Source organism: Nyctereutes procyonoides, unplaced genomic scaffold (genome assembly GCF_905146905.1).
Source record: "Nyctereutes procyonoides isolate TBG_1078 unplaced genomic scaffold, NYPRO_anot_genome, whole genome shotgun sequence".
Taxonomy (NCBI): domain Eukaryota; kingdom Metazoa; phylum Chordata; class Mammalia; order Carnivora; family Canidae; genus Nyctereutes; species Nyctereutes procyonoides.
The window spans coordinates 3957711-4246068 of NW_026575117.1; the positions used below are offsets into that span (position 1 = coordinate 3957711).

General features: G+C 45.1%; 3 protein-coding genes and 1 pseudogene across 7 annotated transcripts; 2 read left to right on the forward strand and 2 right to left on the reverse strand.

The window, feature by feature from the left end:
- The first annotated feature begins 879 nt into the window (after positions 1 to 879).
- DDR2 (discoidin domain receptor tyrosine kinase 2) lies at positions 880 to 153177 on the forward strand. Of its 4 annotated transcripts, none has more exons than XM_055333989.1 (18): positions 880 to 980; positions 23454 to 23599; positions 88572 to 88680; positions 114688 to 114790; positions 116211 to 116442; positions 116750 to 116897; positions 117282 to 117387; positions 121491 to 121674; positions 125236 to 125479; positions 131898 to 131960; positions 132736 to 132866; positions 135431 to 135641; positions 137044 to 137267; positions 138476 to 138603; positions 140663 to 140854; positions 141133 to 141367; positions 144275 to 144424; positions 146415 to 153177. In XM_055333989.1, exons 2-18 carry the CDS (start codon positions 23594 to 23596, stop codon positions 146547 to 146549), a joined length of 2601 nt encoding a protein of 866 aa, XP_055189964.1. In that variant the 5' UTR covers positions 880 to 980; positions 23454 to 23593; the 3' UTR covers positions 146550 to 153177. The 4 variants fall into 4 exon arrangements, with proteins under 4 accessions (XP_055189964.1, XP_055189963.1, XP_055189962.1 ...); XM_055333988.1 differs by lacking the exon at positions 880 to 980 and adding an exon at positions 1327 to 1501; XM_055333987.1 differs by lacking the exons at positions 880 to 980; positions 23454 to 23599 and adding an exon at positions 1327 to 1501.
- A 3853-nt stretch (positions 153178 to 157030) lies between these two features.
- HSD17B7 (hydroxysteroid 17-beta dehydrogenase 7) lies at positions 157031 to 179984 on the forward strand. 2 transcript variants are annotated; one of them, XM_055334212.1, is made up of 9 exons: positions 157032 to 157136; positions 158585 to 158788; positions 162098 to 162190; positions 163514 to 163628; positions 167708 to 167902; positions 170808 to 170912; positions 171648 to 171704; positions 175557 to 175655; positions 178398 to 179984. In XM_055334212.1, the coding sequence occupies exons 1-9, from the start codon at positions 157102 to 157104 to the stop codon at positions 178497 to 178499; spliced, it is 1005 nt and encodes a 334-aa protein (XP_055190187.1). In that variant the 5' UTR covers positions 157032 to 157101; the 3' UTR covers positions 178500 to 179984. The 2 variants fall into 2 exon arrangements, with proteins under 2 accessions (XP_055190188.1, XP_055190187.1); XM_055334213.1 differs by lacking the exons at positions 167708 to 167902; positions 170808 to 170912; positions 171648 to 171704; positions 175557 to 175655; positions 178398 to 179984 and having other exon boundaries at positions 157031 to 157136; positions 163540 to 163614.
- Positions 179985 to 206067: 26083 nt separating this feature from the next.
- On the reverse strand, positions 206068 to 211872 carry CCDC190 (coiled-coil domain containing 190). Its single transcript, XM_055333886.1, has 3 exons — positions 211686 to 211872; positions 206926 to 207049; positions 206068 to 206656 (listed from the first exon to the last, which is right to left on the reverse strand). Exons 1-3 carry the CDS (start codon positions 211870 to 211872, stop codon positions 206068 to 206070), a joined length of 900 nt encoding a protein of 299 aa, XP_055189861.1.
- Positions 211873 to 226512: 14640 nt separating this feature from the next.
- LOC129515158 (60S ribosomal protein L15-like) lies at positions 226513 to 227103 on the reverse strand (annotated as a pseudogene).
- Positions 227104 to 288358: the final 61255 nt, after the last annotated feature.

Here is a 288358-nt window from a genome sequence, read left to right on the forward strand (position 1 = left end):
GGCTCCCTGCGTCCTCTTCTGAGGGAGGCACAGCCACGGAAGGCCTGTCTCTGGGTGAGCGTGAGGGCTCTTCGTGGCCGTCCCCGTGGAGGTGTCCTGGCCCCCATCCCTCCTGCTCCTCGCTCCCTGTGAGAATGCAGTTCCACGGTCCCCTTCCGCTCACCGTCTCCCGTGTGCCCTGCCTCTCTTCGTGCTCCGCCTGGGGGCCATGCAGCCCCCGAGTGGCTGCCCGCACAGCAGAGGCCAGGTGGTCACAGCTCCAGAGCCCAGAGGAAGCAAGTCTCTCCAGGTGGGTCAGGCCTTCAGAACCTCTCTGTTGCTGTCTACCTTCCTCCACGGATCTCCTGGCCTGGAGTCTCCGCTTGCCTTTCCTTCCCTGTGCTCTCAGACCATCGGAACCTCCAGGGCGGCCCAAGCCTGGCCTTGGTCAGAAATGATCCAGGCTGGGAAGGGTTAAGGACAGGAGCCCTGATGGATGCCGAAGATTATTAATTATCATTTAGGGAGCCGAGGAAGGGTTTCTCTCTGCCGCCTACACTCCCCTTTCACATGATCTCTGGCCATGGCCACGGATAGGAGGGGGAGAGAAGAGGAAAAGGAAGAGAAAAAAAAAGGTTTTCAAAGTAATTTAGAGAGTCTTTGTACAAGCTTGTGTGTTCAACCAGCAGCTTGAATCCCAGGCAGCAATAGACCCTCGGAGGCAATAACCAACTGGGAATTGAGTGGAAAGAAAATAGGAATTCTAGACCCGAGAGCTGTCCAGTTTTTTTTTTTTTTGGTTTTTTTTTTTTTTTTTTTTTTGGTGGTGGGAGAGGGAGTAGGGGGAGGGATTAAGTCCAATCTTTCTGGGGGAGGGCTCAGCTCTGGGCTTTCATGGATAAAACACTAAAGATCAACTCCATGTGTGTGACCCAACTGTCCTGGAAACTTCAGCTGGAAGGGAATCCAAACCTTCAGTTGTGCTTATAACTTCAGCTCAAGTAAGAAAAATGAGGTGGGGGGGGGACAGGGTGGGGACCGAGGCTTTGGTGGCGGGGGAGGGCTTGGGAATGGATGCGGTGGGGACGAGGCGGAAGAGAGCTATGTCTTTAATTCTGTCCTATGGTTATACATATTTTTTCTTCTATGAATGGGTTTTGCTGTAAATTATAGCTTTGCCCGTGGTCCCTTGGGTCAAAAGAAATAGTCTCTAAACAGAAAACAGCTCTGATTGGTGACTTTCCTTCTCCCCTCCCAACCCCCTTCCTAATTGAAACCAAATGTGCAATATATTGGATGCTGGGATCCCTGGCGCTCTCCCAGGAATCCTCAGAATGTGAGGTTTCTCTCAAAGCATCTTGCATCAGCCTGTGGATGTATGCCTACGCCGGGCTCCTTCGCCGGCAAAGTGGAAAAAGAAGCGTTTCACAACAGATTCTTTTTTTGGGGGGGTTTGGAGGGGGACGCAGTGGATTATAAACTCTGTTTTCTTCTTCCTCAATCTGTGTACTCCTGGATGAACGTAAGTTACGTGTTTTTGTTTCTCTTTCCTCCCCCCCTCCCTTTTCTAAAAAAACGAAAGCTCTGAATTTGCTTCTGATGGCTCAGGAAAAGTTTTCAAAAGGAGGCAGAAGGGTTTGGAGCCAGGCGAGGCCGGGTTGGGAACGGGGGCGCCGTGGACCCGAGAGAGCCAAGCTCTCACGGTGTGCGGGGAGGGGTCCTGGATTTATCTTTACGGAGGGAAGAGCAAAGCAGCCTAAGCCAGAGCGGCCCGAGCCACCAGCCGCATCCTCAGTCGCAGCTCCGGTGCAGGGCACGGCGGGGTGGCGTGTGGCAGGCAGGCCAGGCCCACGGCACGGCTGGTTCCTGCGCCTGGACAGGCCGAGCTTGGGAGCTGGTTTCGGGGTGCAGTAAGCGCGGTGCCCGAGGGTCCTGAGTCGGGGAGAGGCCAACTGATTGCACTTTCGTTTTCTCAGCAGCGTCGCCGACTCCACTGGGAGCAGGGCAGCTTGCGGGCTGTCTGGCCGGGTGGCTGGGAGGGGGCCCGTGTGGAGGGGGGCTTCTCACCGCTGGCCCGGGGTGCCCTTCCCTTTGTTACCCCGCAGCTCGGGGCTGTTTGCAGTTGGGAGCCCTGCGTCCTGGCCGATGTTCAGGAGTCCCATCCAAGCGGCTGAGACTCTCGGGGTTGGGGTGCTCGCCCTGTCCGGGCCCGTGGAGGGTCAGCACCATCTTGCCCTCTGCTTTCTGCGTCCCTTCCCCGGAGTTAGAGCCCTGCGAGGAGCCTCAGAGGTGCACCCAGCCCCTCGATCCGCAGCTGCAGCAGGGACTGACACGCCGGGGCCACTGGTGGGCCTGGCCGTGGAATCGGGGCTTCCCTCGCCTCGAATGCAGCCCTCCGTCCCCCATCACCTCTACTTTCTTGTTCATTTCGTGGCCTAGACGATGGGGACACTTCAATGAACGAGTCCCCGCAGGGACCCTCGTTACCGCCCCGGGGAGGATGCTAATGGTGGCTCATCAGCTCGTGGTATCTCTGGTCACACAGGGGACCCTTGAACAACAGGGGTTGGGGCACCGACCTCTGCGCAGTCGAAAGTTCATGTACAATTTCTGACTCCCCCAGAACTTAACTAGCCCACTGTGGACCAGAAGCCTTGCCCGCAACAACTAGTCGGTTAGCGCGTGGACTGTGTGTCGTATGTTCCCATGTGTGTCTGTTACGTGCTGTATTCACGCAATAGAGTCGACTGGAGAAAAAATATTGTCAAGAAAATCATGAGGAAGAGGAAGAAGCATTAGCAGTACTGTACTTTTTTTTTTTTTATCAGAAAAAATCTGTATCAGCAGACCCACGCCGTTCAGGCCCGTGTTTTTCGAGGGTCAGCTGTATTTGGTTGTGTGTGTGCATATGTGTGTGTGTGTGTGTGTGTGTGTGTGTGTGTGGAAAATAAAGGAGCTGACGTCCGAGTGCTTACTATGCACCAGGCTCCAGGCTCAGAGCTCTGTATGCAGCGTTGGACGGATCCTCACAGCTCCGTAAGACGCGATTCCTATCTCATACGTGAGGATACCGAGTCTCAGCGAAGCGGAGCGGGCTGCTCAGGGAAACGCAGCTAAGAAGTCTGAAATTCACGTACGCCTGACTCTAGAACCTGTGCTCTTTTTTTTTTTTTTTTTAAATATCCTTTGCATTTTACTTTCTTAAATTGAGGTATACCCATAATGGCCGGATATTTGTACTCCTTGCAAAGTGATCACCACAGTACGTTCAGTCCCCGTCCGTCTCCGCACATCGCCCCACAGAAGCGTTGCCTTGTGATGAGAGCTGAAATCTGTGCTTCGAGTCCCTGGGCGGTCATGCCCCCCTCGCCCCTCCACACACGCCTGTGGTTACTTTCCGGGTCGAATTCCGCGTTTCCCTCCGTGGCCAGGAGGTGAAGGCATCAGGTTGGGCCTGGACTGATTCGGATTCTCTTTCGGGGTGCACCCCTGTGCACGTGGCTGTGTATTTATCTGGTGCCAGACAGGGGCTGCAAGTGGGCACCCCTGCAGGCTTCCTTCTGCGCGCTCCCTAAATACTTCCCTTTGCCGTGCAAGGAGCCTGGGGTTTAGAGTCGGAAGCACCGAGTTCAGATGCCGGCTCCACTTTTTACCTCCTGGCAGTGCTGCACCTTGGCCTCTGTATTTATTACCCGGGGACGACAGCAGGACCATCCAGTGTTCTTGTTTGACAAGATATGGGACAGGACCGTGTCCTGGAGGCTGGGAAGGGCTTAACCATACCCGTTCCTGTAACGATGATCACTGCAAACCCAGGACCACAACCTGGGGCCGCCTGTGGCATGTACTTGTCTAAAACCCTGAAATGGGAGGCCACAGCCCCAGCCTCCTTCGGATGGAAGCAGTCCCTTCCCGTGGGGGGAGCAGTTCCAGTCTTTCCATCTGAGGCTCCCCTCTGGTGGCCTGGCTTGGCCATCGCTCCTCGCCCCAGAGGTCACAGCGGGAACCGGAGGACACCATGCTGGCCTTGGGTCCCCTGCTTCAGTCTCCACCACCTCTGACCAGCGGGGTGTGTAGTCGTCCCTTGGTTTCTCCTTGAAGGAGATCGGCCTTTGAGGGGCTTCATGGCTGAGGGTGGATCCCTGACCCGAGGCTTTCTTGTCCTTGGCAGAGGTGGCTCTGCACCCCAAGTCCCCCGGGCTGTGCCTGGAGCCAGAAGGAATGCAGCTGCTCCCGGGGGTGGGGCTGGCGGCCCGGCAGCGGGGAGGCCCCTGCCTCTGCTTCTGGTTAAGATCTGTTTGCTTTATAAACACGGAAGGTAAGGGCAGGTGAGGGCCTTCTCAGGACCTCTTACTAAGAACCCTCACACTGGACGTGCCCACAGTGTCTGTGCCTGTGGGATGATTGGAAATCCATGCCTGGTCTCTGCCCCCGGCCCTGGGCACAGGGCGCCTCACGCCCTCCTAGTTTTCCAAGTGCTGAGAGCACTGGGGGCATTTCTTTCGAGTCCTTCGGTCTCTGACCCCATGTCCTGACCCAGGGCTCCTAAATCCCTCAGAATTTCCTGGGTGACAGGAGTGTCCTTTGTTCTAATGGGTGACTCTGGGTGGGCTCCTGGATGGGGGCCGGTCACCAGAAAGACAGAGCCCTGATCAGAAGCCTGATCAGCCCCAGAGGCTGGAGGGTGAGTCAGTGATCCATCCTGCCTGCACGCGGAAGCTTCCATGAGAATCCCCGCAGAATGGAAGGGGGAGCTCCGCGAGTGCATCTACCTACTGGGGGGTGCTACGCCCCAACCCCAGGACAGAGGCTCCCATTCTCAGGACGCTCCCAGGTCTTAGCTGTGTATCTCTTCTTCCGGCTGTTCATCCGTCTCTCTTCTCGTATCTTTCTTTATATAATAAACTGGTAAAAGGAAGTAAGCGGTTCCCTGAGTTCCATGGGCTGTTCTAGCAAATGATCAAATCCAAGGATGGGGTCGTGGGAACCTCTGATTCGTGGGCCGAGTCAGACAGAAGTTGGGGACCTGGTGTTTGCCATTGATGCCTGCACTGGAGGGGGACGGTCTCGGGGGCCTGAGCCCTACCCTGTGGGGTCCGCACCAGCTCCAGGAGGCCTGCGTCAGAATTTCTGGGTGCGGAAACCCACGCAGCTGGTGGCAGAGGCATTGTGAGCGCGTGAGTGGAGGAAACTGAGTTTTTCCTGGACGATGTCCGAGCACAGGGTGGGAGCATCATCCAAGGGAGCCCCATCAGCCCCCCTCTCCTCTAGCGTCTCTGGTAGCACACCGTCTTCTTCCTCCACAGTCCCTCCCTGGGCTTCAAGGCACATGAGCTACCTATGACACGTCAAGAATATAGTGCATAGTGCAGACCTTCCCCCTCCGACTGCATTTCTAACAGGCAACAGGCTACCAAATAAGAGCGCCCCCCCCCCCCGCTCTTGTTAACGCCACACGGTTCTAGGTTAGCGATCCTTCTCAGACTCGCTTCCCGAGCTCCTTTATGAGATCCCCTCTCAGGCACATCACCCACACCTCAAACACGCAACCCAAACACGTGTCTCACTGGCATCCAGAAGGCTCACACTGCCCCCCCCATCTAAAAACAGACTTCCTCGACGTGCCCAAGTCCTGTGCAGGCTCGCCCCAGTGGAGACCGTCGCGGTGCAGACACACTGGGTTCTTTATGCCCCTTGCCCTGTTGGAAGCCGTGCCCCGTGTGAATCGACTCTCTCCCAGCGATGACGACTCAGTCCAGAAATGTGCCCGACATCCCCAGGCATCCAAGAGCGTCTCTGAATTCAGCAGCCCGCCGCAGTGAGGGCTGCTCCCCAGGAAATTAGAAACCCCGGTGGGACTTAAGGACCTCCAGGCCAATGACGTCAGAGCATCTCCAGTTGGGGGTTGGGAACCAGTACTTTGAAGTGCCCACAGAGTGGCTCTACCGTGAACCTCCCCTGCTGAATATCCACGTCGGTTGCCTCAGCCACTCCTTGGCAGGCATGAAGGGCAGGCTGGGGACAGAAACCAGCCCGGACTGCACCCCCTCTCCCGTTGTCCTACAAGCAATCTAACGCTTCGTGCCTCCCTCCTCCAGTTGCCTCGTGTGAGCTTCCCGCAGACCTCCTCATGCTGTGTCCGACCTCGCTTTTCCCCTTAAGTGGAAGTTGTCCAGGCCTCAGACTCTTCCCGGTGTGGAGTCAGATAGACCTGACTCCCAACCCGGGCCACGCTCACCCAATCTGGGCCCCTGGGCCACCTGCTCAAACCCCCTACGTCTCAGTGTCCCACTCTGTGATGTCAGGATTATAATTCCCATTTAATAGGCATTGCAAACGCCGTCTGCGAGCACTACACAGTTAATAGACGAGGTCGACGCGGGTATCACCAGTTCAGCACTGCTGTGTGGTCCTCCCTGTTTTCCTGAGGCCCATTCCCAGCACTCACCTGCCCAAGTTGGCCTCTGCCAGCAACAGCACCCAAGGTGCACTCGCAGAGCAGAGGACGTGGGTTCAAGTTCTGGCTTGGCCACCGTGTATTAGCCAAATGACCTTAGACGAGATACCCAGCCTCCTTGAATCTCCTTCGTCTCGTCTCACGGGTGTGATAGAAGAACAGGTGTCACTAGATATGCAGGGAGGCCCGCACAAAGCCTCGCACATGGTGGGGTGAATGCTCAGTAAGTGGCGCCTCTCTTGTTCTGAGGCAACTGTTGGTTCCTCACAGGCCACAAGCTCACTTTGCATGAATCTTGGGGACCAATACCTTGGATTGATTCCTTTCATCTGAACACCTTGGTTAGGTCATGGATGAGATTTGCTGGAAATTGACCCTTTTGGATTTGAAATGACAGCCGTTGTGTCATCTCCTCACCCCCACTCCCTGCTTCCCCCACTGCACCTTTACCCAACCTTTCCCCTAATACCCGGGACACACCTGTGCCCAATACCATCTTGTCATGGGGAACTGATCGAAGAGTGGGTTACATGGCTGGGGGCCTACATGACACCAGAAGAAAAAAAGAATTGGCAGTTTGGGGCAGGTAGGGAAGAGGGATATTATATATTAGCCACTGGGCAAGTTACTCCCATTACAATGAAAAGATTTAGAGGCTGTTGCAAAGAGAAGATAATCCCATTACAATGAGAGGTTATGAGTCACAATGTCGACTGCTGTTAGCTGAATGCAAAATGCATTCAGGAAAGGGAGAGATGAGCTAACCAAAGAGAAATTCAAGTTCTGTAGATTCTGTAGGAATCTTCCAATAATAGACTGGTCCCACCACGGGTTCCAAACTGGAGGGACCACGGGAGGTGGGGGTATGGGGGCACTGGCCTTGACTTGTTTGTGTTGACCTGTTTTCCCCTCCTTCTCATACCCAAGTCCCTGCCTCCCTTCCCCATCCCCACACTTCTTGGGAATTTCTAATCTGTTTCTCTCTGGTTGTTCTGGGTTCTCTCGGAAATTCCATTTTATTTTATTTGGTTTTCAATAAATGCGTCTATTCAACAAGTATTTATTCACTGCCTATTAGTGTAAGACACTCTGTTTAACATTTTTAAATAACCACAGCTTAATAAGGGAACTGAGATGTCCAGACGCCGGCCCAGGGACATTCACCAGAACACTCATCACCTAGTGGCTAAAGCAACGGTCTCCCTAAACTTTCTTTGTCTCTTTTCATTTCATATGCATGCATTTGGATTTGTTATGATTGGGCCCATATTATTCAGACATGACTTAGTTGAAAATAATTCTCTTCTTCTTTTGGTTTTCTCTCTTATTTTTGCTTTCTGTCCTTTCTGTTTTGCGTAGAACTATTTGATGTTTCCAAGTTTGTCTAATTCTCAAGCAATGGAGGCTCCCAGCACTTGGCAGGGTATATACTTTTTAGCTGGAATCTCACCTTGGCCTTCCTCGCCTAAGAAAGGTCGGGTTTGACCCGACCCAGTCACTGAGTCCTGGAGGAGCAGTGAAAAGGTGAAGAAGTTCTAAACTGGGCTCATACTCACTTCCAAGCCCCTGGGTTCAGCTGGGCTTCTCCTGGACACCGGGAGGGTCTGCAGTGGATCACTCATTCACCTGTCTTGTGGATTGTGTTTTGTGCCTAGACAGAAACCAAAGAGATAAAGAGATGTTGGAGGGTCCTTTGGACCTACTGCTCAGAGGTTAATAGTACCTGCACTGTGGTGTGTGGGTCGGAGGGGAGGGCATGATGGTCCCAGCACCATCATTTTCTAGATTTTTTTTTAAAGATTTTATTTATTTATTCATGAGAGACACACACACACACAGAGAGGCAGAGACACAGGCAGAGGGAGAAGCAGGCTCCATGCAGGGATCCCGATGTGGGACTCGATCCCGGGTCTCCAGGATCACGCCCTGGCTGAAGGCAGGCGCTAAACTGCTGAGCCACCCGGGCTTGCCCCATTTTCTAGATTTTTGACCTCAGAGAAGCCTTTGGACGTCCTTGGGCCTCAATGTCCTCATCTGTCTCCCTTCTGAGTTTTTATCCCCTCCTCCTTAGGTTCAGATAAGATGATGTGTAAGAAGCTTTATACTGGAAAGCACCGTGCCTAGGAAGATGGTAGGTGGCCTGTCCTTTTGGACACATTTCAGAGGTAGCTAATCCAGCAAAATTTTCCATATGCAAGATTGTCCTTCGGGTCTTCATGGCTTAGGCAGCCAAAAATGAATTGAGATCAGAAATGGATTAAATAGAAGGACAAGGAGTATGTGAAAGAGGAATAATGTCTAGAACTTGAAAGTCAAGGAGTAGTAAAGGGGGGTTGCTGTTTTTCTTTCTTTTTCTTTCAGATTTTATTTATTTATTCATGAGACACACAGAGAGAGAGGCAGAGACACAGGCAGAGGGAGAAGCAGGCTCCCTGCAGGGGGCTGGATGTGGGACTCGATCCTAGGATGCCGGGATCACGCCCTGAACTGAAGGCAGATGCTTAACCACTGAGCCATCCAGGCATCCTATTGTTTTTCTAGATAAACTTATGAGTATATATAATTTTGATAAAAATATGCCCTAATTACGAAGCAGTTCCTTTGCCATATATGCACATGTGTGTAAATATGTTTATTGTTTGTATCTTGATTATAGATTTTTATGTAGTTGTAGAAAAGGACAAATAATCTAGTTTTTTTTTTCATTTCTTCTTTAAAAATTTTGAACACTATGAATTCAGAAAAATCCAACAATTAAAATCTTGGTGAATTCTTATGTCTAAGAGAAGTAGTTTCTCACCAATTTTTACTTCAATGGTACTGATTTTTTTAAAAAATCAATTTTTTTATCCATTATGAATTTTATGGCATTCTGGGAAGCTGTCATCGCTTTGTTTTTGCTGAATGCATATATTTATGTCTTAGCAGATGTTTGTTGTGGGTTTGCTCTCTGTCAGGTGCTAGTCTAGGTGTTAGTGATCAAGAAGACCAACAAGATTTTAGATGTTTATGATCCTTCATTACATGATTACAAATCATGCTCCTTGGTATTTCCCCAAATGAGTTGAGAGCGTATGTCCGTCCACACAGAAACCTGCCTCAGATATTTGTGATGTTTATAGCAGCTTTATTTGCAGTCGCCAAATGGATAAACTGAACGGATAAACTGTGGTCCATTCAGACCATAGAATATTACTCTGCAGTGAAAAGAAATTAGCCATCAAGCCGTGAAAAAAAAATAAGGAAGAGCATTCAATGCATGTGACTAAGTGACAGAAGCCAATGTGAAAAGGCTGCATTCTGTGTGGTTCCGACTCCATGACGTTCTGGAAAGGGCAAAACTATGGAGGCAGTAACAGGATGAGTGGTTGTTGGGGGTTAGCGAGGAGGGAGAGATGAACATGAAGAGCGCAGAGGATTTTTAAGGCAGTGAAACTATTCTGTACGATACTAAATGGCAAATACATGTCATTATACTTTAGTGCAAACCCACAGAACGTGCAACACCAGGAATGAAGCCTGATGTCAACTATGGACTTTGGGTGATAATGACGTGTCAGCGTAAACTCACGGAGTGTTAGGAATGTACCACTGTTGGGGCGCCCGGGTGGCTTAATCGGTCGGGCATCCGACTCTTGATCTCAGCTCAGGTCTTGATCTCAGGGTGGAAAGTTCAGGCCCCACAATGTAACACGATGGTGCAGGATGTTGACGTAGGGAAGGCCGGATGCGTGTTTGGGGCGCAGGGAGTATATGAGAATGCTCTAGTTTCTGCTCAGCTTTGCTATGAGCTGAAAACTGCTCTGCAGAATGAAGTCTCAGATCCCAAATTTCCAGCGTTTTGATTTCATTCTGGCTTCCTTTCTATTTGGAGGCAGGCCTTGTATCCTAGTTATAACGATGAGCATTTCTATTTAAAAATTATTTTTACTTTTCAGATAACTGTTGCTATTGTACCCTAACAAATAACATATAATAATTAATAATAATAAAAAATAAATAATAATAAATAATATCTTATTTATTAAAGGTAATGGAGGCAAAACTTTTGCTATCAGTGGTTAAAACGATTGGTAAAGACTGATTTAACAGCTTACTAGCAGATATTTGGGAAATCTCTTTGACACATCATTCAAATTATAATAACTATCACCTGAAAGGAGAGTCATTTGTTTAACTAATGTAACACACAAATATTCTCGCTTAAAATCAGAGTGTGGTAGCAAGAGTGGGATAGGTCAGGTTAAAAGAATAAGCTTTTTTTTTAAAGTTTTTATTTAAATTCCACGTAACATACAGTGTAATATTAGTTTCAGGTGTACGATATAATGACTCAACACTCCCATACAACATCCGGTGCTCATCACAGCAAGTACACTCCTTCATCCCCCTCACCTGTTTCACCCATCCCCCCACACCCACCCCCTCTGGTGACCATCGGTGTGTTCTCTACAGTTAAGAGTCTGTTTCTTGGTTTTTATTTTCTCTTTCTTTCTCTTTTCCCCTTGGTTTTTATTTTCTCTCTCTTTCTCTTTTCCCCCCTTTGGTTATTTGTTTTGTTTCTTAAATTCACATATGAGTGAAATCATGTGTATTTGTCTTTCTCTGAGTGACTTACTTCACTTAGCATTATGCTCTCTAGCTCCATCCACATCACTGCAAATGGTAAGATTCATTCTTTTTTATAGCCAAGTAATATTCCAGTGTGTGTGTGTGTGTGTGTGTGACATCTTTTTTTATTCATTCATCAATCAATGAACAATGAACACTTGGGCTGTTTTATAGTTTGGCTCTGGTAAGTAGTGTTGCTATAAATGTTCGGGGGCATGTATCCCTTTGAGTATTTTTGTATTATTTGGGTAAATACCTAGTAGCACAATTGCGCATCGGTAGGGTAGCTCTTTTTTTAACTTACTGAGGGATCTCCATACTGTTTTCCAGAGTGGTTTCACCAATTTGCATTCCCACCAACAGTTCATGAGGGTTTCCTTTTCCCCATTCTTGTCAACATTGTTTCTTGTGTTGTTGACCTTAGCCATTCTGACAGGCATGAGGTGATACCTCATTGTGGTTTTGTTTTGCATTTCCCTGATGATGAGTGATGTTGAGCATCTTTTCATGTGTCTGTTGGCCATCTGGATGTCTTCTTTGGAAAGATGTCTATTTATGTCTTCTGCCCATTTTTAAATTGGATTATTCATCTTGGGGGTGTTGAGTTTTTAATTTTAGCTTTGCCACCTATTAGCAATTGGACTTTATGCAAGTATTTTTTAGACCTGTCTGCATTTCAATATTCTCATCTGGGCAATATGAAATTTCTCTATCTTCTTGTTCAAGTATACTAATCACTGTCCATACCAGCACCCATTCTCCCATTTTCACTTTTATAGCTAGGTCTTCGATCATTGCAGTCTCTACTGTAGTTCTTACCATGTGCTCTGAATATCCTCCTCTGTCCTCTCATGTTGGCTAAATGCCACCCTTCTCTAAAGGTCAGCTTGAGTTTCAGATCCTCTGGCAAATTCAGACCTTCCTTTTGGAATCCCTGGTTCTTTGGGTCACAATCATGTAGTCTAGCAAGGAAAATGTCTTAGGTAATTTTTATAAGTCACCTTGTAGCATAATCCATAAGTATTTGCTGAGCTATCAATATATATTCTATTAGGGTCTCATGATTTGCCTCACATAGCGTTATTTGTTGCTGGGAAAATTCTTAGAGGGCTGTAACTGAAGCCTCATATACTATAGTCTTTGAGGGTGTAAGGGAGCTCAATAGACTTCAATTGCTTGGTTATTCTGTAAGGTCAGGATGTCCAGAGAGCCAGGTTTTGGAGAAATGGTGTAAGCACTGGGCTCACTATCAGACATACTGGACTCAGTTCCTGCTTCTCTTGCATGATGGAAATTGAAGAAAGGAACTAATGAATGTCTCTGTGAGTACAAATGAGAAGGAATAAACTCACATGTGAACACTTGGTACACTGAGTATACAGTGTACACAGGGCTAATTTTTTAAAAAGCAGTGAGTAGAGAATGTTTATTCCCAGAGACCAATGACTAGTCGATTCAGGTTTCAGGATACAGCCCCAGATCTGGCTTCTCCTGGTTTGACGATGGGCAGAGCTGGTGTCTTTCTTTGGATCATGCTTTTTATCTCATGCGTTTGCTCAGACCTCTGGGGATAGAAGTGCTTACCTCTCACCTTCCCTTCGCACACTAGTGCTCACTCTTCTTTGAAGCAGCTTTCATTTAAAACAATTATTAAAAAATTCTCATTTGAACATTCAGTGTCACATAAGAAGCAAATTAACTGTTGCTTTAGATCATACTTAGAGGTGAAAAATTTTAAACCTTTTAAAAGCTATTCATTACCACGGGGATGTCAAGCTAGGATATAAATTCTAGACTTATGTGGATCCCTCAAAGGAGTATGAAAAGTTATTTTCTAACTCTTTTCCTGTGCTTTTGGTGGTAAACTTTGTTTTTGCAGGATAGAAGGTGATCGATGGACTTCCTACTATCTCTTCACAACTTTCTGATGTTTACTTGCCTTCCTCATCTTCATGACTTCAGGTGCTAACTTTGGCCTCTTTACAAAGGCCCACAGGCACCCCACTTACTCCAGAAAAAAGAGGGGCTCTGCTGTGCTATATGCTTAGCTAGAAGAAATTCTAGCTCTAGGATACCAGGTCTCCTGGCTTTCATTTTTTTTTTAATTTTTATTTATTTATGATAGTCACAGAGAGAGAGAGAGAGAGGCGCAGAGACATAGGCAGAGGGAGAAGCAGGCTCCATGCACCGGGAGCCCGATGTGGGATTCGATCCTGGGTTTCCAGGATCGCGCCCTGGGCCAAAGGCAGGCGCCAAACCGCTGCGCCACCCAGGGATCCCTGGCTTTCATTTTCTAATTGATCATGTAGTTGCCAGCATTTATGATGGGTCTTCAATCAAAGACACTCAGAGTATCTAAAGTTATCCTGTGAAACTTCAAATGACTTTGTACTTCCTGATGATCCTACTACCAGGAGCTTTGGGCCCTGGGCAGAGCAATCTAGGAGACGGAAGGAGTACCAAAATAGGCCGAAGTTCTCATTTTCAGCCCAGACTTCTCAAGTAGTATGAATCTTGAAAGGACTTTCAGGGTTTAAGATCTAAGTCCTCACTTGAGTTGGGCAGGGCAAGGAAAAGTCTGGTGAAGTTCTTAGGTAAATAGGAAAAAAAAAAGAGTTTGACACTTTACAAATGGCTCCACGTTTGTTATCTGCAGACTCCGTGTAACACACGAGTCCTGGTTTTGAGGGAGATGGTGCATGTGGAAAGTCTAGATACACTTACGATGTTGCTTTGTGCAAAGGTGATTAAGGCACGAGCCGGGGTACCTCCAATTTCTTTTGGAAATAAACTGATATTAGGTTTTCCAAAGAAGTATTGAAAAAGTCATAATGAAAAGGAATAGAAACTGTATTGAATACTGTTATACTTTTTTTTAGATTTTTTTATTTATTTATGATAGTCACAGAGAGAGAGAGAGAGAGAGAGAGAGAGGCAGAGACACAGGCAGAGGGAGAAGCAGGCTCCATGCACCAGGAGCCCGACGTGGGATTCGATCCCGGGTCTCCAGGATCGCGCCCTGGGCCAAAGGCAGGTGCCAAACCGCTGCGCCACCCAGGGATCCCGAATACTGTTATACTTAATGCTATATTTTAGTGTGTGTGTGTGTGTGTGTGTGTGTGTTTTGTAACAAAGTACTTTGTGGGGTGGGAGTGGGGAAGGTGCTCTAAATACTTCAGTGCTCAGAGCCTCTAAAGGTTCTTCATCCAGCCCTTTATAGGAATATCAGCCATAATTGTCATCCCCGATTTGTTCCCAAATTTACTCAGCCCCAGTTCCGTAGGGCCGTTGGAGAAGCACTGTGATGCTATTCAAAAATACACCCAAATCTATCCCTATGATGAGGTTATTGTAGTTTCTACTGAGTGATCCAGCAATCAGCATTAGGGAAGAACATCCATCCCACTGATCATGGGGGGTTCCAACACTTCCTTCTGAATAAATGAGGGTTAGATGAGAGTGTTGACGAAGGATGGTGATGTCTAGACCCACGTCCTTTCCTTTGATCAGAACTCAGCAATTCCCAGCACCACCACTAACCACAACTCTTAGGGCCAGGCAAGTGGCTTCAAGGGCGAGGTGAGTGGTGTTCCAAGGAGAGTCTCTTGACCACCTCACCTCCACCCCCCTGCCCCCCACCAGACTAGTAGCTTTGCTGATGCCAATGTAGGGGGCTTTGGGAAGTTAACAAAATGGTACAGAAGGCTGTATGGAACCTGCAGCCAATCCTGCAGGGGTGGCTTTGTGTGTGGGGTTCTGAAGGAGCAGATTCTCTGCTGCTTACTCTTGGTGAAAAGGCGGGAGCAGGCTTTTCACAGGAGGCAGGTGCTGATGGGATAGACTTAGCTCTCTAAACATCTTCTCTTGGGATTATCCAGTTTGATGTTACTCAAATCTGAACAATATATAATAGACATATTATATAGGATTTTTTTTCAGTACCTCAGGACAATTATTTAGATGTCATTAAAATATGAATACACATGACAATAGGTTTACACTTCTTGTGCTTACAGTTCTCCTGCAACTATAAAGCCAAACCAAATTTATAAATGAAATCAAATATAACTATGAACTCAATAAAATAAATTGAAAACATTATTTTACTGGTCAAATGATGTGGTTAGTTGAAACGAACCATTACTGTGGAGGGTAAAGATAGAGTGGAACCATGTGGCCTCAGGGCTTGGTCTATGTTTCATTTGGGTCTGAAACAAATGTAATTTAAATGTAATTAATATGCTTGTAGAAAATGCCCATCAGGATAAGTATGCTAAATTGTTAATTATAGTCTCAGGGGTTTATGAGTTCAGGAAAATAAAATCTCATACTTAACCAAACACTAAAAGTAGGAAATGGTCGAATGTCAGTATTTATTTATTTATTTGAGAGAGCACACACACGAGAAGGGGAGGAACAGAGAGAGAGCGGCAAGCAGACTCCGCACTGCGTGTGGAGCCCGACATGGGACTGGATCTCGTCACCCTGAGATCGTGAGTCGAAACCAAGAAAACTGAAACCAACAGTCGGTGGCTCAAACTGATGGAGCCACCCAGGCGCCCCCAGATGTCAGTTTTAATGAGGTATCATTTGATAATTTGTTTAATTGTCTATTCACTGGAGGATAAGATTAGCATGGTGGTGACATTAAAATTAAGAGAATTAGGGACAGGACCATTCTGCTTTGTGTATTTATGCCTTGGGCTTCTGCGTATAAACCAGGAGGTGTTGGTATGTGAGAAGTCAGAGTCTACATCACACTTCTGCTCACAGCATGAACGTGGCACTGACGTCTATGGTGAGCAGATTGAACAGCCTGGTGCCATTCGGTGACTCAGTGCCCCCTCCCACCCCCGGCGTGTCCTCTGTTTGTAGATTGGTTCTTGACTTGATCTGGCTCTCATTTGGCATTTGTACAGTGGTGAACACAAATGAAAAGGCAGGCACTGAAATTACACAGCAGAACTTCGTTCCCACTCCCATTAAGAGTTTCAAATGATAGAATCATAGATACAAAATTTTTTAAATTCTGGAAATTTTGTGGGTGGCAACTTGCACTTGGGGACACTGCTTTTTTTAATAAATTTATTTTTTATTGGTGTTCAATTTGCCAACATATAGAACAACACCCAGTGCCCCTCCCATCAAGTGCCACCCTCAGTGCCCGTCACCCAGTCACCCCCACCCACCGCCCACCTCCCCTTCCACCAGGCCTAGTTCGTTTCCCAGAGTTAGGAGTCTCTCATGTTCGGGGACACTGCTTTTAAACTAAATTCAGACTCCAGTTTTTCTCAGCAAAGACATTCTGATCTCCCCGGGTCTCTTTCAAATGTTTTAGTAATTACACTAACAATCATGATGAATTCAGGGTGATGTGTTTAGTGTGTACCAAGATTTAGGCAAAGCCCTTTCTCTGCGTAACCTCGCGGAAGCCTCGTGGTAGTTGTGTGGGGTGGGTGTCTTTCCTGTTTTCCTATTTTATCTAGGAGGACACGTGGCACGAATCACACAACGATTTGCACGCAGGTCTCCCTTAACCCCACACCTAACTCTTCCCCACCACTTAGTCACTCTCCGCTCACCTCCGTTACATATGGTGAACTTCCCATTCGCTGGAAGCTGGCATCACATTTTATAAGGATCTCCTTAGCAGCCCGTCTTTTCCGCTGGCCAGTGGGGCTCCCCCCTTGAGTGTGCATCAGAATCACGTGGAGGGATTTTTACAAATGCAGATCCCAGGCTCCACCAGTGAATAAGAACTTTTCTGTGCAGCATCCGGGGAACCTGCATTTTCCTTTGAAGCAACCTCCCCCAGGGGATTTTGTTGCAGGTGTTCTTCTGCTGCACTTTGAGTAAAAGAGGGTCTGACCGTGGGTGCCTCATGGTTGTCTCTTAACCACCTCTGCATCCCAAGGCCTTGCTCGCCAAGTGTTTGTTGACTAAATCAGGGAATGAATGAAGAAACAATTTTCAATAGAGAATGTTCTTCTTGAGAAGAACACTCTTTTGGCCAGACCTTTGGAAAATGTGGAGCTCCTGTTTAAATATCACGGGATATGGTCAAGCTAGACTCTCCCCTGTGAGAAGGTGGTGGAAAGCACAGCTCTGTCTTCCAGAAAAAGAACAACAACTCACTGGGTCCTTCAGGATGGGATCGGATCTGTCTTCCTTTTAATAAAAGAGGAAGCTCAAGGTCAACTGAGCTAGAAACATTTTAATGCCTTGAGGCCCAGGAAAGGGTTAGATTCCCCCAGTGTTTTATAGACGTGACGTTTTCTGCTTAACTTGTAGTTCTGAGGTCAGCATGGATTAATTCCTTTATTCAGCAAGAGTGTTTTTGAATGCTTACTAAGTGCCTTGAATGTATTAAGGCCTCATCTTTTTTTTCTTCCTGAGTCTAATACCCATCAGAAAACTCAGGAAACACTAAAGCCATGCGAGTGTGTGCGGGGCTGGGTGCTCAGTGTCTGGAAGCACAAGAGCCCACGGAGGCGCTGGTACAGCAGGGCCCTGGAGCCCAGAGTGGCACGAGACTGGATTGAATCGGACAGGCAGGAAGCAGAGGGCAAGAGGCGTGGCGCCTTGGCAGCCACAGTGCTTGTGGCCGGTTGGTTCAGCTAGCAGAGGGCATGGGCGCCTGCAGGGGTAGAAATGTGCACCGGGGAGCACAGAGAAACAGCATTGCACTGACGTGTTTTCATACATGAAGGGGAGCTTTGGGTGTTGTGGGGTTTGGAACATTCCTTTTTGTCTTGAAGCAGATCATGTGTTGTTTTAAGATTAATGTGACTGTAGCCTGTAAGGTACACGGCCAGGGAGAAGGGGTTGAGTCAGGAGACCCATTAGAAGGCTGGTCTCAATCATCCAGATGTGGTTGGCTTTGGACCACGGTGGCAGAGTGAGCAAGGAAAAAAGCCCGAGTGGCTGTGGAAGGAACTGGAAAGGACCCAAGGAGAGCTCATTGCTGGTAACAGTGTGGAAGCCCAGTAAAGCCTGCACACTGGTGATGGGCGGGGTGAGCACCAAAAGACCCCATTTCCCCACAAGAGCTCTTCGTTGGAGACCAGTGTCTGATGCTTCTGACCAGGACCCCAAGTCAGAATTTCTCAAGTAGCTGTTTCACCCTTTGCTGTGGGCACAGCGGGTGGCTCAGAAGACACTAGGACTGTTTGTCGTTCCTCCATCCTTCTCTGCCTCCTGTCGCTTCCCCGCCTGGTTCCCACACCGAGGGCCTCTCCGTCTTGACACTTATGCTTGGGACCTACCAGAGAACTCTTGCTAATTAGACAGGGATGGTGTCTCCCAAAGTACAATCCTTGGAAACCTGTGGGTTTTTAAATAGATAACAGCAGGGGCAGGGCAAGGGCCAGAGTTCTGCGGTCAAATAAGTTGGGGAAATATTCTTAGAGAATGACCCAGGTTTCTTTCCTGTAGGACTTGCCAAGATCTTTTAATATGGTAATAAGCATCTTGGCCATCCAAGAGAGGGGTAGCTTATAGCACTCCACAAACTTTTTTCTTTTTAAAAGCATTCTTATTTTTTTTTTTAAGATCTTACATATTTATTCGTGAGAGACACACAGAGAGAGGCAGAGGGAGAAGCAGGCTCCCTCTGGGGAACCCAATGTAGGACTCGATCCCAGGACCCCAGGATCATGCCCTGAGCCGAAGGCAGACACTCAACCACTTAGCCACCCAGGTGCCCCTCCACAGATTTTTTGGACCATGGGGTTCCTTTTTAAAAAAGTATCTTTAGAGGAGAGGGCTTCATTGCATAGATTTGGAAAAATTAGAGACTAAAGAGTTTGTCTTGGGAATAAGTCTCTGGCAGGGCGCCTGGGTGGCTCAGATGGTTAAGCATCGGCCTCTTGATTTTGGCTCAGGCCATGATCTCAGGGCCCTGGGATCAGGCTCTGCGGTCAGCAGGGAGTCGGCTTCAGAGTCTCTCTCTCCCGCTGCCCTCCCCACCACTCGCATTCTCTCTCTCCCTCAAATAAATACATAAATCGTTAAGAAGTCTCTTGCATTAAAGGTTGGTAGTGAAATGGAAAGAAACAGGAGACTGGAATCTTGGTCCGGGCTCTACTACCAACAGCTCCTCTGGTCACCGAACCTTGTGGGGTCTGTTTCCATGGAGGCTGCGCTAATGCGAGACAAACTGCCAAGCTCCTTCAGCTCTAGAGGCCTATGGTCATGTGCACGTTCAGAAGAACATTGTCGCTGATTTTTCTACCCTGTAATGACACTGGTGGCAGAGACGGTGCTGGGGAAAAGTCGGTGCAGAGGGTCCGTGACAAGATGAGTAAGATGCAGTTTGAACCCTGAGCTGATTATGTGGCGGGGCACGGTGACAGTGCTGGACTCATGTAGTGGAGATAAAACAAGTTTCCAGTTGGTTCTCAGGCTTCTCTGAGTCCGGCCGTGTCCTGTGGTGCACGTGCAAGGCTACGTCGCCAAGGCAGTGCTAATTCCCAGGGGTCACGTAACCATCTAGTTACAGCTTGGCAGCTGTGAAGCCTCAGATACATCAGCCTCCTGGGCCTGGGTTTTCTTCATCTGTGAAATAAGGGATTTGGGGGAGATCGAGGGCTCCTGATGTTCTGGGAGGGGGAACTATTTTTGAGTTGTTCTGGGTCTCACCTGGGGAGGTTGGTCTTCTGCCCCCGCTCAAGGCAGATGGGCCCCACGGGTTGTCTTCCTTGTTCTTCTCTTCCTTATTTCCACATCATTTCGTCTGCCTCAGCCCTCATTTACTCCTTCATTCATTTGATGGTCAAACATTTATCTCTAACACCCAATTCTCTGGAACGCCAGACCCAAATTTCTGCCTCTCTGCCCGATGTGTTTATCTGTTTCCATCTTAAGGAAGCCAGTTCTTTTTTTTTTAGGACGGGGAGGAATGGAGGGAGGGAGGGAGAGAATCCCAAGTAGACCCCGTGCGCAGCGCAGAGCCCAATGTGGGGCTCGATCTCACAATCTTGAGATTATGACCTGAGCCAAAATCAGGGGTTGATGCTTAACTGACTGAACCACCCCCCTTAAGGCAACCAATTCTTTATGTTCAAAACCAAACGCACCATCTCCCCTTACATACCAGTTCCTCTTCCGGTTTGCCCCGGTTTTATGAATAGTGACATGCTCCTGGTCACGTGCAGGTTGGAAACTCAGGCTTCTCTGATCCCTCCCTTCTTCCCTGCTGTAGCCAGCCACTGGTCAACCCTCAATTCTCTCCACATTATTATCTCTTTCTCTTCCCTTCCTGAGGCCATGATTCTAGGCCAGGATCTGGTCAGTCCCTCTGCCCCTTGTCCCCCCTCTAGAGCATCCCTCATGCCAGATTAAGCCTGTAGCCTCCTGAACCTGCCATCTTTCTCTCCCGAGGCCGGCAAAATCCTATTTATATTTCAAGAGGGAGCTAAATGGTGCCTCACTCCTTCAGGCCTTCCCTGAACCCCCCACTGGCTGCATGTCTCCTTCTTTTAGCACCTTATTCTTGTCTATCTTATTTCCCCACCAACCCAAATATGTATATGGTTATAGCTTATATTATGAGATAGGCCTTATACCTTCTTTGAGGCCAAGGGACAAATTTCCTTCACATGTAGCACCTGATACCCACTGGGAGCTAGAAACGTCACTGGATAAATTACTATGACATTATTTACTCATTATTCAAAATAATCATCTATAAATTGAAACAACCTATTCATCTCAATAACTGATATAATCAAATACTAATTAAATAAAACAATAAAATTTGTAATTCCCAAACTAATTAAATCTTGGCTTTGGTGTCCCGCCACTCTTAACTTCTGTGTCTAGTGCGGGGATGATTTTCTGAAGAATCTTGATTTTGATTTTGGTTACAGTATTGGGTTCAGACGATCATTAACTTACAGTTAACGAGGACTTGTCTGTCTTGCGAGACCATCCCTGTGAAGCCGCTGGCCTTGCCCCTTCGCCACAGGAACCTTAGTTTCCTCATCTGTAAATCGAGGTCGTAACACATCCGTCCTGTAATTATTGCAGACGCTGGTTCTACTCCCGAGAATTGTTCAGGAGTAAGTCCTTCATTTCTCATCCTCACCCGAGGGGCTCCTCCAAACCTGGTGGATTTCCTCTAGGTTCTGTGGATCTAAAAGTGCCAGCCACACTGTCCCAGGTGATTTCAGAGGCAGACGGGACAGTCGAGGCAGAATGGCAGGGAGTGTGGGTGCCCATTTTCCTTGCCAGGGAGGAGGACAGCAGACCCATGTCTCTCATTTTTTGAATCAGACAAAGACAAACATCTCACGAAATCCTTTTTGTTTGAAAAAAATTCTCTACCATCTTGTCTTGCCCCAGTCTCTTAGATCTCCAGGCTTCCTAAAAGGCTGCACCCCTGGGTTTCCAGTGAAGAGCCAGCCCAGTCCAGGACCTATCGGTCTCCTGTCTTATTTCTGTTCATAGAAATAGAAGGAGGTTACCAACTGTCAAGCATTGAACACCTACCTACTATGTGGTAGGCACAATCTATAGATAATTAAAATTACTTTTTTTTTTTTAGAAAAGATTTAATTTCTTTGAAAGAGAGAGAGAGAGAAAGAGCATATGAGTGAGCAGGGGGAGGGGAAGAGGGAGAGAGAATCTCAAGCAGACTAGACCGTAAGCAAGGAGCCGATGTGGGGGCGGTGGGGGGGGGACATGACTCGACGTCATGATGCTGACATCATGACCTGAGCCAAAATCAAGTGTCGGATGCTTAACCGAGCCACCCGGACCCCCTGGATAATTAGAAGTGCTCTTAATAACTTCACGAGATAGGTGTCATTGCTTCCATTTTACAAGTGAGTGGAAGCTACGATTGTATGGCTGGTAAATCTCAGAGAGAGGAAGTGAACCCTCATGGTCTGCATCAGTTCTAGCATTTGGAGCCTGCGACGTAACTGGACCAAAGTATCCCCATGAGGGGCGGGTTTCCTGCGGGTAAGGGGTGTTCTGTTTCTGTGTCGGGGAAGTTGTGACCTAACAGGGTTAATCTCCGTTAACTTAGCATCACAGGGAAATAGTTTTCAGAAATGTGTCCAGGGACACTTGGACTATGATCTGGCCTTCTCGCCTCACACTTATGTGACACTGAGGGTAGCAGGTGTGTTTCCAGATAGGCTGATGTTTGTAAACATTCCTGTAAAAATAGGCACAGGGATTGTCAACACGAGTCTTTCTGCACAGTGAGGTAAGCCCCAAGTATAATACTGGGTGACCCCAGTAATATGGCAAAAAATGGGATATTTTCTCAAATTTTGAAGACTTCAGCTGCATGCCTTCTTAGGAAACTAGAAGCTGCAAGCAAGCTGTGCTAATACATGTGACACCTGGTTTTTGCTCCGTGTGGCCACTTCATTCCCATTAAGTCCTGTGTCCTTCACTGAAGAAAGTCGCAAGTCACCGTGGCTGTCCAGCAACCCGCCTGCGTACCGTGGCGCGGTACCGAGCTACGTGTTGTTAGATCCATTTAGTGGAGTACAAGAGGCCTGCAGAGATGACATAGTGGCAAACACTAAAACGCAATGCCCCCCAACACGTGTAATGGAAAACCCCAGGTGAAATATAGAGTGTGCTCATACTTGACTGTTGAAGATTAATTTAAAAAAAAACTCTACATCCCTATATTTACATGTATGTGTAGATAGTTCTAGAAGGCCGCTCAGGTCACTGATCACTGGTGGCATCGAAGAAAGGTGATGACAGTCGGAGGGAGAAGCGGGACCTACTTTGATTGCACAGAACGGTGGGTCCAGGGCCGCCTGGGCAGCCCGGGGAGCTTAGGAGACCCTCTCAGGGGATCCACAAGAATAAGACTATTTTCACGATAATCCTAAAACGCTTTGCTTTTTTTTCCCCCCTCTCATTTTCTCCCACGATTATATGGTGGAGTTTTCGAGAGGTTAAGTGATATGTGATATTGCAACAAATTTAATTCAGAAGCAGGTAGGAGAATCTGTGTTTGATTGAACCAGATACCAAAGAGATTCTTTAAAATGTACGATTCACGCCACTCTTATTATTCTCTAAAAAAATAGGCATTTTTATTTTAAAAAAATCATGACTTAATGTGGACACATAATCATCATAATTAAATAAAAACAATGTTTAAGACATTAAAATGAATAATAAAATCTAAACACTATCATTTCAAATACATAATACATCGAAAATTCCGTTTTAATTTCTAAATCGATGAACATCAGTGGGTGTAACAACTAACCCTCGGAAACAAAATGTCTTTGAGATCTCCTTGGCGCCTGGGACACCTGGGACGGTTCTGTTTGATAGTCGTCAGGTAGGGAAGAAAACTGTGCATGGAGCCCGTATTCACGAAGCTTGTCACGCGGCATTGCTTTCCTTTGTTTCCTCCTCCATGAAGGGATATCTACACGTGGCCTGGAGTTCCGTGCTCTAGAAAGTTCCACGGCTTGTGGCTTAAAGCAGAGGCTGTGCCAGTTGAGGAGACACAGGAGGCAGCTGTCGTCGAGGATCCTGTTCCTCGGAGAATGTTCTGCACCTATGGCTGTAAGTCGGGCCAGCGCTGAAGCTGTCACCCCCTGAGCCGGGGTGGGGGGTGGTGGCAGGAGGGGGTCACCGCCCCCTGCTAGTCTGGCCGCCCTAGAGCCCCTCGCCCACCTGGCCGGTGTCCCAGGGCAGGTCGAGTCCACGGGTTCTGTGCTGAGAGCTGATGTCGCCGGTGAACATGTGTCTGACCGGCCGGGAGGGCCGATGGGCAGCATCAGCGGGCTCCGGGCACTTGCTGCCCTGGACGTGGCTACCCCAGGTTAGGGGCCACTCCGGGGTGTCCTCTCGCTCTGAGCCGCCTGGTTACCCCCACCTTCCCCGTCCCTGCAGAGCCCCCTGGAATCTCGGAGTTCCACACCGGTCTGGATCTCTCCTATGTCATTCATCCATTTATTTTTTTTATGAGTTGCCTCCTTCCAGCAATACTTTGGGGTGGCTTGGAGAGCAACAATAATTCGGAGAACTACTAAAACCAGGGTCCTCATGAGGCTTGGAGGAGTTACACGTATGGGAGGACCGAGCCCGGGGTACTTACTGCACAGAAAATTGCCGAGGGGGGGGGGGGGGGGGGGAACACATTTTTAAAACACCGGGGGGGAATGTTTTTAAACAACAACATGGGGGGGGGGTGTTGAGAAGGAAAAAAAAACAAAAAAAAAAACAAAAAAAAAAAAAAAAAAGAAATAAAAAAAGGGGGGGGGGGGAAAAAAAAAAAAAATTATAAGGGGTAAAAAGGTTTTTTTTTTTTTTTTTTTTTGTTTTTTGTTGTATTTAAGATTTAATATTTTAAAATAATGAGAGATTAAAGAATAAAATATTAGTGAAATTTTTAATAGTAGAAATGTTTGTTATAAATTATAAATATTATTAAATTTGTAATGTTTAAGGTTAGTTATGATATAATGTGTAGGGATAAGTATAAGATTATTTTAAGAGAAGGAAAAAATAAATATAAATGGAAAGATAAATAATATAAAATGTTAAAAATTATTGTATTAAAAAAAGATAGAGTATTTTTAAAGGTTTTTGAGTTAAATTTAAATTAATTTAATCACCTCCTCTATTATTTATTTCACTGCATGCCATGATTAACACATACTTAATTCCATTTTTTAAAAGCATCATACACATTTCCTCCCACTTCTTGCATAAATGCTCACCTTCTTCCTACAGACCGCCTTGAAACTAATTTGTTCCCTCCCCCTGCTTCCAGCACCCCCCCCCCCAGGCTCCTGATGCGGGTCCTCGGGTCCTCGGGCCTCCGCGGTGAGCCGACCCCAGTGAACAGCTCGGGGCTGCACCCCTAACCCTAACCCGGAGTTCTTGGGGGGCTTCTCTGTCACACGAGGTTCCTCAAACGTGATTGGTCTGTGGCTCGAACTGCTCTGCTTTCCAGAGACTGTCCCTGCGGACTTTTCTTCCCCAGCCCGCCAGGCCCAGTGACTGTTTCCAGGAATTAATATTTCAGCCCCGCGGCGGCCGCTCCATGTAGGCCTCGGCTGTGACGCCCGGTCCGGCCGCCTCTGCCCACCTGCACCGACCCCGACACCGACCTCAAGCGCCCCCCCCCGCCCCCCCAGCCCTTCTGGCCTCTTCTGGCGGCCAGGCCAGGCTTCCTCCTGTTTGTGAGAAGGTCCCCACCAAGTATTTCATTCTGTCCGGCGGCTCCTACTAGGAGGACCCAGTAGCCCAGCATCTAAGCGGGAACACTTGGGGGGGGGGCTCATTACTGCCATTAAGGGGTGCTCCGGACCGGGGCTAACCCGCGCCTTCCCCTTCCTCCCGTCCCGGCTCCTGTGGGCCTCCTGCCTGCTCCTCCCGCCCCCTCCCCCTCCCGCTCCCCCCTCCCGCTCCTTCCGCTCCCCCCCTCCCCTCCCCCTCCCCTCCCCCCCTCCCGCTCCTTCCGCTCCCCCTCCCCGCTCCCCCTCCCGCTCCCCCTCCCCCTCCCGCTCCCCCCTCCCGCTCCCCCCTCCCGCTCCCCCTCCCGCTCCCCCCTCCCGCTCCCCCCTCCCGCCCCCTCCTCCCGCCCCCTCCTCCCGCCCCCCTCCCCCCTCCCCCCCCTCCCCCTCCCGCTCCCCCTCCCGCTCCCCCCTCCCGCTCCCCCTCCCGCTCCCCCCTCTCCCCCCTTCTCCCTGTGCGTTCCTCCGTCTGTCTCCCGTCCACTTGTCACTCACGCTGTCTTCCCTCCCCTCTCCCCCAGGACGGCGGTCCCCGTCGCTGGAGCTGGAGCGTAGCTCAACAGAGCATTGCTGCCAGCGTTAGCTTCTCCTTTAAAGGAAAAGTTTGTATTTCCAACTGGAACGTGATTTCCCTTCGTGCGTTAGAAGCCGCCCCCCCCCCCCCCCGTCGCGCGGGCCCGAGGCTGGCTCGTCTGCCGCGTGTCCGGGTGCGCGGCGCTGCCTCGGCGTGTCCCGCGGACGTGCGGGCCTGTCGGGGCATCTGGGGCTGGGACCCGGACAGACGCACCCGGGCCGCACCGCCGCCCTGACCGAGCCTCCGCCGCCTCGAGGGGTCTGCCCGCAGGACGGGGGCGGCCTCGCCATCCGGGGCTCGGGGGGCCCGGCGGGGACGGGGCGGCCTTGGCTGCGAGGATGCTGCGCCGGGGCCGGGGCCAGAGAGCAGCGGGGGCTCCAGGGCCTCGGGCTTGAAGCAGCTCTACTAACAAAAGCAGGAGCTGGTTTTTGTGTTTTAAGGTTTTATTGATTTGTTCCTGGAAGACACACTCGGAGAGAGGCAGAGACCCAGGCAGAGGGAGAAGCGGGCTCCCTGCGGGGAGCCGGACGCGGGACTCGATCCTGAGACCCGGGGGTCCCGCCCTGAGCCGAGGGCCGCCGCCCGACCTCTGAGCGCCCCAGGCCCCCGCGGGAACTGGTTATTGGGCACCTGTGATGGGTGAGGGGCTCCGCAGGGGACCTGAAAGCGAGCAAGATGATCCCAGCCCAAGTGCTCGCGGCAGGCAGGAGGCAGGAACAGGAAGGAACAGAAAGGAGAAGCGAGCTCGGGGTGGGGGGAAGGAGGTGCCCGGAGGTGCTGGGAGGGTGGTGGGTGCTGATGGAAGGGCCGGCCCTGTGTCTGGGTGGTCCTCGACTGCGGCGGGGGTGGGGCTGGGGGTGGGGGTACGGGTGGGTCACCACTGGGCATTCTCGGTGGAGCCAACCTCAGTACCAGGGACACTGAGTGACCAGTGAACAGGACTCCCCTGGACGTGAGGTCGAGGGGAGGGAGCAAATGGCAATCCGGTTGAGGAGTTCTGGAAGAGAGATCTGGAAAGGAGGGCAGCTGCCGGACTGGGGAGAGCGTGGCCTGCTGGCTGGGCGGCCATCTGGGTGCCATCCCAGGGGTTCCGTGCCCTGGGGGTGATGCCTCGGCTGTGGGGGATGCCGGCTTCCCATGCCCCTGCCCAGCGGAGCGTGAGTGCAGGTCCCAGCCAGGTTTAAGGGGGAACGATTCGGGAGCCCAGAGATGCCCATGTGTGCCACACACCCCCCGGCTGCGAGAGCAAGGATCTCACTTCCCCGCTTGCCGTGTTCACTTCCTTAGAATTTCTCAGGTCATATTAGTCACTCTGACCTGAGCTTGTGGCCCCAGGAAGCAGGTTCGGTGTTCCTGCCTGGCAACATTCACCGGATTTCTTTCTGTGCTTGAACCGACTCAAAGCTCCTGCTTCCGGGGATGTGGAGCCCCTGGTTCTTCCTTTTGTGATGGATGGGGTTGGGGGGGGGGCATCCCTTCTAGACACCCATAGCGTTCGCCAGGGTTTCCTCACTGATGTCTCATTGTCTTAGACATCCATATGAACTCTTGTATTCAGTAATATTTTTTAGGTGTGTGAGCTCCCCTCTTGTACCCCCCCCCCAAAAAAAAAAAGATTGTGAGAACCTCTTAGCCAAGGTCTGAGCCTCGGTCAGGTATTTTGGTTTTGTGTTCCATCTAGCACAGTATTACACATGCGTCATCTGTTTTGGGGTAAAGAAAGTGGGTAGGTGGTGGGGGGCTGCTGGAACCCCCCCAGCTCCTGCGGTTCATCCCAGGTCTGGGTTTTGTAGAGGATGCTCCAAAAGAGATCTTTGCTAATGAAAGCATCATCCACTGACAGCGTCAGTGTCACCCAGGAGCTTGTGGGTCTCAGGCCCTCAGAGTCCGTAATTTGCCTGGTGTTTGAGGTGCAGTGGTCTCCACATGTAACGCGTACAAACCCCCTGGGGATCATGTTAGAAGTGCTGTTTCTGGTTTCCTTTGAGGTTACTTAGATAACGTAGAAGACGGAGGCCTCAGACTTTTCTCGTACCAAAGCAGCAACTCCCTTTCTAAGGGTGGCAATGAGCTTCCCTCCCTCCTCCAGCTGACACTCCTGCACAGAACAGACGGTTTATATCAGGGATTGGTGGTCCAAATCCAGCTGCTTGGTTTTGTAAATAAAGTTTTATTAGCACACAGCTCTGCTCATTCATTTACATATTGCCTATGGCTTCTTTTGTGCTACCCAGGCCAAGTTGAATAGTTATGCCAGGGACCTTTTGGCCCACAAAGCCTAAAATATTTACTATTTGGGACCTTGCAGAAAAAAAGAAAAAAAAAGTTTGCCGGTACTGGCTTATGCGATGAACCTAAAATATTTCCTTGAAGTAAAGGAAATAGCTATAATCCTTTGCCCCAGCAGCAAAATTTGCAAGCCCGTCTTAATCCATCACGGAGAAGCTAGGTCATAAAACGTAACTCCCAGGTGGGCAATGAAGCGTCTCGAGCCACAGATCGATCCTAATGGTACCAAGGAGTCTGTGACTTTCCAAGGCCGCTTTCATAACAACCTCCTTAAAGAAATGATTGTAATTTTATTGAGCTGACTCCTTCCTCCACAAATTGATTCCATTAATTGTACAAAGTAAGTTTGGCTTTTCCTCAAGAATGGGGAGGAGCCAAGAGGGAAACAGGAGTGGAAATGTTTGGGACCAAAGAACCGAACAGCCTGGAGGGGGTTGGATAGAACGTCCTGGAACAGTAGCCTCAGCCCAGCCCACCTCTGGGCTCTTCACCAGGCAGCCAGACTCAGACGGCGTGGGCTGGGAGGCCTTCTCTTCATTCCCTCGGAGAATCCCACCACCTGTCTCTTATTTGGGGTTTTTGAATTGTGAAGTGATGGCACACTCCAGCTCTAGGCTTGCTGCCTGTGTGCGCCAAGCACACAGAAACAGAAGGCAGAGGCTTGGGCTGGGGGGCAGGAAGCGCAGAAGGGGGGCGGCTGGCACCAGGCATCTGCTCTGCAAACCCAGCGGAGCAGGGGGGTCGGGGCGGGGAGTGCAGCCCCGTGTAGCTGCTTAAGGAGGTGGGCGCCCTGCTCTGATCTTTATGCCTTGGAAATCCTGGCCGTCTTCCTTCCAGAACTGAGTTTCAGAGGAGGTGGTGTAGGATTAGGATCCCTTTTCTTATCCAGAGTGTCCGGGGCCAGTGTGGTTTAGCGTGGGATTCTATGGGAATCTTTGCTGTAGCTCTAGGAGCCTAAGGCTTACTTAGCTTCTTCTCCTGTCTTTGCATAGCCCGGGACACCAGGCCTGAGGAGATGGAGGGGACGAAAGCAGGGGGTCCCCTCCTCAATTCCAGACTATCTTACCTCCAGCCAATTCTAAGAGGTTGTAGGAGTGAATTAGTGCCTCCTATGTTGAGAACCCCCTGCTTTGTTGCAGGAAGTCCCTAAGCTGGTCAGAACGTGGGGGTCTTTTTTTTTTTAAGATTTTTATTTATTTATTCATGAGAGACACGGAGAGAGAGAGAGGCAGAGACAGAGGCAGAGGGAGAAGCAGGTTCCCCGCGGGGAGCCCGATGTGGGACTCGATCCCAGGACCCCAGGATCACGCCCTGAGCCGAAGGCAGACACTCAACCGCCGAGCCACCCGGGTGCCCCAAGAACGTGGGGGTCTTACAGCCAAAGCTACTATCTGGGCTGACATTTCGGCAGTTCTCTCCACTGGAAGAAGTATAATGTAGTCATTGATTCATTCGTTTCTTCTTGGGTTCAGTGACTATCCCTGGAGAGCCCACCATGAAGCAGGATGGTGGGAAAAACATGAACTGGGGAGTCAGGCAGACCTGGGTTCAAATTCTGGTTTCCCCGCTATGAACTAACTGCTCCTCACTCAAGTTCCAGTTGGCAGGTTTCCTCGCCCCTCACCCCACTTTCCCTGCGTCTCCCTGAGTCTGTGGTTGGCCTGGATGACCCCTTCTCTTGGCGTTGGCTGCAACTCCCGCAAGGTCTGGCCACATACCGTATTATATGGAAATTATCTGTTCAGACGACAGTTTCTCTCGGCCCAGATTATAAAGTCACGGATGGCAGGGATTTTTGTTAATGTTTTTTACCCTTAGTTCTTGATACACACAGATATTGTCGTTCTAATAATCTGGATCGGTTGGGTTTTGGTAGAAGACAAGTAGAGGAGAGTCATGAAAATGTGTGGAGATGTCCTAGTCCACTTCTCCCGAAGTGAATAGTTGAGCTAGGCGGTGGGTCTGGGTGGATGAGGTGGCAGTGGCCAGGAAGCTCTGCGTCTCCCCTACTAGGTTACATGCTTACAATGGGGGCAGGGGTGTCTTATTTGCTTCTGTACCCCTTTATGTTCTTTTTTTTAAAGAAAAGATTTCATTTATTTATTCATGAGAGACACAGGCAGAGGGAGAGACACAGGCAGAGGGAGAAGCAGGCTCCCTGCAGGGAGCCTGATGCGGGACTCGATCCCAGGACCCCGGGATCACAACCTGGGCCAAAGGCAGCTGCTCAACCGCTGAGCCACCCCTTTATGCCTTTAAGCACAACTAAAGAAGTGAGTAAGTGAGATGGACACTTACAAGTCAAAAATCCCCTGCCCTCAGATCTCCCCATATTCCTGACACGTATCTATCTGTCCTGAGAACCTGGATAGTGGAACCATTATACAAAGAGCTTGGATTTGGGGAGAAGAGAGTAAATTCAGTTTGAAACACGTCGAGTGCGAGCTCTGCCTGTGGAGCGTGCAGGCCTGGAGAACCGGAGGGAGGTGAGGGCTGGAGCCTGGTGACCCTTCCCACGTCTGGGTCAGCTCCCCTCTCTAGATGCAGAGCTCATGGCCCAGCCCCTACGGCGCTTCACGAGAGCCCGTTAAAAAGCCCGTGGTACATCTTTATCGACCCATTCCCGGATACCGACTTCCCATGTAAGTAACGGAGATGCTTGGACAGAGCTGCAAGGTGATAGGAATCTTGCTCCAGAAAGGCCTGCTCTTGCTGCAGCCAACAAGGAAGATTGTAAGGGGAAGGGGGCAGAGGCGGAGGCTCGGGAGGAGGCCAGCAGGGGGGCAGTGAAGGAGTCTGGGAGCAGAGCTGTGCCCGAAGGGAAAGGGAGCAGGGGGTTTTGACTGTGCGAGAGACTGGTGGTCTCCCCAGCACTAGCTCTAGAGAAGTCGCCTTGTCCTGGGAGGAGAAGGACCAGCCTCGGGTGGCTTTGGAACAAAAGCCAGTGACTGCCTCCCAGGGGGGGATGATGAGAAACACACAGGCCGTGAGGTCCGGAAAGCACCGCTCATCTCGTTGCACACCGTACTTTCCAGAGCCCTGGGCAAGGGTGCAGAAGCCTCTGTGTGTGGACTTGCGTCCTTTACTAGGAAACACAAGATGGGATCCCCCTGGATAACCACAGACACACATTGTCCCGGGATCTGAGAGGCCAGGAGACGACGGGGCGGGGTGGGGAGTCAGGGAAGGGAGGGCCGGAGCACTGATCAGGAGACGGGAGAAAGGAAGCAAAGGGAGGCCAGGGTGAGGGCGCACTAGGTTTCCTGGGCGCTGTGTTTTCTCACCACCCTTCCCCCCAGCAGTCTAATTTTATGGAGAATTTTCTCTCCTTCAAATATGAAATATTTCTTTGTCATTAAAGGAAAGGCATCAAAACGGAGAAACTACTTTCATTCAATAAAAACTCTACTTTTAAGGGTTATGTGTTGTCAGATGCATAAGAACCGCCCCCACCCCGAGTTGTAAATCAATTCGATGAGGGAGGCCAATGACCTTAAAAATGGTCCGTACTGGGGATGCCTGGGTGGCTCAGCGGTTTAGCGCCTGCCTTTGGCCCAGGGCGCGATCCTGGAGACCAGGGATCGAATCCCATGTCGGGCTCCCGGTGCATGGAGCCTGTGTCTCTGCCTCTCTCTCTCTCTCTCTATTATAAATAAATAAATCTTAAAAAAATTAAAAAAAAAAGCAGTCAATACTATTGATGTGGGAGTTTTGCTCTTTTGCTCTCATGAGTCTGTTCTAAGGAAATATTCGGAAGGGAACAAAAGCTGCTCACAACAATGTGTAGCATGAAGGAGGCAAGAGGAAGGACGCGAATGGCCGAGCCCGAGAGTGTGGTTACACATACAGATCATAAGCCTTTAAAATGATGCCTCTGAGAATTTTATTTATTTATTTTTATTATTTTTTATTTTTTTGCCTCTGAGAATTTTAAATAACATAAGACAGTATTTATGGTTTTATATTAAGTGAATTAGAAGTTATAAAGTCATATAAATATGGTATTCAGTAATGATGTAAAATCCACAGAAGAAAAACTCCGATGAAATTGCGTCACAATATTAACCGGCTTTGGTTTTAGGTGAGGAGACTGGAAGAGTCATTTGGGTTCTTCATCACATTGGATGTTCATCAATGAGCATGTGTGGCTTTTGTTATATCAGAAAAGAAATAAAAGAAGTCATGTAATTTTTTTTTTTTTTGTTTTAAAAAGGGAATGTTGTTATAAAGGAGGATTTGATGTTTTCAGAGAGAAAATACGAGAAATCTCAGTGAGCTCTTTCCTTCCCTGGAACTCTGAAGGGTTTTCCTCTCTTCCAGTCAGAAGTCCTCCCACATTCGTGGGGACAAAAAAAAAAAATAGCAAGGGTGCCACCTGAGCTCTGCTCCGACACCCATAGTGGTTGTCCGACTTCTACACAGTAAAAGACCCAAGATCGCATCCCCTTGGTCTCCTGTTCGACGCCTTTCGGAAGCACCTCCCAACCCATCCCTCCAGCTTCACTTCCCATCTGTTCCCTACGTGCTTTTTTTTTTTTTTCTCCTAAAATCAGATCCCCGTCAGACTTGCTATTTCTTGCACATGTCCCCCTAGCTTCCCGTGTCTGCGCCTCTGCTTGTTCTGGGGACAGCACAGTGGCACACCTGTCATGTGCGGGAGGTGATAGCTGGTTGCCAAGCTTCCTCGCAGCGTCAAAGTGGGGGGGGGGGTTCCTTCTGTGTCCTAGGTGTGCTTATTCATCCGTCCCCTGCCCGCATTGGAACTGTCGCCTGAAGTGGCCCTCCCGTCCTCCCCCGCTGTCAAGTTGTGCACTTCCCAGCTCCTGTTCCTTGTCCTCATGAGCTGTCCCTAGGGCTTCCAACGGACAATGAACCCGTTGCCCGTCCTTTGGCCACCTGTACGTACTGCCCCTTGCCAGACCCAGGGCTCCTGCCCAGGGTACAATAGATACTCCCGTTTGAGTAAAAATTCAGCTCCACGCGAGAAAAACCAAATTAAGGAAACTTTTGAGAGGAAGGTGCACGCTTCTCTAAATCCTTTGTTGCTGGTCCAGACAGACCCCAGCCTGTGATCCCCACATATTTCAGGGGAGAGGAGCACGTAGACCATTTACAGTATTCCCCTAAATCCTAAGAAAAATCACACGGTGGCCCACAGCAAGTCTGTGTTCATCGTGAGTCAGAGGAATTTTTCTTCTTTTTTGGCCAGCATGTAAATGTGAACCTCACAGCTTCCCCTCCCCTCAAGCCAGCCACCGGCTTGATGTCCAGTCCACGTGTGGCTCCTACCTGGCCGGAGCCCTTCTCTCCCTCCAGATTTCCACCAATACCCGGCTCCCCTCCTTTCTCTCCACTCCCCGTATATGTCCACGTCGGACCAAACCAAGAGGTTGGTTGAGCAGAGACGTTGAGGGCATCTTTGGCACGTTCCAGCACAAAGGCCCCTCAAGAAGAAGGGGCATCAGAGTCATCTTCTGACTCAACCTCATGAGCGTAACCAGGGCGGCTGGGCCGTCCCCAGCTGTTGGCTCTGTCTGCCCAGGCAGCCTTCTGCTTCCTCCTGTTTCCTATTAACGGCACAAGAGACCGTGAGCTGCTTAAGGGCAGAAATCTTGCCTTGTCCTTCTTTGCAGTTCTTTCTGGAACCAAGTATGGTGCCAAGTCCAGGGTAAGCCTCAGCGTTAGTGGACTGAACGAATGAGCACACGAAGGACAGATGTACTGTGACGGCAGCAGGGCCAGTGGGAACGGTGGTGAGAGCACAGGCTAGAGGCAGAGTGGACCGTGGGTCCTTGCCTTGACCCTGACCTCCTGGTTGTGTGACCCTGGGCACGCCTCTTCATCACTGTGGGATTAGTTCCCCCAGCTGTTGAAAAAGTGGCGTGAAGCAGCTAGTGATGGAAAATGTCTGCTTTCCGGGGAGTGTATATAAAATCATCCAGCATCGGCTACAGGCATTTATGCAACACCGTGTTTCCTTAAATATTTGTAAAATTAAAAAACCTGAAAATTGCCGATAACCCATAATCCCAGCATTTAAGAAGGATATGAAATGAGAAGTAAAATCTCCCTTCCCAGCCATCTCTTTAGATTCCCCAGAGACAAGTGCTTTCCTTGACATTTAAGGCTTGATGCTGATTCTTTCTGCCTCTGAAGTTGCGCAGGCTGACCTATATGCACCCCCTCCCCACACATTTTCCAAATGGAACCATTTTCATCTGTTTGTCTATCAGTTGTCTGTCTACCCACCTGCCTATCATCTATCATCTCTAAGTCGATTATTTTCTGAATGATTACAGGATTATTCATCGTCTGTACATGCCGTAATTTACCCTCAGTCCCGCGATTCCCATGTTCTGTGATTACAAACCATACTTCCTTTTTTTTTTAAGATTTTATTTATTTATTCATGACAGACACACACACACACAGAGAGAGAGAGAGAGAGAGAGAGAGAGAGAGAGAGAGAGAGGCAGAGACACAAGCACAGGCAGAAGCAGGCTCCATGCAGGGAGCCCGACACGGGACTCGATCCTGGGTCCCCAGGATCAGGCCCTGGGCTGAAGGCAGTGTTAAACCGCTGAGCCACCGGGGCTGCCCCAAACCATACTTCCTTATACAGATGCATCTGTAAGCTCTCACACAGCACTTAATTTAGCAACAAGGCACCTCAGCATCTACCATTCTCTTGGCTCATAACCACCACGAGAAGGAAGGATAGATATTGTTCGTCCATTTTATAGATGAAGGAGACAGAGGATGGAAGGGAGCAAGCACCTTGCTGGAAACCCATAGCTGGATGCCGATGGAGTCAGGCCCTCTTATTGGAGCAGCCACGTGCGATATAGCCCTTGAGTAAAACACTAGGCAGGGCCTGGGGTGGGGCGCCTGGGGGGGCTCAGTCGGTGAAGCGTCTGACTCTTGGTTCCAGCTCAGGTCTTGATCTCGGGGTCATGGGATTGAGCTCCCATCGAGCCCCACAATGAGCTCTGTGCTCAGCGTGGAGTCTGCTTGAAATTCTCTCTCCCTCTGCCTCTGCCCCCCTCCTTGTGCGCGCACGGTCTCTCTCTCAAATAAATAAATAAATAAATAAATAATAAATCTTTAAAAAAATAAAACACAAAAAATAAATAAAACACACACACACACACAAAACACACACACACACACACACAAAGAAAAAAACAAACAAACAAAAAATAAAAAATAAAACAAACCACTAGGTGAAGAGTGGATCATGAGCAGGGAGTTACATTGAAATTGTACTTAGAAAAACCCCAGAAGAATACAGAAACAATGTACAAAAAACTCATGGCCTAACACACTTAGAAGCAGTTGTTCAGAAGAGATGCACTAGTGGCCAGCAAGGGGCCAACACCGGGTGAGTTGTTTTCATCCCGATACCCCCCCTTCTGGAGCGTTTTCATGACGGCATCCCAGTGTGGAGGCTGGCTCGGGTGGCATAAATGTGGCAGGAGAATTACAAGGGACACCCCAGCAGTCCCAACAATGACTCTGGCCCCCCAGCCCCACCCCCACCCCTTCACAGGGCAGCATCTAAAAAGGCCCTAGAGGCATCTGGTTAGGATTGGCCTTAATTGGCATCTTCCTCAATTATCTGCAGGAAGTATCAGTGTTCAGTAAAATATTTTTAAAAATGCCTAAAAACAGATGAATCAACTGGCAGAGTCACTGGAGACCAAGACTTATTGGTCATTGGAGGAGAACAATTCAACCTGGAAAAACGCCAACTAGTGAAAAACGCGAAAAGCCTGAGCAGAACAGGGCCAGGCCCGGGCTGAGGCCGGGAGGCACCCACCTCCAGTAGAAACTGTAAGGGGGGGGGGCACCAAAGCACCCCGTGCCCAAGATGAATAAAGCTCTCATAGACGGTATTAAAACATTCAGTTTGGCAAACTGTACCCCACAAGCAGGGGGCCCGTTTGTAAAACCCAGTTTTTCTGGGAAGCCACTGAAAGTCACAAGTGAGCACCAATTCCCTGACCTGCAAAAACTGGGGTCAGGTCTAGCATGAAGATGTGAGACTGGACACATCGGACCCTACTTAGTCTGTGATTTATGGGACAGACACTTCTGAAGAAAAAGAATGAAGGAATTTGACTTTTTTTGATTACTTTCCTAGGGCTGCCTTCACAGGTGCCCACAAACGGGGCGGCTCGAGCCAAGAGCCACCCATTGCCTCCCAGTTCTGGAGACTAGAAGGCCCGAGTCACAGTGTCAGCAGGGTCAGGGCCCCCGGGAAGGCTCCGGGGAAGCATCCTTCCCTGTCTCTTCTACTTCTGGGGGCTCCCGTGGTCACTCGGACCCCGCCTCTGTCGTCAGGGAGCCTTCTTCTCTGCGTGTCTCTGTGTCCCTGAAAACAGGGCTTCAGATGCCGTCGGAGGAGACCCCGTTGGAGCCGGCGGTCTGGCACTCACGTCACAGGGCAGCGGCCCCCTGCCTGTCTTTGTTCCAGTCCCTTCCATCTCCGCCGTCTGGAACAGGGACGGCCCCCAGCAGACACTCAGATCGGTCCTGACGGGGTGCATCTTTTCGGAGGCTGTCCTGGAGTGTATCGCTCAGAATCCAGCTGGAGACGCAGAGCCACCAGGAGATACATGTCGTAAGGGTCACTGCAAGGACTCGGTGTAGGCGACCTCGGGGCCCGGGCTGATGCTTTTCCCCCTTGGCCTGGTAAGCATTCTGTGCTCGTTGCGGTGGTTCAAGGGGTGGATGGGATCTTCTCCTCGTGGCCCAGGAAGTTCACAGTAGAGGAGGGGTGTGGCCTGGCCTCTGCTTGCCCTCAGGCACGCACGTGCCCTGTGACATGTGAATGTGTCTCATCTGCGGCCTGGGTCTGGGGGGACAGGGACGCAGGGGGCGTCTTAGGAACAGGACTCGATGAGTGCCTCCTCCTAACCTCTCACCGGTGAAGCCCCTCCAGTGCCCCGTCCATTCCCTCGATACTCAGGACGTACTCTGGCCAGCTCCTGCCAGGCTAAGCAGGAGGCCCGAGGATTGAGCAGTGCACCTGTCGGATGCCCTCCCGGGCCTTGCAGAGCTTACCGGGGAGCAGTTGCAATGAGCAATGACGATCATTACTGTCTTTGTTCTTTCAACCCAAGAAGAACCGGCCCTCCATGTTACAAGTTTCAGGTTTACAACGTAGAGGTTCGACAGTTCTGGATGGTTCTGTTGTGCTCGGCGTGAAGGCAGCCGCATGTGTCCCGTACAGCGCTGTCACAGCCACGACGTTCTGGGGGCTGTGCCTCTCCTCCCCGCCGCGGGGTAGTCGTGACCTTACGACTTTCTGAAGGGCACCATTTCCCAGGGGTGTGGGTTGTGATTGTGGAAGTGGGGGGCTAGTGTGGGTTAGGGCTGAAAGCCTCTGGTAGCTGATGGTTGATTATTCACGCCTTTCCTGGTTGGGGTCACATCCTTCCCCTTGGGCCTCTTTTCCCCTCCCATGGTCCCCTCCTTTGGGTCTCAGGTGCCCCCTGGCCTGGGTCTCCCCTCCTCAGAGACCGCCTGCTGGGGAGCCTGGCCAGCCCGACCTCTAGTCCAAGCAGTAGCTGCCTGAAGGACGCCTCCCCAGGGAGCCCCCCAGGCCTCTCACGGGTACAGCATCTGTGCAAGAGCCTCACGTTTCCCTTCTATTCTTCCTTCCCTGATCCTGTCTCCCATTCCTGACAATAATTCTTTTCTTTTTTTCATTTTCATTAAAAAACATAGTCATCTTTGACCTATTGTCCCCATCAGACTTGCTGGCCCCTTAGTTGCATCCTCCGGGCGCCCTTCTATCTCTTCCCCTTGTTGATTTGCCCCCCAGGGCCGCCCCCAGTGCCCAGCTTTCCCCAACCTCAGTACTGCACCTTCCCCCTGTGTTAGTCCATCCTTTCCAGAACTACTGGAGCCTGGGTCCCTGATAGGCCTCGTGGTGTCACTGTGTTGGTGTCAGAAGGCTTCAGTGGATGGGTGCTGGGTTCTAACCCCGCCCGCTGCACTTGGGCCAGGGATTCCCCACTCCATGCCATCAGCTAGGTCGTCCTCAAGAGTCGTGCCCACCTCGTACGGTTGTGACCAGGCGTCAGTGAGCCAACATACGTGCAAGTGCTTGTAAAGGTCCCTGCCACTATATCAGCGTTCCATCCAAGTAGACCCCCAGGCTTCTTGTTTCTCCATGTTTTCTCTCTTATACCTTGACTTTGGCTTTTCTGGTTCGTCGCCTGTCATATTCCTGAATTGTTCTTTGCAAAGTAGCCCACTCACTATTGGCTGGACCTACATGAAATATGTATTTATCTTTCTTCACATCCCTCTAAAAATATATATATATATTATTTATTATTATTTATTATTATTATTTATTTTATTTATTATTTATTAAAATATATATTTTACATATATATTTACTAAACTAGATCTGCATAGAGATGTGCACAGATGCACTATACTAGTAAATACTAGTGTATACTAGTATATACACTAAACTATATATATACACACACAGATGTACATATAGATTCACAAATACTCTCTTCTTTGTTTCTTATTTAATTGACTCAATGTTCTGATGATGCTTCCAAATCATAAAGACTTGGGCAAATCCCTACCCACTATATGACGGTGAGTTATTTTCCAAACTGTCCAGAGAACCGTTTTCCATCACCCTAATCATGACAGAGATATGTTTCCCAGTGCAACGGTCTTTCTGATAAGGGCAGACTGCGCCGGTTGGTCTCAGAGAAAGGGGCCCAGGCGTACCTTCTCAGGGGCCCTCTGTCCCTATGAAACAGATCCGCTCAGAAACACAGAAAACCTCTGAGATGAGCTCACGTAGATGGTTTCAGCGATGAGAATAGCAACGTGAGGCAGTGCCAGGGATTTCAGGTTCCCAGAGTATAATTAGGATTTCTCCCGACTCATTGCACACTGTAATTTCATTGTTATATGCATCCTTTAATTATGGGCTCTAATTGTCCATTTTAGTTCTGTAATTAGATATAAAGATGTTGATTTTGTAGATATTATAATCAACTCAAATATACTTCCAGATTCTTTCCCCTACCCTCCCTTTTAAAGAAAATTAATACATCATTTAAAAGTTTGTACATGGAAGGAGCCTCTCAGAGGGCACCTGTTGGGAGCCAGTATTCTCTGGTTCAGGAAGGATATGGGAGCCTTACTCTGCTTCTATTCCCCCGTAGACCGTACAGCTTCATGTCAGAGAGACAGTGTCAGGTCCAGAGCAGTGAAGAACTCCTTTGACTCATAAAGAAATGATTTTTCTCTCTCTTTTAAAAATTTAAATTCAGCTAATTAACATATAATGTTTTATTTGGTTCAGAGGTAGAGGTCAGTGATGCATCATCAGTCTTGTATGACACCCAGGGCTCACGACATCATGTGCCCTCCTCCATGCCCATCACCCAGCTGCCCCTCCCCCCACGATACAGTTTCTCTTCACTGGAAAGTTTGAAGGTGACACTAATGCTTAGTGAATCTTGGGAGAGGAAAGAACTAATGTTAGGGCCACTCTGGCCTCTTCTTTCTCTTGTGACTTGTTAAAGATGAAAATAGGAGGCATTTTAGATTCATGGAGTTTGCATTTTTATTTATGGGCAGCAGCTTATCTATATCAATCACCTATCTATCATTATCAGAGAGAGGAGGAAGAGAGGGGGCTTGCTTTACTTGAAAAAACCCCACAAGCCTTAATTAAACTAGAATTAATTTTATGGCTATCCTCAATAATTCAGATCTCTCTTCATTTTTTCCTCCACCTATAGCACTCTACTTTATGAGAAAAAGACAGACTCTAGGGTTTTAACCAGTGGACTCTGCTATGCCCATTTTATCCTCTATATTCTACGTATTTACCTATTTTGCCCCCATTGATAAATTGGAGCAAAAAGAGGCAGTGTGGTAGAGTAGAAAGGGCCTCTCTGGGTTCTGACCCCTCCCTCTTCTCCATTTCTCAAATACACCGTGTGATTCTGCTAGTCTCAGACTTCACCGCGCTGTCTATATGCTTCTGTCTCTCAACTTTCTGCCTCCAACCCCTCCTCTCCCCCGAGCTCCAGATGCAGATATCAGAACTCTTGATATTTCCTCTTGGATGACTCATAGGTATTTTAAGCTTGTCATGTCCCAGACCGAATTGACTTATCCCCCAAACTCTTTGCTCCTTTCTTCCCAAACTTGATCAATGGTTACCCATCCACTGAGCCAGTCAAGCCAGAACACTCAGCCATCCCGATGGTTCCTCTCTCCCTCCATGAGCCATCTGCAAGGTGTGTTTTGTGCTCCAGAGCATACCTCAGGTCTGCCCAGCTCCCACCCTCGCCAGCGCCATTGTCCCAGTCCTGGCTGCCTTTATGACATGCCTCATGACTGTGACCCCAGTAGCTTCTAGTTTGCCCTCTTTGGTGTTTCCCCACCTTTCTCCCCAGTGCCAGCTAACACATTGATCATAAAAAATAAATTAGCTAATGTCACTCCCTTGCTTGAATTTTTTCATTGATTCCCTTTGTCTAAAACTCAAAGCTCTTACCATGATGCATGCGTCTGCTTGAGCTGCTGTAACAAAATGCCATAGACTGCATGGCTCACACACTGACATTTACTTCCTCATAGTCCTGAAAGCTAGAAGGTCCAAGATTAAAGTCCAGCAGGGTTTAGATTCTGGGGAGAGCTGCCCGCCCCGCCCCGCCCCCCCCCCCCCCCCCCCGTGGCTGGATGGCTGGCCGCCTTCTTGCCATGTCCCCACGTGGCACAGAGGGAGAGCAAGTGAGCCCTCTGGTTTCTCTTCTTCTAAGAACACTGATCTTATAGGATCTGGCTCCCTCCCTTATGACCTCATTTAACTTTAATTACCTCCTTATAAGCCTTGTCTCCAGATACAGTCACAGTAGAGGTTAGGGCTTCAACATACGCATTTTTTTTGGGTGGGGGGAGATGCCTACAATTCAGTCCACAGCACATGGTTGTGAAGCTCTGTGTGGTATCCCCCCCTCCACCCCTCCACCCTGCTCTGGTCATCTCCAATCTGGCCACTTGGGGTTCTTTTTGGTTTGAACCAGCCAAACTCTTTTCTGCTTAGGACTTTCTTGCAGATTATTTTATTTGCCAGGAGCAGCCAATGTCACCTAACCCTTCTCCTGGTGACTCATCCTTCAGGTCTGGGCTTTCATCTTCTCAGGGGCCCCCCTACTCCCCCCTTCTGCAGGCCCCCACCTGCAGAGATCCTTCTCATTCTCAACAGCTATGTGCTGGCCGTTTCTGTCACAGGACTCAGCGTGCTCCAATCATCCATAGATCCTTAATTCACTGCCGGGGCATCCAGCATTTAACATGGAACCCGGAACATGTTAGATGCTCAGTGATAGACGCTGAAGAGTGAATGAAGGAGAAACAGGGACGTGCCTACGAGGAATTAAAAACTCAGAGTAGGACTGACCCAATTCCATAGGTAATCAATGAACAAGGTAAAGTGCACCATTTATCTTTTGGTGAGAATGGACTATTCCTTTGCTGTACTTTTCACCAACAAATCCCCCATTTTTCCTCCATTTTTAAAAATTATGGTAAAATACATATAATACAAAAATTCCATTTTAACGATTTTTTAAGGATAGAGTTTAGTTATATTAAATATACAGTTGACCCTTGAACAATATGAGTGAGAGCTAGGGACATTGATCCCCTGTGCAGTCAAAAATTTGTGTATAACTTTTAACTCCCCCAAATCTTAACTCTAAGAGCCTACTGTTGACTAGAAGGCCTAACACAAGAGCCGATTAACATGTTTTGTGTATGTGTTGTATACTGTGTGTTTATAGTAGAGTAACTAGAGAAAAGGAAATGTTATTAAGAAAACCATAAGAAAGAGAAAATTCATTCACAGTATTGTACTGTCTTTATGGGAAAACATCCATATATAAGTGGACCCATGTAGTTCAAACCCGTGTTGTTCAAGGGTCAACTGTGTTCAGAATATTCAACCTCTACCACCGTCTGTCTCCGTAGCTGTTTTCATCTCATAAAACTGAAACTCTACACCTATGGAGCAGGAACTCCCCATCCCCCTCTGCCCAGCCCCTGGCTACCGTTGTGGTACTTTCTGTCCCTGTCACAAATGCTTTCTAACACTCATGTATTTGGCCTAAAAGCCCAGGAAGTACCCTTCTCCCTTTCATTTTGAACCCACAATTCAGTCAGAAGTCTGAACACTGTACCAGACTTGTATATCATTTGCTAATTATGTTGTAATTGTTGCTCATAAAGCAAATATCAGTGTTGGAGGCCCATGAAGAACGTTCTTTCTAGAACCACTTGAACGGGGAGGGATCAATGGTGCAAACACTGGGAACTGGGCAGAAACACTGCTTCACTCTGCAAGCACTTCCCGTGAGCTTCTCATGGTCCCAGGGGGATGTGCAAGCACACAGTACAGAGATCAAAGGCTAGTGGGTGTGGGGTAGGTGAACAAGAACTGGAAGGAAGGGATGGTGTCGTGGGTGCAGCTCCCACTGCAGGTTGGGTGGGGCCCCAGAGGCATGTGGTTAGTTCTGTGGGGCCATGACGGTGGGAAGGAGAATGCTGGTGATGGTGTCATGTTGGCGGTGTGTTTACCCATCAGAAGGAACAGATCGAGAGGCAACGGCCTGGAGGCTTTCAGGGAGACACACTTTGGCCCGTGGATGCAGCCGTGTCAAAGAGAATGGGCTTGGCCCAAAGACTTGCCCATAGTAGGCACTCAGTTAATATTTAGTAAAGCAGTGCATGGGTAACTGTGGCATGGGGTGGGTGGGGCTAGAGAGTTGGAGAGAGGCAAGATCACAGAGGGCCTTGGGTGTCGTGCTGAGACCGAGATGGGGTAAGGAGGTGGCCCCCGGGGTCTTCCCTCAGCAGTGCAGGGGGAGAGACTCTACCATCTGGGGAGTGATTGGCATGTGTGAGCATGATGATGTTGAATGTCTGTGTTGGATAAAGTTGGGAAGTGAGTCGGAATGTCTGTGTGTGTGCATGTGTCGGAGTGCTTACACTGTCATGCTCGGGAGTGTGTGTGTGTGTGTGTGTGTGTGTGTGTGTGCAAGTGAGCAGTCAGGAGTGCTCTCTAATACTCATCTCTTTGGCCTAAAGCTCAGGACGTGCTCCTTATGCCTTACTCCTGGTCACATGGTCCAAGTCACAGGCAGAAATGGGCTGAAGAGCTCAGACCAGTACTTCTGTCCTGACTCACACTAAGCTGCCTCCAGCCAAGTTAATTAATTGCTCCTTCCTCATTGCTCACACAGCACTTTCCTCTACAACACTTCTCACACTGCTATTCTTAAGTTTATGTAATAGTCGCTCCTTGCTAGCCTGTGAAATCCTTAAGGCTGGGAAAGTGTGTCATTCATCTTTCTGTCCCCAGGGCCTAACTTACTCAGGCACATAGTAGGTTCTCAGCTACTTACTGTCTGTTGAATAAACTACAGGAAAAACTTATTTAGCTTATTTAGCCCAAATTGGCTGGTTACATTTAAAAAAATAATAAATCTCATGATCACCTCCTTCTGAATTTTTGGAAACAATACCAGTTACCAATTTTTAAGAACCTCCTATGTGCTAAGTACAATACCAGGTACATTATGTGCAAGGTTTTTAAAAATCCCTGGAGTTTCAAAAATCCTAGGAGGTCAGTGTTATCCACTGCCTCCTACAGAAGACAGAGGGAGGCCCACTAGGGTTAGGTCACTTGCCAGGTCACAGCTAGAAAGTAGAGAACCGCAACCGGAACCAAAGCCTATGCCCTTAACTCACTGTTCTCCATCCTGCCATTCCCTGTGGTGCCCTACCCTTTGCTCTCTTTCCTGCAAGATGGGAAAAAGTCACTCCTTTCCTGTGAGAAATAAAAGGGGTGAATTTGGTCAAAAGGAAACAGTGTTTCCTCTGTTCTCAAGGGGGTTTGGCCAATCACGCGGAGGGAACCAAAAACAATATTATCCCAGAGAAATGGCCAGTTTGGGTTAGCTCCAGTCCTGGATGCTATGAGCTGGTTCCCAGGAGTACAGGAAGAATGATAATTGTTCAGTCGAGATCCAAGCTCATGGCGGGTTGAGGATAGAGATTCCCCTTCCCTCAAATGTTTGCCTTTTTTCTTTTCTTCCCCAAGGATTCAGGCAGGATGCTTTCTACCCCCTGGGGAGCCACCTCCCAATTCTACTGTTACTGGGTTGAAATTTTCAAATTCATTGTGGGTTTTCTCTTTCCAGCCCTGTGTTGGTTACGGAGGTAGATTTAAACAAAATGGCAAGGACTTTCTATCTCCAGATTGCCTTGCATATATAGTTGGTATTCTATTAATATTCTATTTGTTGATGGCTTTGAATTTTCTGGTTACTCTTTGCCAGGCTCCATTCATGGATATAGTGCAGCTGATTTTTGCAGGCTCCTCAGCTCTTTTCCCAGTGGGTTTCTCGTCTTCATGGGTAACCCCCGGGAGGCGGAGGAGGAACAGAGGAGCTTCCGACCGGGGCAGGTGGGAGGATAGCAGGGAAGTTTTATAGCTGCTTCCTTCCTTCCTGACTTTTCTATACTCTCCAGATTGGGTGACTCATCCACACAGTCCTTCTACTTAGCATCTTGAGGCTGAGCGGCACCTCCCAGGCAGCCTCCCGCTGTGGGATGCAGACAGAAGCGAACATGGGGGTTATGAATTTTGGGAAAGTCCCTGATTTCAGGACGCCCAGAAGGTGCCCTACCTCTGAAAACCACTTCCTGGGATATTGTCTGTATTGTCTCAGTTTTAGGCTTACATCTCTAGCTATGCTGTTCATCACCTCTCTCATTTCATATTATTTATACCTCTGTGCTGGGGCTTGGGCAAAGGTTTGTCTGTTTGTTTGCTTTTTAAGGTTTTTTATTCTTAAAAAATTTTTATAGAAGGGAGACGATGCAGAGTTTGGACAACTGGTAGGGAAGGCGGGAGTGAATTTGGTGAAATCTGAAGTCAGGAAAGGTCACTCATTGGGGAGACACCGGGTTCTGCAGACAGATGTCTCCACCTAGAACAGCCCTTACAATACATGGCTCTGAAGCCAAACTGGCTGAGCTCATGAGTCAACTCGGCTCCCTACTAGTTGTATGACCACGGGCAGGTTAACTAAGTTCTCTGAGCCTTAGTTTATTCATGTGCAAATTAGCGGTAGGAATCGTTCCCATCTCATAGGGTCGTTGTGGGCATTGAATGGAACGATGTATGTAGAACATTACAAATGGTACATGACACATGGTAAACACTCATTCAAAAGCTATGACTAATGTTCGGTGGCTAAAGTTCTATCCTACCTGGTGTGTCAACCTCTCTCAACTAATTCCTCTGGGATTTGGCATTAGGGACCGAAGCCGGTGGAAAGTTAGGAGGGGGAGGAACCTTCGAGATTGTGCAACCCTAACGCCTTTGTAGATGAGGAAATGCAGGCCCGGGGTCACTGAGTGAGTGACTGTGGCATTGGCCAAGGGGGTCCGGTCTGCTGCCCAGAACACATTCCTTACAAAGCTGCCCGCCCTCCAGGTGCGACCTCATGTCTCCCTATAAATTCACCGCCTATCAAGCAGCTGGTGCAATTTCTACAAGAGTCTCTCAGATAACCAAGTAGGTTATGTTCTCAGTCCTGGAGACCCATGGGTAAAGGAAAGGTCTCGGGGTGATTTGATATGGAACGAGGAATACAAAAATTATCGAAGACACAGATGAACATCCCATCTTTAAGTCAAAAACTTGGGTAAAACATTGCCATGATGCTTCCTGCAATGCCCAGGTGTGTTCTTAACAAGAGCCACACTTCCTAAGCTAATTTCTTTCTTGCCGAAGGCCTCAGTTCATTGGTCTCAGACATAATGAGAACGACATTGGGGGACACAGTCATTCTTTTGTCATTTTGAAAAAAAAAGTGTAAAAATAATACAACCCCCATCTTAGAGAAGGTTCCCTTTCTGGGGGAGACAACTTTACTCATCATTCTATCGGCTTGGACACATTCCAGTCTTTTTCTATCGACACAAAATTTTGTAAAATTAAAATTATAGGGCTAGACATTTCTAAGAAAACTCAAATCCTGTTGTTGGTTGAGTCAGAGACTTGCTGACTATTCTCAGGGAAGTCAATCTGGCTTCTTTTGGGAGGAGTGGGAGGAGTGTTTCCTCCATATAAACGCGAGCACTGGACCGTGCCTCTGTGGTGGAGGGTGGTAGGATGGAGAGATTGCTCTGGAGCCAAAAGGCCTAGATTGAAACCAGACTGTAAGACTGAACTCTGCTTTCCCATTTGCTGCATGACTTTGAGAAAAAGTCTTAACCTTTCTGGATCAGGTTTTCTAGCTTTTATAAAATAGATTATCGCCACACAGCAGTAGCATAGGCTGTTTAATGTGTGCTCTGTTCCACCTTGATGATGGCAAAAGGCTTCCTGGGGCTCAGGCTAAAATCTCATCTATATGGTCTTTACCTGCAGTTTAGTTGTTTGATTCGTACAATATTTACAATTGTGGATTGACTGAGTCATTGGTTTTTTTCCTTTATGCTGGTTCCTCAGGTCCTCTCCTCCCTGTGGTGACACAGGTCACTTACCAGATCACTGTATCCTTCCATTTTTACCAATCAGGCCATTCGAGCCCACTCAGATCCCAGGGGAGTCTGTATGGATGATGGGGGTGGTAGGAGAGTGAACGTTCCCAGCCCAGGGATGTTCACAGCTGAAGGGAACCATGACTTGTGTGCAGAGCTCTGCTTCTCTGCCCTGAGTCATCTTATTAGCTGCTTCATTTCAAGGGAGGAAAGTTAATTTTGGGTCCCCTCTGGAACATTCAGGGGCCTCTTGCCATATTCAGAATAGCCTGAGCTGTAACCTCATGAGGTCCCTGATGTGTCTGTGTGTCTGCTTTGGATCAGGCCCAAGGTGCTGCCCTGTGTTTTATCCACAGTGAGGGTGGAGGGTGGGGAGGGTCAGTGTTTATCTTGTGGGCCTCACTTGAGCTGGACACTGCTGCTTTGTTGGCTCAGGCTGAAGTATGCTTCTCCTCTTTTAATTGGCTGGGGACTCTCCCCCAGGCGCTTGGTCTGCCAATGATTTTGGCCCTCGCGTCTCGGGCCCTCTGGGATCACAAGCAGAGCACTATATTCCCCTTGCCTGCCCCAACCCAGCAGCCGTCAGTTATGAGTGGCATACGTGGTTGCAAGAACTATCAGGCCAAAGGTCTAGCCAGCGATTTGGAACTTTGCTTCTCACCCTAGTGAGGAGGTGGACCTATTAGAATATGTAGAGTCTTTGCCAAACGACTCCCAGGGCAAGAACCAGGCAGCGTGCTTGCAGGCTAGCTCAGGTGGGTGAAGCGTTGTGGGTGTAGGCAAGCGCACCGGAGCCAGATTGGGTTTCAGTTCCAACCCACTGCTGCCTGGATGTGTTAAGCTAGGCAAATATATCTCAGCTTTCTAATTTGTAAAATAGGTATATTTGGAAGGTTCTGAGGATAGTGTGTTAAAGATTAAGCAAACTAATACATTAGATCCGAAACACACATAATTGCTGATATCGTAACTGTTTTGAATCCAAGACATAACAAAGACAGGAGAGTGCTCTAAAAACGTGACTCAACTACATGCTGTCCGTAACAAATCCACTTCAGAGATGTAATGATATAGGCATGTTGAAAGAAAAAGGACGACAAAGGTTATGTTCTGCAAATGTTAACCAAAGGAAAGCAGGAGAGGCTGCTGAATTACTAGATGTGAAAATCGTCCAAAAAAAATATTACCAAATAGAATTCAACGATATATGAAAAGAATTGTACACTATGATCAAGTGGGATTTACTCCAGGTATGCAAGGGCTGTTTGGTGTGAAAAATCATATGCTCATATTAATTGATGTAGAAATAGCAAAACCCACTCACAATGTGAACTCTCAGAAAGGTAGGAGTAGAAGGGAGTTGCATCAACTTGATATAAAGCTTTTATAAAACGTCCACAGCTAACAGTACACTCAATTGTGAAAGGCCAAATGCTTTCTCCCTAAGATAGTGCCACTTATAATCACGTGAAAACACTGAAGATTTCATCGAATAAAGCTTGCACAGCACTTGTATGCTGAAATTTATAAAGCACAAGGAAAGAAACAAAAAGGAGAATTAAATACATGGAGAGACACACGATGTCTGTGGATTAGAAAACGCCATATGGCGAAGATGCCAATTCTCCCCAAAGGACGTACGGCTTTAACATGACTTCTCTCAAAGTTTTAGCAACTTTAAAACATGAAGATAGACTAGATTATCCTAAAATTTAGATGAGAAGGGCAAGGAACTATATACCAGCTAGAACAAGTTTGAAAAAGAAGAATGGAGTGGGAGGACTCCGTCTGTCCCGGTTGACACTTACGTGGCCGTAGTAATCAAGACTGTGTGGTAGAGGCCGAAGAGAGGGCACGTGAATCAAAGCAACACAGCGGAGACTATAGAGACCACGCAGGTAGGCCCCTGTGTGGCTTTATTATTTATTTATTTATTTATTTATTTATTTATTTATTATTTTTTTTAGAAAACTCTAGATTCAGAGACAGGAGGCCCACGTTTAGGTACCACTTGCCATATGGCCTTGGACAAATGACTTCTTCCAGTTGTAAGTCTCTGATTCTGGGTCTACATCACTTTCCTGTTCTGTTTAATGGGGAGAGCCTGCCCTCCCTTCCAGTCTTCTGTTTAACAATGGTTGGGTGACAAAATGCCTTTCTGTTTTTTTTTTTTTTTTTTTTGTATGAAGAATTCTGCGGGCCAAAAGAGTTGCTACATTGATCGTTGTAAATAATACCTCGGCACCATGAGAACCCTACTCTGTACCTGAAGCCAAATGCCAAGAACGTTAGCGTAATGTCTTCATGTGGCTTCTTTCTTCCCATCTAACACCAAGACTTCTTCATCTGGACGCCTTTAGGCGCACAAGGAACAGGCCTCATTTTTGAGGAGCTGCGTTTAGGGTTCGGGTTTGGTTGTGTGAAACTCTGAGAATGTCTGTGAATAAGAGATTTTATAGTAGTTTAAGAGAGGTTCAGAGGGGCACCTGGCTGGCTCAGTCAAGTAAGCGTCCAACTCTTGATATCAGCTCAGGTCTTGATCTCAGGGTGGTGAGTTCAAGCCCCACACTGGGTTCCATGATGGGTATGGAGCCGACTTAAGAAAAAGAAGAAGAAAAAAAGGAGAGAGATTCGGGGATAGATGATATGTGTCCCAGGAGACTGCTTCTGCTTATGTGGGTGGAACAGTCTTGAAATGATTCAACCAACCAACAATCAACCACCCAAAGGGGATTATATGTAAATTATATGTTGTGTGGGTCCTGGGAGCTGTGTAAGCCACATATGTGGGATACAGACAGACAGACAGACACACACACACAGACTCAGCACCCTCAGTACCAATGCCACTTTATGTGATTATTACCATAAATATTCATGGTTAAAGCCAAGCAAAAAAATTTAAGACATATGATATTGATAACAACCAGACCTGAACTAGGGCCACAGAACTTTTCCCTCTCAAACCAAACATATTTTAGAATGGGGTGAAGCAGAAATAGTCGTGTTCTTTTATATAATGTACAATTGCAGTGGGACGACTGGGAGCCCAGTGCCTTGAAATAATTTCTCCATGTATCTAGTCATGGTGTGGTCACCATAATACTCCTACCAACTATTCATTTCTTTGTTTGTGTAACTGAAAAACAAATATGTTCTGAGGAGGGTCAGCAGAATTATTTATAAATTATGAACTATAGCTTCTTAGACTGGGAGGCAGTTTGAAGACCTGGGGGAGGGGCTGGGTCTAACTCAAGGCTCCTTTAACAAAGCGTGTGTTTGTGGACAAGCCTACTGGTGTGCCACAGCCTCATTCTCACCTGCACGCTGAGGAGGCCGAACCGTATGCATGACTGCTGAGGTCCTCCCCAGCTCTTAGATCTGAAGAGACAGGGGCCCCTGCAGGTGAGGAGACTGTCTTATCAAAATAAATACTGTTCTGTAGCAGCCACTCTTCTTAGCCTTTGACCTGTGTAACCCTGCAGCCATCTTATAAAAAGAAGGCTTTCGTATTACCCCCATTAAAAAAATATATTTTATTTATTTATTTGAGAGAGACAGAGTGTGTGATAGAGAGCCTGAGTGGATGGTGGAAAGAAGGGCAGAGGGTGAGGGAGAAGCAGACACCCCTCTGAGCAAGACTCTGGGGTCTTGACCTGAGCCAAAGGCTGATGCTCAACTGAGTGAGCTGAGCCACCCGGCGCCCCTATTACCCCCATTTTGTGGATAAGGAAACTGAAGCAGAGAGAGGCTGTGGTTGGCCCAGGGTCACGTGGCTGTTAAGTGGCACAGCTGGGCTTCATATCCGTACAGTGTCAAATACACATCCCAGGCTTTCAGTTCAGCACCAGACAGTGTGCTAGACAAGTAGCAAAAGGGGAGAGACTGTCCTGCTCACCTCGTTTGCCCCACAGATCTGTAAGAGCGCCTAGAAATTTTTACAGTTCCTCAGTAAACCTCTTTCATTCTTGTTGATGGGGATGACAAACATTTGTTGCGTGATGTTGATTCCAGCCTCCTGGGTTGCTAATTGCATAGCAAAGACGGCCATGTTAGGCTGCATTTTCTTTTTTCTTTTCTTTTCTTTTCCTTTCTTCTTTTCTTTTCTTTTTTCTCTTTTTCTTTTCTTTTCTTTCTCTTTTCTTTTCTTCCCTTCCCTTTTCTTTTCTTTCCTTCTTTCTTTTATTTTTTTTTCAAAAAGATTTTATTTATTTATTCATGAGACACAGAGACACAACACAGGTAGAGGGAAAGGCAGGCTCCCTGTGGGAAGCCCAATGGGGGACTCGATCCCTGGACCCTGGGATCATGACTTGAGCTGAAGTCAGACGCTCAACTACTAAACCAGCCAGACGTCCCTTATTTTCTTTAGTTAATGTTATTCACACAAGCTGAAGGTTCTGGTTAAGGGCACAGGGAGGCTCCTGACAGGGTGGAAAGTGGGAAGATCCAGAGCAAGAGGAAGACGACAAGGCTGCCAGGCTTTGGGCTAGTCCAGCCTTTCCTCTGCCTGCATTCGTCTTCCTTTCATGACTGGTAAAGTGGTCTTGCTGGGTTCCTGCAAGACCGAGTTGCGCCTCTCTGATGTCCCTCCAAGGTACCCCAAATGTGGTAAAAGGAAGAGGAGGCAAGCCATTACCTAGACCAGGAACATTGACAAGGCTTTGCTCCTTCCTGTGTGCCTAGTGCACTTGCCCTAAGCCTGAGAATGAGCGTGGCACCATGGCCTTGACGTGGCGCTGCTGCTTGCTTTGCTTCCCCTCACCTCCGTGCGTTTGGTGCTAATGGTGTAGACTGTCCCTGTCAATGCTGAGAGCTCACTTACTATTTCTAAAAGTGACCGTGGTAGAAGAGCAATGTTGCTTTGCTTTGAACTTTTCTTAAGTTTTGTCTTATTCATTTATTTATTTATTTATTTTTTTAGTTCTGCGTATTGTTGAAAGGACATAATCTTTAGAAGTGTTTTCCCAGCTGTCTTAGAAAAAGAGCTCTGATCTTGGAGCCAGGAGCCCTGGGTGTTCTTGTCTCAGTTTTGGTTTTGACTGACTGTAGTACTGTGATCCCACTCTGACCTGTGCTCTCTTGTGACCCAGATCTCTGGTGGGGATGAAGGAGATGCCTGAGGCACTGACCCAGAGGCCATGCTGCCTGGGCCGTGGGGGGATGGGGAGAGATTGAACTCTTAGACCCTGGCCTTGTCAGTTCTGGCCAAATCGCAGTCACGCACCATATCCCATAATGGATAACGAGTATTTGGGGTACCCACGCCAAATATTAATGGGATAGTAGGCTGGATCATTTTTGTGGTTGCCCTTTTGTATTTCGGTACAATTGGAGAAGCAAAACATGATGTAGGTGGGCGTCTAGTGCTTGCACCCACAGCTTTTTGAAACTGCAACCCAGTCTACTAAAAGTTTCCAGGGTGACTCAGTGCAAAGGTGATTGTTTTGGAAAATTTGAATGAGATTGGTTTGGGCAACTTCAGGGTTATGCAAGTAAAGGGATGGGGGCACTTGAAAGAACCTTGGCTTTGGACTCATTTTAAGTGACTTTCTACCAATGGGAATACTTGAGCATGGGTCAACAGGGGGACGAGGGACACCATCCTATTTCTCCGGTCCAAGGACCAGCACACAGAAATGGGCACCGCCCTTTGTTTTGTTCAGTGTGAGACCTCCTTTCGTGTGTCCTTTCCTTCCCTTTGCACAGATACCTTTACCCCCCTGGTGTGAGTGGTCTGCTGGCTGTGGATAGCGTTTACTACTTATCAGATACTTCCTAATGGTTTTACCCATGTTCTCTGGTTTGGTCTCGTGGAAACCATGTGCAGTCGATATAATGATTGTATTTTACTGATAAGGCAACTGGGGCACAGAGAGGTTAGGTACCTCACACGAGGTGAGTGAGCGGTTCCGTTGAGCAGTGAACTCAAGTAGCACCCGGCTGTGGAACCTAAGCTCATAACCACAGCGCTCCCCTGGCTCTATAAAATATGCAAGCTTATTGATTTTAAGCTCTGTTAGTCGACGAGTGTTTATACACCATCTCTGTTAAAAATCCGAGCTGTGTGTGTTGTGAATCTGTCCATAAGGAAGACTCGGCCGTGACTCACAAAGGAGGGGCGTCTGGGGGGTGCGTCAGTAGACACGATCATCCAAAAGCTGTCCTGGGTTGAACTGAGCTGTCGGGGCTGCCAAACACCGGCTGGAGGAGGTCCAGGGAAGAACGAAGGGGTGGAAGGTAACCTGAGTGCTCAGCTCCCCGCGTGTCCTTGGCGCCCAGCACTCGTAGCTCGGTTGGTTCTGGCCACAAACCAGCCTGGTGGTGCTGGCTCTCCTTAGACTCTCATCCATGGGGTGGTACCTCCGTGGCCTTGCGTCCACTGATGATGGAGACCTGGACCCCAGGACCCATTCACCATGTTCTGCCAGAAAATTGCCCCCACGTTTGTTGTGTGGCTCAGACCTTTAAATTCAGCCCGATTGACTGGACTTAGTTCCAGGAATGAGTACCGGCTTCATGTGCTCTTCTGTGCGTCTCTGGGGGCAGGCCAGGGTTAGTCACTGGAGAGATAGCAATACACCTTCATGTCGCTGAGTCCGTGCCTTTGTACATGAATTCACAGGGGTCCCCACTGCCTGTGGTGATGGCCACGTGCCTGTCTAGTCCTCACCACCGCCCTGTCAGGAGGTGCAGTTATGAAACTCACTGTGATTTGAAGAAATGTCGGCACACAGAGTCAACAACTTGCCCCAGAGCCATATGGTGAACAAATGGAAGAAGTAGGATTGAAGTCCCAGCAGCTAAGGCCGAGCATCTGCTCTTGACCACCAGGCTACCCCACCTCTTCTCCGCCAAGCTGTCTACGGGATAAAGTGATGAATAGTGTAGGACCTTCCCTCAAAGTCTGTCTCATTGTCTCGGATTTTTGGTAGCCTGTGGGTATGCTTCAAGTTGACGGACTTCTGAGAAAACTGTGATGTGTCATTTATAAGTAATGTTTCAGGTTTTGTCTCAGGCTCATTTTTCAAAGAGCTTACTTACCACGAACACAGAAGACCAAGTTGGGCCTTTAGGGACTAGGATTATTTATTTATTTATTTTTTATTTTTAATATTTTATTTGTTTATTCATGAGAGGCACACACAGAGAGAGGCAGAGACACAGGCAGAGGGAGAAGCAGGCTCCATGCAGGGAGCCCTATGCAGGACTCGATCCCGGGACCCCAGGATCATGCCCTGAGCCAAAGGCAGATGCTCAACCGCTGAGCCACCCAGGCGTCGAAGATCATTTAGTCCCATCTTATCATTTGTGGTATAATAATAATGGCCCTTGTGCAGGGAACACATCCTGTGAGCTGGGCACTTGCAACATACTCTACATGTACTTCCTTGTTTGATGCTCACGATTGCCCTTAGGGAGTGGACCATGATTACCACCACTTTATGGAAGAGGAGATTGAGTTTCTAGGATGTTATATAACCTGTTCACGGTCACACAGTTAGTAAGTGGTGGGGCTGGCTCAGGATCCCGAGCAGCATGGCTCCAGAGCCCCATTTTCTTAATTAACCACCACTCCAGGGTAGAAAGATCACTGGGTTTGGGGTTAGGACATTCACACTGGCTCCACCAAAATGTCAACATGACTAATGCTGGCCCGAGTCACAGCTTCTCTGTAGTTCTCACTCATTCATTCATTCATTCATTCATTCAACAATTACTTAGAGCATACCTATGGTGTGCCAGCTGTGATTGGCGCCAGGCATGTCCGAGTAAATAAGACAGACCTGGTTCATGCTGGTGTAGAGCTTACAGTTAAATATTCAGTTTTCTTATCTGTAAAAGATGAGGATTAAAATATGTTAAGATATGTCTCATCCCTTCGAAAACCTGTGCCTCTCTTTATAACCATAAACCATCATTCTTTCCCTCATGTTCTTTGAAATTTCCAAGTAAGTGAATTACCATGACTAAAAATAAGTTAAATCAATTATAATATTGAGTAATTTTTGTTTGAATCGCTGGCCCTCATCCCTACCCCGAGGGTGATTGTGATCCGCTGCCCACCCCTGCACCCCCCCCCCCGCGCCACCCCCAGCCCTGGGCAGTCTTTCAGTTAAGAATCATAGGGATGGTATTTTCACTCTAACAACAAAGGGATCTACAGTTAATTTTTTAGATTGCTTTGAAATGCCGGGCTTGTGTCTTTTTGACTTTGTTTTCATTCTTTTGCTAGGTTTTGGCTCTTGGGTGTGCGTGGCAAATAAAACTTTACTCATTCCTTTTACTGAAAACCCCCTACCCCACCAGGCATTGTTGTGAGTCATGAATTCTCTCACCAACTGACATTTCTTCATCCTGTTTGTGGAGGGAAGGCCAAGGGCCGTGCCCTCGCGCGTTTGACACAGGGGCCCACGGGCTCCTCCTCATTCGGGGACCTCGTGAGTGAGATGAGCTTTTGGCTCTAGACAGTGTCTGGGCTGTTTTTACTGAGATTTGCATAGGAATCCATGCTTCCCAGACCTCTTAGGAGCACCAGCTGGCTCCTAAATGCCTCCTGAGGCCCGGGCTTCTCCGACACACGTCCTGCGTGCTCACTATGTGTCACTCTCTTGTGGCTCCTAAGCTCTCGGGGATGGTGTCACCATGCAGAGTAAATGAGCACCACGTACTCGCTGGTTGGACTGAGAGATAGACAGCAGGATTCTTTAAAAACATTTTCTATTTTGATAAGAACACTTAACATGAGAGCCACCCTCTTAACAAATGTTAAGCACGCAGTACATTGTTGTGTACAGGATGCGATGTTGGACAGCAGATCCTTAGAGTGAGTTCATCCTTACTTAACTGAAACTTCCGGCCTCTTGATCGGTAACACCCTGTTTCTTCTCCCTCCCCAACCCCTGGCAACCACCACTGCAGGCTCTGATTTTATGAATTTGACTGTTTCAGATTCCTCACATAAGTGGAATCACGCAGTACTTGCCTTTCTGTGTTTGACTTGTTTCACTTAGCACGATGCTGGTAACAAAGGGAGGAGTTTCTTGTTGTTCTGAAAGGAGTGCTAGGTGTGAAAAAATACAACTTAATTCAACAGACATTGGTGCAGCCACTAGGCTTGGTGCTGTCATCTAGGGATGAATGAGACCAGCGTCTAATGATATCTAATGGTGTCCAACGGTGGGCTCTGTGGGGCTTGGCGGCCTTGCTGATTGCCGTCGTGTAAAAATACTCTCACCGTGCTTCATTTCCAGTTACCAATATGATGCCAAATTGTTGATCGTGGAATAGCTCTCATGAGGCTATGCAAGCTTGTCCTGCATCTACTGCCATTGTTTGCAAACAGGTGTCTGCTTAGACTCCAAGCTGCAGGTGCAGCATGACAAGGCTGAGATGGAAGTATGTCCAGGGTAGGAAGGCAGCATGGGGGACAGCGGTTCAGCTCTACTTTGGGCACATGCACTCGGTGAGCTGCAGGTACAGGCAGGACGGTGAGAAGGCCTACAGATAGGTGGAGCTGGAGATCTCCAGGCACCTCCATTGTGTTCAGGTCAAGGGGAGGCGCCTTGGCCTACTTGGAGGTCCCTCATGGCCTAGGCTCACCTCACTGGGCTAACCTTTTCTCCCACGTTGACCAGCACACACTTTCCCCTCCAGCCTGGCCCAGCCCAGTCTAGGGAGCATGGCCCTGCCTTGGCTCACACCAGTCTCCACGTTTGGAAAGCACGTTTCCTTCCTTCCCACCTCCCTACTTCCCACGTCTCCCTTTACCAATGCTTCCAGGTCACAGAAAACACCAACCAGAAGGGAAAAGGTGGATAACGTGGGTTACATCAAACTTAGGAATTTATGTTCCTCAAGAGTCACTGTTAGAAGGTGAAAGGCAAACACTAGAGTCCGAACAAAATGTTTGCAGCAGTCATAAACACTGATGAAGGGTTTGCACTCAGAATACAAAGGGAAATGCTTTGGAGCAAGAAGAGAAAGACAAAAGCAGGGAGGAGAGGCTTGTGCAGGAACTCACGAGAGTGGGTGTCACGTGGCATGGACGAGAGAATGCTCCTCTGTGCGAGTCAGTCCCTGGGAGGTGAGACATTACTACAAACCCACCCGTACAGCCAACATGGATTAGACTCACAACCAAGTGCCAAGGATTTGGAGCAATGGAAAATTGCTCCATACATTGCAGGTGAGAGTTGAAATTGCTGCAATCATTTCACATAACGTATGACAACTGGGACAAAGCTCACAAATCTAATATTGAGCGAAAAGGGGCCAGACGCTGAATACAAAGGGAACTAATTCTGTTTATGGAAAGTTCGAAAGCAGGCAAAACTCTTTATGGGGTTAGGAGTCCGTTTCCTGGGAACCTATGGGGGAGAGCAAGGGGGTTGGTGCTTGGGAGGGTCGTGTTGGAAGCTCCTGAGGGTGTTTTATTCTCGCCCTGAGGGGTGATAACCAGAGTATGTTCGTTTTACTAGGATTGGCGGAGCCATCCGTGTATGATTTGTGCCCCTTTCTGTATATCTTATGTTTTCATTAACTGAAAAACAGAGGAGCTGCTGAATGAGAGTGTGAGAAACAGAGGTCAGCGTGTTTTTCTAGACTGCTTCTGTGTTTCCTCTTTCAGCATTATCTATTTTTACAAATTTAATCTTTAGACAAAATATATTGAGAGTGATTATGTGCCAGGAACTATGTGAGATGCTGAGGATAAAAAAGGGAACAAAATAGAAAAAAAAAAAAAAAACCCTGCTGCTCCCATTCCCACGGGCTCAGGAAGGCGATTGAAGAAACAAACACATCCAGCGTGAGGTGGGGATGAATGCTGTGAACTAATGATACAGGCGGTAGGAGGGTAGGGAGTAGCGATGTGGGTGCTGATTAGGTGTCATTTTGTATTGGGCAGTTTAAGACTCTCCGATAGGGCAGCTTTTGAGCAGGGACCTGAATGTGGTGGAGAGTGAGCCCAACAGGAATGTGGGGAAAGAGCACTGCAGGCAGAGAGAACAGTAAGTGCAAAGGCCCTGGGGCTGGACCCCCCCCCAGCTTCCCACACCAGAAACTTAGGCCCCAGTCTTGGCTTCTCTCTCCTCCCTTGCCCTCACATTCAACCCAGATCATTAATCCATTTGATTCCACACCTACATATCTCTTTATTTTTCCACTTTTTCCACCATCCTCACTGTTGTTGCTTATTCAGGAAATAGTTTCTTAACTCTGTCTTCTCATCCTCCAATTAATTAATTAATTAATTAATTAATCAATTTAGGTGACTGCCAGGGCTCCTCTTTATGCTTATATTAAATGCCCTACAAGACTTCTGCTTTCTTCTCTGGTCTCCTTTCTTGCTGCTTATGCCTTGCATCCCACACTTGAGTCATGCCTAAGTGATAACATTCCTCTGAGCCCTCTGGTCTCTGGGCCTTTCTCCATGAGGATGCCCCTACTCACAGCAATCCTTCCCCTCCCGACCTGCTCATTCCAAGCTTTGCTCATCCCACAAGTCTTTACTTAGATGTTGCTGATGCTGGGAAGTTTTCCCTCCCCCTTAGCCGTGGCCAGGTGCCCTTTCTCCCCATCATTGCTGTCTTACATCACTCTGTAACTGCCTTTTATTTTCCTCAACTTCCCACTAACCTCCACGACACAGGTGGGAAGGAGCTCTGCTCTGTGTCTCAGTGCTTAGCACGGTTCCTGACATTTAGAAATTGCACAATAAATATCAAACGAATGAATGCATGTCGAGGTAGATCTCTATGATAGGACAAGGGTCTGGTGGTATTTTTGTTGGTAACTGATGGAACTTTTTTATTTATTTTAAGATTTTATTTATTTGAGAGAGAAAGAGAACACGCATAAGCAGGGTAGGGGGTGCACAGGGAGAGGGAAAAGCAGATTCTCCGCTGAGCAGGGAGCCTGGTGCGGGAAGGTGCACCACTGAGCCTCCCAGGTGCAGATGGAACGATTTTACAGTCAAGACAGTCTTCACCACAAGAACCAGACCTGCTGTGTTTCAATTCTTATTCCTGGTAATTTTGTGTTCCATAATTTCTCAAACACATAAATAGTATCCATCAAATTTTAACATCACCTTATTTCACTCAATCATACATAAAAACACCAGTTCAAGGGATCCCTGGGTGGCTCAGCGGTTTAGCACCAGCTTTCAGCCCAGGGCATGATCCTGGAGACCTGGGATCAAGTCCCGCATCGGGCTCCCCGCATGGAGCCTGCTTCTCCCTCTGCCTGTGTCTCTGCCTCTCTCTCTCTCTCTCTCTCATACATAAATAAATAAAATCTTAAAAAAAAAATCAATTCCGAGAACTTTGAATCTGTGGAAACATTCAAATGCAGAGATCCAAATGTCTTGCTCTGGCAGCAGAGTGATGTGATCACCGTGACTTATTCCTAGAATTGAAACTTAATTTCTAGAAAACAAAATCTAAGTTAGACTTTATTAGTTTTGTCAGGTTTTGGGCATGCCAGGTAGACGTTCTTGCCAATTTATCACAGCTCCTTCATATGGAAACGAAAGCTCTTAACATGAGAAGAGAGTGGGAGACACAAGAAGAAAGATGTGCATGGTTGGTTCCCAGGTGGGACTGGAGGCTCCTGATCCCTGCTTGGCACGAGGGTTAGAAGAGATTATGGCAGGGACTTCAAATGGCAATGGGGGCACTGTGCCAAAGTCTCTCAAACTGACTTTTAAAAATGGTTTCAACAGGATGATTTGGAGAATTATAAATACTTGAACATCAGATACCCCTATAGCTACTGTCTATTAAGCACTTGCTGTGTGTCAGGCACTGAAACTGTTTTAAGGAGACAATCTTACTTAGTTTTAATGCCAGTCATATGGGATCAATACCATTATATCCCCATTTTGCAGATGAGGAAATAAGGCCTAGAGAGGTTGAATGATTTGCCCTAGGTCACACAACAGATTAGTGGTAGTACTGAACTGTGAACCCATTCTATTTTATTTATTTTATTTTATTTTATTTTATTTTATTTTATTTTATTTTATTTTAATTTTATTTTATTTTATTTATTTTGTTTTATTTTATTTTATTTTATTTTATTTTATTTTATTTTATTTTATTTTATTTTATTTTATTTTATTTTATTTTATTTCATTTCATTTCATTTCATTTCATTTTAATTTCCAGTATAGTTAACACAGTGTTATATTAATTTCAGGTGTGCAATATAGTGACTCAGCACTTGCATGCATCACCTGGTGCTCATCACAAGTGCGTTCCTTAATCCCCATCACCTGTTTGACCTGTTCCTCCCCCATCCACCTCCCCTCTGGTGACCATCAGCTCTCAGTAGTTTAGAATCTGTTTCTAGGCTTGTCGCTTGCTCTCTCTCTCTCTCTCTCTGTCTCTCTCTTTTCCTTCAGTTTTTTTGTTTGTTTGTTTGTTTGCTGGTTTGTTTCTTAAATTCCACATATGAATGAAATCATGTGGCATTTGTCTTTCTCTGACTGACTTATTGTATTTAGCATTATACCCTCTAGCTCCATCCATGTCATTGCAAATGGCAAGAATTCTTTATTTTTTTTTTTAAGATTTTATTTATTTATTCATGAGAGACGCGGAGAAACAGAGGCAGAGACCCAGGCACAGGGAGAAGCAGACTCCCCGCAGGGGAGTTTTTTATCTTGATGAAGTCCTAATAGTTTATTTTTGCTTTTGTTTCCCTTGCCTCTGGAGACGTATCTAGAAAAATGTTGCGGTGGCCAGTGTCAAAGACCTTACTGTCTGTGTGCTCTCTTCTAGGAATTTTAAGATTTCAAGTCTCACATTTAATTTTTTCATCCATTTTGAGTCTATTTCTGTGTATGCTGGAAGAAGGTGGCCCAGTTTCATTCTGGTGCAAGTAGCTGTCCAGTTTTCCCAACACCATTTGTTGAAGAGACTGCTTTCCCCGTTGCGTATTCTTTCTTACTTTGTTGAAGATGAACTGACTATATAATTGTGGGTTTATTTCTGGATTTTCTATTTTGTTCTCTTGAGTTATGTATCTATTTTTGGGCCAGTGCCATACTATTTTGATTATTCGGGCTTTGTAGTATCACTTGAAGTCTGGGTTGCTTTGGTCTGCTTTTTCAAGATTGCTGTGGCTATTTAGGGGTCTTATGTGCTTCCACACGAGTTTTAGAATTGTTTGTTCTAATTCTTTGAAAAATGCTGTTGGAGTTTTGATAGGGATTACATTAAATGTGTAGACTGCTTTCGGTGATGTAGACATTTTAACAGTACTTGTTCTTCTGATCCATGAACATGGAATGTCTTTCCATTTCTTTGTAGGGTCTTCAATTTCTTTCACTATTCCCTCTTTCTCATCATGAGGCTGCACTGCCTCCCATATTGAACAACAAACCAACTAACTCATTCTAGAGCTAAATGCATCTTTTTTTTAATAAATTTATTTTTTATTGGTGTTCAATTTGCCAACATATAGAATAACACCCAGTGCTCATCCCATCAAGTGCCCCCCTCAGTGCCCGTCACCCAGTCACCCCCACCCCCCACCCACCTCCCCTTCCACCGCCCCTAGTTCGTTTCCCAGAGTAGAGCTAAATGCATCTTACTTTGAGGTCTCTATTGCCGTGGATTATTCATGGCCTATTCCACTCATTTTGCTCCGGTACTGGCTAAAGGATAGGAGGGCTATGATGGCAAATTCCCTGCAAATGCAGGCATTTGATTACAGAGACTTTGCAAGACAATGTCTTTTTTTTTTTCTCCATCAAATAGCACCAAAATAAGCTTCACCAAACAAGGATTCATAAAATAAGATCTTTCAGTTGTGGGTGGGATGGGTAAGTGTAGTCTTTGAACAAAAAGAGTCTCCCCGCTGGTGCAGTTGTGATCCTGGAGAGAAAGGGAGCAAATATCTGGCCCTCCTTCCCTCTCTGGCCCCTGGGCTCAGCTCTGGCCAAGGGTGTGTTTGTTTGGCTGTGATTCTTTTCCTTCAGTTTCCCTCTCTAGGTGTCGTGTTTCATGAGCTCCAGGGCCAGAGCCTGCCACAGAGCTCCAGGCTCCCGCCTGTTTCAGCCTCAGCCTCTGGCTTTCATCGCTGCTCCTTGGCCAAAGTGGAGTGAGGGTTTGCAGAACGACACGGATTGGATGCATATTTGGTGGGGGCGATGGCTGGACGAGCACCTCACCAATCCCTAGCCTCAAAGAAAACTGACAGCGACGCCCTCCTGGTTGGGGCCCAAACCACTACCTTATTAAGAGAGGCCCCTCAGCTCTCTGCTCCCCACCCACACCCTTGCAGCTTGCCCCCTCTTCCTGCTGCAGTCAGAGCGAGGCCTTGTGCCTCAGCCTTCTTCTTGGGCCTGCTCTCCACTCACTGCCAGTTTCATTGGACGGAAACTCGCTGAGCCTCCAGAAGTCACTTCCCAACCTCTGGAACCTTGAGTCCCTGTACTTAGTGGGCCAGAACCTCCACTTCCTGCTGAGGTTTCTCAGGACCCCGCGCCCTCTCTTTGTGCGTCCTCCTGTCCTCCTTCCGTGGAGTCTCCTGTCACTGCTCTGGCGGAGCGGGGGGGGGGGGGGGGGGGGGGGGGGGGGGGGGAACCGTGCATCTGGAGTCCGATTGTCATCTTAGGAGAGCACAGTGGAGAAGTAATGACACATTTATTTATTTATTTATTTTTAATGTATTTTTATTTTTATTTATTTTTACTTTTTTATTATTATTTTTTATTTATGATAGTCATACAGAGAGAGAGAGAGAGAGAGAGAGAGAGAGAGAGAGGCAGAGACACAGGCAGAGGGAGAAGCAGGCTCCATGCAACGGGAGCCCAACGTGGGATTCGATCCCGGGTCTCCAGGATCGCTCCCTGGGCCAAAGGCAGGCGCTAAACGGCTGCGCCACCCAGGGATCCCATATTTTTATTTTTTTAATGACACATTTATAAGCGACTCTTTCTGTTTGTTTGTTGACTTCATAGGATGCATGGATCAGGATATTGGTCAGAGTGTGTGTCTCTTATAAGAGATGGAATTAAAGAAAGACAGGCTTTTAAAAAATATTTTATTTATCTATTTATTTAAAGAGCACAAACAGGGAGAGGGAGAGGGAGAGTCCCAAGGAGACCCCGTGCCCAGCATGGAGCCCAACGCAAGGCTTGATCTCAGGGACCCCAAGATCAGGACCTGAGCTGAAATCAAGAGTCAGATGCTCAACCGACTGAGGCATCCAGGCACCCTTTAAAAACCTGGTTTTTAAGAAGAAGCAAGGACTGGCTCCCAGAAGTGCACAGAGCAGCTCCACGACCAGAGCCAAAGTAGCCTCTTGGGGAAGGTCGTAAGATCCAGGTCACAAGAACCCCCCAGGCAAGGAGAAATGGAGACTGCAGAGTCTCTCCCAGCCATGTGCTAAAAGGCTGAAGTATCCCCCCATCCCCTGCAAGTTTATAACTCAAGAAGCACCAGGACATACTGGGAGAAACCCATTGCAGGGAGAGAAGGAATCTGACAATTCAGCATGCCAACCTGGGCCGCCTCTTGTCAGAGCAAGGGATGTGGGGCTCTTTGTTTTTTTGGTATGTTTGTTTTTGCTGCCAGGGTCTTGTCATGTTATGATTATTTAATATGTGCAAGCCCCAGCCAGGTACTTGGGGTAGTCAAAATATATTTACTGTGAAATGAGACAAACTCCAGGTCTTTAAACAGCTCCAGTTGTAATAATAAGACTCGAGGCTAAGCATCATTCTGAGTATTAACTCCTTTCTTCCTCACGGTGATCCTTTGGGGTGGTATCTGCCCTTAGCGGCCTGCTACTTCTTGGATGAAGAAACTGAGGCACGCGTGCTCTGAAAGGTCCGTGTTGAGATCTACAGGCAGGCCTCCTGGGGCTCCCTGGCCGATCTGTGCTGCTTGCTCAGGGTGTTGGCAGGGGGGTGGGGGTTGGTAGTGATGGTAGCACAGATAGGACCAAGGTTATCTGGTACTAACCCCAGGAATCTCCACTTACTGGGAACAAGACAAAGCTGCCCCTTAGAGGAACGCCACCCCCTGAGGCTGAGAATAGAACCCACTCATCTGGGTGACTGACCTTTGCAACTTATATTCTCGCCTGTGTGCATAACCGTGTTAGAACCTGGTTCTGAATGAATCTGAACACTGGGGGCGGGCAGGTGGGGTAGATCGGAGAAGTGGGTGGGACAGGCTGAGAGGCAGGGAGATGGACAAGTGGCAAAGCTCTGTGGGCCACTGTGTCCAGGGATCAAGTCCTCAGGAGCCATGCAGGCAGCTGCTGTGGCTCCAGGGGTGCCGCTTGCTGGAAGCATCAGGGGAGGCACAGCCCGAGGCCCCCGCAGGAGGCCTACTCCTGCTGCCCCCTTAGCCCTGCCTGCCAGGAGAATGCACTTAACTCACCCTTTCTTGTCCCTTCATATTCACTCTGGATGAGCCCTGGGGATTGCTTTTTAGGGGAGAGGGAGTAATAGCACCTCCCAGGCTGGGCTGAGATCCAGCCCTGTGATTAGGGTCGAGCTGTCCTCCGCTGTCTCACCCCTGCCTCGGCCACATGGGGCCTGCTCAGTCAGGGCTGGGAGAAGGTCAGGAATGTTCCCACCTGCCCGAGCTGATCCTGGGCAGCTCGCAGGTGCCTAGATGCTCACGGGCTTCTTTTCAAATAGCAAGGGAGCCCTGAGGAGTCACTTGGAGGTTCCTCCCTGGTTGTCCCTTTGCTGGCTTTGGAGGGCTTCTCTGACAATTGAGGCCTCTTAAGAACGTGCTTCACTTCTAAAGGGCGCCCTGGGGGTGTTCAGAGGAAAAGGAGGAGAGATCGGGAGGCTTTCCCCAGCCTGAAATTGCTCTGTTTGATTAATAGGGTGAAGAGTTTTCTTTTGATTTGCCAACATATCTTTTAACACCCAGTGCTCATCCCACCAAGTGCCCCCTCAGTGCCCGTCACCCAGTCCACCCCATCCACCTGTCCACTACCCCTTTTGTTCATTTCCCAGAGTCAGGAGTCTCTCATGTACTGTCATTCTCTCTGATATTTCCATCAAATGGGCAAAAGACATGAACAGAAATTTCACAGAGGAGGACATACACACTGACAACAAGCACATGAGAAAATGCTCCGCATCACTTGCCATCAGGGAAATACAAATCCAAACCACCATGAGATACCACCTCACACCAGTGAGAATGATGAAAATTAACAAGGCAGGAAGCAACAAATGTTGGAGAGGATGTGGAGCAAGGGGAACCCCCTCCTGCACTGTTGGTGGGAACGTGAATTGGTGCAGCCACTCTGGAAAACTGTGTGGAGGTTCCTCAAAGAGTTAAAAATAGACCTGCCCTACGACCCAGCAATTGCACTGCTGGGGATTTACCCCAAAGATACAGATGCAGTGAAACGCCGGGACACCTGCACCCACCCCGATGTTCACAGCAGCGATGTCCACAATAGCCAAACTGTGGAAGGAGCCTCGGTGTCCATCAAAAGATGATGGATAGAGAAGCTGTGGTCTATGTATACAATGGAATATTACTCAGCCATTAGAAACGACAAATACCCACCATTTGCTTCAATGTGGTTGGAACTGGAGGGGATTATGCTGAGTGAATAAGTCAGTCGGAGAAGGACAAGCATCATATGGTTTTACTCATACGGGGAATTAAAAAATGAGGGGGAGGAGTTTTCAATCTGTAATCCTTTGGGGGTTTTCTGTGCTGTGAGACTGTTCTCTGGGGCTCTTCAGACCCTGATGTAACCTGGATTATCTGCACCAGGATGCTCCCATGGCAGTCCACGCTGCAGAAGGCTAGCATGGCCTGTTGACTTATGTCCCTTCCCCGTGATGTGGGATGTGAACGTGGTGGGAGGGCAAGGAAATCTCGAGAACAGACTGGAGGCATTCAGATTTCCCTGTGCCGCCTCAAAACCTGTGTGCTGAACTGAATTGGAACTGGTCCCGTTAGCATCATCATCCTAAACAGTGGCCTTGCTGGGCCACAATGATTTAAGGGTTGCCCTTATAAGATCTGTGCTGATTCCACTTGCATTTGTTTATACCCCATTGTTCCAAATCTGCATTCGTTCTGGACACTTCTCCTACTTCCCCAATATCACTTGTTGACTTTACCCTGCACTGCAAATCCAGATTTTTTTTTTTTTTTTTTTTGTAAAAAACTGACTGTAGTGGTTGCTGTAATTTGGGATTGCTCCCTTCTATGAACGTTGGCTTTGAAGAGCATGGAGTGCTGTTGGAGAATGGTTTGTGGCTAGATGTGGTTTTGTGATCTGGTCCCTACAGGCCGCCCAGCTGGTGGCTGGACACTCTCATGCCATTCTCTGTACCTTGTTTGGTTTGTTCAAAGCATGAGAAAATAAAAGCAAAATGTAGAGTTTCTCAGTGTATTCAACTTAAGTTTCTTTTTATTTCCTTTCTGTAAGAATTGCTCATTATTTCTACAAATGCCATCAGTTTTATCCAAGTGAATACGCAGTTGTAGCTTCATAAAACCATGGATGTGGGCTTAATTGCTCAGGCTCCCAGGTGACATTCTTATTCACAAAATGCCAATATTTTTGGATTTGCAAAACAAATACTTTAGATAGTACTCAGAAAGATCTCTTCCTCCTAATTAGCTTCTTTTCTTACCTGCCCTGTTATATCAATTGGGACTTGGCCAAATTAGTTAGGAAAGTAGTAGCCCACACATGCCCTGACTATAAGCATCTTTGAACAAATATTACTCATGAGAGAGCTTCTTTAAACTGCCACGGACATACAGAGGTGCACGTCCAGCACATTCACAGTGACCATGACTTTGCCCTGAGACTCTACCTGTGTCTATTGTTTCCAATATTGCAGGATACAAACCTTATGATTCGCTTTCCTGTTTTCAACCTTAGCTCACCCCACACTTGATGTTCGGCAGCAATATCCTGGCTTCCCCTGGCAACATTACATGCTGGCACTTTGGGTGAAGGTGTTCCTTCTAATCAGCCCTGGACCCTATACTCAGGTGCGGGCCCTGGTGAATGCTATGCCTCTTGGGTTACCATGGCTCCCACGGCCATAACCTAGGTACTTCTATATGTCACATGCCTTCTCAGGGAGCTAAGCCAAGGATACCGTGCCATTTATTTGAGCACCATATTGGAGATTCACACCCAAGGCTCCGGGACTCCAGGATTTTATATGAGTGGTGTTGAGCTTTCGGGATTTTTATCACATGATGTCAGCCTCGGGACCCTGGTGTCCACACAGATGTCTACACAAGAGGGAGTATTTGCATAGAAGGATGAGCAGACTTGGGTTGGGTCATTCTTTTATTAAATGGACATTAAATATGGTATGTCTGTGAAAATGTACATTTAAACTAAAGTTTTGGAAGCCCTGGGACTGTAGAACTCTAATTTTGGGATTTGAGGACATGACAGGCTGTTAGAGGAGATGGCTCTGAGGGGCTGTAGCTATGAGATGTGGCTCGGTCATTAGTCACCTTCAGGACACTGTGGGTACATGCAGAGTCCAGGCCCCCAAAACTGCTTAGAGCTACTGAGACAGAAAAGGAAACTATATGCCGTGTGATTCAAACCTGTGTTTTCTTTCCCATATTCTGTCTTCTGTATGTGTCATAGTGAAATGAAATAAGACAGACACTGGGGATCCCTGGGTGGCGCAGCGGTTTAGCGCCTGCCTTTGGCCCAGGGCGCGATCCTGGAGACCCAGGATCGAATCCCACGTCAGGCTCCCGGTGTATGGAGCCTGCTTCTCCCTCTGCCTGTGTCTCTGCCTCTCTCTCTCTCTCTCTCTCTCTCTCTGACTATCATAAATAAAAAATAAAAAAAAAAAGACAGACACTGAGCAGTGTCGGCTTACATTTCAGTGGTATCCAAGACCCTGATAAATAATTTAGGGTTTAGGGAGATCAGAACACAAGAGGAGGAACTGAAAAACAGGTAATTTACTCATGTATGTTTATAGATTCAAACACTTCAATGCCTGGGACTTTATGACTGACCCCAGTAGATCGAATTATTCTTTGTGACTATTAAGTGGCCTTCAGTAAGTTTGCTATATTTTCTTGGAAAAGTGATCAATACTACTCTCCAGATCTTATTTCTGACTGAAGCTCAAAGTTACTTTAAGCAATTGAGCCCTAGTAAAGCAAAGTCCTGATACGTCACTTTTGCCACAGGATCTGGGCCAGATGGCCTATGCATAAGATGAAAGGTAACAAAGGCCTGCTGTGGCGTCTGCTTGCATAGGTGGTGTGAGCGTCCGAGTGTTCACATGTCCACAAATCGTGGAACTCAGTGGCCATAAGTTATCATTGCGTGAAGCTTCGAATCTGCATCAGCATAAAAAAAATAGTTCTTTCAAATCACACATTCTTCTGCATTGGATTGCCCGTCAGCTTACCCTGTTTGGGGCTGTAATGAACAGACACATAGATGATTAAAACTGGAAGGGATTTTAGAAGTTAGCTAACATAGTCTCTTGCACAACAAAGGACTGTTCCCTACAGTCTTATAAATAAGGTGATTGTTCAGCTTCTACTTGAACACTTCCTGTAATGGGGAGCTCATACCCCCACAAAAAACACACCCTAATTTTGGATGGCTCTAATTTTTAGGATGTTCCCTCTTATGTTTGGTTGAAATCTGCCTCTCTGCAACTTGGTTAATTATGACTTTGAAGCTGTGCTGTGTGATCTGAATTCCTCTACTTTGGAAGAGTGTATCACGTATTTCAAGACCATCAACTCCTAGGGGAGTTCTTTTCTTTTCTTTTTTTTTTTGCCAGGTGAAACATTCTAAGGTCCTTCAATGAATCCTCTTATTTTCTTTGTAGGGAAATAACTTCTTTCCTTTTCCTACTTGAACCTGTGGACTCTGGAGATTCTGCTCCCTTGTCACAGAGTCCAAAATACCTTCCCCGAGGAAAGTCTCATTCTTCTTATGGTGCCAGCCATACAGTCTGGAGTTTTTTTCTCCACTTTTCTCATTTTCTTCCCAGCATCCTTACCACAGGCATTATTGTGCACAAGTACTGAATCATATTCCTTACTCTTGCTTTTGTGTGAATGCTGTCATTCTTCCTTCCCTTTTGGATGATTTCTTCCATTTTCCTTTGAAAATTTTCAACTTCTCCCATCAGCTGGAAAAAAAGAGATATACTCTATTAGGAACTTTTCCTTCTCCTCTGGCTATAAAACCAGATTATATTTTCAGCTCATGGAACCAGTGAGTTCGAAAAGACCAAGAATAATATAAAGTCTTATATTCACTCTTGTTTCATGTGGAAGTTGGCTTCCCAACTGGATTCACAAGTGTGACTTTGAGTATAGACCAGTCACTGAATGTCACTACTAAAGTCTCTGGGTAGGGAGTTTGTTGATGTGGGCTTAAAAGTAGCTGCTTCTGGCCACAGAATCATTTTTTCTAGATGTGTCTCCTCAGGCAAAGGAAACAAAAGCAAAAATAAAATTATTGGGACTACACCAAAATAAAGAGCTTTTGCATAGCAAAGGAAACTCTCAGCAAAACAAAAAGGCAGGCCACTGAATGGGAGAAGATATTTGCAGATGATATATCCAATAAGGGGTTAATATCCAAAATATTTAAATAATTTATACAACTCAACGCCAAAAAAAGTCAAATAATGAGATAAAAAAAAATGGGCAGAGGACCTGAATAGACATTTTTCCAAGGAATGTATCCAGATGGCCAGCAGATACGTAAAGATCAACATCACTAATCGTTAGGGAAATGTGAATGAAAATCACAATGAGATATCACCTCATATCTTTCAGAATGGCTGGAATCAAAAAGATAAGAAATAATAAGTGTTGGTGAGGATGTGGGAAAAAAAGAGAAACCCTTGTGTGCTGTTGGTGAGAATGCAGGTTGGTACAGTCACTGTGGGAAAGAGTATAGAGATTTCTCAAAAAATTAAAGCAGTAATACCACATAATCCAGTAATTCCACTCCTGGGTATTTACCCAAAGAAAATGCAAACATGAATTCAGAAAGATATATGCACCCCTATGTTTATAGCAGCTTTATTTACAATGGCTAAGATGTGGAAGCAGTCCAGGGGACCATCAATAGATGAATGGATAAAGAAGATGTGATGTGTATATAAAACGGAATATTACTCAGCCATAAAAGAATGAGATCTTGTCATTGGCAACAGCATAGGTGGAGCTAGAGAGTGTAATGCCAAGTGAAGTAATTCAGAGAAAGACAAATACTATATGATTTCACTTATGTGAAATGTAAGAGACAAAACAAATGAACAGAGAAAGAAAGAGACAAACAAAAAAGCCAGACTCTTAAACACAGAACAAACTGGTGGTTTCTAGAGGGGAAATGGGTGGGGGGGCATGGGTGAAATGGGTAAAGAAGATCAAGCTGTATAGATTTTCAGTTATAAGACAAATAAGCCACAGGGATGAAAAGTGCAGCCTAGGGAATAGAATCAATAATATAATAGTGTCATCTGGTGACAGATGTCATCTGGTGACAGACTCTGCCTATCGTGGTGGCCACTGAGTAATGGATAGAATTGTTGAATCATTACATTATACACCCGAAGTTGATAATTCAATTTTTAAATAGCTGTTTTTAAACACAGTTTAGATTTTATCTTCTATTTCAATCTCATGACTCTTGTTCTCTCAATAGCTAAAGCTCTTTTATTTCTTAAGGTTTATTTATTTATTTGAGAGAGAGAGAGAGCGAGAGCACAGAAGCAAGGGGAGGGGCAAAGGGAGGGGGAAGCAGACTTCTTGCTGGGCATGGAGCTCGATCCCAGGACCCTGAGATCATGACCTTGAGCTGAAACCAAGAGCCAGACACTCAATGGACTGAGCCACTCATGTGCCCCAGCTCTAGCTCTTTTATTTTCCCCTACGGACTGTCAGCATATGAACTTTGGAGCTGCTCATTGTCCACAAGGGACAGAATATGAGAGAGGGCATGTCCTTGACATGTCCTTTGTTTTACAGATTAAGAGGAAGAGTCTCAGGACAGAGTACTGAGCTCCTCCAAGGCTACACTGTTAGTGGAGCAGCTAGTCAGGCGCCATTTCCACCGAACCACCCAGCTACCTCACTCTCTCGGCTTTTGTAGAGAAAGAGACTTACACCATGACTTTTCTGATCTACATTGCCTGTGTGTGTGTGCGTGCACACAGGCATACCTTGTTTTACTGTACTTTATCACATTTGCAGATACTTTTTTTTTTTTTTAACAGATTGAAGGTTTGTGGTACTCCTGTGTTGAGCAAGTGTAGTGACACCATTTTTTCCAACAGGTTTTGCTCACTTTGTGTCTTTGGGTCACATTTTGGTGATTCTCACAGTATTTCAAACTTTTTTTGTTGTTATTATATTTGTTACGGTAATCTGTGATTGGCGATTATGACTTGCTGAGAGCTCAGATGATGGTTAGCATTTTTTATCCATAAATTATTTTTAATCAAGGTAGGTACTTTTTAAAGTCATGATGCAATTGCACACTTAATATACTGCAGTATAGTGTAAGTAGAACTTAAATGCACTGGGAAACCAACAAATTCATTTGACACACTTTGTTGGGATATTAACTTCATTGTGGTGGTGGTCTGGAACCAGACCTACGATATCTCGAAGGTACGCCTGTATACAGCTTTTCCTCTTTCCCACCCAGCACATCGTCTGGTATGTGATAACTCATCAATAAATGCTGGTTAAGGAATGTCTAAAGCCTTTTATCCTTTTAAAAGTTGGGAATACATTTAAGGGAAAAGGAGCAGAGTGAGTAATGAATATAGCATTCTCAGGGAAGTCAGAGCTCGGGAGATAGTCTGTGCAGTTTGTTTGGAAATGTATAACCCATGGCGCTGGCTGCCATGGCGCCTACAGAGGATCTGTAATTCAGTCCCTGACCTCAGTGAATTTATAATGAGATAAGTCCAGTAGGCCCTATACACATGGGATAAAAACAGAGACAAGACTAAATCATATGAAAAGAAAATTAACTTCCAGTCCAAGGCAGTAGGTAATCACCATCAGTGAGGAGTTCAGAGAAGGGAAGGAAATGGAGAGCTTGCTGCTGTGCGGTTCTCGGTTCTCGGTGGAACGGGGTGAGGGGGAAGGAGGAGGGAGGCCAGATGAGGAATGTGCCCTAGGACAGTCCTGTCCATTTAGAACCAGCCACAAAATGGCAGAAGAGCCACACACCCACTGTCCACTTAAGTTCCTGAGAGACATGGAGAAGGAAAGGCAACCAACGTTTGCGGACACCTACTAACCATGAGGTCAACCCCTATGTCCTGATCACCTGCTCCATGACACTGTGTTAGGTGTGGGGGATTCAGCAGTTGATTCAGACCAACAGAGCAAGGGCTCCCTTCACGGAGCCTATATTCTAGGGCTGACCAGGCCACGTGGTGGGAACCGGTCATTCCAGGTGCTGGTTTTCATGTTCAGTGGATTTCGTAGTAGCTTCCTCCCTCCCAGCCCCCAACCCCCAACCCCCAACCCCAGCCTTTTCCCAAGACTAACTCCCCTGGCCTAGCTCTGTCCTCTGCGAGCACGTGGGGATCCCCATGCTGCGGGTGGTGCACATTCCTGCGGAACTGCCGGGCAGGATCCTGGCAAAAGGAGCTCAGTCCTTCATTTGACTTCAGACCTTCCACTCTCTTTTTAAAATATCTGACTGACACGGTTATGGGGAAACCTTATCCAGGAAAGAACCTAAAGCTTAGGGAAGAGTTGCCCACAGGTGGCTTGCCATCAAACACAAATTACTGGCAAATCTCTCAACTTCCTTTTCTGGTGGAGGCACCACACACTGGGGGGTCAGGGTTGGGACTAGCAGGGTGTAGCAAGAGCATCTGCCTCTCCTCACCCCATCTGTCCTGACGTACACGCTGGCTACTTTCCCTAATCAAGGCAGGCTGGGAGGGGTGGGCACCTTGGAGTGGCAGAGGCGGCCAGCCAGAGGCAGGGAGGGGAGGACGCGAGGCCGGCGGGAGGACGGTGTGCCTGTGGCCCTGCTCACCGTCCAGTGTGGAGGATGCTCAGGGCCCTTCATCCTGCCTCCGACACCAACTCACCACACGACAAGGCCTCTGAATCCCCCACACCTAACACAGGTGAATCCCCCACACCTAACACAGGTCACCTTACAGAACATGCATTTGCTCAGGCCCTCTGTGGTGAGCTGACCGGCGTCGTGGTTGCTTCCAGGCCTCATAGGGCCTCCTGGGTCCCCCTGCAGGTCGGCTCTGCGGCTTTGGGGGAAGTCGAGGGACAAGGCATCCGGCTCCAGGCCTCTCCACATTGCCCACTGGCTCCTTCCCAGCTGATGGATGCTTGTCGTTCTGCTTTGCGGGCGCCTCCCAGGACCCAGGGGGAGGCTCGCCTCATTTCTGTGGAGACCTCTGGCTGGACTCCTCGGCCTCTCCCAGGGGTGAGAGACGGCGGTTCCTGCAGCCTCAGGCCTGGCACCGGCTCGGCCCTGGTGGATCCAGGACCCGGGCCTCCAATCTCTCTCACTCTGGCTGGGGCCTCTTTGTCCCAGAGTGACCTCGCGGGCTGTCTCCGTGACCGGCTCTTCACGGCCCCTGCCATGGGTGATTTTCATTCCAGATGCGAGCCAGTGGATTCCTGAAAGGGACTATGTGGGCTTCGCTCGCCATCTCCGCTCTGGCCTCGGTCTGGCGGCGCTCTCCTCTGTGGTCTGGACAGGGGACGATGATGGACACAGGCTGCCCGTTGTTTTTGTTTTGTGATATTTAAAGCAACCAAAGCTCTCATTACTGTAATACAGTATGTGCCTGGGCTGGAGGGAGGAGCTGATTCCCTCCTGGGCCAGGGGGCAGTTCTGTTAGGTTGAGGCGAGCCTGGGCCTGGGTTCCGCACCGCGTGCGATAAAATTCAGCGTGTCAGGGCCGAGTGGGGCCTCATCCCAACCCCGGTCCTCCTCATCCCAACCCCTTGTCTGTAGCCCAATCAGGGAAGGGGATCGCGAGTAGCGGAGCCAGGACCAGAGCTCAGATCCCGAAGTGCACTCGCTGCCAGGTGCTGTAGCTTCTGCGTCTGCCCTCCTCACTTGTTCGAGATCCTTCTGAGGCCCTGACCCTAATTTGCCATTTGTAATTTTATACCATGTTTCTTAACAAAGTGGGCCTTCCAAAACTGTCCAAGCTTCGAGAGCCATAGAGACAGCTGCCCCCTGACCAGAACTTTCGGCTACCCCGAGCCGACCGTGTGGGTGAGTTTGCGTGAGCCGTCCCGATGCCGCGATGCCAAACCCAGCTCCGAGCTCAGGTACCTGGGAGGCTCCCCTTCGTCCGTCGGTGGGAAACAGTGAGCGGCGCGGTGGATCAGGTGGGAATGCCCTCCTCCAGTCGGGTTCACTGGCTGGCGGTAGGTCGAAATCTCGCAAGTGGAGTAGTTGACCATCGCCTCGTGCCTGACGACGATGTCCTGTAGCCTGGGAGTAGGGGTGCTGGGGAAAGCCCGCCCAGCCCAGCTTCAGAGCCGTGGTAGCCAGCTGTCAGGTACCAGAGATGGAAGGCCATTGCACTCGCCACCCGTGCCATCTCCGGCCGATTTTCTCTTCTCAGTGTTTCCTTCTGTACAACAAGGATGATAATCGTAATAACCTCAGGAAGCTGCTAGGAGGGCCACGTGGGAATATTCAGGTGAGACTTAGCGTGCTGCCTGGCATTGAACACGTGCTCCACAAGTGTCTGCGTATTCTCAGGAGCCCTGTGAGGTGCCAAGGTCCTCGCCCTCCAGGAGCTCCGAGTCCTGCTGCGGAGACAAGATTTTTGCACCGTCCGCAAGCCTGGTGACGGAGCGATAGAAGCCCCCACGCGGCACCTGCTAAGTTACGGGGTCTGGATGCCATGGTGTTGAGTCGGAGGAGGAGACCCCTTTAGGCTTGGGAGGAGGGCCGGGCAGGAGCGGGGCCAAGGGACGAAGCCTGTGTACTCGCCCCTCCCAGCGGTCAGCAGGCCAACCGGCTCCCCTGGACGTTCCTGGGTGCCGCGGACCACCAGGGTCACCCATGCATCCACCAGCACCTTCCGTGCATATATCCAGACTCTGCCCTGTCCTGGGGATTTAAAGCCACCTTCATAAGGTCCCTCCCTTGGGGGAGGCGCTCACAGCCCAGCTGGGAAGGGGAGGACGTGGAGCAAGATCGCAGCCGACAAATGTTATGTCCGGGTCTGTTTCTGTCCGGAAGCCAGGCCTCTGAGCCCCAGGTGGGAGGGCTGATGTGAGAGAAGGCGTGATCTACCTGGTGGAAGGGGCTCCCTCTAGGCCACGTCCAGAGGAGCTGGAGGGGGTGGGCCTTCCGCCGGTGGAGTGGAGACAGTGGCTTGACCTCAGGACGCCCCCTGGCTGCGTGGAGAAGACTCCCCGGCCAGGACGGGGCAGGTCCAGGTCCTCAGTTGCACACTTGGCCCTGGTGACGTGGCATCTTGGCCCTGGGCTGGGAGTCGGGGGGTGCAGGCCTGGCGGGCTGGGTGGGGGCTCTTCCGATGGCAGGGGCCAGCGGCCGGCACAGGTGGCTCGGTGGGGAACCTCCCGAAGCAGATGGAGTCTGCAGGTGTCTCCGACCCTTAAATAAACTTCTGTTCTCTGCCCTGCTTGCTTCGGGGGCTGCCGTCGAAGGCGTCAGAGGAGGGACCGTCTAGCGGCCGCGAAGGCAGCCGGCTGGAAGGTGTGAGAAGCGCAGCTCCCCTGGCCAAGCGCCTTCCTACTTGGCAGGGAGTGCAGGCCGCGGGGGCTGTTGGTGGGGGCGTGGGGACCCCGACAGGACCAGGTTGTGCCATTCAAACCCAAGCGCCGCCAAGAGGCTTTTGGGCTCCACGATCTGGGCAGAAAGACGGGGGCCCCGTGTGTCCAGGGTGGCAGGGCCCAGCAGCCTGGGGGGGAACCGCGGGTTCCACTGCGCCCTGCGAGCCCTGGAGCCAGGGCCGGGTGCCAGCCTGCTCACCCGCTGTCTGGTTGGTTTTCCCACATGTTTGTCTGTGCATCTGTGGCCCGGAGCTGGCATTGATGACTTTTTTTTTTCACCCAAAGATTTTATTTATTTATTCATGAGAGACACAGAGAGAGAGAGACAGACAGAGAGAGAGAGAGAGAGAGAGAGAGAGAGAGAGAGAGGCAGAGACCAGGCAGAGGGAGAAGCAGGCTCCATGCAGGGAGCCCGATGCGGGACTCCATCCCGGGACCCCGGGGTCACGCGCTGAGCTGAAGGCAGGCGCTCAACCGCGGAGCCACCCAGGTGGCCCTCATGCTTTTTGTTGTGTTATGTTCAGGTGACCAGACCTGGGCTGGGCCCACCCCAGACGCCCTTGTCACCGTGGCTGCTGGCCTGGTTTCCTTCTCGGCCGCCATCCTATGCATGATTCCGCTACTAAATAACAACTAAATATGAACAAGCACCTGCCATCTCCCGGGCACTGCGCTGCGAGCCCTCTATGTGCATCATCCCGTCTAATTGTAACAGTGACATCGTTTTCAAATTGTGTCCGTATCTCATACCGTCCTGGTCCCTAGATAAGTGCCTTTTAACCACAGCATTAATTGGTATCTGGTTGTTTAAAAGGCCTGACGTGGGGCAGCTGGCTGGCTCAGCTGGGAGAGAGTGCATGGCTCTTGATGTTGGGGTCATGGGTTCAAGCCCCGGGTTGGGTGTGGAGCCTACTTTAAAATAATAAACAAATAAATGAAGGGTCTGACCTATATTATGGCTGAAGGTTTCACCACACACCCTGGTTGCCAGGGTCTCAGAGGTGAAGTCCTCCCGCTGAGGGTGGCAGAGGAGGAGAGGGATGTCCAAGCTCTTTGTGGCAAAAGCCCCGTGGTTAGCGCACGTATTCAGGAGGCCCCGAGTACGTAAAGGGGAGACACTCGGGTTGCTTTGCTGCAAGGGAGGTCCTGGCTGGTGTCTGGAAAGAGGATCTGAGAGCCTGTCGTGGAGAAACTCTGGCAGAACAGAAAGCGGGGCTCGCTGGCAGCGCGCTGCCGTCCTCTGGGGTTCGGGAGAGCTTCCTGCCACCCGATGCGACGGGATCCACTTGCGTTCCGGAGAGTCTGCAGGGGTGATCGGGCTCCTGCAGGGAGCCAGCCGCCTGATGGGGCCCCGGGCTGTTAAGGCGCCAGCACGACCATGGGCCCCGAGAGAGGGCGGCCCGGGGGGCGAGGGTGCAGGGAGCCCGAGGCCTGCAGGTGGTGCAGCCGGGTGTGCTGTCACACCCAGGGACCCGCAGCGTGATCACATCACTGTCCCCACATGTGTGGCCACCGCCCGGCTCTCCTGGGCCCCAGGCCGCCTCCTGCTGTGCTGCATCACAGTTCAGGACCTTTTATGGCCTTCAGGCGACCGCAAGTAAAGGACCCAGTCGGTTTGTCCAGAGGCAGCATCACTCACCGCGACCTTTAGCGCGCAGGTCCCAGGCCAGGGGTTGGTGTTGTTGGCCTTGCCTGCTTTATGAGCAAGGAGGGGACCAGTCGGCCAGGCCTCGTGTCCTCTGAGCACCTGCCGGATAGCTGCTAGCTGGCGCAAAAACTAAAGGCACAGGTAAGAAGCACGCTTTTGGCCTCTGACTCGGCAGACTCACGGAGGGGTCCACGCGTGGGGGGCAGCGAGAGTCAGATGGAAATGCAGACACACAGGAGCACCCTGGCTGGGCCATGTTCCTTTTTTTTTTTTTTTTAAGATTTTATTTATTTATTCATGAGAGACACAGAGAGAGAGGCAGAGACACAGGCAGAGGGAGAAGCAGGCTCCCTGCGGGGATCCCGACACGGGATTCGATCTCGGGTCTCCAGGATTATGCCCTGGGCCACCCAGGTGCCCCAGTAATTAAAAAATCTTAGAAAAAAAAGAAAGAAATGAGTTATCTGAGAGAGACAGGGCCTAAGGAAGGTGTGTGTGCTCAGAGGTTTAGGAAGGAAGAAGAGGAGGTCGGGCCAGGGCAGGCCATGAGGCAGGAGGGCAGAGCTGGTCTGGGGGACCAGAGGCTGGGCCCGAGCCCTGCCTCGCAGTTGCCTGTGACGAGGCCTCTCCGCTTTCCAGGCTGCCCCACTTTCCTCACCTTTAACCAGAGGGGGTTGGAGGCGGTGAGCTCTCAGGTCCCCTAAGCTCCCACTGCTGAGTGTCTTTCTTCTGTAACCCCCAAACCCCTCGGAGCCTAGTCCCTCATTCCGAGACCTTCCTGAACCTAGAAATGCACACAGGTACACGCAGGCCGCCCTCTGCTCCCCTGTGTGTGGTGGGGGCTGGAGGAGGGGGGGTGAGGGCCTGGGGCAGAGCATGGGACAGGGGAGGGCTTGGGAGGCTGGTGGAAAAGCTGCTCAGGTGCCAGCCCATGGGGGTCAGGTGCCAAGGAGGGATGCACATGAAGACGCAGGGGCTGCTGAAGCTCAGCGGGGCTCGGTGAGCACCCCCGGGACCCCGCAGGCCCCGGGGTGCTGGGCCACAGCTCTTTCTGTGTTTGCAAACTGCCCTGCCCTCGCTGTGTCCTTACCCTCCTGCCTCCTGCTCATCCCGCGAAGGCGTCAGATGTGACACCGATGATGCGGAAAGTAACCTCGCACGATGTCACACAGTCAGGGTTCTGGGCTCCGAGTGTCCCTGGCCGGGGCAGAGTCTTCTGGGGCCAGGATGTCACTCAGCCACAGAGGCCGAGGGACAGAAAACGAGAGCTACCTGGCTTCCCTCCTCCTCTGCGGCGGCAGACCCAGGTTGTGTCCACCTTCCAGCCCGAGGAGCGAGGAGGAGGAGGGAGCAAAGTGCCCTTCCAAGCAAGGCAGCCGCACAGCTCATGGATTCACGGCCTCTGAGCCGGGACGGTGACCTCAGGTGGCCGGGGCATGGCCTGTGTGCAAACACAGATGGGGCGGTGGGGGCCTCGGCCTTAGCTCTGCGGAGCTACACTTTGCGAAGCGCGAGGCTGGGCCTACCAGAGGAAGGACGGGCGTGAGGGAGACTTAGTCTCTGGGAGCCCATCACCCGAGGCTGGCTGGTGTGTGAGTGTGCCCTTGCATATGCATCCGCACGCGTGTGCGTGCGTGCGTGTGTGTGTGTGTGTGTGTGTGTATGGGTGTGTGTCTGGGGGCCTGACTCCTGCCAAAACCAAGCTCATTTCTGCATATTTGTTTGCTGAGTATTAAACACTCCAAAGATTGCTCTTTCCAGTTGTTGAATCTGAGATGAAAATGGGTCAGCAGAGAGGAAAACAAGCCTGGAGGCCCCGATGGCCCCTGCGTGAAAACATGCGGCCCTAAAGCAAGCAAGTGGGGCTTCTCCACCTGCCTCGGCCCCCTGCCCGCGCCCCGGAGCCGCCCCCCCCCCCCCCCCCAGTACCCGTGGCTTCCCAGTACCGGCGTCTGCTGCAGCCTGACCCGGGCCTGCGAGCCTTCCAGAACCCCGCCCTTGCCCGCGGGGAAGGCCTGTCCTTAGGCTGGAGGCTACCGATGACTTTCCGGGAGGGCAGTCACTTCCTCTTCAGACCCCAGGGCAGCCTGAACAGGAAGATCTCTGCTGGGAATCCGGGAAGGCGCCGTTGCCTCGAACCTTCTCTCGGGCCTTGGGACCTGGGAAGCCCGCTGGCCGGGGAAGATGACCATCTGCCAAATCAGGTGCGCCTCGCTTCGGAGCCGGGCTGTCTTCCTGAAAACTTGACCGTGACCGCATTTAAGCACACCGGGGCATGCTCTGAATGCCCTGGAAGGATTTACCGGTCAAGGGAACCCGGTGCCCGGTGCTCCGAGCGAACGGCTGTTTGTAAGGTGGAGCCGCACTCGTGATTCAGGAGGTCAGTAAGTAGATGGGGCGGTTCTGGGTGCTGCGCGTCGGTGCCCTCGTACCCCGTGGAAAGCTCTTATTCAGGGGTACCTGGCGCTTCAGGGCTGTGCAGAGAGTTCTTGTGAAATGTGGATAAACGCCGCGTGATTTATGAGTTTGGCAAGTTCAGACGCTTCTCCGAGTGGGGTGTGTACCCCCGGTTCTGCTGCAGGGAAGAAGGCGTGGGTGCTGCTATTAGCACTTGGGGGGAGGAGAAAGCTCGACTATGTGTGAGTTAGGGTCACTCCAAAGGTGCTTGGGAAGAACAGAGACGCCCGCGGTTCCCATCCAGTGAGGGCGAGAGGTCCCCAGGGGTCCCCGCCCAGCTACCTGCCCTGTCAGAGTGGAAATGATGGTGCGTTGTTCCCCCCAAATAAATGCGGTTACCTGTGATGGCTACATTTCTAAAGATGTTTCTCTTTATATCTACCTATTTGTCATCGAAATCTCTATCATCTATCATCTATTATCTATCATCTATTATCTATCATCTATTATCTGTCTATATCTATCATCTATCACCTATTATCTATCATCTATCTATCATCTATTATCTATCATCTATCATCCATCTATCATCTATTATCTTTCTATATCTATCATCTATCATCATTTATCTATCATCTATCTATCATCTATTATCTGTCTATATCTATCATCTATCATCTATCATCTATCTATCATCTATTATCTATCATCTATCATCTATCATCCATCTATCATCTATCATCTATTATCTTTCTATATCATCTATCATCTATCTATCATCTATAATCTATCTATCTATCATCTATCATCATTTATCTATCATCTATCTATCTATCTATCTATCTATCTATCTATCTATCTATGTATCATCTATCATGTATATTCAGTTCTCTAGCAAAGGAAGAGACATGCGTGGGGCTCCGGTTTGGGAGCCCTGAAAGGCTGTTCCTTGAACCAGGATGGAGCGAGACACCTGACCTTGCCCCGCACCCCGCCTCACTCAGTATCCCAAAAGCATTCAGACCCCTCTCCTAAGTTCCCGTGCCCCGTCCTCAGCTGCCATCCTATTTGGGCACCAGAGCACAGCCTGTTCCTAGGGCAACAGTCTGACTTTTCAAGGCGGTTGGAGAAGAGGAGTGTGTGTCGCCAGGCGTGTGTGACCTAGAGCTGTAGGCGACACAGGACAGACCAGGAGCGAGCCCTTCCGGTGTGAACTCTCCATAGGATGGGATGGTGTCGGGCACAAGGTGCTGATGACTCGCTGCATGTGCTCCTGACTGTGTTTCAGAAAGAAGCTTTTAGAAATTCACTCAGTTACTGAGGTAACTTGTCACAAGTTTGACCTTCTAGATTCTTGTTTTTTTTTTGTTTTTGTTTTTTTTTCATCCTTGTCGATTTCTGGTTGTGGCCGTCACACTCCCACCTGCCTCCCATTTACTTCCTGGTTTTCCTGATGGCTTTGACCCACAGCCTGTCCAGATTCTGGTGTGGGCAGACCTGAGATGGAGCGCCAACCGTTCCGTCAGGTCTGGGGGTTCCTAAGCCATGGCTCCCTTTGGGATCAGTTTGGAGTGTTCATCCAGCTTGGCCAGGGGAGGGGATTTTTGACTGTGAAGAGGGAAGTGAGTTCTTTATGACAAGGGACACATTCTCAGGGCACTTGGGTGGCTCAGCAGTTGAGCATCTGCCTTTGGCTCAGGTCATGATCCCGGGGTCCTGGGATCGAGTCCCACATGGGGCTCCTTGCAGGGAGCCTGCTTCTCCCTCTGCCTCTCTCTCTCTGTGTCTCTCATGAATAAATAAATAAAATATAAAAAAAATGAGACACCTTCTCTCTGAGCTACATACCTAATGATATTCTTTGGAAAATATTGGGCTGTGCGTGGGTGAAGGGACCTGGGTCCTTACTTTCCTAGTCTCTAAAGGGAGGTGGTAATCTTTCTCCTCAGGATTGTTGTGAGGCTCAATAATAATGTGTTTATAAGAACCTACTGAAGTGCAAGTGTTCTAGAAAAAAAAAAAGCTCAACAAAGTAAGGTATAAGCAGCAATTCTCAACTGTTTTTGCTGCTTCTACTTTATTCATGTATGAGGTGTCCTAATCAATAAGACTGCTCAGACCCACAAGTGCTTCTTCAGATACAAGACGAGTTCCCCACATACCTCTAACCTCTGGGACATGCATGGTTGCAAGCACCCCCCCCCAGATTCTGATAGACTGCCCCCAGAAAATTGTTTTTTTGTCACAAAAACCAATGTAGAAGACATTAACAAGGAACACATTTTCCTTGTTAAGCATCCAAACACGACAAGTAAGGCTAGAGTTTCCTTTTGCTCGCCATCCCCAATCTCCTCTGCCAAGCACTCCAGTCTCTGAGGGACCTACTGTTATCAGCACTGTCTCCTAAGAGTCCTTGCTCTGCCTCTGTTTACCCTCTTATTTGAACACTGGGGTGAGCACTAGAGTGAAGCTTGTTTTTAGGGCAGTGTTTACCCTTCTAGAGCTTTTGTGTACGTATAAAAAGTGAATGTGTGGGTGTGTGTGCACTCACCCATAAAGATTTACATAGATCTTGTAACATGTTTGTTCATTCAAAAATACAACATAGACACCTAACTATGTCACTATCCAGCTCATCCTTTTAAAGTCTTGCATAGTATTTCACAGTAGGAATATACCGTAGTTTCTGGCATTCTCATATTTGTAGTAATTTCCCCCAAGTTTTTGTTATTTAAAAAAAAATATTGTGCCAACGGTGTCTTCACATCCTTGTCAACACTTTCTCTCTCTCTCTCCCTCTCTCTCTTTGATACTGGCCTTTCTGACAAGTGTGAGGTGATAACTCATTGCAGTTTTGATTTGTATTTGCCTGATGATGAATGATGTTAAGCATTTTTTTTTTCATATACCTCTTGTCCATTCATGTGTCTACTTTGGAGAAATGTCTATTCAAGTCCTTAACCCATTTAAAAATGAGGTTATGAGTTTTTGGCTATTGAGTTGTAGTATTTTTTTATATATATTCTGATTATTAATCCCTTATCAGATGTATGGTTTACAGATATTTTCTCCCATGGTATGGGTTGCCTTTCACTCTGTCGATGGTTTCCTTTGCTGTGGAGAAGCTTTTTAGTTTGGTGTAGTCCTGCTTGTTTATTTTTGTTGTTGTTGCCTATGCTTTTGGCGTCGTATCTATGAAATCATCGCCAAGACCGATGTCATGAAGCTTTTCCCATGTTTTCTCCCAGGAGTTGTAAAGTTTCAGGTCTTACATTCAAGACTTTAATCCATTTTGAGTTGATCCTTGTGTGTGGTATAAGATCAGGGTCCAATTCCATTCTTTTACATGTGGGTATCGGTTTTCTCAATACCATTTTTGAAGAGACTATTCCTTTCTCCAGTTGTGTATTCATGGCACCCTTCTCAAAGATAAGTTGGCCACAGCCACTATGGAAGACAGTATGCAGGTTCATTAAATCCTACTTCTGGGGATTTTTTTCTTTTCTTTTTTTTTTTTTAATTTTTTCAAGAGAATTGGAATCAGGATCTTGAAGAAGTACTAGCACTCCCACATTCATTGCAGTACTATTCGCAATAGCTAAGATGTGGAGACAATCCAGATATTGATACATAAATGAATAAAAAAATGTGGCCTATACACACAATGGAATATTATATTATTTGGCCTTCAAGAAGAAAGACATTCTGTAACATGCAACAACATTGATGAAGCTTTAGGACATTATGTTAAGTGAAATAAATCAGTCACAGAAGGACAAATACTGCATAGTTCCAAGATATTATAATTATATTATATATTATATCCTGCCCTCAGCCCAGCGCGTGATTCTGGATCTCCATCTGCCTGTGTCTCTGCCTCTCTTTATGTCTCTCTCATGAATAAATAAATAAAATCTTAAAAAAAATATTATCTCATGGAAGAGTGGAATGGTGGTTGCCAGGGACTGAGGGGAAGGGGAAATGGGGAGCTACTAATCAACAGGTGTAAAATTAAGATTGAGCAAGACGAATGCATTCTAGAAATCTGATGTACCACATTGTACCTACAATGAACGACAACATATTGAACACTGGAAAATTTATTAAGAGAGGAGATCTTACATTAAGTGTTCTTATCACAATAAAATAAAATTTTAAAAATATTCCAAAGCACTTCTTTGTACACACTCCATCGTGCAGGTTCATAAATCTTTCTCTAGAGTAACTAATAATAAGTGGAATAGATGGATGATAGGGTATATGCAGTTTTAAATTTAAATCATTGTCTAATTTACACAGCCAGCGGCAGAGTACAAGAGTATTTATTCCCCCACATTGTTGCCACATCCCATATTATCACACTTAAAAATTTTGCCAACCTAATGAGTCAAATTGGTACTTAATGACGGTTTTAGTGTTTGTCTTTCTGATTCTTAATGAGGTTCAGTACTTTTAGATGTTTATGGGCATTATATTGTTTCTTCTGTTAAATGCTTTTAATTTACTTGGCTAATTTTAATAGTGGTTTTCAAAAAATGATCCATGCATCCATATTTACATGGGAAGTTACTTTGTTATAAAATTTCAAAGATCTATCTTAGCCTGTTGCTTCTCTGTTATGTTTATGATGCCTTTGGTCTCAAAGGCATTTAACATCTTGATGGAAGATTTTATCACTTTTTTCATTTTTGGATTTGTTTCCTTTGTCTCATTTTGTAGGCCTTCCTTACGGTTAGCTTCTAGCAAATGCTATACTTTCTTGAAATACTTTTAGAGTTCTACTTCTACATTTTGGGCTTTCTGTTTTGTGTGTGAGTTATGGGTATACCTTTATTTGTTTCCGAATACAAATGAACTGTTTCACTGATTTTGAATACCCCTTTTAGAATTGAGTAAGTTCCCATTTATATATGAGTTTTTTCTGGGTTGCCTGTTCTCTTCATTGTTCTCTTTATATATTTCTGTGCCAATCCCACACTGGCTTTCCTGACCACCGTACCTGAAGTAGCCCTCGTTTACTGTCTACTGCATCGCCCCATTGCGTTTTCTTCATGGCACACATACACATCTCTTTAGAGTTCTTGTTTATTTATTTGTTGGCTTGTGGATTGCAAGCTCCATGATGGCAGCTCCAAGCTGCCTTTTTTAGCACGTGGACTAGCACCCGTAGACACTTAGAGCATAGCTACTGGAAGAAGGGATGAAAGAACACCCCTTGGGCAAGGATATTTACAGTTGAGCTTTATTTTCAAAACTTGCATGAATTGTCAAAAGGATTTGTACTATCAACCAAAGAAGTGGATAGAGAAGGGCCTTTCTACATCCTTGAAGTTCCCCTATGTGTGTTTGTGGCTTCTGCTCACATTGTCACATTGCTTAAATATGGAACCCTTGGAAAAACTCCCCCAAAGGGGCAGAAAAGGGTGATGTATGCTTATCATAAACCTCGGGTACACTTCCTTTTAGGGTATGGAATTTAGCGTGGCCAAATGTAGTCACTGAATATGTGGCCCAAGGCAATCATTAATTCACGCTGCAAATATTTATCCAGCACTCTGGTAGGTGTTGAGAAAGCAATGGCGAGTAGAATAAACATGGAACTTATAGGGGGAGGGATGTAGGGGGAGACCCCAATTAGACACTACAGCAAAGAGTATGTAATTAGAAACTAGGATCATTTCTTTGTAGAAAAATAATAAGAAGCTTTTAGCGCGTGCAACCAGAGGGCCAGAGAGTAGTTCACAGAGGAAGTGACTGCTGAACAGAGCTTTGATGTAGACAAAGAGAGCACGAAGCATTTTGGCGGAGGTCCTGAGGCAGAAGCAGGAGTGTAGCTCTGGTGACGTGCGTGGGCAGAGGCCAGATCAAAGGATGATGACAAAAACAAAACAAACGACGACGACGACGACAAAACCCACGTGGGTATTGGAGTAATACAAACCCTGGGTTCGCATGAATTTTGGCACCTGTCAGCTGTGTAACCAGATCAGTTTTAACCTCTTCCTCCTCAGTTACCTTGCTGATGAAAACTAACCAACTTGGGTTACCGTGAATATTACATGAGAGAGTCTGGCATGTGTCAGAGATCCGTGGTGTAGTTAGGGTACTTCACTTCTTCCGTGTTTGTTAGCTGCCAACACCTTAATTTTAAGCAAGCAAAGCAGAAATAGTCACTTGTTTGGGGGATTCACAGCCTGAAACCAAGCTGCAGTTTCCAAAAGGAAATGCAGTCAAAATTTTTTGAGCATCTAATAGGTTCTACTTCATTCCGTGAAAAACCATTTTTGAGCACCTGCTTTGTGCAAAATAGAAAGTATTCTTCTGGGGATACAAGGATGAGCCATTTTGAAGGTAATGACTACATGGGGTACATTTATAACTATGTCACAGAGAATCTACAGGAGGCAAGATCAGTGTGTGTTTTGGTGAACGAGTGAGGTATAAAAGACGGTCCCAGTAGAAGGAACCACCGGGGATGGCTATGGAGGGGAGGAGGGCATGGCCAACAACTCAGGAGAAAGGTGCCATGAGAGAGAATTGTAGGATTCCCTTACAAAAGGAGAGGGCAGTTGGCCTCAGCAGTGCTCGCAGGGCCAAATGGTTGCACGCAAGGAGCTCAGTCTTTGTGGAAGGGCATCCTGATCGTGGTCATGGCTGGTGCTGGAGTACAGCCACTACCATTGTCTCCAAGATTTGCCTGCGTGCTTCTCTGGACATACTAGTTTGGGGACTCATTGATGGAAACACGACGTTCCTGCTGCTGGCAGTGACTAGGGATGCTGCGACACATATCTACCCATCCAAATCAGTGCCATGAGACCATGCTTATCTTTTGTGGTCTTTGGATCACCCATCGCTGGCCCCCACCATAAGGCCACTTTAGTCTTGTGTGTTTGATTAGTTTTGGCTCCATCCTCTTCAGGCATATGAATAACTGCTTTGGTGTTTTTTTTTTTTTTTTTACCACTTTTTTTGAGGAGGGCAGATCAGAGTTCTACTACCTAGAAAACATAATGGAAAGCTTCTGTTTCCTCAAACAGTGTCTTGGCTATGTTAGCACATTATTTACTCTCTCCCCATTATAGCCCATTATAGCCCATTATAATCCTACTAGCTTTCAAGAACCTGATCAGATCAGAGTTCTCCGTGAAGCCTTCTTTAATCACCCCAGCTGAACGGGATTTTGTCTTCCTTTATAATTTTGTATTACAGATTATTTATAACAGTGGATCCAGTGTTTGGTTGATGATTGGTGTTACCTGGAGGAAAATTTTGAAGAAAATTTTTATTCTAGAACAACTTTATATTTACAGAATCAATGCAAAGATAGTGCATTAAATTCCTGTTTATCCAATAGCCAGTGTGTCTCCTATTATTAACATCGTACATTAGTACAGGACCTTTGTCACAGGAAATGAACCAATGTTGATACGTTATTATTAACTAAAGTCTATACTTTATTCAGGAGTCCTCAGTTTTCCTCTGATGTCCTTTATCTGTTCCAGGATGGTCCTTCAGGGCACCACACTACCTGTAGTTATTATGTCTCCTAAGGCTCCCTTAGCTGTGACAGTTTCTTGGACTTTCTTTGGTGATCTTGACAGTTTTGAGGATTACTCAATAGGGATTTTGGAAAATGTCCCTAAATTTGGATCCGTCTGATGGTTTTCTCATGATCAGACTGAGGTAATGAGTTTTTAGGAGGAAGACCACAGAGGCTAAGTACCATTCTCATCACATCATATCCAGGATATGTAGTATCAGTATGACTTATTAGTGGTGAGGCTAACCTCCATCACCTGGCTTGAGGTAGTGTTCATCAAGTTCCTCCACTGAAAAGGTCCTTTCTCCATGTCCATACTGGGCTCTTTGGGAGAAAGTCACCATGTGCAGTTCACTCTAAGGGGAAAGGTTATGTGCCAACTCTTTTAAGAGCAGAGTGTCTGCATAAATTATTTAGAATTCTTTTGAATGGGAAATTTTTCTGTTCTCCCCATTTGTTTATTCAATCATTTATTTATATCAACACGGACTTGTAGATATTTATTTTATACCTTGAGTTATAATCCAATACTACTTTATTTATTTTGTCACTCAAGATGTTCCAGCTTTGGCCACTGGGAACTTTTTCAGTTGGTTCCGGTGTCCCTTCGATACGTCCCCATCGTTTTGGGGGGTGTATGCTTTCTTGATTTCTGTCACTAAAAGATTCTGTATGTGTCCTGCCCCAGACCTGGGATCAGCCGCGTCTCCAGGGAACTCTGGTTCCTTTTTTTTGGAGTATTGAAAACCAAGATGGGGGCACCAGGCTTACTTGCGGACATCATGGTGTCTGGCTTCCAGGCCCTCTTGGCCGACACAGCAAAGAGACCATGTGTGTATGCTAACCTGTACATATGCCTATATCTGTAAATGTTCCATATGTAACCGTATGTATCTCTATTAAGCTGAATGTGAGTTCATACTCAGTGTCTCAACCCTAAGCCCTTACCACACAGGTCATTTGGGGGAATTTAAAGACACAGAATCCCAGGTACCTACCACTCCGGAGCCAGTAAAGTCAGGATCAATATTGACCTTAGATCTTTTGAAAGGCAAACACATTAACACCATCGAATGTTTTTCTTGGTTTAGTTTTGGAATCAATATCAAAATTATGAAAACTTCATAAATGTAGTTTTTGTTTTCTCACCATTCGCAATTTGGGTAGTTTTATATCTCAGTAAAAGTTTGTTGCCTGTCTAAAATTTTGCTAATTTTAATTCCACAATCTAATAGAGTTTGGAAATTCGTACATGATGTGACTTTTGAGTGTCCCAATGGTTCTCAAAGTCTGTGATATGAAGTCCCTGATATAGAAATAAAAACTCTAAGAACACAAATATAATCGTACAAGTCATATTGATTCATGTTGACAGTATTTATGTCACTCATTTCCTCTCCTCTTTCTTGTCTTCTCGAATTTTTTGGTGGGCTACAGTCTCCAGTTCCAACACCATCTTGTGAGCTGAACTCCGTTCCCAGGATGCCCTTGATGCTGCTCCTGCTGCTGCCCATCTTGAGTTCTGCAAAAGCTCAGGTTAATCCAGGTAACACAGCCATTGCTCAGCCACATGCTGGAAGAGTCCATCAGTGTTCATCCTGGGAAAGACCCTGCCAAGGGTACCCAAAGTGTTCCTTCCTTCCTTCTCTTGCTTTCTCTTCCTTCCTTCCTTCCTTCCTTCCTTCCTTCCTTCCTTCCTTCCTTCCTTCCTCTTTTTTCTCTCTTTCTCTCTTCTCCTCCCTCCCTCTCTCCTTCCTTCCTTCCTTCCTTCCTTCCTTCCTTCCTTCCTTCCTTCCTTCCTTCCTTCTTTCCTTCCTTCCTCTTACTTTCATAATGAAACATGTCCAAAATAGAATCAGAAACTAATGTCCTGTGTCTGTATAACATCTTGACTATCACAAAAGAGTTCCTGATATAAAGTAGGGTGGAGGAAATGGGAATTAAAAAAAAAAAGTGGAAGAAGCAGGCATTTGCTTCTGCATCTTCTAAGAAACAGAAGGAGAGAATTTTTAGAAGCCATGTAGAACCTCTGCAGGTTGGATTTCCAGTTATTTTTCTCTGGTTCAGGTTTGCGTTTTACTTGGACGTCCTGTTGTGCCTTTGGGACCTTCGTCTTGTGGCCAGTCTTTCCTGCCGGGTGTGGCCATACTAAAAAATGCATGTGTTAAGAGAAATCTTTTTAGTTTCCCTCATTTTTTTAAAGTTACATGTATATTTTACCTTTAAATTGAAGTGTACGGTTTTATCCCTTGTCTATTACCCCAGCAGTGCCTCCTAACAACCTGTGTAGTGCTGGTAATTTAGTTTGGGCTTGGTTGAACTGTTTGTTGTTCTGATCTCTGGGTTCATGCACATATCCGGGAGTCAGCTGGTTATTGGTTCATCGGGGATGGTGTTGGCTCTGATGACCGGGCACCTTGGCTCTGCTCTCCTCCAGCAGACTAGTGTGGAGATGTTTTAGCAGAAATTGCACAAGAGCAAGAGCAGAAGCTGAAATGCGCAGCATTTTGCAAGCTGATGCTTCAGTCACTGAAATCTCATTGTCCAAAATGAGTGGCATGGCCAAGCCCAGCATCAGAGTGGAATGGCATAAAGAGTTACCGGGGGGAAGCCCTGAATACAGGGAAGGGTGAAGGACACCAGTCAATTTTTCATGTCAACACATAAAAATATAGGAAGGTACCCGTAGTCTAAGTGCTCAATGTGATGAATTTTGCAAACTGAATACATCCATCAGCAGGATCCAGATTACAAAACAGAGCTTCACCAGACTTGGAAGGCAGGCTCTCCTCATGCTCCTCTCCAGTTACTTCTTCCCACGCTCACCCCACGCTAAATGTTATCCTGCTTTCTAACAATATAGGTTAATTTTTGCCTGTTTTTGTACTTTATATAAGTGAAAGCAGATGATCCCTAAATACTCTTTTGTGTCTGGCTTCTTTCATTCATTGTGTTGTTTGTGACATTCATCCCTACTCTTACATGCAGTTGGCAACTGTTTGTTTTCACTGTTGTATAATGTTACTTTGTTTGACTATTTTATTTATCCAGTCTACTGTGGATGGGAATTTGGATTGTTTCCAGTTTGCATTCATCATGAACAAATCTGCTACAATCATTCTCATAAAGGTCTTTTGGCAGAACTATGTACTCAGCTTTTTGGGGTACACACCTAGAAGCGGAATTGCTGGGTTGTATGCCACATACAATATGTTTTTCTACATACTGCCAAAGGGTTTTCTGAAGGGATTTTTCGTAATTTTCCACTCCACGATAGTGTATGAGAGTTCTAGGTGCTCCATGATGTATTTGGATTTTTGAGGACATTTTTATTTTGTCCTTTTCATGTAGCATGAGGGTAGTTGTGAAAATCCTCACCCTCTACCCCTCACCAGAATCCCATCTCCACGGGATATTCTTCATACGTGAAAAGGAACTATAATCAAAACACCTTAAAACCAAAGATTTATTGGTTGAATAAACCCAGTGCCCTACTGCTTTCTTACAATGAGCTTAACTGGCACATCTCAGATCTGAACTCGGACTCCCCGTTCTTTCATTTTTCTCCTCTGGATTCCTCTCATCTGGTTGAAGTGTGGTTGCCTCTTGTTATGTTTAACAAGCCCAGATTGGATTTCGGAGGAAGAGTCGCTACGTGTGCCAAGTGGTCAAAGTTTTTGGTGCCAGGCACATCCACAGAGACTGGAATGACATGGCGGTGTTTTAATGGGTAAAACCAGAGGAGCTGTCCCTCTGTGTGAGAGCTGACCCTGCTGGATCCCTGCGGCAGGACACGAGCTATTGGAAGATAGCAAAGAGTTATCTTTAAATCTTTTCCCCCTATTCCTGCTGTCACCCATTTCTGTTGGATCTTTCTGCCAAGGAAAAAGAAATAAAGGTCTTGACTTGCAGAGATCTTTATAGGAACATAGAATATTTGAAATACATTAATGAACTAATCCTTCTCTCTACCGATTTTTCTATTCTACCAAGGTAAGCTGGAGGCAAACAATGGGATATTGTAATTCATGTTACAGGATCTGGTCACCAAGCTGGGGGGTCATGGAGTCTTAGGGCTTGCACACTGATGAATGTAGAGTAGGTATATAATAAATGCACACCTATGGATTTATGGGTGACTTTTTAGAAGTCCTTATTGGTATCTATTGAGAGATGGAAAATCTTGGCCACTTATGTTTTCCCCACAGGTTGGCCACATGGAATAACTAAATGGCATCTTGGATTTAAGCCAGGAGAACTGGCTTATAAACAGATCTTATATAGAGCCAATTGTAAAAATAACAACACACATTTTAATAGATTACTTGATATAAAATATTGGCTGGCAAAAAGCAACTGGGATAAGCACTAAACTTAATAATACCGAGTCTAAAATAAGCTCATTAATTTAAGTCCATTTTAGAGATTTCATCATGGCTGCTGGAGTCACCCCTCAGGGGATGCAGAGTACAGGTAGTAGATCATGACATGAGACGTGATGGCAGAGTGCTGCTGGCTCACTACTCTAAAACGCCAGAGCTTTGACAGTGGCAGTGAAGGGGTTAGTGGGGCAGGTGGTAGTGGTGGCATTTCCAGTAATGGCAGTGTTGAAGGTGGTGTTACCATTGGGGGCTGCGGTGTGGGCTCTGCAGGTCCACCCTGGAAATACTGACATGAAGGAGTATGCACACACAGTTCTAAAATGTGGGCAGTGTGCTGAGTCATCTTCCAGTTGTAACAGTGCCCCAGGGACTGGGTCCTGATGACTGTCGATTCAATGACAGAAGTCATTGGAAAAGGTCAAGGCAGTTTCCTCTGTCAAAATCATGGCTCAGGTGTGTCAGCTAGCTAGTGGTATCCCTGTCAAACAGTCATACCAACAATTTCTGAAAAACGTTCCTACAAATCAACAAATGACTTGGATATTATTAGAACATTCTGATGAATGATTTGCAGTTCACTTAGAACATAGTATTTAACTCACTCAGAAGATTATTTTGAGGAAAAACCTAGTTACAACCCTGGGTTGGTCTTAAATTAGTTGTGTGGCATTAAGCATGCTGTTGTACTTCACACTTCCTTAATCCTTTCTCCTGTAGTGAGATGAAGTTGTTCTACATGGTCTCTGAGAGCCTTTCTGGCACAAACTTACTATGATTTTATGGTGTGGGAGCCTTACTGCCTATATTGGAATATATGGATGGGCTTTAGGCTTGGGAGTAGGGTCCCTGACCTTGAATGGCTCTTTGTAAGAAAATCTGCTTGTCCCCAACTCCTGGCACTTCTCAGCCTCAGGAATCTAAAATCTGAGCTTCATTACAAGTTTGCCTTTGAGGTTAAGCACAAAGAAGATAGCTGATAAATTTTTTTAAAAAAAATTGTACCCTAAAATGCCCCCTAGTGACAGATTGGGTACAGAATAGCTGCCCCAGCCTAACATGCAGGAGTTTCATAATACTAGAAGCCTTTTGTATGGCTTTTTTTTTTTTTTTTTTTTTTTTTTTTGTCTCTGGAGGTGGGTCCAAGAAGTCTTTCAGGAAGAAGAAATAGCATAAGCTGTTGCTGGAGGGAGGGAGAGGTTCACATGGGCTGCCTGGAGGAGGGTGAGTGAGGGACCCAAAGAGGCAGCTTTTCCATCCTCTTGCAGGTCTTTGGGTCAAGTTTTGTCTCCTTCTCAACTTGAGCTGGGCTACTGGACTCAACAGGAGAGCCTGGGAGTACCTCCAGGAGAAAGAAAAGTCTTTAGACTTCACAATGAAGCATAAGAACGCTCTGGGCTTTACTATTTGTTTGATCAGCCAGCAAGGTCAGACTCCTCTAGGCTTCTCCCTCGATGGCCAGCCAGGGCCCAGAATCTCATGACTTTCTAGATAGGAGGATGAATAAAAGTGACCTGATTACCCCATACCCAAGCCCAGGGGTCTGAGGTCCTAAAGACTCACCATACCAACCCGATAATTGCTGTCTGTGAGGAGCACAAGGGCAGTTGGTCTCACCCTCTGACTTGGCCTGTGATAACTGGTTTTACTTAGAAAAGGGAAAAACAGTTCTTTTTCCCTAACAGGCAACCCAGGCATTTAGGATCCATGGTATGGAGCCAGGGCAGGGCAGGGCAGGGCTGGGGCTTCCTTCCTGTTTCCATTCCATGCTTTCCCCTCATAGGAAGCAGGCAACTTACTAGTGATTCAGAGCCCTGGGGTGGGGGAGTCCTCTTTCGGTGTCTAGAATGTTCTTCTCTCAGGGCAGAGACAAAGACATGAAGGGGTTGGGATTTTGAGAGGAGGAATTCTTGTCCTATAGACTCCAGATTTGTTTTAGGTTCCTCACTGGGGTTTTGTTATTTCCAGCATCAATCCTACTTTCTAGTAAGTTCTTCAGGTCTAGGCCAACTAGCATCCTAGGCCGTTTGTGCTGCAATGGACCTTAGTGATATTCAAGTCCCTCTTCCTCATTTGACAGATAAGGGAAGTGGTGTCAAAGGGGATGAGTGATTCATCCATGGGCACACAACTAGCTAATGGTAAAGCAGGAACTCATGGCGCTAGTCTTCTGGCTCTAAGTTCTTTCCACTAAAACCATCCAACCCCACCAGGGAGTCAGTAAGGAAATGACTTTCCCCAATAATCGTGTAATAGCTGGGCATCCTCATGGTTTCCTTTTGTGACTGCCAGTGTGCATTGATGGGGGAGAGGGGTCACTGGGGTTTGAGGGATGACCTGAGGCCAAGGAATAGGAGAAGACTAACAGGATCATACAGAGCTCGTTCTTGTAGCCTTGGTCTTGTTAGCACGCCCAGCAAGCTAGGCTGGCGCTAGAAAGCCCCTTGGGACTGACTCACCCTCGCAAAGAAACCAAAGCTCCAGAGATGCTCTGGTTCCTTTCTGCACAGAGTTGTCCTCTTGTCCTCACCCCCTTGTCTCCCACCAAAGCTGATACAAGTTAAGTTACTTACACACATTTCCAAATTGCAGAATCATTTTTGTTTCCTTGAGCTCTCCTTATTCATGTGCTCAGAGAGTGCGAGAGGGTTGGTGGGGGTCATGCAATGAGCCTGTGGTACTAGTTTCAGGTTTCTGAAACCAGATCTGAGGTGCTAGTGTTATGTGAATGTATATATATGTGTGTGTGTGAGAGAGAGAGAGGGAGGGAGGGAGAGAGAGAGAGAGAGAGAGAGAGAGAGAGAGAGAGAGAGATTACTTGCTTGCTTTATTCGGCTGAGGAGGGCCCTCAGAGGGAGATAAAAAATTCTGGGAAGGACCTCCCTGCTTGAATTTCTCTGAAGCAAGCAATGCCTGATGCAGCCCAGATTGGCTTTCTTGCTTGTGTGTGTGTGTGTGTGTGTGTGTGTGTTTGTTTGTCAAGTCTAGCCTGAGGGTGGCCTTTGGTATCCTTCCTGCCAGTAAAAGGATCTTTCTCTGGGGACAACAGAAGCTCATCTGCCCCTCAAACATCCCTGGTTGTGCCAAATAGGGAAAAAGAGAATGCAGAGTTCAAAGAAGGGTACCAACTAATATTCAATGAGCGCTTAATATATTCCTGGTGCTATTCTAAGTGGGTGTCAGCAAATTTAATCTTCACAATAATCTTATGAATTAGGTCATACTGTTATTCACAAGGGAGAAACTGAGTCCCAGGAACATTAGGTGACTCCCTCAAGATTACAGAGCTCACGAGGTGGCGGAGGGAAGATGCGATCCACCTCCAGCAGCATATTCTTGACCTCTGTGCTCTAACTGCCGCTGGGAGTGTGAGACTCACAGGATGTTCATGTGCTACACAACCGGGGCAGGTCCCCAGTGTCTTCCTGGTTGAAATACGGAAGGTATGAGAGGAAGGAATTGGTTAGGCTAGATGAAAAGAAAAAAGGAGAGCATGTGAGCTTAAGAAAAGGCACAGAGCACAAAGTAAGAGTGTGGAGATGTTTGTCATCGAGGGGTCATGAGGGCAAGAGGGAGGTTACGGTGGTACCAACACCAGGAGCCACAGAACTTTGGGATCCTTGGTATGTGACAAGTGCTTTCTGATCACAAGCTTTGTCTTCATCCGGTGATAACAAAATGCTATGCCACGTCCTTCCTCCCAGGATGCTCGTTCTTTCTACTGCCCCTTACAACAGTTAGATTTCTTATTTTATTTTTAAGTAAATTTATATCCCCTTCACCCATTTCTCCCACCCCTCTACCCCTGACCTCAGGCAACCACCGATCTCTTCTCTATGTCTGTGAGCTTGTTTTTTTTTTTTTTTTTAGATTCCCCATTTAAGAGAGATCATAGAGTATTGACTCTGACCCACTTAGCATAATGCCCTCAGGTTTCATTCATGTTGTCACAAATGGCAGGATTTCCTTCTTTCTCATAATTAAGATTCTATTGTACAATATACCACAATTTCCTTATCCATTCATCCATTGATGGACGCTTTGGTTGTTTCCACATCTTGGCTCTTATAAATAATGCTGTGGTGAACATAGGGGTGGTGGTGCATATATCTTTTTGAATTAGTGTTTTCATTTTTTTCAGATAAATATCCAAAAGTGAAATTGCTGGATCACATGGTAGTTCTATTTTTTTTAAGGTTCTATTTATTTATTTGAGAGAGAGAGAGAGAGAGAGAGAGAGAAGGAGAACGAAAGCACAAGCAGGGGGAGCAACAGAGGGAGAGAGAGAGAAGCAGATTCCCCAGTGAGCAGGGAGCTGGATGCAGGGCTCCATCCCAGGACCCCGAGACCATGACCTGAGCTGAAGGCAGATGCCTAACTGACTGAGCCACCCAGAATGGTAGTTCTATTTTTAATGTTTTCAGGAAACTCCACACTGTTTTCCATAGAGGCTACACCAATTTACATTTGTACCAGTAGCGCATAAAGATTTATTTTTCTCCATATCCTCACCAACACTTATTTCTTATCTCTCTGACACTAGCCATTCCAACAGGTGGGAGGTGAGATCTCATTGGGGTTTTGATTTGCATTCCCCTGATGATGGACAGATGTTGGATATCTTTTCATTACTTGTTTGCCATCTGTATGTCTCCTTTGGAAAATGTCTATTTGGATCTTCTGCCTGTTTTTTAATTGGATTTTTGTTGTTGTTGTTTTTGCTATTGACTTGTACGAGTTCCTTATATATTTTGGATATTAATCCCTTACCAGATATACTATTTGCAAGTATTTTTTCACCCATTCAGCAGGTTGCCTTTTCATTTGCTGATGGTTTCCTTTGCTGTGCAGAAGCTTTTTAGTTTGATGTAGTCCCACTTATTTATTTTTGCTTTTGCTGCTTTTGCTTTTGGTATCAGATTAAAAAAATTGTTGCCAAGATGCACATCAAGCAACTTACTGCCTATGTTTTCTTCTAGGAGTTCTATGATTTTAGTTTTATGTTCAAATCTTGAATTCATTTTGAGTTCATTTTTGTGCATAGTATAAGACAGTGGTCAAGTTTTATTCTTTTGCATGTGGCTGCCCAGTTTTCCCACCACCATTTATTGAAGAGACAGTCCTTTCCCCATTGTATGTTCTTGGCTCCTTTGTTGTAAATTAACTGACCACGTATGTGTGGATTTATGTCCAGGTTCTCCGTTTTTTTTTTTTTTAATGTCCAGGTTCTCTGTTTTGTTCCGTTGATCTATATGTATGTTTTTATGCAATACTGCACTGTTTTAATTACTACAGCTTTGTAAAGTATCTTGCAGTTGGGGAGCATAATGCCTTCAGCTTTATTCTTTTTCAGGACTGCTTTTGCTATTCAGATTCTTTTGTGGTTCCATACAAATTTTAGAATTATCTGTTTTTATCCCTTTGAAAAACAACCACTTGAATTTTGATTGAATCTATAGATTTCTTTGGAGAATATGGACATTTGAGCAATATTGATTCTTTCATCTATAAGCATGGAAGATATTTCTATTTATTTGTATCATCTTTGATTTCTTTTATTAATGCTTTGTAGTTTTTGATATACAGGTCTTTCACCTGTTTGGTTAAGTGTATTTCTAGGTATTTTTATGCAATTTTATTTATTTATTTTTTTAATGCAATTTTAAATGGGATTGTTTTCTTTATTTCTCTTTCTGATACTTCATTTTTAGTATATAGAAATGCAACAGATTTTTGTGTATTGATTTTATATCCTATAACCAGGATGCAGGTTCCTTTTGCTATCATATTTTTTAAAGATTTTATTTATTTATTTGTTTACTTATTTAAGAGAGAGAGAGAGAGCAAGAGAGAGAGAGTGAGCATGAGCAGGGGAAAGAGAAGAGGGAGAGGATCTTCAGCAGATTCCCCAGTGAGCAAGGAGCCCGACACAGGGCTTGATCTCATGACCCTGAAATCATGACCTGAACCAAAATCAAGAGTTGGATGGTTAACCAACTGAGCCACCCAGGCGCCCCTTGTATCATATTTCAACAAATCTGAGACCAACGTATTCTAAGATGTAGACAGGCAGTAAGCCCTCCTGGGTCGTTGGTCCAGATTGTTCCCCAAATTGGTGATTCTTCTTGACCCTGAGATAGTGTAGAGACTGAGTGCTGACACACAGTGTGATGCCAATGTGGTTGGTGAATAGACCATGACAATGGAAATCAAGAGACCTAGAGTCTGATTCCAGCTCTGTCACTATCTAGCTTTGTGACTTTAGGTAAAACTCTGTATACAACTTTACTCACTTATAAAATGGAGGGAATAAACTCCACCCTCTGCACTTCACACAGCTATTATAGGGGGTCCAAATGAGATATAAGGGAAGTTAACGGGCTTTGGAACGTTACATGCAAATATTAAGGGTTGTGATTTGTTACTTTTGGAAGAAAAGGAAAATAAAATAAACCAAATACCATAAAACAATGGTTTCTATTTAGCAGATGATGGGGGAAGAAAGAAAAAAAGAGTTCATTAGTGACCATTATGGTCCGTTGTGGTTTCCAAGAAAGACTCAAGTTACCTTTGGGAATTGGGGGCTTCTGACAATCCTGAACTCTGGCCATCCTGACTCCAAGGGGACACGGGGCCCTGTGCCCAGGCGAGCTTATCCACAGCAGTGTGTTTTTCTGAGGGAGAATACTGTGATTGTTGACTTAGCTTTTGGTCCTAGCCAGCAGGACTCTGAAGAGCATGGATGTGGCAAGATTAGGCCTCCCAGAACTTTTCGTGGTTTGGATGCATACACAGTAAAGTAAAAGTTAAGACATCCAAAACAGTGAGGTTTTGGGGGAAGGGGTGTAAGTAGGAGGTGATGAGTTGTTAAAAAATATGCAACATTTCCCCCCTGCTTCACTGATGTTTATGACTTTGGTCTTTGTCTTGTTTGGTGTGGCAGTGATCTCTTGCATAGTCACGACCAACACCTATCACAGTACTTGGCTTATATAGGCAATCAGTAAGTGCTTGAGGAATGAGGAGAAGGCAGGAAGGAAGGGGGCCAAGGAGCTCCAGGCTTCTCTGTATTTTTCTGTAAAAAAAAGCATCTAAATTCTGCCATTTGAGACTTGATTTCACAAAGATGTGAGGAACCCGAGAGGGAGTTCATAAGAGTATCATCCCTTTGAATGATGGGGATGCCAAGTACAGAGGGAGTGAGCCAGAAAGAGGATGGGGACTGAAGCCCTCTAGCTGCAGCTGCTGGTGTGAAGTGCCAGGCGTCCAGCCTCCTGGTGTCTGAGGGCCCGGAGAGCTCTAGACCTGGGCAGAGGCAGAGCAACCCCTATGCTTTTTCTCAAATGCCTAAAGTCTCCCTGCTTTGGCCCTATCAGCAGAGCATTTTAGAGGTTGTAAATAGAGGGAAACATGTTTAAATTTACCCAGCTATGTACCCAAAAGCTCTGACTTCTGGCATGATAGGGACGGAATTCAGATTCAACCTTTGGGGTGCCATAGCCTCTATTCAAGATATCAGGCCAAACAACGAAGTGCATTTTCTGTGTACCAGCATGGCCAGTTTAAGAAATGATTCATCCTGGCATAGGGGGAGCCCTGGCTATAGGGGTGGGGCAAATCCACCTTGGGAAAGCTATAATTTTAGTTTGTTTACTTTTAGTAGGTTGGACCAATATTTAGGACATTATTGGAGCCTTTCTTATTGAGAAACTTGCTCAACAGTGATAGATAGCTATGCATTTGGCAAATGTGCTCAGCAAGAAAAATGCTGCTGGCTGGAGGGATCTCTGGTCTCCCTCAAGAGCTCTGGGGTTTTGCCCCCCGAGTGATGCTCTGTCTGTGCAAAGCCCAGAGTCCGCCTTCTGTAAAGCGCTAGTCCCCTTTCCTCACAACCTCTTTGGAGAAACATCTGTTTGGATATTCTGACCATTTTTAACCTTTTTATTTATTTTTTTAAACATCAGGCAGCAATCAGATGCTTACAAAGAGATGCTTTATGAATTTTATCTAGCTCTTCCAGATATTCTCAGGGAGAGCACTGGTTACTGCAAGCTACTCCATCTCACCTGGAAGCAGGACTAAAAAGTTGACTCTTATTGCCATCCTGATTCACATTAACCGGTTATGGTGTGCTTTTTGCATTGGTTAGTGGGAAACTCGGAGCCAGATTTGAGGCCCATCACCAGCAGAGGGCTAGATCCAAATGTAATATATTTCCGACATTAACCTTAGCTCTCCAGTTCATCTTATTGTCCCTATTCTCTTTCCCCTTAGCATACATACCTTCATTTGTTTGTTTATTACCTCACACAATCTTGGAAGCCAATTCCAATCTTTGTTGTAATGAGTCAGAGTAAAAATAGCTTAAAAATATATATATATATAACATCTAACCTCTGTTATTACTTCTCTAAGTGTTACTCTGCTTTAAACCTTATGAAGGGGATCCCTGGGTGGCGCAGTGGTTTGGTGCCTGCCTTTGGCCCAGGGCGTGATCCTGGAGACCCGGGATTGAATCCCACGTCGGGCTCCCGGTGCATGGAGCCTGCTTCTCCCTCTGCCTATGTCTCTGCCTCTCTCTCTCTCTCTGTGTGTGTGTGACTATCATAAATAAATAAAAATTAAAAAAAATAAACCTTATGAAGTACCTGATGTATGTTAACCCCTCTTTCCTTGCATGTAGCATTCCCATAAGCAAATACTAGGATTACCATTAAGCCGAGAGCTGAAAGGTAAGTAACCTTCCCCAGGCCATAAAACCTCTGAATTGCTCAATAAAGAGTGAACACATAATAGTTAAAACAAATAATCCCTTCTTCTTCCTTCCGAACGTCATTTCTGGAGCTCTGTAGTACTTCATGAAGTATGCTAAATCCTGCATATTCACTATATGAAGTCTCTGTACAACCCTTTGGGCAATATTTTGAAAGACGAGGAGATTCAGGTTTAGAGAGGTTTAGGAACTTGTCTTGGAGTCGCATAATTTGGAAGTGGCAGATCTAGTTTTAAGCTTCCAAACCCTGCTTTTTTCTTCCCTTTTCAATTCCTGACCTTCATGGCGACCTAGCCGTCCCCTCAGCTTGCCTGTTTGTTAGAGGGAAGGACACACCATTTCACCGTGAAGCCGTCACTGATGTTGTGAGCCAGGAGGAAGACTGTATCCTGGTTGGCCCTCACTTTACTACCCTGGAATCCCATTCAGCCTGGGGACCCCTCTTCTGGAGCTCTACAGCAATGGTTTCCGGGAAGTATTTGGGCTTCTAGGAAAGCTGCAATTCTAAAGGGCTAATCCCAAGGGGGATTTCGACTTGGGCCAAAGGGGTGCTGGCAAAATAACCCCGTGTACGTAGAGGAACCCAAGTAATCTTCCTTGGCTCTTAGCAGGATCCCATTGTGCAGATATTTACCTGAATAGCGAACCAGTTTGAAGCAGCCTCCCATGTGGGGTTTGTGGGGAGCAGGGACCCAAGCAACAGCTTCTTTAACGAGATCATTTTATCCTTTCTGGAACTGGAAGAAATCCATCATGGTAGCCAGGGGTTGAAGAAAGAGTAACCAGGGATCAGGAGACCTAAATTTCAGTCCTAATTACACTCGTCAGCAGTGCATCCCTAAGTAACTCAGTTTGCTTCTGGGGGGCTCAGAGGTTCTGATATTTAACACAGAGCCATTGGAGGCGTTGGTTCCTGAAGCCCCTTCCTGGTTCTAAAGTCTATGATTGCAGATGTTCTTTTAGACCATAGATCGTCTTGGGCCCCCTGGTTGACCCCAATAGCCCCACTCTTGATCAGTCTTGTCTTACTTGCACCCAGCAAGGCCCAGGTGTCAGTGCTCCATGCCTCGGGCCTCACATGTGCCATGTGTGTGTTTTCCTGGAAGCTGCATATAGGACACTCATTGACAGGTCAGCCTGTGGTCTGGAGCTAGCAGTGAGATGGTAAACATCATGGAACAAGCAGCCCTTTCAGGCTCTCAACCTTGGCAGCACGGCATGAAAATAATTCTTGGGAAGCTGGGGCCCTAGTGGCAGCTGCTTCTCCTCAGCCTGCCTGCCAGGCCCTAACGGAGCTCAGGACGAATCGAGCTCTCCCTGGGCATGCAGCAGCCGGCACTGGTACTTTTCCATTCTGGGAAACTGGAAAGGGAATTGGCTTCTCTGTCTAGGAGATCGGCGGGTAGCGGAAGTGTCAAGAACCACCAAGACAGCTCAGCAGGCAGATTCAGGACACACTTCTTTGCTGCCGGGTCTCTTGCTTTTCTTGCCTGTTCTCTGCCTTTTCATGCTTCCTTATCTTTCATGATGCGGAGTTCAGAGACAGATGGATGGAATCTGCTAAAAAAAAAAATGAAGTGGGCTTGGGGGGAAAGCAAGGGGGCCTGACATTTAGGACTTGGCATTCTGAGCCTTTGCTATTGGCTGAGATCCCTTCCACAGAAGGAGTTTACCAAAAATAGGCATAGTCAATAGGAAAACCACAGTGGTACTGCTGAGAAGTGCCACGTTGGTTGCCCTGGGCCAAGGCTTATCCTGGTTCCAAAGACCCACTAGGATGAGAAAGGCCATCCAAGATCAGCTTGTCTATTTTCCTGTGCCCTTTCTCTGAGGCCCCTGGGAATACTGATTCACCAAGAAACTTTGCCTAATGGCTGCTTCTCTGGCTCTTATCTCTGGATTCCCCATCCTTATTCCTATATTCTTTGATCCCAGCACCTAGACCTCCAGACCCCCCCCATTGTCTGGAAAAGGTTTGTAATACCTGCGGGCTGAGAGCTTGGCTCTGGCTTTGAGCTGGGGACCCTCATCAAGGCATACAGTGTGATTCCCATCTGTTTTCCCATCTCCTGTGCCTCTCATCACCAGAGCTTGGAGATCCCTCCTTAGCACAGCTTGTTGGACAGTTACCCAGTGTCCATTGACTAATATTCATGCCAGAGCTCTTCTTCCTTTCATGCAAATGCCCTCCAAGCCCTTGAAAGGGCATCCCTGCTGCTCACCATCATTTGGAGATGGTTGAGAAATGAATCATTTCTGGAGACGTGAATCAGTCACAGCACCTCAAGAGTTCAGCGCTCCATTCACTCAGCCTTGCATCCATCCATCCATCCATCCATCCATCCATCTCTCCATCCCTCTACTCTCTTGTTTACTTATTTATTTGCCAGGTGTGTATTGAGCATCTAATGAGCACTATGTGTTGGCAGTGGCTGAGAGGGGGAAAAGAAAGAGTCTGACATGATTACTACTCTCAAAATTGCTTATAATTTCAGTAAGGAGGTAAACAAGCACAAGGGAACTAGAAAATCTGGTGAAGGTTGTTACCTAAAAGCACTCGCCACCCACCTCTTTATCCCCTTGTCATATTTTAGGGTTTTTCTGTAGCTTTTACTGTCTAAAATAGTAACAACTGCATAATAGCTATTGTCAAATAGACAGTTTGATCGCCCATTTCATTATTGCAAATCTCTTGCCTTTTGTTCCTCTCCTCTACCAAAATGTAAGATCCATGGGCTAAGTCATTTTGTCTGTCCTGTTCACCTTGGACCTTCAGAGCAGGAACTAATTTGTTAGATAAATTCATGGATGTTAAGTAAACTAACATTAACATTAAATACATACAGTTGTTAAATAAATACATGAACAAAAAGATGGGTTGCAAGAGATACGTAATGACCGTCAATTACAAGAAAGTCTTATAGGTCTGGTCAAACATCATTAGTCAGGGCTACCCTTGTCTGATTTCCCAGATCTTTGTTTTTAAGCCTCATAATTACAAACAATAGAAAACTCTTGTCACGTTTTAAACAGATATTTACTGAGCCCTCAGTTAATGCCAGACACCCTACTAGAAATTAGGGAAGCAACAGAGAGGCTCCCTGGCCATATGACACTGTTTAGTGGAGAGACTGAAACCAAACAAATAATTATTTGTATTACAAGTATGAAGAACACTAAAAAGGGAACCAGTGCATTATAAGAACATGTAACAGGGGCACGCCCCTGGGTGGCTCAATGGTTGAGCATCTACCTTTGGCTCAGGTTGTGATCTCAGGATCCTAGGATCGAGTCCCGCATCAGGCTCCCTGTAGGGAACCTGCTTCTCCCTCTGCCTGTGTCTCTGTCTCTCTCTGTGTGTCTCTCATGAATTAATAAATAAAAATCTTAAAAAAAAAGAGCATGTAACAGAGATTCCTAATTTCCCCCGAGGGCTCAGAGGAGTTCCCTGAGAGCTGGAGGATGAGCAAGAGTCAGCAGGTAAAGAAGGGAGGGAAAGAACATTCCTGGTAAAGGGAACATGACCTACAGAGGGACCTTGAGGTTAGAAGGTACTCTGCATTGATGAAGTTGAGAAGAGACCCAGTGTGCTGGGACACAGAGAGTGTAGATGTGCAAATAGCCTAAGGTGAGGCTGGAGAGGTAGGCTGAGGCCCAAGCCCTCAGACTACACAGGCCACACTGTCCCGGGCAGTCTGAAAAGCTGGTTCATGTCAAAATAAGGTTTTAGGAAGCCCGTGTAGGCTGCTGTGTGGAGAAGAGTTGGTGGAAGAACCAGAAAGAGAGCCAGAAGGCATTATTGTAGTTCAGTTGTGAGGTGGCGGAGGTTGGGCCCTGCATGGGAGGCGAGGAGAAGGACAGAGATGGCTGGACTCAAGAAATCTGCAGTAAGTAGGAGTTGTAGGATTTGCTAATAGACTGGATGACTGACTCCCAAAAGACAGGTTTACCTCTCACTCCTCAACTGACTCCTAGCAGGAATAAATGTGTCACTTGTCATTCCTGACCTGTCCTGGTCCCCAGGCAGAGGTCTAGGGCCACATGTACCATGGATCAGGAGGCCTTCCAGGTCTCATCATGGTGTTGCCACTGCTGTCCATACATGGTTGGCTTACACCCTTTTGTGTGAGGGAAGGGCTGGAGGGGAGGAGGAGGAGGGAATCACTGACACAGGTAGATTTATTTTTTTTTAATATATGGAGAACTGAAGTCTCCTTTCATCCCCTAGTTATTCCAGTTATGAAACTGGGGCTGCATCAGTGTCACCTGGAGGGCTGGTGACCACATAGTTGGCTGGGCTCCATCCTCAGAGTGATTCAGTAGATCCAAGGTGGGGACTGAGGATCTGCATTGGTATCAAGTTCCCCAGTGGTGGGGATGCTGCTAGTCCCCGAGTGCACTGTGAGGATTGCAGCCCTTACACAGGAATACATCAGGGGAGCAAAGAGCCTCAGCAGGGGAACTGGTGCTCTTCTGACACCAAGCAGAGTATCCTAGGTGGGATCTCTCCCTCTCTTTCTCTCCCTTTCTTTGTTAAATATGGAAAGTACCTCTATGGGTTCAGTCAGAGCATAACATAGACAGGATTCCTGAGCCCAGGAGATATGGACATGTTTCATAACAGCGGCTCAGCTGCAGCACTCTGTTAAAACTTCCTGGTTGCAGTTCCCAGGATAAGCAGTGCCTTGGTGGAGAAGTTATTTGCAACATTATCATGACTCACCCCATGCGACCCTCTTTCCCCATTTCTGGTTTACTTTAGATGTTCTGAGAAACAGAAGTTCTCATTACACTTGTGGCCCAGTGACTAGAGATGCATGATAGCCAGGAATGAAAGCCCAGTGGGACTGTGAGTGTGGATGTCTCTGGACTTCGGAATGGCCCCAGAGAATCATCATGTGTCCAGGCTGGAAGGGACCTGGGAGCGGTGCTTCCCAAGCCTGGCTGTACAGCAGAATCACCTGGGAAATCTTTTAAATATGCAGGTTCCTGGGCACAGTTTCAGATCTCCCAAAGAAAAGCCTCTAAGATGGGGCTCACAACCATATGTTCTACAATCTTCCTAAGCAATTCTAAAGCGGTCAGTCCATGGACTGGCTTTTGGGAACCCTTGCCTTGGAAAACATCTAATCTAGCTCCCTCGCTTTTTGCACAAGAAAACTGAGACCCAGAAGGGATGTGACCTTTGCTCGGATACCAGAGTGGATTTGAAATCTCTTTATTTTTAGAGGTTGTGTAGCCAAGAGGGAAGTCTTTCAAGTCAGATTCTAAAGTGACTTAGTATTTACTCAATGGATGGCTTTGGGCATTTAAAAAAATCATGTAGTTATTTTGAGAGAGAGAGAGAGAGAGAGAGAGAGAGAGTCTATGAGCAGGAGGGCCAGAGGGAGAAGGAGAGAGAATTCTAAGCAGACTCCTGTGCTCAACATAGAGCCTGACATGAGGCTTAACTTAGTAGTTACTCAATGAACGGCCTTGGGCAGTCGTCGTCTTCTTCTTAAGATTTCTTTATTTATTTTTAGAGAGAGAGGGAGAGAGAGAGCAAGAGCAGGAGGGACAGAGGGAGAAGGAGAGAGAATTCCAAGCAGACTCTGAGCTCAGCTTGAGCCTGACATGGGCTTTGATCTCATGATCCTGAGATCACAACCTGAGCCAAAACCGAAAGTTGGTCTTTTAACCGACAGCACCAGCCAGGCACCCCTCCTTGGGTGGTTATTTAAACTCTTACCTATGGAGAAGTGATTCGTGAGAAATATGAAGAAATGAGAGAAAACACCACATTGCCCGACACTTGACAACTACTTCTGAATGGATGCTATGGTTACTGTACTTCATCAAAGTTAAGACTCTGCTGACTCTACCATGTGTCATTACTTTGTGTAACTCTAAGAAGAAAAAAAAAACCCAGACAGTTAAGCTATGATTCACCATTTGCTTGTAAGCTACATTCAGATTTCAGATCTGTTAACGTGTGAAAATTAATAGGAAATATGGTCTTTCACTCCTCTTTCCTCAGCCTGCACAGATTACTACTATTACTTAATTAATTACTTCAATGTCTAAAGAAGCATACTTAGTGTGCTTGAGAAATACCAAGGAGATCAGGGTGGCCAGATGGGGGAGTGTGCTGGATGGGGGTCCAGAGACCAACTCCACAGGTCCCTGGAGACCACTCGTGGGTTTTAATATCATTATGAGTGAGGTGGGAGATTCCTGAAGGGCGATGAGCAGAAGAGTTACAGGGTCTGACTTCCATTTTTCTGTGTACACGGGGCAAGGTGGACCTAGGAAGTCCAGGTAGGAGGTGCTTGTTCTATTCCTGGCGAATAGGAGGCAGTGGATTGGCCTAGAATGGTAACAGCATAAGTGGGAAGTAGATGGGTTATGGGAATTTTTTAGGGTGGCTTACAGGATTTTTTATCAGCTGATGGGGTGGATATGGAGTATGAAAGGAGTCAAGGGTGGCCTCAAGATTTTTGGCTTAAGTAATTGGAAGAATGGAATTTGTTGAAATGGAACAGTCTGGGGGTAAGGTTTGCAGGGAGACATTATTTTACTCAACTTTAGTCTTACTCCTAATTGATACCTAGCTCTTTTCTCAGTATTTTTGAGCACCTATTGTCTCCCTAGATAGGCACTGAGAAATAAAATGGAATGAGATATAACCCCCCCTTCTCCCTGTTTTTTCCCTCTAAAAAGTTTGCCATCTGAGGGGAGATAGGACTTCCCACACAATTATATGAGAAAGCACTATGTACCTAAGGCTATAAAACAGACACCAAAAATGTCAGAAATCAGAGGAAGGAGAATTTACCAAAATTGGTCCTATCCTTATTCAAAAATGCTTGCTTTGGTGGTATCCAGGTTCGTTACTTTGCAAAGCGACAATGCTGCATAGTGACTTAAGCTAGTTTTTCCACTTCATGTGTGCCACCTCCTTGTACTTGAAACAACCAAGAAGACTCTTTTCTCAACTTCCTGTTCTCTTTCTGTGAAACATCCCGCCCTCTAAGAGTCACTTGGCTCACTGGCTTCCTTCACTCAGGTCTCTGCTCACAGTCCCCTTATCTGAGCAGCCTTTCTCATCACTTTACAGGAAAAAGCACCTATTACCTTTCCACACTTAAGTTTCTTCACACCATTTACCATCTTCTCTCGTCTTATGTATTTATTTGCCTATTGTCTGTTTCCCCTCACTAGGAATGTAGACTCTGACAAAAGGCACTTTGTTTTGTTTATGGCTGTATTCCCATAGTGCTCCAAAAAAATAAAATAAAATAAAATCACGGAATGAATGAATGAATACAAATAGGAACTTAAAAACCCTATGAATCTGGAAAGCCATGAGCAAACAGTAGATTATTGTGCTGGGGATGGAGATAGGTCTGGATCCACGAACAAAGCTTTGGTTTCAGAAGCGAGGGAAGGGGCCAGAGGCCAACTCTCTTACTAAATCTGCAAGGCTCCTGCCTCAGCCTGGCATGCTGGGAGAAACAGCTTGCATTGTGTCGCACCTGTGGTTAAAGCAGACGGGGACCGTCTGGTACGCTGGACTAATTTTGGATTAGGACTACTTAATAGCTGTGAGACTTTAACTGGCTTCCTCACGTGTAATTTGAAAATAGTAATACACGTCCTGTCTACCATGTAGGGTTATTGTAAGGGTAAACCAGATGTAAACACGGGGACAGCACTTTGAAAGCTGTGAGGAACTGTATTTCAGGAGTCAAGATCGGGATTGGGAGCACCATGACGTGAATGATAGCCAAAGGAGCAAGGGTTGCCTGCCTTGGCCAGCCAGGCCCCGTCCCCAGAAGGTTCTCAGGGGAAATATACACACAGGGGACAATAACAAAAGGAAAGCAAAGATCTAGTTTATTAGTAGCTGGCTTGTGTCCCAAATGCCAAACTGGACTGGTGCATGTGGCATGTGGGATAAAGGTGTCCAGAAGCTTCTCCTTGCCATTAAGTCACTGACCCTGAGAAGCACTAAGCACCAGTGCTAAAATCAGGGGATGGCCTCCACTGCATGGAGGGGTGGCCCACAAGAGAGGACACACCCTGTGAGTGATTTCTGAAATGTTCTTTGACCTCACCCATTGGTAATCTTGGCCTCACTGGCATCCTGTATCAATATTTCCTCATCCGTACTCCTCCTTTCAGTTTCACATCCCGGAGGGTTTAGAATCTGAGAATGTGAGGCTTCATTCCTGAACAGCCCAGAATTATACTTGAGATTCAGGCATAATGGTTATTGGTAGAAGCTGTCACCTCAGATGGAGAAATTATACATCTGACAAGAATAGGCAAAATGGTACTAGCTCCCATGTTCGTCCCTTGATTCAAATTTGACTTGGAAAATGTAGTGGACAGGAACCTAGAAGTGTTTCAGGGGGGTGGTGGCCATGATTCTGGCCAAAGTGGCTGTGTATGGTTTTGCTTCACCACACTGTCTCTAGAAGCATCATGTGACATTACAGATGTACTTTGTCAAATGCTCTTTCTGCGTCTGTTGAACTGATCATATGGTTTTTATCCTTTTGAATGTTGATGTGACATATCATGTTGATTGTTTTGTGAATATTAAACCGCCTCTGCATCCTGGGAGTAAGTCCTATTTGATTGTGGTATGTGATTTTTAAAATATGTTAGATTCAGTTTGCTAATATTTTGTTGAGGATTTTTGTATCTGTATTCATGAGAGATAATGGCCTGTAGTCCTCTTTTTTTTAAAGATTTATTTATTTATTTATGAGAGACACAGAAAGAGAGAGAGAGAGGCAGAGACACAGGCAGAGGGAGAAGCAGGCCCCATGCCGGGAGCCCAACGCGGGACTCGATCCCGGGACTCCAGGATCACGCCCTGGGCCAAAGGCAGGCGCCAAACCACCGAGCCACCCAGGGATCCCCTCTTTTTTTTTTTTTGTAGTGCCTTTATCCAGTTTTGGTAACAGGGTGATTCATTCCTCTTGTATTTTTTGGAATAGTTTAAGAAAAATAGGTATTAATTCTTCTCGAAATGCTTGGTAGAATTTGCCTGTGAAACCATCTAGCTTTATTTTTGGGGAGTTTTTTGTATTGATTCAATTGCATTGTTGGTGATTGGTCTGTTCAAATTTTCTATGGCTTCCTCCTTTAGTTTTGGTAGCTTGTAATGTTTCTAGGAATTTATTCATTTCTTCTAAGTTGTCCAGTTTGTTGGCATATAGGTTTTCATAATATTCTGTTATAATTGTTCCTATTAGGGAAGTTCTTTTCTTTTCCTTTTTTTTTTAAGAGAGAGAGCAGGGGAGTAGGGGCAGAGGGAGAGGGAGAGAGAGAATCTTAAGCAGGCTCCATACTCAGCATGGAGCCTGACACAGGGCTCATTCTCATGACCTTGAGATCATAACCTGAGCCAAAATCAAGAGTTGGACACATAACCAATTGAGCATCTGGGAGCCCTGAGGAAGTTCCTTTCTATTTCTAGTTTGGTGAAAATGTTTATCAGAAAAGGATGTTTGGGTTTATCAAATGCTTTTTCTGTATCTACTGAAGTGATGATATAGTTTCATTTTTAAGTTTGTGGTGAATTTCATTGACTGATTTCTGAATGTCAAACCAACCTTGCATTCCTAGGATAAACCCCACTTGGTCATCACATGTTATCCTTTTTATGTATTTTTGGATTCAATTTACTAAAATTTTGTTTAGAGATTTTGCATCTATGTTCATGATGGTTATTGGTGTATAGTTTTCTTATAATGTTCCTGTTTGGTTTTTGTATTAGAGTAATATGATTTCATAGAATGAATGAGGAAATATCCTCTCCTTTTTTAATTTTCTGGAAGAATTGGTGAGAGCTTGGTATTTTTTCTTTTTGAGATATTTGTTAGAATTCAAAAGTAAAGCCATCTTATGCTGGAGGGTTTTTTTTGTGGAAATGTTGTTGACTATATATTTAATATTCAGTTTATCTATTTCTTTACAAGTGTGGTTTGGTAGTTTGTATTTTTCAAGAAATTTGACTATTTTATCAGAGTTGTTGAAATTGTTGGCATAATATTGTTTATAATATTTCCTTCCCATACTTTTAACATCTGTAGTATCCGTAACTAGGTAACTTCGTACATTCCTGATATTGGTAGTGTTTTCTTTTTTCTCTCCAAGTCAACCTAGCTATAGATTCTTCTTCCTTTTAAGTCTTGTCAAGGAACCAGCTTTTGCTTTTATAAAGTTTCTTTGTTATTTTTCTATTTCACTGATTTCCACTAATATATCATTTTCTTTCTTATAATTACTTTGTGTTTTATTTGCTCTACTATTACTAGTTTCTGAAGGTGAAAACTGAGATCATAGTTTTAAGATCTTTCCTTTTGGGCAGCCCAGGTGGCTCAGTGGTTTAGTGCCACCTTCAGCCTAGGGCCTGATCTTGGAGACCTGGGATCAAGTCCCACGTCTGGCTGCCTGCTTGGAGCCTGTTTCTCCCTCTGCCTGTATCTGTCTGTCTGTCTGTCTGTCTCTCTCTGTGTGTCTCAAATAAATAAATAAATAAATAAATAAATAAATAAATAAATAAAATATTTTTTTAAAAAAGATCTTTCCTTTTTTTCTAATATAGGCTTTTATTGTGATAGTTTTCCCCATAAATACTTCTCAAGTGGTGTCCACAAATTTTGTTATGTTGTATTTTCTTTATCTTACAGTACAGAATACTTTCTAATTTCCCTTTTGATTTCATCTTTGACCCATGGCATATTTAGAAGAGTGTTATTTAGTTTGCAAATATTTGGGGATTTTCCAGGTATCTTTCCACTATTTATTTTTCTGAATAGTAATTGCATTATGACAGAGAACATACTTTTTTGACTTGAATAATTAACATTTATTGGGATTTCTTTTATGATTCAGAATATGGTTTATCTTGGTTATATATGCACTTTAAAATAATTTATACTTTTTGTTGGGTAGAGTTCTATGAAGTTCAGTTAGGTAAAACTAATAGATAATGTTGTTCAAATCTTCAATATCCTTACTAATTTTTTGTCCACTTGTTTTACCAATTATTGAGATATAAAACCATCTATAATTGTGGTTTTGTTCATTTTTTCCTGCAGTCTTTTTTTTAATCCTTTTCATTTGTTTTGAAGCTGATACATGCATAAATATTTAGGACTGTCAGGTGTTCTTGATTAACTAACTCCTTTACCATTGTGAAGTACCATCTCTATTTCTTATCTTAAAATGTATTGTGTCTGGTATTAATACAACCACTCCAGATTTTTAAAAATTAAGTATTCATGGTTTATCTTTTTTTCATCCTTTTACTTATAACTTATCTGTGGTTCTCTGCCTTCTATTCAGTGAATTGAAATTTTTATGATTCCATTTCACCTCTTGCTGACTGATTAGCTATAAATCTTTTTGAAAATGTTATTTTAGTGCTTGCTTTAGGATTTGCTATGTACATCTTTAATTAAATAAAGTCTATCTTTGGGGCAGCCCGGGTGGCTCAGCGGTTTAGCTCCGCCTTCAGCCCAGGGCCTGATCCTGGAGTCTCGGGATCGAGTCCCACATCGGGCTCCATGTGTGGAGCCTGCTTCTCCCTCCGCCTATGTCTCTGCCTCTCTCTCTCTCTCTCTCTCTCTCTCTCTGTCTCTCATAAATAAATAAAATCTTTTAAAAAAATAAAGTCTATCTTTAAGTGATATTATATCACTTCATGTGGGGTATAAAAATCTTCCAACAGGATAACTTCCATTTTACCTTTTTTAGCCTTTATGCTATTGTTTTCATGCATTTCATCTTGGTGTATATTACAAACCCCACTGTATATTGTTACTGTTTTTGTTTAAATAGTCAGTTACCATTTAAAAAGATGTAAATAACATGGAAACTCATCTTATATATTTACTATGTAATTACCATTTCCAATGGGACATTTGCTGTCATTTTCTTTGTTCCTCTGTTCATGATATGTTCTTTTAAAACTTAAAAAACTGCTTAAAACTGGCAGCTTAAAAGCTTTTCTCTTTGTCACCTGTTTTAAGCAGTTGGATCATGATGTACGGTAGCATAATTTTCTTCATGTTTCTTGTGCTTCAGGTCATTGAGCTTCTCGAATTTGAGAGAAAATTCTACCATGTTTTATTCAAATACTTTTTTGGTCTTTCTTTCTCCTCTTCTTTAAGGAATCCATTTACATGTATAGTAAGATGTTTGAAATTGTTCCAAAATTAACTAATGTTCTATTTTTTATTGTTGATTATTTGGTTTATTTCTGTCATGGTTTCATTTTGGATAATTTCTATTGCTGTCTTTAAGTTCACCAATCTTTTCTTTATTGTATAACCTTCCTTTAATCTTATCCAGTATATTTTCTCAGTCAGGTTCACCTCTAAAATTTGATTTATATTCTTTCTATATCACTTGTAGCTTTTCTTATATTTTTATTTTTTTGTTTTTATTATTTTTATTCAAGTATTATTAACATTCAGTGTTGTATTAGTTTCAGGTGTACAATATAATGATCCAACAATTCAACTTTCTCAGTGCTCATCAATATAAGTGTAGTCTTTGTCCTCTTTATCTATTTCACCTATCTTCCCCATCCACCTCCTCTCAGGCAACCACCAGTTTGTTCTCTGTATTTTAGAGACTGATTTTTGCGTGTGTGTCTCTTTTTAAAATTTGTTTTGTTTCTCAAATTCCACATCCAAGCGAAATCATATGGTATTTGTCTTTCTCTGATTTACTTCTTTTAGCATTATATCTTCTAGGTCCATCCATGTTGTTACAAGTGGCAAGATCTCATTCTTTTTATGGCTGAGTAATATATACATATATATAAATATATATACTGTTTCTTCTTTATCCATTCATCAGTCAATGAATACTTGAGTGGCTTTCATATCTTGTCTGTTGTGAGTAATGCTGCAAGAAACATAGGGGTGCACACATCTCTTCAAATTAGTGTTTGGGTATTCTTTGGGTAAATACCCAGTAGTAGTAGAATTACTGGATCATATGGTAATTCTTCTTTAAATTTTTGAGGAACTTCTGTACTGTTTCCCACAGTGGCTGACCTTGTATTTTTGAACACGTACAATATAGTTATAACTGTTTTAATACTCTTCTTCTTAAATTCTAACTTCTATATAAGTTCTGAATTAGTTTCAATTGATTGTTTTTTTTCATTATATGTTCTATCATCTGCTTCTGCACATGCCTGCTTCTTTAAAAATTATGTCATACAAAAAAATAAAAATTACATCATACATATTTACACTAAAAATTATTGTTTATTTGAAATTTATTATTATTTTTAAAGATTTTATTTATCCATTTGAGAGAGAGAGAGAAAGAGCATGAGCAGGGTGAGGGGCAGAGGGAGGAGCAGATTCCCTGCTGAGCAGGGAGCCCCATGTGGGGCTCGATCCCAGGACCCCGAGATCATGACCTGAGCTGAAAGCAGCCACTCAACTGACTGAGCCACCCAGGCACCCCTGTTTATCTGAAAGTTAAGTTTAGCTAGGAATCCTATATTTCTCTGGCAACCCAAGATCCCCATGGCTTCTCCAGACCCTTGTCTCCTTGATTTGGGGAATCCTCTAGACTCTGCTTGAGTTCTCACTCACTGTGCTGCAGCCTGAATCTGTCACAGTAGTAAACTGGTGCCACTGTAGGACTTATCTTTGTCCTCTGTCTCTCAGGGACAGAGTCTAAGTTGTCTGATATTCATTGTATTGAAATCCAGTGTTTTGTGTACTTTGTCCATTTTTTGATTGTTTAACCCAGGAGAGTAAGTCTGGCTCCTCTTACTCTGTCTTGGCTGGGGATGGAAGTCCCTCTCCAGAGGCTATTATTTTTAGCCAGTGGCCAAAACATGGTGCTGTTGGGGGCCAAAGCTGTGTGTTCAGTCTGTTGGCTTTATTGAGTTTGTTGGCTTTGTTGGCTTTGTTCCACAGTTTTGTGCAATCAGCTACCTAGAAAAAAGAATGCTTTGGATCACAGGTAATATCTGCTGACTGTGAGGATGACTCAGCACAGTTAGGAAACTGGTTAGAAGTGTACATTTGCTAATAGGAGAATGGGAATGGGCCATGGGCTTACTGCCAAATAAAAGGATAAATCAGGACAGTGCATTATGTTACATTATGTGTCAGATTTTGGACCAAAAGATAGGTGTGGCTGAAGGTCAGTGCTCAAGGGATTGGACACTAATAAGTTTGGAGGGAGGGCCAGGGTGAAAAAGCTGAGAGAGGGTGATCAAACTGGGGTCATAGAAAGACTTTGGAAAATTTTAGTCCTCTGTTTCCCTGTCCAATAATCAATTACATTATTCCTATAAGGGGCAGGGGATCTTTGGAAATAAAAAGAAAAGTATTTCCTCTCTTTTTTTCTTCGGTTTCTCTTGGTCCAGCCATATGTCGCTATCCTCTGGGCATGTCAGGAGGCCACATTCCAGATGAGGACATCACAGCTTCCAGTCAGTGGTCAGAATCCACAGCTGCCAAATATGGAAGGTGAGGATTGATACCCCAAGAAAGCCTGAGTCCTGGGTTGGAATACGTTTTCTGACTCAAGGGACTGAGGAAGAAGAGTAGTATTTGGTGGGAGCTGGAAGGCATGAGGGAAGGACATCAAGTGGGCCTGTCATGTTCTGTATATCTCTCAGGAAGAGAATTCAGGGCTTGGTACTAAATGGTCATCTGGCAACCCCATCCCAACCACAAGACCTTGCCCCACACTGGCCACAACAGATGGGTTCATTGACATGCAGTGGGTTTGCTTTACTTCACCTTCTCACTGTGAGCACCTGCAGGAAGCTGGCGACAGTGGTAGGAGAAGGTGCAGATGAAGTTAAGGCACTGGGAGCTAAGAGACCCGGTCCTCTTCTCAGTGGGTGTCTCTGAAACATCACTCACAGTGCAAAGCATTAAGGTTGTAAGCATATGCTGAGGCCTCCAATAAATTCTTCCCTTCTCTCAAGGATACCTCATAGAAGGGCCACCCTCAACTATAAAGAGTATGGTCGGTTCCTAGTGACCTAATAGCAGGGATCTTCTAAAGCAATAAACACCCTTGTCAAAGACTACTCTGCTTGTTAGAGCACAATCCTCCTCCTCCTGGAATCTAATTCTTTTAGTGTAAAGCGTTGATTTCTGTTAAAATGGAATCTCCCATAAGAAAAGCAATCTTAGTAAACCTTCCCCATAATTTCTTCATATGTGAAAGATTAGAGTGATGGTTGGTGGGGTTGGAAGAGAACAACGAGTAGGTGACATCTGTAAGAAAAGAGACATTCCAGGGAAGAGGGAAAGTGGTAAGAGGTTCCCAAAATAAACCTTATACTTATTTCACAATTTTCCTCACTGGTAGTTTAGTTTAGAGGTAATAAAATGAAACCAGATTATTTACTACTCCCCTGACATGCTCCTACCCCTCACTCTCATCATGGGTTCCCATGGCTTTCTGCTGGGCTGCCATGCCCATCCTGTTGGTTAAAATTCCACTGTGTTACATAACCCACACTGGGGATCTTATGATCCCTCCCTCCTCCTTCCCATAACTTGATATCCAAGTGAGGGGTGGCCACCCTTGTTATGTTGGGACTGAATGTGGAAGGGGGTGGTAAAATGACTCATGGGGGGGTATAGGGTAGAAAAGGTTTCATTTCCCTTGAGACCTTTAAATCAGGATGAGAAGTAAAGACTACATCTGATCTGAAAGCCTCTAGGCCCTGGTTGTGTTTCTCTGGGTTTCATAGTGCCTCAGGGACAGGGGACTTACCACAGGTGATGGCAGTAAGGCTTGAAGGGAGACCAGAAGAGTCTTTTTAGAGTGCGAACCCAGCCTGCTCTCTCCCCTCAGTTGCTTGCTGTGGATTGGTAAACAACTGTAGTTTCATGGTTTCTCTCTGTTTCCCTAACCCTGTGTCTCAAGGCTGGACTCAGAAGAGGGGGATGGAGCCTGGTGCCCTGAGATTCCAGTGGAACCTGATGACTTGAAGGAGTTCCTACAGATTGACTTGCACACCCTGCACTTTATCACTCTGGTGGGGACCCAAGGGCGCCATGCCGGGGGCCATGGCATTGAGTTTGCCCCCATGTACAAGATCAATTACAGTCGGGATGGCACTCGCTGGATCTCTTGGCGGAACCGGCATGGGAAACAGGTAGGAAGAAGAGACATCTAGACCCTGAGATGTCCAGGACCATATTTTGACTTAGGCTAGAAGAGGAAGTACACAGGCTGTCTTGTAGGTATGTGCATCCACACACTGGCATGCCCTTGTAAATGTCTGACCGAGGATGAGGGAGGGTGGACTGGGGCTATTGGGAGGAATATCAAGGCTGCTGAGAAAGCTGAGTGGATACATTCTTCTCCTTCAATTCAAAAGAGAGGGTCCATGAAAGGGGTGATGAGGAAGAGTCAGTGTAACCTCATAGCATCTTCCTGCTCTTTCTCTTCTCTTTCCTCAGGTGCTGGATGGGAATAGTAACCCCTATGACATTTTCCTAAAGGACTTGGAGCCACCCATCGTGGCCAGATTTGTCCGCTTCATTCCAGTCACTGACCACTCCATGAATGTGTGCATGCGGGTGGAGCTTTATGGCTGTGTCTGGCTAGGTAGGTCTCCAGAGACAGAGAGCTTATAGACCTTATAAAAAACCCCAACCCCTGGAAAATAAAGGCAAACAGGTCGGAGAGGTATGGGATTAGTAATCTCTGGAGTGATGTGATTCCCTCTAGGTTAGAGTCAAGAAAGGATATTGTTTCTCCACCAAGATTTGGTGCTATATACTCTAAATGATGCATTCTGATTCATTTCACTGACTGCCACTGAGGAGTGCTCCTCAGCGGTGCTCCTTTTGTGCCCAGATTAAGTCCTATGCAGACACACTGAACACGATTGCATCCTTGCAGTCTTATGTAACTCCCTGTGACAATTGGTCTGAGCAGTAGGTGTATCTCCTTCCTGAGGCACTGACACATTTGTGTTTCCTTTGGCAGATGGCTTGGTGTCTTACAATGCTCCAGCTGGACAGCAGTTTGTACTCCCTGGAGGCTCCATCATTTATCTGAATGATTCTGTCTATGATGGAGCTGTTGGGTACAGGTAAATTCTCGGAAACTTTGGTCATCAGAATGAGAATGTGGCCACTAGAAGAGAGTAATATTTTATTATGGCTTGGGATTAATAATTAATCAACAGGTCAACCAACTGGTGTTTATTTAGACCCTGTATTAGGCATTGTGAGATAATTTAGATGAAGTAAAATATGGAGTTCTGCAAGGAACTTAGATCCTAGTTTGGGAAGACAGAGAAATAGCAAATTACGTAAAACAAAGGCTGAAATTGTGGTATAGCTCTAAGTATGGTAGCCATATTTTTTTGACCCTTAGAACAGGACATAAGGTCTGACTATGGAGACAAAGGACTAGAAGGATTGAAATTATAAGTATACTAAATAAGCTAAGTCATGAAGTTCAGGAAGAATGAGCCCCATACATATAAATGCTTTAGAAGTCGTGAAAAGGAGACTCATAAGGCTTATGAGAGACAAGGAGAGTTTCTAGGATGATATGATTTAGAGTAGAGAAGGCAGGTAGAAGGGAGCAGAGGAAAGGGGTGAGGACAAGAATGGCCTGATTGTAGTAGAAACTCAAGCTGGGACCAGCAGAAAGGACCAGTGGGAAGTCCTGAAATGGACCTATGGAGGGCCATGGTGGAAGAGTATGATTAGACACGGTAGGAATTTAGGGTTGGATGAGAAGTGTTCCCACTTATCTCACCTCACTCTGAGCCTTGCCATTCTTCTTCTAGTCCACTTCAACACTTTTCTCTCTCTTAACTTGGTCTTTGTCTGCAAAGATTGAGCCTGGGAGAGAGGTTAAGTCCAGACTAGATGTTGGAGGTTTCTAGTGGTTGAGAGAGGGAGAAATTAGTCTCAGGAAGGGGAGTGAGAGATTAGAGCACTTCTATTGTTTTAGGTGTGAAGAATAAAGCCCCCCAGATACCACTCCCTGAGAGTGAAGACCTGACTCCTCCAATATTCAATTTCTAGCTACTTCCTTTCCATCTGCTTAGTCACTGTTCTTCCCCATTCACTTAAACTGTCTGGGCATCCTTTTATTCAGCCACACTCCAACTGACATTTACTCAAGGCATAGAGGAAATCAGAGATCAATTGAATTCAGTTTAGGTCAATAAATCTTTGCTAATCCACTGTTACTACCTACAAGGAATTTGGACAGACTTGGCAGGTACTCAAAAATATAAGAAAGTCCTTGATCCTACCTTTAAGAAGCTCACAGTTAGGAATGGGAACTAAACCAGGATATAAATCACTGTGATACAAACATAGGATTAAGAGACATCTTATGAGTATGCTGGGGTTCAAAGGAACGAGTAAGCTATGGTAGGAAAGCATAGCACTGGGAGTGAAAACACTTGGCTGAATGTCATAAAAGTTGCTTATGTTTGCTTAAAGTGATAAAAAATGTATGAGAAAAGCATTTTGTAAAGGTAAAGTGAAAAATACATGTAAGTTTTTATCTGATTTGGAAAACTAGCAAAGACAAGGTGGAATAGATGAAATCTCAAGTGGGCCCCAAGGAAGGGTGGAACTTTCACAGGTAAAGAATCTTGAAATTCTATTTGAGGCAGAATGAATCGCAAGACAGAAGAAACACACTGTAAGGTTCATGGGAATGTCTGCTAAAGATCATTAGTTTAGGGCAGCCTGGGTGGCTCAGCGGTTTAGTGCTGCCTTCAGCCCTGATTCTGGAGACCTGGGATCGAGTCCCACATCAGGCTCCCTGTATGGAGCCTGCTTCTCTCTCTGCCTATGTCTCTGCCTCTCTCTCTCTCTCTCAATGTGTGTGTGTGTGTGTGTGTCTCATGAACAAATAAATAAAATCTTTAGAAAAAAAAAAAGATCAATAGTCTAACCACCAGCGATACTTAGGTAGCAAAAGAGTAGATGAGAAGCACGATTGAGCAGATGATGTCCTATTTTGGAGGTACTTGAATGTTAGGGCCAGGAGGAAGAAGGGGAGGAGGAGTTTTCTTTTCATCATCAACATAATCACCAACAGAACAAATCTTTGAAGATTTTGAAAGCTGAGGAAGGACATGATTGGAACTGTGCTTTAGACAGATTAATCAAGCAGCTTGCAAAGGTTAGATTTGAGTGAAAAGAAGAGGTGACGAGGGACATTTTCTAATTGCAAATTCTGTCAGATGAGAAGAAGGAAGGACCAAGGCTAAAATGGTGACTGTGGGAACAAGAGGAGGAGACATTCACATAGGGGTCGTTTGCAATCTGATTGGATATAGAGGAGAGACAGTCGGGTGAGGGAAAGAGGTAGATGAAACCTTGGGGACGGCATTTATTCACTAACAAAAAAATTTTGGTGCTCATGTTGTGCCAGGCACTTTGAGCCACTGAGTATGAGAAAAATATAATGGGCAGAAATGAGAAACTTAAGGGGAAAGATTTAGTTAAGAAAGGGATAGTGATGGGTTTCATTTGGGTTATAAATTTAAGGGACTAGCAGGGGATTCAAATGGATAAATAAGGCAGGTAACTAGTAACAGAGGGAAGATCAAGAATAATTGCAATAATTTTGACACAATCATCTCCCATTTATAGCTGAGGTAGTGAGGTTATCACTATGGAGTGTGCCTGAGTGATGAGGTATAAGCTCCCTAATTCAGAGTCTCAGGATTAGATAGTTTTAGTAGCAAAAGTTATCTTTTTTTAACTAAAAAATTTATAGAGGTAGTACATGCTTGTTGTAGTGATTCCTAACAATTCTAAAGGAGATTAAGTAAACCAGGAAAGTTTCTTTCCTTACCCATCCCCATTTGATTTAATTTTGATTAAAAGAAATTAATTTTTCATTTGTGTTGCTTTAATAAGTTTCATGGGGATTTATAATTCTGGGGACAATGGGAAATATACTTATTGCAAGTAAACTTATGTTCTCCTAGCCTTCTGATCTGTAGAGAGAAGAAAAAGATGGCAAATCCTTGGAAGGGAGATCCAGGCTCTGGTCACTGTGGATAAGGCCAGTCAAATTTTATAATTTGCCAAACATTTTTCAATGAACAAATAAATAAAAAAATGTATCTGTAAGGCTGGCATAATCACGCAATTATTTTTTGTGAATTCACAACTTTTATGTAACCTAAAGGGGCACATGTATTTTTGCTTGAGGGTGAGTATCCCAATATTTTCATTTGGGAGACTCCTGACTATCATTTAGAGCTTGAAATGCAGAGTTTGAGGAGAGAGGAGTCCCAGTTGATGAGTTCTTGCTCTGTCCTTCCATAAAAAGAAGGTAAAATAAAAAGAGAAAGCCAATAAGAAATAGCCAAATTAACATAAATACACAATTGTCCTATATACTAATCAAGCAAGGCCTTACAATCAGAAATGGAAAGCCCGCCAAGCTAGGAAGCAAGACTAAATCCAATGCCTGAGACCCTCATGTAATTCATGCATTTTATTTCATGACTCCAGTATTCTGCAAATTTAATTAAAATTAGAAATAAATTAGTATTTAAATTTGGCATTGATTACTTTCCCCCCTTTAGTTTGGGATCAAATTGGGTGGTTGGATGTGGGGTAGAGGAGGGCATGACTGGCTTCTCTGGAATTGATTCACTGAAAAATGACAACATTAAGTCAAAGAAGAGTCAGAAAAATTTCCAACAAGCTCTGGGACTATTTATTGAGTGATAGTCAAGTGCTACCATATACTGTAGTGTTCATTGTATGCATTCATCCATCCATTCATTCATTTACTCATTAATAGATTAATTAATCAAATGAATTTGATAACATTGAATTATTATTGAAAAGCATATTATATTCAGTTTCCAAGAATAGGTAAGGATACAACAGATTATAGAAAGCTTTTTTTTATAACCTGATAAAATATTGTTCAAAAGCTTTGCTGCTGAAGGAGTAAGCAATTAAGTATTTTGTAAAATTCATTTGTATGAAATTCTTTGTTCTCCATTGAGAATAAAGGATAAATGGATAAATACTATAAAATATACTGGATTTTTCCTAATCCTTCAACCTTCAAGATAATCAACTCTTACAAAACCCTGGGGTGAAGAAGCTGGGTATAAAAGCTCTTCCTCGAATGTGCAATTAATTCTAGATTTCTCTCTCCCTTTCCCTTCTTTTCCCTTGGCCTGAGCAGCATGACTGAAGGGTTGGGCCAGCTGACAGATGGCGTGTCTGGCCTGGATGACTTCACTCAGACTCACGAATACCACGTGTGGCCGGGCTATGACTACGTGGGCTGGAGGAATGAAAGTGCCCCCAGTGGTTACATCGAGATCATGTTTGAATTTGACCGCATCAGGAATTTCACAACCATGAAGGTCAGTGGAGTTAGGTGTAGTGGAACGTGTCCAAGGAATCCAAAATGATGGTGTAGTGAAAAGGCACACTAGAAAGAACCCTGGGTGGTGCCAGCAGAACTGGATTCAAATTGGTATTCTGCTACTAATGAGCCACATGTGTTTCCAAGTCACTTCATCTCTTGGCTTCTTGCTTCCTTTGTAAATAAGGGGGTTAGACTAGGTCACTGTTTCTCAATGTTTTCTGTTGTTCCAACATCAGAGCCTACATACCATTAGGCACAGTGGGTCTAGAGCTCACAGGACTTTTTAAGGCCCCTGGAAATGTTTTAACTTTAACTTCTTTTAATGTCAGTGGGGGAAAAGAACTTTTAGGCTCAAAAATTATTTTCATCTGTTTAACAACACAATTTTAAAATATAATTTTATTTTTTTTTAGTGGAGGGAGGGGCTCACAAGAGCAAAAGTAACAAGAGCCCATGGAAATCATTTTATGGCCCTGCCCCATGTGCCCCAGGGACAAGACATACTTTTATCAATAAGGCTGGCTTGTTGCAACTCTAATTCTAAATGGAAGACATGAATATTTTGTATTTTGTCTTTGGAATAACTTTCCACCCCTACCCTGTCTCTTTAACCCCTACAGCACTGAGAAATCATAATAGAAGGCTCTGTACTCTTCTGTTTCCAGAGTTCTTTGTTCCCTTATCTGTTGCAACAGCACATCTCTCTGGTCATCCTACTAGATTTTGAGCTCCCCCAAACTGAACTCTAAGCTTGAGGAAAACTGGGGCTTAAAAGTACAGAGTCCTTTTGTTGAATGTAAGGGAGACCCCTGAAGTTTTTGTGGTTCACATATAATTTTTACTGGTTTGTTGAGGAGCATAAGAGGACTCTAATAAGAGGCCCAAGAAAGTGGACAAGTGCATTTGACCTCACACATGGATCCTCATTTATCTGTCAGTTTCTCTATTAATAGTTAATATCATTATAATAATATTATATAAATATTATAATATTATAATAATATTATTTCCCTATTAATAGTTGAGTACAGAATATTAATGGCCAACAACCTGGTGTTGCTGCCTCTATTTCAATCCCCTTGGGATGATTTGCAGTTCAGTGTTGGGAGAGGCACTACCTATTTGCAAAAGGAGGTATGTAGGATGAGTTGAAGATCTAGCAGAAGGAAATCTGTGTTATCATTAAGGGTCCCTAGTGAATCAAAATTTGTTATTCTTGGCACAAACCTGGAGTCAAAGAGGAAATCCACGTCTATTATATCACCCTCGCATGTTAATGTGGTAATATCTCCTAACTGGACTAATAGCTATCAGTTAAATGAACAAATATTTAAGATGAGAGCAGAAGGATAAACACATGCCCATCTACTTGTATATTGTTCAAGGCTGGCTCCTTGGCAGGTGTAAAACATAAGTACGTGCAGTTGTGTGTAACACACTCTTCTTCACAAGGTTTTCTGGAGGGAGGAAGAGAATATGCATAGTGGCAAAAATATGTACCTCCAGGGAAAATTTATTTGTTTTGCTGAATAATGAGATAGCCACATGCACCTATGAACATGTCTATTGATTCACAGAAATATACCATTGGGATAACTTTTAGTCTCACAAATAATAAAATGTATGTTAAACTCTCCACAAAATTGTACTATTTAGTCAATAGACTTACATCTTCCTGAGCCCCCCATAGCTCCGGTTTAATTAGTTTATCACAGGTCAGAATTATTCAAAAGCATAATCTACAGTAAGCAGGTGCCAGAAACTTCGAAGAAGCTATCTCAGGCTCAGGCCTCTCGAGGCCAAACAGGTCTCTAGCATATTTTAATTTTTCTGAGACAAATAAAATGTAAAAGATGACTTTTGGGTCACTAACATCTTTTAGAGAGTAGTTATTGGTTTCTAGGCAAATTATTGCCATTCCCCTCAGTTCTTAAATATAGTCAAAATAGCCTACTGAAGTATATTCATGTACTTTTAAAATGTTTTGCATTTATTAAATAAATATGTAAGCCCAGAGGGGAATGAAATTCTATACTATTTATTTGCATTCCAGGAGAATTCCCAAAACATCTGGAGGAGAGATTATTACCTCCCCCACAGGCTACCTATCCAACACTTTGCAGATTTAAAAAAAAAAAATCTGAAAAATCTAGTGAAGCTGTAGATGGTATTTTTTGGATTTTTTTCTAGCCTTGCTCCATTGACTTGTGCTCAATAAACTGGAACAGTTAACTCATCCCAAAGAAAGAAGGTACTAACAGATGTTTTCACCATTAAAACGTTTACAGGAAAATCCAAATGGAGAAGTTAAAGCAACTTGCTCCATTTCTGTGTGGCATGGTATTGGCAAGAGCACTGGACTAGGAGTCTAGAGTTCTAGACTCCATCCTGTTATTGACTGCTCATTTCTCTGCTCATTTCTTCAACCATAAAATTGCTGCAATCATTGCTGCTGCTTCTTCATTTAAAAATAAATTCTGAATGGTAGTCCTCCTGTATTTCCCATCCAGAGAGCAGAGGAGGGTACCAAAGACAGTCAGAGGGCTACAACTCAGGCCCTAAGCAAGACATTAAAATGCAAATAGCAAATATATTCCCAGAATGGCAAAGATGCTTTTCCAACCTGTGCAGTCTTTTAGTTCAGAGGATAGAGATCCGCAAAGCTCCATTTTCCACGTACGACTAAGCCAGAGGAAATGTCAGTGAACTACCACGAGGGACCTGACCTAGTTACAAATATGCATATTCCATTTCTGAGGGATGTTAAATGCAGCAAGGTGCTCCAGAGGAACTGTTGTGGGATCTTTGTTTCCGATGACCCTTTTAAAAGCCATACAAATATCCTGGTGAAAGAGTCATGGCAGCAGGCAAGAGGATGCAAGCTACTTTCTGAAAGACCTTCTTTTCTCATCTCAGAAAATATCCTTGGGGAAGATTTCAGGCCCACATCAGAATGGCTTCACCTTAACTGAACTTAAATGAAGATAGTGTGTCTCTGGCTGAAAAATGCCAATAGGTGGCCCTTGAAATGATATTCCTAAAGAGAAAGATGAAATTGTTTTGGAAAGTGTACTGTTTCAGATTTCTCAGCTAACCCTGTTGGAAGGAGTGGACTGGCTTTAGAATGCACGTAGGAGGGAGCAGGAGAGAGGACTCCCCCTTACCTCAGTTCAGAACAGCCTGCTTCTGGGTGCATGGCAAGCCTGTTGGAGAGGGTTAGAGACCTGGGAGTGTTAAGGGCAAGGAAGGCCCCGAAAGGATGCTGGTCCAGCCCTCATTTAACATAGGAGGTGACAGGAAATGAGGTGGCCCAGGGCTTACAGGTGTAGACAGGTGACCAGGGGAGCCACCTCGGTTCTGGAGGGCCAGACCAATGTATCCCTGCCACCCTTCAAGTTCTTGGAAGAGCATGTCTGAAAGACTACAGAGCAACTTCTCACCAAGGGCGGTGCTCAGATAAATAGGCAGGTCTAGGACGTCAGGGGTTAGGTTGCACTGCGTCCCTGTGCCACTTACTGCTGTCAGCCTGTCACTCGCATGCCTCTTTCTCTGTCAGGTCCATTGCAACAACATGTTTGCTAAAGGTGTGAAGATTTTTAAGGAGGTGCAGTGCTACTTCCGCTCTGAGGCCAACGAGTGGGAACCTAACGCCGTGTCCTTCCCCCTCGTCCTGGACGATGTCAACCCCAGTGCCCGCTTCGTCACGGTGCCCCTCCACCACCGCATGGCCAGTGCCATCAAGTGCCAATACCATTTTGCGGACACCTGGATGATGTTCAGTGAAATCACCTTCCAATCAGGTTGGGAGCTGAGGGGGCCTCCTGTGGACACGGGGGGAACAGGAGGAAGGGGCAGGCTGGAGCTGGTCACTGGTGGGTCTCTAAGGAAAAGGGTTGCACGGTGGCTTCTCGCAAATGCGTAAAGGAATCTTCCATAAGACTAGAATACTTACTGGAATACATATTTTTGTAAAAGGCACATAAATAAAGGACTAAAACACGAGAATACAAAGAGCTAAAGCAATATAAATGAAGCCAGTTAAGGGGAAGCACACTATTAAAATATTTAAGTGAAAATTTCTAAATAGGAGCACCTCGTTGGCTCTTTGGTTGAGCGTCTGCCTTTGGATCAGGTCAGTGATCCTGGGGTCCTGGGATTGAGTCCCACATTGGGCTCCCTGCAGGGAGCCTGCTTCTCCCTCTGCCTGTGTCTCTGCCTCTCTCTGTGTGTCTCTTATGAATAAATAAAATCTTAAGAAAAAATTCTAAATACACAAAAGTAAAGACCCCTCATCACTCACTGCCTTACTAACCACTGGTTTTGCCAATCTTGTTTTATCCATTTCTCCCTTTTCACTGTAGCATTTTAAATAAATTTGAGACATTATTTGATTTCATTACTAAAAATGTGAGACCACATCTAAGAAAATAGCATTATCTTTATAAACATCGTGCCTCATACGCATAAAGCATTATGGCATCTAACAACATTTGTTAATAAGTAATTCTTTAACATTAACTGATAGGTTGTCCACATTCAGGTATCCCTGATTGTCTAATAGTACTACTACAGTTGGCTTGATCAAATTCAGATCCAAATAAGGTCCTCTTGGGAGATTTCCTTTATGATATTCCTAAGTGTCTCTCTTAATATAAAACAGTCCTTTTAAAAAAAATCCATTCTGGTTTGGCTGATTGCTTTCTGTGATGCCATTTTTTAGAGCATATATCTTTTGTCATTTCTGTAGACTCGTGGTTATATCTACAGGCTGATTTGATTCAAGTTCAATATTTATTTTTGTCAAGAATTTTCATAGATAGTGCTGTGTCCTTTATGTTGAACCTCATCATGAGGATGTAATGCTAGATTCTCTCACCTTAAGTAATGCTAAGATTGATTTCTGGGCTCAAGTTATCTCCACTGGTGACCACTGTTTGAATTATTTATTTCATTAGGGATTGTTAAATGGTGATTTTCTAGTTTTTGTATTCCTTCTGCATTTATTAGCTCAATTTCTTCTGACTAGTAGAACTGTTCCTCATGCACTTGCTTACCCTGAGATATGGTTCACATTGAAAGGGCAGGAAACATGATTAATTTTTTCTCTTCATCAATTTTCAGAGTTGATGCCCTAGCAACCTTCAATAATGTTTTGGTTTTTAATATCATCATGCATTCATTGCTTTTTTAATAATTTCAGTATGTTTAATCAGTTGTAATTATTCTTTCTGATGCTCAAATTGTCTTCCATTTGACCAGAGCATATATCTTTAGGCTGGCTCTGTGTTCTTTGTATCTGGACTTATAAGACTTTGATAAATATCTTATTTTCTGGAAGAACAAAATTATGCAAGCTCTTTTTAAACATTGGTGTTCCAGATATGGAGCCAACCATTTCCTTAAGCAGTCCTCGTTCCTTTTATTGGAGAATGGTGCTTAGAGACCACAAACCGAGTAGTAGGGATTGTGCTGAATCTTGCAAAATTAAAAGGCATTTAGGGCATTGTCTATACCACCACCATTGAGATGAGGTACAAAACCCACACATTGATTTTTCTAAAGATGCTCAAAAAATAAAAAAACTGATACCAACAATTAGCAGTCAGGAGAGAGGTCAGTAGAGAATGGGTTCATAACAGTGTCAAAAGAGTGAGCCTTGCACTGGACTGGTAGAAAAGTTTAGGTGAAAAATAAATAACAGAAGAGAGGAAGAGAGACCAATGTGAAGATAAAGTAGAAGACCCCATGCTTTCTGATTTAACTTTTATTTCTTTTTTTTTTTAATAAATTAATTTTTATTGGTGTTCAATTTACCAACATACAGAATAACACCCAGTGCTCATCCCGTCAAGTGTACCCCTCAGTGCCCGTCACCCATTCACCCCCACCCCCCGCCCTCCTCCCCCTCCACCACCCCTAGTTCATTTCCCAGAGTTAGAAGTCTTTATGTTCTGTCTCCCTTTCTGATATTTCTCACACATTTCTTCTCCCTTCCCTTATATTCCCTTTCACTATTATTCATATTCCCCAAATGAATGAAAACATACGCTGTTTGTCCTTCTCCGGTTACTGTGGCCAAGTTCAAAAAGGGTGTTGCCTGAGTTCTTCTCTGGGATTTTGATGGAATCTTGTCTCACATTTAGATCTTTCATCTATTTTGAGTTTATCTTTGTGTATGGTGCAAGAGAGTGGTCCAGTTTCATTCTTCTGCATGTGGATGTCCAATTTTCCCAGCACCATTTATTGAAGAGACTGTCTTTCTTCCAGTGGATCGTCTTTCCTCCTTTATCGTATATTAGTTGAGCATAAAGTTCAGGGTCCACTTCTGGGTTCTCTGTTCTGTTCCATTGATCTATGTGTCTGTTTTTGTGCCAGTACCACACTGTCTTGATGAACACAGCTTTGTAGTACAACCTGAAATCTGGCATTGTGATGCCCCCAGATATGGTTTTCTTTTTTTAAAATTCCCCTGGCTGTTTGGGGTCTTTTCTGATTCCACACAAATCTTAAAATAATTTGTTCTAAGTCTCTGAAGAAAGTCCATGGTATTTTGATAGGGATTGCATTATACGTGTAAATTGCCCTGGGTAACATTGACATTTTCACAATATTAATTCTGCCAATCCATGAGCATGGAATATTTTTCCATCTCTTTGTGTCTTCCTCAATTTCTTTCAGAAGTGTTCTGTAGTTTTTAGGGTATATTTTGAGAACCATTTGAATGGTAAATGGTTCTCCAACCTTTTATTTTCAGGTTGTAGGTGTCCTTCTGTCTAAAATGAGTCTCTTGTAGACAGCAAATAGATGGGTCCTGTTTTTTTATCCAGTCTGAAACTCTGCGCCTTTTGATGGGGTCATTAAGCCCATTCACGTTCAGAGTTACTTGAACTTCTTCTTAAAGGGGAGTTTTAAGAGTCCCCCTTAAAATTTCTTGCAGAGCTGGTTTGGAGGTCACATATTCTTTCAGTTCCTGCCTGTCTTGGAAGCTCTTTATCTCTCCTTCCATTTTGAATGAGAGCCTTGCTGGATAAAGTATTCTTGGTTGCATGTTCTTCTCATTTAGGACCCTGAATATATCCTGCCAGCGCTTTCTGGCCTGCCAGGTCTCTGTGGAGAGGTCTGCTGTTACCCTAATATTCCTCCCCATGAAAGTCAGGGACTTCTTGTCTCTTGCTGCTTTAAGGATCTTCTCTTTATCTTTGGAATTTGCAAGCTTCACTATTAGATGTCGAGGTGTTGAACGGTTTTTATTGATTTTAGGGGGGGGATCTCTCTATTTCCTGGATCTGAATGCCTGTTTCCCTTCCCAGATTGGGAAAGTTTTCAGCTAGGATTTGTTCAAATACATATTCTGGCCCTCTGTCCCTTTCGGCGCCCTCGGGAACCCCAATTAAACGTAGGTTTTTCTTCCTCAGACTGTCATTTATTTGCCTTAATCTGTCTTCATGGTCCCTTAATTGATTGTCTCTTTTTTCCTCAGTTTCCCTCTTTGCCATTAACTTGTCTTCTATGTCACTCACTCGTTCTTCCACCTCGTTAACCCTCGTCGTTAGGACTTCTAGTTTGGATTGCATCTCATTCAATTGATTTTTAATTTCTGCCTGATTGGATCTAAATTCTGCAGTCATGAAGTCTCGTGAGGCCTTAATGCTTTTTTCTAGAGCCACCAGTAGCTGTAGAATAGTGCTTCTGAATTGGCTTTCTGACATTGAAGTGTAATCCAGATTTTGTAACTCTGTGGGAGAGAGGGCTGTTTCTGATTCTTTCTTTTGAGGTGAGGTTTTCCTTCTAGTCATTTTGCTCAGTGCAGAGTGGCCAAAAACAAGTTGTATTGGAACACGGGGAGTATCACTGGTCCGTCCAGCTGGTCTTCTGGGGGAGGGGCCTGCTGTGCTGATTTTCAGGTGTTAGCACTTGGGGGAGCTGCTCTGCCCCTGCCTGCTGCCGGGCTCAGCGGGGGTTGTTTACCCTGTGGGGCCCCAGGAGGAACAGTCGCAGTTGCTATGGCAACTCTGGAAGCCTGGATTCAGCCTCCGCAGGAACTACGGGGCGGGCTCGGGCTCTCGGTTCTCCGTCTGCAGGGCCTGGAGGCTCCGGGGCGGGGCCGCTGATCTGCTCAGCTCGGGGCAGGAGCGTCCTCGCTGTCCTGGGCCCTCCCGGCCTCTGCCTGTCCCGGGGGAGGCCGGATCCTGGGCTGTGTCCCGGCGCCCTGTGCTCCGGGGCCTGCGCTGTTGGATTCGCGCTCCCGCCCCGCAGCCCCCTCCGCGGAGCCGCCGCCCGAGCCCCTCCGAGCTGCTCCGGGTCCCGCCGTGCGCGCTGCAGCCCTTAGGGAGCTCGGCGCACTCTCCCGGGGCGCAGGTGTCTGTTAGTGTCCCCGGGAGCCCGAGGGCATCCCCGCCCTCCTGGGTCCTGCTCCAACTCCCTGCGAGCCCCTTTCCGCCCGCCCGGGAAGGTTGGTGCAGCTCCTGCTCCTCCGGGACGGGGCTCTCCTGTCCTGGGGACACTCGCCCCGGCCTCAGCCCGGCTCCTCGCGGGGCCCCTCCCCCTCGGAGGCCTTTTGTTCCTTTATTTCTTTTTCCCCGTCTTCCTACCTTGATAGAAGCGCGGACTCTTCTCACTGCAGCATTCCAGCTGGTCTCTCTTTACATCTCAGGCCGAATTCGTAGATTTTCAGGATGGTTTGAAGGTTATCTAGGTAATTTGGTGGGGACAGGCGATTTGGGGACCCTGCTCTTCCGCCATCTTGCCCCTCCCTCTAACTTTTATTTCTTAACATTTTTTGTTTATTTATTTTAAGATTTTAAAATTTTATATATTTATTTATTTATTTGAGAAAGAGAGAGAGAGAGAGAGAGAGAGAGAGAGAGAGAGAGCAGGAGGATGAGTAGAGGGAGAGGGACAAACAGGCTCCATGCTGAGTGCAGAGCCCAACATGGGACTCCACCCCATGACTGAGGATCTCATGACTGAGATCATGACTTGAGCCAAAATCAAGAGTCGGACCCTTAACTGACTGAGCCACCCAGGCACCCCTGATTTAAAATTTAAGAATAAATAGATTGATGATTTTGCATTAAGTATTTACTAAGAGCAGAAATTTAGAGCAGTCCGGGTGGCTCAGCAGTTTAGCACTGCCTTCATCCTAGGGTGTGGTCCTGGGGACCCAGGATTGAATCCCACGTCAGGCTCCCTGCATGGAATGGAGCCTGCTTCTCCCTCTGCCTGTGTCTGTGCATCTTTCTCTGTCTCTCATGAATAAATAAATTAAATCTTAAAAAAAAAGAACAGAAGTTTAGATGTTTAAAAACAGTGTCATTACATTGTGTTAACAATGAGACCATAGATTCTCATCCATCCTCAGGGATTCTATTCTCTTGGCAGAGTAATTAGTCCACTTACCTTGTTATACCCAATTGCAGCAACGGGCTAGTTTTTGACTACTGGGATCTCTTGAGTTTTATAATCCAATGTCATGATAACATTCATTTCCATTGGAGCTTGAGGACCCAATGCAGAAAAGTATATGTAGATGCCAGATACCTCCCAATTTGCATAATAATGCTAAGAAGAAGAAAAATTAGGACTTATGGAGAGCATGCGGGTTGAAGGGAATTGCATATTCTAATTCTTGACTTCCTTCCTTAGACAAATCAGAGGGGAAAATGAGTTGCCAACATCAGTCTAGCAAATACACTCTGGGGGGCTAGTTTTAGAAGCTTATACATCACAGTAAGGGAGACTCCGGTATCAATAATTTACCTATAAGGATGAGGTTTGATTATAAATTAAAGGGCTAGGTCAATGAGCATAGTGAAAATAACTTAATTTCCTTGGAGAGCCGCTTAGCGCTATGTCTGTTCCATGACCACTTACCCATCATGTTCTCTCTACATTTTGCTGAATTTGGGTCTGACTTCCTATGCATGCTTTATGATAATGTGTGGTCACAGCCCTCTGAGCCACTGTTTCGTAAACTTCTTTGTACCATGACACCTAGTATCGTTTAAACAGACATTTTCCAAAACAAGAGTTGCTCTTACTGTCCAGATTAATGATGATTTTTTAAAATTTAGAATATTATATGAGTTCCTTTTTAAGAAAGGCTGATGACAACTCACTAAATTGATTTCACAATGTGCTAGGTCACAATCTGCCTCCAGAAAAACCACTACTTAGCTGTCTCCTCCCCAGCTCTGACTCACACTTATTTTGTAACAGACGCTGCAATGTATAACAACTCTGGAGCCCTGCCCACCTCACCTGTGGCACCCACAACCTATGGTATGTGTGATTTCTAGTTATAAAAGTTAAAATTGAAGGGGGCTTCTAAAAGATGAAGAAGGGTAGAGATTTGCAAGGGCCTGACTGTCTGCATAGGAGGCTTTCTACCAGGTGGCTTTGGATGAAGGGTAGTTCTGGAAAGATAGAATCCAAAGTAAAGGATCCAAACTCACTCTCCTCACTAGTTCATTTTATTCTTCAGTTAAAGCAGAGTCTGGAGTTGTTCCAATTGCTTCATGAAAGTTTGGGTATCTCAGAACAAAAACAAGGAAAGGGACATTTCTATGGGATCTCAATGGATGGAAGTCCATTAAACAAGATGATAGTCTCTCTAATTGGAGATACATGCAAAAATGTATCCAGTGCTTTAGATGATCACTGGTAATATGAACCGGCAATCTGGGAAACACATATGATCAAGTGTCTCCAAGGGGGACTCTTCACCTATTTTTCATGAGGTATGACTGTGGGCCAGTAGACCTAGGCTGTGGTAATAAAGGAACAAAATTTGAGGATGAATTGAAAACTTCTCCATTATCCAGTCTGATACATGAGGAGGAGGCGGAGGCTACGGCCCCAAGGAGGAGGACTGTACGTTGGAGGAGCAAAGTCATACAAGACTAGCAAGACTGAAACTAAGCAGAAGTGTTAGGGTGGCATCTTGTAGAATTATCCTGAAGGAAAAAGTTCTACCTCTGTCCCTGGTCCAGTCTCTCATGATTTTCCTTGCCCCATGAGATGGTGATGTTCTCCATCTCTCTCTTCTTGGTCACAGATCCAATGCTTAAAGTCGATGACAGCAACACCCGGATCCTGATTGGCTGCTTGGTGGCCATCATCTTCATTCTCCTGGCCATCATTGTCATCATCCTCTGGAGGCAATTCTGGCAGAAAATGCTGGAGAAGGTAAGGAAGTGCAGAACAGTCATGGGATAAGAACCTGTGCTACACGTACCTAAGCCACTGTCACCCCAGGAGAAAAAGGCAAACTATAAGAACTTGTAAATGCTTAGAGCATTAACTGAGGCCACTAAGAAGCCTGGGATTGGAGAAGCTTGTTGCTGAAGGGAGTCAGAAAAGAATAAGCTAAGTCCATTTTCTCCTGTTTGAAACGAGGATTTTGGAGCCTCCCTAGGAAACTCTTCCTAATACATTGAATGTCAACTCAAACATCTTCCTTGAAGGTTTTGATTCACTGGGTTTGGGGAGAGTGCAGACATCTGCGTTTTTTAAAAAAATTAACAGATGTACAATTGGTACCTAGCTAAAATTTCTGATAATGCTGTTCCTTCTCTTCTGTTACTGTTTACACACATGCATGTGTGTGTGTGTGTGTGTGTGTGTGTGTGTGTAGAAAAACATTCAGCCTCATTAATATCCAAGCCAAGTTTCTCATAGTCCTGTTTCTACTTTATTTACTTGGAAGTTGTGATTATGCATCCTTCTGGGTCCCTCTTCAGATTTGTTTTGTCCAGTCTAACTTACCTGAATAATTTTTATACATTTGCCTAACATTCAACAATCTGCAAGGTCTTTTTTTCATGTGTACTCTTTTACTTAAACCTTGTTGAATAATGGTGAGCTGGGCCTAGTAAGTTATATAGAAGTGTGATGTGCTTAAGGTCATAAAACTGATATCCTATTTTCTATGGTCATTCCAATTGTCAGTGTTGAAATTTGTCAACTTTTTTCCTTTTAAAATATATACATTCCACCGAAAAGTTGGAATATCTATAACTTTGGTATTTTAGGCTAGATAGCAACTCCCTGGGCATTTCTGCTAGGTATCCGATACTCTTAGGGTCTGCTGATGTTTAAGTGTTTCTAGATTTGGCCATGGACGTCTTCACTGATCCATGGATTCAAAGGGACGTGGACTGAAAGGTTAGAGAAGCTCTGAGCTGTGAGGTAATTCAAGACCTTTCTTCTAGAATGCCGGAACACACCGGGTATCTAAATTCAGGATGAGGAGCAGCAAAAAGTGCTGGTGGTAGTAGAAGCTGGTAGACTGAAGGTCCATGGGACAGCTTGAAGCTGATGTGTGTCTTATTGAGTATTTTGTTATGCCTGCATTTTCATTGGTAAGAGGGAATCTGTGTTCTACACCCTGTGAGCTATATTTTTCTTTATTGGAGAAATTACCACACTTCTCTGGGTCTTCTGAGCCGATTGGAATATGTTCATGACTGGAAGAGGAGTATTGGATTGGAGATTCTTCAAGTAAAAGGAAAGGCAAAAATTTTGCCCTGGAATATTTAACTTGGTCCTTCAAAAAATTCTTTCTACCCTGTGTATCCTAGTAAGATAAATCCAGATGCTCTGGAATGACAGAATTTCTTCCTGGGGACAGAATTTGTGTCTCTCTGTGTGTCTATGTGTTTGTGTGCACATATGCACGTGTGTGTGTAAAACCCTTAAGCATACACATATATTCCAAAAAACCATGATTCAAAATAGCTTTAGACTAACCATTATTTGTAGGATGCTTTTGGTAGTGTCCTTAACATTTTTTCTTTGAGAGAGCTCAATAAACCCATATTTATTGAGTACCTACTATGTGCTGGGCTCCAAACTCTGTATCGAGGATGTGACTGTAACAAAGGACTTTTTAGTCCAGGGGATGAAGCAGACATCTACGTGTCTCCACTGAACACCCAAACGTGTTTATGAGAGTGGAACATTTTTTATGTTCAAATCCAAATAGTTCACATACATTCAGATTCCTGCATTTTCCTTTAGAAGGTGCAGATAGATCACATTGGCTAGGATGCTAAAACAATTTTATTATTATCTTTCTCCTCCCTCCTCCTCCTCCTCCTCCTCCTCCTCCTCCTCCTCCTCCTCCTCTTCTTCTTCTTCTTCTTCTTCTTCTTCTTCTTCTTCTTCATTAGGTATAATTCACTTCAGTATCCCCAGGGATTTCCTTTTGCATTCTTATAGCTATTTTATTTTGGGCTAGTAAAAATGCAGGATTGAGGGCATATTATCCTAAGCTATGGAGCCAGAGTGATGGAGTACACTACTGAGCCATCATGTTATAGCACATCTGTTGAGTGAATGAGCATTTTAATGTGTCTACACAGAATCAAACCAATTAAAGGATAAGCCTGCTAAAATCCAGTATATAATAGAACATCAAAAACTGTAAGATGGAGAAGATCTTTGATTGGCCACTGATAGGTTCTCACAGTGTCATATAAATAATGCTTATAAATGCTTCAGTGGAAGTTAACGAACATTGGCAGCACAGAAGTTAGGAGATCACATTTTGCCTTGAAACAATGGAGGATTACTCTCAGTTCCTATGACACAGGCATTTGACACAAGTCGCATCCCTGTCACTTGTGGTGCTTCCAGGGTTTAAGAGTAACAGAGAGGTATTTCACCTGAGTGGAGGAGCTGGATCTCAGAAGAGGAGGAGGCTATGATCCCCTTTGTGCCAACCTGCCTTCCTCATTCTTCTCATTCAGGCTTCCCGGAGGATGCTGGATGATGAAATGACAGTCAGCCTGTCCCTGCCCAGTGAGTCCAGCATGTTCAACAACAACCGCTCCTCATCGCCAAGTGAGCAGGAGTCCAATTCCACTTATGATCGCATCTTTCCCCTTCGTCCTGACTACCAGGAGCCATCGAGGCTGATACGAAAACTCCCAGAATTTGCTCCTGGGGAGGAAGAGTCAGGTGAGGATGGCCCAGTGGCAGAGAATGAGGGAGAGGTCTTGACGGGCATCATGAAGGTGTGACACTTTGCTCCTCCTCAGCCAAGACTGGTTTTAATCGAGAGGAGCCCACGTTTTCCTGAGAAGTCCACACTCTCTTTCTAGACTGATCTGCCACTGCTCCTACCCTAATCTGAGTGCCTCTCTTTTGCTAATGCTCATAGTAGGTGTTTAAAAGGACCCTCAGGTCAGAAGAGAAAGAAAATAGATAAAGGTTGTCACTAAGGTGCTAACACCTGAAGAGCCTAAGCAGTCCAACTAGTCTGGTCTCCTCATTTTCCATAGGAAGAAGGTGAGGAAGCCCAGCTAGGGCACTCACCCAATACCAAACATCATTGGTGGTAAATTCAGGACTAGCATTTCACCTGGAGAAAATAAATAAATGAAGCTAAAGACATCCTGGAATTCCCAATCTTCTAGCCATCTAGATAACTGAGTTTATCTAATTTTTGTTTATTTCTCTTTGGTGAAAATTTATTAGAATGATACAAGATCTTTTACATCAGCGAATATTTCTTGCCTTTCTTCAGTAAAAAGCATTGCTTTGGTAGAATAGTGCCAATTGATTCACATCCAGTGTTTTTTAGAGTACTGAAGAGTGACATCAGAAGGGATTCTGGGGTCATCAGTGAGGCTCAGAGCAGCTTTTCCATAAGGTCAGCACCTGAGGAGTGACCTAAGTCAGTGGAACTTGTGTTCGGGAGAAAGCCAGATGGAGAAGCAGACAGACCTAACTGGGCGTGCATAGGCTTTGCAAGGGCTCTTTTCAAAGGAGGAAAAGAAACTCGCATATGCTTATCACTCAGCGGATAAGAAACATTGAAGGAGCACGTTGAACTCAAGGATATGAACGAATTTATTTCCTAGGCTAACCTAAAGTAACTTACCTATTTTCTAATATGCTAGAACATCTCCCCCCTCATATTTTAAGTTATTTTTTTAAGGAAGAATGTGTCTCAAACTATATTGAATCATCAGAAAGTTGTTTCATCCCTAAAATATGTTATTAAATCAATGAGAGTGTCTTCAAATTAAAGAAATAAGTGATGTGATTAAATCATCAAACTTTCCTACTCTGCCCTTATCTAGAGTGAACTACGCCTACAGCTTCACCACGATCCCCTAAGATTAGCCAAGGAGGTTGCTAATGATCACGTAGTTTGAGAAGAATAAGAGGAAATGATGTTCTACATTCCGAAGGCCATGAGACAGGGTCTCCAGAGGAACCATTCTTTGAATGAGAGTGGCATGGAGTAGCATAGGCTGTCTTAGGGGTGGGTCCTAGCCTTCCTTTTGGATTTTCTTCCTGGAAGGATCTCCAAAGATGCCCCTTGGAGGAGGACTCATTGCCTGTGTCTTCCCAGGCTGCAGTGGCATGGTGAAGCCTGCCCAGCCCAGCGGGCCTGAGGGGGCGCCACATTACGCAGAGGCTGACATCGTGAACCTGCAGGGGGTCACGGGAGGCAACACCTACTCGGTGCCAGCCGTTACCATGGACCTGCTCTCAGGGAAGGATGTGGCTGTGGAAGAGTTCCCCAGGAAACTACTAACGTTCAAGGAGAAGCTGGGAGAAGGCCAGTTCGGGGAGGTGAGTTGAATCTTTTAGTGGGGTCTCCAGTTCTTGGCATCTCAAAGATAGGGGTTGAATACAAATGGCCAGTAGAGCCAAGTGTCCCTTCCGAAGTGGGTTCAGACCTCAGTGTTTCCTTCACTCCTCTGTCCTTGCCTCGTCCTCTGGAAGGCTGGTATTGGGATCAACCTCAGCTTTGTGAAATAGCCCACAAAGGTTTCTGGGTCTTCTGAGTTCTGTACAGGAATTTTTAAAGCAAGCAAGTCACTAGACTGCAGATATCTTGAAAAACATGCAATATTTTCAAATTTTTTTACGATAGGTTACAAAGGGTGGGGTCCCGTAAGATGTGATCATCTTTGATAAACTGTCCAAGAACATCCTGCTACTTGATAGCCACTTTGTTTTCTTCCTGTCAGTGGGAGTTACGTGTAAAGTGGTCAAAAACAACCTCGCCCCTGACTTGAGTCCCAGAATCAGCCGGAGGGAATGAATTGCCAACTGAGATAAGGAGGAGCACTCTTCCCGATGGCCCTCCGAGTGATGCACATAATAGTGACTTTGCACTCTTCTGTCAGTCACGGGAACCTTCTGAGAATCCAAAGCCATGACTTAAGTGGCAACAGGAGCCTTTCACCAGCACCATCTGAACCCCAGATGAAATATAGGAATATGTTATTGGTTTTCAGTGTGGGTGGCATGCTTTGCCCTTGGGTAGGTTTGGTGTTGGTGGATGTACAAGGGCCGGTGACATCTGTTTGTGATGTCGTATATACTCATTCTGTCCCCTGGGTTAAAAACACAGGCTCATTATTCTGTTACTAGTACATAGGGGTTACTTGTGTACTAACACCATACTAAGGGATCACCTTAGAGAAGAAACTGCCATATGTTTCCTATGAGCCAATAACTAAACTTCCTTGAGTCAAAGTTGGAGTGTTTCTGCCGAGCGCCATTTTAGAGTGGCCTATGCCGTAATACCATAGTATGTTGTCAGTCACATAGCATTCCAATCCATGTATGTTTCTTTTATAAAGCAGTAACAATGTCAAACTTTATCATTGTTTGTCTCGACTATTTGCATTAAAGGCATGTTACACGTATCTTAACATGTATGATTTGGCTTGAGTTGTAAGAGTTAGCTTATCTCCAGGAAATGCTCAGCAAGAGTACTGAGCCATCTTCAGGAGAAACGATGATGCTGAGACTAGATGACTTTTGTCTAGGTTCATCTCTGTGAAGTGGAGGGGATGGAAAAATTCAAAGACAAAGATTTTGCCCTAGATGTCAGTGCCAACCAGCCTGTCCTGGTGGCCGTGAAAATGCTCCGAGCAGACGCCAACAAGAATGCCAGGTCTGTGGTCTGCATTTTGAATTTTTCTTTATGTATTTCGCCTTCAGGATCAGGAACACTCCTGGAAACCTTTGCGCATTTTTTGTTTTTCTTTGAGATGGGAAGGTCTGTGAGCTGCCTCACCTTTCACTGTTGTGCTCTATTTTTCTGAGGGGCCTGCAGTCCTCATCTCTCTTCTCTGTCTCCGGCAAATGCAGATGTCCACTTTCCATTGAATTAGCTCCATGTTTACTTCCTCACTCCCTTTGCACAGAGCTGTACTTCCCAACACACCCAACAGCCTGAATATGTGCTCCTTCGACCATGGTGCTCAGACATCCTCCTGAATGTCATTACCGCCTCTTGGCCGACTTCCACTTTTACACACAACTTTCTTGCTGAGTCTCCTCCATGCTCCTTTATTCGCGTCTCTATTTACTGTCTCATTCCTTTTTTTTTCTCTTTTATGCTCCTTTTCTTCTGTGACCAGCAAACCCCCAAATGAGAAGCTACCTCTACTTGGAAAAGTATCCATGGACCTCAAAGCAAAAGGATCCTACAGTTGGTTAGCGTGTCCCAAACTGGCCAATAGTCTCTTGGATCCTTTACTACATAAATTGCAGTTTCCAGCCATACTCCGTTGTCTGACAGCCTTTCCATTACAGTAATGGTGAGTTAATCCTCACCCAGAGAGGCATGCTGGTTGAAAGCTGGTTGTCTGTGTCTCAAAGAAGTCTGCACATCTGGGTAACGTATGTATTTTCCCATTTGTGTTGACTTGGTTTGTCTCGCTGATATGCACAGCGAGAGAAAGCTTATTATCCCTGTCCCCCAAATTATTGTAAATTCCAAGAATGGTCAGTAGAGTTTCATTAAAAGTGTTGCAACAGACAGGATGTGAAATGAAGAAGGAAGAAAGGTGAGGGAACACAACTGGAATTTTAACTGTGAGAACTTCAGTCTTAAAGATCTGGATATGCATGAAAAATGACATCCTCTGGGTCCCTTAGAGAGACAAGATATTCTTAATATTAACTTTATCACATGATTGGAGAGAGTGGCAAGAAGAAAAAAAAAACATAGGATATAACAAAGCCTTTGCCCATTGTTTTGGTTGGTGAGGTTTGGTGTCCCTCCCCCAGGGCCAACTGCAATTTAGCAGTGAAGGATGGTCTAGACTCTGGGCCCCCAAGCTGTGGAGACCCCTGGTTTTGAGTGGAAGGGAAATGAAAGAGGGGACATGTCACATCAGGACTACATTGATTTCTGGGGTTTTATATTGATACAGTATGACTCCCAGTCCAGAATTCCTAGAAAACTCAACAGAGATTCATAACTCATCTGCTCTGATAGTTTTAAGAATGTGGGCTAGTGGTCTCACTGACCCAAATATTGTTACTGGGAAAGATGATAGCCCATTTTGTGACTCGAGTGGTTGTCACTAGGTCCTCAAAGAGTTCTAGTCCAAGTGAGTGCTGATTTGGAAGCAACTCCACACTGCCACCATGAACTTGAAAACAGCTCTGTTTTGAACAGGCTGCTCAGTGTGTGTTGTGACTGCTGCTGGTGTGCCCTGTAGTGCGAACAACCAGTATGAGAAAAAGAAAGAGTTCCCAGATAAAGCAGAGGATGATTTTTCACTTTATAAAGGATTTCTTTGCTTTATCGATAGAGCGAGTCCGTAGCTTTTTAAAAAAGTAAATACTCCAGTGTACTTAAGAAACAATTTCCAGGGAAAAGTTTCATTTTGCAGATGAGTTTTTAGCAGCATATATGTGTTTCAGCAAATAGTAGTCACTTTCTATGTGGTGGGCCTTTTGTTGGACTCTGGGGATGTAAATGTGAGCAGGTCATGGCTCTTGTTCTCAAAAAGACCACAGTTGAATAAGCATGCATCCTATTCCAGGGTGTGTAGAATAAGGCATTTCCAGGTACCAACTTCTCTGTCCTCCCAAAGATTATTTAAAGGGAAACAAGACTCTGGGGTAATGGGTAGGACTAGGCTTTGCTGTGTCTCCTTCCCCCTCCTGTTTCTAACCCTGGCAGCCTCTGGGTTTACCTATGTCTGTGTCCTCCAAAGGAACGATTTTCTCAAGGAGATAAAGATCATGTCCCGGCTCAAGGACCCAAACATCATCCGCCTCTTAGCTGTGTGTATCACTGATGACCCGCTGTGCATGATCACCGAGTACATGGAGAATGGAGATCTCAATCAGTTTCTTTCCCGCCACGAGCCCCCTAGTTCTGCCTCTGGCAACGTACCCACTGTCAGGTAAGTAAGCCGGGTCCCCCGTCCCTTCTCTGCATTCAAGAGGCTAACCTGGGCTCCGGAGAGTAAAGTTCATCAATGTTCTGGCAAGGGGAGGGGAGGTTAGCACGCAGGACTAATGGAGCAGCCGCCCTTTGGGGGAAAGCAAAGAGATCCACTGAGAACAGAGAAGGGGATGTTGGTGGAAACTCCAGTTGACTGGTACCCCCTGGAGAATGCGTGCCTCTCGCAGCTTGCTCTTTCCATAGGCTACTTCCTCCCCTCTTTTTTTATTCCCTCAGTTATGCCAACCTGAAGTTCATGGCTACCCAGATTGCCTCTGGCATGAAGTACCTTTCCTCTCTCAATTTTGTCCACCGAGATCTGGCCACACGAAACTGCTTAGTGGGTAAGAACTATACCATCAAGATAGCTGACTTCGGAATGAGCAGAAACCTGTACAGTGGTGACTACTACCGGATCCAGGGCCGTGCGGTGCTCCCCATCCGCTGGATGTCTTGGGAGAGTATCTTGCTGGTGAGTTCCTCTCGTTTTTAAGCCCTACCTCAGCAACGCACGTGTAGGCAGGTACGCGTGGCACACAGGGACAAGCCTGAGACAAGGCAAGTTTGCAGCAAGCAAACACTGGATGTTGATATTTTCTCTGACTTGAGATGATTTTTTTTTATTTTTTAAATTTATTTATTTATGATAGTCACAGAGAGAGAGAGAGAGAGAGGCAGAGACACAGGCAGAGGGAAAAGCAGGCTCCATGCACCGGGAGCCCGTTATGGGATTCGATCCCGGGTTTCCAGGATCGCGCCCTGGGCCAAAGGCAGGCGCCAAACCGCTGCGCCACTCAGGGATCCCTGACTTGAGATGATTTACTCGGTATATTCACCATTATTATTATTTTTACACTTGCCTACTTCTGCTGATAAAGTGTAACATGTTCGCTATAGAAAATTCAGGACAAGGTTAAAAATGCACCTATCATCATACAAGATTTACTATCCTTCGTTTTCTCTCTACCCTTTCGACCTACTGATTGGTCTTCATTAATTTGTGATATTAAAAACCTTATCATGGGGATCCCTGGGTGGCTCAGCGATTTAGTGCCTGCCTTTGGCCCAGGGTGCGATCCTGGAGTCCTGGGATCGAGTCCCACGTCAGGCTCCTGGCATGGAGCCTGCTTCTCCTTCTTCCTGTGTCTCTGCCTCTCTCTCTCTCTCTCTGTCTATCATTCATAAATAAATAAATAAATAAATAAATAAATAAATAAATAAATAAGATAAAAACCTTATCACTTAATGAAATATTATCCACACAAAATATTTTTCTTCTGTATTAATTTCATAACCATATTTCTAATGAATTATTTGGACTGACGTCTCTATATTTATTTTAATGAGTATTGCTGCTTTTTATTTTAAGTTCATCATTCTTTGCTTTATAATTTTTATTCAATGCTTGGTATTCTGGACCATGAGTGAGTAATTTTTTCCAAATGTCTCTCTTGGAGGTGTATTTTCTGACCCTGCGTATCTGAGACATTTTAGTGTTGATTTTACACCACTTAGCTGATTTGTGGAATTATTAGACTTTAAGCACTTACTTCCTACAATGCTATGTACATGTAATTTTGTCTTTTGTCATTTAGTATTGCAGAGAAAAGCCTGAGAGCAATCTAGCTTTGTTCATTTATAGTCAATCAGCTTATTTCTTGTTCATATTCTTAAAGGATTCATTAATTAAATTTGAAATGAAAAAATATAGTTATTCCCTTTCTCTCACCAAGATAACCACTTAATATTTTGGTATATTTCCTTTGGGGTTGTTTTCTATACACACATTTCTGTGTATGTGTATATGTGTCTATGTACATATACGTGTATATGTATGTATGTGTATATGTACAGTAGACCCCCTTATTTATGGGGGATATGTCCAGGGCTTCCAGTGGATGCCTGAAACCGCAGGTAGTACTGAACCCTATACATACTATGTTTTTTTCCCATACATACACACCTATGATAAAGGTATGATAGATATTTTAATATAGAAATCAGGTACAGTAAGAGATTAAAAACAGTAATTAATAATAAAATAGAACAATTGTGTAACAATACACTGTCAAAAGTCATGTAAATTCGGTTTCTCTCTCTCTCTCCAAAATATTGTACTGTACTCAACCTTCCTCTTGTGATGATATAAGGTGATAAAATGCCTGCCTGAAGAGATGAAGCAGGTGAATTGTGGAGGCATTGTGATGTGACGTTAGGTTACTACTAACCCGCTGATGATACATCAGAAGGAGGGTGCTCTGCTTCTGGACCACTGTTGACTGTGGGTAACTGAAATCATGGAAAGTGGAACTGCAGATAAAGGGGACTACCGTGTGGAAATAATTATAGTACATAACCAGGGTGATGTAATGCACGTATCATTCTACATCATTAGCCTTTCCTATGTCATTCAATGTTCTTCAAAAACGTGACTTTAACAGCTGAATAATATTCCATTGTGTGTATCTATCCAATAATTTAATGACATCTCTGTCATTTGACGTGTAAGTGCTTTCCAGTTTCCCCACTGTTATGACTGCTGCTGTGATGTACACCAGTTTACGTAGTCCTTATAAGGGTCTTTATCATCTCTGTATGTGAATCGCATATTTTACCCATCTCTGATATGATTTATTAGCATTGCTCCCTTTAAAGGTATTATACGGCGTTGTAAAAGAGTATTAGTATGACATTCACAGGATCCTGTTCCAAATCTGTTTTTCCATTGCTAATGGCCTTCTCTCTAGGAGATTTTGGTAAACCTCTCATCTCACTTTTCTGATCTGAAAAAATAAGGATCAATAACATCAGGTACTTCAGAGTTGTATTTCTTGAATAGGAAATGTGCACGATTCTATGCGTGCTGATCACACCTGAAGCCCATTGCTGTCACGTGTTAGTTGACCCTTCAAGACTGGGGCTTTCCCTGGCCTGGGAAGCGAGAGTCCTGGATTCTCCCAGGGACCTCTCCGAGCACTTAAACTAGATTCCTCTATCTCTAACATCCAAATGATTGACTTCCCATTCTAATTTTGCCATCCCCATGGGCATTTTCCCAAGGCTACCCTAGAACCTGAAGTTTGAGCTTCTGACACTTATTGGCAGAGTCAGATAGCTTCCGGCTGCACCTCTTTCTGCCCCGGGATCTCATCCCCAGGAGAAGCACACCTACACTGAGACCAGGAGGACGAGACAGTGACCTGCAGCCTGATGTCAAAACAACATCACTTTGTCCTTTTAGATTCTCCGTGCATATCGTGGCAGTTTTAGTATTCCTTGCCCCGGGTGTCAGAGGGGCATAACCAGGTCATGCAGACCTTACCTGCTCTTGTCATGCACAGACTATTCTGGTTTCTTCTTTTTTTCTTTGTGTAAACAGGGCAAATTTACGACAGCGAGCGACGTGTGGGCCTTTGGGGTGACTCTGTGGGAGACTTTCACCTTTTGCCAGGAGCAGCCCTATTCCCAGCTGTCAGATGAACAGGTCATCGAGAATACTGGAGAGTTCTTCCGGGACCAAGGGAGGCAGGTGAGAACTGCTGGGGATGGCTGGGTCTGGAGCTGGATGCTCTGCAAGGTGAGAAGAAGAGTCTTGACTGAGCCAGGTATCCTGAGCTGGAAGTTGGGCTGCCTGGGTGGCAGTCTTTGGTGCCTAATTTTCCAGATGGCCTGGAGGATGGACTGAGAGGTCCCCACTGACTCCTGCCCCACCATACCCTCTGCTTTATTCATATGGCAACCCATGATCACTGGAGGGGACAGCAGGGGTCAGTTGCATCAGGCTCCTCCTCAACTCAATGGTAGCAGGAAATAAAATCCTCTTTCTCGTGTTTGCTCTATTTCTTGATCTAGACTGTGTAGTTTGTCCTCCTAGTGGAAATACACAAGAACAAAAATATAAGTTTAAAAGTGAATAAGGGATTTATTGGTAGGAATCAACAATTTGGTTTGGACTAAACATTTAGCAATGTTTCTAGATTTACATGCTCAGAGATGATCAAGTGCATCCTGGACTGTGGCCTCCCAGAGCTCGGGAAAACCTGGATTCCCACGCTGACAAGGATCCCAATTCCCGGTCAAGATACTCCAAGATTTCTTTGGCTGACTCAGTTTGTAAAGTCCCCATGAGATGTAGAATTTAGGGCTTGCTGATGTGGCTAGAACTCTGACCACCCCACCCCTCTCCACACACACACACACACACACACACACACACACACACACACCGGAGCATGGCAGCTCAAGCTAACAGCTGGGGATGGAGAGAAAATAACTCGATTTTCCCGATTGCTTAAGTGTATTGGAGCAAGCGAAAGATAAGGGAATGACAAGAGATAGGACAATATGCAGGTTGAAAATAATAGGGAGAGGTCCTGGAATTTCATTTTATTTTGACACTCTGCACGTATTTTGGGAGCAGGGGACCCAAATTATCTATCTTGGTTATAAAAATAATTGCTTTCTTACCATGACAGATGGCAACTTTACTCCTGTGTGCAGAGATAAGTGAGTGGACCAAGGAAAAAATGGTTTTTCTCCCGGACTAATCCATCGTGACCCCAGGTTGACCTAGTTTCATTTTAATTTCTAACAATCTCCAGGATCTTATTTTTCTTATTTATTTTTGAATACTCAGCTTAAAAGGACTCACCATTTCGTCTTCACTAAATACTGGTTGTGAAGCAAATATGTTTTCACCGACCACCAAATGGTCGAATCGTGAAGTTAAGTAATTGAGTGAAGCCAAGGTCAAAATCAAATATTACCATTATATATGCTGAGTAAACGTCTCACCTATAGGCATAAGTTTAAATTGTCAACAAAAATTTATTGAATTGAGCACATTGATTACTAAACATAATTTATCAAAATTATACCTGGTTACATTTTACAACATTTAATTGCTTTGTATTTGATTGCTAAAATTTCAGTATTCACATCTTAAAAGTTTGACATTAGAGTGGAGGCACGGTCATTTCTCAACACTATCAGCTGCGAGGTGGGCTCTGTGGTCAGCAGACTCCTCTCCATGGAGAGGGGAGAGGTCTGGGGCCGGGGGTCATAGAGGACATGACGGTAGGAGCAATGTGGATGCTTTGCAGTGTCTGTGTCCGGCCAGGCTCCTGTTCAAGTGGGGGAGCTGAGACAACTCACCCGCTTGCCGCCCCTGCCATGATTGGCTCAGCCAAGATCAACCTCAACATGCGTGGGCTTTAAACAGAGGATCTAGTGTTCTAACCATTTGCTTTCAGTCTGAGACCTCTTTTTGCTTCAGGTTCATCTTTTGCGTGATGGTAGGGACCTCAGAGTGGTTCATCAGGAGATCCTGGTCCAGATGACTTGGCATGACAAGGGAAGGGGACAGGGGCCGAGATGAGCATGGGAAGAACAGGCACCTCACCTGTTCCAGTTACCAAGTTCAAGCGGAGAGGGAGGCAAATAAAACCACAATGCGGCTACACTTCCTCTTTGCCCTTCTTCTGAACATTCTCTTTTTTTGTTCACTTTTGTTTTCCAAGATTTACCTCCCCCAGCCTGTCATTTGCCCTGACTCTGTGTACAAGCTGATGCTCAGCTGCTGGAGAAGAGACACCAAGCACCGTCCTTCGTTCCAGGAAATCCACCTTCTGCTCCTTCAACAAGGGGACGAGTGATGCTGTCACTGCCTGGCGACATCCCGATGGCCCAGGTCCTTTTCATGAGACCTACCACTCACCCACGCCTAAGCCACTCCATCTGGACGTTGAATGGGCCTGGGAGGCGGAGGCTTGTTCACTTCTCTCTCCGTGTCCCTGGCCGCTCTTCACTCCACTCCCACACTTCTCTACTCCCCAACCCATATATACTCTTTTTTTTTTTTACATTAAAGAACTAAAAAAAGAAAAAAAAAGCCTAGGGCAGATAAAATCTAGTAAAGAAATCTTACTTAATATACCAAAGTGTTGGATAGCAGGCTAGACAATTTAGATAATTTATAAAGGTTAAATATGCTATGTTTATAAATGTGCAGATGCTACAATACTTCTTCTATGTCACCTTTTAAAATGTATTTCCAGAAAGAAAAACTTGAAGAATACTCATGTCTTAGGAAACATGAGATGAGGCTTAGGAAAAACAGTAAGTGTGGAGAATTGGATGGAATGGTTGGTATTCAGTAACTGATCATAGAGTTCTTGGTTTCCTAATTTGGCCCTCTGGACACTTCCTACTCTCTGCGCTTGCCTGTCCTGTCAAAGCAGACGATACATGCTTGAAAAACCCCGGCTTCTCGGAGTGGGTGTTTTGTTCATTTGTGGGCAGGGGTCAAGGGTAAGGTCTATACGGTCTACACGCATAGGCAACACAGGGGATGCGCAGAACAGAGGATGTCTGCTGCAAGGCTGTATGAAGGGGCGCTGTCACTTGCCAAAAAGGTACCTTGTGCATGGAAGGATTCTTGAACAGAGAATGGACATAGGAGAAGAGGTCTGTGGAGGACAGGTAACAGGTGTGCTATTCCCCTGTGATTTCTACAGAGGGTCCTCTTGTTCAGATATTTTCAGGTGTGTGTGTGTTGGTGAGAGCCTGGTTTTGAATCAGTGAAGACTGGTGTTTTGAGGTCTGGATCACAGGCCCTTTGGTTTATCTTCTCTAAGTCTTACAGCCCTCTTAGTGGATGCATCATCCCCTAGGGGACCCGTATCCGAAGGCTGTGTGCAATACACAGTAGATCTGTTCTGCGTATTTTCAAAATGTTGACCACTGAGGGCCAGTGAGGGAAAGGTACGAGCAGAGAGCTTTCCACTTTTCATTAGAGAAAGCCTGGCCAGCAGAAGACACAGCAGGCTGAATGGGCTACCTCCAGAGGGCGGGTGGTAGGCTGAAGAGTAGGCAAGAGAGGTGTAGGCTTTCAAACACGAGGTAAATGGTTGTAGGAGACGACATTTAATGTCCTTCTCACCCTAGGAGCCCTTGATTTCAGAGAGGCACGGGGAGAGCCCGAGAGGGAAGTCATTCACTGCTGCTGCTCCGTACAGACGCTCTGGCCTCAGGGATGGTGTGGGCAGCAGGAGAGAAATCGGGAAGGTCTGGGTGAGAATTCCTGGAAACATACGCTGTCATTTAGGAGTCCCCTCGGAAGAGATTGTGAGCTTTATGCTTCCCAAGGGCTCAGATGTAGTGGAAGCAGGAAGGGGGGCCTCTCAACTCCCACAGGGGAGAACAAGAAAAGGTTACAGAATAAACTTCCCGAGCTCAGAAGTAATAGTCTTAATGGTCTTGAGTCCTTGGGTCTGCTGCTGGAGCCCTTGCCTGGTCCCCCTTGTCACGGCCATTCGGGGACTTGAGATTTCTCCCCTGTTCAGCCCTCAAGCATCGCTCCAGGTGACAGCGGAGGCAAAGTTCCCCAATCCCCCAGATCATCGGGTGACCCTAGCAAATACCTTCCCCCACCGCTGTCCTTTGTCTCTGGGTTCCAGTCTCTCCCGGGACTAATTCTGTGGAGATGGTTGGTTTGGGGGTCAGGAGAGCATCGGTTTGGGAGCTTTGATCCTACTTCTGCCTCAAGCCCAGCATGTCACCTTGGACAAGTCCCTTTAGTCTTTCCGGACTTCGGTTTCCCTGTACGTAAGATGAGGAAATTGGATTAGACGGACTTGAAGCCTCTCCCAGGCCTGATATGAGCAGGGGTGTCTGGACAACTGGATCAACAGGTGATGCAGATTCCCTTACCTGACTGTGTCTCCTGCTCTGAAGATCGTGCTCAGTAGAAGGAATAATGGGGGGAACTACTACAATAGCGACAGCATCAGCTGCCACGTGGACAGTGCCTTAAAGTGTACCAGACCTTTCTACAGACATAATCTCATTTGATGTGTGCCGGGCCGGACAGGTTCTTATACCCGATACTCTGCTTTCAACACCAGTGCTAATTAACCTCATGTATTGGAGAATTCTCTAGAGACACAGAATCAATTAAGTACAGACATAAATATATATAATTTATTATAAGGGATTGGCCCACGTGGTTGTGGAGCCTCCGAAGCTCAGCATCAGCTGCCTGAAGCTGCAGCCCCGGGAAGCTGGGGGTGGTGTGCTTTTGAGAGACAGGCCGGGAGACTGGTGTCCTAGCTCGGCAGTCAGGGAGCAAGGATAGAGCCCCCCTTCCTCCATCTGGTTCATCCTTTCCCCATTCTCCCGTGGATTTGATGAGGTCCCCCCAGCACAGGAGAGGGGGAGGGCAAGGTGCTGCACTCAGTGCTCCAGTTCCCATGCTCCCGTCACCTGGAAACACCGTCACAGACACACCCCGAAGTTGTGCTGCATCCGGGCACCCGACTTCAGTAGAATTAAAGGGCCATGAAATCGGGCTGTTCTCCTGCACACCCATGCGTCTGGGAGGGCGACGTGCAGACCCTGCCCACGGCTTCTCTGTGTGACAAGAAGTAACAGCATCATGTCCCCATCTTTGCCTCATCTCTCCACTTCTTTCTTTTTACCCTTCTGCCTCGATGCACTGCCTTCCATGATCCCATAAAAAAAAAATAACCCAATCATCTTGAAAATGAACTTAATGCGTCTGGATTTTCGTCGCCTCGAGTCACAGAGCAACATGCTGCAAGTGGCTGGCAGGTCTGCTTTGGCAGGTAGAGCTGCCCCGTCCTGGGAGGAGGAAGCTCGTCTTCCAGCACAGACACAGGTCTAGCTTCTCACCTGGTCGCACCCACAGAGCCTCGCCCTACAGACCGAAGAGACCCAACACGGGACATGGAGAAGAAGGCCTAATACGTAGAAGTTAAAAGCAGTTCAAACCCCGATGAGAGGAATGCTAGCTGGGCATCTTTAGAAAAGGACGTAGGAAGACGGACAGGAAACCACGGGGCTTTGTTACATTTGTAGGGAGTCATCCTCTGCATGACATAAGTGGAAAAGTTTATGTCCAGATCGTGGTGTCGGATCGCCAGATTTAAATTCATACTTTTGCTGGTTAATGTGCTGATAACTAGGTCCCAAGCTTGATGCGTGGTCCAGACACACACGTAGTCAGCAGAGATCTGGAGTGGAGTGAAGCACGGGGCGGGGGGCGCGTGGCTTTCATGCTGTGGAAAGGTCACTTGCAAGTGCACGGGACAGTATCGCAGAGAGCATCGTAGGGAAGTGGAGTTGGAAATGAGGAGATGAGTGCGCAGGTGCTGGAGTGGGGAGGCTGGTGGGGAGGACAGAGAAGGCTCTGGGGAGTACCTGGGAGGGACCCAGGGCACCCTGGGCAGCGAGGTAGAAACAGGTGGCGCCGAAGCAGGAGAGCACATCTCTGGAGAGAGATCCGAGAGTGGGCAGGACAAGTAAGTGTCTCGAAGATAAAGGATGAATCTGTATAGAGAAAGAGGTTCTGGATGACAGAGATTTTAAAAGTATTAAGAAATGAAAAGTCAGGTGCAATGTATGGAAAGGAAGGGAGTTTTCAGAAAAGGCAAGTCCTTAGAGAAACAGGCAAGCAACCGTGGGGCGGGGGGAGGTCTTCTCATTTCAGTGGAGGCAGGGAAGGGGGGTGTGAGGGTGTCTGCAGATGCCAGGCCCCTGCGAGTGCTGGGGATACTGGTGCTGAGAGGGAACCAACTCCTCGCCTGAACTGCACTGTGTTTCCCAACTGCCACTTTGGACACGAGGACCTAGAAATAGGGTATTTATGGCATCTCATGGGTCTCTTCTCCCCCCTTCCCTTCCTTCCGCCAACCAAATCCATTTTAAATAATGCCTGTCATTGCTGTGCCCAGAAGGGCCACCGGGAAACATTGAAACAAGGGCTGAAGTTAGACGAGACCAAGTCTTGTTTGAGATCTACACAACGAGGTATGTGGCACATTGGAGCCATGTGTTTTCCTAGTTCCATCCAGACTTCCCACAAGAAAGCCATGATGTGGGGCTGAGCCATGTGTTTTGAGTAAAGGGGAACAGAAGAAGGGGAGTGTCTGCAAGAGGGAGGGCTGAGATGTTCCAAGGAAATATTCTAAAACAGAACAGCATCTGTTTTGCCCAAGATTGAAAAAAAAAAAAAAGAAGAAGAAGAAGAAGAAGAAGAGACGTAGAGTTAGGGCTTTGGTTACTCCAACATTTGGCTCTTAAGTCTTTGATCTGAACTTGCATTTATATACCTGCCATCTTGGTCTTTTCAGCAAGGCTCTGACCTCTGGCAGTACTTTGGTAGGCCCCGGAATATATCTGGAAGTTGCAGATCCTGCTTTATGCTGGGAGATCCTTCTGAATTGAAATTTAAGATTTTTATAGAAACAGATGAATGTCTTTTCCACTCGGTAAATGTCTTGGAATGCTGAATCAAGACAGAAAGACACCAGAATAGTAAATGGTGATTGGATTTCTGGCATTTTGAGTTCTTTGGCACAATTAGCTGCGTTGCCTGGTGGCAGACAAGTGGTGGGTAATTATTTACTTGCTGTGTATGTCTCTCTCTCTTTTTAAAACTTGTTATTTTGAAATACTTTAAGACTCACAAGACGTTGGGAAAGTAGTAGAGCGACCTTCCCCGAACGCCCATTGATAACATCTTACATAATCATGGTCTGTTTTCAGAATCAGAAAGTTGACATTTGAAACGCTATTAACTAAACAGAAGACCTCACTCAGATTTCACCACTTATTGTTTGTTTGTTTTAACATGCATTTATTTAGTTTCTGGATACTTCATCCCTTTCTGATTTGTAACCTGGTCTGGCTTGGATGCAGCAGGAAAAATACTATCTGGGTATAATTCTACAAAATTCTAAAGAGAGTAAAACAAATCAATCTGTTCCCTTATCAATGAGCAAAATCCTGCCTAGACTGCTTCCACATTTTTCTGACTAGTTTGGCTTTGGATTTGGAACCACAAGAGACAGTGAGATCTGCACGTAGCATGCTGGCTAGAGAATCAGGTGTGGGGCATTCCAGATGGTTCCTGCTGTTCCTACAAGTGAGTAGGATCTGTAGTGGTGGCAGGCAGGGGGCTTGGGGTTCAACCAGTATTTTGGTCAAGAGCTGGGTGGCACTTAGTTAATGGTACCAGCGCTGCCTTGTGGGAGGAATAGAGTACAATGGCATCGGATCCCCCAGCGTGTGATGAAACACAACATTTGGAATAGCAGAGACCTTCCATTTGCCTAAATATCCATTTTTAAACGGAATAACGGCTACATTGGACCAAACTAAATGTAAACACAGAAGCAACCTCAGGGGTGGGGGGTGTTGAAGGAGCTGTGGGTTTTGTGCAGGCATCTTCCACCTGCCCCCTTACTGGATCACAAGGGGGTTACTGGGTTCACACTGCCTACCGCATGTCCTGTCAAGTTCCAGACACATAGCGAGCACTCAGGAGGTATCTGCTGAGTGTTGTTTCTTGAATGAATAAAAGTCAGAAGCCGAAACTTGTCATCCAGTCTAAGTGGGGTGAATTTAGGGAGAACTGCTTTGCTATAATGCGGGGGCTTATTTTCAAATGAAGAAAGAGAAAAGTGCCCAGGCTCGTACCTGGTGAAGTACATTCTCCATTTGTGTATTTTCTAAGGATGAAATAGATGTTTGGAGATATCTCATTCTTTGGGGGTATTTAGACAGAAGTGCAAGGCAGTTCTCTACAAGGCACCCCCCACCCCCAACAAGAGCAGGGAGGGACTCTGGTCCCAAACGCAACCTATTTGAAACAAACTTTTTGGTTTCTCCAGCAGACACCTGTCGAGAACCTCTAAGGGTGAAGGATCAGAGTCCCCAGCTTTTGTGCATGTACAACATGCACAAAAGCATACGAAGGAAGAATCTGCAAAGAGGCTCAAGGGAAAGCACAATGTGATAAGGCGATCACTTTGCATGAAAACCTGTTTTCTTGCAAAGAGGCTTAGAATCAGTTGGAATTGGGTAGGGTTCCTGCAAACACACCAAGAGTTTGTAACCTAGCCTGTTCATTTTATGTCCTTTACTACTCATGATATCCTGTTCTCCCTGGTCGTCTGGCAACTTTTCCTGAGGACTGAGTTTCCGAACCAACAGGGCTGGCTCTTCCTCCGAGGAGGGAATATCTGGGCCTCAGTTTTGTGGGCTTGGGAGCATGATGTGTCTTGTCAAGGGGTAAAGAGCAAACCGATCGATCCCTGCTTAAAACTATCATAGTCATTCCCAAATAGAACACGTAAAAGTTCTCTGTATTAGAAAAAGGAACAAGATACCAATTGTATATTTTCTTTTCTTTATTTATTCTCTGTAAGTCTGTCAGATGATAAATTGTAAATAACAATGATTAAAGAAATATGCTACTGATGGATCCTTCTTTCTGTGTCAACGGCACCAGTTCTGGGCTTTCTTACCTTTACTCCTTACGGTCTTCCTGGAGAAGTGATGGGGTGGCGGGGGGAGGTAGGGGAAGCCAAGGGTGTGCCTGTTTGTTGGGGGATATCCAACAGAGGGTTGCTTACACAGGCCTCTCACATACTACTTGACTGTTTATTGGAGGAAAAGCATCTTGGTCTCTGGCACATCCAAACATACTAGAGATTGGGACTTTGTGTTGTCACATTAGTCCAGTTTTGGAGAATCCAGTCCAGAATTAACTGCAGATGCTTTATTGTTGTTGTTACAGAGTGGTCTTGTTTGATACATAGAGATCTCTTCTAATCCAAATATAATCTGCCTCAAGACCACCCAGGCATACAAAAAAATAACAAAAACTATGAACAACCAGAATACAGACTCTGTCTTCATAGGAGAAATTAAGATGAACCGTCACCCCCACCCCCGCAAAAAAGAAAAGAAGAAAAGAAAAACAACAACCATATTTCTCACTTGGTCCCTGAAAAATAAATTCATACTTTTAATTTTCTGAATAATTATATATTATTTCAGCAATGGCCATGATAAGAAAATGGATAAAAGTTTTCAGAGAATACTCAGAGGACAATAATTCACAAATGCACACTCTGACCCCCCCAGAGTCAGGGCTAAAGGCCAGGGATTCAAGTATCTATGTGGTGGGAGTGGGGTTGGAGACAAAGGAGAGAAAAAGAAAACAGGAACAACAGAGGTGTTCAGAGAGGCACAGTTCTACTGTTAACACCTGCTTCAAGCTTTAGAGGAAGGTGAGAGTGAGATGTATTTGCACACGATATGGCATATATGTACTATGCATGTGTCTGAGTGATTTGTTATCATTTAGTGCCAATTATACTTTTATGGAAGTATAAAGGAAGAAGCATGCACACTTACCTTCTGGTCTTGAGTCACACCGAATAGCTGCTTATGTATAAGGCACATACTCACCTCTTCCTATCTGATGAAATGGGTGAAATCCCACTCTCGAAGTAGGTTTGGGCCAGGCTGAATGTGTAGTGATTTGAAGAGGAGACGGATGAAAGCTACCCACAAGAAAAGCTACTTGGCCCCGCTGGCAGCTGTTCTTTTGCCCTGTTTGTAATCCAGAGGCAAGTCAATTCTGGAGAGGTTTCTAGGGACCCAAAATAGATGTCAGTCGTGGGTGCTAAAGGTACCTTTACTCATCTTTGTCTACCTAAGGACTATGTCGGGCACCACCAAAAGAGCCAGAAATCACTTTCAGCATTTACGGTAGAGGCAAATTTATTATTTTATAAGGTAGTAAATAGTCAAAGGTGGAAGCGCTACATTTACCATTTTTTAAAGATTTATTTATTTATTCATAAATAATAAGAGACACACAGAGAGAGGCAGAGACACAGGCAGAGAGAAGCAGGCTTCCTGCAGGGGCATGATGTAGGACTCGATCCCGGGACTCTGGGATCACGCCCTGAGCCGAAGGCAGGCTCTCAACCTCTGAGCCACCCAGGCGTCCCTACATTTACTATTCTGTTCAAGGGGCCAAGGGTTGTCAGGGATAAATGGGATCTTTGTATACCAATTTCCTCTTTTTCCAGGAAAACAGCCCAGGAACAGCATAAACTCAAGATGACTAGTTCGGGATGATGAAAGCCATACTTACCTGTGAATACACTGTAATTATAACAGTTACTGACTGTTCTCCTGGTCTCTCTAGCACCTCTAGTGGTTCATCCCATCTCGTGAAGGTTGAAGGACCTTGAAAGGTCCAACCGGAATTGAAAGAGGGAAGCAAAGCCCAAGGTTTCCTCGCTTGGATTGGATGGACATCATGCTAGTAGGAGACTGCCGTTCTTGCTTTGGGCTCCCTGTAGTGGGTCCTACACTGGTTGTCATCCCAAGATCGTGGTGATTCTGACTCTCCAAGAGCCCAGGCCCTCCTCTGTCTTTATAGGAATGAGTTTTTCATAGAATAGCCCCACAATCTTATTCCTTTTATGTGTCACTTCTGAGCCCTAGGACATTTTAAAAGGAGCCTTTGGGTCTAGACATTAAATATTGGGGTTAATTTTATTCTAGAACTCCCAGAAAATATTGTTAAAGCGTGGTCTCTTTAGAATGGTGGGAAGTGGCATAAGGGTAGGAGCTGAGTTCCACCCAGATGACAATAAAGACATTTTAATGGCTTGGGAATCTAAATATTCAAGTAACTGGATTTATTTTTTGAATACGATTTTACGGTATAAGATCACTACAGTAGTCAATATTGTTACTGGACAGAGAACCAGTTCTGAACTCAGGTTTGACTGCTTACCTGTGGAAATCAACACTCGAGAGACACGTGACAGTGAGAAAGCACAGTTTGCTTTATTCAGGAAGCCGGCAACCTGGGATGATGGTGGATTAGATTCTCCAAAGACCATTTTCCCATCCAGGCAAAGGTAGAGGATTTTAAAGGGGAAGGCATGGGAGGAGGGAGGGGGTGGGCTATACGGAGGAGAAGCATGAGCCCAGGTGGTTAGTTGAATGTTGACATGACCCTGAACGGGCCTGCCAGTATCCACGGCAGCTGTTTTTGAATCTATGTAGTCAGATCTTATCTTCTGGGGAAGTTTGGTTCTTTACTCCTTAAGGCCAGTGGTCTGCAGATTTCAAGGAAAGTAGGTTAGTTCTGCTGCAGACCAAGGGACTTAGGTCAGCAAGCAGGGAGCGCGTGAGCTAGAAGCAAGTTGGAGTGCTGTTACAATATCAAATTAATCAAGACCTCTATGATTTCAGAAGCCAGTATAAATGCTATCAGTCTCCCGTTGCTCATTGGGCCCATTGCTGGGCATAAATAATTGAAACTCTGAAAAAGGCCATGAAGTAGATTAAAGTGTGTTCCCTAGAGTCGGGCACATGGTGCGTGGAGTTCCTTGGTGTGAACCTAGTGATGGCCACCTTGTTACCGAAGCAGGACACATACAGAAACCTGGAATAGGCCTTAGAAACGTCAAGAGCAGTTTGGCTGAAGATCCTTTTACATGTTGAATCTAGTAATAATAATAATAATAATAATAATAATAATAATAATAAATGGGGCTTGTGCTTTGCATCCTTCCCTTTTTATTTCATTTTCCTAATAATCCATTGCTACCATATTTTCCAAAAGTACCCATCTGGGATGGCTTGGAAAACCATAAGGGGCCCTTTACCACGGAGTTTGAGAAACACTGAAGTAGGAGCTTCCAGTACAGCGCCCATAATGTCCCATGAAGTTCTTGGACACTCTGATTCATGCCATGTTCCAAATTTTGAAAACTGGTAAATTCATGCGTGATTCTACAGACACGTCTTACTGAAATCCATGTTCATTTTTCCAAAGGCGATTTTTTTTTTTTTTTTTTTAAGAGAAAGAGCAGGTCTGGGGTCACCAGAAGCCGGCCGGCAAAGCGCTACAGCCCCCGTGTTCCTAGAGCCACGGTTCCAAAAAAGGAGTGGAAAACAAGGTCGACAATACCCAAACCGTTCGTTCCTAGGCCCAAGCCCTTCCCCCAGGCCGAGGCGTTTGCAGGCGGAGACGCACCGCGCGCCCCCGAGCCCCGCGCCCGCCGCAGGGAGCACCTGGACCGCGAGCCGCAGGTGCGGGAGGGGCGGCGCCCGGGGACACCTGCGCCCTCGGGCCGGACTCTCCGGATTGGCCCGGGCGCGGCCCCGCCCCTCGGCCTAGGTCACCCCACGCCGACCCCGGCCCCCGGAGCGCAGCGCGGGCCGCGATTGGAGGGCCCAGCGCGGAGGCCGTGACGTCAGGGCCCTGGCGGGCGCTGATTGGGCGGCGGCGGCATCGTGGGCGTGGCTTCGGCGGGCGCCGGCCTCAGCTGCCCGGGAGGGAGGCGGCGGCGGCGGCGGCGGGAGGCCATGCGGAAGGTGGTGTTGGTCACCGGGGCCAGCAGGTGAGGCGCCCTCGGCGGTCAGGGGCCCCAGGGGGCGGGGGTGTCGTTGCAAACAGCACGGAGCAGACCCCTCGACACATCTTAGTGACCCTCCGGGCCGCCTGGGTGGCCCAGGCCGTGACTCCGGGGTCCCGGGATCGAGTCCCGCTACGGGCTCCCTGCATGGAGCCTGCTTCTCCCTCTGCCTGTGTCCCTGCCTCTCTCTCTCTCTGTGTCTCTCATGCATAAATAAATAAAATCATAAAAAATAAAAATCACCCTCCACCTGATAAGACGTGGGAAGAGCGCAAATAACCCCTGCTGCCACTTCCTAGTTGTTCCAGGGCTGCCCCTGTGGACTCAGCCTCTTCTGTGAAGATCGCGGGCAGGATGACACCCATCAGACCATCAAACCATTCTGTTTGCTTGCCTGTTGCAGGGGGAGGTCTTGAGGGATTAAGGCAGAGAGGATGGGTCAAATGTCATCCCATCAGACGTGCCCTAGCCACACCCCCCTTAGCTGAGCCAGCGGCGCAGGTGTCTGTGAGTGTCCTCCCCTGGGTGCCCTGAGCCCCCCACCTGGTGCTGCAGGAGCCCAAGGCCTGGAGGCAACTCAGAGCTGTTTTGGTGTGTTTCTTTGTTTTGCGGATATCGTGATGGATGCCATTGGATGTTCATAGGAAGGACCCACTCTGCTCAGGGAAGAGGAATAAACGTGCATGTATTTGATGCTCTGCTGGGACGGCCCCGGCTTGGGGTGCTGCCCTGCCCAGCTGGTCTGCCTGGTGCCCTCAATCCCCATGCACTTGCAGATGCCATTTCTGAAGTGGTTCATCTGTCTTTGACCTGTGCCCTGCCTGCCCCCCCTTCCCAGGTGCCCGTCTCCTGTTTCCTCTCTTTACCTGCTGCTTAATCAGTGGAGTCTTCAATTAGGAAGTGGCAGCAGGGGTTATTTGTCCTTACTGAGGGGGACCTGCCTCCTGCTGTGTTAGGTAAAGAGCCATCTGTTCCTTACTGGGAATGGCTCTTGCTCTTGCTCGGGATGGTGGCAGCGATGCCAACAGGTAGTAGAGCCCCTGCCCTTGAGCAACCCAGCAAACAGCCACCACGATGCTCTGTTCAGCTCTCGCTGGTGACGGACTGAATCACTCTCCCGAGTGTCCTAACAGGTATAAAATGAAAAGCGCCGGCTGGGTGCCCGCCAATGAAAAGACAGCTCTGCGCGCAGTGCGCTTTTTGCAAAATGAGAGAAACACAAACTGGACAGCATCCTGAGCACGTGACTGACTATTCAAGTTGGGGTGGGGGGGTTGTCCCTTCTTTTAAAAAAACCTTTGAGTCTTTTTTCTCTGCCTGGGCCCTGCACTGGAGCCCACGTTGGCGGAGGTGGTTTTCCGAACCAGAGAGCAATGCCTCCGTTTGGCACTGTCGGCATTAATGCGTGTTCTGTGTCTGAACTGTCCTGTCAGTGGCGTGGGCCTCGCGCTCTGCAAGCGGCTGCTGGAGGAGGACGACGAGCTGCACGTGTGTTTGGCATGCAGGAACGTGAGCAAAGCGGAAGCTGTCAGCGCTGATCTGCTGGCTTCTCACCCCGCCGCCGAGGTCAGCATCGTGCAGGTGGATGTCAGCAACCTGCAGTCGGTCATCCGGGCCTCCAGCGAGCTCAAGCAAAGGTAACACCTCTGGTTAGTGGCTTTTCTCGCCCGTGATCGCATGACACAGCAGTGGATAAGATCAGAAAGAGGAAAGCCTGAAAAGAAACAGGTGCAGTGTGAGAAGTTGTGCTCTAGAGTGACCTGTGGTGTCTCGGTAGCACATTTTCACGCCCAGTCCTAGTCATGCTTATTTCATGAGGATTAATTTGAGTGCACCTTGATGTATGGCTCGTTGTGTGGACCTTATGGTAACTCCTTTCTGAATATGGTTTTCGCATCTTCCTTCCATGTACAACTTTGCTAAGTAGGTTGGCAGGTGCCTAAGAAGGTTGTAGAACGGGATATTGATCGGGTTGGACTTAGAACCCCCGTCGGTACCCCATTTCTTCAGAGATTCCCCCCTCCCACAGGCCTGTAAAGATGTGTTTCCATCTGCGTGGTAATCGGCGTGTAATAGGCATTTGAGAAATACTTGGCATCTGAAGGAATAGAGTCTTTGGATGTCTAACTCCCTAGAGAGTGTACACAGAATTGCATATAGGTGCACAATGCATTTTTTTCTGGGGAAAGAGGGCATAGTTTTGTTTTGTTTTGTTTTTTTAATTCTAGGGAGAATTTATGATCCAAAAAGCTCGAGAGCCCCGCACTAGTCCATACTCAGCCCCAAGGGTATGCAGAATAATTAATTTTCAAACATTTTTGTAATTGAAGTCCTTAAGAAACAAGAACTGCTTTATTTTCTTGGACAGTACAGTGAGGTTCAGTGAAAACAAGGAAGGCCTTTTTTATAAAGGCATCTTCCTAAAGAATACAACTTCGTGTTTCATGTATGGGGGCTGCTAGCCCATTTGCATTTTTCTGTTCCAAATGTACAAGTTATAGAGCAAAGGTGGGGCTGGTTTTCTTCACCCCACTCTTCTAGTTGCAGCCTTAGCCTCTTGTGAAATGTCATTTCTCCTAGAATTTTCTGCCACATTATCTTTCTACAGAACTAAGGAGATTTTCTAGGTTTGATATCTCCTACTCTTCCACAAATATGAGTTCCCTAGTCTGTGAAGCTGCACAGTAAATGTCCTTACTGAGGTAAAAACCCGAGAGTCAGGACAGAAGTCTTGAGCTCAAATCAGGTTTCAGGCATTCCTTTGCCCAAACCTTCTCAGCCAGCCGGCTTTCTGTTTTGTATAGATTTAGTTATATTTCCTCATTTAGCAGAAAAGAACCTTCATCCTCAGTTAGGAATAGCCCATTCCAGGCCAAAAGACACAGGAAGAAATGCTCAACATCACTCAGTATCAGGGAAGTACAAATCAGAACCATGATGAGAAACCATCTCACACCCGTCAGAATGGCTAAAATGAACAAGTCAGGAAACGACAGATGTTGGCGAGGCTGTGGAGGAAGGGGAACCCTCTTATGCTGCTGATGGGGATGCAGCCACTCTGGAAAACAGTGTGGAGGTTCCTTAAAGAGTTGAAAGTAGGGCTACCCTGCGACCCAGCAATTACACTACTAGGAATTTACCCCAAAGGTACAAATGTAGTGACCCGAAGGGGCACCTGCACCTCAGTGCTCATAGCAGCAATGCCCACAGTAGCCAAACTATGGAAAGAGCCCAGATGTCCATCGACAGATGAATGGATGAAGAAGATGTGGTGTATATACAAGGGAATATTACTCAGCCATCAGAAAGAATGAAATCTTGTCATTTGCCATGATGTGGATGGAACTAGAGGGTTCATGCTAAGTGAAATAAGTCAGTCAGAGAAAGACATTTCACTCGTATGTGGAATTTAAGAAACAAAACATGAACACAGGGGAAGGGAAGGAAAAATAAAATAGGATAAAAACAGAGAGGGAGATAAACCATAAGAGACTCTTAACTCTAGGAAACAAACTGAGGGTGGCTGGACGGGAAGTGGGTGAGGGGGTGGGGTCACTGGGTGACAGGCACTAAGGAGGGCATGTGATAGGATGAGCCCTGGGTGCTATATGCAACTGATGAATCACTAAATTCTACTCCTGAAGCTAATAATACACTATATGTTAACTAAATGAATTTAAAGAAAAGAATAGATGGGCCCGCATGACTTCATGGCGCTTACATGGATGGCCCAGTAGTACACATCAGCATTTTATTTTTTATTTTTTTAATTTTTTAAAAAGTCTCTCCTTTTACTTATTTATTTAGATTTTATTTATTTATTCATGAGACATACAGAGAGAGAGAGAGGCAGAGACACAGGGAGAGGGAGAAGCAGGCTCCATGCACCGGGAGCCCGATGTGGGATTCGATCCTGGGTCTCCAGGATCACGCCCTGGGCTGAAGGCAGGCGCTAAACCGCTGTGCCACCCAGGGATCCCCCACATCAGCATTTTAAACAGAAAGTTTAGTAACTAGAGTCATTTGGCTGTTAATTACTTATAGGATGATCAAGAGATGTTTGCGTGCAATCTGCATTGGTAACGTGGATGCATTTTAAGGTAACTGTGGCCCGTGCGGTCTTGGGCGATGCAGAAGAGGGCACGTAGACAGTGTAATGCATAGAATTGTAGGAGATCTTGTGAGTATTCATGGTGCCTGTATCACGAGGGCAGGCTTGGGCCTACAGGAATACGCTACATTAAGGCTTATGGAGGTTTAAAAACGAAAAAGCTCTCACAAGTCTGCACATCACTGTTCTGTCCGTGACAGGTGTCCTGTAGGGAGCTTTCCAGGAGTGCCTTCCCCCATTCGGCATCTGTCGTGTCATTGTCTTCCTGTGAGCTTTCTTCATTTTGTGATTCCCGAGCTCCTGGCTGTGAAGAGTGGAGGGTTTCCACTTGGCTCTGTTGCCTTAGTAGATACGTTGACACTCAGCCTCCAGCATTGATGGATCAGATTGGGCGATCACGAATATTACATATATTTTACTTATCCCTAGGGAAGATGTGAATCTTAAGAAAAAAGTAGAAGACATCCTACGACCAGAAAGAGAGTGGGTTTAATGGACAGAGGGTTACGTAATTAGGTGTGCAGTGTCAATTGGGAGGACAAAGCTGGAAGGAGTATCCATCTGAGAAGACATAACTTCAAAGCCCATTATAGCTCCCCAAATTGTTTGAAGCCACTGTAAAAAAAAAAAAAAAAAAAAAAAAAAAAGAATACTCAAATACTTACTGGAGAAACCCCGTTGAGAAAGAAGCGGTGTCAGCGGATGTGCCATGTGTCCCCTTCAGCTGGCTGTGGCCACTATTTGGGTGCAGAGAGCATTTTTCCGTCCATTGTAGGGCTTCTTTATTCCAGTTGCTCTAGAGAAAAAGAACAATCTGGTCTTGTTTTCCTCACAGGTTTCAGAGATTAGACTACGTCTATCTGAACGCTGGGATCATGCCCAATCCACAGCTGAATATCAAAGCACTTTTCTGTGGCCTCTTTTCAAGGTAATGTCCATTTTCTAGATAAACTGAATGGGAGGAGTCAGGTTTTTTTTTTTTTTTTTTTTTTTTTTGCCTGGTTTTGCCCTCGGTAGGTTAAGTTGGGGGCTGAGGGCCAGGTGAGAAGAATAAGGACGGGAAGTGTTGCAGCCATGTCATGAAGGAAGAGCACCCATCTTTTGTGGAGAACACTGTACGTCCTGGGCGTTAGGGTGCTCCAGGTCTCCGGGACATTCCAGGTGGCTCGATGCTGCAGAGGGTCCATTTTTGGTCTGCCTGGATGTGCCTCATAGCAGGATCATGTCAGGATTTGGCAGAGCTGTCGGTGAGATTGTCCTGGGTTGTCAGTACAGCATCCCCCGGTGCTGTGGCAGGTGCTCTGCCCCGTAGGCTGGGAAATGCTCCGAAGGAAAGGCCTCCCTGGGAGAGTCTCAGTACGCGGTAGCACAGACGTGCTTCCGAAAGGTCTGGCCATGACCCACAGTAAGAACTGAATCTAGGGGCGCCTGGGGGCTCCGTCGGCTGGGCGTCCACCATCGGTTCAGGTCATGATCCCGGGGTCCTGGGATGGAGCCCCACATCCAGCACTCTGCTCGGCGCCGAGCCTGCTTCTCCCTCCCCCTCTGCCTCTCCCCCTGCTTCTGTGTCTCTCTCTCTCTGCCAAATAAATAAAATCTTTAAAAATAAAAGGACTAAATCTTATTCTGTGACTTAGTAAACTTACAGGTAGATATTCTCACTCTTCCTGCATGCTCCTTCCTACATTGCTACTTTTGTTTTACTTCTCTTCCATCACACACACACCACACACACACACACACAGGTCTTGACCTACTAAATTGATCTCACAGCAAATCACCGTGTTAATCCACTCGGTGCTTTAAGAATTCCCAGTAAAAAAAACCAACCTGTGTAGCTTTGGAAGTTACCCAACAGCTTGTGCAGGGGAAGACTTTTGCTCCTTGGCATGGCTCTTATTCCCCCAAAGAGGTTCACCTGCGACAAGACGTGGAAAAAAGTGAGAAGAGTTTCAGCAGCAGTTTTTTTGAGCCAGGGTCCTATTGGTAGTCTGACTTCTAACGTGAATACTTCTCTGAATCGGGGCCAGGGGAGCAGGGCGGGTGGGGGGTAGGAGGTGAGGAAGGAAGCATTTTTGCATCGTATTTATAGATTCACAATAACACAATCTGAGAAATGGGTATTTTTATTCTTGATATTATAGGATCAAGGAAAATGTAGTTTTGGGGCAGGGGAGAGCGGCAGGGACTATTTTCCAGTATCTTCAGTTAAAGAAGCTTTTCAAAGGCATGCAATTGTCTTCTGTTTCAGAAAAGTGATTCATATGTTCTCCACAGCTGAAGGATTGCTGACCCAGGAAGACAAAGTTACTGCCGATGGGCTCCAGGAGGTCTTTGAAACCAACGTCTTTGGCCACTTTATTCTGGTAAAGAGACTTGGGGCCCAATTCACTCACTTTAGTGCTCTAACCCTAAAGGCTTGTGTGGCCTCGTCCCGGGCCTGTTTGCTCAGCTCGTTAGCTTATGGCTAGCGTTGGATGCTTGAATATTTGAATTGACTGATCCCTGCACTCTGTGAAAACATTGCTTCGCTAAAGCAGTGTATCAATGTATGTGTTTTTTTCTGTTTTTTTTTTTTTTTTTCTTTTGACATCAACTCTAGAGGGCAGAGACAGAGTGAGAAGGAAACACAAGCGCCTTCAGAAACAGCATGTAGAACTGTGAGAAAGTACGGGTCCTGCTCTGAACGGCCTTTGAAACTGGGCTGGGTGCCAGATAGGATGGGGTGGTGGGCAAGCCATTGTTAAACAGCAAATTCGTAATCAGTCTTTTATTATTATGTTGGTTTCTGATGCTTCGGCATCAGTACCATGTGTTACAGTTCCAGGCGTACAGGTACACGTAAACAAGAGCTGCGTAGTTTGTCTGGCTTGTTCTGTGTTCTTGCCTCACGTGTAACCCAGAGGACAGCTTTAATACCTAGATTAAGTAATGCCCGGCTTTGTTGCTGGTTGCCTAGAATTGCTCGGTGTTGGAGGATCAGCACCTGTTGCCGGGTTGGCCTGCACAGAACCCACATTTCTGACACCTCTGTATTCACCAGCACTCTTCTCCACCGTCAGCTTAATTTCCCTTAACGTTGAAACTCTCTGAGTACTTGCCCGTATTTAGAGTAAATGAAGATAGAGGCAGATGTTGGAATATTATGGATCCATGAGAAGAAATGAGGTAAACGTTTTGCACTTACGTGCGACGGCCTCTCGTGTTTTTTTATTTTTTTATTGTTTATTGATTTATTCATGAGAGACAGAGAGAGGCAGAGGGAGAGGGAGAAGCAGGTTCCATGCAGGGAGCCTGATGTGGGACTCAGTCTGGGGACCATGGGATCATGCCCTGAGCCGAAGGCAGATGCTCAACCGCTGAGCCACCCAGGTGTCCCCCCTCCCTCGTGTTTTATCGTGAAGAAGGAGTGGCAGGGTGCAGCATGTATAGTGTGATCTCATTTGTAGAAATAGAAGAAGATACACGTTTACATAGAGTATATAAACGTACATAACATTTCTAGAATGATATGGATGAAATTGGGAGCACTGGTTGCCTTGAACTGGGGCGCCAGTTCATGGGGGGGGCTTCATGTTTCATTCTGTAATCTTTCATGCTATTGATTTAACATGATACGATGTCACTTTTTCAATGACAAAAGTCAATTAAAATGTAAAGTCAGAATGGGATTCAGTTCTTGCCTTTCTTTATACCTTTACACAGATCCATTATCTACTGTTTCCTTTATCTTTTTAATATAATACTCGTTCTTTGCCTTCTCTTTGAATTATTAAATTAGTTGGTAATAAAAGAAGATAATTATTATTAGTCTGTTAATTTTATGATAAATCTAGTGTCTAAAAATTAAGTTGTTCAGGAGATTAGGTATTTGGGTCATCTGGGTTGGGGGGAATGGCAGTGGTGGCCACGGGGACAATGGTCACAGGTCCCGATGACGTGACCTGTCCTTGTGTATCCTGGTATCGGTGGGCATGTCGGCAAGGGTTCTTTTTTTTTTTTTTAAGATTTTATTTATTTATTCATGAGAGATTTTATTTATTTATTCCAGAGAGAGAAAGAGGGAAGCAGAGACACAGGCAGAGGGAGAAGCAGGCTCCATGCAGGAGCCCGATATGGGACTCGATCCCGGGACTCCAGGATCACGCCCTGGGCTAAAGGCAGATACTTAACCACTGGGCCACCCAGGTGTCCCTCGGCAAGGGTTTTGGAAGTGATTTATCAAGTAAAATAATCAGAAGGCGTAGAGCACTTCCCACTCTCTTCAGGTTCGATTTAACAATCTTACCACTTCTCCTGGAATACAAACTTGGATTCTGGGTTCCGGTGTAAATGCGTTGTGCAAATGGATCATCCATCCCCAGTTTGATTATAGGTGACGTGACCAAACCTTTAGGGTTGTTACAAAGAGTGGAGGTAATCTCTCTGGAGTCCCGAGCACAGTGTAGTATTACCGTCCAGGAACCAGTTAAACTGATTTTATCCTGACTGCATTTGACTTATCTGCTCATTGCAAATGGGGCACACATCTGGAAGCTTTTCTACGTTTTTCTCTAATACGGTTTTTGTTATAGAATAGTTTTAGATTTGCAGATTCGTTGCGGAGCTAGTGCAGAGTTCCTATGGCCCACCCCCTGCCGCCCGGCCCAGTTTTCTCTGCTACTAACCTCTTACATTATTGGGATACACTTATCGCAATCTGAGAACCAATAGTGATGCCTTATTATTAACCAAAACTCCAAACTTGATCCAGATTTCTTCAGTTTTGCCTAATGTCCTTTGTCACGTCCAGTATCCCCTCTTGGGTACCACAGTACATGTAGTGGCTGTCTCCTTGGGCTCCTCTTGGTTGTGACAGTTTCTCAGATTTCCTTGTTTTTGATGACCTTGACCGTTTTTCGAGGGTCCCTGCTGAGGTATGTTGTAGGCTCTGCCTCAGTCGGGATTTGTCCGAGTTTTTCCTCGTGGTTAGACTTGAGTACTGTGTCTGCGGGAGGAGGACCGCAGAGGTGAAGTCCCATTCTCATCACATCACATCAAGGGCATCATCAGCTGTCGCTGTGACTTGTGGGTATTGATGTTCTCTTTGATCATCCGACTCGAGGGAGTGTTTGTCAGGTTTTTCATTATATCGTCCCCATTATATCGTATTGGGCCATTGAGGGCTCTTTTTTTGTTTTCTCTCCCTTTCCATATTGCATTTTCTGGAGGAGACTTCCTATATGTAGCTCGTACTGAAGGGTTTGTGTTTGACGCCCCGAAGGTTTCATTAGCTACATGAATTGTTTGGAATTTTTCTGCAAGAGAGATTGTCTGTTCTCCATCTGATCCTCCATTCAGTCATTTCTTGGTCAAGTATACCTCAGTAAAGCTGCAAAAATCACTTATCATATTCCCAAAAATCACTGGCGTCGGGCTTGTGGATATGTATTTTTACTTGGAGCTGGAAATACTACTTTACTGGGGCACCTGCATGGCTCAGTGGTTGTGGACAGAGTCTGCCTTTGGCTTAGGTCACCATCCCAGGGTTCTGGAATTGAGTCTCACGTGGGACTCCCTGCATGGAGCCTGCTTCTCCCTCTGCCTGTGTCTGCCTCTCTCTGTGTGTCTCTCACAAATAAATAAACAAAATCTTTAAAAAAAAAAAAAGGATGGGGGAAATACTACTTATTTTCGTCCCCCAGTTATTTGAGTTTGGGCCATTGAGGGCTCTTTCTGTTGGATCCTGCATCTCTCTGGTATAGCCTCATCCGCATGGTTTTCTTTTTGAGCATGTTCTTTCTGGCATTACAAGATGGTTCAGCCTCATCAGATTTATTTCCTAGAATCAGCCATTTCCCTAAGGAGATCTGGTGCCGCTTTTTTTTTTTTAGATTTATTTATTTTAGAGAGAGAGAGCTTGAGCAGGAGGAGGAAGAGAGGGAGAGGGAGAGAATCCTCAAGCAAACTCTCCACTGCTGTGGAGTCTGACGTGGGGCTCCATCCCAGGACCCTGAGATCATGACTTGAGCTGAAATCAAGAGTTGGATGCTCAACCAACTGAGCCACCAGATGTCCCAAAATCTGGACAATCTTACTGGACAATGGTATTAAAAACCAAGATCTGGGTGCTTCTTGCTATTGATGGATCAGTAGATTCTAGGCTAACAGAGCAGAGAGATAAACATGCAGGGTCATCCATGTATATGTAAGTGCCTATAAATATCTTTATATGCATCCATCTTTATGAAGCTAAACATCGGTTCCAGATGTCTCTAACTCTAACTCATCTCACATGGGTCGTTCCAGCCTCCTCTCACACGTCCAGAGTAGCCCCGTCAGTGATGACATACCAGTTCGCTTCCAGGGTACATGGATAATGGTTTCACAGCTGATACCTGTACTCCTCCAGTAGATTTTGATCTATTTTTTGTTGTTGTTGTTCCTTTTTTTTAATCTCATTCAGATTCAGGAACTGGAACCTCTTCTCTGTCACAGGGACAGTCCCTCCCAGCTCATCTGGACATCGTCTCGCAATGCAAGGAAATCTAATTTCCACCTTGAGGACATCCAGCACAGCAGAGGCCAGGAGCCTTACAGCTCCTCCAAATATGCAGTTGACCTGCTGAGTGTGGCGCTGAACCGGAACTTCAACCCACGGGTGAGGCCTGTCCCGGTGATGGGAATGGCAGGGCAGTGGTTTCCCAGCTATGGTTGACTTCCTAGTAATGGGTTGGCTTTCCATGAACTGTCATCATTACAAGATGCAGTATTGTTTCTTGAGCAGGATTGCTCTGAGGACAAGATAAGACGTGAATAAGATTGGCAGTTGGTGTGCCTAAAAGTTTTGGGGCAGAGATAATTAGCTCCTGACCTTTTAGGTACGTGAGGTTTCGTTTGCCCTTCCGTACCTCTTCACGAGCTATAATTTATGAACAGAACGACATTATTGACGATGGGAGTACTTCCTGGGTCTGAGATACTGTACTCCTTCCCTGTGTATGTCACTGAGTGCCCCTCCTGTCACAGTGAGGCTAGGCCTGAGTGTTCCCAGTTTCATGTGAGGACACCACAGTCGGGTGACGTGAGGTACCCTGAGGCCACACAGCTGGTTAGTGGTCAAGCTCAGACTTGAGCCCGGGCTGTCTGACTGTCAGACGTTTCCCACTAAGCTGTGCCATGTCCTAGTGTTTATCACGTCAGGAGTAGCCAAGCCTCCTGGGTAGTGGTGATCTTTGGTGAGACTCCACAGCCCTGTCTCTGTGCAGACTCGAGCTTTTGGGACTGTTTCTATGGAGGAGGTGGCCTTTGGCAGTTATGTGGGCTCCCCGTGGCCCCTGGGGTCTGGAGCTTACCAGGGCTGCCTTGGATACCTCTCCTGCTCAGGTTTAAAACCTTAACTGAAAATCTCTAGTCTTTCTCAGACTTTCCTTGGTTTGCTTTGACTCTGCTGTTTGAGGGTGGGACTGGGGAGAAATTTAATCCTGCTAATACTTACAGAATGCTTACCATCTTCAGGGCGTCGGGCCAGGCTTGGGGTTGGGGAGAAAGGAGAAATAAAAAGATGACCGAGAAGCTGTCTGCCCTTGCGGGACCTTCTCTGGTGATGCTTTGGACACAGTCACAATCCTGGCGTATCCGGGAATGGATCCCCTATCAGATTAGAACGAAATCTCCTGGAAACATGCCTCTTAGAAAGGAGGGTGGTCTAAGAGTAGAAGCTGAGAGCATCTCCCAGAACTGGATTTGAATCCTTAGACAAATTGTATCTTCTCCCAACGCCTCAGGTTCCTCATCTGAAAAATAGGGATGAAAATAGTGCCCGTCTCACAGGTCTGTTGGGAGGGTTGAATGAGGGGGGTGGTGTGGAGCACTCCCAGGAGCTAGAGGTCTCAGAATGTGTGTGCGTGTGTGTGATGTGATTGTACATGTGCTGTCTGCATGTGTGTAGGCGTCATGTGTGTATGGAAGGCATGTGGTCTGTGCATGAGTGTGCACGAGCTTGTGTGTGTTTATGTCGGCTATCATCATCATCATCATTATTATTACTGTCATTGTTATTATTTGAGTTCAGTGTGTCTGTCCAGTTGTTAGCTTCCTTCTGAGGTTTCTTGAGATATTTAAAAAGTTGTCACAACTGCTTGTTCTCTGGAAGCTTCCTTGTGGGCACAAGGTCAGGGTGGATTAGCTTCTCTTTTTATAAAATGCTTTGGGACTTTACTCAAGTTTTGTTGCCAAGTAAGCTTCGGGATTTCATCCTTTACAAGAAGGGAGATTTAGCAAACGGTGCTGTCTCCTAAAATCTGTGTGATTGGTTGTCAGCCCACAGCTTTTCCTCCTTGGCTCTTAGGAAGAGAGACTTAAAAGTAGTAGAAATAAGAGTTAAAATAGTCAATAGCTACGTAAGGTAAAATGTAGTAAAAATTGGGGCACACCTGGGTGGCTCAGTGGTTTCGCGCCTGCCTTTGGCCCAGGGTGTGATCCTGGGGTACTGGGATCGAGTCCCACGTCAGGCTCCCTGCATGGAGCCTGCTTCTCCCTCTGCCTGTGTCTCTGCCTCTTTCTTTCTGTGTCTCTCGTGAATAAATAAAATCTTAAAAAAAAAAAAAAAGTAAAAATCTAACTAAATAAACTAGTACAACAAATCCCCGTGTTCCAAGGATTAGTAAAGCCCACGCAGGGCCCTTCCTGGTAACACACGCCCTGTGGTAGTTGGGCCCTCTTTCTAGGGCAGATCTTTCTAAAATGACAAGTCCTGGGCCAAGGACCCGATGTAGAGCTCTTCAGTTGGGGTGGGGGTCCTTGTGGAACCACATGCAGACCTTCATTCACCTCTCGTGTCAGGAGCTCCCACCTCAAGCTACAGCGTGGGTCTAATGAACTGCAGGGAGACAGACACAGACTTTAGGTCTAGCTGTCTGGTATTTACTAGATCAGAAACTTCTTGAAGGCAGAGACTGTACTGTATATGTATTTTTTTTAAAGATTTATTTTAGAGAGAGAGCAGCGGGGAGAGGCAGAAGGAGAGAGAGAGAGAGAGAGAGAGAGAGAGAGAGTCTTAAGCAGACTCCCTGCTGAGCACGGAGCCCAACGCAGAGCTCAATCTCCTGACCCTGAGTTCGTGACCTGAGCCGAAACCAGGAGCTTGGATGCTCAACTGCCTGCCACCCAGATGCCCCCATATATGTCCTTTTTTTTTTTCTTAAGTGCTTACTATGATTCATACACCGTTCTTAAAGTAAGCCAATACATGGGAAACTCCAGTGACCGGATCCTACTTTTCTCTTCCAGCTTCAAGCTTGGTCATTCTGTGTACTGTGAGTTTCTTGAGAACAGAGATCTTGTCTTACTAATTTTTGCATCCTCAGTGCTTCTCATAGTGAGTCCTCCGTGCGTGACTCTCTCACTGAGTGGCTCGCGCAGCTTGGGGCAGCCCAGAGCATCCGTGCTTTGTGCCCTGGCGTCCTGGCTCATCTGCGCGCCCCCTTTACTCACACGCATCCCGGTGGCCTGGCTCAGTACACACTGAGTTTGAGTCCTCTTCTCGGTCCTCTCCGTGCTGCCAGGGTCTGTACTCCAGCGTGGTGTGCCCGGGTACGATGGTGACCAACATGACCTACGGGATTCTCCCTCCCTTGGTGTGGACGCTGCTGCTGCCAATCATATGGCTGGTGAGTGTGAACGCTCTGTTCTTGGTTTGCTTCCGCTCTTCCGCGTGCGGCCAACGTGACACGCTTGAGGGTTGGGAACGGATTTAAGAAATTGAACCAGAAGGTGGCAGAGTTTCATTTCATTTGAGGTTTTTGAAGTTCCTCAGTCCAGTCACCCCTGCTTCACACTCCCTGGGGCCCCGCTGCCTCACCACCTGCACACCCGCTTCTCTTTACGGGGATGTGCCTTTGATCATGCACCATAGCTCCCGAGAGTACCAGGATGACATCATTTTTAGAAACCTGCATCAAGGGATATTAAACTGGGTGTCTCTGAGCTTTCAGTGTGGTCATATGCATTAAAAGTTCCCCAGAAGGGGATGGTTGAGCACGGTATGACCACAGAACCATGTTTTTGCTCGTTTGTTAATGTTTTGAGTGTCTTGCAGGACCAGTGTTCCTCCAGCACACGTTAGAAAATGCCACTCGTAGGAGACATTTCTCTCTTGCAGAGCTCTGGAAAAAATTGTCCCTCCATTATGGCAGGTATAGGAAAAAGATGAGAAGGAAATATGCTTCCCTGTTAAAAATGATTGGCTCGGAGCGACAGAGATTGTGAGATTTCTTTTTTAGACTTCTTTATTTTTTAGTACTTAAGAAGTGCTCTATGACAAGAAATGAATGTCTCCTTTTAATGTCGCTTTTGTGACTGTTCTAAAGCACCACAAAAAATGACTGTTCGTTTCTTTTCCTCAGCTTCGCTTTTTTGCAAATGCTTTCACTTTGACGCCGTACAATGGAACAGAAGCCCTGGTACGTTACTAGAGTTGCAGTTGCCTGTACGCTTGCCTAGCAGGTATAAATTTCAGTTCACCGGTAGTGGAAACCCTCTCAACAGAAAAGAGAAGCTCTGTGAATGATCAAGGCCCTGTTTTGGACTAAGGGGGACCATAAGACTGAGTGTAGAGTATGAGGAGTCAAATTTCAAAGTGTAGTGTCTACCATAGCACTGCGGAGCATGGTCGTAGGGACAGCACTTCTGCAGAAGCAAGATCCACCAGCAGCTCGAGGGCAAAGCAGCGGAACACCACAGGGGCAGGCAAAGCAAGGTGGTGGCCGGGCCAGCGGTTCCCATGGAGAAAGTGCACCTTGCAGGCCAAGAGTACAGGTGACATCATCCAACTCCATTTCCTTTTATATGAAGATTCTCTTTCCTCTGTTTAAATATTAGAGAATCGAGTGTTAACTTTATTTGAAAATCAGTGCACTTCCTTAAATTACACATGGCAAATGGATTACATGTGTTTCCCCAACAATGGCAGATATTACTCATTACACAAATGATGCCTTTGATGATTCGTCAACTCAAGGCCCCAAAGGCACCTTCCGCTAATGGATCAGAAATGTCCCTCAAGATGAAGCTCATTTGTCCCCTGTCACTGTAGTGCTTATACTTAGTAGATTCTTGAATCTTGGCTGAATTGAAATTAGCTAAGGAGGGGCAGCCCCAGTGGTGCAGCGGTTTGGCGCCGCCTGCAGCCTGGGCGTGATCCTGGAGACCCGGGATCAAGTTCCGCATCGGGCTCCCTGCGTGGAGCCTGCTTCTCCCTTTCCCTCTGCCTGTGTCTCTGCCTCTCTGTGTGTCTATGGATAAATAAATAAAAAATCTTTTTAAAAAAATGAAATTAGCTAAGGAAAACACTGAGGGATTTGGTTCGCACTCTTGTTTTGGTAAATGTTGCAGAAATAAATGCGTTTTGTTGTAAGAACACAGATTGTCAAGTACTTTTAAACCAATTTTAATTAGTCACTGTATTTGTCAAAGCACTAGAAGTAGTATGTGATCCTTTAGAGATAATGAAAATCAAATGTGGAGGTCAAGTATATATTGAGTATCAGTGATACGAGGAATAGTTAGGAGACAAAATCCCCAGGTACTAAGGAGCTTAGGGTCATATTTTGAAAAAAAAAAAAAAGAAAAGAATGTAGGAGACAGGCAAGAAAATAAATCATTCTGTCATCAGGTGGTGAGTAGTTAGACTGTTCAGAGAGGATGATCACAGGAAGCTGGGATGGTGGGAACAGGCTTTGCTTCACTAAGTAGGGCTTGATCTGGGCTCTGGAGGATGCATTGATCTGGATAGGATAGCATGACCCATGTCACAATTTAAAATTTTGTGACTTTGCTGTAATTTTCTATAATATGGATGGATGCCTCTGAATGCCAAGTAGTAATGATCGTAGATGCTGGTGGATGTGGATGGATGAGGATTTGGGCCTAGTGCATGTGTCGTAAGAATCTCTGCAATCCTCACGGTAGTTTCATCTCCGTATGTGAGCTAACCTGGAGTGGCCGAAAGCCAGTGGTTCAGAGTGTGGGCTCTACAATTCTGCTGATTCTGTTCAGATCCCACTTCTCCAGGTTCTAGCTATGGATCCGGGGGCACATTTTTTTAGTTTGTTTTGTTTTTACTCATTTAAGCCTTTTATCATCTGTAAAACAGGAATTCTAGGCATAAACGAGAGGAAGCTTACTGTAAAGGATTCTTCGTATTTCAGCATTCAAGATATTTAAGAAAACTCTCTTAATGAAAACAGTTTGGTGCTGGCATGTGACTTGGCCGATGAGGGAGTAGACTAGAAGGTTCGGGATAGGCCCACGCATGCAGGGACCTGGCAAATGATGGTGCCGTTATTCCAGATTAGTGGGAGAGAGGGATTATCTGGCAAATGTTGCCAAAAAATAGAACAGGATCTTTTCTTCATCCTTCACACTCAAAATTCTAGATAAATTAAAAGATTTATACCCCAAAATTAAAAAACATAATGACTAGAAGGAAATAGGGGAATATGTTTTAATAGTTTTAAGAGTGTGGGGGCTTAGCTACTCTTAGAACTGTAAGAAAAAAAGATGGAACTTTTTTTCAAGATTTTACTTATTTATTAGAGAGAGAGAGGCAGCATGAGTGGCGTGCAGTGGGTAGGGATAGAGGGAGAGGGAGAAGCAGACTCCCCACTTAGCAGGGAGCCTGACACAGGGCTCGATCCCAAAACCCTGAGGTCATGACTTGAGCTGAAGGCAGATGCTTGATTGACTGAGCCACCCAGACACCCGTGAACTTTTCGATTAAATTAAAATAATCCCATTTCATGTGACCAAAATCCTCACTATAAATATGCTCCAGAGACTAACCAAATTGTGGAGGAAAAATAGCTGCCATTCGTATCATAGGAAAGGGCTAATTTTCATACTAATGAGTATGGAGGAGCTTCAGCAAATCAAGAGAAATGACCATCTGTTGGCACAGTGGGCAAAGGGTATGAAGAGAGTCTTTAAACTGTGTTAGTCACGGAAAAGGTGCTCCGTCTTACTCAGGCAAATCACAACTGTAACGAAAGATTGTTTTCCACCTCTGATTAGCAGCCACTAGAAAGTTCGGTATTGCATCCACCTGGCGGGGCCATTGGGAGTGAACATGCCCCCGCACTGCTAGGGAAGGTGGACTGACGCAGCCTGTATCCAGGACTGTTTGGCAGGATCTTTCAAAATAATTCGCGCCCAGCCTCCTCACCCAGCGATTCCATCTTTGGTATTTATCTTATCGACGTACTCAGGTTCTATGAGCTGGCGTATTCATCCTTTGTTGCAGTGTGGCTTGTAATAGCAAAGACTGGAAACAACATATACGTCCGTCATTTGGAAATTGATTTTTTTTTAAAGATTTTATTTATTTATTCATGATAGACTTAGAGAGAGAGAGAGAGGCAGAGACACAGGCAGAGGGAGAAGCAGGCTCCATGCAGGGAACCCGATGTGGGACTCGATCCCAGGACTCCAGGATCGCATCCCGGACCAAAGGCAGGCGCCAAACCGCTGAGCCACCCAGGGATCCCCTGGAAATTGATTTCATAAATGACGGTCCCGCCACGAGAAGGAATACTGGGCTGCTTTAAATAAAAAAGAACGAAGCAGCTCTCTACTGGTCTGAACATGTCTCGAAAGGGCTTGTTGTTCAAGTGAAAGATGCCGAGTCTGGAATAGTATGTATATTTTGCTTCCACTTGAGTTAGGAGAAAAGGCTATCTATGTTTTTAAGCAAATAGATTTTCTTTGGAAGAACATGTAAGATACTAGCAAGAGTGCTTGGTTCCAGAGAGGGGTGGCTGGAAAATTTGGGAGGGTTGAGAGACTCACTTACTACCATGTACCTCTTGTGAATGATGCGCATGCTCATGCTTTTATCTATTAAGAAAATGAAATATCTATTAAGAAAATGAAAATGAATAGTACAGGTTTTAACCGGTACTTCCTGTGGCAAGGGCTGAGTATCAACCTTGAAAAAGCTATCTATACGCGTGAACTTTAATTTGGAGATTAAGGGAAGAGACCGCTAAAATATGAGGCTTTTTTTTTGTTTTTGTTTTTGTTTTTTTTAGCTTTAAATAAATTTTCAAAGGATACTATTAAGCAAGTTGCCCTCCTTTCTTCCTTCGGATTATATTAGTGGTTCATGAGGACATCACAGCTGATGATACCCAAGAGAATTTTTAGAGTTTGTTTAGAGCTCGGTAAAATGCTGATTATAGATCCCCTCCACTCCCCCTGGCTTCACTCATCTTGGGCAGAAGAAGAAAAAAAATCATTGACATCCTCTTCCTTTCTAGGTATGGCTTTTCCACCAAAAGCCGGAGTCTCTAAATCCTCTGACCAAATACCTGAGTGCCACCACTGGCTTTGGAAGCAATTATGTAGCGACCCAGAAGGTAAATGTGTTTACACTGCTGCACGGAAGACGCCTGCTGCTCGGCTGCTGAACTGGTCCCCACGGCTTCCCTCTCTGGTCGCTGGCGTCCTGCTGACCTGCTTTCGTTCTCTGCTCTCTCCTGCCTCTGAGTCTTGCATGTCTTCTTCCGTCCACCTGAATGGCTCTTACCCTTCTTCTTCCTTTTTTTTTTCCCTAAAGATTTTATTTATGTATTTTTTTGTGAGAGAGAGAGAGACAACAAGCATGAGCTGGGGGAAGGAAGCAGAGAGGGAGGGAGAAGCAGGCTCCCCGCTGAGCAGGAGGCCCGACGACGTGGGGCTCGATCCCAGGACCCCGGGATCATGACCTGAGCTGAAGGCAGACGCTCAACTGACAGAGGTGCCCACCCTTCTTCTTTCAACTGATAGATTTCTGCTTATGCTTAAGACCTCAGCTTGTACCCCAGCTTCTGTGACCTGTTAGACCAGGTCTGGTGCCTCCATCACAGGATTTCTTGGCATCTCGTACCTCTTCTGTGTAGGATTCCATCCACGTCCAAATATAAGCTCTGTGAGGGGGAGGATTAAACCCCCCTCCCAAGCACGTTGCCTCCCACGTGGTAGGTGCTCAATAAACGCATTGCAAGGTGGATGGAATATAAAGTCTCTTTCTGAGGGAAGCTACCTTCCCCTCGAATGTTCAGTTCTGCTTGTGACAACTATTAGCTTTGATAGATTGGACTTTTCAAGAGGTAAGGGATGAAGTACGGGGAAATAAAGCCCTTGATGCTGTGGTTTTTAGCCTCTGGATAGTCTTCTAAAAACAAGTCAAACATGGAATTACAAGAAAAAGAAAATTTATTTTGAACTTATAAAACTGTTTTTGCTGTCTTTTTGTCAGGAGTAGGGTTTATTTCAGCCTCCTGTTTTCCGCTGCCTAGTTCATGTGGGAGGCGTGGGCCTAAAATAAAACTAGATTGAGACAAATAATTTCTCTCCACGATGTCAAATAATTGGCAGTGATCAGGTCTGTGTCAGTAGCTGAGGTCTGAAGGGAACCGTGCTCTTGCTTCTGCGGCGTCTCTTTACTAAAAATGAACCTGTGAACCTCTAGTGTTTTCCAAAATATGTTCTGTGGGATTCTGGTTCCTTGAGAAGATTTGCAAAAAGCTGTTTGTCAGCCAAGGAAGTTTGAGAAAAGCTTCATATTGTGTTCCCCGTTTGCAGAGACCTCCACTGAGCACGCTCGCCCAGGGAAGGCTCCGAGAAGGTGCCGGAGTTCATCTGTGTGTGTGTCTGCAGTGTCCCATCCTGTTCTTTCTCACTTTTTCTCGACTACATGACTTTTTATTTTTTCCTTCACGTTTTATGTAGCACTTAATAAAATCCCAAAGAACACACCTTGGGCTACTCTGTTGTAAATTAATAAACTTCCTTTTAAGAAGGGCCTCAGAGTTTGAACAGACTGTTAATCTCAAGGGCATGACTTTGTTTATCAATGGTGAGAAAACGCTTCATTTTACAAACCAAAATATTAGCATTTTATGGAAATGCGTTGAAAGTTTGCTTTAAAAACGTTGATCAATTTGGGGGCTTAGGTTTCTCCTCTGTTCAGAGGTGGGGTTGCATGAGATCGCTCTTTCCTCTTCCAGTTCCCATATGGAAAACTCTGATGAGATTTATGTTGAATGTAAAAGTTACTTCCAAAATGTTAAAAAAGTTTTCATTTTTAGCCTGTCAGCTTTGTGCAGAAAGAGCCTCTGTGTTGACCTGAAAGGAGATGTTGCTTTATTTTATAGGGGCTGAAAGTTTGCTTTTACATAGAGTGTATCAATTAAAATTAAATTTTCTAGGGGTGCCTTGGGGCTCAGTTGGTTGAGCATCTTCCTTTGGCTCAGGTCATGATCTCAGGGTCCCGGGATCGAGCCCCACATCGGGCTCGCTGCTCAGCAAAGAGCCTGCTTCTCCCTCTGCCTCTGTTGCTCCCCCAGCTCATGCTCCTGTGCGTGCTCTCTCTCTGTCTGAAGTAAACAAATAAATAAAAATAAAATTGGGTTTTCTACGTGGGACAGAAGAGTGTGAACTAATAGATTAAACAGGATGGAAACTCAGGTCTCTCGCACGTAAAAGCAGTTTTGGAGAGAGGTAGCCTTGGGCGGGTTGGGCCGCTCCCCAGATTGTCAGGACCCAGGGTCCTTCAGCCACCCTCTGCCATTCTTGGGGTATGACCCTCATTCTTACGGCTCAAGAGAGCCAGGGGAAGAAGGGGAAAGGGGGGTGCCGATGCCTTTACAGGAGACTTGTGGAGACCACCCACTTCCACTCAGCTCTCATGGCCAGGGCACAGCCGCAAGGCACCCAGCAGCTTCCGTGGAGCCTGGCAATGTAAGTGAGCTCTTACCTGGAGGCCAGTGAGCCCAGCTACAGCTGGGGTGCTTGATGAAAGAAGATGGACATTAGGTGGATGTCAATTAAATTCCCAAAACCCTTGGCTGGTGTCTCCTGTGACTGGATACACAAGAGTTAGGGGAGATAGCAAAACCAGGTCTTTCACTCTTGCTGTGTGAGGGCAGCATCGGTAGGTTTGCTGAGGGTTGGAGCTTGGGACACGTCCTCAGAGTCAGGAACCCCAGCCCCGACCTACCAGCCCTGTTCTCTTTTCCCCCGTTCTCTTATGTATGTCGAATGCCTTCCTTTTACGCAGATGCCATTCATATTGTTTTTCCTTTTTGCTTATATCCCTATCTTTGCCTCTTTTCCAGATGGACCTCGATGAAGACACTGCTGAAAAATTTTACCAAAACTTACTGGAACTGGAAAAGCGTGTTAGGGTCACCATTCAAAAACCAGATAATCCGAGCTGACGATGACAGTGTCTGAAACATCGCACACCTGCTGTGCTTTCTGGGTTTCTGTGGAGTTGGATGATGTGCATTTGTGGTGGACAGTGAGCTATAATTGTCTCTTTTCCTTCCTGTCAGGATTATCTCTAGGATAACGGGTGCATCTGTATATATACAGGAGAAAAAGATCGATAAGTAAAATACGACTTAGAGGTTCTCCAGAATGGTGTCACATCAGAGTTGTGCTAGAGTCACCCAACCAAGTGTGTGCTTATTGGTTCTGACAACTGGAGCCCAAGCTCCACCTCAAGTAGGGGTGACCTAGGCACTCACTGGTCCTCCTTTTGGCCTGGCCCCTCTCTGAGTGGTAATCTGAGCTTTGTTCCTTTTTTTTATGGACAGTTTTCTTAGGTCTTATACCTTATTTCTTCCTCCACGGGGTGCTTCTAAAAATCCTCAGATTGTGGGGTGTCTGAATAACTCCATTAGGCATCCGACTCTTGATTTCCACTCAGGTCATGATCTCAGGGTTGTGAGATCGAGCCCCGAGTCATGCTCTGTGCTCTGCTCAGGGTCTACTTGGGATTCTCTCTCTCCCTCTCTCTCTGCCCCTCTCCCTGTTCACGTGTACTCTCGCTCTCTTTCTCTCAAATAAATAAATAGAATATTTAAAAATCCTGAGATTGTTAGACTCCTAACAGTCCCAATACAGATATCCATGTAGTTCATCGCGGGAACAGAAGAATATATATGTTTGGGATACTGGAATTTTTTCTTATTTTGAAAGTATCTTTCATTGATGTCGAGGTAGTCAGTGTTAATATTGGGCTTGACCTTTAACACCATTTGCAAATGTGTTCGTTGCTGACCAACCTGTTTTTCATGGTTGTATTTTAATGTATGTAAACTTGCAGGAAAAACTATTTACTCACATTGTTTCAAGGAAGTTTTCCAATCGAATAATTGCTGGCGGGATATCTGCTGGTATCAGTAGTGGTCGGAGGTGGTTAAGACTTAGTTTGTATGATATGAAGACAGGCTGCTAAAATGCCTGGATGTTTTTAACCCTAAATATAACCACTATGCCCAGAATATAAGAAAGTGGGCGAAATTTTGAACGATTTAATAATAAAGTCAAAAGTTGCATAGAAATACAGTTTGTATACATATTCTATATGAATTTCTGCTTATAGTTCCTCTGATTTTGTTGCTAAAGATATTTTTAATAAAGTTGAGCATTCCATATGTGCAAACAGGGGCTGAACGCTTCTGCACGCCCCCCACCCCCAACTGTCTTTGAGAAGGAGTGGTGAGGTTGGGAAGCTGAGAGCAGCTCCGGGTTGTGCTCTTGCGATCACTCACCCTGCAGGCTTGCGAGAAGCACTTTACTCTGAATCCCAGGCTTCTCCTCTGGAAAGTGGAGTCCTTCTCTTTCTGCTCCCGGGTGTGGAGGAACGTTAAATGCAATAATACGTGTGAATGAATAAAGAGCATTTTTGAGAATGATGCCAACACGGTTTTTATTAGAGATGGATAAACCGGAATGTCATGGTTCAGGTGGCGCAGCAGAAGGCGCTGAGTGACGACAGTTGTCCCCTCAGAGCTGGCTGGGTTTTCTGAATGCTGAGGAGGCAGAGAGGATCCAGAGAAGCAGGAAGGCGCCGGGAGGAGTATGGGCTCTGGGACAATGGGCTCTGGAACGGCGAGGACACTGGGTCAGATTTGGGTCCTGTCATTAACTCAATGACTTAGGAAAAACTACTTCAATTTATACTTTGAGTCACCGAAAATATTGCTACCAATGCTTACCTTGAAGAATTGTGAGATTGTGTCCTAGTAGACGGTCGGTCGGTGCAAACTGTTACTTACTTCTGTTCTATGATAAGTGCCCAAAAGGAAACTTAGAGCATGAACTCAGTCCCTGTCTCATGCTATTATGATGTTGGTTGGTGCTCTACATATTTTCTGAGCCATTTATCAAATTTCCTTGAAATGGAGAACAAATCACAGCCCCCCCCCAAGTACATACCCCAAGTGGCATACCTCAGCAATTGGTTCTTGTCATTAAATTATCCCAGATTTCACTGTTTTTGTACCTGAACTTAGATACTAGGTTGAAGATTCAATTATTAAGAGGGGCTCCAGGAGATGCCTGATTTTTTCCCCTTATAAATGGCTAACCAGATTTCTTTGGACTGGTGCATTTATTCTGATTTCCATGATGGATTTGGCTTAAGTCATTCATTCCTTCTGCAGATACGTATAAGGCCTTGGCTTTATGCACTGTTGGGTTTTGAGGATAGAGAGTGGACATGTGGAAGATAGAATGGGACATTTCGAAATGCATTTAGTAAGTGTTCCAGAAGGAGGGAATTGAGAAATGGGAAAGAGATAAAAGCTGAGCATTTGTCAGATCTGATGGCAGCTGTGATCATCAGATTGAGGAAAAATGACGAGTCTCAATCACAAACCCAGATACAATGAAAGTGCTGAGGGTCCGAGAAACAGACTTGCCCGTCAGAGACAAGAGATCACTAATGAGAGTTCTTGAGACTGACAGCAGACTTCTTCCCGCATTGCCTTAGAGAAGACAAGAAAATAGTAAGCGCTGAGTGAAATTAAACCCATGTGAGCTGTAACTTCAGAATGGGGCTGAAATAAAAATTTGAGACAAAAGTTGCAAGTTTATCACTAACCCTTTCTGACAGTTTACCTTTAACATTTCTTTTTTGAAAAAGATTCCTGGGAGATGTATTTGGAGACGAAAATGGAATCCTGCAAAGCAGAAGTGAGATGCAAAAGGAATAATGAGTAAAGATACTTGCAGTCATGTAGATAAGCTTTAAACTCTGACTTTCTAAAGCAATAACAAAAATGGCTAATTTCGGAAGGAAATAAAGCAAAGTGGCCATATGCGAGCTGGGGGAGTTGACTAAAGATACTCAAGATATCAGATATGCCATTTTTAAAAAAATATTTTATTTATTCATGAGCAACACACAGAGAAAGGCAGAGACCCAGGCAGATGGAGAAGCAGGCTCCCCGCTGAGCAGGAAGCCCGATGTGGGACTCCATCCCAGGACCCTGGGGTCACGACCTGAGCCAAAGGCAGATGCTCAACCGCTGAGCCCCCCCAGGCATCCCAAGAAAACCACTTTTAAACTCATGAGTCCAGGGAGAATTCATATTGGAATTTAGAAAATATTTGCAATTAAACCATGAAAATTCTACATGCGGATGAGTGAAGCTCCTCTGAGAACTAAAGGAGAGATTTATAGATGAGTAGATTAGAAAAAAGACAAAATTAATGACTTCACTCTACTCAAGAAGTTAGAGGGAATATGGACAAATTCCAAGAAAGTAGAAGGAAAGAAAAGACAAAAGCAGAAGATAATAGGTGTACAGTGAAAACAATTAAATGAGAGTTGATTCGTTAAAAAGACAAATACGGGAACTTCTGGTGAGGAATATATGCAAAGGGAATAGACCCGTAAATAACAATGTAGGACCCAAAGGGGGAACATAAGTACAGAAGTAGAGATTTTAAAAATGGGAGCAAACTCTGGAAAAGCTTACACTATTTTTGGTGGAATGTTTACAAGAAAAAAATGTTCTTTAGCAAAATGAACACAAGCAGAAACAGAAAACCTGAATACCTGAGAGCAATTGAAATCTGCATGAAGAACACCCTCCTTTTCCTCTGTGGGATTATTGAAGGGCAGGACAAAGAATCCTGGTAATTATGGGACTATGCATCTTGATTGTGGTAGCAGATACACAAATCTGTAGGTGTGATGAATTGTATAGGGCAAAATACACAAACACAAATACGTACAAGTAAAACTGAGGAAACCTGGGAAAGGTTTATCAATGCCTGTATCCTGGTAGCATCGTTTTTTGCAAGATGTTATCAGTGGAGGAAACTGGATAAAAGGTACATGGAATTCTTGATTTCCTACTCCTATAAATGAACCTACAATTCTTTCAATAAAAATTTCAATTAAAAAAAGGGCACACCATCCCTAGATGCCAGATAGGATTACTGACGAATTCCTCCAAACATCAAAAAACAAACCTTAGCTCAATCCTAATACAAACCATTCCAGATTATTTGGAAAGGAGTGCCTTTTACAAAGATCATTTCATGAAGGCAGCATAACATCTTTACCGGACAAGCACAATACTTTAAAGGAAAATCATAGGCTGAATTCACTTACCATAGAAAGATGTCATAACTGAATATAGCAATATATTAATAAAGCGAAGCATGACCAAGTTGTATTTATACGAGGAACACGGGACAGCTCAGCACCAGAAGAGCTAATAATGTAATTCATTACATGGAGACAGAGAGCTTGAGCGAGGGGAGGGGCAAAGGGAGAGGGAGTGAATCATCCAGCAGATTCCCCACTGAGCGCAAGGCCCCATGTGGTGCTGGATCCCAGAACCCTGAGATCATGACCTGAGCCAAAACCAAGAGTCAGATCCTTAACCCACTGAACCACCCAGGCGCCCCTGTGAATCATTGTTAAAAAGGAGGAAAAGTAATAGGCTCCTCTTGGTAGATGCAGGAATATATTTAATAAAATTCAACACTCATGCAATAGTAGAAACATCTCAAGTAATCAGTAATAGGAACTCCCGTATCCTGCAGCCAGCAAATACCCTTGGCATCACATTCAATGAAATATTGAGAGCGTTTTTTTAAAAGACAGGCACCAAGTGCATACATACATCTACTATCCCCATTTCTTTTCAGCCTTGTACTAGAAGTTTGGACCAGAGGTTAAAGCAAGACAGAGAAATAATAATGCTCTCAGGATCAGAGAGCAAGAAAGAAAATAGCTATTTGCAGATGACGCGGAAATCTAAAGGGTCAACCAAAGAGACATACACATTAATTAAAAAAAAAAAAAAAGGTCCATTGCATTCCTGTGCATGAAAAAGAAACAGCTAAGTGACCCTTAACAGGAGACTAGGTGGTTATGCCCTAACAGTCTGTAGAGCAATTTAAAACTAAAGCCCTAGAAATACTTGGGTCAATAGTGATAAATCTAAAAATACGTAATCTTGAATAAAGCCAGACTTCAGAAAGATGAATGCAGCTTGGTTCCACTCATAGTTTAGGAATACTTTCGTATGTGCAAAGAGCAAAAATCCCATCAAATTCAGGACACTGGTTGCTCTTGACGCCTGGCTACCGGAGAGCCACGGGGGGATCGCACTAGTGCCTGGGATGCTCCTCCTAAGCTAGATTGTGTGCACGTCCGCACAGTTCGGGGTGGACAGTGTGTTGTGTCGGTCTCTCTCTCTCGGGAGTCCCTTGGGGTCAGGCAGGGAGAGGAGTAATTAGAGTCATTATTTGTGTTTTGTTTCTTATTTTCTTTGCTTCTCAGTGGGCTCCTTTCCCATCTCCTCATCTGGAATTTCATCAGGCTGGTCAAGTTTTCTCATCTCTCTCTCTTTTTTTTTTTTTACTACTCATTATCATCTATCATATGTATTTTGCTTATTCCTCTTTGTTTATCGCCTTTTAACACTATTGAAGTATAAGCTCCAAAAGGAGCTTATAAAAAATTTATATATATATATAGTTCTTGTTCTTGTGTGTTATTGTATCCTCAACAGTAGATCAACACCTGGCGCCTAGTAGGCTCTTGATAAATCCTTGTTGCATAAATAAATGTGTGGATAATTGATTAAACAAAAATTTATTTGAATAAAAGTATCCTGCTCTGGTATCTCTCTGATTTTTAGCCTTAATCAACTGCTTTTTCTTGTGGCTGCATTAAAGAGGAAACACACCAAGTATGTGACGATTCACACTCTTGATTTGGAATCGTGTTGGGAGCACCGAGCCAGAGTTCATTGAGGTTCTGTCTACTGTTACCGTCCTCTTAGAAATCGCCCTGGGCTTGTACATATGATTTCTTCCCCTGTAAAATACGTTTTAAAGAGTGCTAAGAACAACCTGAGTACGCAATGAGTCTTATTCCTAGCAATGAAACTCAAAAAAAAAAAAAAAAAACTGTGTTTCTTATATGGTACCTGAAAATCTGAGTTATTTCCATTAGCTGATAAATCACGTTTTTTATAGTCATGAAATAGAGACAAGGGTCAGTTGACGATGGACAGTAAAGTATTGGATTATAGCCTGCCTCACCCTCCCTGGGGGTTATTCCTTGCTGTCTAATTTGTCTCCTGCTTCTAGGACAGGAATTCTGGGAGGTTGTATGGAGAGTTTGAAGTGGGAAAGAAAAGTCCCAGAGACTCTTGATGTTTAAGAAACACACATTTTTGTTGTTAGTGATTCATAAATGGGTTTAAATCTGAATAGGTGCAGCTTTAGGCAGAGGCCATGCATAGATTTCTTTCTTCTTTATGCTAGGAAGTACCTCTATCCCATTCTTTTCTATTTAACAACCAGGATGGTGCTGTATTCTCTAGGTCGTTGATTGCAAAATGATTTCCATTTATAACTATCATTTACATTCTGTAGTTGAAAAGAAAGCATATTCACAAGCACACATTTTCTCATTTCTGAGATGTTTAGAAAGGAAAATGATTTTTTTTGTGGCCTATGAGTAAGAAGATAAAATGTAAAAATATAAAAAATAAATAAATAAAAAGTAATCCCCCCAATCCGATCCCCTGAATTAGTTCTGAGCCAGGCTGGATGCAGGGGGATTTGAAAAGAACAGATACGAGGGGTAAGAAGGAAGGGCTGGGAAGGAGGGAATATTTGATTTCAAGGCAGTACTTCTTTCTTTCTCCTGCTTACAACTAGAGGTCTAGCTCATTCCAGAGAGATTTACAGAGAAGTGGAAGTTCTCTATTATAAAGAGCGAAGGATAAGTCATTTTACCCTTGGCCGTCCATGACAATTCAGGCACACGAAGGGAATCAAAGCTAGATTTTAAAGTTCAGAGTCGAAATGGATGGGGAAAAGAGCAAATAACCAGCTGGAGGTAGATCTAGCTGGCAGATTATTAGTAAGGGCCTGGACCAAAGATTTTATAGGAATAGGGTGATCATGACCAAGCTGTTCGCCTGAGTGCCCAGAAACTGAAGTGTCTATAGCAAAAAAAAAAAAACAAAAACAAAATACAAGGTGAAAACACTGGAGCTATTAAAAACACAATCGAGACATGGACAAAAGGATAATATTATGACAACCATCCTTTACATCATATAATAATATAATGGCGTAAATAAATGACATTGCAATCATCCCAAGGTCTGTCCTGGCTTCTCCTTCAGCCAGTTGTTCCAAGTCTGCAGCAGCTGGAAGGCCACTTCTTTAGTTGAAGTCAAGTCGAAGTTGAAGCCAAGTCTCCGGGAATACAAGCAAGTAGGTCTTTCTTACCTGGTGCAGGTGGATGTAGGATGGGAAGGAGAAGCTGCTGACCGGGCTCCAATGCCCAGAAGCTTCCTGGAGCTCACAGTTTCCTCTGGCTGTCATTCCCAGAGTATAATGAGCACCGATCCTACAAGATCCAGACCTTTCCCTCATCTCTACAGGGGTGAGCTCCCCATGGAACAGCCACACACCAGAGCTTCTGCTCTTTCTTCCCTCACGGGGCACCGCTGAGCCCTGGACCTTTCACATCGAATCAATGGCACTGGCCCCAGAATGGGACTATTCTGATTGCCAGGAGTTTTAGAGTTGTCAAATACAAATCTCTTGCCCCTAGAGGAGCTGAAAGCGGCGGAATGGAGGGGCTGAGTTCCACTCAGATCAACGATATTTCCGAATTGTCCAGCAATCCAAATTTCGAACAACCAAATTGGTATCAGTGATTTATTCAAAAATAATTGTGGGACATCCGGCTAGTAATCGAAAGAAGTTGGGCTCTTACTTCATTGCTCTAGTAGGCCAAATTCGAAATGTGCCCCAGGATCTTTGCTCAGAGTTACCCTCATGTTTATCTTTATGGCACAGTTGACCATAACAGGGAGATTATCCCAGATTTTTGACATGGGCCCAGTGTAATCACATGAGCCTTTAAAAGCAGGAGAGAAATAGCAGAGCTCAAGTCAGAGATTTGAAGATACAGTAGATGCTACCCTGTGGCCTTTAGAGAAACAAATCACCATATTGTGGAAAGGCCATGTGACCAGAGAGGATGGGTGTCCTCTAGAAGCTGAAGCTGGGTGCCCAGCTGGCAGACAACAAGGAAACAGGGACCTCAGATCTACCGGGCAAGGAGCTGGAATCCTGCCTGGCCAATACCTTGATTTTAGCTCAGTGAGTCTCTGAGCAGAGAATCTAATCAAGCTGTGCTGGACTTCTGACCTACAGAGTCGAGAGGTAATACATTTGTATTGTTTTAAACTGCTAAGTTTGGGGATCCCTGGGTGACTCAGCGGTCTAGAGCCTGCCTTCAGCCCAGGGCATGATCCTGGAGACCTGGGATCAAGTCCCACATCAGGCTCCCTGCATGGAGCCTGCTTCTCCCTCTGCCTGTGTCTCTGCCTCTCTCTATATATCTCTCATAAATAAATAAAATCTTTAAAAAAATAAAAAAAGTGCCAAGTTTGTGACAGTTTGTTATGGCATGCAAACAACTCCTTACATCAAAATAAGTTCCAGATGGATCAATGAGGAATGAATCCAATTACAAAAGAACTAAAACTTCCTGTACAATAGATTATCATAAATAAAACTAAAACAAAATACAAACAACAAACGGGGAAAAAGTATTTGGAACACATGTTGAGAGTCATTGGGGTAATTAAGCTCATACCTAAGGAATGTACATAAATCGATGGTAAATTCTAAAGATGCTTAATCTCACCCATAATAAAATGAGCTCGAAACTACATGAGTTATCTTTTCACTGATCCTATTAGCAAACATCAGAAAGTTTTGTTTGGATGTGAAAGAAGAGAACAGGCATTTTATAAATAAAGATTTTATTTATGTATTTGAGAGAAAGCGAGAGCCTGAAGACAGGGTGGAGTGGCAAGGGGGAGACACAAGCAGACTCCCCGCCAAGCAGGAAGCCTGATGCGGGGCCCGATCCCAGCACCCTGGGATCATGACCTGAGTTGAAGGCAGATGCTTAACCGACTGAGCCACTCAGGCGCCCCAGAAGAGGCATTTTTATTTAATATTATTTGCGATGTAAATCATGAACTCCTTTGAAGAGCAATTTGACAGTATCTGTCAAAATTTGAAATGCACATTTTGTTAGCAGCTCTACTTTTCCAAATTTATCCTCAAGATACAACTCATAAATATGTACAGAGATATTTACACGGGGCTACCGTCACTGCCCTAAAACTGTTACTGCTGAATGTGCTGCAGAACTTAAAACTGCTTGGATTCTAGAAAGATAAGTCTGTGCACACAACACAGTATTTTTTGTAACAACTCTAGTGGGAGTTGGGATAACAACCTGTAATCAAACCCAGTAATATGTCAGCAAAAAGATATATGAATTCACATTAAGTGGTATAAAGGTTATAAATAGCCTCACATTTGCTCAGCTGTAGTTTAGCCGCCAAACGACTGTGCCAAAAATTTGAAAAGACTTTCAGTTATTTAAGCTGTTTGGGCTTTGGAATTGCAGACAAGGGATTTTAGACAAGAACACTCATTGCAGCTTTAAAAAAAGAATTTATTTATTTATTTTTTAATCCTGCAACAGCAGAAGAGTAGAAAGCCTTAAACAGCTTTACCCAGCCACAGGGTACTGGATAAAGAATGATGTCATAGCCATAAAAATGTAAGAACAATATTTAAAGCCATAAAAATATTAAAAGGAATTAAGTACAAAGAATATAAGCAGGTATAGATGGATTTTATTTATTTATTTATTTATTTATTATTTATTTATTTTCATTCATTCATTCATTAATTCATTCATTCATTCATGAGAGCCACAGAGAGAGGCAGAGACACAGGCAGAGGGAGAAGCAGGCTCCCTGCAGGGAGCGTGATGTGGGACTCGATCCCGGGACCCTGTGATCATGACCTGAGCCAAGGGCAGATGTTCAATCACTGAGCCACCCAGATGCCCCATGGGTTGATAAGAGAATAAAAATAAGGTGCTGTGAAGTGTTTATATTTTGCTTCCAGTTGTGTTACACACACACACACACAGAATCTCAAGGCATGGGAAGAAACTAAGGTTTTATGGTAGTGACTGTTTGTTCTGGGAAGGTGAACAAGACCCGGGCTTTCCTCTGCATTTCTCTTGCATTGAATTTGTAGTTTATATATTTTATTTTCAATTGCCAGCACGTATTACTCAAAAAGGAAAAAACAAATCTCTAGGACATTAAATGTGTAATTCAGATTTCGCTGCCTCCAGGCGTCCTATGTTGACCTTGCTACCTCCTCTGATGGGGGATATTTGGGAAGATGGTCCTGAAAAAGCAGAGAAAAAGTGATGGTGGGGGCGGGGGTGGGAAATGGATTGAAGTATTTTCCAGAGCTCCAGGGTGGACCGCAGGCAGCTGGGGTGGGTCCCCTCGTCCACACCATGGAATCATATACCCCGTTATATTACATACGGTTCCTTACCAAGAGCCAGATTTCTTTCCGCTTCAGCCTGTAATCGAAGACATCAAGTCAAATGGAGAGTCTTCTCGAAGGCAGCTGCAGTTAGGGGTGTGGTGGCAATGGAGGGAATGCAGAGGAGATGCTCGGCGGGAACGGGAACTCAAGGATGACCTTACCTTCCACAAACAGAGCAAAAGACTGAGCGGAATTACGATGCCAAATGCCAGCCGGTGGGAGGGGAGCTCTGGACCAGCCGGGGCATGGGGGGCCGTGGGGGGCCACGTGGGGGGCTGCCCTAGGGCAGCAGGGGTCGCCCTCCCGCCCAACCTGGGCCCAGGTGCATGGGAGCGCGGGGCCCTGGGGTCAGCTGCGGGCGGGAACCAGCCCTGGGGAGCCGCTCTCAGGGCTCTCGGGGAGCATCTGGGTTCCCGGCCTGCAGGTGCGGTGCCGAGCAGGTGCGAGCAGCATCCAGGTGTGATGGGCAGGAGCAGCCGCCCTCCCCGACCCCAGAGGGCCCCCCCGCTCCGGAGGTCAGGTTGTGGTTTCCCGTGGGTGATGTGTTCTGCTTCTCTCCCAACTGGACCTAATTGTCCAGTGGGATGGGAACTGGTGGTGGGGTATCTGTTACTTGGGTGACTAACCGATCGGAGGGAAGAACCATCACCTTTTTATTTTATTTTATTTATTCATGAGAGCCACAGAGAGAGGCAGAGACACAGGCAGGGGGAGAAGCAGGCTCCACGCAGGGAGCCCGGCGTGGGACTCGATCCCGGAGTCTCCAGGATCATGCCCTGGGCTGAAGGCTGTGCTAAACCACTGAGCCACCCGGGCTGCCAGAACCATCACCTTTTGAACGTGGAGAGGATCAGAGACTCCCAGAACGCCAGTGCCTCAGCAGCTGGCTCTGCTTCTGGATGCTTCCCTTAGCTGCCTTTCCAGTGCAGGGGCCTGGAGAGAAAGGCCTTTAGACCTTAACCAGTACATTCAGTTACTTTGGGTCTCAGGGCTCGTAGTTTCTGCTGGTGCTCGGTATAAAGGGTTCAGTAAAAATCCCCCTGCGTGGATGGAATTTACCGACACTATTACCCCGAGCAGCTCTTTATTGCTCGAGAGCACCTTGACCATGCCCAGCAAAGACTCCCCAGGTCCCCCACAAGCCCGGTGACAACAGTGCCTTCCCCCCAGCAGCGCCTACACCGTGTGCAGAAGCTCAGAGAGGGCCTCGTTATCAAACTGGGTTGAGCCAATAACTCTAGCTACCCAGGTCCCGGGCATGGCTCTAAGTGTGTGATGTTTGTTTTTTCTTGTGATTTTAATGCCGTGGGGCCAGGTGCCATCAGGACCCTCCCTTTACACATGAGGCAAGGAGTAACTCGCCCAGGGCCCGGAGCTGGTAAGCAATAGAGTCGGGGTTCAAAGCCAGCCAGTTCCAGACGGTGCGCTCCTAACCACGACCCTGCATCCTCTGTCGTGACAGCGTGGTACGTGCAGCCTCTCCATGCGTGTGTGCGTGTGCACCTGTGCATGAACCGTGAAACAAAGTGTGGGATTCTGGGCTCACAGAGCTGCTGAAGGGTGTGTTTCACAGCATGTGTTGGAGCGTATTGAAACATTTGTCACCATGTGGGAGGGAGACGGGGAAGATGTATTTAGTAAGTCCTGGCTAGTGCCTTTTATTTATTTATTTTTAATGTTTTAAAAAATATTTTATTTATTTATTTATGATAGACATAGAGAGAGAGACACACACACACACTGAGAGAGGCAGAGACACAGGCAGAGGGAGAAGCAGGCTCCATGCAGGGAGCCTGACACGGGACTTGATCCCAGGTCTCCAGGATCACACTCTGGGCCAAAGGCAGGCGCGAAACCACTGAGCCACCCAGGGATCCCCTGGCTAGTATCTTTTAAACACATGGGCCTGCTTGCACCCCCTGGACGCCTGAATCCTTGGGCCCCCACTTTTCCTCGTGTCTCTTGTTTGTATTTCCTTCAGCAAGATACCGCAGCTGTATCTGGAGGGCAGGTGGGCCTCTGAGCCTGATGATACTGGCACCCCACCCCCTTGGCTGTCTTTTTTCGAAAAGAACAGGGCTTTGTCCATATTCCAGGGGAGGTGACGAAGGTACAGAGAGGATGCAAGTTACCTAAGTTCGCACGGAGAGAGGTGAGGCATAAATGACCCCCCACTCACCTTCCCTCCCAGTTCGTGCCCTGAGTGACATGCACATAGGGCTTCCCAGATGAACTTTATTTCTGGCAAAATGGGACCCGAGGCTAAAAGTAGATCTTCCTAGTGCTGTGTGAGCGGAGATCACCGTGCACGGATGAGGCCTTTGGCCTTCGCTCTGGCGCACAGCCTGCCTTCGTACGCGGGCGGGAAAGAGAAGGACGGCGGCTGCCCGTGGCTGAAGAGCACACCTGCTCAGCCCCTTTGCTTAGTCTCACTTGCAAATCACCCCTCCTTCCACCGGGAGGGCCCGTGGAAGTGGCCGGAGGTCTGGCGACTTCTGAGCAATGCCATGGAGACACATGACTGAGCAATACCACGGAGACACATGTCATGGAGCCTTGGAAACTTTGGGTGTACACATGTGAGACAAAAGGTGGAAAAGACCATAATGTATTATTAGGGAAATAGTTGTGACCTCACAGGCACTCTGCATGAGTTTCCTGGCTCACACTTCAAGAACCATCGTTCTAGCACCAGCTGCCACTTCTTGGTGTTCTCTCTCGGTTCACCAGACACACCTTTGCTCCCAGAAAGTTCTGGAAGGGGTCAGAACAGTGGGTGGGATTAAATTATAATGAGGGGCCCAGCTAGGCTGTGGCTTCCCGCTTCCTTCTTTTTCACCTAATAGTGATTGATGTGTTGGAGACTCTGAATTTTAGTTCTGAGATTCCCTCGCCCAGGGGCTTTGTGTTAGTTCTAAAAATAAGATGGGGAAACACAGCTCTCTCAGCTCTTCTGAGCTCTCCTTGAAATAGGACTCATTACTCTTTTGGGGGGGAAGTTCTGGGTCAATATTTATAAAATGCTTAGAACAGTACCTGGCATACAGCAGCTACTGCTGTATTAGTGTTTATTGAAATAATTAAATAATAAATAGATAATGAGCTGCCAAGGGCTGTGATGTTGAGTCTAAGGCTATTTACCTGACCTTCCCCAGGGGATATTATGAGCTTCTTACTTAACCACATAGGGAACTCGATGGGAGTTGTGCTCTAAGGGACCGCCGACTTCTCTCTGTCCTGCTGACTAGGGCAAGAAAGGCAATAGGCCCCTTTTATTTGGAGCATAGGCCAAACACGGGCTCCCTCACATACATTGGCATTTTTTGGCCCTTGCCAAAATGAATAAAATTAAGATAAAAAAATTAAGATCAAAATAATTTGTTATTGAAAATAATTATTATAAGGTTACATATGATAGCTATAATTATATAATGTTGCTATGCATAATCCTATCACATATAATTCCATAACGTGATCATTATCCTAATTATTAGAAATTAAAATGAAGATTTAAGGGAAGTTAAAATTAAGATGACAAGAAATAAATATGTTTTTAAGATACATTACCCATAATTAAAACAAACCACCTCAAATTACACCAGATATAAAATAGCAGAGCAATTCTGCTGTGGGTAGCAACCACTGAAGATCAAGCCATGCCTTTGGATGAAATAAAATAAGTAAAAGCCAACATAAATCCAAGTTAAGGTTGCTTTTCCCTCTAGCAAGGCATTAACACCGGGACAGTTGGGAGCTTCCTGGAGGAACGCGACCCTCTGCCCACATCAAGTCTCTGTCCATGGGCTGCAGGTGATCAGGACACTTCATTGTATCTGCATTTCCTTCTGGAAGTCACATCATTGATTAAAAACGCTTTGTTCTTGTAAATTGCTAAGACATTTGTAAACTGAGGCAGACCCAAGTCTTGCCGGATTGTGATCTCTATTAAGTTAACTATTTATTTTTCCTTTCCTTAGCTTTAGGGCAGCCGGGAGTGCCTGAGGAAGGTCACCCGAGTCCCACCGGGGGTGGGGGGTTGCAGGGTGTCAGCCTCTTCTTTGTCCTCCGCTTGCCTTCTGCTGGGGGGACCCAGGCTGGGTCTGAGCCTCTTGGTGTGAGGCTCCTCTGGGGCTGGAAGGTTCCTACCTCAAGCTACAGGTGATGGATGTCCCACCTCCGGGAACACTGCCCATCCCGCAGCTGTTTCTTAGCACCTGGCTGTTAAACCAGAGTTCCATTTTCTTTTTTTTTTTTTAAGATTTTATTTATTCATGAGAGAGAGAGAGAGAGATGCAGAGACACAGGCAGAGGGAGAAGCAGGCTCCATGCAGGGAGCCTGATGTGGGATTTGATCCCCAGACCCCAGGATCACGCCCTGAACCCAAGGCAGATGCTCCACCCTGAGCTACCCAGGCGCCCCAAGAAATGTAAATTTTAAGAGTTTTATGGGTTCTTCACTTTGACTCCATCCTACCAACTCCAGGGGGCGCTGCCGGACAGTCCGGTTCAGCCTGTCGGGCTTTCCTGAGGCTGTTCCCGGCCTAGGACATGGCCTGCTGCCCCCCTGGGCTGCGGGGCTCTGGGGGGTGGGAACACCAACGGAGAAATTACCTCCCAAGCGTGTTCTGTGCTACATGACTCTGCTGCAAGATGCTGTTGGTAACAAAAGGGAGGAAGCAGGAAAGAAGGGAAGGAGAGGGAAGGGGGGGAGAGGGAGGGGGTGGGAGGAAGACAGCAAGTAAGAAAAAGGGACCGTTTCCAGAGGAATCTGCTTATAGTGGAACGTCCCAAGACCTTTGTTGTGTGGATACCGAGTCACCACAGGCCTTCGCCCAATGCGTGTAAGCACAGGTGCTTGAGCACTGGGGGTTATCCTGTGTGTTGGCAGAGTGAATTTAAATAAAAGTTAAAAAAAAAAATAGACACAGATTGCCTCTTTTGAGAGCATCCGGTGGCAAGTAGGACCAGTGGACCCGCTTTGGGAACTGGTGTCCATCCTTTAACAGAAACCACAAGGTCGAAGGCTCCTCTGTGCATTGGCTGGTGCTGGCATTCGTCTCCTTCCTGACGATGCCTGGAAACAAAGACTGGAAAGAAGCCTGCTGCCATCGCCACCGCGTCGCCTCTCGCTGGGGGCCTGTGTCTATGCCTTGCAGCCTCTGCAACACCTTCCGTACTTCCTAAAGATCTACGCTTAGCATACAGGATGCAACCACAAAAATGATTAAATCAAAATTAAGCACTGGGTGTTATGCTCTATGTTGGCAGATTGAACCCCAATAAAAACAAAACAAAACAAAACCAAAAACCAAATATTCAACAAAACAAGAAAAAAATATGCTTTTAGGACCCTGGCTGAACCTACTCAAATATTGTGAGTCGTTAATGAGCGGCTTATGGCTCTTTGTGAACCCCTTCGCAGTGACACCTCCTGGGGACACAGATGTGTTTGGCAAAGGCTCGGGCCTCAGACTCCTTCTTAACACCGCCCCCCAAGGCAGCCGTTATGAGGGCCCGTTCAGCAAAGAACCTGCCTGCCAGACGTGACTTGCGTCGTGTGAGAAGGTCACAGTGCGTGCTGCTCGCACGTTGCTGTGCCTGTGTCCAGCTGCAGGCTCCCGGTGGGCAGCCCGGGCCCAGGCAAGGGGCGCTCACCAGGCCGTGGCCCTGCTCTCGGCACCGTCTGGCCCGCTCAGTACTGGCTACTCCTAGTTAGGGCTTTGTGATTGTTGGCTCCATTAAAACAAAGTAAAGGGTTTAGTAAAAGGGGAATTTAGAGTCCGAGTAACCCTACATTGACTTTCTTACGCAGCTTTCTCTCCTTTTGGGAATTGCCAGGAAGGCTCTCAGACGTGCTCTTGGGGGCACTCACAGGTTGCATCTTAGAGCATCGGGGTGGGGGTGGGGTAAGGCAAGAGCATGAGTAAGTATGGATGTGCTCGCTGGGGGGAGGGTGGGGTGGTATTAGATGGAAAATGTGGCCCCGTGACCCCTCCCCATCACACACACACACACACACACACACACACACACACACACACACACACACCCTGCAGGGACCTTTGGCCTGAAACACCACTGAAATACAAAAATGGTGATGGGTGAAGACCAGACTTTCTAGAGCAAAGTTTAGGATCATGTAGTAAGAGGGCAGGTGTTCTAGGGCGGATGGGAAAGGAGATCATTTGGGAAAGGCTTCATGCCCTGGGTGGGACTTCAGCGGGATTAGAGGCATTTCAGCATAATCTCAACGTTTAGCTAACGTGATCTTTCCCTGATTTCTTATGATTAGGGCCACCGGAGACTGTCACCCAAGACCTTATCATCTTCTCACAGGGTGCTTGCTTGTTTGCAGGTGACAGACGTGAGAAAAAGTAAGTGTGTGTCACGCACGCGATATACACACTCAGATAGACCTTGTTGCTTCAGTCCTAAAATGTACATTTTCGCATTTTAACTTCTCTGAAATTGTGATGCGGCTTCCAGTCAACAGCATGTCAGTTTAATTGGCACCATGTTTTCCTTTCTTACTGGAAAATAATGGTATGTGTCATGAAATATGGGATCATGGGATCCTGGGTCAGACGAAATATGGTAATGAATATTCATGCGCACATTTCCATATGTATAACTGTACATGCTTGTGCATATGTACGTCTGCACTCACACCAGTGTTTGAGCCTGCGTGAGAGAGGCGGTTTGCTGTCCTCTTCGGTAATTTGGGAAGGATGAGCTGCTCTGGTAGGCAGCAGGCTTGGCCCTTTATTATCCGTCTAACCTGGGTTTGGATGTGTCCGGTCTCCAGTCTTATAAGGAAAACTAGACGAATACTAATTCAATGCCAAATGAAGTCTAGAACACATGTTGAATTAGTTATGGTTGAGGGGTCTGTTTTGATCCATGTCTTATCAACCCATTTTCAAGTCCCAGGAGATTAGGGATTTGTATCTTGTGTTGACACGGGGTGTGCTAAGTTATACGCCATGAACCTAAGGGAAGGAGACAGCCGTAATGGGACCTTGTTTCATTTAAATAATTTGCGAGGACACTGCTCATCAGTCTGCCCAGCTTCCTTCCTCCGGCTTACTTGCCAGGCACCTGCAATCCCTGGAGAAATAACAAATAGAAGAATAAGACACTTGTAAGGTTGTTCGGCGTCAGGTACGAGGTGAAGGGTGCCACGGTCCCCCTCAGCTTGGGTAGGTACGAGTCACACACATTCCTGTTCCTTTAATAGTTGTGTCTGTTCCAGCAAAAGGGGAGTCTCCTGGTCCCCTCACCAACATCACAACGCTCCTGCAGGCCTTAGACACGAGGATGTCAATCCCCCAAAAGTACAGCTGACCCTGGAACAAACAGCATGTGGGCTAGGGGGCATCGACCAACCGCCACCTTCCGTGGAGCTGTCGAAAATCCATGTATACCTTTGGACTCCCCTAAAAACAAAATTACGAAGAGCCCACTGTTGACCGGAAGCCCTACCCACAACCTAAACAGTCGGTTAACCCGTACTTGGTATGCGTACCGTGTATTATATACTGTATTCTTACGGTAAAGTATGCTAGAGAGAAGAAAATGTTAAGAAAAGCATAAGCGAAAATCCATTTATAGTATTTTTTGAAGAAAATCCCCATGTAAGTGGACCCACGCAGTTCAAACCTGTGCTGTTCACGGGTCAACCGTACTTCTGGGGGATTGGTATCCTCGTGAACATGGTTTAACCGAAAACTTTTAGTAGCGAGACCCCTGCCTCTTCTCTTACAAGCCTTTCCAGTCCTTTCTCTGCCTCTTCTCTCTGAGCTCCAGCCCCACTCTTCCTCCTCCAGGACCCGCTAACCCCACGCTTCTTCTCATCTAAGGACCTTTGCTCTGGTTCATCTTCCTTCTAGAAACTCAGCCCCTCCCCTTTTACCTTGTTGACTTCTCCTTCCCCGTCAGGTCTCAGCTTACCCATCTGTCCTCAGAGAGGCCTTCCCTGTCCCTCCAGATGAGGTCAGGAGGCTGTTCTAGGCTAAGAAGCACCTGTACTTCTTCCTAGCACTCTTTATGGTTGTGATCAAAGAATTAATGGAATACCTATTTTCTTATTTCTTATTGGCTCTCCGGCCAGAGTAAATGCTCCAAGAGGGAGGGTTATATATCCGTGTCCCCAGCCCCTGGGGCAGGAACTTTATATATATGAATGAATGGCCAAACAAGGAGAACTCTGATTAGCTGAAAGTACTTTTCCCTTAAGAGGTGAACTACTTTTTTTCTTTTTTTTAAGAGGCGAACTACTTTTTTAAGTCATCCTAAGGCTGCTCTCACTTTGAGCGTCACCAGCTATAGCAGTCTGTAGTCGACGCTGTTGTTTTGAAGGCGCTGAGGATGGAATTCGGAGACAGGGGAGGTCTTCCTAGGCTCAGAAGGATCTTTTGCAAAGAAAGCTTCTATCAGGAAGAAAAAAACTCATGGTTAGCCTGCAAGGACTGTGTGTCACTTCATCATGGTCACACTCCAGGCTTCCTGCACTTAGCTTCTTCATTGTTTGCTCTTTTGGCTCTTGTGAAGTACAGGGTGAGGTCATGGAGCTGGAAGGGAAACTAGGAGGGGAGAGAGAGAGCGTGGCGTGTTTTCTGGACAAACACCAGCCTATCAGATGTCTGTCTTTATTGGATTAGATTCACAGACATGAACGAAAAGCCTGGAAACTGGCCCTGCAGGCAATGATCATGCCTTGTCTCCTGTTCTCTGTAATGAGGGGATGGTCCTATCATATGATGGTGCTCGGGAGAGATGTTTGTTGGATGAATGAATTAATGAATTCTCAAGCCATAGGGCAGTGGGTGTTTTGTCCCCTGGCCAGCCACCACCACATCGCATTTATTATCTTGGCTGGGGGTTGGAATGAATGCTTCACGAAAGTCGGGCTCCCTCGTTTGTATTGCAGCTGGTAAGATCACAGGGAGAGAAAATGAGGGAGAGAGATGGATTCTAGGGAGAAAGAGAACGATCTGACTGGAGCCACCGCATGGGCGTGATCTAAAATCCAGGCATGGGGCGAGGTTTTGTCTCCTTGATGTGTCCTGGGCCTCAGACACATATGCTGCCTCCTATCTTTTCTCGTTGACAGTCCAACAGATGAGCCACTAAAATGGATTCTTGTCCCTCAATTTTTTTTCCCTCCTTCTTAATCTTTGCCAGACTGGACAATTTCCCCCCACCCCTAATTTACTTTCTACAATTCTCATCGAGGTGCATTCCCACGCACAGTCCTATTCAGCGCGTTCAGCTGAACTCAGCCACCCCTGGGCTTCAGGGATTGGCCGCCTGAGCCTTTCCCAGGGTGAAGAGAGGACCGTGCCCTTCCCATGGCCCCAGTCCTGGGAAGAGGCACCATCTTTCACGTAGATGTCCAAGTCAACATTGTTCATCCTCTTCATCTTTGTGACCCGTTGAACACAGAGCCAGTCCTTCAACCTCTCTCATATGGACCATGCCTCCAGTTTTATCCCAGTTCTCATCTGGTCCCTTGAATCTCTTCTCTCCATTATGGCCAGAAATGTATGTCTAACGTGTTGACAGGGCTACAACCTTTCTTTCCTTCCAAACTGTGAAGTGGCCAGACCCAGGCAAAGCCCACGCTCTTTAGCCTGGGATATAAGAAGATCTGACCCTTCTGTGCCTGTTAGCTCAGCTTATTGATCACTAGCATCCCTTCTCATCCTCAGAGGTGCTCCAGGGTGGATGGTAAATTATACAGTCGTCCCAAACATAAAGCCTTTTATGATCTGCCTCCTACCTACTTTTCCAGCTCTGCCTCTGGCTCATCACTGCCCAGGCTTCCTCCTCAGTCTGCAGCAGGATGACATCAGTGGTTCAGGGAATCACATGCAGATAGGACAGTGTCTGCAAGACGAGAGCAACCGTTTTATCTGTGTTGATTGTTGATTCCTTAGGAATGGGAAGGCCTGTCCCGGAGCCTTTGACTTCTCCTCATGTCTGATTGTCAACAACTGAGTCACATGCCCTTTCCTGAATGAGTTCCTGGCAGGAAGAATAGAATTACCATGACTGGTTTTATATGATCATTTGGGGTAGGGTAGATGTTAGAGAATAGACAGCCATTTATTTTATTTTTGAAGATTTAGTTCTTTATTTTAGAGGAGGCAGGGGAGAGGGAAAGTGAAATGTAAGCAGACTCCATGCTGAACATGGAGACTGACGTGGGGCTCGATCCCATGACCCTGAGGTCATGACCTGCACCGAAACCAAGAGCTGGATGCTCAACAGACTGTGTCACCCAGATGCACATACAATGTCAATTTTACTTGAGTTTATCTTTGTTTATTCCCCTTAACAACAAAGTCCTTCAGACGAGCGCCTGTGCTGGAGCCTCTCGCCCAGTGCTTGGCATTAGCAATTATTGTTGTTGTTGAATTTTTGGGTGGAAGTAAGCAGGATGGGGTGATGTGGGAAGAGCAGGAGCTTTGGAGATAGACAGAAATAGGCTTGATCTCAGCTCTGTATTTATTGTCTACGCAGGATCCAGCTGAACTTCTGAATGCAGATTTCTCATCTGTGAAATGAAGCAAAGATTACCTCCCAACACATGTAACCCATATAAAGTGGCTGCAACAGCCACAAACATTACCTCACCTTCTTACCATTTTTGTCGTTTTGCCCTAAGAAAATTTTTGAGTGGGGCTGTTGTCACGTTTGTGTGTATATGTGTGTGCATGTGTGTGTGTGTGTGCACATGCACGCAGGAACACCTAGAAGGAAAATGAGGGAAATACTCTATATAAAGTGTCATTCCTGCTATTGCCATCTGGAATTTGTAAGATCTTTGCTGACTATTTGACCTACATGTGAAAAGAAACCTCTCCTAATCTAGTTTTTATTCCAAGACAACGTTTCTAAGGTGTGATTAGTGAATTATCATAGTCTCCGAAGATGATTCATGTACAAAACTGTCATGGTCATATCATTTAGAGGAATTCAGCATGACATAATTTTTCCCCAGACGTTCACCATAATCTTAGCATATTGAAAGTTTAGAGAGACCCCGGGGAGAGAGATTTGTTTTTATTGTTTAACCCACGTTTCCCCAAACTTATTTTTTTTAAATTTAAATTCAACTGGTTAATATATTTAACTAGTTAACAAATTTAGTTCAGTTTAGTTAACATGGCATTATTAGTTTCAGGGGTAGAATTTATGATTCATCAGTTGCATATAGCACCCAGTGCTCATCCCATCACATGCCCTCCTTAATGCCCCTCACCCAGTTACCCCAGCCCCCATACCCCTCCCCTACAACAACCCTCAGCTTGTTTCCCAGAGTTGAGTCTCTTATGGTTTGCCTCCCTCTGTTTTCATCTTATTTTATTTTTCCCTCCCTTCCCCTATGTTCAACTGTTTTGTTTGTTAAATTTTATATATGAGTGAGATTATATGGTCTTTGGCTTTCTCTGACTGACTTCACTTAGCATAATACCCTCTAGTTCCATCCACATCACTGCAAATAGCAAGATTTCATTCTTTTTTGATGGCTGAGTAATAGTGCATGTAGATACACACCACATCTTTATCCATTTATCTGTCGATGGACATCTGGGCTCTTTCCAGAGTTTGGCTCTTGTGGACACTGCTGCCAAGAACTTCGGGGCGCGGGTGCCCCTATGAATCACTATGTTCGTATCCTTCAGATAAATACTAGGAGTGCAATTGCTGGGTCTTAGGGTAGCTCTATTTTTAACTTCTTGAGGAACCTCCATACTGTTTTGCAGAGTGGCTACACCAGCTTACGTGCATTCCCACCAACAGTGTAAGAGGGTTCCCCTTTCTCCCCTTTCTCCTCTATCCTCGCCAACATCTGTTGTTTCCTGAGTTGTTAATTTTAACTCATTCTGACTGGTGTGAGGTGGTATCTCATTGTGGTTTTGATTTGTATTTATTTTCCTGATGCCGAGTGATGTTGAACATTTTTTGATGTGTCTGTTGGCCATCTGTATGTCCCCAAACTTATTTTAACTCAGAGTCCTTTTTTCCTCTTGCACTTTGTAGCATTTGTGGGAATATCTTCTGGGAAATCATATCAGTCTAATAACTAACTCCTGGCCCTGAAGATTACATGCTAGAACCTGCCATCTTCCCGACGAAGGAAGGTCATTGGTTTACAAAGAGTGAACAGACTTTCAACTCTAGATCAGAGGCATTGGTGGGAAATTCACTGAAAGCAAGTATTTTCACTTTCCGTTTGTTTCAAAAGTCATCTCATACCTCTGGACTGAGCTCGAACTGATTCATCTTCAAAGCCTTTGCTAACTCCAATATCCTATGGAACAACTCCAAGATGACAGGTATAAACCAGATGGTTATTTCTATATTATCAAACAGACTTATTTTCTTTTTAGTGATAATTAGGATTAAACAGTAAAGTAGGGGTGAGCTGTAGAAGTCTTAAATCTGGGGATTCTGATCACTCTGAGTCAGATTTCAGAAAGCATGTTTTCCTGAGTGTAAATTATTGACAACGTCTGCAGGTTATTACTTGTTTTCTATACTGAAGGGATATCTGTTGAGAATCAATTATAATAGAAGAAAAATTTACTCATCTTATAGCTTCTCAGATAATTATAAGAGCCTCGATTCTAGAATTGAGGTCTCTGTTGTGTTTTTAGTGCAGAGGCTTGCCTCTTCCTGGGTCATGACACCAGGAGTGAGCCTCTGCCCAAAGACACAGACAATGGGGGCAGCAAGGCTCAGATCTGTCAGCTTTTCTACTTTTGAGGGTCCCAGTTGTCTGGATAAGGGACAGAGCTGGGATTATGAGATCACATGTCTTCAAATTGCTGGGAATTCCTAGAAGAGTCCTAGCTCGCTGTTCTTTTCCATCCATAGCTTTTCACTCTCTTCCTATTCATGTAAAATGCCTTCCTTTTAAACTCAAATTTTATTAATCCCATTTTCCTTTAGGACCCAAGTTATATCTGCTTTTGCTTTCATTTCCAGATGGACCTGCACGAAGACACTGCTGAAAAAATTTACAGAATGTGCTAGAATGGGAAAAGTATGTTAGGGCAATGATTCATGTCTCATATCTGACACTGATTATGAGGCTCCCTGGAACCTCCTCAGCTCCCACATGCACGCCGGGTGCTGCGAGGTTGTTGGTGGGAGCACTTGTAGTGAACCAGCCCCTGGGACCACAGGGCACAGGGTTAGGAGGGTGTTGTGTATGTATTTGTTTGAGTGTGGACCTCCTAAAAAAATGAAGGGAAATTCTTTAGGAAAAATACCATTCAATTATGAATTCTTTTTTTTTAAGATTTTATTTATTTGAGAGATAGAGACACAGCATGAGTAGGGGAGAGGAGGCAGAGGGAGAGGGAGAAGCAGACTCCCTGCAGAGCAGGAAGCCCGATGTGGGGGCTCGATCCCAGGACCCTGGGGTCATGACCTGAGCTGAAGGCAGATGCTTAATTGACTGAGCAACCCGGGTGCCCCTCAAATGTGAATTCTTATACCTATTCTACAAAATTCTATCTGATCTTTTGTGCAACCATATTGAAATAACAGTTGGAGTCACTCATTCTGTTCATGCTATCCTAGTGGCTAGAGCTTAAGCTGAGAGAGAAAGAGGCTGAGCCCTGATGACAGCTCTGCAGGCACCTGCTTCCCACTTCCTGCAGCTCACTTCAGGTTATACCTCAGCAAGAGTGTGCACAAATTTCCCAGCAGCGGATTGCGTAATTACATATCTTCACGGATAGCTTGCATACATTTTCTCTCTACCACATGCTTTTGGAATAGTATTTTAATAGAAATAATGTGGAGTCAAGAAGCCCCACACCAGTATTGGGTGTGATTCCAAGCAACACGTGTGAAGTGTGTTTGGAGTCTTTATTATGTGTGTCCCTTTGACTGGGAAGGTTTCTCCCTTGCCCAGCGTCACAGCCCAACCTGAATGGAATTAAACTGGAGCAATTGAAAGTAATCAAACCAATTGCATTCGATTTCATCCGCAGTTTCTAGGTAGTGCTGGCTACTGGGACCCAGGACAGTAGTGCTTTCTCTGCCCCGGAGGGACGACGGGAGAACCTACATTTGGTTCATATAACATTTAATTAGGAACAGACCTTTTCTCCTACACATCTCAGGTGGACCACATCCCCAGCCACATCTGAGACATCTCAGCACCACGCTGCTCCACCTGGATCCCGCTGAGAACTCCCGGCGTGGTCAGGTGCACGCATGGGGTGGGTGCTTTTCTCCCGGGAACTGCTGCCAGCTTTGCTTGATACCATCGCAGTCCGATCCAGCAACTTCCAGTTGCTTCTGTTTTCCCAGTTTTGTTTCTGGTGGACTTTCTTCAACCACGTGAGGTATGATTCCTTAGGGTCCTGACTGGTTTAAAATCCGTCCTTCCCCACCCCAGTGTGGCTTGGGCTCTGCACGAGAATGAGGCCTGAGGCCTGGCCTCCCCGTCTCCCTCCTTCTGTCCTCTGTATCCAAATGCCTGTGCAGGGCTGGGGTCCAGCTGCAGTCCTATGTCTCTGGCAGGTCTTGCTATGCCGGCTGTCATTGGTGATGTGGGGCTGTTGACTTCTGTTTGGTTGGCACAGAGGCTCCTCTGGCCCTGGGGTTCTTGGAGTGGGGGCGGACCTCTCAAGTTCCCCTCCCTCTGCCTGGCCTTCACCCTCAGAGGGGCTGTCACAACTTTTACCCAATCATGGACGGCTGTGGGAACCTTTGGGGTCCCTCTCAGCAGCCTGCACCACTGTGGGACACTGGGTGACAGGCTGAGCCACCATCTCAGAGTTTTCCAGATGCCTCTGCCTCCGGGTGGAGCGTGGATTCCCTGCCCACTGGATGGGTTCAGGTGATGAGGTGAAAGCCCCCTTTCCCTTATGGCAGGGGGAAGGGGTATAAATCGGGAAGACTGCTTCCTCAATACACCTCTGAATTAATGATGCATGTAGTAAAAAAATGTCAGGTTCCCTCAAAATTGAAGTACGAGTGTTTCCTTCTCATTATTTTTAATTTTATTGCATACGATTTTCAGTTATAAGGTAAGAAAGTATTTCAAAGTGAAAATGAGGGCATAAGCCATTGGACATTGTGTCAGCGCCCCCCGCCCCCAGCTTTCTGAGAGAGAAGATAGGACAGGAAAGTAGTATCCTGGCCCTTGGTACTCATTCACATTACTGTATAGAGATTTTGCTTATCGTGAGCCTCAATTTTTTTTCTTTTCTGTAAAACGGAAGTAGTTGTCTCACCGATTTCTTACCCTTCAGAGGCTTTTGCAATGGTTTAATACAGTGGTGTTTTAACCACCTCGCCAGATTGTCTCTGGACAGTGCCCAGTGTCCATTGGGGAGCACACTGATCCCCAAGGGGGACCACGGGAGGAATGAATGACTTGAAGCTGACTCGCTGCAAGCCGTCCTGGAGCTCAGTGTGCCTCAGGAAGACTAGGGCTTTGCCCTGTCCTTTAGGGCATAATGAGTTAGGGCAGCCACGGCCCCCGCAGCAGCTTCCCGCCTGGTTGTGTTGAGTGGTGCCAATAAAAGTGCTCCTCTGTTGTATCGAAGGAGGAACACATATTGGGCTAAATGATAAGAACATGAAATCTGTGTGGATGGAAGGTTCGTAATGCACAATTTTGGGGCAGTGCAGGACACGTCATTTGAAAGAGGGTGTATCAGGTCCCGGAGTGGGAAGGCCAGGCAGGCCTGGGCCCCTCTGACCTGCGAAGACACAAGCACGGTCAGAGCGAGGACCGTGCAGAATGTTTATTTCTTGAGTTGGCAACACAGGTGTGCTCGGGGTGGGGGTTGAGGGCGCGCAGGGAGCAGGGCCGAGGCTGAGGCCACATCCCCAGTGGCTTGGCCTGGATGAAAGGCCCTGGAGGAGCGGGACAGATCCTTTGGGAAACTCCCCCTTGGAGTGTCCTTGCAATGCAGACAGACAGGGTTTAGGCAGGAAACAAGGAGGAAGGACATACAATAAGGGGCTGGGGCATTTTGCAGGGGGCTCTCTACACTGTGGGGCCTGCTAGCCGGGGCCTGGGCCCGTGGGAATAAAGTAAGTGTCTGTGAATCCCTCGTGTGGCCCCAGCCTGCCTTCCTCGGTTGCTTTGCTTCTTGGGGAGGAAATGTTGGAGGAGGTGATACAAATTGTTTACTCTTCCTTTATTAGGATCCAGAAAGTGTGCTCTGAGTAGGTAGAAAGCAGGAATGAGAAAACCAAAGTGGAGCCACCTGGGAAGAAAGGAAGGAAGGAAAGACTTCGGTATTTTTTTTTTTTTTTTACCAAGATGAACAATTTACTCCAGAAATAATTAACAGATCAGTGCTTTTCACAAGTACTTATTAATGAATTCAGTGGGATCCAAGAATATATTACATCTCTAAAATATAATAAGTTCCAAAAAAAACCCATCAGAAATGAAAGTGTTCTTACAAATCGCAAAGAAACATTGGACTTCTGTTCCTGCTTAGGATGTAGAAGTAGGCAAGAGTGTTGTTCTCACCCTAACAAGAGCAAGCCTGGTAGTCTTAAAAATATCCTATTTTTTTCTTGCCCTTCAGGGAGCAGGTTTTTTTTTTTTTTTTTCAGGGAGCAGGTTTTATTTCTAGCACCTATGAGGATGCGTATTTCCAAGGATGCTCCTATGCCCACCGTTCCAGTGAGGACAGAAGACCTTTGTCCTTTGCCAGCAGGTGGAACCGTAAGAACCTCCTATAAGAAAAGGGGCGACCAAAGTAAGCAGGACCCCAAATATTTTTCTTTTCGGGGGGAAAAGTCTAGTCATCAGTGAAGATGCACAGAATTGGTGGCATCAGCAACACGTGGGCACCGCTTACAGCGTTTTCAGAAGATTCGTCTCTCCCCTCATTTGTCATATGCCCGTCTTGCTCATTCAGTGAAAGATTCTATCCCCATAAAAGGAAAAAAAGAAAGGCCCGAGGGTTTAAAATAAAATCGACACACATTATATACTACTTTCTGCAGCTTCTTGAGGAACGCATCCCTTTAGCAAGTATGATCTACGTTATTGTGAGGTTACCTGGGTGGTTAGGGCCGGAGGGTGCTCACCGTGTCCTCACACTCCTGGGCTGCCCTGGGCTGCAAGGATTCCTCGTGCCCGAATATCTCCCCGATAGTAAGCAATCTCTCAGACTCGGGGGGGACCCTGTGCCGGAGGTAGTGGGCATTTCTGACCTTCGCAAACAGCTCTGAGAAGGTAGGTGTTGCGGACTCGCCTTTCCAATTTCCTGCACATTCCCTGGGGTTCAGGGGGCTTTGTCTCCCTGCCTGGGGGTCTGGCTTTAGGCTGGCATCTTCCGATCTGGCCTCATCAACGTGTGCTCTTCCACTCTCACCAGCTGGGCTGGAACCAGGGCCTTGATCTACGGTGTGGGTGGAGACATCCCCATCCTGACACAGAGTAGAGATGCCCTTGTTGGACTCTTTGCCCTTCGGGGGCCTTAGGCAGTCTTTCTCTCGGGCTTGTGTCTTCTCGGCTGTGAAGTGGGAAGCCTTGTAGTTTGGAGGTAGTGACTGTTCTTTGCTTTTCACGGAGTCCCTTAGGCCAGCTTGATGGAAAGGAGGCACCTGCGTCTTGGATTTATATATCTCTTGGGTCGTGTTGGTGGCCAGTGCTCTGGGGAAAGAGGTAAAAAGAAGAAAGATCTATGAAAGCCAGCAACAAGGCCCATATTTGGAATTTCCCAGTTGTTAGGTCATGTTTGGTGTGGAATTAATTGGCTGAGGTGATGAAGTGGCTGAGAAGGGGGTGGTCACGCTATGGGGAAGTGCTTCATTGCTTAAGGAGGAAAGGCAGCATTTTCTTAGGGAGAGGATGATTCAGGGAGGTGAGGTGGGAAGGAAGATTCAGTAGCATCCCCATGAGGGTAGTAAGCATTTTCTCACCTAATTTTATTAGCCTGTGGAACTCTGTGCTTCTGCCTTCCTGGTGGTGAGGGCAAAAGGACATCTTCTGGTCTCTTCTGAATTTCATTCCCCAAATAAGAGGAGAGCTTTTTCTTGATAATATCTGCTTTGAGTCAATAAAAAGTGTTACCGGTTGAATTCTGTTTTCCCCAAATGTCATAGGTTGACGTCCTAACCCCACAGCACCTCAGAACTTGACCTTATTTGGAGATAGGGCCTTTAAGGAGATAGGCCAGTTAAGAGGAGGTCATTAGGGGGAGCCCTAATCCATGGCTGGTGTCCTTATAACCAGGGGGAATTTGGACACAGAGACACAGATAGAGGGAGGACAGCGGTGAAGGGATGTAGGGGGAAGACAGCCACTGGCACTCCAAGGAGAGAGGCCTGAGAGTAGTCCAGTCCTTCCCTCAGAGCCTCAGAGTAAATCAGTCCCCCAGACACCTCGATCTTGGACTTGGAGCCTCCAGAACCATGAGGCAATAAATAAGACAGCCAGTTAGTGGTTCTCTCTGACGGAAACCCTAAAAACTAATCTAGTAAGAGAAGAACAGAAAGGATGCCGGACTGGAAACTGGTTCTCTGAGCAGAGAACCAACGTACGAACATTCTCAGACCGCATACACATAAGACGGATTTGGCAGGATGGGGGAAGACAGAAAAACTTACAGCAGCTCCCCAGTGTTGACCTAGAACATGTTAACAAGGATTTAGAAATACTGAGATTAGAGGTTGAAACTGGCTGGAGGCCTGTGGAGGTTTTGTTTGAATGTCTTACTTGGCAAGCATTGCGTTTTCAAGACAAAATAACTGGGTGTGGGCGATACCCAGAGATGGTGCCCTATTGTTTCATTCACCTCAATTATGTGACCTCCTACTCGCCTGACCCAGGAGTTGCAACTGCCAGGTACGATTAAGTGGGTTTTTCACTCTTTGAGTAAATGTTTCAACATCCTGTAGTCATGGCTGCTCTGGAGGACCCGGTTAGCCTTCAGGACACCTCAGGAGTTGGTGACTTGGGGTTGAAAGTCTTGCGCTGGTTTGGGAGCGAGTTCCCTGAATGTGCATGGGGTCAGCAGGCACCAGGCAGAGGGAATATGACCAGATAAGGGGACTGGAACTCACATTAAACTCCTAACACTGCTTCATCTGATCACTTCTTTGCGAGGTAGTCAAGACAAGAGACTGTCTTGCGTGAGCCCTTCTTCCCCTGTTGTTTCCTGGAGTGTGTGTGTGCGTGTGTGTGTGTGTGTGTGTGTGTGTCTTTTCCATGTAAGAACTTCATCTGTTTCCTTTAAGCTGAGAGATTTTAAGCTACTTCTCCCAGCCAGGCCATTCTTCTGCAGTTTGGCCCTGTTGAGTCAACAGGCTCAGAAATGAACATCTTTCCTGACACTACATCTGTCCTCTGTGTTCCCTTGTGGACACACGGCACCTGTATGTGTCCAGCTGTCCCACTCAATAAGGATAATTGAAAACCAGCTTTGTGCCAGGCAATAGACTCTGGGCCCTGGACATATAATTACTCGCAAAGCTCTGACAATTCTACTTTCCAAATATCTCAAAATACTTCTTCTCTTCACTCGGCCAATCCTCTAGTTTAGGTCTGAATTTGGGGATTCTCTTAAACCTTGCAGCCAGGGTGAACATGTCATCTCCCCGCCGCCAGACCCTGGAGGGTGAAAACTAAACTCCTTTGCAAGACCTATGGAACTCTCCATGAGCAGAGACACCGCCCATACGGCCTCGCCTCAACACCGTGCCTCACCTTCTCCTCACCCCTCACGGGCTATTTGGAGCAAGTTATGCTCATGCGGCGCCTTTGTACCTACTGTTCCCTCTGGCCTGGGTGTGTCCCATGTGTCCTCCAAGCAAACCGTGCTGCCCCCTGCCCCATTCTCCTCCAGGATTCTGCTTGCACACTGCTTCTTTTGGGAGATCTCACCTGAGGCCCTTTGACATAGGAATCTTCTTATGCTCCTGCCCTACTTTGGAAATAACTCTAATTTAGCAATTAGTATTTTCTTTTTTTTTTTTTAAAGATTTTATTTATTTATTCATGAGAGACACAGAAACAGAGGCAGAGGGAGAAGCAGGCTTCCTGTGGGGAGCCCGATGTGGGACTTGATCCTGGGACCCCGGGATCATGCCCTGAGCTAAAGGCAGACGCTCAACCACTGACCATCCCAGCAATTAGCATCTCTCATAATTTTTCACAAGCACAACTACCTTCCAATTTAAACGTGAGCATCTATAGGAAGCAGATCGTGTTTTTTTTTTTTTTTTTTTAAGAATCCTGCGTCTATCAGAGTGGCTGTAATACTGTTTTGTAAAGTTGTAAAGTCTGGTCCACAAAATACCTGTCCCATAATAATCTGCCTTAGTATCACCTCAGTTAAACATGTGGGTTTTTGAGCCTAATTCCCAACCTGAAGATCTAAATCTTTACAGATGAGGACTGGGAATATGAATTTTAGATAATCCACCAACTGGCATAAAGCTGAATCTCAGTAACAATTTTGGTAAATGAATCATGGAAAAATACTGCCTAGTGCAATGCCTGATAAATACTGAAATGTAATACATATTATTTCATCCCCTTTCCCTTATTCGCCCCCCCTTACCTTCATTGTACTGTCAAGAAGCCTGAGGCTCAGAAGGAATATGACTTTCTAAAGGATAGAGAGACGGAGGCCCCTGAATCAGTTTTCTGCCTCCTGGTCCAGACTTTCCCATACCACCTGTCACAGAGGCAAACTCACTACTTAGCCAGGACACCAGCTACCTTGGGCCTGGCCTTCTGCATACCTCCCCTAACCCTCTCCTTGAAAGTAGGTATATGGTCTTCAGTGTCCTTTTGAGAATGGAAGTGGGATTTAATTAGATGGCTTTTAAGATTCTTTTCCAGTCTATGAGCACTCATTGGAATTTGTTTTAACCATTTTTGCAGACAGGGAAATAGAAAGCAGAGAAGTTCAGCTACTTGCTCAGAATCCTCCTTCAGACCCAAAGCTGTGGGAAATAATTCCCAGGCCAGCTGTTTGGACATTACTCTTTGTTCTTGCACCCATATATTAGCTGTGTAGACCTAAACAGGTTTACATTGAATCACGACACCTGGCTTTCCTCTGGAACATGCTCTAGCATTTTCAGAGCTTCTGAGTCCTGATACCTGCCTTTAGTGAGAAGGGCCTATAGTTTCCCAGAGCTGGGGGTGGGGGGTGGGGGTCCTTTCTGTGCTGAATTTTGATGTAAAGCAAAATCTAATTATTTTAATGATGGATGTAGTTTCTATAAATCGTACAACTAGTTTGCGGTTTTCTTTCTTTTTTAAAAAAAATATTTTTAAAATTTAAATTCAATTTGCCAACATATAACACCCAGTGCTAGTTTGCAGTTGTCAACAAAGCAGTAGAAGTTTTAATCCTGTAACCATCTTTTATTGATTGATTGACCTATTGATTGATTAAATGATCAGAGTAAACATTTACCTAACACTTATTGTGTGTTTAGGTACTGTTCCAAGTGCCTAAATCCTCAACTAACTCCATGAAGTGGTGAACATCATTTCTATTTAACTTGGAGGCAAGTGGGGCACAGACTGGTCTAGTGAGCCCCCAAGGCCTCACCACTAGTAAATGAGAACCAGGATTTCAAAACTGACAGTCTGGGTCCAGATTCTGTGTTCTTAGCCATCATATTTTAATGGGATCATCAAGTAGAGGAGTTTTCTTTCTCAATTATTTTTGACTAGTGTAAGCAGCTCTGGAAGGTCCAAGATTCGGGACACCACCGTGTAGTCCTTTGTTCCATGATGATCAGTAGCTACTAACCAGAACCAGTTTTTTAGCTTACATTATTCTCATTATCACTACTTAACTACTTACTTATCTCCATGAATTGGATGGTCTTCTGAGTGATGTATACACTTGGAAAGGGTTATTTGGAGACAGGAGGTTTTATGGAAGAACATTATTATAAAGAATATGAGCACATGGCTTACAGGGAAAGAGGCCTCTTTGGGAAAACAGCAGAAATATTGGGCCTTTGCCTTCAGAGTCCAAGAAAACACAGTACTGATATACCACACAATTGCTTGTTTGAAATTTTCTGACCTACGCAAAATCTGTAGGCTCTAGTGTGAACACACATAGGAAGGTGATTGAGAAGTTCGTTTTGCACAGAAAGTAGGAAGGGCCTCAATCTCATTGGTGAGTGTTGAAAATGGCCAGATGCTCTGGCTCAGCCCCATCAGAGGGCAGCTGTCAGTATGAGGATATTGCTCTGTGGTTGTGCTAATCCTGAAGATCTTTTTTTTTTAACTTCCCTTTCTTAATGTGACATTCACATTAACAGTTGCTCAATCAATGCTGACCAAGCATAGAGATGAAACCAAATCAACCCAGATGTAGTGAAAGGAAAGCAGAATGGAAAATAATGTAAAAAGAAAACAAAGGTCTAAAGCAAGAGAAAACTCATTTGAAACACAGAAGTAACTGGAAGTCTGAGAAGTATTAGCTCAAGAAGCCTCACTGCTGAGCTGCTGGGGGAAGCTGTGTAACCCAGGGAGGAGGGTGATGGGAGGGCAGGCAGCCTCAAATCCAGGTAGGGTTAAGTTCTTGCTTCCTTGATATCCAGGTCTCTGAAAGAGCCCTTGTCCTGAGGCGGGGATGCCACTCTGGCCTCAGCCAGGTGATGGCTTGCTGCCCTGGCCTGCCTCTCTCTAATCCCGGAGGCCTCACCTTGCTGCAACCTCTGCAGTTCTTTCTGGAGCTGTCTCTGCTCCTGGGTCAGCAGTTTCATGTGGTACAGGCAGATGTGCTCTAATCTCTGCAGTCTTTGGCTGAGTCTGGCTTCTGCCCACCTGGTGTTCTTCCTCTCCAAATCAAAGTGCATATACAGAGGGCCCATGACCATGTGTCTCTCCATCCTCTTCATGGTCTACAGACAATAATACGAGAGTCTCTCACACACCATGACTAACCTGATAGAGCAAGATGGGAGGACTCTGACCTTTGGCTTTTAATCAGGTTTCAATATTTGAATCCTGTGTGTTTCTGAAACCACAGCTGCCCACTCAGATGAAGTCACACCATTGGGAAATTTTGCCCTGTTACTAATGAATTCCCAGGGTGACATAGAGAATTGAGGGTAAAATTGTTCTCCTGAGGCTTAGTGTCCTTCCAATAAAATGGCGATAGATGGTAGGTTCCCTATGAAGTCCCAATCAGATTGCCATAAAGATCAAGCATATGAACAACTCTTTGGGGGAAACAATAGAAACACTTCACTTATATAAGGCATTATTCACTTAATAAGAGAATCTCTTCCACTATTCCTTAGAGGTTTCCAAAAAGCCTGCACAAGGGTCTGGAGAGGATCTGGGACTTAGGACTGAGCCATTTTCTGGGACCCCTTTTGGTTCATTCATTCACAATGAATGGGTCCATGCAGCCTGTAGCCTACCAGGTCCTAGGTACTACACTAAGTGCTGAGAGTCGTGGTGACCAAGTCACCATTCCCACTCCCAAGGGGCTTTCAGATTTGTGACTATAGAGTCTAATAATACACACTAAATCTGAACAGTCAACATTTCAAACATGGGAAGGGTAGGACCCTACTGGTCACAAAACAAGGCAGGTGTCCCAAACCAGCAGTCTGGGCAGCACTAGTGACCCCAGTTGGGTTGGACATGCTCACCTATCTTCTCAGACCTCTGGTCCTTTCTACCCTTCTTGTACCTTGATGACCAAGCCCACACTGGCTTCCTCCTCCTGGGAAGGAGGTGCAGGACGCACCTTCCTCTTCTTTGAGTCCTTTGCAATATTATTTCAGAACATGCCCCCAGGATATAAATGGATTGCTATTGATGGAGCTTTGGTGATAATAACACAGGAAAATGCTCAGTGTTAAAAGGAAGGATTAGTTCAGGACCCAGAAAGACCTTTTAAGACAGCTTGCTTTATAGTCTAAAGGACAGGTGAGTAGCACTTACCTACAAACCCAGAGTTCTCACCATGAGAATGCTGCTTGTATCTTTTGCTATGTCAGGCTGAGTCTGGATTAATGAGCTTGTTTTTCTTCAGGAAATTTAGGAGTTTGGTGTTAGGGAGTGGGGAGGAAGAGGCTGTGGGGGAGAATGTTGAATACACTTGAAAGCTCTCTCCCATGCCACCTCCCCGGGGCAGGAATGCTAACTCCCTGGACACGGGCACCAATCCCAGATCTCTAAATAGCTCTGTGAGTTAAGGAAGCCTGCCAGTGTCCAGCAGTCCCCTAATGGGGCCCGTAGTGCTCCTTCTGGGCTGTGTCTATGGGAGCCAAGAATGAAAGCAAGCATTGTTTTACTGTGTTCTCATTCTCTCTCCTTCCCCACCCCCTTCTCTCTTTCTACCTCATTTGTCATAACCCACCCCTCCCCCTACCTACCATGCTCATTCTGACTTCTTAGAAATCAGGCCAGGCCCCAAAAGAATGGACCGTTCTTTGTTTTCTGGTTTTGGTGTTTTTTTTTTTTTTTTTTCCTGGAGGTGGGGTGGGGAGAGTGAGATTGTGCACATTTTGTGCAGGAGAGTAATCTTTTTTTTTTTAAATTGTGCGTTCTTGCACACCATACTGACTTTTCTCAGGCTTCTATCCATTTTGTGTACTTCAGAGCTTATTAAGATTTTCTGTTGTGACATCAGAATTAGGTACAATGAACCTTAAATCAACTTTTGTGATCAGAGTTTGGGCAACTGCTGTATACCAGTTGAACTATTGGTTATAGAGCAGAATATTAAGTGGGATCTTTACTGTTGCCTGGGGCTTCATCAGAAAACAGGAGGCACTCTTGTGCTACAGTCTAAAGAGACCTGCCAGCTGTATGGCCTATTAATCCCCCCAGGGATTACTGAGAAGAGCTAAACAGGCCCTATTACCCAGTCATCACCTAGCTAACAAGCTATTATAAGGAGATTACCAGGGAGAGGAAGAGGGAAGGCCATTATTTATTCTCTCAGTAGGAGGTAATTCCTTTTCCAGCCTTCCCACAGGTAATTCTCTCACCTCCAGTATTTAAATGACTAGGGTGGGGTTCCAAGAACACCATCTTAGAGAATGGAGTGCCTACACAGGCAGAGACTGGCAGCTCACTCCGCAGCTAGACTTGATGACCAACAGAACCATAGAAGAGTTCCCATTCCAGCCCTTTGCTGCCACCAGGACTCCTAATGGTGAGGGATTTCTTAGAAAAGCTGGTTACTCCATGTCATCTTGAGAGGTGAGAAGGGAGGCTTGCAGAAATAATCCAAGGCTGGAGGATAGGAATGAGCCTTACTGGTGAGTGCAAGGGAATGGTGACCAACCCATCCTAGTTCCCTCTTGGCCCTTTGAGAGTGCCAAACAGGACCTGAGCAGTTTCCTGGCCCCATGTGAAGGAGCAGAGGGGTTATATAAGGAAGCAGAAACCATGGAAGACTTGAGGTCAAATAAGGTAATAACTTCACCAGAGTGAGCATTGAACCTCAGGTGGGGCCAGAGGGAGTAGGGACAGAGAGATCTGACTGAAGGAGAACTTCCTCATGAAAACACCTTGTAAGAGCAGAGGACAGCAGAAAACATAGAACATCACTGGTCAGGACAAGATTACTAATGGTCATGCAAGCAACAGTTATATAGGAAGAGCTGTGCCTCTTCTGTTTCCCTTGGATCCCACAACCTCAGAAGGATTAGATACGGAGAAGACGGGGAAGGGATTAGATATTGAGGAGACAGAGAGGGGGATTAGATATTAAGAAGACAGGAGAAGTATACAAAACAAGACCACATTCCCCTTTCCACCCCAAGGTGTTGGAGAAGGAAGAATGATAAAGCAGTTAGTTCATCCCCCTCCTTCTCCAAGTCCTTTGGAGTCTGGTGGGGGAAGGATTTAAATTGTATGTGAGATTGGAACTTCTAAGTGGACTGGCCTTTTTATGACCAGAATGGCCAGGAATGTGGGGAATCTGCCCACAATATCACTAAAAGACAAGAAAGGAAAACCAGCAAAGATAATGATTGGAAATGTAAAATTGTCATTCTTACATTGCATCCTGAGAGAAAGGGGAGGTTTCAACTGCTCGTTAAAGTGGTTATGCTTAAAATAAATTTTATAGAATGGATTTTATTAGTTTGCACTCTGCACTTTCCTGTCTCTCTTTTTTATCTGGAGGGAGCATCCTTCTGTAGTCAAAGACAACTGAGATCAAATAATTCTGTCATTTAATAGAGTATATGGCTTTATTCATTAATTTGTCAAAGCCCCTGGTTCCTCATCTGTAAAAAGGGTTCAGAGTATCTTCAGCATAGGACTTCTAACAGAATTGAATGAAAGGATAAATGAAAAGTGTTTATGCATAGTAGGTGCACAATAAAAGTTAGTTCCTGGTTTCTAGCAAAGGAATAGGAACTAGATTTACTCTTTTACGTGAAACAATTTAAAAATCAGACACAAAATTTATGAAATGATTTTTTTTGTTGTTCCATTGGACATCAGGTAGAGAGGATGGCAGTCTCTGAAAGAGCAGAAACAAACCAGGCGATCCCTATTATTGCCCCAGCTTACTGCCTGGGAAGAGGTTTCAGGCCACAGGGCAGGGAAAAGCAGCAAGGCATGGATTCCTGAGTCGAGGAGACAGAGGTAGAAGTCCAGAAAAACAAGGCAGCTAGCATCAGCCGGGCAGAGTACCAGATTCAAGAAGCTCAATGAGTCCTAAGCAAAACAAACATATGTAAAATGACTCTGAGGGATATAAAGTCTAACTGCTAAAAAAAAAAAAAAGAAAAAAAAAAGTAACAAAGAAATAAAGAGGGCAGCCTGGGTGGCTCAGCGGTTTGGCGCCTGCCTTCGGCCCAGGGTGTGATCCTGGAAACCCAGGATCGAGTCTCACATTGGGCTCCCTGTGTGGAGCCTGCTTCTCCTTCTGCCTGTGTCTGTGCCTCTCTCTCTCTCTGTGTCTCTCTCATGAATAAATAAATAAAATCTTTAAACAACAACAACAACAACAACAAAAAAAACAAACAAATAAAGACAGCAATTGTCAATATCATAAATAAGAGAGGGACATCACTACAGATTCTGCAGACAGTAAAAAGCTAATAAGAGAATATTGTAAATAAGTTTACACCAACAATTTGGCAAATTCGATGAAAAAGACAAATTCCTTGAAAGAAATAAAATGCCAGTCCTTTATTTTATTTTTCTAAAAAGCAAATATTTATTTTTTTATTTTTTAATAATAAATATATTTTTATAGGTGTTCAATTTGCCATCATACAGAATAACACCCAGTGCTCATCCCATCAAGTGCCCCCCTCAGTGCCCATCACCCATTGACCCCCACCCCCCGCCCTCCTCCCCTTCCACCACCCCTAGTTCGTTTCCCAGACTTAGGAGTCTTCATGTTCTGTCTCCCTTTCTGATATTTCCTACCCTTTTCTTCTCCCTTCCCTTCTATTCCCTTTCACTATTATTTATATTTCCCAAATGAATGAGACCATATAATGCTTGTCCTTCTCCGATTGACTTATTTCACTCAGCATAATACCTTCCAGTTCCATTCACATCGAAGCAAATGGTGGGTATTTGTCGTTTCTAATGGCTGAGGAATATTCCATTGTATACACAGACCACAGCTTCTTTATCCATCATCTTTCGATGGACACCGAGGCTCCTTCCACAGTTTGGCTATTGTGGACATGGCTGCTAGAAACATCGGGGTGCAGGTGTCCCGGCGTTTCATTGCATCTGAATCTTTGGGGTAAATCCCCAGCAGTGCAATTGCTGGGTCGTAGGGCAGGTCTATTTTTAACTCTTTGAGGAACTTCCACACAGTTTTCCAGAGTGGCTGCACCAGTTCACATTCCCAGCAACAGTGCAGGAGGGTTCCCTTTTCTCCACATCCTCTCCAACATGTGTGGTTTCCTGCCTTGTTAATTTTCCCCATTCTCACTGGTGTGAGGTGGTATCTCATTGTGGTTTTGATTTGTATTTCCCTGATGGCAAGTGATGCGGAGCATTTTCTCATGTGCATGTTGGCCATGTCTATGTCTTCCTCTGTGAGATTTCTCTTCATGTCTTTTGCCCATTTCATGATTGGATTGTTTGTTTCTTTGCTGTTGAGTTTAATAAGTTCTTTATAGATCTTGGAAACTAGCCCTTTATCTGATATGTTATTTGCAAATATCTTCTCCCATTCTGTAGGTTGTCTTTGAGTTTTGTTGACTGTATCCTTTGCTGTGCAAAAGCTTCTTATCTTGATGAAGTCCCAATAGTTCATTTTTGCTTTTGTTTCTTTTGCTTTCATGGATGTATCTTGCAAGAAGTTACTGTGACCAAGTTCAAAAAGGGTGTTGCCTGAGTTCTCCTCTGGGATTTTGATGTAATCTTGTCTCACATTTAGATCTTTCATCCATTTTGAGTTTATCTTTGTGTATGGTGCAAGAGAGTGGTCTAGTTTCATTCTTCTGCATGTGGATGTCCAATTTTCCCGGCACCGTTTATTGAAGAGACTGTCTTTCTTCCAGTGGATAGTCTTTCCTCCTTTATCGAATATTAGTTGACCATAAAGTTGAGGGTCCACTTCTGGATTCTCTATTCTGTTCCATTGATCTATGTGTCTGTTTTTGTGCCAGTACCACACTGTTTTGATGACCACAGCTTTGTAGTACAACCTGAAATCTAAATGCCAGTCCTTCAAAAAGAAATAGATCAACAAAATACCCTTATTACAGAGGAAAGAAACTGAATTTGTAGTTAAAGTCTTCCCACAAAGTAAACTGGATGATTCTACCAAACATTTAAGGAAGAAATAAAGATGAACTTTACAGAAACTCTCCCAGAAAATTGAAAAGGAGATATTTCCAATTCTTTTTATGAAGCTAGCTTAACTCTGATACTATACCAGAAAAAAACGTTATGAGAAATGAATACTGTAGAACAATATTCTTCATGATCATAAATGTGAAGGATTGTAGACATGGTCTAGCGTATCAAATATATAAAATATGTAAAAAGGAGAATTATGACCAAATGTGGTTATCCCCAGAATGCAAGGGTGATTGAACATTAAAAAATAAATCAATGTGGTTCATCATCTTAACAGACTAAAAGAGAAAAATATGTAATTAGCTCCATACATAAAGCAAAAAGACATGACAAAACCCAAAATTCCTTCTTGGTAAAATCTCTTAACAAAGACCAAGAGGGAACTTAGTCTCATAAAAGATATCGATGAAAAACTGATGACTAGCAATCATGCTTAATAGTGAAAGACTGAATTCTTTCTTATAAGATCACAGACAAGGCAAGGATGTCTTCCTTCTATTCTACATTTAGATTAAATTTAAATTTAAAAAGGCATCAAAACCACTCTTGGTGTTAGTGATAATACAGAGCAATTAAAACTTTCATGAATCGATGCTGGAAATGTAAAATTGTATGACTATTTTGGAGAAGAGTTTGGCAATTTCCCATAAAATTTAACATGTACTTACACATGACCCAGAAATTCCATTCCTTGGTATTTAACCAAAAGAAATGAAAACATGTACTCGGCAATAAAAAAAAACCCCAAACATTGACACATATAATGGCACCAATAAATCTTACAGACATGATACTGGTGAAGGAAACCAGATACAAAAGAGAAACTGATTCTACATATTTGAAATATTAGGACAGATGCAATTACTCTGTAGTGAGAGATTAGATAACTGGTTGCCCAGGTTGAGAGGTGTGGATGAAGACTGATTGCAAAAAAGGAAATGAAGAACTTTCTGGGGGAGACAGAAGTGGTGATTATATGTTGCATACATTTGTCAAAACCAACAACGTGTAGACATCAACTGTGAATTTTAAAGTATATAAATTATACCTCAGTAAAGTTGATTGAAAAAAAAACCTAATTTAATTTTGTCAAAAAGATGCAGGAGACTTCTGCTTTCACCATGAAGGATGGACTTCTATGAGAATTGCCCTTGTCCCTTAAAACTTGGAAAATTAAACAAAATATATGAAACTACTGCTTTCAGATGTTGGAAGATAGGCAATGCAGGTTTGTGATCCCCTGGAGATAAGATAAAATTTACAAGGTGAACTCTGTGACTGCCCCACATTAGTACCTGGATGCAGTTTCCAGGCTGTGGTGAAGGAAGGGGGCACCCAAACAGAATTCCACTGTCTCTTTGAGTTGAGGATCCAGAGAATGGGGTTTGGGCAGGCTTGGGTGGCTGGATGTATAAAACAGAGAACCAGACAGGAGGTAAATACTCGGTGGGGGCAGAGGGCCCAGAGGTCTACAGAGGAGTCCTTTTGAGTCTTTGGCGGATCTACTTCATGCAAGGATGAAATGTCCAATAAAGCTGTGGATTAAGAAATAAAATGGAAAATGTTCATATAATAAAAAGCTATTTATAAAAACAAACCCTACTGATACATGAACCAACATGGATTACTCTAAAAAAGCATTGTGCAAAGAGAAAGATGACCATGCAAAAGACTACATCTGGGTGACTTCACTTATAGAAAATTCTAGAAAAGGTAAACAAGGTGATAGAAGGCAGACAGAGAGGCGGCTTGGAGCCAAGCTAAGGAGCACAGATGGACTTGAAAGGACAAGAGAAAAGTTCCTAGGGGTCCTGGAGATGTTCTAATCTTGATTGTGATGTGTTTACATAGATGTTTGCATCTGTCAGAATTGTTCAAACTGTGTACTCAATATGGGTGAATTTTATTGGACAAACATTAAGCCTTAATAAAGCTGATTTAAAAAAAAGGACATAAGAATCATTATGAAAAGCTTCTACAAAAAAAAAAAAAAGAAAAGATTCTACAGATCAATTATATTTGGAGGTGGCTTAGGTAGCGACTCACTACCCTGAAAATTAACAAAGGGAAAGGATCATGCATCTACACTGTCTTTCCTATATAAACTATATTTTCAGGGCGATGAAAGAGTAGATGAAGGAAAGGTTTTTTTAGGAGTCTTGGAGCTACTAGATCAGAAGGAACGATAGCAGTAAGGAAAACCATTTTATTTTATTTTATTTTTAAAAAAGATTTTACTGGGGCAGCCTGGGTGGCTCAGTGCTTTAGTGCCACCTTTGGCCCAGGGTGTGATCCTGGAGACCCAGGATCAAGTCCCACCTTGGGCTCCCTGCATAGGACCTGCTTCTTCCTCTGCCTCTCTCTCTGTCTCTGTCTCTCATGAATAAATAAATAAAATCTTTTTTAAAAAATGTTTTACTTATTCATTTGAGAGGGAGAGAGAGCACAAGCAAGGGAAGAGGGAGAGAGAATCCCAAGCAGACTCCCCACGGAGCAGAGAGCCCAATGCAGAACTCGATCCCAGGACCCTGAGATGATGACCTGAGCCACCAGGCACCCCCAGAAAACCATCGTTTAAAAACCTCCATTGAAGTCATGGACCTACGCCAAGTCCTCAGTGGTACTAATACCCTCGGTGGAAGGTCGAGGGATACTTCAGAATGTAGGCATCAGCCAACACTCCTTAAGCTCATGGTTCACACCTAGAGACCTAAGAAAGGGAAAAGCAAGCATATTATTCACCATGAATACACCGAAGAAATATATTTACTAAGATATATTTAACCCAAATCTAGTCAAACCTCTAGGTCTGACTGACCATTCATAGAAATGTGAAGAAATGATTCAACAACTTGAGAAAGCCCAATCCAGAATGGGGGTCTCTCTAAAGAATTATCTGGTTTTCCTGACAAATCTATAGCAAGGACAGAAAAACCCAAGGGAGGGCCACTTGTAATAAAATAGTCTTAAAAGAAATAGCACCCAAGGTGATGTGTGGGCTTCTTTCGATCCTGATTTTCACAAACCAACTGTGAAAAGCACCTGTGGGACAAGTGGGAAATTTCAACGAAAATGGGTATTCGAAGATTTAAGGCGTTTTGCTAATTTTACTAGTTGCGATAATGGGGGGAGGGAGGGTGCTTACGTTAATGAAGTCCTTATCAGTTAGAGGTACATGTTGAAGTGTTTACAGATGAAAAGACATGAGCTGATATTTTGTATCTGTTCCAAAAGACTCCAGTAAAAATGAAATAAAATACTAAAACAAGTGCATAAGAGCCTGCATGTGTGGGAAGAGGCGACACAAAAGTGGCTAAGTGTTGATAATTGTTGAAGCTGGGATGTGGGCACAAAGAGTTTATTGGATGAGTCTTTCTAATTAGGAACATGTTTTAAAATTTTCCATAACAAGTAGTTAAAAAATTTTTTTTGAGGCAGCCAGATTGAGGGGAAGACTTATTATATTCAAAGGAGTGATCAGTACATTTTTAGCTGAGTTTTCAACAGTAATGATGGAAAGCAGAAACAGTGGAGTATCTTCAATATCCTGAAAGACAGTAAGTGCCAACCTAAAATTCTGTACGTGGTAAAATAAAGACATTTTCAGACAGATAAACAAAAAGCAGAATCTGTTCTGCCCTAAATAAAATTCTAAAGGATGTACTTATGGCAGAAAGAAACGTTCCTAGATGTAGGACCAGGAAGGAATGTAAGGCAGAGAAAGTAGTAGATATGTGGGCACATCTAAATGAATAAAGGCTATAGAAAACCGAGATTTGGAAAATAAAATATTTAATGCACCATAATAAAGCATTAAGCTTTCAAAGGGGTAGGATGGTCTTGAGGTTCTTTTATAGCCCAAGAGAAGGGTAAAGACCCTAATTAACATGACATACCCATAAATTAAGATTCATGTCATCATGTCTGGGATGACTATTAAAAGGATTATATAAGAGAGTATGATTTACAAACCAGTACAGGATAAGAATGGAAATGGAAAAAAAAAACAAAACAAAACAATGAACCTAAAATGGGAGAAAGATGGGGAAAGCAGAGAGTACAAACCAAGATGGATATTCAAGTCCAAATAGATCAGGAATTGTGTACATAAGTGACTAAATGCTGTAATTAAAAGCCAAGAGTTGTCAGGTTGGATTTTTTTTTTTAAGAGTGTGACTTGGCACCAAAATGATTATAAATCTAAATACAAATGGACATGAGGAAGTCATGTGAAATTTCTCTGGTGAATGATGGTCACTGAGATGATTCAAATATTTTAATATTGCTCCCCAACATGGGAACTTGAAATGTATAAGGTGAAATTTAAAGCGAGTGGAAGAAAAAAAAAACAGACATCTGAAATCCCAGTGGAAAATGTTAATTCACCTATATCAGTAATTAATGGAATCGGTTAGGAATCGATGGAGAACACAGTCGCAAACTTAACCTTACAGACATTATAGAGAAAAATCACCTCGCTTTTAAGAAAGGTTCCTGGAAGCTGCCGTAAGATATTTCTGCTTACAATTCATTGACTTGAACTCGAGCTAGCTTCAAGCAAGACTGGGCAATATTTTTGTTTTTTCTTTTTTGTTTTTCTTTTTCTGGACAGCTGGGTGCCCGCCTAAGGGTTCGGGGTTTCGTTACTGGGGAAGAAGGAGAGATGTAGGCTAGGAGACCACAGATGCTACTGCACAGAGACAGCTAAGAGTCACCGAGCGCTCACCACTCTCACTATGTGACAGGCTCCGATCAGATAGGCACTAATTGGTACAAACGTTATTATAAATGCAAATGCAAAGTCTAAAATCACTGGCAGTGGTTTAGACTTGTAAGGTGGTTTATCCAGATGGTCAGAATATGTTAATAGAACTGTTTTAGATCATATTCGAAGCAGAGCGCACACGCGCACACATTTTTTCTTACAAGTTCAAAATCCCCCCATTGTGTTAACGGACACCAGTTTGAAAACACCTGCCTCAGAGAATGAGGCTCACACGCACATTTTCAAGGCACAGCCCTGGACTCATCTCCTACTCTCCCGCAGCTCCCCTGTGCTGTTTGCATTTCCCCAAAGACGACATGAATTCTTAAGGCTCCAGGTTTTGGCACAGACTGTTTTTTCCCTTGCTGACCCATTCTCCCTCCCTTGGCTCTTTGTCCTCCTTGGAGGAATAGGGGTGTGCCAACAGGACAGGCAGGTGCCCTTTATCTTTCCAGAGGGAGCCAAGAACACTTTTCTCTCTCCTCCCTTAATGCACGTAAAACATACAGTTTATTTGACATTATTATTACTACTACTACTACTATTGTTACGCCCTCCAGCAGGAGCCTTTATTACACTGCAGTTTTTTTTTTTAAATATCAGTATCCTTTTAATGATTTGTTGATTTCTCCTGGTGTGCATATTCCTTGAGAGAAGGGCCTTGAAAAACTTCTCGGTGTCTTCAGTAGGCACCCCGGTTGCCTGACTCACGATAAGTGTTCAATACGTGTTTGCTGAATTAAAACTTAATTCGGAAAAAGTAGCCAGCAATTTAAATAATCTCCCCTGAAAACTTACACAACCCAAGTTTTTAATTTTCCTACTAATCAATAGCCAAGAGGACTTTAGTTCTTCTCTTATCAAACTGAGAAGGTGAGAGTGTTTTTAAGGTAATGCCAACTGTCTTATTAATATTTTGAGCTGGGAAAACCGTGACCTGTAGGGTATATCCATGCTTATAACGGTTATCCCATATTAGTGGTAAGTTGACTCATTTTCCCCTCTCATGCCCCCTCACCTGGCTCATTCTTGATTTATAGCTGAAGTTTTATCTTTCATCTTTCTGTTTTATATTAGAACAGACAATTTGTGAGCTTGTTGGGTTTCTGAAACCCAGCAGCCTTTACCAGGGAGGAAGGGGTGTGGTGAGGTACCCAGAAGAACACGTTTCTTTGGTGGGGATGGGATGGCGAGGGAAGTGGGCTGGATAACACCTCCTTATTTTTGGTAATGAGACTTAAGCCTTCATCACAGAGTGATAACAGAACAGTTGTGGCCACCCCGAATCAAGGAAAAAGTACACAGAGTTATTGAACTAATACGCTCCTAATCTCCCCATCAGCTTAATGGGTAACGTGAGGCAGTGTGTGGATCTCCGTAGTGATATGGTCCTGTAGTATCCACCCCACCTACAAAACTAGGCATCTACCGCTCCTCTCCTGCTCTGAGTGCTCAAGAGGACTCTACTAGTTTTCTGGGGCTGCCATCACCAAGTGGGTGGTTTAGAACAACAGAAATTTATTCTTTCAAGGCTCTGGAGGCTAGAAGTCTAAAATGGAGGGGTTGACAGGGCCATGTCCCTCCTCAGCCTCTGGAGGAGGAATCTCCCAGGTTCTGGTAGCTCCAGACACTCCTTGGCTTGTGGTGGAGTCCTGGTGATCCCTGTGTCCATGCTGTCATGGCTCTCTTCCTTCCGTGTTTGCTTTTGTGTCTCTTCTTGTCTTATAAGGACTCTGGTCACATTGGATTAGGGCCCACCCAATTCACTATGAACTCATCTTAAATTGATTACATCTCTAAAGACCCTATTTTGAAGTGAGGTCACATTCACATGGACTAGGCGTTAGGACTTACATCATTTTGGGGGCCATGATTCAACCCATGGTGGAGACTTTTAAAGAAGCCCTATGAAGCCCTTTCTTTTGGGTCAATGTTACTCAGTTTTTTTATTTCCAATTTTTACAAACAGGTGTTTTGTATATATGTATATGTTTTAGTTAATAAACACTTATGCCTTTAGTTGAACAACGTCTACACACAAAAATATATGTATGGTTTAGGATCTTTTTTTGAGTGGAAAGGAATTTAGGTCTCAGAGGTTTTGAGCCTGTTTTCTGGAAGTCATTTAACTGAGCCTAAGACCCCTGGAAAAAATATAAAAAGTGGCTCAAGGAAACCAGCAATTAGATTTTGCAATCAAACTATGAATTAAGTTGGCAAACTTAGAACTGGGGTGATTCCTCTGCTGTATTTACTGCCTACTCAGATTCACCCTGGGAAACAGAAACCTCGTCTACTGGAAGACAGAATGGAAACAGAATGTGGTGGCATGCTTAACCTCAAGGTGGGCTCAATTGGTGGGCTGCCAAGTTTATGGAATGGCAAGGATTTTGAGGGATTTGAGTAAGAATGAGAAAAATGGCTCTGAAGAATACATATAAGGATTAGATTGGAAACTATAGACATGTACTGACACCAACTACATGACTTTTCTCAATAGCCTATGGGAATGGATAAGTGGGTTGACCCAAGATGACTTAGGACTTAGAATGAGCAATGATGTACTTTTAAAGCCAATCCTAATTTTTCCCCTAAGGTGGCCAGTGGATTCATAATTGCCACAAAGACCATGCATAAAGTGTTTAAAGTTACGACCAAAGCCAACTTTAATTTTTCCTCACATTTCAAAGGTTGTCTGATGGCCAGCAGTTTCCTAATAGCTTATGAATCTTAAGGTAAAGTCTTTCTTCTCATTTACCGAATGTTCAATTTCCATCCATTTTTAAAAATTTATTTATTTATTAATAATTTATTATTAATTAATTAATTAATTAATTAATTTATTATTCGTGAGAGACAGGGAGAGAGAGAGAGAGAGAGAGAGAGAGAGAGAGAGAGAGGCAGAGACATAGGCAGACGGAGAAGCAGGCTCCCTGCAGGGAGCCTGATGCGGGACTTGATCCTAGGACCCCAGGATCATGACCTGAGCCAAAGGCAGATGCTCAACTACTGAGCCACCCAGGTGCCCCTCCATCAGTTTTCATATAGACCAGAGTAAATACCATTAACTGACTGCTTTGTATGAAATTCAGTATTCTACAGATCCCATGGAATCATGGGCTAGAACCAAAAGCCTCCACTTTTTATGTGACCTTCCAATGGTACTGTGGAGACCAAGGCAGGTTTGCTGTGCTTAAGCAGGATTTATTTTCATTTTTAAGAGAACCCTCTTGCAACAGGTTTATTCAATTCTCTTTAAAAAATGTTGATTTAAAAAAAACTAATGTTTCCAAAGCAGCAGTTACATAAATGGAATATTGCATTCAACCTAAAAGTGTGGTTCCTAGTTAACACCGTTCTGCATATGATCAAGATTAAAGATTAGGATATTCTTCACATTTTCAAGCAAAATCCAGTTTTAAAAGCCTTGTTCCACGGGCACTGAGGGGGGCACTTGATGGGATGAGCACTGGGTGTTATTCTATATGTTGGCGAATTGAACACCAATAAAAATAAATTTATATATGTATAAAAAATAAAAGCCTTGTTCCTAACTCCTAAAAACAGCCATTTGAGAGTAAACCAAAGCATCACATCATTCCAATGAAGCTGTAGGATTCATTACATGCACCAACCAATCTACATGGCTAGCTTCTGCATTCCACTTTTACAGAATTTATTTTACAGCTATTATACAAAACAGCATTTTAAACACTGACATATAAGCTCTCTAATAAGATAAAGCAAAGACAAAAGTGTTTATCTTATTACAAACATGATATACCATCACTTACAGTCTTCAAACATTATTGCGCTTTAACTTTCATAATTTGACAATGCATTCATGGAACGATCTGCAGACAGCTAGTTTTCACAGACAAATTAAAGAACACTTCTAAGCAGACATGGCTGTCCTAAATTGTTTTATTAGGTAAGAATTTTGCAGACGTTACTTATGTTAGTGGTAACGGTAGAGCTGGAGAGTATTGCGTCTTCTCCATGTCGCAGGGAGAGACCCGCCAATAGGGTGGTGGAACTTGTGACCCTTTCCAAGGCCATGGCTCTCGTGGCCTGCAAGTGTCAGCCCTCACATCTCCCTGTGCTTGTAGACCACCTTGGTGGTCCCCTGGGTGTCAGGATTCCCTCTGATAGCTTTACGGAATGGCTCAATGAGGATAACCTCAAAGAATTTGTACGTAGAATCTTCACCAACTCAGTAAGAAGAATTAGCGACTCTCAGAGCCCCACGTGGCAGCCAGCTCACTCCTCTGTAACAGACCGAAGGCTTTGGGCAAACTTTAGCTGGTTAACACCATGATGGGCAGGCTTGCTGTACACAGCACCCTTAGGAACCGGGTGTTTGTGGCCACCATGACGGACATGAACCTGACATATGACGTAACCTTGCTTGGCCTTGGACCCCAGTCTATGCACTTTATCAGCCCGGGTTGGGTGGGGAGCCCTGTGGACCGTGCACCCTGAGAAGAAAGCACATTATATCAGACAGCTTCTTCCTCCATAGCTCCTGGGTGTACCTGTAAGCACCCATTTGGTCTACCTTTGAGCTGATGGTTGCCACCGGGTGGAAAGCCTGGCTGTGTATTTTTTAAAATAAAAAAAAAATTGCTGCAATTTTAATGTTTACTATTTTCATTACTGGCAGTTACACTATTTTAATGACCCAACATACATTTTATTTTTTAAACTTCCGGGAACATGACACATGTCTTAATGTACCATCTTCGCCATTTTATTTACTTATTTCTGTTGCTAATACTCTAATTTTTCCAGCTGCTTAGCCTTGTCACCATCACTGATTCCTCTTCTCCTCTTGACCTGCTTATCCTTTGCCAAACCCTCTGAATCTCTCTGTTAGAATATCCCTTTCTTGCATCTCTTCCTGAACACTCACTACCATCATGCTTTTGACTCCTTATGCCTAAACCATGATAAGGAATTCCTGTCTGATTTCCTGACCTGGGTCTCTCCTCACATCACCAGATTAGTAATGACCCCATTGTTTAAAAGCTTTCTAGAATATATCTTTGTTTGATAAATTAAAGAAATGTTTTCACCTGGGAGAATCAGAAGCTTGACCTGGAAACATAACTCTATGGTGTCGATGATAGAAGTGTTCATGTTTCGAATGACTTACCAATATGGTGTCAGGACACATAATATTTACAGCAATTGACCTAATGATTCCCAAAATGTCCAATCATCCAAGAAAAGTAAACTTGTTACTTACAAGGGTAGAAAATAGCATAACTTGGAGGGATATCGAAAAAATGTTGATATGAAAGATTTTCGTAATAATGTTTAATATTTGGTAGGTATGAAATTAAGATCTGCTCCATGCAGAAAATTTGGAAAATATGGAAAGGCATCGGTAAAATAGTGAAAGAACGACCCGTGGTTGTATCAATGATTAACATTTTGAAATGAGGTCTAGTCTTGAAGGAGGAAAACTGTCTGATGAAATGCTTTTCTGTCCAGGCCACCACAAACCTCCCTACTCCTCCTATGACCCCTATCTCTTCAGTCTCAGATTATTTTAACTTAGCCAATACATGCCTATTCCATGCTCCATGTTCCCCACAAGCCACAAGTTCTTTTCTTTTGTCTAGGGTATGAGTTGAGGCTTCCTCTCCCCAAACCAATCTTCAGAGGGCTTGAGGTCTTGAAGATTTTCCAGACCATCTTGGATCTTATTGTGCCACCTGCTGGAGAGAGAGGAGGTGAGGCCATTACAAACCAGTAGCTCCCGTGAACCTTTCAGGAGATCTTCAAGAGTGGGATGCAAAAGCATGAGAGAAGAGGGTCATGGTCGCTCTCCATCTAGACCCACAGGCCTCCCCAAACATTCTGACCTTTCTTCTTGCTTCCAAGGAGATGAGTTCGACTTTGAACCCAACCACTCTGTGCAGAGAAGCTGATGTCCCTTGCTTTACAATCCCATCTGACCCAGTCCCAGAAATGGACAAATTAAAGATTTCCTTGACTGCAAAGCTCCATTCAACCTTCCCTCCATTAAGAAGAGAAGCCTGGGAATGGCTTCAGGGGTGCAAACAACTGAACTTGGAAGCTCCCAGAGGGAATCGGAAGCAACCAGGGCAGAGTGCACATCAACATCCCCCTCCAGGCACAAGGTGGACATACCTATTTCAGGTTCTTACCTGCACATCTCTCCTCCTGCTTCCATCTCATCCTCATTTCCTCCATCTCTGCGCTGGCGCAGCAGTTCACAGGCTCTAAACTCCTGGGTTATTTATCAAAGAGGTTTCTGTTTGAGAAGCTAGAGACCTTTCTTAAGATTTTGCGCTTCTTGCCCTCATGTCTGCTTACTTCCTTTTTTTTTTTTTTTTAAAAAAAAAACAACATTATTTGAGAGAGAGAGACAGAGACAGAGACACACAGAGAGAATATGAGAGCGAGAGCACAAGTGGGGAAGGGCAAAGGAGGAGGGAGAAAGCGCACTAAGTTTCCGCACTAAGCTTGGAGCCCGGTCTAGGGTCTCTATCCCACAATGGTGAGATCATGACCTGAGCTGAAACAGAGTCGGTTCCTTAACTGACTTAGCCACCCAGGGGCCCCACATGTCCTCACTTCGTAAGGAGCCCAGAGTCAGGGCTTCTGCCCCTGGTCGCCCACTCTGGAATTCTGTTGCTGCCACTGTCAAGAAGTTTCTTCCATATCAACTGCTATTCTTTCTGGGTTAATCCAGCACATGTGCACCGAGCATTGCTGCTGTGCTCAATAGCAGGAGAGCTGTGGAGAAAGGTAAAAATGATCCTTGCCTTGAGGAAATGAAAGTCAAGTTGAGGGAAGTAGCAGGTAGAAAGATGAAGAGACTCCAAAATTAAGTTTGTTCACCTCTTTAAGGTATCTTAGGTTCCAGGAACAAAACAGGTCACATGTTTGGGAAAATTATGACCAGGGAGAAGTGACTTGAACCAAGTGCCCTTTGTTCTGGAAATTAGCAGAAGCATCTGAGTTAGTGCGGGGACCATTTGTAATTAAAGCCAAGAAAAGAAGTCAGATTTACTTTTAACAGGGTAAGGTCAGGGTTACTATTTTGCAAGTAGAGCTAAAGACTTTTTTTTTGGGGGGGGTATATGTAAGTGGTCTATACAGTCATCAGAAGAACATTAATTTCGGAGGCACCAAACATGTTAGCATTTTAGGTAAATTAGGAGGGAAATACTCAGGAGAGGTGCCTTGAAGCTGAAGCACCTGCTTCTCTCCCCTGCCCCTGCCCCCTGCCCACGTGTGCCGCCTGCCACCCACAGGCCCTAAACCAGCTTTTGCCTCCTTTCTCTCTCCCCCTGCCCCCCCCCCGCCCCGCGGGGACCAAGGCTCATCCTTTGCTGATTCCAAATTCAGTAAGATTTGGATAAAAGAGAATGCCTCGGAGATTCAACCGAGGTCCAAAGTGGCAGCATTTTCATTTTCTTTTCTCTTTTCTTTCTTTCTTTCTTTCTTTCTTTCTTTCTTTCTTTCTTTCTTTCTTTCTTTCTTTCTTTTCTTCTCTTTCTTTTTTCTCTGTCTTCTCTTTTTCTTTTTCTCATTTCTTTCTTCTCTTTTCTTTCTTTTTTCTCTTTCTCCTCTTTTTCTTTCTCCTCTTTCTTTTTCTCTTTTCTTTCTTCTCTTTCTCTATTTCTCCTCTTTCTTTTCTTTCTTCTCTTTCTCCTCTTTTCTTTCTTTTTTTCTCTTTCTCCTCTTTCTTCTCTTTCTTTCTCCTCTATTTCTCTTTCTTTCTTTCTTTCTTTCTTTCTTTCTTCTTCTTCTTTCTCTTTCTTTCTTTTTTTCTTATTTGAGAGCAAGCACGTGACTGGGGGGAGAGGCAGAGGCAGAGGGAGAGAGAGAATCTCAGACACACTCCCCAGTGAGCACAGAGCCTGACGCAGGGCTCCATCTCATGACTCTGGGTTCAGGACCTGAGTGGAAATTAAGAGTTGGTGGCTCAACCAACTGAGTCGCCCAGGTGGCAGAGTTTTGAAGACACAAGAAGGGTTTGAGGTGAGGCTTTGTTATTCTCTCAGGTGGAGGGTGTGAAGGTGGGGAGGGTTTGAAGACTCAAGGACATTAACATAGTCGGTAAGTGACAGGGTTTCCACTTTGTAACACTTGAATCTTTAGACCACATGCATGTGTGGTCAAGGGAGTACTTAACCATCACTGATGATGATGATGATGGTGATGGTGATGATGATACCCAGTCCTTATTTTGCTTTCAGACATTTTGGAATCATCCTATATAGAACTCTTATAGGTGTGTTGGAATTAGGTCGCATGAGCCCCAGATATAACCACAGGCAAGAAATGAGTTTCTGGTTGGAATTTCAGTGAGACGCCTCCAGTTAAAGCTCCTCCTGTGAAAACCTGTTGTGGCTTCTGAGTGTGACACGGGGTGGCGCTCCTAAACCACTCGCTGAGCCTTGAGGCCTCTGCGCTGCACTCAAGCGCTGGAAATATGGGGAAAGCCCAGGAGGGCTGGGCGGGAGCCTCCCCTCCCTTCACCTTTTAGCTACGTTGCACACTTGCTGGTCCTGTTTTGTTTAAACGGGGCTTTCATTTTTTAATGCGATTTATGAGGCAGCAATTTTTTTCATGATAGAAGTGGGGTTACATTAAAAAATACTTTTTTAAGGGGTAAAACTATGCCACATGATTAATTCTCTCTTCTTTGACGTTAGAATGAAAAACATGACTCTTTTCTGTATCAGCCAAAGAATTACTCCTGCAGGGCTCTGCCCAAAGGCCCCCGTCAACTCTTCATTCTGCACCTCGTAAGCCACTCTGAAGCTATATTCATAAAATAACAGAATGAAAAGACTTTTTAAAAACCATAAAATGGTGATTGTCATGACGGGCACTGAGGGGGGGCACTTGACGGGATGATCACTGGGTGTTATTCTGTATGTTGGCCATACACCAATAAAAAATAAATTTATTATAAAAAAAATTTGCCCGGGCAAGAGGTTTAAGTTCTTTTACATGCTAAGGACTTTGTTACCATCATTTCACATATTTTGGTCATCAGCTGCCTCTTGATGAAATTTGTCTCCAGGTCCTGGCCAATGCTGGTCCTCACTGGGTGGAGGGAGGAAACTACAGCAGAGCTGTTCAGCTTCCCTGCCATCCGCCCAGATGGAGCCCTTCTTAACCTGCTGGTCCCGGTTTCCCTCTTTTCTGTTTTTCTGAACATCATACCAGCACCTGCGCCCCCTCAGAAGAGAGCCTCCTCTGCTCTCTTAGTATTTTCCTCCTGCCTCAGCTTGCTCCAGGAGTTTGCCTTTTCTGACACCTGTCCTCACAGTCCCAGACCACAGTGGCTGCAGACTGAGCTGCTTCCATTTTGTGACTCCGTATTTCACATATAATATATATTAACATATTATTCCATTAATATAATTCCATATAACATATTATTCCATTAATATATTTCCATATAATATATATTAGCATATTATTCCATTAATATTATTCCATTAATAGTACATGAAATATTAACAGAATTAAGAATATATAATATTAAAAAATAAAATAATAGTATACTAACACTATAATATATATTATCTAACATATAGACATATATGCATTATATACAGAGGGAGACGTGTATGTATATTCTATGTATAATGTAGAGAACAGCCCATTCATCTACTTTGGTTTGTTTTGTGTTGACCCCCTTTATTCTTTATTTTTCTATTATTTTGAGGAGCCTCCACTCTCTTTTGGACATATGTCTGATGATGTATCTCTGCTTTCTGGATATAAGTCTGCTTTCCTCAGAGCTCAGTTGGCCACACAGAATCACCTTTTTTGTGTTAAAAGACTCCAAGCTGGCAGTTCTTCTCTTACATGTCCCTTGCCATCGAGGACCGATATTTGTCTATTTCTACTTCTCCAGTTCTTTTGTCTTAAGCCCTCAAATTTGTAGTAGCAATTCTCCCTCATGCTTCCGAAAGCCAGACTTGTGAGCTATGAGAACACGTGAGGTGAAATTTGAAGAAGCTACTTATGAATACAAATGAACTTCTTAGCAACCTGTCCAGCACGTCGGTGGCACCCACTGAATGAAAGGCGTTGTTAGTAGTTGCCCATCCAATGTAATCCAACACACTTGAAATATCTGCTTGATGCCCAACACTTTGTATCGGAGGTGTGAAAATAAAGAAGTCAAGATCTCTTTCCTTGAGAATCTGGAAGACTAGGGCAGCCGACAGTCATCTAAATTCGTCATGGCAAAACAACATGACCCCTCGAATTAGGAATTGCTGGGGAAAGTGGTGAGCGAGGATGGGAAAAATCAGGAAGGTGTTCATAGAATAATGACCAGCAGCCGTTCCATGTCTCAGATGGAGCAGGTGATGTTTTTAATCTTCCACAGGTATTGGCTTATTTAATTCTTAACACAACTGTGTGAAGTTAACTACTGGATAGACGTCGTCCTCACGTTCCAGGAAAGCAAAGTAAGGGGCAGACAGGCTAGGAAGCATCGGCTAGGGGTGGCCGAGCTGGGATTGGAACCCAGGAGATCTGGCGCTCAGAGGTGATGGTCTTGACTCCTCTCCTGCTCTCAGCACGTTGAAGAAGTGGGGAGGAGCAGGAGGGCCTCCAGGAAGATGGGACGGGCTGAGCGAGAGCCCACATGGAAGCAAGAGAACATGTTGGGTGGTGACAAAAGCCTGGTTAGCTGTGGCAGGACAGAGCCGTCACGGGAGAGCAAGGCTGGGGGCACGCGGGACTTCCCAGGACTTCTCAGGACATTTGTCCTAATCTTCTATTTTGGACATTGGGAGGGAACCTTGACCCATCCTGAGGAAGGGAGGCACATTTGGGCACCATGCCACCTGGAGCAGAGCAGGGTGGCATTTGCTCCTGTGTGTCCCATCCCCTATATGGCCATCAGCCCTTCGACACCCCATGCGGCCCTCTGTGAGTTCATGGAAAAAGAGCTGCGGAGGTAAGCACAGTGTTTCCTCTGCAGCCCCATTGGCCCCCAGAGCAGCCTCCCCCCGTCTAAGGCCTGGGCTGTCTGTGGATGTGACTTTTCCAGTGCAAGCGACTTTTTGCTTGGGTTGACAGTCCCAGACATTCTGGTATCTGTCATCTGGTTCTGCTTTAAACCAAGGCCTGCTTGCAGCAGTGACCCTGAGAGGGTGATTCCAGGGAGGGGTGTGTACGTGCTCCTGATGGGTAGGCGAATGACGGTAATCGGGCAGGGGTGGGATGGCAGGAAGGAGCCTGCACACCTCCTGCTTCTGCCGGCAGCCTGTGTGACTTTCTCCATGTACCCACATTCTTTTCCTCCCTCCATCCCCATGGGAGAGGTGTCTCGTGTCCCCAACAGATGCTTCCTAAGTGTGCGATTTCTAGCTTGAGACATGCAGGCTGGGAGAGGCTGCGTTGGTAACTAGATTCAGCTGTCTGTTACGGCTATAATGGGCTCTCAAGTCCAGATGGCTGCCCCTTGGGCCAACCCACATCTGGCTGAGAATGCCGTGAAGCACGTAGCGGGCTGGGTGCGGGGCTGGCCCCTGGAGGATGCAAAGGAGGGAAGAATGCTCTCCTATGTCTGGATTTTTCCCGAATTTTCTCGGCTGCCCTACTGCCCCTCACCTCCACCTCTGACCCCAGTGCATGAAGACCAAAGCTAAAACTAGACATCTGGTTCCATGCCTCTGATTCCTGCTTCCTTGCGTGTGATGGCAAGATACGGGGCTTTCCTTAGGGAAGACTTGCAAAGCCCCCAGTTAAACTTGGCCAACCAACGCCCTGTAAGGCTGGCATCAGTCTATCCACAGGATTGCCCTTTGGTCCCATGAACAACCTGAAAGATCACATTTACTTCCCATTGACTGCGGAGACCTTAGAAATGTCTGGAAGATCACCAGCCACAGGGAGCCAGTAATAGGCACAGGGAGCCTGTGTAATCTGACAGGACAAACCATATCTGCGATATGGATTTGGGGGAATGTCACTGCTCTGCAGAGCCAGTGGTTTTTAGAGTCAAGACCTGCTTTAGCGAGTGGGTTGTATTCCCAATCTGCTTGCCTCATGATCCAGGAGAGGATCTGGGACGCAGAGCTTTAAAAGGACTTGCCTAAAGCTACACAATGAGTTAGAAGTGGAGCTGGGATCCAGCTGGGAGAGCAAGGCTGGGGGCACTCAGGACTTCTCAGGACATTTGTCCTAATCTATTTTGGACATTGGGAGGGAACCTATTTTGGACATTGGGAGGGAATCCAGATTTATGAACCCAGAGCTTGGTGTTTTCTACCCAAAGCCAACCTCAACTTCCATTCTCCCCTTCAGCTGCTGTTATAGATGCGTTTCTAACAGGGTGAGGGCAGGCTGTGCTAGACACAGTGTGGTCACTGGTAGAGACAGTTACGCAGTTACAAGCAGGGATGAGTTTGAGACTCTTTGTTCTATAACGTCAATGGAATGTCTACGGCATGCAGTTCCCCCACGATGACGTGGCCGCTGGAACTTGCTTCTCTGTGGTCTCCTTGTCCTGCTGTAGGCCACCTTTGGTTTCAAACAGAATCAGGACCAGGGACATTTGAACTGCAAACTTTCTGTGTCTTGTTGTCATTCAGTGTTTGCATTTGGCCTGTTTCTCAGTTCTTGACTCCTCTTACTCTGTCCGCTGGTGCCTACCCTCCTGTACACTGTTGAAATTTTCTATACTTTAACATATAATTTAGATCCCTGGTTCGTATCACTGATTAGTGCTTCCTTGTTTCCCGTACTCTGATCCCGGCTTACTTGCTCTGGTGTTGCCTTTCTGCCTCCACACTCATCCCGTGATCCTCTAGTCTTCTAGAGCCATCTAACTCCCAGGTCCAGTGTCTCCTTGGCGTTTCCATTTTGCTGCTCCCCGAGGCCAAGTAGGACATCCCTCCCTTGAACTCAAGGCTTCTAAGTCATGGGCTGGATTGCCTCTGACTGAAGCGAAGTCTACAAGTATTCTTAGGAACAAGCAACCAAGGGTCACTCTAGGGCTGAGCTACATGGAGGTTAGAGTTAAATTACTGGGAAACTTTTTGATTTTAAAATGATACGGGATGACTTGACAAGAGAAGACTGAACTATTATTACCTATTATTAATGAGAAGGTTACCATTTCATACCAAGACTTTTAAACTTTGTTCCAAAGTACCACTTTTAAAAATGGTTATTTAATATTTGTTGATTTTACATGGCTTGATAAATATATTTTTGTTTTTAATTTAATTTTTGAGAGAGAAAGAGAGTGAGCATGAGCTTGAGGAGGTGTGGGGAGGGGCAGAGGAAGAGGGGGAGAGAGAGACTCTTAAGCAGACCCAGCATAGAGCCTGACTCTATGGGACTCAGTCTCATGACCCTGAGATCATGACCTGAGCTGAAACCAAGAGTTAGCCGCTTAACCAACTGAGCTACCCAGGCACCCCAATATGTTTTTATTTTTTTAAAAAAGAGTAGCACGTTCACGGTAACCTACCTGTAGAGTTTGAGCACAGGGTCTCCACAAGACTCCATAAGTGAGAGTACGTCCAGGAGCACAGGGCCACAGCACAGTGCTCTCACCTGGTAGCAGCCTCCCTGCCCAAGTTTTTCCATCAACACTTTGAAAGGCAAGTGTTTGAAAATTTACTCTTCAAAATTGAAGTGGCTGCAAATGCCAGGCACAAAAGGAATTCCAAGACTGTGTGGAGACCAGTTCTTGACTCCTAGCCCAGTGGTTCTCAAACTTCCCTGCACATTGGGATCACCTGGGGAGCTTATAAAAATCCCCATCACACTCTCTACCCATGAAATTGAATCTCCCTAGAAGCGAGGGGTGGGCATCTCTAGAGGGCCTATTAAAATGCAGATACCTGGGTCTCATCCTTGGCATTTCTCACTCAGTGGGTTTGGGGCAAGGTCCAGAAATGTGCATTTTCTAACAAGTTCTGAGGTGGTACTGATGCTGATCTGGGAGCCACAGTTTGAGGAACGTTGGGCTACTCTGTACATTAAAAGCAATGGCCCTTATTGTTTATGACATTGCTGTTGTCAGAAACTGATGAATGAGCCCTGTCTTGAATTGACGATTATCCACACCTTTTGCCTGGTGAATAGTTTTGCAAAAACAAAACAAAAATAAAAAAAAATAGTCCTACCTCTTACCTGTGAGGTGGTAACCAGTATACCTGCCCCTTAAAGGAAAAACATTACATTCACAACCTTGGAATCAAGCTTCCCCAGGGTGCATTTTCCCCTAGAGGCCAGAGATCTGTTGTGTGATGGTGTTTCCAACATCCGGTTTATTGCCCCTTAGACAACACTGATGCGTTTGTGTTGAGGAAAATGCTCGTTATTTTCTAAAATGAGGCGTCTTGTTATGTTTTCAAGGAATCTTGGTAGAGCTCTCTTTTCAGAAAATTGATGGCTGGATTTTCCCTCAGTGGGAGCTGGCTTCCTGTCTCTCTGGCTGTGTGTGGAGGGAGAGAGACATCCATCAGCGTCTAACAGAAGTTTATCTACAACAATCCCGTCCCCGAGCCCGAAGCACGTGAGGGGAGGGAGTCCAGTTCCACTGGACCTTGCTGCTTACCTGTTTCTATTTGGGTGCTTCTTGTGAACAGACTCGATCAGATGGCTGGTATCCATCTCCAGTCGGGGCCTGCTGGAGATAGGCATAGCCCAGCCCCAAATGTACGGGGCAGGTCCGTGTTCTTCTCCAGCGGGCCGGAACTGGATTCTCCTGGGCAGCTGCCCTTTGTGGGTTCACACAGAGAGAGTTGCTGAAAGTGAGCAGCAGCTGGGCCAAGCTAATCATTCTGATCAATAGGCCTCTCCTGATTAGGGATTTGCAGAGATGAGGGGTTGCCAGGCTGTGCAGAGCACATCATTATGCTGTTTGACTTCCTCTGACCTTGTAATTCAGTCCCCAGGGAAAGTAGAGAGTGAGAAGTAGGTGTTTGGGGGGGCAGATTGTCGAGTTGTCTGGCCCCTGCTCCATGCAGGGTAGTCCTGACAGGTTTGCGGGCTCTCCTTGCTGTCCTTAGCTAGGAAGGAGGGAGGGGTCTGCAAGGTTCACCAGCACGAGGAGCCCTCTGGGGTTCCCTAGGGTAGCTTTCTCTCCGACATTCATGAAGGCTCTGGGATTAGGCCTTACTCCTGCATCCAGAATCACAGACAAGCAGTGAAGTCCAGTTGTGCCAAAGAGGGGCGCCGGTGACCTGGCCTGCCACAGGGAAGTCTCAGAAAGTAGCAACATTTTCAATTCACAAATAATTCTTGACATCCCCTCCACACACACTACATGTCTGGCCCCACGCTCAGCAGTGAAATTATAAACATGCTGGACCTCAAGAGGCTCGCAGCTTTCAATTATTCCCATGTTTATCTCTGTGCTCAAAATAAATTTCCAGAGAATTCTGTAAAGCTGGTGGAGGCAAAAACCCCACATTCCTCCCCATGTTGTAATGGCTGGTGTCCTCACCCTTTCCTCCCACGTTTAGTCCACACCAAATGTGTTTTGACACGGGGCCATGTCCTGGAGGTGAAGAGGTGGACAAGACGCATTTCCTACTGTTGAGGAGCACATGGTTCCACCCACCGGTGGAACTTAGAACCACAACCTCTTTAGGATTATTAGGACTTTTTAACTGTTTTGTGGGTGGAATCTGGAGACTTTCTTTTTGGAGAGGTGGCTCCTGTCTAGCAGGAAGAGCAACTATGTAGGTCTATTAACCAATGTCCCCACTGTTCCTCCCAGATACTGACACTTCTCATTCCTTCAGCCAACATCTTTCTGCCCAAGTCACATGGCTGGTCTGTAGGAAACAGAAGGGCAGCCAAAAGCTACAGAAAAAGTAGAAAATGCAGGCAGTCACTTTACCTCATCAGGAACCTCAGCATGATTGTGTAAGACCATTCCCAGCATCCTGGGGAATTGTCTCTGTATGGCCAGTAATAATATTTACCTCTTGGGTGAGAGGGAACAAGTGAGATGAGATGGTTTGGTTTGAATTACAACTCTTTTTCTTTTTTTTTTAAGATTTACTTATTTGGGAGAGAAAGGGGGAGAGAGTGAGTGAGCAGGGGGAGGGACCGAGAAGGGGGGGGGAGAGAGAGAGAGTCTCAAGCAGACTCCCTGCTGAGCGTGGGGCATGATATGGGGCTTGATCCCAGGACCCTGAGATCACGACCTGAGCCAAAATCAAGAGTTGGATGCTTAACCAACTGAGCCACCCAGGAGCCCCTTGAGTTACTACTCTTTTAGAAAAGCCCAAGATTCCTTAGAAACCTCTCCATTGATCCCCTCCTGTTGGGGATAGCTGCATTTTTAGATGGAGGTGTCCTATGTAGCAACAGGAACCTTAACATCTACAAGAAAGCGCTGGGGAGTCAGGTGAAATGAGACATGTCTATTTTCCTGAATGGGAAGTGGTGCTTCCAAGGCTCTACATGCTGCTGGCTACACGTTCTGGCCGAAGAAATTACCCCCATAGTTGGGTTTGATGAAGTTAAATTTCTGTTTAGAAAACTATTCCCCCAAAAAAACAAACAAACAAAAAAACAAACAAAAAAACCAACCAACCAAACAAACAAACAAAAAAGAAAACTATTCTCTTGTTTTCCTAAGCTCTGTGTGATTCATTGAATTAACAAGTCTTACCCTGGTATTCTCAGTCCTTGCTTTCATCAGAACATTCCTGAAGAATATTTCTTCTCATTGCTTCCAGTTGCATGGCAAACTGAGACTGGGTCTCAGGTCTACTTACCATTCTTATTATCATAAAGGAGCCCTGTAAGGATGGAGACCTGTAGGGCCACTTTTTGGAATTTAATACTACATGAAACCCTGTGGTATAACATGATTTCATATTGGCATGGTATTTGTGGTAAGTAACCACAGATCGCATCTGAGGACCCTGGCTTGTTGGGGTCATGGAGTCTGACATATTTCTGTAGAAGAAGTGGGATTTTCCTGAAAGGTGATTGGTGTTATTATGGCCAATCATCCTACAAAGTGTTGGGGGCTCACTACATAATTTGCCCACCCAATGCAGGATGAAAATGGGGGCCCTGGGCAGGGGATGGGGAAATCAGTCTTCCCTTTCCATGGCCCACTGCCCCAAACCATGGTGGACAGGCAGTGGTCAAGGGATTGCAAACATGGCAAGACCCGCCCCCCCCCCGGCAACCCTCTGCCTGTCACCTCTGCTTGCCTGCCAACTGCTTTTTGGTGCTGCCAACCAGGTGTGGAGGATGGCTGCTGCCCTGGTCTGACCCAGACACCAGCCACTAGTCTCCTTTCATACCTACGATATCCCCCACTCCCCATCCAGGTGGTGTGGTCACCCTGAGCAGAGGACGACAGGAGTCATGGGGCAGGGGTGAGGAGAGGGAGGCTGAGAACGTGTCCGTGGAGCTGGGGAGGTGACAGCACATACCCCACTGTCCTGTTGGACCTCACTTACAAAACATACATTCAAAGATAAAATGATTAAGAATTCCCAGATGGTCACCACAGAGCATTAAATCCCAAGTGCAGAGCCCTTCTGCCCCCATCACATGCCATGAAGGCAGCCCTGGCAGGGGTTACTTAGTCTTGGGACAGAAATAGGCAGGCTGGGTGTCCTCTTTTCTGGGCCAGAAGAAGACAAGACCTGGTTCTAGGGTATTGGGGAGCTGGTAACGGCCCCCATGATGTGGCAGGCTGACAAGGAGAGAGGGGATGGGCTGACGTTCATTGGGGACCCTTGGGCAGATCTTAGTTTATGCCATAGGTGTCCCCCCTTGTCTGGGGCTTCACTTTCCAGGACTTATGCTACACCTGGTCAACCACTGGCAGAGGATCATCCTTCTGAGGCAGCATCAGGACTTCAGTTGTGGCCTAATGCTGTGTCACGGTGTCTGTGTCATTCCACTCAGTCATCTCACCACGTGGGCATTTTATCATCTCACATCCTCACAAGAGGAAGGGTGGCTACGGTAATGTATTTCCAAAGAGAGAGAGACCATGTTCACATAACTGTCATAGTATATTGTTATAATTGTTCTATTTTATTATTGGTGGTTATTAATCGTCTCCTACTGTGCCTAATTCAGAAATGAAGCTTGATCACAGGTATGTATGTATAGGCCAGAACATGCTATATATATATATATATATATATATATTATATGGGTTTGGTTCTAGCTGCAGTTTCAGGCATTCAGTGGGGGTCTTGGGCTTGGTCCCCTGTGAGTCAGGGAGGGCATTGCAGTGAGCCTGGGCTGTGCTTGGGATGGTGTGGTCCAGTGGGAGCCCTGTTCTCTCCTTTGATATCAGAAGGCATGGAGTGGGGGTTCCAATAGACCACCAGCAAGGGGTAGCACAGGGCCTCTGCTTTGGGCAGTTGCTCTTGCAGCAAGAGCAGGGCAGAGCTGGCTGGCTCTGGCATCTAGGACAGCTTTGTAGCCTTCTGCAGCCCCCGAGGACTATATGAGCATCTTGACTCAATGCATGAGCTGAGAGAGGAGCCAGGAGCGATCTCGTTAATATCTGCCACTAGGCACGCAGGAAATTTGGGAATTATCAGGGCAGGGGAGCTCGAGAGAAGGACTGGACTTCTTGTTGATCTTGGCACATTAATAATAATAGCTAACACTCACGAGGGCTCGTTATGTGCCAGACCCTGTTTGAAGAATGTTTTATGCATTCATTTAATTCAACAGGATGGGGCTATTTTTCTCCCCATCCGACAGGTGGGCAAACTGACCTAGAGAGAGATAAATTCCCCAAAGGTCACATGGCTGGTAGGTGAGTGGTAGAGTCGGCATCCGGCCCAGGCATTCTGATCCTAACCTGCACTCTTCACCGCCGTCCTGTACCTGCCTCTGTGAGGCACCGGCCTAGGTGCCGTGTACACATTAGGGATTGTATTGTGATGGAGGGGTTTGGGTCGCCCAAAGTGACAATCCTCCCCAGAAGGTACAATCAGGGGACACCTGGGTGGCTCAGTGGTTGAACATCTGCCTTCAGCTCAGGGCGTGACCCCGGGGTCCCAGGATTAGGTCCCACATTGGGCTCCCCCCAGGGAGCCTGCTTCTCCTGTGTCTCTGCCTCTTTCTCTGTGTCTCTAATGAATAAATAAAATCTTAAAAAAAGGTACAATTGGATCTACTGATTATATACTTTATAGTTACAGGTTCTACTTTTCAAAATGTCATCCTGTTAAATCCTCCCGATGACCTATGAGATGGGTAAGGCAAGATTACTACAAAGCTTTGGCTCGGCCATGTTGGGCTCTGTGACATTGGGCAAATTACTTCAACCTCTCTGAGAGTCTATTTTCTTCATTTTGCCTCTTCCTTGCAGAATAACATATTATTTCTATCTGCATTTTTGAAATGGACAAAAAATAAGTTTATGAAACTCTATCCTTATCTGGGAGGACCCCTTAAACTTTGGGATTCCAAATGGGGCACATCAATCTGTTCCAAACTATAGCAGCAATTTCTTACTATTTCTAGAGGCTTTCCTCATTGTACCTGTCTTACGTTCTGGGGGACACTGTAGAGCTCCCACAGCTCCCGCTGCCAATGGTCCTGAAGTTCCTGGATTGTGGGGCACGAAGCCAGGGAGTGGAGGGCTCTACAGTGAGCTTTCTTATGTGATGCAAACCCTGCATGATAGAAGACGGGAAATAATTGAATATGCTCTTAAGTATGGGTTTATTGACCATATCAAATGTAGTTCTGCTTTCTCCAAGTCAAATTCAGGCTGTTTTTCTTCTTCATGCTTAATTACAAGTGTTTTTAATTAGATGAATTCCATTAATGGCCAATTAAGTTTCAATTTAGAGGTCACATATGCACGCTGGCACCCCCATCACAGCTTGGGCTCTGTGCAAAGTGACCCGGGTCTGAGCTTCCATCTGCTTAATGTTGCTTTGCCCATTAAGGGAAGTTAATGCTTCCTAATTGTTTGCTTTGGGAAAGGAGCCAAGTTGTGCCCTTTCCCCAACTGCCTGTACTTTCCCAGCTGCAGTGAGAGCTGCTGGGCAGGGGAGGGAGGAGAATGAGGGGTAGGAGAGGGGAGGTTTGTGGGGCTACCAAGAGAAGGAGGTAGCCCAGAGGAGTGACTTCTTGGGAGTCTGGGCAGTGTGAGAGCTGGCAGGAACGGTGCACGACTAAGTGTCATGAAAAGGGTGATGCTTTGGGTTTCTCAGGCCAGCACCTGAAGGAGGAGGCTTTTTCTCCCCTCCACGGTATGCCTCGTATCAGCACCTGGGCCCACTGGAGTGGAGGGTAGGGGGGAGAGAGGCACATGGGCAGCACAAAGAGTCCCAGGCTGGAGTGGAAATGGCATGCGCTGATGGACAGGAGTTTGGGTGAAAACCGATGATAATTCAATCTCATCATGTAGGGGCTTATTCCATATGCCAGGAAAGGGGAAGTATGCTTTTGGAGTTTGGGGATGAAGCTCTTCTTGTGCAAACCTGCTTATTTAAAAACGATAACCGTGGTTGTCATTAATCCACCTGCTGGGATTTCAAGGATGCTCAAGTATCAGAATCCTAGAAAACCAATGTTGAAAGGTCCTTGAAATGATTACTTCAAGCTCCTAAATTTGCAGGTGGAGAAACAGAGGTCCAAACAGGAAGGGTGATTTGCCTGAAGTTGGAAGCTGGGGAGTGGCAGGGAAGATAAATGCCAGGTCTGGGGACCTAAGGCCGCCAGTGTTTTCTCCTTTTCACACATTGTCTCCACCACATTCTTCTTTTTTTTTAAAAGTATGTATGTATGTATGTATGTATGTATGTATGTATGTATTTGACAGAGAGAGAGAGAGAGAGAGAGCACACAAGCAGGTGGAGCAGCAGGCAGAGGGAGAGGGAGAAGCAGGCTCCCCACTGAGCAGGGAGCCTGATGTGGGGCTTGATCCCAGGACCCCGGGATCATGACGTGAGCTGCAGGTAGATGCTTCACTGACTGAGCCACCCAGGTGCCCCTCCACCCACATTCTTGAACAATGTCTGTGATTGTTCTGTAGAGAGAAAAGAAAAGCGTGTCGTTCCCCCTCCTCTGTCTCTTTCTCAGCATTGGGGGTGATATAATGACAATATCACTCTCAGTGTACAGGACTGAGTGCACCCGCCCCTCTGCTCTACTCTTGTACCTCCTGCAGCTAAGCTAAGTGATGAATGACTTAAATACCCAGTAGCACACTGTTTAAAATGCACCTTAAATTGTAGATACCTGCGAACTAGATCTCTTAAGAATGGGTTTTGAAGAGCAGAGGAAAAGAAACAGAGAGCTTGGTGGGCAGACACACAGGCAGGAGGGCAGGGAGAGCAAAGCGGGGTACCATCGGCTTCCTTCCTTCGCCCCCATGAGAGGTTTGTGGTAGATCTGACTCTGGTTGCTGGATCAGACTTGCACTGTTTTTAACTGAAAAGTTGATCATTGATGGAGACATGAGCATATTTAGGTAGTTAATTAAATTTATGAATCTTAAAAATAAGATCTTATTACCCCCTATTTATAGAGCATGCTGCCTGTGATATAAATAAGTTATCATAGGAATACATTAAATGTTGAGTCACAGACTCTCATGTTGTGACTGCAAACACATAAGCATCACTGTGATCAAATTTACAGATAACTTCATAGGTTTTAGGCCACGAGAGGATGGGTCTGCCTCTGATAACTTTGCATGATGACTTTTGCTTCTTCCACATTAAAAGTAGGACAGTCAAGTTATCAGAAATTAAATGCTTCACTCATGACAGAACCAGAATTCTGTGGATCGAGCGTGGGCTGCAGAATCAGGCATGTGCATTTAAATCCCGGCTCAGCCATTGACTTCCTAGATGCATAACCATGTTGAATTTCTGAGCTTTTCTGTACTTCGTCTTTTATCTGCAAGATGAGAATAAAAACATCCAATAGGGTTGTTGTGAAGATCAAATACGATAACGTGTGGTATAGTGACTCATGTATACAAAGCCATTGTTAAATGCTATTTTTGTTACTTCCCTCCTTTCTCCTTCCCACTGGTCTGCCTCTAAGTTGGGGGGGACCACTGAATGGTTTCCCCAACAGCTCAGAGTGAGAATCCACTCACCAGGAAGGCCTGGAGAGTCTCTGTGTGATGACCCACCTCCGTCCTGGCGGCTTGGCCTCCTGGTTGTTCCACTGCTGTTCTTTATTGTGGGGAAACAATGTCTTCTTGATAAACAGCCACCCCGTTAATGAGGCTCCAGCCTTGAGATTTCATGTAGAACCTGATGTAAGCATCAGCCTTCGGGTTTCTCCAAATGCATCCAGGCAAACGATAGCCAGAGATGAGGCCCAGCACACATTTTCTTCTCCTTTTCTTCCTCTCCTCTGTCTTTCCTTTCTTCCAGGTTAACCCTGTAGAGATCCCACCTTTGTATGAATCTAAATGTAGGCTTTCTACTCAGGAGACAGGACCAGGAATACGTGACTTCTCTGAGACACAACAACCCAACCAGTGAAGGGCTTTCTGTGCTATATTTGGCTTTGGTCCTTCAGAGAAGGGAGGTGGTGACTTCCTGCTTTGGGTTCTGGGTTCACATGGGAATTTGGGAGGAAAATTTTACATTCCTCAGTATTGGAACAGTTGGAGACTTGAGGACTTTCAGGGCTCTGCTTTATTTTATTTTTATTATTTGTTAACTTTTAAAGATTTTTTAAAGATTTATTTTTTTGATTTTTTATTTTTAAAGATTTATTTATTTATTTGAGAAAGGGGGGGGTGAGGGAGAGACAAGGAGAGAGGGAGAGAGAGAATCCCAAGCAGACTCCATACCTGTAGGGCTTGATCCCAGAGCTCTGAGATCATGACCTGAGCTGAAACCAAGAGTCAGATGCTTAACTAGTTGAGCCCTTCAAGCACCCCAGGGCTCTCCTTCAATTAGTCTTAGGAAATTCTTTCTGGGCAGAAGCGTTCCCAGAAAGTCACACAGTGTATAAAATGCCTGTAGGAACAAACCATTTGTTACCTTCCAAACTGGCAGATATTAAAATGAAATATTCAGTTGTGAGGTGAGAGCTCTTAAACACAGTAGGCAGAAGTAGAAGTCAATATTACTTATTAGAAGAATCTTTGGAAAATATTTTTAACATGTACAAATGTTTAATTAATTTCACTTTCATTAATCCATTCCCAAATTGTTGGAATGGTTACCATTATACCACATCCATGTAATATATTATATAGTTCTTTGAGATTGTGGTTTTGAAGATTATCTAATGATATAGAGCTGAAATCTGATGGTCCAATATTAAATACAAAATGAGGAATCAAATCTATATTGATAGATCTAAATCTATGATGTATGATCAGTTTTATACAGGTTGTAGCTATGCTTCAAATGCCTAAAATAAATAAACCAAAATACTAACAGGGATTATCTCTGACTACTGAGCTTACTATTGATATTTTAATTTTCTTTCTTATACTTTTCTGTATTTTTCACATTTTCTACCATAAAAGATGTATTTGTCTAATTAGAAAACATTATGTAAAAAAAGAAAAAGGTAGAAAGGATACTTTCTGATTTAATGAAATACAAAATATTTTAAGACTCTTTTCCAAAAATCTCCCTTATTCTTCCTGTGGAAAATAAAATTGGCATTACAGATGGTTTAAAGATTTTAACATAAAAATAACTCATACTTTCCAAATGAAACCATTGGTTGATATATTAATAATCCTGGAATGAGCAAAGCCTTTAATCAAGAGAGAAAATCCAAAAGTCACATAGGAAATGAGAGATAAATTGGACTACATAAAGAAATTAAAAAAAATCTATTTGGGAAAAAGAAATCCTTCAAATAATGTTAGAAGTCAAACCATAAGCCAAGAAGAAAATATCTGTAGCACACACAGCAGCTAAGTAACGTTCTTAATTTACAAGGAGACCATCTAAATCATTAAGGAAAAAAAGAGGTGACTTATGCATTAGGAAAATGTGGACAAATGTATTTTTATTTTTGGTATTTTTATTTTGATAGTGGGTCTGAGGCTAGGTACCTATCTTGCTTTAGGTAGAAAACCTATCTAAAGGTAATGGGAAAACTTAGAAGATATTGAATAATTAAAGGCAAAGTCTGGGAGAATAAGGAAGTTTAGAGGGGTAAGCCCATAAATTCCCTAAGGGGCAACTGCTAACAGCAGAGTTCCTGATCCTGATCAGACCATTTGATAGGAAACACCCTGAGAAGAGCCTGATTTCACATATTTGAGTGGTTCGGGTTGGTGGTGGTGGTGGGGAATAGTAATCCTAAAAACTATGGAAATGGATGACTGCCTTCAGTGTCTTTAATGCACTGGAGAAAGATCGAAAGGCTGAGGGTAACTCACCACCAATTTAAAATAAACTATGAAAGACAGAAGGTCTTCTTTGTTCCAGAAAGAACAGAGAATAAGGTCCAGGACTTAATTATAAGGGGAACAGAAAAGCAGAGAAAGTTGAGATCAAAGCTGAGTCCCTGATGGGCACCATGTCTTCAGACAACCAGTCAACCTCTTGATGGTGAGTCGTTTGCAGGGGACACCTGCCATTCTTCCCCTACCTCTATTGCAATGTTACACCTTACTGTTGGTCCTCCTCTCATCCTTCTCTCCGAGAGATGACCTGTTCCCCTATATCTTGTAACATTTTCCCATTTTGATGTTTACTCTCTGCTCTCAGGGAGATAATGATGTAGAACAGAAAGCTCTGAAGCTTGTTCAAGTCCTGACTCTACCAATACTTGATATGATTGTGGACAAGTTACTTAATAATCGTAAAAATACTTTATCCAAGGCCAACTATCAGCCAGATGTCAGGCATGCACATCTCTCTCACACAATTCTTCATCTGAAATCTGAAAAAACAGAGATTTGGTGGGGGTTAAGAAATGTGCCCAAAGTTACATACATAGCAAGGGGTTGTTGGAGTTAGGATCCTAACCCAGATCTTCCTATACCCAAGACCTACCCCATACTGTGTAATTAAAACATCTGAGCTTTGGAATCTCCAGTTGTAAAATGTGAATAATAGCACTACCCTCATGAAATTTGAGGGAAGGTGAACTGAAATGCATGGCAGTGTTTGTTATTTATAGCACGCTAATAATAGAAGCGAGTATTTATTGAGTGCATGTTATGTGCCAGATACTGTGCCAAGAACAGGATTAGCTCATTTCATCCTGTGAAGTAGGACTGTTATTATATTCATCTTACAGTTAAGGGGACTGAGATACTGAAGGTCAAGCAGTGTTCTGGTGGCTCCATAGCTTCTGGGTGATGGTTGCAGGCTCTGTCCTTACGCAGCTTGTTTCTTAAGCACAGGCCTGAGCTCCGGTCATTATATTTTCCAGCCAATGTAACTTATTATTCTTTATTCATTAAATGGTGGGCTCGTGCGCTAGGGCTTCTGTAACAAAGTTCCACAAAGCAAGCAGCTTACCCAGTCTGGGTCACAGTCTGGGTGCTAGGAGTGTGAGTTCGGGGTGTTGTCAGCTTTGATTCCTTCTGAGAAATGATGGCAGCAGACCTGTCCCACCTTCCATGTGTCTCCCAGCTTCTGGCAATTTGCTGATGATCTCTGGTGTTTCTTGGTTTATAGAGACCTCACCCCAATCTCTGCCTTTATCTTCATGTGATGTTCTTTCTGTGCACGTGTGTATGTGTGTGCATGTCCAAATTTCCCCTTGATAAGTCGTCATATATATCAGCTTAGCGACCCACCGACCTCCAGTATGACTTCCTTTTAACTAATTAATTACATCTGCAAAAACTTTATCTCCAAATCTGGCCACATTCTGATGTCCTGGGGGCTGAGATTCAATCTATGAACTTTGTGGCGGACACAATTCAGGGCACGTCCTCAGAAGCATGTCAGGGCGATCTCTCATTGTCATCCTTTCATTCCCTGAGAAATGAGCAGGTCTTTTGGCAGATGGTAGGTATTGTGGTGACAGAAGTGTTTTCCGAGATGCAGGGGCTGCTTAGGCCTTTGGCTTTTTTCTCAACACCAAGAGTCCGGATTGGTGGGTCTGGTGGCTGGAGTAACCCAGCTGATTGGGAGGCTGTGTACACATTGTACGCTCCGAAGGATAAAGGTGATTGACGTGTTTTTAATCATTTCTGCTTTATTGCTGTTTGTTCTGGTCAACACCAGCGTCTAAATTAAGTTCACCCTTTACATAATGTCTCATTATGTAAAGTCAGGGAAAGCTTTTGAGGAGGGACCTTCTGCTTTTTAGCAGGGCCTGGTGACAAGATTAGCTGGACTGATCGTCTGGAGACCATAGACATGGGCAGGGCTTTCCCCTTCTTCCAGCTTCATGTTCCTCATTTCATAACTTTCCTGGGGTGCGTGTGTGCCCTCCTTTTCTTCCTAAGCCATCCTGACCCCAGCGCTGCCCACATGTCATCATCCCTGCTCCCTGCTTGTTCCTTTTTCAATCAACATGGCCCAAGCAATTCTTATACCTGATAACCACCTTCCTGCCACCCTTGGGACCTCGCATGTGGAGGGGCAGATGCACGTTCATGTATGGCCAATGGTCATCACTGGTCTGTGCAAGGGCCATCACTTGCTTTGTTTATTTCCTGTTAGATGTAGTACCCCTTCCCTCTGCCCTCCTCTGGAAATAATCACTCTGATGTGGTGGTTGACGTTTCATTGAATTTTTCCATGCTTACATATATTTAATTCATGAAGAGTATTTTGCTTGAGACTGTCTTCACACTCGTGGTAGAGGTTATTTTTGGCTCCCTGATCGAAAGTGGCTTTTTATCCTGTCCTAAATTCAGAAATTCTGGTGATCTCACTTCATTTTTCAGAAGAGAATGAAGTGACTTGCTCAGTGTCACAGCCCACGAGGGCCACATGGGGACCGGGAGCCAGGTTTCCGTCATCCTCCATTGGGGCTCTCTCAACTGCCCCTTGATCACCTGACCTCTTTTGAGCTATTCAGTTCAAAGAAGTTCTTGTGCTTTGGGGGTTTCTTAAAGTACCAGATATCTGTGGAAGGGAAGCTACAGGAACTGAGTTTTGGGGAAGGGAGGGAGGGGGGAGGAACTGGAATCACAGGATATTCCCAGAAAGGCTGCATCAACCCCCAATATGATTTCATTAGGTTTAACAAATATGAATCAAGGAAGACTGGGTGGTTCAGTGGTTGAGCATCTGCCTTTGGCTCAGGGCATGATCCCAGGGTCCTGGAATCAAGTCCTGCATTTGGGGTCCCCACAGGGAGCCTGCTTCTCCCTTTGCCTGTGTCTCTGCCTCTCTCTGTGTGTCTCTCATGAATAAATACATAAAATTAAAAACAAAAAACAAATATGAATCAGGCTGTAGGCCAGGAGCTACTAATACATTGAGACACATTGTCCTCAGGTGGCTCACTGTTTTGGCAGAGGCAGACTCGAAAAGAAGAGCCACAGGGTATATCAGAGGCTAAATGGAGGGAGGCCAGAAGAGACCATCAGGAGCAAAAGGATGGAGAAATTAGGCCTCCCTGGAGGCCGGGGCAGTTGGTCAAGCCCAAGAAGAACATTTTAGGTGAGTCCAAAACCATGAGGGAGCAAAGCAGCCATAGTCTGGTTTGTTTGGGAAACACCAAAATGCTTCCTCGTGGACAATAGTAATGAGGCCGTAGCCACTCTTTCTTCCGGCATGAGCACATCACCTCAGCACTCAGGCCCTGAACCCCAATGATCCAGCTCTGGTCTCAGGTTATAAGCCATGCTGAGCTTCAGCCCAGAAGAAAGGAGTCACTTCAGGGAAATTTTCAAGATTCTCTCTTCTGGCCAAATCTTAACCTGTATTTGCAGGAGGCTCCCCGGGACCCCTGCCTGAGCCCCCAGAGGGCATTGCTGAAACAGCTGGCTTGGGCTCACCCAACTTCCTAGGTTAGGAAGACCTAGGTAAGGATCCAGGCTTATTCTCCGTGTTGGGTTGGCACAGCTGCCTTACCGTCAACTCATATGGTTCTAGGTAACCCATCAGGGCCACGGCTACTGGGATGGATCCCTGGTCATTGCTCTGCTTACATCTTAGGATATTGCTTCCATCCCGGGAAGACTCTTCTGTCTTACCTCGTAGGCCTCAGGACCTCTGTTTCTTTCTCTTTTTCTTACTTGAGGAACACCATTCCCTGGTCCTTTCACTCATGAGAGGACTGTAGCCACTGTCCTGCTGTCCAGTGGGATCCTGGCGCACTGCATTTCCATTTGAGGCCAAACCCATCATTGCATCACATCCCTCAAAACAGCCCAAGCCACACTGCCTTACCAAGGACTAAGTCTCTCACCATGGGTTTAGCGGGTACCCAGGATGTTTTAAAGGATATCTACACAGGTACCATACAATGAGGTGTTCCAAACATTCTGCATCGATATTACTTTTGGCTTCAGATTGATTTCTGGATGACACTTGTCTCATCCCACTTTTTTTTTTTTTTAAATTCCTCAATAGCTTCTAACCTATTTGGTTGAGAACCTCTTCCTGCAGAGAAAGAGAGCAAGGCAGATTCAGGTCCAACTTACCAAAACATTTGTCCCCCCTACAATTCTCTTCCTAGGGGCAGGTGGGGCCTAGTCCACTACAGCGAAAGTTAAGTTTTTGTTGAAATCTCAAACTCATTCAGTATTCAATTTGTCATTTTCTGTCCTTGTTACGGTCTCCATCCTGTGTTTACAGCTTTTAAGGACAATGATTCACTCAACAAATATTTATTGAAAGCCTACCCTGTGTACTCTTGACGAGGTGTGGAAAATTTCGTGGTGTTCCTTATCTTCACGGAACCTGCCTTCTGGGGATGGGGAGGTGGTAAACAATAAACAAGTAGCAAGTGAATCAGGGAAGTCATTAGGGATTGTGCTAAACTCCACCTAGGAAATAAACACTGGAATACCTAGGTACACACCACGTCCCCTGTGTGCCAGGCCCCATGCTAAGGGCTTTCCCCGTGTTAACTCATTTAACCTTTAACAGTCCTGTGAGATTGCTACCGTGACCCCATCCCATCTTTATAACAGTCGGTTATAAAGTCGGACAATGATTTAGGGATCAATGATTCAATGATCAGGTCATGATCCTGGGGTCCTGGGACGGAGCCCCGCATCGGGCTCCCTGCTCAGTGGGGAGTCTGCAGGCAGAGCAGGTGTTTCTACTTGTATTTTACAATCACACCAGAGAACTGCTAAGCTGAAGCTACCAGACTCATCTAAGTAGGGCCACAATTTGGATCCTGATTTTGTGATTCTAAGTAACATGCTCAAGTCCTGATGATGCTGCTTCATGTGTTGATGGGTTGATTTTTTTTTAAAAGATTGTATTTATTAGAGAGAGAGAGAGAGCATGAGCATGAGCACGAGCATGAGCACGAGCAAGAGCAAGAGCAAGGGCAGAGGGAGAGGGAGAAGGAGACTCCCAGCTGAGCAGGGACCCTGGTACAGGACTCGATCCCAGGATGCTGAGATCATGACCTGAGCTCAAGGCAGATGTTAACTGGCTGCACCATCCAGGTGCCCTCAATGGCTTGATTGAAGATGGCTATGAGGGGAGAGTACTGACCGGAGGGGTCGGCAGGGTGCTCAGGACAACACACATCTATACTGAGAGGCGGCTTGTGCCTGACTTCTGATTACCACTGTGGGTGTGCGTGTCCATTTCTCCCACGTAGTGGTCAGTTCTTGAGGAGCAGAGATCGTGCTTCTCTGTTTTCCATGCATCCTGCCACAGGTGGCTCAGGGCCTAGCATGGTGGGAACTGAAGTCAGAAGCTGTATTGTTGGGAGAAGTCATCGAGGGGATGTGACCGCCAGTGGAAACTGTGAGCAGGACCCGGGATGCAGAGGCTCCTCACCCCCTCCCTTGTCCTTGGAATGTGCATTCCGCTTGCCTTCCCTGCTTCCTGAGGCCTCCCCAAGGATACAGCCTTGTGATAGTGATGTGGTGTTGACACATTCCGAGACCCAGCTATGACTTCCACAGGAGTTTTTAACATTTGGTGGGTGGGCCCAGAGATCTAGTGCTTTGCATCCGCCAGAGACAAGCCTTGCTTATGAGACCTGCCACCTCCAGTGTGGAGTGGCCTACCTCTTTCTTTGGTCTTTCCCGAAGTGGTTCAGAGTGTACCCGGGAAGCTGTCCTGGCACTATCCAAGAGAAACACAGTGCAAGCCACGCATCTAGCTTTTTAAAAATGTTCTAGTAGCTACCTTACAAAAAGTAAGAGGAAGCATGAAAAAAATTAATTTCAATAATATATTGTCATTTCAACATGTAATCAATATAAAATTATTTTTATTATTATTTTTTTATTGGAGTTCAATTTGCCAACACCTAGAATAACACCCAGTGCTGATCCCATCAAGTGCCCCACTCAGTGCCCATCACCCAGTCACCCCCAACCCCTGCCCACCTCCCTTTCTACCACCCCTTGTTCGTTTCCCAGAGTTAGGAGTCTCTCATGTTCTGTCTCCCTTTCTGATATTTCCCGCTCATTTTTTCTTCTTTTTAAAATATTTTTATTTATTTATTTATTTGGAGGAGAGAGGGAGAAAGAGAGAGCATGAGCCAGGGTGAGGGAGGGAGAGGGAGAAGCAGACTCCCCACTGAGCAGGGAGCCCAATGCAGGGCTCCATCCCAGGATGCCAGGATCATGACCTGAGCTGAAGGCAGATGCTTAACCTACTGTGTCACCCAGGTGCCCCTAAAAATCATTAAGATAGTTTATATTCCACTTCTCATACTAAATCTTGGAAATGTGGTGTGTGTTTTGCTTTCGTAGCATATCTCAGTTGGGATTTGCCACATTTTAGGTGCTCTGTAGCCACACATGTGGTTAGTGGCTACTGCACTAGATGGTGCAGAGCAATATTAATGAAACCAGTGAGTGAGCCCCAGGGACACCAGACAGGTATCAACTACTTGGATCCCAAAACCAGTTTGGATCTCAAGCCATGTAAATAACTCTCAATTTGTATGACCCAGACAAAGGATCTCTGTGTCACCAGCCTTTAAAGTGAGGCCTTCTAGGAGGGGCAAGATGGCGGAAGAGCAGGGTCCCCAAATCACCTGTCCCCACCAAATTACCTAGATAACCTTCAAACCATCCTGAAAATCTACGAATTCGGCCTGAGATGTAAAGAGAGACCAGCTGGAATGCTACAGTGAGAGGAGTTCACGCTTCTATCAAGGTAGGAAGACGGGGAAAAAGAAATAAAGGAACAAAAGGCCTCCGAGGGGGAGGGGCCCCGCGAGGAGCCGGGCTGAGGCCGGGGCGAGTGTCCCCAGGACAGGAGAGCCCCGTCCCGGAGGAGCAGGAGCTGCACCAACCTTCCCGGGCGGGCGGAAAGGGGCCCGCAGGGAGGTGGAGCAGGACCCAGGAGGGCGGGGATGCCCTCGGGCTCCCGGGGACACTAACAGACACCTGCGCCCCGGGAGAGTGCTCCGAGCTCCCTAAGGGCTGCAGCGCGCACGGCGGGGCCCGGAGCAGCTCGGAGGGGCTCGGGAGCGGCTCGGCGGAGGGAGCTGCGGGGCGGGAGCGCGAATCCACCAGCGCAGGCCCCGGAGCACAGGGCGCCGGGACACAGCCCAGGATCCGGCCTCCCCCGGGACAGGCAGAGGCCGGGAGGGCCCAGGACAGCGAGGACGCTCCTGCCCCGAGCTGAGCAGATCAGCGGCCCCGCCCCGGAGCCTCCAGGCCCTGCGGACGGAGAGCCGAGAGCCCCGAGCCCGTAGTTCCTGCGGAGGCTGAATCCAGGCTTCCAGAGCTGCCATAGCCACTGGGGCTGTTCCTCCTGGGGCCCCACGGGGTAAACAACCCCCGCTGAGCCCGGCAGCAGGCAGGGGCAGAGCAGCTCCCCCAAGTGCTAACACCTGAAAATCAGCACAGCAGGCCCCTCCCCCAGAAGACCAGCTGGACGGACCAGTGATACTCCCCCGTGTTCCAATACAACTTGTTTTTGGCCACTCTGCACTGAGCAAAATGACTAGAAGGAAAACCTCACTTCAAAGGAAAGAATCAGAAACAGCCCTCTTTCCCACAGAGTTACAAAATCTGGATTACACTTCAATGTCAGAAAGCCAATTCAGAAGCACTATTATACAGCTACTGGTGGCTCTAGAAAAAAGCATTAAGGCCTCACGAGACTTCATGACTGCAGAATTTAGATCCAATCAGGCAGAAATTAAAAATCAATTGAATGAGATGCAATCCAAACTAGAAGTCCTAACGACGAGGGTTAATGAGGTGGAAGAACGAGTGAGTGACATAGAAGACAAGTTAATGGCAAAGAGGGAAACTGAGGAAAAAAGAGACAATCAATTAAGGGACCATGAAGACAGATTAAGGGAAATAAATGACAGTCTGAGGAAGAAAAACCTACGTTTAATTGGGGTTCCCGAGGGCGCCGAAAGGGACAGAGGGCCAGAATATGTATTTGAACAAATCCTAGCTGAAAACTTTCCCAATCTGGGAAGGGAAACAGGCATTCAGATCCAGGAAATAGAGAGATCCCCCCCTAAAATCAATAAAAACCGTTCAACACCTCGACATCTAATAGTGAAGCTTGCAAATTCCAAAGATAAAGAGAAGATCCTTAAAGCAGCAAGAGACAAGAAGTCCCTGACTTTCATGGGGAGGAATATTAGGGTAACAGCAGACCTCTCCACAGAGACCTGGCAGGCCAGAAAGGGCTGGCAGGATATATTCAGGGTCCTAAATGAGAAGAACATGCAACCAAGAATACTTTATCCAGCAAGCCTCTCATTCAAAATGGAAGGAGAGATAAAGAGCTTCCAAGACAGGCAGGAACTGAAAGAATATGTGACCTCCAAACCAGCTCTGCAAGAAATTTTAAGGGGGACTCTTAAAACTCCCCTTTAAGAAGAAGTTCAAGTAACTCTGAACGTGAATGGACTTAATGACCCCATCAAAAGGCGCAGAGTTTCAGACTGGATAAAAAAACAGGACCCATCTATTTGCTGTCTACAAGAGACTCATTTTAGACAGAAGGACACCTACAACCTGAAAATAAAAGGTTGGAGAACCATTTACCATTCAAATGGTTCTCAAAATATACCCTAAAAACTACAGAACACTTCTGAAAGAAATTGAGGAAGACACAAAGAGATGGAAAAATATTCCATGCTCATGGATTGGCAGAATTAATATTGTGAAAATGTCAATGTTACCCAGGGCAATTTACACGTATAATGCAATCCCTATCAAAATACCATGGACTTTCTTCAGAGACTTAGAACAAATTATTTTAAGATTTGTGTGGAATCAGAAAAGACCCCAAACAGCCAGGGGAATTTTAAAAAAAGAAAACCATATCTGGGGGCATCACAATGCCAGATTTCAGGTTGTACTACAAAGCTGTGTTCATCAAGACAGTGTGGTACTGGCACAAAAACAGACACATAGATCAATGGAACAGAACAGAGAACCCAGAAGTGGACCCTGAACTTTATGCTCAACTAATATACGATAAAGGAGGAAAGATGATCCACTGGAAGAAAGACAGTCTCTTCAATAAATGGTGCTGGGAAAATTGGACATCCACATGCAGAAGAATGAAACTGGACCACTCTTGCACCATACACAAAGATAAACTCAAAATAGATGAAAGATCTAAATGTGAGACAAGATTCCATCAAAATCCCAGAGGAGAACTCAGGCAACACCCTTTTTGAACTTGACCACAATAACCGGAGAAGGACAAACGGTGTATGTTCTCATTCATTTGGGGAATATGAATAATAGCGAAAGGGAATATAAGGGAAGGGAGAAGAAATGTGTGAGAAATATCAGAAAGGGAGACAGAACATAAAGACTTCTAACTCTGGGAAATGAACTAGGGGTGGTGGAGGGGGAGGAGGGTGGTGGGGGTGAATGGGTGATGGGCACTGAGGGGTACACTTGACGGGATGAGCACTGGGTGTTATTCTGTATGTTGGTAAATTGAACACCAATAAAAATTAATTTATAAAAAAAAAATAAAGTGAGGCCTTCTGAAAGTGAGAGTTGGTGAGGCCTCGTGGAAAGCATGTGTTTTAGACAGGCTCCCTACTAATTACTTAACCTGGAGCAAGTTACTTCATCTTTTAAATCTATTTTCCTTCTCTGTAAAAGACGGACCCTCTCCCACCCAAAATCTCTTGCAGAGTTGAAGTATATTTATATGCCTGGTACAACACAGGCACTCAATAAATGATAGCTCTCATTAAGTATTTTATTTTGTGATATCAGACATATTGCTTATTTGCTGGAATAAAAGATCTGACAAATGAGATCCCTAGAAGATATTAGTTATCCAACAAATATTAATGCGACATCTACCATGTGCTCTACTCTTCCAGGCACTTAGGACACATTAATGAACAAACAGACAAATGACACGGGGTGTCTCCCGAATAATCAGCACAAGGCCCTGGTAGGACTGACCCACCACTCTGTCTTAGGGCAAAACTTTCCAGCATTTCAACATGAATCTTGTATCAGAAGAGAAACAGGATTAGAAGACACAGCAAGAACAGGATGCTTCTGATCAAGGGGTGGGCACCTGTGGGAGATACAAATCAAGCTCTGGCATTACCCATCCCCCGATTTCTAAAAGGGGTTCAATGTTGCATGGTGATGCTGCAGCTGTACGTTCCACATGGTGATCCTCCTTGGGATATCCTTAATATTTGAAGATACATGCTTTAAGATATTTTAGCACAAAACAAACACAGAGGTATCTCGAAGGCAAAATTCAAAATCATATGAAGTTTTATAACATATAAGACTCTAAAGAAATTGCCAAGTTCTGGTGAGCATTTTGGCTATGTGTCAGGGAGATTATATATTATGATTTATTTTAATATGGAATACCTTAATGGGCAAGTCTGGGAAGGAGCCTGCTATTTATTTTGTATTCCTTCCTCAACATATAGAAACTGTTTTAGATGCTGAGATGACCACGAGATTGTTTGAACCCCTCTGCAAACAGAGATGGGGGGATGCCAGAGTGGGGGGAAAGAAGTGTTTTATCACTGGTTTCCTCAAATCTGATGGAGTAGGTCCAAGGTAAGAGTTTGCAGGTACTCCAATCTCTGCCTGTACCTACAGATCAATAGGCTAGGGATTATGTTCATTCAGTTCCATATCTGTAGTCCCTACTTCTCTTTGACACAAACTGAAATTACATTAAAGCTTCTAGAAGAATCACAGATCATGACAATGTTCATTAGAAACAAAGTTATCAAAGAGAAAAAAGCATCTACAGACTATTCGGATTACCCGGTGTTTGACAATTCCCATAGTGATACCTGCTGTAGATGGAGTCCCTACTCCCAGGAAGCCAGTGGCCACAGGACCTGGGCTTTAGGGGGAACTTATTGGCAGAAGAAGCTATTCTATATTCAATATTGTGGAGAAAAAGTCTTCTGTACTTGCCTGGAGAGTCTGCAATCTTGGCCAATAAATGCTGAATTCAATAAAACAACTTTTTTTTTATAAAAACGTTTGTTCAGTTACAGGTTGAGTCAGCCCTGGAGATGGCTGGCATCCCTGCCAACCTGACCAGTGAGCAATAATGATGACTCACTTTGAATAATAGTTTATGAATGACAAAAGTCTTGCTCATATATGGTCACAGTCCTCTGTCCCTTTCTGTGGTCCCCACATCAACCCTACTTGGCAGAGATGGAGACACATCCCCCAATACCTATTCCCCTTATTCCCCATGATAATATAATCTGCAATTTTTAGATGGTCTTGTAGAGTAAATGCACCCCCAAGACTCACCTAATTTATAACTTCATTCTGTGTGGCCAGAGAACACACTTTGTATGGTTTCAATACTTTTAAGTTTATTGAGACTCATTTTATGGCCTAATATATGGCCCTTGGTCCATCCTGAATAATACACCATGCAGACTTTGGGAGAATACACACTCTGCCACTGTTGGGCGAAGTCTCTATAGATACCTTTAGGTTTAGTTGGTTTATACTGCTGTTTAAGTCTTTTATTTCCTTGTTGATCTCAAGACTACTTGTTCTATCCGTTACTGACAGTGAGTCTTCAAATTTCTATTGTCTGTCAGTCCCTTCAGTTCTGGCAGTTTTTGCTTCATGTATTTTAGGGCTCTGATGTTGCATAAATGTTTATAATTGTTATCTTTGGTTGAGTTGAGCCCGAATCAGATGTCCTTCTTTGTTTCTGGTCACAATTTCTGTCTTAAATTCTATTTTGTTGGGCAGCCTGGGTGGCTCAGCGGTTTAGCGCTGCCTTCAGCCCAGAGTGTGATCCTGGGGACCCGGTATCAAGGCCTGTGTCGGGCTCCCTACATGGAGTCTGCTTCTGCCTCTGCCTGTGTCTCTGCCTCTCTCTCTCTGTGTCTCTCATGAATAAATAAATAAAATTTTTAAACATTCTATTTTGTCTGGAATTAGTGCTACACTCCCGTCTCTCTTGCTTATTGCTAGCATGGTATAGCTTTTTCCAGTCTTTACCTTTCAGCCTATTTGTGTCGTTGAATCTGAAGTGTGTTTTGTAGACCATCTATAGTTGAAACACTTAAACAAAGTTCATTATGCCAACCTATGTCTTCACTGGAGTGTATGCTTCGTGTCATTACTGGTAAGTCTGATTCTGTCATTATATATTTGTTTTCTATGTGTCTTTTTTTTACTCCTCTATCCCTTCATTATGGTCTTCTTTTCTGTTAAATAGATGCTTTTGGGGGTACCATTTTAATTTCTTTGTCATTTATTTTATTTTCTTATAAGTTATTTTCTTAGTGATTGTCCTGGGATTACAATGAACATTTTAATTTATCATAATCTAGTTTACCAATGTAATTACAACAGTGTACACTATACATAGCTCCATTCCCTTCCTGTTCCTTTGTGCTACTATTATCCTACAATTTATATTTTTCTATTTTTGAAATGTACCCAGTTGAAGACTTGGGCAGTGCACATGGGATTGTCCACATCAGAAACAGCAGAGGTGGAAGAGTGAAGTGAAGAGCATCAAAGCAGGTGTCACAAGGAAGAAGGTCAAAGCAAAATACAAAACAAAACCAAAACACTTTCTAGACACCCCTTGAGGGATGTCTAGAAAGGAGAAATTCATAGAGCTGTGGCTAAGACCAAACAGAGTAAGAAATGAATGAGGGTAACATTTTAGACTATTTTTTAAAATACTGATAGTATTTTTTAAAAAGTCATCTCTACATCCAACATGGGGCTTGAACTCACAACCCCAAGATCAGAGTCCCATGCTCTAATGACTGGGCCAGCCGGGCATCCCTATCAGTATTTTTTTTTTAAACCAGGGAAGGAAATTTAATTTATTTTAAATTTATTTTTCAATTTTGAATTCTAATTTCTGCATAAGACTGTAATAATGGGTGCAAATTCATATTGTATTATTTGGAGTATTGTATAACATCCTCTATTGAGAAATTGTCAAATTCAAGGACTCTGTAGCCAGAGTTCCCATGTTCTAATTCTCATTCTACCATTTCCAAGCTATGTTGTCTTGGACAATTTACTTATAATTTTTGTGCTTTGGTTTATATTCTTGTACATGGGAACAATAGTAGTGCCTCCAAATATGGCTTTGGGGACAAGCATACTCTGTATATCTTGCCTTTTCTTCTAATGCTGTGGGTTGCATTACAGATTGGCCTTGACTTCTACTGTGTAGGAGCATCACTCTCTGGGATTAAGAAATAAAATAGACAGAGGGGAGGAGGAAAGGAAGCACTTCATTTTTTTTTAAATGAATGCTGTATAGCTGTATGTTCTAACCTCGCTTAGACCATAAAAGTTTGCATTGGAATATGAAGTCCTTCCCAGGTTATTAACCAAATCAATACTTTATTTTGTATCTTGTTATAATCTTGTGTTCATCTGCCATCAGCTGCAAGCCTGACAGTGTGGGGGACCAGCAGGCTATAGGTGCCATTCAGCCATCAAAACCCAGCACGGCCGGCCATCAAAAGATGCCTGTGGGATTTCCTTTCTAGCAATCATCTTCTCTAGGACAAGCTACCCTTCCCCCTACCACATACACATCCCAAACATTGCTATTTTGAAAGCTTCCAGAAAATATATGGATGAATATATGGGATAGTTAGCTATCTTGTTAAAGTCCTAATGGTCTTTACGGGGAATATCCTGTAACCAGGTTAATTTTTCTCAAAGCCCTGTCTTTTAGGACTTTGGGAATAGCTCATCATTTTATTAATGAGGAAGCTAGAAACACTGCTTTAGCTGGTTTTCGAAGTTCTGCCTAGACTGAGGTGTTTAAGGGGCTATGCAAAATGCATCCATTCATCCTCTTGTAAAGCAAAGAAGACTCTTAGTCTTGAGCTCATCTCTGTATTGCTATGCACAAGCTGAGAACATTACCACTTGTTGAATACTTACTATATGCCATGCATTGGGTGAGATACTGTCATTTCCCCCCTGATTGGAGATTTTCAGAACTAGAAATGACCCTAAAGAGCATCTAGCTCAATTTACAGATGAATAATTTGAGGCCCATTGAGGTGAAAGTGTTGGGATACAAGAGCACCAATGAACTATATCTTTTTATGCCAAAGTTTTGCATCAATTAAAATATAAAATAAGATAAAGGAGAAAGTTAGAGCCCAAATATCACTTATATTTAAGTAATACCAGCTCTGACTAGTATTCCATTTACTGGGTATGGCTTGTATCTGTGGACAAATTTTCTTAATACCGAATGTCAGTGTTTAAGTACATCAACTCTCTTGGCTACACTGAATGAGGGAGGCTATCCTCATGGGAGGAGTTCACCCGCACAGGGGCGGAGCAGAGCACATTCCCTGTGGACAGCTAGCTCATAAGAGGAGAGGGAGAGCAAAAAAAATAGACAACATGCACCAGGGAGGCCAGAGCAGATGAGATTCTCAAATTCTCCTCACAACAACTTTGTGCAGTAAGTATTATTGTCAACGTTTTGCAGCTAAAGAGATATATGTTCAGAGAAGTCAAGTAGCTTGCTGGTGATCACAAGCCTAGGAAGTGGTGACTTTGGGATGTGAATGTCGGCTCGCCCGACTCTGTAGTCATGCCCTTCCTACTACAGAGCAAGCCAGCCCAAGGAGGTTAATGGCAAGTGCCAGGTGAGTGGCGTAAGGGGAGTAACAATTCATTGGAAGGCAAAATCTCTCCTGAGTAGAAGACACCAAGTTGAAGTACAGTTCACCAAAGAGTTGATAGAAGTAAGAGAATTCTGGGGAAATGGATTGCAGGAAGCAAAGCTTGGAACTGGGAATCTGTACAGCATTACGGGAGAGATATTAAGTAGACCAATGATTCTGAATCTGAGGATTGCCTACCATGTTCTATCGAAGTATCAACTTTCTCAATTTGTTATATTCATATTGAAGACAGACACAGAGCTGGGCCTTGGACCTCAGGGACCCAGGCCAGAGAGGAGTGTGAATCAGCCCAAGACAGTGAGACAGGGAAGAGAAGGCAAAGGGCTCCAGCGATGAAGACGGTTCCAGGAAAGGCCTACAGCATATGCCAGAGGAAGGTCACAAGCTATACACCAAAAAGGAAAAAGATTCAATGCTAATGCTGGGGGGGCTGGGCAGGTAGGGATCTGCAAAGATACACAGAGTGGTCGATATGGAGATGGGGCCATGGAAGGCATGAGTGGGTATGAGAGCAGCTTCTGTCTCTCCTGGATCACCAGCTCTGACTAGTATCCCTTTAATATGGGGTCTGAGTCTAGCCCTAAAAGGATGCCTCATGCTGAATCAAAAGACCAATAAGTCATATGGATTTTTTGATTAATCAAGAATAAGGAAGTTAAGCAATTGATAGCACATATTACTGTATAGATAGGATTTTTCAGGGCAACGTGTCTAATTTCAGAGAGAGAAAAGACTTCTGAGGAATTTTTGGTGATAAAAGATTTGGAACCAAAATATCAACTAATGACTTCTAAGATCTTTCCCATTTAACATTCTGTACATTTTTCCCTCCTTGTTTTTCTTACTCCCTTCTTGTCAGAACTTGAAGTCATCCAAACATTGTTCCTTCTTAGGAATTCCAGTGAGCATTCAATAATTTATTATTAATATTAATATTGTTATTAAAATAACACTACTTACTATAATTATTAAGTGATGCAATGGAATAGTATTCTGAAATACTGTGGTTTTTTTTTCTTAGTATTTCCAATCACCTTAACATTCCTCCCTTGTTTAGGTACCTAGATCATGCACATTAACACATACTATACTGTGGAGAGAAGGTTTGAATTTCAGAAGCCTGGACTCTGAGAAGATGTAGAGTATAGAAGATGCAAAATGAGTCAGACCTGTTTCTCATGCCCCAAAATGATTAAGGTTTACTGGAGTAGATGAGGCAGTGGGCTGGAATGAAGGAGGTGCATGTCACAGAAGAAGCTAGAAATAAACAGGTATTCTGGTTTCTAAGATGAATTTAGAGATTCAACTGCAGAGAGAACCCATGGTTCCTTTCCTCTTGGATGGAGGGCAGTGAGGCAGTGATACTCCAGAATAGAAGGAGCTATATGGAATGTCTAGCCTGATAGACCTGGGAGGGTTTAAAAACTTCCATTGTTCACCATAATGGGGGAGCCAAGAAGTCAGCGAGAAGCATGAATTTGGTGCAGGACTATGTGCAGCCCCACTGGATTTTCACAGCTCATGTGATGTGGGAACAGCAGTACAACAATCCCAGAGTGGGACATAGGGTTCTCTGAGAGGATACCAATCACAGAGGATCTTGGGTTAAGAATGAAGGATGATTCAACAGTGGTCCTTATGGAGCCAAAGACTGGTTAGGAACAAAACCAGCGGACAGGCACCTGCCCAGATGGGTAACAGCCCAGACTAGGTGCTCCTCTTCTCTCCCCTTGACCTGACTGATCTGCCCCCTAAACCCTTGTTAAGCCCCATATAATCTCTCCCTGGAAATCAAGCCTGAGGATATTGGTGGAGGATGTTGGTTCACCAAATTGATTGAGGCGAAGTTTCTGCCTCTTAGTAGATTAAGGGTGCATCTGTAGATTTTAAATTGATTTTCAGAAAAATAAAATTGTATTCAAACACTCTTCAGTTCACAGTTCAAAATTCTTATCCACTGTGGTCAGTATCTTAATTAGATTATTTAGAATCTTCCCAAAGATCCTTTAGTAACCTCTTCTCCTATTTGATGTTTTTAACTTCCCGCCAGTTCCAGGACACACAGAACATCCCTCATGTCTGCAAGCAACACCTTTCACAGGACTGTGTTTTTCTTTTATCCCCATTTCACAGATGAGTACTTGAGGCCAAGAGATTAAGTAACTTACCTGAAGGCACACAACTGGTCATTGGAAGAAGGAGGACTTAAATCCATCTGGTTGTTATGTCCCTGTTCTTTCTATAGACCACACCACTTTTTAACAAGATATGCCTGCCCAAGGTGGGTTAGACAGAAAATGAGAGCAACCTAGTACTGGGTGCCAGTCCAAAATTGTTACTGGGCCAGTTGCCAAATTCTCTTTGCAATAGCTGTGATTCACTCACAAAAAGGAAGGAAGCTGCTAACAAAGAATAAAAAGTGTGTCTTCTAGTAAGAGGCAGTTCATGTCTGGTCTCCTTGGGTCAAATCCCCTTTATGGCTCTTTGTTGCACATACAATGACTCAAATTATGTTCAAAGAAAAGGCTATTTACTCTAGGCTATATACTGACGGGATAAACCCGGGACAAAGTCTAGTGAATCTGGAAACAGAATTCTCCAGGTTGGCTCTCTATAGCAGACTTCTTTGTATGTCTGCCATGAGTGGGAACAGAACCCAGAGGGACCTGGCACAAGGACCCCTGTTCCAGGTAAAACAAAAGACAGTGACAAAATGCCTGCTAAAGCTGGTAGAATTATTTTCAGGTTGTTTACTTGTGGTGGTTGTTGAAGGTCTAATGGAGGGTAGGAAGTGGCTGTTAGCTTAGGTCATTTCACAGGTTCTGGGGCCGTGGACAGATATAGCCCCTTTACTGCAAAAAGCGTGGTCAGTGGACATATAGGTCACAGTGGGTAAGCCAGACTTTCTCAGCAATGGGAGGCTGAAGAAAAGAAGCCCTGATGATTCAGTAGCACCTGCATCAAGTACTGTCTCACTAGGTTGGTATTGTGTGTGCGCATATACAAAACAATTTTTTAAAAAAGTACGACTATGCAAAAACTTTGCTTCTGTTCCTGATTCTTTTTTTTAAGATTTTATTTATTTATTCGTGAGAGACACACAGAGAGAAAGGCAGAGACGCAGGTAGAGGGAGAAGCAGGCTCCACTCAGGAGCCCGATGCGGGACTTGATCCCGGGACTCCAGGACCATGCCCTGGGCCAAAGGCAGGTGCCAAACCACTAATCCACCCAGGGATCCCCGATACTAACATTTCTACTTAGACCCTTTCCCAAAAGTAAGATTTACTTCAGGGTTTACTGTATGGTCTATTTGGTTCAAATCATCGCCTTCAGTAACCTCTTCCCTTATCTGATGTTCTTACCTTCCCTCCAGGTCCAGGGCACACAGGACATGCCTTATGTCTGCAAGCAACACCCCTCACAGTGCTGCGCCTTCCAGCTGCCAGAAGGAGCTTTTCTCTCACACTAAATCAATTCCTGTGAAAAGTCTTTGTCACTCACAATGTGATGTGGCTCCTGAGTCCATGCGACATCCTAGCAGAAGTTTCTCCATGTGGCCTGTGAGCCATCTTCCTGTGACTCTACTCTGACCTCCCTCACTGTGTTGCCTTTCTACTTTGACATTTCTCATCGTTCCCTCTGAAACTCCTGTTGCAACAACAACTTCTTGCTCAAACTTCACCGTTTGGAAAGAAGTCTTGGATTTTTTCTTGTTCTCTCTCTCTTTTTAAAGATTTTATTTATTTATTCATGAGAGATACAGAGAGAGAGGCAGAGACATAGGAAGAGGGAGAACCAGGCTCCCTGTGGGGAGCCTGATGCAAGACTCGATCTCAGGACCCCGGGATCCCGTCCTACACCAAAGGCAGATGCTCAACCTCTGAGCCACCTAGGTGCCCTTATTGTTCTCTTTGAGAACTGTTTCTGACCTCTGACTTCTTTCTGGTGTGTGTGTGTGTGTGTGTGTGTGTTGTAGTTCTCATCTACTAATATGCCCTCAAGACATTCCAAAACATTTTTGACTAGATTTTGGTTAATGCTAATAACAATAATAGTAATAAAACACTTTAGAGGTTACACAGCACTTCTTAACACTACCTGCTAGTCATTCATTCAGTAGTGAAAGTTCTGGGCTCCTCAATAGCAAGCTATTGTTAGGTTTAAAATTCCTGTTCTGGGAAAATTGACTCAGCTAGCACTCAGTTCAAAGGTTGGTTTTATAATGGTTCCCAAGTCATAAAAAACAGAAACCGCCCACCCAACCAACCAACACACAGACAAACTAAAAATTGCAGCAGGCAATTTCTGAGATTACACTTTGTCAGGACATGGTCTTCCCTAAATTCCTGATTTTAGGGATCCTGAGATTTAACATCAGCCATAGTAGCCGCTAGAGTGACAATAAAGAATCAATGATAATTTGACTTATAAATTTCCAACAACTGCATATGGAGAGTAAGTGTCTTCTTTTTTTTTTTCTTGAAAACACCACATTCAGATTTATGTTCGATTTGTAGAGACTGAGGCACCACTGAAGAGTGGGGTGACCAAACCCAGGGTGATGACAGAGGTGCTTTCTTTGGCCAGCCTGATTGATTCCCTGCTTCCTCCTTGAAAGAAGTGGTGGTGGGGATTCTGAGTGTGTGTATGTGTGATGTGTGTGTGCATCCTCACACACCCTTCTGTGTGTTCATATTTGTATGCTTTAACTAGTTTAGCGAACTAAAGTTTATAAAAATAGCTAACATTTATTGAGCAACAGTAATGAGGCAGCACCTCCACTTAGTACTTTCTAGGTGTTATCTAATTAAAATTTCCCCACAAACTCCTGGAAATAAGGCTATTTTCCCCTTCCCCACTTATCGGGTGAGGATATGATGGTCAATGATTTCATCAACCATGACTGTGTGATGGAGTCTCCAAGAAAACCCAAAAGGGCTAGGTCATAAAAGTGTCCAGGTTGGCCAACACATGGAGGTTCAGGGACAGTGTCATGTCTGGAGAGGGCATGGAAGCTCAGCACCCTTCCACGTCACCTTGCCCTGGGAGTCTCTTCTACCTGGAGGTTCCAGAGTTTCAGTCTTTTGTAAGAAACCAGTAATCTGGTAAGCGAGACAGATTTCTCAAGTGTTTCTCTGAGGTCTGGGTTCAAATTGAACCCAATGAGGGTCTTTGGAACCCAGCCTGTTGGTCAGAAGTAAGGGTAACCAGCTGGACTTTCAATTGGCATTCTGAGTTTGAGGAGGTCATAGTAGCCTCCAGTGATTATAGCCAGTCAGTCAGAAGTACCATGTACAGCCTGGGGTGTGACTGGCATCTGTAGAGGAGGAGCAATCTTGTAAGACTGAGCCCTTACCCTGAGGAATCTGATGCTATCTGCGGTATCTAGTAGTGTCAGAACTGAGTTGAATTGTGTTGAACTGTGGGATGCCCAGCTGGTACAGCCTCATGACAAATGAAGTTTACATTCGAGCTCTGTGCACTCTCTGGTGTCAAATCTCCAATATCTCACTTATATGGATGAATCAGTTGTTTTCTCAAGACAGGGCTGGTAATTTATTTATAATCCAGTGTTTTCTGTTTGCCTGTTCCTAGGATGGCTATCTCCTGAATTACCCCCCTGCTTAATTGCTCCCATAGATGGTCTTTGGGGAGCAGCGTTTCTAACTTAAATTCCTTTAAGAGTGTATTTTCCTGTTTCAAATGCTTATTGCAAATTCAGCATCTGAAGCTTTGGTCCATCTTCCACTTTAATTAGTGTCTTTCTGAATAAGTTGTGGAGATTTTCAATATCAAACCTGCATGTAGGGACTGATCATTTTTCTACCCAATAAAAAACAGGTTAGTGACTTTCTATCTTTCTCTCTCCCCTTTAGCCCATCTCCCTTCTCATCTCTGATTTGTACCTCTCTTTAGGTACTTATGAATCTGTATATTTTGCATTATTTTAATCTGTTTCTCCTATTAGAATGTGTGTCCCCTTGAGGATGGAAGTCATATCTCTTTTCATTTTATGCTCATATATGTCTAATGAGGGCCCTTGCACAATATCTGTTCATGATTTTGCCCCTTTTGTTCATTGCTGTAGGTCCAGAAACCTGGAAAATCCCTGGCACACATATTTTGTTGCATGATTAAGTTGATGGTGTTTATAACTGGAACTTTAGTAATTTTGATGAATAAGAAATTCGTGTAAAAGACCGGACAAGTAGAAGACACTCATGTACTCTGTCTGAATTAGAATCCATAAGTTATTGAATACAATGAATTATTTAGAAAATGCAACATTAATAAGTCATACTTAATCCAGGCTGAACACTTGGTGACCTTTCTTCATAGTTTCCATCATGGAAGCCCATTTGTCTGAAAGTTCCTAAGTCTTGGAAGAAAGAATGTAAGAACTTTGTATAATTATCCCACCCCTACCTCAACCCACACACGGAAAGTTGTTTTTGGGAGGTGAAGGCATGGGGCAACAGAGGAAAGCCAGAGGTTATGTGTGGCATTTCAGAATACATGAGAGTTTCAGGTCCATGAGGACTGCCTAGTTAATTTGTGGAGTCCAGTGCCAAATGATAATGCAAGGCCCTTTGTTAAAGAATTATCAAGAATTTCAGAGTGTTAATCCAAGCATGGGGCCCTCTGAGTATGTGCACAGGTGGCCCATCCATGAAGCCAGCCTGGGCTCTGTGTGAGGTCTTCCAACGATGATCCTTCTGGTTTAGTTAAGTTAGTCTGTGTGGAAGAAGTAATAACTGTAGAAGAAAGAATCTGCTGAGGTGGGGCATTGTTGTTGGGAAGAGATATGGAGCTGTTGGCATTATTTGAGCAATGGCAGGGGGTCCCCCAGGCCATTTACGACTACATGAGGGAGGTAGACATGGACTCTCACCTGAGAGCTTGGGAATGCTCTTGCCAACAAGTTCTCTTACAATTAGAGCCCCGTGTATCTGTACAAAGGCCTGAATTCAGAGCAATTTTCAATTTAACATGAGTCCCTTTAATTGAATGGCCACAGATGTGACCTGGGAAATGTGAGCTACCATGAGTCACACACTGCAGATGATGGGCATCGTGGGGAGCCTAGTCAGAAGGTCTATACTGCCGCTCTGGCTTGGCCTTGGGCACCTGTGACCTTCTGGGCACCCTTCTCTGAGTCTCCGCTTCCCAAAGAGAGTCCAACCAATTGATTCCCCAAGTTACCTTTCAGTATCAACAGTCAAATATAAGCCATGATTCTGGTGGTGTTACTTTTATAGCGCACACAGCAGTTTCACACATGCTACTTCATTCTGCAGCTGTTGAAACCAGGCCTCTGCTTTCCAGCTCAGGCTCCTTCCACTTCCCCATGCTGCCTTCCAGCGCCGATTCCCTTATTGTAGATGGGAAGTGAGCTTCACACTGTCTCCAGCCCGTGATTTTTTGTCACGCCGGGCTTACTCTCTGCGGTACTCTGTCCCAAGTGTCTAGGTGGGGTGGAGACATTGAAATCAATGTGCCAGGGGACATCTCTGAGAACATTTGGACTCAGTTTTAACTCCTGTTAAATCCCCTATGTACCCCCAAGGAAAATATGGAAGTACATTCTTGGTTCTGTCACCAAAGGGGAAATAAAAAAACAAGAAAACCAATTCCACAAAGCAACAAACTGGGGTGACAGAAATAAGATGCTAACCTTTAGAATCTGATGTGACATATCCGCTGTAGGCTTGGAAATAGCCCAGTGCCCATGACCAATGGTAGGACGAGGCCATCAGTGCCATGCTTGGGGGGGAGGCAGGAAGTGAGGCCTCACATAAAACCCAGACAGTAAGGAGCTGTGGTTTGCCACAAGACTTCTGGCAAATTTCCTTGCCCAGAGTCACACTGCTGGCTGTTATGTTCGGCTGGTTTGTTGGCCAAAGGTGAATCCATTGATGATTTTGTCATTGCTTTAATTTGATCAGCATCATGGAGAGGATGTGATCTCTGAGTTTGATGCACTGTCTACGTGAAATTGTAAAATGGAAACTACTAATAATGATACTGTCTTCAGACATTGATTTAAGGATTTCATGATAAAATTTTATGAAAGTCTTTGGAACTCAGTGGTTGCAAAAAATTAGGGTTCAAGTTCTATACCATCATGGAAATACTTAAAAACCTGTAAAGTCAAGTGAAATCCCTCTTTAACTACAGAGGGCTTGTCACAGGGACTATATCAGCACAGTGAGAGGTCTTAGGATTCCATCACTAGAGTTTGGTATTGGGTGAACAGAAAAGCAATGGAAACGGGACGTAGAACAAAACTGATTTGATATCTATCATCAAGTGGACCAAGGGAAGGAAAGGGGCTTTTCACTTGAGCCCAAGGGCTCTTCTTTAATTCTTGAGCAATAAAAAATTAGTTAAACTAGTGTAATATGGCATCCAGACAAAGCACAGATGGTCTGAAGAAGGATGTCAGGTCAGGATTGAGGAAGAGGATGGATCGCTCGCACTGTCCCTCAACAAACACTTATTGGGCCTTCATAGACATGTATCAGGTGCTTGAAGGTACTTGAAGTTGGCTTCAAGTTATGGACTAACAGGAGAGGTGGGCCCATCACAGGCTCTAGAAAGCAAAACGCCGAAGAGAAGCAGTTCAGGAGTTCAGATGGCACCTGGCTGAATGGCTTAGGGAGCTTTGCCAAGAAGGTAATGGCTGAAATAGTCCTTAAAGCAAGTCCTTCAGACCGCGGGTTGTAAATGTATTTCAAATAAGAAAGAAAAGAGAACGCACCCATAGTAAGAATAAGTATCCTTATCTGGAAGTTTTGTTTCCATGTACGTACTACGTCAAAATATGCGTTTCTTACTATGGCTCATCAAAAAGGTCTGAAAGTGCTTCCCTTAAGAGGGGAGTAAGGTTTGGCTATGTTCCTTTGTCCTTTGTGACCAGCTATTTCATGTCTCTTACTCTCCTCTCTCTCTTGCCTTCCCAGCACTGATCTGGACTGCATAATTCAATGTTGCCTCTTTCCATAGGACTTTCCCGACCCCTCCTCCTCTTCAGCTCCCCCCTCCTGTGGGCTGAGTGCTCCACCCACCCCCAAAACACCCGGTACACAAACATTTCATAGAACTTACCATCAGAGAGCAACTGTCTTTACTCACCTGTTCTATCCATCCTAATGAGCTTCTGGGGTCAGAGACTGTGCCTTATTCAGGGCTAGCCATATGGGTTTGCTACCTGGATGGCCACACAGGGTTCCAGACTCAGAAAGAAGGGCCCTGTGCTTGTCATGCACTGTTGTCACTATCTTGAAATTCTTTTTTTTTTTTTTAAAGATTTTACTCATTCATTAGACAGAGAGAGAGAGAGAGAGAGAGCAAGAGTAAGGGAAGAACAAGAGGGAAAGGAAGAAGCAGGCTTCCCGCTGAGCAAGGAGCCCAATTTGGGGATGGATCCCAGGACCCTGAGATCATGACCTGAGCCGAAGGCAGACACTTAACTGACTGAGCCTCCCAGGTGCCCCACTACCTTGAAATTCTTAATGATTTTCAAGCAAAGGCCCATGGTTTCACAGTATAACAACTGATGTAGCCAGTTCTGTTCTTTATCCTAATGTAGCAGGGGCCCAGCTTGGTCAACAATGAACAGGAATCACAAGTGAATGAATAAAAGATGAATGAACGTGTGAATTAAGGCCCATCATGTGCTGAGAGCCTCTTACGTTAGCCCTACCACTGGGCTGGCACTGGGCACATGCATTAGGTCATTTATGTGTCTGAGGAACTGGGGACAAGTAACTGGAGAGGTGAGAAGGCATTAGTGGAAGACGTATCTGGAGGAGTATCTGAAGGGCTAGATCAGACGTATCTGAAGACTAGATCATGGAGGAGAGCTGAGAAGTTGGCCTTTATTCTGATGATAATGGAGGGTCAAGGAACATTCTGAATAAGGTGAGGGTATGAATAAAAGCATTTGAACAGTCCAAAATATCTATTCAGCTCTCAAAGAGTAAATGGAGAACTTATTTACCTTTTGGGAATGGAAATTTTGGAGAACTCAGTGAAGTCAGCGTCAGACTGCATTGGATGTGTTTCTCCAGAAGTGTGAAAACCAAATGTTACAAGTCAAATAGCTTTTCAAAATCAAATATTTTAAATGCACTGAGAGAGACTGTTATTTCAAAGAATGTGTTTTTTTAAGGCAATAATCAATTTGATCTACAACTTTGGAAAGAGATTTCTTAAGATGTGCTCTTCTGTGATTAGGAAATAGTTGATGCGGAACAATTTAGGTTATTGATAAAATATCAATATTCAGCCTCATTAAAAAAAAAGGCAAAGATTGCACCTGGCACATTCATGTTGGGAACCGTGACAGAGCCTTTCTGGGTAAGGACAACATGTGTTTCTGGTAGAGAGAGCTCAGATGTGGCCTGGCCATTCAACATGTGCTTCCAGCAAATCATGCCATGACAGAGCAAACTGTATAGACATGTTGGGATGACTTCGGCAAGAAATTGATGGAATTGGATCTTTCAAGGTCTTACTTAGACCCCACTCCTCCTTTTACCAGTGACAAATCTGAGGCATAGAGAGACATGTACCCGGCCTAGGCTCCCAAAGCCAGACAGTGGCCAAATCGAAGCAAATCTCAACCAAGGCTCGTTAGGTTGAATTATGAAGATTGTTGCTAACTTGCAGTTTTCTTGGGGTGAGATGAATTCCCTTTGGTGATGGATGCCGATCAGGAACTCACACTTGGCCTTGAAAATAATAAACATTTGAACCTGCAGGTCTACTCATACACGGTGCATGTACGATTTTTCCCCTTCTTTCCTCTGCCATCATGGAATCCAAAATAGAACAAACAGGTTTTAGATATTCAAACGGTGCCTGGCTAGCAATTTATAGCTGTCCCTGTCTAAACACATTGTATATCAAATATCTAAATAGAGATCAGAGTCATTTTTCTTTTCTTGCTGCCAGTAGATAAGTAAATAGAAGGGGGGAAAAAAAGAGCAGGAGAAAAAATAGAAGTAAAAAAAAAAAACCTGTCATTTGCTTAAAGTAAACGAGCTTTTATTATGGGCCTGTGAGATAAGGAAAAAGCATTTTCAGACAGTTGCTCTGGTGATAAATCGGAGCAGAGGAGATTAGAGCTTAGAAGAGAGAATTGGTGCAAGGTGCAGGTTTTTTTTTTTTTTTTTCTCCCATGGGGAATAGATTTCATTTCTAACCTTGGTAGGTTGCATACAGCTCCTTCAGCAAACGTCATTCAGGAAATTCAAACCAACAGCCAGTTTTTGAGGGCTTTAGAGGGTGCCATGCCTTGTGCCAGCAATTGGGCTAGAGCATTAAGAGCATAAAATATTTCTTAGATTTAGGAGCTCAAGGTTCTAGTGGGAAAGGCAACACAGTAAGTACTACAATGGGGGTGTGTGGACTATGATCAACATGACCCTTGGATATTATTAGAGTGGCAAGGAAGAGCATGTTGTCAGCACTGGAGATCTGGGAAGGCTTCCTGGAGGAAGGGACGACTGTCTGCTGTGCAAATGGAAAAGATTTGAGGGCGGAAGGTGTTCCACATAGCAGAAGAGCGTGTTCAAAGGCACAAGGGTTTAGAGGACCCTGCTCATTCTGCCTCGGTGGCCAGGAAAACTTGACATGTTTCCCATCCATTTTTCCCTGTGAGAAAACAAAGTGATTCCCCATCACTCTTCTGATCCCCTAAAACTGTAAAGGATTTAGTAGAATGTGTTAGAAGATGGCACCGTTGAAAATATAGAGTTGTAGAAAAACGTTAAGACCATGGGGAGGAGTGAGCTGGTCTAGAGACCTGACTTGCGCCCTCATTGTTTCTGGGATCTCGGGCAAGTTGTTCATCTCTTGGGGCTTCGTTTCCTTATCTGTTAAATGGAGAGATAATAATGCCTGCCTACATCACGGGCTCCTTGTGCCAATCGATGCTAACAAACTGCAAAGTAGTATATGACACAGTAAATGTTACAAACACACACACACGTGGGTGTGCACACACACATAATTATGTAGTTAATTAAACGGTAAATAGACTATAATAGTTCTTATGGCCCAGATGTTTTTCTCATGAAGTGAGACGTCCTCCACCCTGCAGGCCACGTGATCCATCCACACCATGAATCCGGTCTGTCACGCTTCCTTATCGATAACCCCCCTCTGCCTACCAACATTCACACTTCTGAGTATGATACGCAAGACTTCCAGACAGGTCCTGTTACTTTTTAGTTTAATCTACAATTGATTTATTTTGTGCTTCAGTAGGATCAAGATGCCCCGAGACCTCTTTCTTGTTCTTCCTTTCATGGCGCCCCATTAATGTTCTGCCTCCAGGATATTTTCTCTTCTGACCGCACTGGGGACCACTTGGAAATACACAGACTATCTCTAGGCTCTGAGATCTGAAGCTCGTATTGATTACTAAGGAGTTTCTCTCCTGTGTATTCCACCTTGATCTGTGAAAGCCTGGAGACCGTACTATGAGTAACTAGTAAAGATGGCCTTTTTTGTTTAAATAAGAATTTTATTTGTTTATTTATTCATGAGAGACACACAGAGAGAGGCAAAGACACAGGCAGAGGGAGAAGCAGGCTCCCCGTGGAGAGCCCAGTGTGGAACTCAATCCCAGGATCCTGGAATCATGTCCTGAGCTGAAGGTGGATGCTCAACCACTGAGCCACCCAGGAACCCCTAAAGTTGGGTCTTAACCCCAAACCTGTGTGCTTCACATCAGCCCTTGCATAACAATATCCTCCACCAGTGGTGAAAGTTTTTGGCATGTGTGAGGTTCATCTTATAAGGTCTGAGGTTCATTTCTGCATTTTTAAGACCTCATTTGTCTAAACACTTGATGTCCAATATGTGTGTTTGAATGCAGTGCTCACATAGTCCACTACCAAACCCAGCCGTTTATAATAAATGGTATGTTCCAGACATATCTACACTATATAGTCACATTTCTGGGAAAATCCATCCATCTAAATGGCCCCTCTCGGTTATTCTGCACAGAGGAGCAGAGTGCCCATGAGAAGAGGATTCAGTTCTTTATGGAAGTGGAAATGCTTTCAGCTTTTCACAGATTTTCTTTCTATGATCAAACTTCATTCACACCCTTTCTCCTGCCTCTTCCTTAGCTCACATCTCCTCATCTGCCTGGCAATAGGGGCTCTATGGTGGCTGCTCAGGTTCTGCGAGAGCAAGGGGATGCACCTGGCTGAAAAGGCCCCTAATAGCTCCTACGAACACGGAAACCCATGCACGGCTGTGTTTTCTCTCCATGAGGAGAAGGAGCTAAGAGAGGGAAGGTTGATGGACTCTACCCCCCAAGACTTTTAGGGAGAATTGAAGACGAGTCCCAGGCATACATAGAAACCCCCAGTTTTGTTTTTAGATTTTTGAGAATTATTTATTTATTAGAGAGAGGAGGGGAGGGGCAGAGGGGGAGAGAGAGAGAGAGAGAGAGAGAGTCTTAAGCAGACTCCATGCTGAGCACAGAACTTGAGTTGGGCCTGGATCTCACAACCCTGAGATCATGACTGGGAGTCTGACGCTTAACCAACTTTACCACCCAGTCACTCCAGAAACTCTCAGTTCTTAAATTTTATCATATTGAATCATTTGGGAGAGTTTTTATGCATTCACATTTCCCACCTTATCCCTACAGATTCTGATTTAAAGCTGCCATGGGGAGTGTTTGTGTAGTGGAGGGCGAAATACAGAAATAATTGCATACACTAAGAAAAATCTCCTGCTCTATTATCTGGACTATCTCAGGATATGAAAGTCTTGCCACGACGGGGGCAGGGGCAGGGGCAGGGAATGCAGACAGAACTGATTCATCAACCCAAAGCCTTGGTGAAGCTCTTTTTTGTTTTGTTTTGTTTTGTTTTGTTTTAAGGCTTCAGCTGGAAGGGGTCTCCAAGCTTCCACAAAAATTTACTTGCCACAGATCCACACACATGCTCTGCCAACGTCAGCATCAATAATGTGTGTGTGTTTGTGCATGCACATCTGTACCTACTCTTTGCACTTTGGAAAACACCACACATCCCATGTTACTCCTCTTCTGAAGGGAACATCCACTGCTTGCATGGGTCTCCCTGCCTCAGGGATGGCTGCTTGAACAAGTACTAGGAGCTACCCCTTAGTGGGACCTTCCTATATGCTTTGTCCCCAGCTGAGCAGCGACCCCGGCCTCCATCACATATAGAAAGAACCTTAACTCAAGCTTTATTGCACCACATTTTTCTCCTTTCTGCCAAAGTTCCGCCATCCACTTTAGCTAGGCCTTCCTACCCCATGCCCTTCACTAGCTTCTCAAGGACCGACTGTCCCCATAGGACAATCCCTGACTTGCAGATTATTATATGACACCCACCACCCCCAGCCTACTGCAGTGAGTCTGCTATGTCTTCTAAACTCTTGCTGCTGCCTGGATGTGCTCTGCTGTCATGAAACTACGGGGATTTACGTTAAATATTTATGAGTTTCCTATGTTGCTGCCTCATCGAAGCTGATTTGGCATCAGGCAACCAGAATTTTCCAAACAAATGTTCAGCATAGGACTGTCTAGGGCACACAGGCTGCAGACCTCACTAAGTTCTTTTATCTTACTTCATACAAGTGAGGGGAGTCTTTCCAGAATATTACGGACAATCTAGATGTTTTCAGCACCAATTTTCACCAAGAGCAAACTATTACTAAAATCTGTTCACTAAAATATTCGTATTTTCGTCAGTTAAAACCTATTTCTAGAACTCATTAACACTAACCAGCAGAACTTCTGATATTAATGGGCAATAATGATCGGCTGAGCTGTTGTCAGTAGTTTCCTATGAAGTTTGGCCTTTTGAAAGAAATATTACCTAACCACTATTATGTAAATAGCTAAGGCAAGTGATTGCCCCTAAAGTATAGCTTAAACTAATCCACACCGAAAAACCTTATGATGAAGTAAATTACAGACATCATGGTGCTTTGGGTTCGGAAGATGAAGCAAACAACAGCACAGCAGAGCCAACCCCAGGGTCAAGCTTCTAAGCAGAGCTAAGCCATCGCAGGGGTGATCAAGTTTTTATACATTGTCAGAAGAATTATTCTATTTTCTAAGGTCCCAGGAACCACAAAGATCATCATCTTAACAAATGTGAATGTATCTGGAAGAGTTAAAGGGCCATCAGTGCTTATTCATTCAATAAGATTTGGAGAAGTTAGTTTGGTGAAAATTAATTTAACCAAATGATTTTTTTTCTTACTGTTCATGTTGGGCTAGGCAAGTGAAACAAGGGGGTAAGCCAGAAACAGAAGTTGGGTCCCTGGGGCCATGTAGAGGCCTGTCTGAGTATCCTATCTGAAGTGATCAGAGTGAAAAAGGCAGAATGGTTAATATGGGCCAAGTTCTTCTTTAAACGTTTGATAGAATTCCCCTGGGAAGCCATCTGGCCCTGGACTCTTGTGTCTTGGGAGGTTTTTGATGACTTCTTCAATTTCCTCCCTGGTTATTGGCCTGTTCAGGTTTTCTATTTCTTCCTGCTCCAGTTTTGGTAGTTTGTGGCTTTCCAGGAATGCGTCCATTTCTTCTAGATTGCCTAATTTATTGGCGTAGAGCTGTTCATAATATGTTTTTAAAATCGTTTGTATTTCCTTGGTGTTGGTAGTGATCTCTCCTTTCTCATTCATGATTTTATTAATTTGAGTCTTCTCTCTCTTCTTTTTAATAAGGTTGGCTAATGGTTTATCTATCTTATTAATTCTTTCAAAGAACCAACTCCTGGTTCTATTGATCTGTTCCACAGTTCTTCTGGTCTCAATTTCGTTGAGTTCTGCTCGAATTTTAATTAACTCTCTTCTTCTGCTGGGCGTCGGGTCGATTTGCTGCTTCTTCTCTAGCTCCTTTATGTGTAAGGTTAGCTTTTGTATTTGAGTTCTTTCCAGTTTTTGAATGGATGCTTGTATTGCGATGTATTTCCCCCTCAGGACTGCTTTTGCTGCATCTCAAAGATTTTGAACAGTTGTATCTTCATTGTCATTAGTTTCCATGAATCTTTTTAATTCTTCCTTAATTTCCTGGTTGACCCTTTTATCTTTTAGCAGGATGGTCCTTAACCTCCACGTGTTTGAGGTCCTTCCAAACTTCTTCTTGTGATTGAGTTCTAATTTCAAGGCGTTATGGTCTGAGAATATGCAGGGGACGATCCCAATCTTTTGGTATCGGTTCAGACCCGATTTGTGACCCAGTATGTGGTCTATTCTGGAAAAAGTTCCATGTGCACTTGAGAAGAATGTGTATTCAGTTGAGTTTGGATGTAAAGTTCTGTAGATATCTGTGAAATCTATCTGGTCCAGTGTATCATTTAAAGCTCTCGTTTCTTTGGAGATGTTGTGTTTAGAAGACCTATCAAGAGTAGAGAGAGCTAGATTGAAGTCACCAAGTATAAGTGTATTATTATCTAAGTATTTCTTTACTTTGGTTAATAATTCGTTTAAGTATTTGGCAGCTCCCACATTCGGGGCATATATATTGAGGATTGTTAAGTCCTCTTGTTGGATAGATCCTTTAAGTATGATATAGTGTCCCTCTTCGTCTCTCACTACTGTCTTCGGAGTGAATTTTAGTTTATCTGATATAAGGATGGCTACCCCTGCTTTCTTTTGAGAACCATTTGAATGGTAAATGGTTCTCCAACCTTTTATTTTCAGGTTGTAGGTGTCCTTCTGTCTAAAATGAGTCTCTTGTAGACAGCAAATAGATGGGTCCTGCTTTTTTTATCCAGTCTGAAACCCTGCGCCTTTTGATGGGGTCATTAAGCCCGTTCACGTTCAGAGTTACTATTGACAGATATGAGTTTAGTGTCATCATGATATCTATTTAGTCCTTGTTTTTGATAGAAAGAGATGGAGTACTTCCAAATTCATTCTATGAGGCCAGCATCACCTTAATTCCAAAACCAGACAAAGACCCCACCAAAAACGAGAATTACAGACCAATATCCCTGATGAACATGGATGCAAAAATTCTCAACAAGATACTAGCCAATAGGATCCAACAACACATTAAGAAAATTATTCACCATGACCAAGTAGGATTTATCCCCGGGACACAAGGCTGGTTCAACACTCGTAAAACAATCAATGTGATTCATCATATCAGCAAGAGAAAAACCAAGAACCATATGATCCTCTCATTAGATGCAGAGAAAGCATTTGACAAAATACAGCATCCATTCCTGATCAAAACTCTTCAGAGTGTAGGGATAGAGGGAACTTTCCTCGATATCTTAAAAGCCATCTACGAAAAGCCCACAGCAAATATCATTCTCAATGGGGAAGTACTGGGAGCCTTTCCCCTAAGATCAGGAACCAGACAGGGATGTCCACTCTCACCACTGCTATTCAACATAGTATTGGAAGTCCTAGCCTCAGCAATCAGACAACAAAAAGACATTAAAGGCATTCAAATTGGCAAAGAAGAAGTCAAACTCTCCCTCTTCGCCGATGACATGATACTCTACATAGAAAACCCAAAAGCCTCCACCCCAAGATTGCTAGAACTCATACAGCAATTTGGTAGCGTGGCAGGATACAAAATCAATGCCCAGAAATCAATGGCATTCCTATACACTAACAATGAGACTGAAGAAAGAGAAATTAAGGAGTCAATCCCATTTACAATTGCACCCAAAAGCATAAGATACCTAGGAATAAACCTAACCAAAGAGGTAAAGGATCTATACCCTAAAAACTATAGAACACTTCTGAAAGAAATTGAGGAAGACACAAAGAGATGGAAAAATATTCCATGCTCATGGATTGGCAGAATTAATATTGTGAAAATGTCAATGCTACCCAGGGCAATTTACACGTTCAATGCAATCCCTATCAAAATACCATGGACTTTTTCAGAGACTTAGAACAAATTATTGTAAGATTTGTGTGGAATCAGAAAAGACCCCGAATAGCCAGGGGAATTTTAAAAAAGAAAACCATAGCTGGGGGCATCACAATGCCAGATTTCAGGTTGTACTACAAAGCTGTGGTCATCAAGACAGTGTGGTACTGGCACAAAAACAGACACATAGACCAATGGAACAGAATAGAGAATCCAGAAATGGACCCTGAACTTTATGGTCAACTAATATTCGACAAAGGAGGAAAGACGATCCACTGGAAGAAAGACAGTCTCTTCAATAAATGGTGCTGGGAAAACTGGACATCCACATGTAGAAGAATGAAACTAGACCACTCTCTTGCACCATACACAAAGATAAACTCAAAATGGATGAAAGATTTAAATGTGAGACAAGACTCCATCAAAATCCTAGAGGAGAACACAGGCAACACCCTTTTTGAACTTGGCCACAGTAACTTCTTGCAAGATACATCCACGAAAACAAAAGAAACAAAAGCAAAAATGAACTATTGGGACTTCATCAAGATAAGAAGCTTTTGCACAGCAAAGGATACAGTCAACAAAACTCAAAGACAACCTACAGAATGGGAGAAGATATTTGCAAATAACATATCAGATAAAGGGCTAGTTTCCAAAATCTATAAAGAACTTCTTAAACTCAACACCAAAGAAACAAACAATCCAATCATGAAATGGGCAAAAGACATGAAGAGAAATCTCACAGAGGAAGACATAGACATGGCCAACATGCACATGAGAAAATGCTCTGCATCACTTGCCATCAGGGAAATACAAATCAAAACCACAATGAGATCCCACCTCACACCAGTGAGAATGGGGAAAATTAATAAGGCAGGAAACAACAAATGTTGGAGAGGATGTGGAGAAAAGGGAACCCTCTTACACTGTTGGTGGGAATGTGAACTGGTGCAGCCACTCTGGAAAACTGTGTGGAGGTTCCTCAAAGAATTAAAAATAGACCTGCCCTACGACCCAGCAATTGCACTGTTAGGGATTTACCCCGAAGATTCAGATGCAATGAAACGCCGGGGCACCTGCACCCCGATGTTTCTAGCAGCCATGTCCACAATAGCCAAACTGTGGAAGGAGCCTCGGTGTCCATCGAAAGATGAATGGATAAAGAAGATGTGGTTTATGTATACAATGGAATATTACTCAGCCATTAGAAAAAACAAATACCCACCATTTGCTTCAACGTGGATGGAACTGGAGGGTATTATGCTGAGTGAAGTAAGTCAATCGGAGAAGGACAAACAGTGTATGTTCTCACTCATTTGGGGAATATGAATAATAGTGAAGGGGAATATAAGGGAAGGGAGAAGAAATGTGTGGGAGATATCAGAAAGGGACACAGAACATAAAGACTCCTAACTCTGGGAAACGAACTAGGGGTGGTGGAAGGGGAGGAGGGCGGGGGTGGGGGTGAATGGGGACGGGCACGGAGGGGGACACTTGACGGGATGAGCACTGGGTGTTATTCTGTATGTTGGTAAATTGAACACCAATAAAAATTAATTTATAAAAAAAAATATGGGCCAAGTTCCTGGAGAATTGTAGAAATAACCTAGAAGGCTACGTTGGTGAAGAATTGCCAGGACAGTTTGCTCTGTAGAGACTGAGATTTTCCCATCACATGCTATACCGTAACATTTTTGGCCATCAAGTTAGCTTCAAAAGCAGACTTATCAAACTTGATTATAATAGGGCAGTTTGAATTTAGAAGATAATTCTGTGTTTGGAATGTAATGGTGCACTTGAACTTAAGTCACACACTTTATTCATTTATTTACTTTTAAAGATCTTCTTTTTAAGTAATCGCTACACCCAACATGGGGCTTGAACTTAACAACCCTCAGATCAAGAATCTCAGGCTCTACTGACTGAGCCAGCCAGGCTCCCCTAAGTCATATATTTTAATAGGATTGATAGATCGCTTGCACTCAAGTAGACTAGAACCTGAAAGATAGTCACTTTCAGTAAGATCCAGGGCTATATCCATCTGCCGTAGGAAGTGGGGGGTCCAATGATCAGCTCTCTGGGTCAGACTGGAGCAACAAGTAATGCCAAGAGGACTTGGCAAAGCCATTATAATGAGTAAAGGAAAGCTGCATCCTAGGCTGGTTATCTCTACTTCAAAGCTTGTGCTCATCCATACAGCTGATGTACAGAGGATGAGCAGTGGGGGAGAATTGGTCAGGGAAGGTGGTGAAGAGCCCTTTTCAATGGTGTAGATGAGAGACATGATATCTGTGTTGGTGACAGTGTAGCTGAAGGGAAGTAGATTCAGGACAGATTCTAAAGGCAGAATGGATAAAATTTTATCATGGTTTGGAGACGAAGAGGAGGTCATGACAGAAAAAAGCAATTAATTCTGAATTCTAGATATTTGGTTTGAGCCACCAAAGTGGATCATGTATCGTTTTGTGAAAAGAGGGGAGATTTTAGGGAAAAAAAAAAAAAGGTTTTGGCCAGGGTGGGTAGGAGTTTAAAAAGGAAATGTGAAGTTTTGTTTTGGCTTTGTTATGTGGTTAGACGCCTGTTAGACATGCAAGTGAAAGAGGAGAAAGATAATTATAAATCGTCGTAACATCCTTTTGACGCTTCTAAGTCAAATTTGTTGCAAAATGTAACCTTAAATAATTAAACATTGATATGAGTATAGAAGGTTGAGGATAAGGCACTTACATTTCAGAGAGTTCTATTAAAAGTTACGATTTGGAAAAAAAAAATCCAACCCAACAATGCTTCCTGAGTGTCATCCGGCAGCCTCAGTCAGTAGAGCATGCAACTCTTGATCTTGAGGTTGTGAGTTTGAGTCTCACGCTGGGAGTGGAGTTTACTTTAAAAAAAATTAAGAAGTTATAATTTGGGTCTTAGAGAAGTTTTTGGTAAGCCCTTCTTCCTGACAGTAGTTTTATAACAGGGCAAATTGTGCAGTCTTTATTTTTAGGACAAAGTAGGAGGTTTTTCATTTATCTTCTTAAAGGCTTTTTCTGAGTCTATCCTCTCAATTAGGAAACTTTATCCCAACTTCCAGGAGCCTCAACAAAAGCTACCCCTACTGAAATTCATTTCACCTGCATGTTAAATGACCCCCGGTAGTCTAACCTGGAAGTCCAGCCACTCCTGACAAGTGTTTTGTTGTTGTTGTTGTTTTCTTTTAATGAAAAAGTATATTCTAAATTCCAACAACACACTTAAATAACCATTGGGAGCACAGCCTGCTAGTTAAATCACAGACTGCTTGCACCTCTCCACCCAATTTTCAAGTTGGAGGCAGTTTCAGAGAGGAATAGGCCGAAAGGCCTCAGCTGTGCATCCAGACAGAATTTTAATTGGAATGTGAATCATATTTGGATAGCAGAGTAGAACTTGCAATAACCCAGGTTCTCAGGAACAGAGATCACACCTGGGTTGGAGAGTTTAGAAGTGAGAGGCTCCTGCCTTGCTTGTCTGCAGAGGCACCACGCACAGCATCTTCTGTTGAGACTTGTAGCTCCTGAGATAGGGAGGCCGTGGAGATGCTCAAGAGGCCATGTGCAAATGGGACATATGTGGTGTGTCTTGGAAAAAAAATGGAATCTAGAATTGGACAAGCCTGGGTTTCAGTCATCTGGTTTTACTAATCGTATGGCCTGAACTTATAAGAAAGTCACTTAACCTTATAGGAGTTTCAGTTTTCTTACATACAAAATAATGACATATATCTCATGAGATCTGCTTGTTTGGTGATTCAGGCATCCATTCTTTCACCAGATGTTTTTGGAGCATTTTCTATGTCCCTGATGTGGGTTAGGTGTTAGGTGTACAAGGGCAAGCAACACAGACGTGCGGTCAAAGACTTAGACGGGAGGCCATTTCATATGCACTTGCCATAAAATGGAATTATTTCCCTGTTAGAAGGAAAATATATTAGAGTATGTGGCAGGAAGCCCTCACATAGGCTTGGGGGACGGGGTTCTGGAAAGGCCACCCAGAGATGTGAGGGAGAGAGGGATAGAAGGATGCAGAACATATCCCTGACCTGTGTCCCTTCTATTTCATGGCTGATGCTCTGTTGCTTCTCTTGTCCCAATATTTCATTCTTCTCCAGATAGAGTCATCTTAGGCAATCAGGCAACAAATCTCTAACAATACGGAGTCTATGTTTCTGAGCTGTTTCTTCTCCTTGGGAATCCTCCAAGGTTAAGTTTGTTGTCCTTTCCTCTTCCAGAGAACCCAGCTGACTCCCACTTTTAACCATGACCCCCATATTGATGACCTATAAATCTATATAGCAGCGGTTCTCAGCGGAGGGCAAATTTGTCCCCTGGGGGACAGTTTTGATTGTCACAACTGGGGGCAATGGCTATGGGTACTGCTAAACGTGCTACAATGCATCGGATGGCCCCCACAACAAAGAACTGTCTGGCCCCAAATGTTATAGAGCCAAATTGAAAGACCCGCTCTGTAGGCTCCCTTGCTGAAGCTCCAGTTCTTTAGTTTAGCCTGTGTCTAAGACATTTCTACTTGGTCTTCACAATATTATGCTACTTCAGAACAATACCCAACCTACTTTCCTTGTTTTCATCAATGATCATAATGGGGACTTGCACTTATGTAGTGACCCAGATGTCTGCTGGGATGGCCTGTCCTGAGAGACCCAGATAATGTTGCTTTTATCCACGGTCCTCTTCCCAGAGTTCTATAAATACCTAGAGGATTATACTCAAGCCCTATTCCTCTGGGCTTCTTGCCTTTTCCCCCTACAGCTTCTGTCTGTTTCACTCTGCATCAGTCTAGACATGACGGCCTCTGAACAAATTTATATATAAAAGGGCACTCACAAATGACATTCTCGGGCTTATCTCTCTTTATTGAAGATTTCTGAGGAATCATAGAGAGGGCATCACATTACAAAGTGCAGCCTTTTCCTTTCCTTCATCTCTATCATCTCTGTTCTTACCCTATCCTTGGTTTACCCTCTGAGAACTCCAGATTCTTCTCTCTCTTTTGAAAAAAAAAAAAAAAAGGAACTTTCTCCCTTTTTGAAGTTTGGCATTCACTGATCCCTGAAGACCTGGTGGGGGCTGAGGGTTTTGAGGCTTATCAACTACTACTAACACTTGTCAACACATTTTTCGAAATAAGGTGTTGGTATCTGTGTGATAATTCCTAGTATATAAAATCTTGTTTTTAAAACGTTTGCTATTTTTTTGCATTAAGACTTTGTTTTTGAAATCTTTTCTATTTGTGAGACAGAAAATGTATTAACTAGGAGATAGATTCAGTAACACAAAACAGAGATGTAAAATCAGAGTGGCCTAAAGATTAGTTCCCTCCCCCCTTTTTTAGAGAGAGAGAGAGAGAGCAGAGGTACAAGCAGCAGAGAGAGGATAGAATCTTAAGGAGACTCCACATCCAATGTGGAGCTGAATGTGGGGCTCGATCTCATGACCCTGAGATCATGACCTGAGTCAAAATCAAGACTCAGACCCTTAACCGACTGAGCTACCCAGGGTCCCTAGTTCCCCTGCTCCGAAATGTCTGACCCAGTATCCATTTGGGGAAAAACAGAGGCCCAGGCTTCCTCTTTCTTGGCTGTGCCATTCTGAGGCTGTGGTTCTCGCCTGCACAGCCCACGATGGTCCTCTACCTCATCTTCACTCCATAGGAGGGATGGGAGAGAGAACAGAGGACATGGCCCTTACTGTGAGGGCACCGCCTGGAAGTTGCCTCACACTTCCACTTCCATTCCAGAACTTAGTCATCTGACCACTCCCAGGACAGTGGGATTGGAGGCTGTAATCTATCTTCTGACTGGTCATGTGTAGCTAAAGGTCAAGGATGTCGTCCCTAGAAGAAGACAAGAATAGACAAAGTAGGACAATTGGCAGTATCTGCCTCTGCAGGAACTTGGCTTCAGATAAAGCACCAGGCTGAAAACAAGAGATAGTGTGTCTTTACCTCTTTTTCTGTCCCTTCTGTTTTCTGGATAACCTTTTAACCTTTTTTTTTTTTTAAGATTTTATTTATTTATTCATGAGAGACAGAGAAAGGGAGAAACAGACTCCCCATGAAGCAGGGAGCTGGACGTGGGGCTCGATCTCAGGACCCCAGGATCATGACCTGAGCAGAAAGCAGATGCTTCACAGACTGAGCCCCCCAGGCACCCCTGAATGGACGCCTCTTATGACAATAGCTTCATTGTCAGATTTTTGTTGTCTAATTTGTCATTTTTGGATAACAGGGGTACTGGAGAAATTCTGGTTAAAAAAGAAAAACAATCTCTGATTTGTGGTGTGATGTACCAGCCACACTCATGGTCCTACCAGGTCATTGCTCGCCACCGACCCGGGCCTTGGGTTATGCTCTTGGACTTTGACTTGATGGTTCTTTCCCAGGGGGCTCCTCAGCCCAGCTCCTGTTCCCAATCCTCCCAGCATGAATAGGCTTACATGGGTCTCTGGTGAACACAATTAGGTGCAAACAGAAATTTCTGTAACTATTGGAGTCCAGTTATGGTGGCTGGAAGGCCTGGGCGCTGGGCAAGGATGGCAGTGGAGGAGAAAGTCTTTTAAAATAACTATTTATTTATATTTATTCTTTATTTTTTTAATGCATGCATTTGCCAGCTCCATACCTAACACCCTCAAACATTCCTTATTCCCCCCTAAAGATTCAATCTATTGATTTATGAGAGACATACACACAGAAAGAGAGGAGAGAGAGAAGCAAGACTCAATCCCAGGACCCCGGGATCATGCCCTGAGCTGAAAGCAGATGCTCAACTGCTGAGCCACCCAGGTGCCCCAGAAAGTCTATCTTGTCAGGCATTCTGATAGAAGGACCAACTTTCTCTGGACTGAAGGACAGAAAGCCTCAGCCATCTCTTCTGCAAAGGAGGATGGATGATGGCTACTTTTTCCTTCCTTCTGCTTTTCCTCTCCTTCCTTTTGCTTGTCAGTTGTTCCTTCTAGTATCCAGGATCCCTTCTAGTCTCCTTCTAATTCCTTGCTTACTTCCAAATCTGCAACAAGCCTTTCCAGTGGAATGCATCCTCTTTATCCATTTGGAATGACCATCACACATAGGGTCCTCACTTGTCAAAAGGTTGTATTAAGAATTGTAAGATGTAAACCTATGCCCTTGAAAAGGTTGGGGTGTAGGGACTGACCCTATGCCTGCCATCAAAAGTATCCTCGGTGTCAAGTAACATCTGGTGGGCACTATCAGGGAATATATTTCTAGAATGCTATGCTCTGCTTACATGCCATCTCTTTAATTTTTGTGCCATCTGTATGTGATTTGTAATGTTTAAACAGGTATGGAAATTGAGGTTCAGAGAAATTGAGACACTTACCCAAGGTTATGCACAGTGAATAAGTCCTGAAGCTAGAAGTTAAACTTCAATTATCTAATGGGGATCTTCCAGCATCCCCGAAGGGTGGAATCCCCAAGCTCCATACATGACAGCTGCAGACCGCAGGTGTGCCTGGCCATAATGAGGACGTGCGTCCTGGAATAGAGTTTCCCAGTACGCTTTGAGTCACAAAGGTGAATGTAGCTAATTTTCTCCTAGGGCCTATAATGTGCCTACCAGCCACTTCATGTATGCTGCCTCATGGAGTTCTCATGAGTTTGTGGGCTTAAATATCTCAATTCTCATTTTGGCGATTAAGAAACTGAAGGTTAGAGACAGAGAGTAGACAAGGTACGTCGCATAGCTGCTGGGGATCAGAGCACGGGTTCCAACCTGGTCTGCCCTTCAAGCGTGTGGCTCTCAGAGGTGGCCAAGAGGAAAGCTGAGAATTTCCAATGTGAGAGCTCTAAGGAGCATCTACACTGGAGAGGAGATACACATACATATACAACAGACAACAAGAAAAGTAGATGAGATAAGACACTAGCTTCAGAAGGGAGGAGAAGGGAAAGAGGCCAAGGCACTGGGAGACGAAGTAGCCCTGGTGCGTCCTAAAGTCCAAGTTGGCAGGTGTGACAGCCCTGGTCTCCGGCAGGGTTGTGACGTGGAAAGACTGGGTGCTAACAGCGGTTTTTATTTTCTGCATATGAGACAGAAAAAAGGACAGTGATTGGAACCTGGGAAACACCTGGGAGAGCATTGCTAATCACTCCTAATTCATGATGATGGTGATGGTTGCATTTTTTTTTTTTTTTTTTTGGAAATTGGCGATGTGCCCAGCTCTGATCTAGGTGCTTTACATATGTTGATCTTTTGAATACTCCCAATTAGTTTACAAACTATTATTATCTTCATCCCCCTTCTACAGAGCAGGATCCTGGGGTTCAGAGAGGCTAAGTAACTCCCCGAAAGGGTTGGAATTCCTACGAGGTCTGTGTGACCTCTCAGCCCCTGAGCTTTACCCTCTACCATGCTGTTTCTCATCATTTTGCCTATCACTTGCACACAGGCTTCTAGAGCATTCTCAGATCAGCCCGGGGTGCTGGGGGTGGCAGCACTGACAGTCTCTTGTCCCAGGCACTGGGCTGCCCTGTACCTACAAGCACTAGATCAAGTGTAATTTCTCTGCCTGGGCTTTACGAGTTCTGGGCATGAGATGCTTTAGCTTGAGCTGTTCTGGAAACAATAGATGGCAACTTCCTCTGGCACAGCTGTAGCTTTGTAAAAGCTTCAGAAAAGGTGTTAACTGTGCACAATTTATTCACAGAGGT

Coding starts and splice junctions, on each gene's coding strand:
- CCDC190 (XM_055333886.1), bottom strand. CDS start 211,872: ATGGAGAGACACATGGTCATGGGCCCTCTGTATATGCACTTTGATTTG. Junction 207,050..211,685: donor ACTGCAGAGGTTGCAGCAAG/GTGAGGCCTCCG, acceptor GACTCAAAGCAG/ATATTATCAAGAAAAAGCTC. Junction 206,657..206,925: donor CCACAGGCTAATAAAATTAG/GTGAGAAAATGC, acceptor CTCTTTCCCCAG/AGCACTGGCCACCAACACGA.
- DDR2 (XM_055333987.1), top strand. CDS start 1,358: ATGCCTACGCCGGGCTCCTTCGCCGGCAAAGTGGAAAAAGAAGCGTTT. Junction 125,480..131,897: donor TGAAATCACCTTCCAATCAG/GTTGGGAGCTGA, acceptor ATTTTGTAACAG/ACGCTGCAATGTATAACAAC. Junction 135,642..137,043: donor TCCTGGGGAGGAAGAGTCAG/GTGAGGATGGCC, acceptor GTGTCTTCCCAG/GCTGCAGTGGCATGGTGAAG.
- HSD17B7 (XM_055334212.1), top strand. CDS start 157,102: ATGCGGAAGGTGGTGTTGGTCACCGGGGCCAGCAG. Junction 162,191..163,513: donor TTCTGTGGCCTCTTTTCAAG/GTAATGTCCATT, acceptor CTTCTGTTTCAG/AAAAGTGATTCATATGTTCT. Junction 170,913..171,647: donor TGCTGCCAATCATATGGCTG/GTGAGTGTGAAC, acceptor TCTTTTCCTCAG/CTTCGCTTTTTTGCAAATGC.